The sequence below is a fragment of the Euleptes europaea genome, chromosome 19, assembly GCF_029931775.1.
Source record: "Euleptes europaea isolate rEulEur1 chromosome 19, rEulEur1.hap1, whole genome shotgun sequence".
Classification (NCBI taxonomy): domain Eukaryota; kingdom Metazoa; phylum Chordata; class Lepidosauria; order Squamata; family Sphaerodactylidae; genus Euleptes; species Euleptes europaea.
Window position 1 is genome coordinate 3,156,233 of NC_079330.1, and position 242,121 is coordinate 3,398,353.

At 48.2% G+C, this 242,121-nt stretch overlaps 1 protein-coding gene across 1 annotated transcript; it reads left to right on the plus strand.

Annotated features, from left to right (window-relative positions):
• The first annotated feature begins 12,194 nt into the window (after positions 1-12,194).
• On the plus strand, positions 12,195-218,194 carry CASZ1 (castor zinc finger 1). Its single transcript, XM_056865103.1, has 20 exons — positions 12,195-12,319; positions 84,525-84,621; positions 164,540-165,121; positions 175,481-176,315; positions 178,661-178,729; positions 188,175-188,265; positions 190,895-191,059; positions 194,592-194,764; positions 195,584-196,449; positions 198,973-199,114; positions 199,807-199,870; positions 201,179-201,342; positions 203,312-203,434; positions 205,544-205,870; positions 206,500-206,698; positions 207,514-207,685; positions 212,128-212,276; positions 213,144-213,378; positions 214,502-214,795; positions 216,999-218,194. The coding sequence occupies exons 2-20, from the start codon at positions 84,618-84,620 to the stop codon at positions 218,192-218,194; spliced, it is 5,850 nt and encodes a 1,949-aa protein (XP_056721081.1). The 5' UTR covers positions 12,195-12,319; positions 84,525-84,617.
• Positions 218,195-242,121: the final 23,927 nt, after the last annotated feature.

The window sequence follows — 242,121 nt, forward strand, 5'->3', positions numbered from 1 at the left end:
TCATCAGTGCGACTAGTTGAGTGCTCTGATTCTTAATTCTATTCAATCAGAGGTTCAAGAATGGCTGAGTAGAAGGGGGACCTCCATATCACTCAGGCTTCCCCTTTTGCTGGTTTCTTGGAATGCCTGAAGGCAAATAAAAACACAACTTATTGCAATTGTGGCCACTAGCTTAGGTAACTGTAAAGGGGAAATTAGACAAATTCATGGAGGCTAGCTGGGTTATTAGCCATGAAGCCCCCATATTCAGAAGCATATAAGTGGCTAGGGGTTCTTAGAGGGAATCTGACCTCTGTGCCCCAGCTTGGAGACGTTTCCAGGGGCATCTGTTTGACCACTGCGGCAAGCAGGGTGCCAGACGAGATTGACGTTTGGCCTGATGGCCATTGCCCTTTTTCGGTCTTTGCAGTTCTCAGCAATGAGGTGTGTCCCTCTTAAGGGATCATGAGCAGTTTCAAGACTAAAACCTGTGCTCCTTTCTTAGGGCATCCATGAAGCAGCTCCCAGTCCAAAGCATCAGGGCAACAAAATGTCAAACTTCAGCGTAAATCTCCAGGCCACAGATGTATAAATTTGAGGCTGTGAGAGTCCATTTACCATTGCAGGCCCAGAAGGGTTCCCCCTCACTTTCTGTGTCCTCATCTTCCCACATAGTGATGTGTTTAGACTCATGGATGCCAGTCTCAATAGCTGCACCTGTAGCAGGTAGCCATATTTACACAAAGCAATTTTGCATATTCAGAAAGGGGTGGCAGTGAGAAAGAATCATCTTTGCATTTGGACTCCTCTGCTTTCGCTCCTTGGCAGATCTCACTGGCTTTTTTGTGTGTTAGTTCTTCCATAAAGCTTGGATTTCGCTTGGGCAAACTCAGAAGGCTGTTTCCATGGCTGCCAGGTCTCCAGGTAGCAACACACCCTTTCTTGTGTAAGCCAGTTTCCCAGAGTAGATTGGCTTTCTGGCAAATAAAAGTTATCCAAACCATTAAAGATCAGAGGAGTTTTGGGAGAAAGCAAGAGAGTCAGAGGCTGATAGCATGGAGGCCACAGAAGTACAGAGATCAGAGTGGTGGGAGGCCCAGGATGGGTGTGTCAATAGTAGGGTTGCCAGGTCCCTCTTTGCAACCGGTGGGAGATTTTGGGGAGCCTGAAGAGGACGGGGTTTGGGGAGGGGAGGGACTTCAATGCCATAGAGTTCAATTGCCAAAGCGGCCATTTTTCTCCAGGTGAACTGATCTCTGTCGGCTGGAGATCAGTTGAATTAGCAGGAGATCTCCTGCTACCACCTGGCAGTTGGCAACCCTAGTCAATACTGATGGCTGTTGCTGGTATTGAACTAGCAACCTGAGGGATGTTAAGCAGGGATTTGGGATACACACCGTCACTCGGCTCTTTGCAAAGGAAGCAACAGTACCAGACAAGGAACCGAGAGAGAGTCGGACCATACATGAGCAGTGTGAGCAGACTAGTCCCTTCCCCCCAATGCAAAAGGTGCCTGTGGGTCCCTGACCAATAAGATGGTCCCCCCAATGGCACAGGAGCTAAGCAAGGCAGGTGGAAGTGAATGGTTTCAGTAGCGTTCTCCATGACAGCACCCGCAGGCGCCTTGGCACTCATCAGCACATTTCTCCGGCACCCACCAAGTGTCCTCAGAAAGTGGGTGGGGCCAAGCAGGGCCATTGCCCAGCAGGGGTTTCTGGCTGGCCGTTGGGTTCCTTTGGGCAGCAGGCACAGCCTGGAGAACTTTGTTGCTGCAGGCAAGTTGCCACCCACCGTGGCCATTGCCCCCCTCTCTGTTTCAGGCTGGGCACCTTGCCTTTGTCCTGATTCCCGCCACATGGGACAAAAGCAAGCCCCTGTTCTGGTGGGGGAGAAAAGCCCTCCCCTCCCTATCCAGGATGGGTGCCTTGCCTTTGTCTAGAGTTGCCAACCCTCGGCAGATCACCTGCTGCTACCTGATGCTTCTAACTAGAGATGTTGGGGATTGAACCTGGGACCGAACCTGGGACCTGCTGCAGCCCAAGCAGATGATCTGCCCTGATCCCTCCCCAAAGTACCCTGCTGTGATACTCAATTTTTTTCAAGTAGAATTGGAATAAGGTAGGCTGGAAAGTGAGGGGATTTCCTCCCTTTATTGGTAATATGTGGCTTGACTTGCTTGCATTGAGATGTTACTATAAACAGGTTCAGGCCCAGAGACGTCTGGATTTTGTTTTGTGGCACTATTTCTTGAATTTTCCAAGTCATTCTGGCATGGGAGGCAACTAGCTTGCTCTTGCTGTCCAGTTGCTGGAGCCCACGTACTGGACAATACTGGGTTGCCATCCTCCTAACTATCTCAGCTTTCATTCTTGTCAAAAACAAAATCTAGTCCCTTAGCCCTTATGGCTCCCACAGTGATCTGCTTAACACTGCAAGCATTCATCCCTTAACCTTCCCCATGTGTCACAGAATGAATTTTGCAAAACAGGTGCAAAATTTGCTGAATTCTGAGTAAACATGCTTAGAAGCATGCTAGACCCTCATTTGTATGGAGCATGGAAACACACACAGACAGGATCTGGTGTGATCAGTAGGTGAAGAATCTTGTCTGGGACAGAGAGCTGTCCTAGATGAACTTCAGATCCCTCCCAGATTCCAAAATTGTGTTGATAATTAAAAAATCCAGGCACTCGGTAGATACTTCAACCTGGATTGCTTCAGAGATCAGGAAGAATGGGAGTGGGCATGTCTAAATGGCAGGATATTTATATATTTAGTGTGGAAGACTTATTTGCATTCGTATCTGATCCTCAAGGTGGTCGGTCCCAGGTTCAGTCTTCAGCATCTCCCTTTAAGGCATCTCAAGGTGGCGGGGATGGGAAAGACCCTTCTGTGCACCAGACCCAGTCAGAGTACACATGAACACACATGAATCAGCCCATGGGTCCATCAAGGTCAGTATTGACTACTCAGACTGGCAGCAGCTCTCCAGGGTCTTGGGCAGAGGGATTTCACGTCATCTGCTACCTGGTCCTTTCAACTGGAGATGCTGGGGGATTGAACCTGGGACCTTCAGCATGCCAAGCAGATGCCACGGCCCCTCCCCAGTGCTGAATGAAACTGACCAATATTTCTGCCTTTATCAGGCAGCCTCATATCTTCATAAGTCAGTTTCTCCTCCTGTGTGGCTCTTAGAAAATTTTACCTGTCTCCTTACTTCTGCAGAAATATATATTATAATATTAATGTTGCAAACCTCTCCTAGGGAGTGGAGCTGGCACAGATGCGGCTTGATTTAAATATTTACCAATACTCCTTTCTTGCCGTCGTTCTCACTGTGGGTTTTCCCCCCCTTAATTGTGTATATATTTGCTCTGCTTGTATCCCATAAAATACCTGCTGTTTTGGGCGTACCCCGTTTTGCAGGGAACATGAGATCATGCTGTAAAAATGCAGTGAAAAACAGTTTCATGCCACAACACATCAAATGGGATTTTGTAGTAAGACAAAGATATATATTTTTTCTCACTCCATGTGTTGAGCACAACATTGGTATGTGTGGCTTAAATTTTTTTAATATTTAACATTGTAGGCAGGGGGAAATCACTTATCATAATAAGCTGCAGTTTATCATTATGGAGCAGAGGGGATTTTTAATTTTTTTTAAAGTTAGCCTAAACAGAAACTCTTAACTGGTTACCTGGATAGCAGCAGCTTCTAGCTATGGTGACTAAAGGGAACCTCCACCTTCACAAGCTCTCAGCCTCTGAATCCCAGTGCCAGGATTCATCAGGGGAAGGCCTCAGCCTCTATGCCCTGTTGTTGGCCCTCCAGAACTGGTTGGTTGCTTTGTGAGACCAGATGCTGGACTAGATGGACCACTGGTCTGATCCAGCAGGGCTCTTCTTATGTTCTTGCCTGGACTAGATGGACCAGTGGTTTGATCCTATGGTAGGCAGCTCCATATGTTCATGATGGAAGTAATCTCAGCACAACTGGAAGTATGCTGTTCATTAGGTTGAAATACTGAGCCTACTCTCCTATCTGGAAGCTATCCCTTCTCATTTACAGAGTACATTTTAAACATGTTCATGAAGAAATAAGCCCCTCTGAATTCCATGACTTCCCAAAAACCCGCGAGTATCTTACAACTGTCCTACTCCAGAAGGGTTGGCTAAGGATAGGGCACTTGGAAATATATTGGTCAGGGTGGGGTGGGGGTGAATTTCTATGCTCTCCTTCAGAACACTAGGACATTTCAAGCGTGGACCAGTTTAACAGCCACAGGTTCCTGCTAAGAACCAGAGGAATGAAATTTTTTACTACATGCTTGAGATGTTGGGCCCCTTCATAGAGCTCCAGTTTCCAGGCTTCCGTGGGTGGGAGTCATGACAAACAGCCTTCCAACTGGTCTATGCCTGTGGCATACTCTCATCCTTTTATCAATCCAGCATCTTTCAAGCAAAGGCCCTTGGTGCTACCTGAGAGCTTTAATCCAGCTGCTGATGCCCAGGGTCCTTTCTGCTTGCATGGGCTCCGTTGGTCAGCGCTGGCCAGCTGGCCTGTTTCTTTTCAGAAATGTAGGCCAGCATCCACCAATGATGGTTCGGGAGTGCTGTTGTTTCAGTGGCCCTAGAAAATCCCAATGTGTAGGAAGTGTTTCTACAGAATTGCTCAAGAGCTCCAGCTTCTCCACCCTCGTCTTTGATCACTTATTACCTTTCTATTTCTCCTCTTCGTTGCTGTAATCATTACAAAATCTCTCTACTTTTTTTTGGGAAAGCTCCAGGACTCCAGGGCCCAGATTGCATTGTACCCAGCTTTTGAAAATGGGTCATGAAGCTTGGTTGGAGCAGGAGAAAGATAGTCATCTTGGAGTAGCTTGGTATTTATTAGGGCATAGAGGAGCGATTGCAAAGTTGCCACTGCTCAGGGTATTTCTTTTGAGGTTCAGAGAAGGGGGTGATCCTAACAAGAAGTGTTAGGATCACAAACACTAAGCTTTTTAACTCTTCCAAGTAAAGTAAGCTCCTAACTGCCTTGTTTTTTTGTTTTGTTTTTAATTTGATGACATGCCAGCGGGCTATCTTTATGCATGTGGTCTTCTCCCAGATAAGGTTAGTGATGACAGAAGCAGATAGGCCTTCAGGACAGGAAATTGTTTTAACTGGTTCCCTGGAGCATTTGGCTCTCTCCAAGGGCAAAAGAAGAATTGCAAAGCAACCAGGTACGGTTTGTCTTGGGGCTCTGACCAGTGCTGAAGCAGATTGTCCAGGCATTACCTTTAGCTGAAAGGCCGAGCCCCAGAACCTGATTTACGTGGTGGTCTGCTTGAGCTCTTGGTGAGCTGTATTTCTTTCACCACTTGAGTGTCCACATTTGCTCCAATGCAAATGGGATTCAGAGAATGGGAGCAGTCTCAAAGGCATGCCTTCCATGTTCAGTTGAGTCCCAGTTCCTTTCATTTCAGAAGCTGTATTCATTTACAGAATTTGTAACCTGTCTTTCTGCCTCATCAGGGCCATGAAGGCATTATAAAAGTGCATCATAAAAACAATTAAAACCAAAATATATACATAAACACAAAAACAGTAATACATAAACACAAAAACAGTAATTAAAACACAGGGCAGGAAGCTGGGACCTCTGAGGGAACCCCAGATGAAACAAAAACTGTCTTCACCCGCTGGTGGATGTCAGTGACAGAAAGGAACAGACAAATACCTTGGGGGTGGGAGTTCCATAGTTTTGGTACCATGACGGAGAAGACCCTATTCTCCGATTGTCACCTGCCGAATCTCAGAAGGCAGTGGCACCTGAAGCAGGTCTTTAAAAGCTTTTTACTCATTCGAAAACATATTCTTTTTCATAGGAAGTTTTTCTCAATGCTTTCTAACATTTCCAGTTTTTCTATTAAAAACTGAAAAATAGTCCTTAGAAAGAAGAACAGGATTTCTCATCCCCCCTCTTTTTTCCAGGCTTCACATCCCTAGGTTGTGGAGAAGACCATCTTTGTCTGTTTCTGAGTCATCCCTTTGGGGCCCGTTGTCTCCTGTGATGGTCTGTGATATACCCTTGTATGGTACTTTTGAGCAACCCAGGACATTCTGTTGTTAAAATCCCCCCATTGAAATAGAAGAGCTCCTTATGCATCAGTTCTCCTACCATTCCACAGATCAGCCCATGCGAACCAAACAACACTGTCGTACAAGCAGAGAGCAGGTTGACACCACTGTTCCAGAAAACAGAGCAAAAAGCAATTCAAGCAGGCAGATGGTTCAGGCAGGCATGTAAAGGAATCGGTTAGAGGGGAAGACACAAGAGAGGCCGACTCAAGAGTTACTAGCCAAGCTGATCTGGGGAAGAATCTTCCTTTACTCTCAACTTGTTAGAGAAGGGGTCCGCAATCTTTTTGAACCCACGGGCACCTTTGAAATTCTGATACAGGGCAGTGGACACAATTACAAAATGGCTGTCACAGGAGGCGGAGCCAGCCACAAAATATCAGGGATTAAGGTTATTGATAGCAACTCTTCAACATTTCAGGCAGAAGCTCTGTTGAACAAGATGCCTTTTAATCTGCACAGCCAATCAGAAGCTCTGCTGGGCAAAAGCCCCACCTAGCCTCATACATTTTCTAAAAGCTATTGGTGGGTGCCAGGAAAGGTGTCGGTGGGCTCCATGGTGCCTATGGGCACCATGTTAGGAACCCTTGAGTTAGAGTCAATTTGCCTTTTTAAGGACACCCAAAACTTTTTTACCCCAGACTTGCAAGTAAGGCTGCAGTCATTACAAGCCCTCAACATGTGATCTGTGTCCATACAGCCTCAAACAAAAAACCTCCCTTCCTCTTCCAGTTCATGAAAAGCTCCTTAGCTGGTCTGCTAGAGGGGTTCCATTCATCAGAAGTGGCCAGATGAGGAGTGGCTGTTTGCAGCCCTGCTCTAAGAGTCATCTGATTTACCCCATGCTCTGAAGTGTACTTCTTCATATTCTTAAGACACTCTTAATAGTGTGGGCAGTAATGTGTGACAATGGGAGTCCACAAAAGCTTCTAGCCAACAAAATATTTTGCTAGACCACCTGCAATTATGTTTATTATCTGTGGCATACAGAGGATACAAAAAGAACGAAAGAGCAAACTATTCCAGGATTCAAAAGCTTCTCTACCTGGTCACCTGGGGGCTATTCCTACTTGTGCCAGACAATCAAGCACATGGCTATTTACAAGCTCAATCTCGCCCACTTTCTAAATTGAGAGGGCCACTTTTGTCTGTTTTCTGGCAGTGCATAATCCTGCTTTAAGACTGTGGCCTTTGAACAATCTAGAAGCAAAGGGTATCTAATGCTGAACAAAACTGCCAGGGAAACTTGTCTAAAGTACTGGATGCAACAGCGCTCTGTTTAGAAGTATTGTGGAATCTTTAGTTCCCAGGAATGTTTGGTTTTTATCGGCTCATCTGAAAGGCGTTTCCATCATTCAATATTGAAACAAAACCTAACTGCCTTGCCAGTATTTACACCTACTAAGCTCTCTTGGAAGGTTCTAGAGAGATGGTTAGTATTTTATGAGATTATTTACTTTTGTAAAGAAACATATTTTCACGATGGTGAACAGGTTTCGGGAATGCTCCTGAGCATAGAGCTCTTGCCACCTCTGGGGGGAAACCAGCTTTTTTTTTTCCTTTAAAGGAATGTTGTGAGCTGTCAATGTTGACGTGTCCTGGGGCATTCACCAGAACCATTTGTCATGCCAGAAACCCTGCAAAAGTCACTCTCTGTCATGGACTTCATGTAGTGCATAAGTCATCTTAGAGAATCCGTTACCACAGAATGTTGGTGGCTGGTAGGACAGATGGCTGCTAAAAATTAGGTGGGTTCCTGGGTGATAGGCCTACTGGTGGCTAGAAGAATGGGTTCTTCTGTGTTTCGGGGTAGTATACCTCTGATAGCAATGTGCCAGAGAGAAACAGGAGATAGCTTGGGAGCTTCTGAAAGGTGTCAGGCTGCCCACTTTTTGAAGGCAAGAGTCCCGGAGAAAATGAAAGTCTGAGAGTGGGGTGGGGAGGTTTGACCCCTGTCCATCCAATTGCCAGCACTCTGAGGAATGAAACCAGGTAAAATGGACTGCGGACAACCAGAAGGACATAACGAGAGCTTGGGTGTGGGTGGAATGCCACCACCAAGGTGTTGCTAAGCCAGCAAGGACAGAAGCAGCCCCACATTAATGGCATTTTATCACTTTGTCTGGGCCACCTTGAGGATCCCTCTGGATCAATAAAGGCAGAGCAGAATTCAAATACGTTGACATTTGGGTCTAATAAGAGTTCTGTTGGGTCATTCTGTTTAATCCAGCACTCTTGGGTAGCAGATATTTGGATGCCTCTGAGGAGCTGAGCTGCCTGTGAGGATCGTCCTCTGCTCCTGATATTGGGAGGTTTCTGCCCTTTTATAACAGCACGTTCCGTTTAGCTATCCTGCCTAACTGCCTTTGATGGTCTGCTCTTCCTCCGTGGAGTCCCTCCCCCCAACCTCTCCAAAACCCTTCAAGCTACTAGATGTCACCGTGTCTTACAATAGTGAATCCCATCCTGTTACCCCTGTTTCTCCCCCTTTCACAGTTTAGGATCCTGTCATCAAATCTGCAATGTTAAAGTGAAAAAAAATCCCATAAAGACGATTCAAAATGCATTTTTGCAACAATGAAGAACATTCCTCTGAAATGAATGACGTTGCCCTCTTTTGCTGTTTGTTTAGACTCTGGCAGTGTGAGTTTCTGTTTATATGCTAGTTGCAAGTAGTTTTGCATTCTCCCTTCTGAAGATTACCAAGGTGATTTCATGCTAACCTAACAAATAACCAAACCACAGCTCAGCTAAACAACCAGATTCAGCTCAGTCAACAGGATTGGCCTGGACTCCCCCCTCCTTTTTATTTCTCTAAATCTGCTTTGGGCTGGTTTATTTGTCTTCCTATAACAGAGCCTGTCTTGGGCGAGGCAGTCCCTCCGGGGAGAGCGCAGGGGGTACAGTAAATCCTCCTCTTTCACCAACTTTCTTCCTCCCCATTGTCTGCTGTAAAGATGGAGGCAGCCCAGAGTAAACTTGCTTGTAAAGTTCGGTTAGAGTATTTCCCCCTCTGCATTGTTGCTTGACATGTCTGGCCAAGGTGATAATGGTGGAGATCTGCTGTGTGGATCGTGTGTGTCTGAGAGGAGGAGAACCAGTTATCAGACATGGCTCCTTGCCTCCTTTTAATGTGGTGTCCAGCGTGGAAAACTTTCCTAGTCTTGGAGAGTTTGGACTTATCCAGTCCTAAAGTTTGGTTCACAGATGCAGTGAGTGGCAGAAATTCATGTGAGCAGCTCCCCAGTGTGTTTCTCGAGATCTTTAGCTCACAACTGGAAACCTCTCACACAAAGACAAAATAGTGTGGAGAATTACATGTGTGCTCTTCAGCAAGTGTGCAAATCTGATCCACATATTTTGGGGAAAGCGCTCTTTGAGTTCATGAGGGCCAGTGATTCTTAGACTTTGCTGTATCGGTTGAGCCTTATCTGCTGACGATTTCTCCTCAGGACAAATATATTGTTTGCAAAAAGCCATGGGGTAATGGTTTATTTCCAGATTAATTAACCTGGAGTAAAAGAGAGGCCTCGTGTATGCATATATCCCTTGAATTCTCCCCTTCATTTAGTTTTCATGTATCTTGCAACTCCTGAACGGCAGCTCTTGGACAGACCATCCTGTTGGATGATACAACATTTCCAGAGAACATTGAAACAAAATCCCAAAGGAAACTGACTTCCCCCAAAGTTACACTTTATACTAATGTTTGGAGCCTGGCGCCAGTCCGTTACAGCCAGGAAATTCAGAGTTTAACCACTGCTTTGCTGCTGGTGGAATCCTAGGCCAGAGTTTGTCAAAAGGTTGGCGCTGGAGTATTTGAGTATGTCTTACTGGAGTGCCATAAGGTAATTCATTCTAAGCAGTTTGCAGTAGTTAACATCCACCTGTGCTCAGTGTGGCTGTAGGTTTCCCAAACTTCTGGGTGTTTTTGTTGTTCAAATGGGCCTATAATCAAAAGCCTGTGTTAGCTACCTTGTAAGTTTAATTTGAAAAACAGCCTTCCAACTTTTTGTCTTGCTGTAAGAACACTCACCTGATCCCAAAGAGTGCTAGAGAGGTGCTTTCTGGTGTGTGAAAAGGATCAATGTCTACTGGGGAGACTTCAGCTAGCTTCATTACTCCCTCCCACCCCTGAAATTGTCATCTCCTAAGAGGGATGGGGAGAGAGCCATCCTTCTATATGTTTTTTTAAAAAAAGGGAATGTCTCAACTTCTACAGTTCAAGGCATAAATTGGTTTGTAGCTTAAGTAAAGTTCTCTCTCTTTTTTGCTTAGAGCTTGAGGCTCTAAACGTGCACCTTCTGATTTGCACAGAAACTAAATTGTAAGTGTGTTTCACCCAGCTGAATTTATACCCTGAGTTTGTGGCATCCATGTGACGCAGCTGTTCCCCAGGTTCTCTGGACCCAGATCTGCAATGGGAAGGGCCAGTGCCTCAGAATGTCATAGTCACAGTGACCATTTCCTGCCTGCATCCCTGGTGCATCCCTTGTTTACCATCTTCAGAAGGGGAAAATCTTCCACGCCACTGCAGACAGATGAAGCAAAATGTCCTTTCCTCCCCAACAGGCAGCTGCCACAGGCAAAGGAGAAACAGTGGCAAAAAAAACCTGGCTTTTAGCCTGACTTAAAACCAGTTTAGGTATATAGTACAGATGTGTCCAAAGGGAAATCCTAGACAGAAACTAAGTTACCTTATGACCTGGTGTCAATTGGCTTCGTTTTATTGGGCTGGGGGGGGGGGGAAAGTTCCATCTGTCCTGCGACGAGCCAACTAGGAGAGCTGGAGTTTCCCAAGCAAAGTGGGTTGAAAAACCAACACTTTATAATATTGTCTAAGGCTTTCACGGTCAGAGTTCATCGGTTCATCACTGAGAGACACTGTCCTTCAGTGTTACTCCTCTGAAGACGCCTGCCACAGCTGCTGGCGAAACGTCAGGAAAGAAAATACCAAGACCACGGTCACACAGCCCGGATAACCTACAAGAACCAACACTTTATAGTTTTGTTTTCTGCATTTTCACAACTCTGGGGTGTCCCAGATGGGGTATTTTTCTGTTCCACACTGGTGAAAGAGAGTTACTTTCTTTTTCTTCATTACATTTTTTTTTTTAAAGGATACGTGCGTTGAGGCAGAAAATATTTACAGGTTTTAGAGCTGACGTGCAAACAGGAAAAGCCCTTTTTTTAAAAAAGTCAGTGCAGTGGATATTCAAAACAGGAATTGCCATGGAAACACCACAATATTTTCTTAAATTGACACAAAGGAGGTTGATAGTTGCAGGGCTGCGACTTCTTCAGGCTGCATTTTCTTTGGCCTGGCACCTGTCATATACTAATCTCAACAGCCCAGTTTTTGTTTGTCGTTTTCTGAAAGAGAAATCTGGTGTTAGAAAATGCTTGTGTTTTTTTTCTGGGACACTTTCTTCCCTCTTTTAAGGTTGGAACTTGCTCTGGCATTTGGTTGCTGCCTTCCCCCCCCCCCCAAAAAGAATGAGAGAATAAGAGGATCATTACTTTAGGGAGCATCTCCAGTGGAAAGGATCAGTTGGTGATGTGAAAGGTCTTATTAACCTGGGATCCTGGCGAGCCGCTGCCAGTCTGAGTAGACAGTACTGACTTAGATGGACCAATGGCCTGACTCAGTATAAGGCAGCTTCAGGTGTGTTTAATACGGCAGCATGACTGAAAAGGGGTCTTGGGTAGCAAGCGTTGGGGAAAATCCCTTCTCTGGCTGATAATCCTGGAGAGACAGTGCTAGTCAGATGAGCTAAATGAACCAATAAGACAGGTTCATGTGTCCCACCTATATATTTTGTGGGTGGCTACATGTGTGGTGAGTCTATGGAAGGTTCACACTTCCGTGATGTATTACCTACTTTGAATGCAGAAGGTCGCAGTCTCTGGCATCTCCGCAGAGCCTAAACCAGAGACCTGGGAGAGCTGCTGCCTATTAGTAGAGGCAGCTCTGGGTCAATTGGACCAACAGTTTGACTCCATACTAGGCGTGTTCATATGATGCTGGACAAGGAGGGGAACAAATTTAAAATAATATTTTTGGGGTTTTTTTTCCTCTCAGGGCAAAGAGACATCACCAATTATAGGGAACCTATTGACTCTGGCTGTGTCCTGCGAGGAGTAATAAGTCCTGACGTTTCTCCTTAAAGTGTGGTTTGGAATGGACTTCAGATGCAGCAATCTCTAAATACAAGGTACCAGCCTGGTTTTCTTATGGTTATTGTTTATGGTCTGGACATCTTGCATGAGCTCTGTTTTGGGGTCCAAGCGTATCCCTTTCTCACCTTAATCCACAAGTCGAGTCATTGCTTGTGTGTAATCATATCGGCTCAATATTGTTACCCAATGCAAATAAGTAAATTGTCTTGAATGCAAAAAAAAAAGTGTATACTTTGTGCATGAGTATCACCTTGTATGCAGTCTGGTATCCTGCAAGCTTGAATTTTTTTTTTAAAGGAGGAAAATTTGCATTTCTCTGAAATTTTGAGCTGCAACCACACCTGCGCTTACCAAGGACCAAACTAAATATGGTGTTAAACACTGAAAACACTGAAAACAGTAACCACCCATCTAGGCTCTCGTGCCCTTCTATAAACAGAATAACACACATGTCCTATCCAGCTTTGTAAACCCCCCCCCCCATATCACATCTTTGCTGGCGCAGACAAATACAGAAAAACACACACACAGCATAGAGATGTGCAGGGGATGATTACAGCAGCAGCCGTGCACTTTCAGTTTGGCCCCAACTTAAACCAAGTTAACTATCATGACTCTGGAGACTGTAGTTTTGTGATGATACAGAGAATAGTCTCCTTTTGATCCTTAGGTTCCTTACCAAACTACAGTATCTAGAGTTCTTTGGGGAGAGGACACAGAAGCCGGCATAATTAATTTGTAATTAATTAATTAATGTTTAGTTGTGTAGGAGCCCTGTGGCGCAGAGTGGTGAGCTGCAGTACTGCAGTCAAAAGCTCTGCTCACGACCTGAGTTCAATCCCAATGGAAGTTGGTTTCAGGTAGCCGGTTCAAGGTTGACTCAGCCTTTCATCTTTCCGAGGTCGGCAAAATGAGTACCCTGCTTGCTGGGGGTAAAGGGAAGATGACTGGAGAAGGCACTGGCAAACCACCCTGTAAACAAAGTCTGCCTAGTAAACGTCGGGATGTGACGTCACCCCATGTGTCAGGAATGACCCGGTGCTTGCCCAGGGGACCTTTACCTTTTTTATAGTTGTGTACCTGTAGCTCTGTGGCTGAGGGTTTGTTCCATAGGCTTCACTTTTAAACCTTCTCAAGCTGGCATCAAAGTTCCATTTGGGTTGCACTTGAATTAAGGGTTTTAGCCTCAGATCCCCTGTCAATCAAGCAGCTCCATTCACTTTTCAGGTGAGAGTGGATGTGGTTTGTTGCTTCCTGCTAATCCATGTGTGAAAGAAACCCATCGTGACATCTTTGGTACCACGGCGGTTCTTTCTTGCTCAAGGTTGCCGTCGGTCATGTGGCCAACAAGAAGGAAGCGCTTCCTCTTTACATAATGTGTAATTAACTTGTGGAATTCACTTGCACAAGATGCGTGATGTCCTTTGTCTAAGATGACATTTAGGGCACATTCACAGAATATATGTGTAGGAGCAGTTACTAATAATGATGGTCAATGGATCCTCCATGTACAGAGGCACTGTATCTCTGACTGAAAACCAGATGCTGGGAACAAACCAGAACCTTGAACACTTACCGAGAAGGTTCCTTCTGCTCTGGGGTACATGGGCATCTTGAAAATCACCCGAGCTTTTCAAGATGCTTTTCAAGGGATTATCTTGTGGCTACCCACAAGCATTTGCTTGACTGCTGTTAGAAGCAATGCTGGATTACATAGGCCCTTACTCTGATCTAGCAAGAGAATTCTTATTGCTGTCTTAACATATATTGCTACCTTTTAATACATACACAGCTGACTTATGGTTTTCAAGGCAAGAGACATTCAGAGGTGGCTTGCGATTGCCTGGCTTTGCGTAGTAATCCTGGACTTCCTGGGTGGTCTCCCATCCAACTACTAACCAGGGCTGACCCTGCTTAACTTCTGAGATCTGATGAAATCAGGCTAGCCTGGGCCATCCAGGTCGGGCATCGTTATCACTGCTGGTTTGTCATGAGAGGGAAGTTTGCTGTCAATAAAGAAGCACCGTGTTGAATGTGCCCCTTCTTGTCTTCCAACCTCTTGCCTGAACAAAGTGGAGAATTCTTCACCCAAGCAGTTCAGGGAAATGTAGGGCGAAAACGCATGGGAGGTTTTGCCTTGGATTTGCCGCTCTCTAGATGCACATTTCCCCCATCTAAATTCTCAAAACTCTGCATGGGGGCTTATTGTTGAGTTTTGAGAATTTGGATGGGGAAAATGTCCATTTAGAAAGCGTCAAATCCAAGGCAAAACCTCCCATGCGTTTTCACCCGTAGTCTTCCATGGTGGCTGTGGAAAGCCAAAGTGGGGGCTCTTCTGAGTTTCTGCTGGGCCCTCTTGCCGGGTCTGTGCGATGTCCAGCTATGCTGTGGATCATCCTGGTGTGTAAATTGGCCCTTTCACCCAAGCTACATCCCATGCCAGAGGCTCCAGGCTGTTCTCTGAGGGCACAAGAATTTCCATCATTTGGGCACTGAGGGTGAAAGCTTCATGGAGTCTTGCAGCCCCAGTTGTCCAGCGGATTATTGGATAAGGATTTGTTTGGTAAATTGTAGCAAAGCACATCAGGGAAGCAGCCACTTCAAAGCATGTGTAAAAACTCTCTATAAATATCTTGCCTGAGTCATCTTTGAGCTGATTCTAACGCTCAGCTGGCATGTGGCGGAGTCCCCCTTGCAGGATCCTACCACCTTGGACAGCAGATGAGTGGAACTGCTTGGTGAAAGCACTGAGTGGCCGGTGAACGAAGGTGGGAGAGAACGCAAACATCCCCAGACGCTTTGTTCTTCGCAGATTGCATGCAAATTCTGGGATTTTGTTTGTAGCAACTGAACCTCCCAGTTGTAAGTGGGGAGCCTGAATGTGGCAATATGCATACCTCCCTGATCATTGTCTCTCTTGACAGTGCATGTTCTTCAACCTGGGGAGGGAGATTGGCTTTACCAACTCTTCCAGGGAACATTTGGGTCCCGGCAGATGAGAAGCGGAGAAAATCGAATAGGCAACTGGGGGGATAGCTTGCATATCAGCTGATTAATTTGCCTTTTATGCCAATAAAGGTATTGAATTTGAATTTGATTAATTTGCCACTGCTTATCCTGCAGCACTACTCAAGTGATTGAGAAGAATTTTGTATATGGTATGAGAGTTCAGAGAGGAAGTGACTATTCTGGGATCCATAACCATTCATTGTACTCTTGCCTAGTGGCTGTGAGTACCTGGGCTGTGAGCTGGGAATTCTTTTGGTCCAGGTCTCGCTTCAGCTGCACACTTACCCTCTGGACTTAGCCAAGCCACTGTTCCCCGAATGGCAGCCCTTCCGACTGCAGAATTGGGGTAATAATACTGATGAACCTTAACCTTTCCTTTTATCCCTTAGAAGCTCCTTGATCAATTGATCTTGAGCAGCATATATCTAGTGTTGGAGGGATATAAGGACTGAAACAAATCTTGCCACTGACAATGTAGCCTTGGGGTCCCTGTCGCTTAGTAAAAAAGGCATTATGTCAGTCACAGAGGCATTGGATTTGTATATTAAAAGGGGAGAAATATAGTGCAATCGAAGTTCCTCGTAAAAGCGGCATTCCAAAAGGGCATGGGCTAATGTGTCAATAGAGCCAGAAGAGCAAGAGCAGATCCTGTCTGAGTATGGTATATTCAGAATTCTGCCCTGCATTACCATAGAAGGGTTAGCATTCAATCTAGCCAAGCAAAAAGCTCTACAGAGACGAGGAGTTGTCAGATAATATGTATAGGCAGGCAGACCACGTGGAGGGGGTAATCCGAAGAACTGGGATGAACAGACGCGACGAGCACGAAAAGTAGTGCTGTTATAATCGAGCTCTTTAATGCGCTCTTTAATTTTGGCAAAAGCTTCAGTTTTCCCAAGATCTGATAACATATCCTGTGAGAAGCCCAGCAACGCCAGTTTCTCATCTAAGATTTTTTGCCATGAGGATTTGAAAGAGTCATGCTTCAGAGAAGCTAGGAACCCCTCAGTGCTAAAGCACAGTTTAAGGTGGAGTTTAAAGGCGGCCAACCACGCCCTAGCTTCAAGTGACATTTCGCCAAACTCGGAAAGAAGAGTAACGTCAGCAACACATCGAGGGGCATTTAGGAGTTTTCATAAGAACTGAAGCAGTGGACGATCTATAGATTCATTGATGACTGTAATCCAGATGGCAACACCAAAGAGGATAATTGGGGTAATTTTCAGGTTAAAAACCTGAATAGCCCTTGGAATATATTTGCCACCTTTGGTGTGAAAAAAATTGACAATAGCACCAACCCCAGGTTTAATTTTGTTGGACACTGCTTTTTGATGGGCATTCCAATTTAGGTTATGGGAAAACAGAATGCCAAGGTAAACAAACTCCTTGACTTGGTCAACCTCAAAGCCATCCATTACCCAGCGAGAAAGAGGCATTTTTCTCCTCTTAGTGAAGATCATGATCTTAGATTTATGATGGTTTATTTTAAGACCTTCCCTAGAGCAGTACTCAGAAAAAGTTTGCAAAGATCTTTTCAAACCAATTCTTGTGCGGGACAGGAGAACTGCATCGTCAGCATAGAGTAGAATCGGGGTGGAATGGCTTTTAAGCTTTGGGGGGTGGCAAGACTCTGAGAAATTGGTTGCCATATCATTCAGGTATAAATTAAACAAAAGAGGAGCAAGGAGGCAACCTTGTCTAACTCCCTTGGCCAGTTCAAAAGGCTCGGTTAGTTCTCCTTGGTTGCCACAGCGAACCTGAGCTGTGAGGTCAGTATGAAATTGCTGAATAAGCCATAGTAACCTCCTATCCATAGTAGAATGTGATAGTTTCAACCATAGCCTCTCCCTTGGGATGGTATCAAAAGCTCCCTTAAGATCCATAAAACCCGCCATAAAGGGTGCCATTTCGGGGGGAGGAATATTTCTCGGCTAGATGGGAGAGCACTGAACAGTGGTCCATGGCAGACCAACCCCTTCTGAAGCCAATCTGTTCCCAGCCAAGGATGTCATTACTTAACAGGGCTGTTGTAAGGATCTGCTCTAGTTAGACCTCACCTAGAGTACTGTGTTCAGTTTGGGGCACCACAATTTAAGAAAGATGTAGACAAGCTGGAACGTGTCCAGAGGAGGGCAACAAAGATGGTGAGGGGTCTAGAGACCAAGTCCTATGAGGAAAGGTTGAAGGAGCTGGGTATGTTTAGCCTGAAGAGGAGAAGACTGAGAGAGGATATGATAACCATCTTCAAGTACGAGTTGTTTTCTGTTGCCCCAGAAGGTCGGACCAGAACCAACGGGTTGAAATTAAATCAAAAGAGTTTCCATGTAGACATTAGGAAGAATTTTCTAACAGTTAGAGCGGTTCCTCAGTGGAACAGGCTTCCTCGGGAGGTGGTGAGCGCTCCTTCCATGGAGGTTTTTAAGAAGAGGTTAGATGGCCATCTGTGAGCAATGCTGATTCTGTGACCTTAGGCAGATGATGAGAGGGAGGGCATCTTGGCCATCTTCTGGTCACTGGGGGTGTGGGGCGGGGAGGTAGTTGTGAATTTCCTGCATTGTGCAGGGGGTTGGACTTGATGACCCTGGTAGTCCCTTCCAACTCTATGATTCTAAGAAGGACTTTGAATGCTTGAAATGCCCTCTCCAGGCACTAAGTGTTTTAATTTGCTGTTGAAGGTAGGTTGGGTTTGCCTGCTAGTTCTCTTGCACCTGCAGTGTGCTGACCATGACCGCTAGATAGCCCAGAAAAGGGCTGCCTTGTTGCCTATCAAGTGAGGGGCTGTGGCTCAGTGACAGAGCATCTGCTTGGGACGCAGAAGGTCCCAGGTTCAATCCCCGGCATCTCTAGTTAAAAGGATCCGGTGGTAGGCTAGGTGAGAGACCTGAGATCCTGGAGAGGCACTGCCTGTCTGAGTAGACCAGACTGACCTTGATGGACCAACGGTCTGATTCAGTAGAAGACAGCTTCATGTGTGAAGTGCTTTTGCTTCCACAGTCACTTGAGCTTCAAAGTTTTGGTTTTTTTAATGAGTCTGCAAAGGAGAAAGGAGGATGAAGATGCCACAGAGCACAGGGTTGTCGCATCCATCTGCTCAGGCCCCAGCCTTCCACCGATCCATATTGTTAACATATTGCCTGCCATATGGATCAACTCAGCTCTCCAGGAACGCTTGGGAGACCTGACCTCTAGTGTGACAAGATGTGAGCATGAAGGACGGGGCTGACAGCAGCCCTTGGGTCTTGGAGTGTGAAACTGCAGTCCAGCCATTTCTTTGTTCCTTGCTGTTAGCTCTCTCTCTCTCTCTCTCTCTCTCTCTCTCTCTCTCTCTCTCTCTCTCTCTCTCTCTCTCTCTCTCTCTCTCTCTCTCTCTCTCTCTCTCTCTCTCTCTCCCCCCCCTCACTCCCCATGCCCCAGCGTTTCTATTTTTTTAAAAATTTCCTCTCTCCTGTTTTTCCACATCCCTAGTCTGCGTTGGATCAGTGACCTTCACTCATAACCAGACTGGACAGTTCTAAACTCCCTCCCCCAGGCCTTCGATCAGATGTTTGGTTGACGGCTGCAGAGAGCTGAACAGAGGGAGGGGAAAGAGAGAAGGCAGTGTATTCATTAAGACCCTGCAATGTCTGGTCTCTGTGTCCCTGTCTCGAGATATCTTGAACCATGGATGAGGAGAGACTCTTTAATAGTACTTCACTGAGAACAGGACCCGTCTTAGGATCTTAGACTCACTGCTATGGTTAGGTTAAATTGAGGGGGGGGTGTGTGTTTCTTCTCAGAGTGTGTTTCTTCTCAATAATTAGCCAGCCCGCACAGACCTAGGATTAGTGTGCAAAATGACCAGAGGGTTTGACTAAGGTAGGCTCACCAAGGCCTGTGTTGGGCCCTAAAATCCCCTGATTCTGTCCATAAGGACTAGAAGCTTGGTTTAGAAAAGCAAATCAAGGCTATGCTGTTGTTGTTTTTCTCCAGATTCTGTTACTGTCGTAATTTTTTTTTTTGCCATGTAACTTGTGTGTCAGTTCTACCCAGCTGTGTTCCGGGAACCTTATCTATAAATTCTGCCCTTCCCACAGACATTAATACCTACTTGACTGTGTATTGAATGTTTGCTTGAGTTATTGCAAAATAAAAAGGCAAGGATGAGCCTTAAATTGCAGTGATGCAATAGGTCTGGTATCAACTTTAGTTGCTGAAAGCAGAGTTGCTGAAAGCAAACTCAACTTTGCCACTGCTGCTCTTCTGAGAAGGAATGGGTTCTGTGATCAGGGCCCAAGTCACTTCCAGAGGGCACTTGGACTGGGGAGATCAACTAACAGTCTGTAATTCTAGACACGAGTGTGCCATTTTTAAATCCATGTGGGTGCTGCAGAATATAGACATGAGGATACACATGTAGCTGCCTTCTACTGAATCAGACCCTTGGTCCATCAAAGTCAGTATTGTCTACTCTGACCGGCAGCGGCTCTCCAGGGCCTCAAGCAGAGAGGTCTTTCACATCACCTACTTGCCTAGTCCCTTTAACTGGTGATGCCAGGGATTGAACCTGGGACCTTCTACATGCCAAGCAGATTCTCTACCACTGAGCCACAGCCCCTCCCCATATGGCAGCCTGAACCTGTGAGTGATAGAAAATTGGCAGCTGTACCTAAGCAGAATGCCTTCTTGGAATGGACATACCCCCTTTGTTCAGACTATTGAACATTGACTGTTGGTCCATTGAGACTAGGACAGTCCTACCCCGCAAAAGACCAGGACAGCTTTTTGAGATCTATGCACAGGTAATTTTTAGACCAGCGTTCAAAGTGAGAATTGGCTATAAAGACACAAATGCGTTCAGTGTTTCTGCCAATTAGGTTTAACTATTCAAAGGATCCATCTTTCGGACCTCTGAAAGCAAAATGTGCAAGACATATTACCAGACATAACACCCTATAAATGTGCAGTTCCGAGAACTCAGTTGATGATGAAATCATAAAAAGACTAACTTTGATGTGTCTGCTTATGTTTTTTTATGTATTTCTTTCTCTGCAGAATTCCAGCATGAGTTAATTTGGGGGTTGTGCTCAAGATGGCTGTATCCCAAAACTTCAGTTTTAGTAGATGTGGCCATAGAGAAAACCGGAATAAGTCAGTCCAGCTGTTCTGAGCTAGTAGGCTTGCTGGGTTAGCTGGAGGGCTTCTTATACCTTCTGGCTTAACATGACCTTAGTCTCCTGTTCTGTTCTCCAGAAATACAGAATGGCTACAAGGAGAGGCTGGATTTCCATTTTCTGGGGTGTAGCATATCAGTCTCTCTGATTATGTCAATGCTGGGATCTCTCACACGCTTGCATATGCAGCACATCATTTTTCTGGACCAAGTACAAGTTTGTAATGTGCCCCTCAAACAAGTAGAGACCCATCCCATGATACAATCTCATGAATCATAAAAGAAATGTCTGTTTTATTCCTGAAATAAAACAGTGTTATGGTAATGAACTTACATACTGGGCTGGACCCCAGACCTCTGTAAAGTATATTCGTTCTCCCATCTGCTCCTGCATGGGCCCTGTGTATGCACACATGCACGCGCGCACGCGTGCACCCACACACACACATACATTTAAGGCAGTGGTTTTCAAACTATGTTCCATGAAGTACTGGGTTTCTCCAGTGGGAAGACCAGAAATAGAGGACAGGTCCTTGGAAGTCAGCTTGCCTGGAGGCAATGTTGGGTGAATTTGAGGGAACTTCTTCTTCTCACATAGTCCAATGGTAAGGTCCTACAGCTCAGGATAGGACCCTGCAGGACATGAGTGTGCACCACAAAATGTTTCCCAGAATCCCCCACCATGCAAGTGTTCCATGGTTGATGTGCAGGGTTGGTAACGAATTCTTTCTTTATGAGCTTTCTGGAAACAAAACTAGGTTGTCTTCCCTATCCTTGCTTCACTCTGTTACTTCTATCCGTTCCCCCACAAAAACTTGCCCCCCTCCTTCTCTGGAAATGTTGGGGGATTCTTGCTTTCCAGCTCCAGAAAAGGACCCTGGGGTGTTCTCTCGTTGAGGATGATGGTGTCTGAGAAGGGGTCTCACCGGCTTGCCCCGTGCTTTGGGGAAGGGGTTATGAGGGTCTTGGTGGCGAAATGCCTCTTCAAATTAATCAGTGTCTTCTCCTCCAGAAATGCTAATGGGGAAAAGCAATTAAAGTGTCCCCCCTTTTCACTCCCCCTTTTCTAAGTAATCTGTGTTAAGAGCTGGTAATGAAGGTTTAGTGCCATTGTAACGCAATATTTCAGCTTCGCCAGTTTGAATCAGAAGCAATCCAAAACTGGGAGCGTGTGTGGGAGGGGGAGATCTGATCCCCAGAAGCAGCCTCCACCAGCCTGGAGCTGATCTTCCTGCAGACAAGTTGCAGTGGTATCTCTGTGTAACGGCAGAACTTCCTGCCTCCACTTCTGTAGAGACTTGCAGATGACCTGTGTGTTAAGCCAGTTGTACCCTCTGACATTGCTGTATGTGTGAACATGGTGCTTGGGGCTCATTTGCCACCTTCTGTCTGACTGATGTCTTCCACACACATTAGCTACCCCATTCTAAACACTCAAGGTTCACAAAAATCATTTATAAATATTGCCAATAGAGCTGAAAAGGAGGTAGCGAAAACCTGGTGGGTTCATTGACGTGCCAACACTGAAGTCTTTTGACCCTGACAGGAAAGTGTTGGGACCTGTTCTTGCAATAACTGGGTGGAAGATGAAGAGGAAGAGGAAGAGTTTGTTTTTATATGCCGACTTTCTCTACCACTTAAGGGAGAATCAAACCGGCTTACAATCACCTTCCCTCCCCCTCCCCACAACAGACACCCTGTGAGGTAGGTGGGGCTGAGAGAGCTCCAAGAGAGCTGTAACTTGCCCAAGGTCACCCAGCTGGCTTCGTGTGTAGGAGTGGGGAAATAAATCCAGTTCACCAGATTAGCCTCCACCGCTCATGTGGAGGAGTGGGGAATCAAACCCGGTTCTCCAGATCAGAGTCCACCACTCCAAACCACCGCTCTTAACCACTACACCACTCTGGCTGGTGGTGGAAAGTGCCATCAAGTTCCAGCCAACTTACGGTGACCCTGTTGGGTTTTCAGGGTAACAGATGTTCAGAGGTGGTTTGCCATTGCCTGCCTCCGTGTAGCAACCCTGGATTTCCTTGGTGGTCTCCCATCCAAGTACTAACCGAAGCTGACTTAGCTTAGCTTCCAAGATCTGATGAGATCGGGCTAGCCAGGAGCTGTCCAGGTCAGGGCAAATGCATGGTAGCTATAGGAAACGCTTGCCACTGTGGGCCCCCCTCATCCATGGCAAGCTGGCTTTGAGCCCCTGTGCTTTTCATTAGGGCTAACAGCCTTTCCTTAGAAGATTTCACGTTTCAGTAGACCAGATCCAGCGCTGCAGTCCTAGCAGCCTTGCTGGGACAGTTGTGAAGATTAATAAAATTAATCAGAGAAGGCAAACACAAAATAAGAAACTTGTTCTGTTTTGCTAATATATGGTTATGTGTATCCATTGTGTAAATGGGTAATAAAATTAAATTAAAAATTAAGGAAGGAATTGCATGGGGAGTTAACTTAAAGGGGTGCTAGAAATCAGCCCTTCTTGAAACCTTAACAAGAACCCAGCCTCCCTGATGTGTTAAAGGGAGGAGGGGGCTTATTTGGTGGTGAAGAAAACACACTCTGCACATGCTCAGGGAGATGTGAAGCAAGTCCCAGGACTGAATCTTGCAGGTTCAGGAGGTTAACGCCTGGAAAAACACAATACATGTCATTTTGTTGAAAGGACAAAGAGAGAACAAGCATCTAGGATTCGGAAGCTAGCCTGGAGATGGGGAAACAAACAAACGTTTCACCTGTGCATCTTCAAACATGGATCTGGTCTTGTTTGCACTTGAGTTTATACTGTCACACAAACCCACGTGCTACATTTCTAGAGTAAATGACAGGAGAGGGGAGAGGCTAGCCCCCTGACCCCTGACTGAAGGCAAGTGTGAGAAATGCTTTCCTGCCTCTTTAAACAGCCACACGCCTGGCCTCATGCCGTCCTGTTTTATCTGAGGTCCCACCGCATGTTATTCCAGGGCCGATCCGCTTTAGCTAATTAATAATCTGACAGGAGACACCCGAGGGATTAGCTGCTGAGATGAGTCAGGCCAAACCCCCAGCAAATGAGTCCCGTGCTCCCTGGAGGCTTTGGGGGTGACATTGGGGAAGGGGGGGGAGAGGGTCGCGGCAGGGGTGGGGAAAGTCTGAAAGGGATTTACAGCTCATGGGAGGGAGAGGAACGGTATAAAAGAAGAAAACTAATAGGCCAGGGGGATTTGGGGGAGTCCAGGACAAGTGTGGGTGTGTATAGGCTGCACCAGATCTAAAGACGCCTTGTTTTGTATTTATTACTTACACATCACATTTGTTGCCTGTCATTCCACCAAGCAGCTCGGAATGTTGTTGTCATCCCATTTTATCCTCACAACATCCCTGTGAGGTAGATGACTGGCCCTCAGGCCCCCCCTGGGGAGCTGCATAGGAAAGCGGGTGTGAGCCGCAGTCTCCCACACCAAGCCCCTTGACTCCACATAGAACCTGGCTGTCCTTGAAGCAGCGTCTGTCGTGGGCTGGTCGGAGCCCCCCTTCTCCCCCGTCCCTTGCGCGGGAGTTTCCTCGAGGCATCTGGCTGGCCCCAGACATTCACTGGGTGGACTCCTGCTCTGACCAAGCAAGCTGGTGCTAAGGAGTGAGTGCATCAGAAGTCCTTTCTAACAACAGGATATGGCCTCCAGTCAAGGGCAGAACCCTGTTTCCATTTGGCCAGCCATGGAGGCAGTTGTGACTCCTATATACCCTGTAAAGCCAAGCCCTTTCCATGCCTTACTGGGGAGAGGCCATGGCTCAGTGATAGAGCATCTGCTTGGCATGCAGAAGGTCCCAGGTTCAATCCCTGGCATCTCCAGTTAAAGGGACTAGGCAAGGAGGTGATGTGAAAGACCCCTGCCTGAGACCCTGGGGGGCCGCTGCCGGTCTGAGTAGACAACACTGACTTTGATGGACCAAGGGTCTGATTCAGTATAAGGCAGCTTCACGTGTTCATGTGTATGTGTCCTTCGGGGCTTTGCTGCTGCCCTGGTCCCCATTGACTCATCTAGACCCCCACACGCAGTCTCTGGCAGCAGATGTTTCTGGAGGGTATCTGTTTCTTCCTAGGCCTCTAGCTGCATCCTTGTGTCTTCTTACACATACACACACACACAGGCGCGCGCACATGCACGGAGAAGCGGTTTGGCGTCCTTCCTGCAATCTTGCCAATTGCCCGTCCTGCCTCCTGACCAACATCATTAGCGCTGGGTATTTATATTTCATTAACGACATTAAGCCAAAACAGTATTAAAAGCCAACACTGGTGATAAATAGCATATTAATAAAGAAGGAAGCCTGCTGCAGCGTGAGCACGTGAGGGCTCGGGAACAGCCAGGGCAGCCGGATGCAGCCCCTCTAGGCTTGTCCCAGGAGAGATTGAAGGACGGGGCGGGCGCCCAATGTGAGAAGGCACCTGTGGGAATGGCTGCAAGAGGCATGCAGAGCCCAGACATTCATTTGAACAAGACTGCCTGGTCCCTGGGAATGGGGAGGAAGACGTGAAGGAAGACGAGAAGGGGAGAGGGGCTGTAGCTCAGGGGCAGTTTCATCAAAAGGTCTCATGCAGAGGGGAAGGGGGGCAGAACCTCAGAGGCAACAGTATAGCGAGGAGCGTGCAAGTGTGTTGAGGGCCCAGAGTCCATTGGGAATCTGGGTACGTGTGATAAGAAGATCCCATCAGTGGAAGGCAATCGGGTGCAAATAAGCAGGCAAGCGGTATTGCTCTGGTTTGAAAGTGGCAAGCTCCCGGGTAGATCCATCCTTAAGACCAGCAATCTTCCGTTGAGGCTGACCTGCCGCCTGTTTCGGGCACCTGCCGATCACCAGCGGCTGCTGGCTTTTCACCTCAGATGCTGCCTTAACTAGGGTTGCCAACCTCCAGGTACTAGCTTGAGATCTCCTGCTATTACAACTGATCTCCAGCCGATAGAGATCAGTTCACCTGGGGGAAATGGCCGCTTTGGCAACATTGGACTCTACGTCATTGAAGTCCCTCCCCAAACCCCGCCCTCCTCAGACTCCGCCACAAAAACCTCCCGCCGGTGGCGAAGAGGGGCCTGGCAACCCTAGTTATAACAAATTTAGGAATAAGAAATGTGCTTTTTTTTTTTTTTTTGCATTGGCATTCATTTGCCTGATTGGATGGGGGGGGGGCAGCAAGTGAGATGAAGGTGTGGGGGGGGGGTAGCCAGAGTTCTGCTCCCTTAAGCTGAACTTCAGACTCCTAAAGGGGAATAAAGTTATTGGCTTAAAAAAAAGAAAGAAAGAGGAAAGCCTGCAGAGTCCTTCCCCTGCCCCCCCCCCCCCAATACTGAAACACGTTCATTTATTGTGATTTGGCATTTTATATTAAGGAGCAAAGCAGCAGGAAAAAGGGCCCAGTGACCACCGACGGCCCGCTCTGGTTTTACATCCTGCTTTTCTGGCTGCTGGAGCACGGGGTGCTGCTCAGGCTGGGTCCAGTCCCGTTCTGTCTTTGGAGTGGCGTGTGAGGCTCCCATTTCTGCCTCTTTCACCCGCCTTCTCCAGCACCAAGGCTTTCGTGGCTCTTGCTCCTTGACTTGACACCACGCACGACAACTCCTTTTCGGAAAGGAATTTTAATCAGACTTGACTGAGGAGTGCTGAAAAACACCAGGAAGTAATTAGAAATCCAAATTTATGGCCTACTGAAATATTTTCCTGTCCGTTTCTCTTTGCGTAAAACGGCTCTGTTTACCTCTGCCCCACTCTTTCCACCCTTCTTTCCTCTTCTGCCTTGTTCTTTCACTGACAGCATTTCTCACTAAGCTGGCGATCAGGTCTCAACCCTTTGTGTTCTACCTGGGAGAGGAAGAACAGGCAGGCTTGGTTCTGACGGGAACCGGACCAGTTGCCAACCCCCCTCTTTTGAGAAACGCCTTATCCTTCAGGAGCTAATGTGTAAGCAGCAGATTTGAGCTGAAAATCTGCAAATCAGCTCTCCCTTAGAGATCACAGTGGGTCCTGTCAGATATTTTCCTTCTGGGTGCAATGAGTTTATTTATTTATTTTATTGCATTTTGACCCCACCCTCCCCAACCCCAAGGTCGGGCTCAGAGCGGCTAAAGATGTTTAAAGATGAACCCTAAACTGATAACATTTCTTAGGTGGCTTCAATCTTTCCCTGTGTTGGATGCTTCAGGAAAGAGCGTTTTAAGACCAGTTCACAGACATATGTTCATTGCTCGTTGTCTCTAACATCAAGCAGTGACTTGTATGTGAGATGATCTGCTGGAAGGAAATAGCCAGAAATTGCCATCTCCCCATATCCGCTCAAACGGTTTTCTCAATGGAGACGGTTCGCACACTTGGCTGTGAGCCATCAAGGGATTAAAGTGTGTCTCTGTTCTCCTGCCCTCCCGTATGGCCCCTTTGTTACCTTCTTTGTACCCCCAATGGCTACACTGAAAAGGAAGGAGCACAGTTCTGGGCCCCATCAGTGCCTGTGGATCTAGGAGGAGTCCCTGCAATTCCGCAGGGTCTGATTGTGAGGGGGGCCTGGAGGAGGCAGCAGAGCCCAGTTCTCCCGAGCTCTGCTTCCTCAGCTGCCTCATGTCGCTTCTCCTATCAGCAAATGGGAAATTAACCCAGCATCTTCTGGTGGGGTTGGGCCCCGTGCCAGCCTGTGGGCCTCAGCAGGTGCCCAACCATACCGACACGAAACTGGTTCTGTCGCTAGGAATCCTGAGCATGTTCCATGCATGCATGTACACATACACATGTATGCCCCTTTTCTATCTTCACCAGATATTCTCTGTACTTTTTTCCCCAGACCTATCTTGGCAGTCCTTAAGGACTGGAAACTTTATTTAAGAAGAACAAACGGAATGCTGTGGTTCTTAGGAGACTAAAATCTGCACCCATTTCTGAATTTCACAGTAGCATAGGATTGCAGATTCCCGAGCTTTGTAAAGCATGAGGAACAGAGCCTGTGCAGGAATTAGTGGCTGATTGTTGAGGACTTTAGAGGAGCTTCATGAGGGTCTGCTTAAACATTGGTTTGCACTTGGGCATCTCAGAGTAGCAGGGCTGAACTTGAGGATCAAGGCAAGCGGTAATTCCTCTGCCCTACAATGTGTGGAATTTGTTGGTCGGATAAGAATTTTTGAATCTGCAAGTTGCAGGTTTGTTTTTCTTGGCACTAAACTGCTGTTTTTAAACAAGAAAGATACCTCAAGGAAGTCCACTCTTGTTCCTTTTTCTTCTCTCTGTAACCACATTGTGTATGTGCCTATACATTTTTTCTAGGTATAATTAAAGACTTTGAACAGTTTACACCCTATAGGGTTTTCCACTTTTATTGGATTCCTCTGCAATTAACTTTTGCATGGAGTTTCGGTGGAACTGGGAAGGTTCCAGAGATGAGTTCTCAGCTCTCCCCATAACTGTATGATCAGCTTTGGTCCGGCTGTGTTCCTGCCTGCTTCTTTCCCTGTCTTTCTTACACTCCATCAAAGCCCTTCCTACCTTGGTCTTTCTGTCTGCTTTGTGGAGGTGTAATGAACGTTTGAATCTGCCTTAACTCCTTCTAGCTCAGGGTAGTCAGTGCAGTGGCTCTCTGAGATCTTGAGCAAAGGAGGTACTTTCCCCAACACTTGTTACCTCTGATCCTTTAACTGGAGATGCAGAGGACCACACCTGGGACTTTATGCATTCAAAGCCACTCAGCTACCACCTCTCTGGTGGTTTGGGAGTTTGCTGTTAGTAGAAGGTGACTAAAGAAATGAAAAAAGGGGAGGTGTCTTGATGGCTACTAATCATGCTTGATAAATGAAATCTCCATGCTCAACGGCAGTGTGCCTCTGACCACCAGAAGCTAGGGGGCAGCAACCTGAGAAGACCTTTGTGCTACATTTGTGGGCTTCCCAGAAGTATAAGAAGAGCCCTGCTGGACCACATGTAGTCCAGCATCCTGACTCACACAGTAGCCAACCAGTTCATCTGGCGGGTCAAAAACAGGGCATAGAGGCCAAGGCCCTCCTCTGATGTTGTGTCCTGGCACTGGTATTCAGAGGTAGACTGCTTCTAAATGTGGAGGCTCCCTTTAGTCACCATGGCTAAAAGCCACTGATAGGCCTGTCCTCCATGAATCTGTCCAATCCCCTTTTAAAGTTGTCTATGCCTGTGGCCACCACTACATCCTTTGGCGGTGAATTCCACATTTTAAGCACTTTCTATATAAAGAAGTATTTCCTTTTGTCCGCCCTGAATTTACTGCCCATCAGTTTAATTGGATGCCCTCGAGTTCTGGTATTTTGGGAGAGGGATAAAAAGTTCTCTTGGTCAACACTCTCCACCCCGTGCATAATTTTATAAACCTCTATCATGTCTCCCCTCGGTCATCTCTTTTCTAAACTCTTTAGCATTTCCTCATAGGGAAGGTGTTCCAGCCCCCCCCCCCGCCCCCAATCATCTTGGTTGCCCTCTTCTATATTTTTTTCAGCTCGGTGATGCCCTTTTTGAGATCAGAACTGTACACAGTATTCCAAATGAGGCTGCACTATAGATCTATAAAGAGGCATTATAATATCGGCTATTTTATTTTCTAAGGTGGTTTGCCACTGCCTCCCTCCGAGTCATGCCCCGATATTCATTGAAGGTCTCTCATCCAGGTACTAACCAGGGTCAGGGCTGAATGTGTGTGACTGGCCCAAGGTCTCCCAGCAAGCTTCCATGGTGCAAGTGGGGATTTGAACCTGGGTTTCCCAGGTCCTGGTCCAGTACCTTAATTGCTATACCACACTGGCTCAGTCCCGAATATAAAATTTGCCTTTTTCACCGTTGCATCCCTCTGGGTTGAAACTTTCATTATCAACTGTGACCTCAAGATGTTTTTCCCCCTCAGTCTCAGCAAGTTCAGGCCCCATTAGGGATTTTTTGTTGGGAAATTGGGATTTTGAGGCAACTCTTTGGCCACTGTAGGAAATATGATTAATTTGCATAATTTATGCATCTTCATGGGGAAGAAAAGGCTCTGATGCTCCATCTCCTGGCTGCTGGAAATCCTACTTTTTCCCGCCCTGCCCCCCCTTCTGAGCTTCACCCAGCATTGCTCATACACTTTCTTCATAAGGGTTAGAAACTTGACAACTTCTAAAGTAGGTTGAGATTCCATAGCCAGTACAGAATGGTCTGCTTGTGTATACTGTGCCATCTCAATCTCCATGGTGTTTTACAGAATGAGATAAGCAAAAAGAAACAGTCCTGCCTAAGGAACTCACAGTCTGAATGATGTTGTTGGGCAGATGGGTAGAATGCTTACAGCCTTGTGTGTGTGTGGGTATGAATATGGCCTAAGATCACGAGATTCTCTGGCTGCAGTGCGAGTATACATGTCCATGCCATTTCAGCATTCAGTACTGCACCTAGCGTACGGGGTGGGGGGAACTACACAATGGTTAATAGTTGGAGTTGAAGCCACGATTTGGGAAACGCTCAACCCTGTTCTCCAAGCTGAGCTCTCACGACACACACAAAAGAGGCAACACATGTTGTGTGGGGGGGTCTCCGGAGACCTGTTTCCTTTCATGCTGTGCCGTAGCTCAGGCAGCTGTCCGATTCAATAAGGATTGTCAGAGAAGAAGCACTTTCTCATTCCCCACCTCCGATTAGTTTTTCTTCTGTCTCATCCCCAGCCTTCTCCCCTCCAGTGCATGCACAATATTGCAGATGCACCATGCACATGTACAAGCGTGGTTGTGAGCCAAGGCCCACCTGATAGCCACCAGTTGAATGCAAAGCAGTGCATTCCAGGTCTGGAAATGTGCATCTGCAGCAGCCCCAGCTGAACTTTCATGGCGTTGCAAATGAGCAACCTGGTGCAGAATCTGGCCTCTTCTGTTCTCAGGGTTCTGCTCCCGTAGTGCATCCTTCTTTTGCCAACTTATTCCAGATTGCTTGATCACCTATAGCATAGAAACAGAATGAAGCAATGATGAAATTCTTGATGTGGGTCCCCTGGTGGCAGAACGTGGTCCCTCCTTGTTTGTTGAACGTTTGTCCTATCCGTCTTCCAGCAAATGCAAAGTGACTTTTTATAGCCTTGCAACAAACCTGCCAGGTAGGCCAGTGGTTTTGCCTGAGGCCCCCTGGCAAGCTGAGGATTTGACCCTCCCACTTCTAAGCCAAATGCTCTAGCCGCTGTGCCACACTCTCACCGTGTGCAGACACGGATATGCACGTAATGACTACAGAAGTAATTCTGTAGAACTTAAGAAATCTTTCCATCAGAATTGCTTGGGGGAAGAAACTAGAAAGTATTTCTTCACACACAGTGTAATCGATGTGTGGAAGCCATTCCCACTGTATGACCAACCCAAGAACAGGGTTCTCCATGGCTATTATATGTGATAGGAATTGCCTCTCTGTCTTCATGGGTAGTTATCCCGATTGCCAAGTGCTGGGGGCAAACAGGATGGGGGCCACGTTTCCCACCCAGCTTCTGAGCACCCAGAGTTAATTACTTGGCCACTGTCAGAGAGGGATGATCTAGGTGGACTTTTGATCCATCACAGCAGCTCCTATGTTGTTAACTCCCACACTTCCCCTGTATATGCTGAATTCACGTGCAAATGCACTTCCCCACATCTGCCAGGCAGACGTGCACGCTTCCATACCATCTTGTAGGCCTCCATTTGATCAGACAGCAGCTCAGCGGAGTGAAGTAGTCTTTGCAAACTTTTTTCCCTTTTTCAAAGCGCAAGGAACAGCTGTCTCCCACCAACCCAACCCCCTTTCAAATTTAAATAACCCACATGAACAAAGTTTGTAATCTGGTGGGGTAGGGGAGAAAAATTAACCCAGCCCCAAAGCAGGAGGTCTGAAACAGTCAGAGAACTGGAGGGGGGGAGAAGGGAAAAAAACCCTCTGGTTTCCAAGGACTGATTAGATGGCATGCCAAGAGTATTAAATTTTGCAGACATTTTAACAGCAATATGCTAGATAGTTGGGTGTCCCCTGAGGCTGGTGGATTTTTTATATCCTTTACAGAAGGTCAAAGCCCTCTTCTGCTTCCCCCCCCTCCATCTTTCCCTCTCTCTCTTTTTCCATTCCCTCTCTCACAATTCTGAATGTAGGAAATAAGCAACCAGCTACATCTGTGCTCACCAGGGAAATTGTATGGATCTTGACAGTTTCTTCTCAGGGTCCAAACTGGGAGGAACCTTTGGGTTTCTTTCTTTCTTTCTTTCTTTCTTTCTTTCTTTCTTTCTTTCTTTCTTTCTTTCTTTCTTTCTTTCTTTCTTTCTTTCTTTCTTTCTTTCTTTCTTTCTTTCTTTCAGAAAAATGTGTGTGTGTGTCACAGACACATTATTTTAAAAGCAAAAAAGGCAGGAAAAGAATCCATCTGGCGTATGAATAATTGAAATGGCTCAACTCTGTTCCTGTTGCTGTTCTTCCCTCTCTGTTCTTCCTCCAATCCACCTCATTCTTGCTAGCGTTCCCCCAAGGGGGGACCGGGAGAAAGGTAAAGGAACAAAGATTCCTTTGGAGCAGATTCAGCAGAGAACGCTTAAGTGGCTTTTGTGGCTTAGCAGGATCTTCCTCGGAGACGGGCTTCAGACGTAGCAAGATACACGCTCAGCAAGATGCACAAGTGACTTGGGTTCATGGAGCCTGAAATGCTTACTACAACGTCTGAAATTAGAGACAGCCAGAAGGTGGGTGAGCAGGTTCAAGAATGGAAGGGTGATCCCGCTTGATGAAGGGTCTTGTGAAATCAGAAACCTGGCATACTGTTACTTGAAGTGGCATTCTTCAGCAGTAGATGTCATTCATCCTCCTTTATATTCCTGCTCATTTAAATCAACATGGTAATTGCTGTTCAGAGATACAATATTTTTCTTCCTACATAGAGCTAGGAAGAATTTTGAATTCTCTTGTTGTGTGTGGGGAAAATCACCTATTTCGTCAAAATGACATTTGTCCCAAAGCCATGGCCAAGAATGTACCATGTGCTGTACAGAACATAAGTGTGACCTAGTCCATGTCTGGAAGGTTTACAGTCTACATTAGATAGACAAGACTGAGTAGGGGCTTCGGGGCCACAAGAAACATAGGGGTCACAATACACTCAACTGAATACTTGTGGAGCAGGTCAAGCAAGGCCCTGCTCATTAAGAAAGAGTTTGCAGAAGCAGAGATGCATGGAATGGTTGCCATGTAAGACTACGATGAGGGAAACCTGGGGTCAAATTCTTACCTGGCCATAAGGCTATCTATCTATTACTTTTTATCCCATGTAGGGAGCTTTGAGTCTCAAAAGCGTATACCCTGAAAATCTTATTGGTCTTAGATGCTACTGGACTCGAATCTACCTCTACTACTGCAGACCAATACGGCTACCCTTGGAAACAATTTTTATCCCAAACTCCAATGAGTTCAGGGTGGCATGCATAGTTCTCTCTTCCCCATTTTATCCTCATGACAGCCCTGTAAGGTAGGCTAAGCTGAGGGAATGTGACTGTCTCAAGGTCGCTCAGCAAGCATTGTGGCGAGGTGGGGAGTTGAGCCTAAGTCTCTGTGATTCCAATCCAGCACTCTAACCACCATACCACACTTGGCTCCCTCTGGGTGACTCTCTAACTTGCTTCGCAGGGTTATTGTGAGCATTAAATGGAGGAGGGGAGAACCATCTATGCCAAACGGAGCTGGATGGAAGAAGAACAGGATAAAAATGTGATCAAGAGGAAGAGGAGGAGGCAGCCTGGTGAACAGAGAAGGGCAAGTTGCCCAAGACAGAAGGAAGAGTAACATTCATGATGAGTTCTAGAAGCCAAAGTTGCCCGCTGGCGACTGGTATTCAGAGGTATACTGACTCTGAACTTGGAAGTTCATTTGTGCCATTATGGCTAACAGCCATTGATGAATTTATCTGACATCAATTTGTCGAATTTCTTTTTGAAGCCATCCAAGCTGGTGGCTATCCCATGGTCAGGGGCGCCTCACATTTATGTGCTACCTTGGAAGGAGGATTAAACTGGAGGGGCCAGGCGACAATCTTAGACACACCAGCACTGAACTCCTTGAGCTTTGGAGACTTTCTTTCTTTCTTTCTTTCTTTCTTTCTTTCTTTCTTTCTTTCTTTCTTTCTTTCTTTCTTTCTTTCTTTCTTTCTTTCTTTCTTTCTTTCTTTCTTTCTTTCTTTCTTCTCTCTCTCTCTCTCTCTCTCTCTTTTTTTTTACCCAGTTCCAGCCCCTATAGATAACCAGAACCCTTTTTTTGTATCCTATCTGAGGCTTAAAAGGGCAGCTGCCTCTGTAGCTGTGGCATCTTGCTACTGGACAGGTTGCCAAGGGCTTCTTCCTCTCTTCCCCCCAGGTTCTGCAGCGTGTGCAATCCCGCAGCCCGGCTTCCCTGCTTGGCCGATAGGAGGAAATTGCAGATCCGAGAGTCGGCTCAGCTTGTTGCAAAGTAGCACTAAATAATCCGCGCACCTCTCCCGCCCGGCACATCCTGCTGAGCCCTCTCGGCGCTCTTGCCTTCTCCCCCCCCCCCCGCTTTTTCCCTGTCTCGACCCCCCCTCCCCGGTTTGTTGCGATCTCAGCGCTCGCCGCCTCCGAGGTGCTGCTTTTTCATTTCCAAAGTGCTTGAGCCAGCTGAACCATCGTTGCGCGGTGCGTCCGGAGCGGAGCCCCGACCGTCTCTTTAAAACCATTTAGAGGGAAAACAAAGAACTTTAGTGCATTAATTCTGGATGAAGATGGGTCTCCAGATGACAGCCTGATCCATATTCTTCCCCACCAGACACCTTCCATTCTCTTCCTCCCATTCCCTTCCCTCCGTCCGTCTGTCGTCTTCCCGGCTTTCCTTCCGAATTGAGAAGTTGCTGCTGTAAAGGTTTCCAACCTTTAAGTGTCCATCGCGGGGAAATCTCTCCCATTCTTTTCCCCCTCCCCTTAAATAGTTAGCTGAAGGTAAAAGGAAATTTTGTAGTATGTACACCCTGGTGTCTTGCTACCTTTGTTAGGTACAACCAAACATTTTAAAGCAGTAGACTAGACTTCAGGCTTTACAGGAAGCCTTTTTATTGAAGGGGTGGGGAGAGGCTATGGCTCTGTGGTAGCGCATCTGCTTGGCATGCAGAAGGTCCCAGGGTCAATCCCCGGCATCTCCAGTTAAAGGGACTAGGCAAGTAGGTGTGTGAAAGACCTCCGCCTGAGACCCTGGAGAGCCTCTGCCTGTCTGAGTAGAGAACACTGACTTTGAAGGACCGAGGGTCTGATTCAGTATAAGTCAGCTTCATGTGTGTTCATGTGTTCATATTGCTTGTCGAGTGTCTGGTGGGAGTTCCATGTGCAGATACGAGGCTGCCTTGAGCCATGCCAGGCCGTTAGTCCATGGAGATCAAAATTGCCTATGCCGACCGGCCATGGCTCTCCAAGGCGTCATCGACTTGAAATCCTTTAACTGGAGGTCCTTTACTTGGAGATGTCTTGGACCAGGAGACCCCCCAACATGGTGCCTCCGGGTGCCAGGGCACCCTCCAGCTCCTCTCCTGATTGGCCACGGGAGTTGTGATTGGCTGTGCAGATTGCAATAATGTTGTTTCAGTGGCAGATACCACTGCAGGGTGGTTTCATTCTCTCTCACTCCTCTTTACCAGGGTTATTTTGTTAAAAAATTACTCCTCTTGGCCCTTGTACTTGGGCTTCTTCTGTGTGTGTATGTGTGGTGGTGGGTCCACCCCCATGGTAGCCATTTTGTAGTTGCACCCACTACCTTATACCAGAATTCCAGAGTTGGAGGGTGGAACCTGGAGAGGGGAGGATCCCACAGGCTCAAAAGGTTGGGGTCCCCTGTCGTAGACTGAACTTGGGAACTTCTGCTTGACAGTTTTAAGGTGCCATGACAGCTATAGCGCATTGCTTCTACCGTGGTACTCTTAACAGTGACAACGTTTTCTAACATCATTGAGACTGAGGAAGAGTTGCGTGAAGTTTAAGATCTGGCTTGCTGCTTTGTGGTCCTAATAAAGATATTCTTACATTGTTCCAATATTAAGGATGGTGCCTAGGAGACCAGGTGGTGGCTTTGGGGGTGGGTAGGTCATGGGGGCAGAGCCTGGCTGCGTCTCCTGCCTCAAGAGTGCAACCTGATAGGTAGGGTGGGAGGGGAAATAAATAAACAGCAAGAGGGGTGCATCTGTTTTGCAGTGCAATCCGAAGTTGAGTTACACCTTTCTAAGCCCATTGATTGTAGTGGTCTTAGAAGGGGATAACCCTACTTCAGATTGCACTTTAAGCGTCTTATATTTTGCAGATGTTGTGCACACAGACTTTCAGAGCACTTTGCCTACTGGTGGCCAGTAATAGCTACATGGGACAGCATTTTAGGGAACTTTATGCAGATTTGCTAGCATCTTTTTTGTAAGAGTAGTTTTTTTGTGTGTGTGTGTGTATAGTCTTTGAAGCTTAATTATAACAATGCTTGCATAGGGCAGCCTTGTTTGTGTGTTCACACACGTTATCTCGGTGACCCTATCAACCACCCTGTCAAGTAAGTCGGCTTCATCCTCACGTGACAGAGGGCCTGCTGAGGCTGAGAGATGGTGGCTTGCCTTCTTTGTACATTTGTGGCAGAGGCAACATCAGAACTGGGCACTTCTGACTTGCCAGTCAGGCCTGTAGCCATGACACCTTAATGCTTGAGCATGCCAAGATGCTAACAGTGGTGTCTTTTGCCACACATCTACATCTCTGAATGCTCTTGTGTGTCCTTGGTATATTAACCTAAAGCTGCTACAAGAAAATACAGCTGGTTCAAGCCACAAAGGGGAGTGGGGGAGGGTTCAGAGCGCTCCTCTTACTTTGCCCCCACCCCAGGATGTTCCTGTCCTGCCTTTTGCACATTTGCAGAAATATTCGCTGGTAGATATTCCAAGATTAAAAGTGGAGGGTTTATTTTATTTAAAGGCTCATCTACATGGTAGTGGTGATGGGGAACTGGACGCAGGTTGCCACTGACTCATGTCCTCCCTCCCCCCCATCTCCTTGGTAACGTTTAGTAAAAGAAATGTATAACACAATCCCATTGTCTCTGCCCCAATCCGGTTCATTGTGTCCTGAACACGGTGGCATCGTGTCACTTGTCAGGCAGATGCAGGAGTGGGACGGGGGTTCGCGGGGGGCCACGTTTCCTCCATTACTAGTTTCTAGCATCAGGAAGAAAATAGATTCCTTTTAAATGTGGTGTTGGAGGAGAGGGTTACGGATACCGTGGACTGCCAAAAAAACAAATCAGTGGGTTATAGATCAAATCAAGTATGAACTGACCCTAGAAACTAAAATGACTAAACTGAGGCTATCGTATTTTGGTCACATCATGAGACGACAAGCGTCACTGGAAAAGACAGTCATGCTAGGAAAAGTTGAGGGCAGCAGGAAAAGAGGAAGACCCGACAAGGGATGGATGGACAATAAAGGAAGCCACAGCCCTCAGTTTGCAAGACCTGAGCAAGGCTGTCAAAGATAGGACATTTTGGAGGACTTTTTTTCATAGGGTCGCCATGAGTTGGAAGCGACTTGACGGCACTTAACACACACACACAGTATCAGAATAACATCCGATCGGAGTGCTGGCTTGCCATTGAAACCGGCTGGCTGTGATGCTTACGAGCAAGTAGCTTCTCATGGCTCCATCCTGCATCTGGAGCAAAGCAACCAGCAATGCTGCCAGCAGTCTCAAGGGCAAAACTTGCAGGGGACAGTAGTCTAGATATTGTGTGTGGAAGTGAAATGCATGAAGGAGCTGATCTCCTAGTAACAGAAGCAGGGCCTCTGCCGGGAATGGATTGCGCCAGCAATTCCAATTTTGTTCTGGGATGCACCTTTGGGAAAGCACAGGTTATATCCATCTATTTAAAAAGCCATCTTAGAGTATGGGAACATGGTTATGTGTTCAGAGTACAAATCTGAGCCTACACAGGCCTGGAGGATTCCTCTCATCATTCAGTTTCCTGAAACTTTGAACAGTCTGAACAGGGAGGAAAGGCAAGAGAAAGATGAGAATCTTTCAAAAGGCATTCAAATCAGGTTCGGGAATGTATGAGAACAAAGATCTTATGTAAAAACTCCCACACGTGTTACAAAAGCAGCATGTGAAACTTCTGGCAACCTACAAATAATGAGGTATTTATATCCAATAAAACAAGTTTGATGGGGAAATCGTTCTCCTGGATTTCCATTGGAGGCTGAGTTTCGGTGGCTGGGTGTGTGTGCATGCATGTGTATTCCCCTTTTCCAACAATAAAATGCAGTGCCAAAATATATCCATTGTAATGATATCTAAATATCAGTTGTGTGCCATTTTATGTTCAATGATCTGCCCAGTCGTGTTGATGCAGCTCACATTGGACACAGGGTGCCTTTTAGAAAGTTGGCTATAATGTTCGTAACTGGCAAAAGGAATATACACTCTGGTTAGAACAAGAGTTCTCAAGGAAAACCCGTGATTTTTCTAAATCAATTAGGAATCCTTTGGCTTTCAAAGACTTAAGGAAATGTATCGCACCACAAGAGAGAGACGGTATGGTTAGAATGTCAGCACAGGATCTGGGAGACCCGGGTTCACATCTCCACTCTGCCTTGGAAGCTTGCTGGGTGACCTTGGCCCAATCACTCTTTCTCAGTCTAACCTACCTCACAGGGTTGTTGTAAGGATAACAGGGAGGAGAAGAGAAAGGTATAAGCTGCTTTGGGAGGAAAGGCGGATTATAAAAGAAGTAAATAAATACAGTTTTGTGAATCAGAGCTAACTTTAACAGATGCAGTTTGAAGTAGCATGTGAAAAGTGATTTTGCAAGTGAAGATAAACACAATTGAATGCTCATTCATGGGGGGAAATTGACCCCCATGAATGAGCATTCAATTATAGAAAGCTAAATATCAGGGAGAAGCCAAGGCTAGGACTCTTTCCCCTGGTGTTCAGGTTTTCTATGTGTTGAGGATTTTTAAAAATAATGTAGGATCACCAGTTCCGGGTAGGGAAATTCCTTGAGATTTGGGGCGGAGTCTGGGGAGAAGAGGGACTTCAGCAGGGTATAACACCATAAAGTCTACCCTCTAAAGCTACCATTTTCTCCAGGAGAACTGAGGTCTGTAGTCTGGGGAGCTGTTGTAATTGTGGAAGATCACCAAGCCGCACCTGGAGGTTGGCAACCCTAGGTGTGCAGTCAAATAAGAGCACTGCCACCTCTTACAGTCTAAAGTCCTACAGTCCTTCCTACTTCAGGGGAACTAAGTCATAGATTCCAGAGTACCGTGAGGGGCTCCCACCACGTATTTTAATTTGACTTCCCATACAGTCTCAGTTTCCTGTCAGGAAAATGGGAGTATTAGTAATTTCTCTCTCAACTTTGTTATGAAGATGAATTACTCTCAAATTAAAGGTTCTGTGGAATACGCAACTACACCCTGGCTGCAGGGTATTTGCATAGAAATTAGACATTTAAAAGTATTTATTGTCAAGGTTTTCTGACGCAAGTGAACTCGAACCCTAGCCTTTCAGGATTATGACTGCATCTCCTTTTACCCAATGCTGTGTAGTAATCAGAGAGTTAGACTACTGGGTCTTCCACACGGGTTACCTGCCCTGAGTTCAATGGTTTTTGGGAAGTGGGATTTTTTCCTGCTTCCTTACAGCATCCTGGTGCTTTCATGCACCTCTGGGGGTTCCCCTGGCTTTTCTCTGATCTTTCTCAAATGTACTTTGCTCAGAAGTTCTGGAAAAGATCGCAGTAAAGCCTGGGGGGCGGCTATGTGGTAGATAAATTTGGATTTCCTGCCCTACATGGCAGCTGTTTTCCCTAACCCTGTCCCTGCCCCAACCATTTCCTCCCCCTGCCACTGGGGGGCTTTTTAAAAAGTCAGCACTAGAATATTGTTATATCAATATACTATTTGAGCAATAGGTGTAGCAGGTTCTCTGAATGCTCATTTTTCATTAAAAAAATTAACTAAGTCTTCAGCTGATTTCCTTATGGAGATATAAAGAAAAAAGCATATCTTTGGAAGGGAAGGGGTTAGGTACTTTAAAAAAAATGAAACTAGGAGAACCTGCTACATCTATTGGTGCAACAGTATATTGCTATTTTGATCTTCTCTGTCTGGCCCTGCAAGTCTTCCCCAGCTTCCTGGACTTCATCAGACCCCATGACCTGATCTCCCTACTCTTGTCTGAAATAAGGGTCAGCTTGACTCTGCAGCCTTCTCTTCCTCTGAGGTTGCAGCAGTGTGTTTATTAGTCTTACTAGCAATCTTGTGAGTTAGGTTAAGCTGAGATCCAGTGATGCGCCAAGGCTGCCTTAGTTTCATAACTGGGGAAGGACTTCTGGGGAACCTGAAGGAGTCCTCTTTTCTTTGATTCCAGAAACAACTCCCAAGTTCTTAGAAATGCCCACACTAGTCAGGGTGAAGTTTTTCTTACTACTGAAATGGCTTGGTGATAGTTCTGCTGCTAAGTATCAAGGAGAATTGTGCATTACAAGTACAGATGTGGGGTAAATGTGGTAGTGTGTTTTCACCCAGGCAGTTCTGCTGGTTCTCTTTGGCACAGAATTTTTTTCATTTTGGAGGAACAGTTTGCTCCAGGTTGCTGGCAGGGAAATTGAACAGGCAGCTTGAAAAGAGCTCAGTCAGCCAAGCATGCTGGATGTGTAGTTGAACATGGAAATACCAAGGCAAGTTCCTTACTTCTTTCTCATAAATGAGCTCAGCTCATGATAACATTTTCTGGCTTCTTCATCTGATCATCAGGAGGCTGTTTGTATTCACCATAGGTGAACAGATGAATTAATATATATACAACCCTACTTTTCAGCAAATGTCAAAGATCAAGACAGGTGTTGGAGACCTAGGTGGTGGGAGGAGCTATAGCCCTTAGATTTATTTTTAAGTTCCTAGTTTTTTAATTATAAGAGTATAAGAGATCAGAGACCTCTGTATTATTTTCTTCTGTGTGGGGTTCTTGAAGGGTGAGAGAATGTTAGAACAGAGCACCAGTCATTTATAAGTTCATTCTGGGTTTTGTCTTTTTTAATTTAACAAAACAAAAAAAAAGGATACATAGCAGTTTCTCTGGGGAGACTGAACAGAAAAAGCGACACCTGGGGAAAAAAGCTAGTCGGGTTTCCCTTCCAATGTTGCAAACTGTGTTGTGCTGCCGGAATTCAACAACAACAACAACAACGAAAAAAGGGACCGTGGGGGTGGGGAGCACTTCCTTCATGCATATGGAGTTTTTTTGTGAAAAAAAATGGTATTTTAATGCTTTCTATTAAATTGGGACTAAAAGTGGTGTCTTAATTTGCATGCATTAGCATATTTGCATATAGATCACTGAAATGGTGGATGAGCAAAGAACCTATAAATCAAAAATCTTTTAAAGGCGCAGGCACCCCATTAAAAATATTGCCATATTTTTCTGCCAGCATTCTGTCTGTTTGGGTGAAAACTCAGCTCAGCTGTTCGGTTTGCTAGTTCTATGCTGGATTTAAAAAAAGAAAAAGAAAAAAAATGGATGTGTTTAGAAGTCCTTTATGGTCAGCATAGAATCTTAGTCTTTTTCAATCATGTGTCCAGTGCAAAGAGACTGGACACCTTATATAAGGGTGGAAGTAGGAACAAAGTCAAACCAACCCCAGGTTTGCACAGTTCAGTCCAGACTAACAGTGACTCTCACGTGTTTCTCAAGGCAAAAGTCTTTCCTAGGTTAAATGCCTGAAAGCTTAAAAAACAAATTAGATACCCTGGGGTTGAACCTTGTCATGCCCTGCTCACAACTGTAAAGGCTAGACACTTGGTTTTAAAAAATGGCACAGTGAATTCGGTGCTCGGTAACAGTATTGTGGGATATATGCACCTCTGCATTTTAACTTCAAGGGGACACAGGGGCACGGAAAGACAGAGGCTGGCATTTGGTCAAATTGTTGATCAGCATTCCCAATGTGACCAATCAGTGAAAAAAGAAAGACGCTGCGGCTTGAGCTCCCTCTCCCTTTGAAACAATTCCCCCCTAATCCTCGCTGTCTTAAGGGGCTAGATCTGTTGAGGGCAAAAGGACTCTGCACAGTATATATGCACCTGTATCTTGGAGCATCGCATGTTTCAGGGTGGAGGCCCTCTCTTTGGAAAAGAGGCTCTGGAGTGACGTCTCATCTTGAACCCAGCCCTCAGAAACTAGTCCTGTCCCATGCCCATAAAGGCTGTTTCTGATGCGTCCCACAATATCTAGCCCGTTACTGACCCAGAAGACTGGTGGGGAGAAACCCCTGGTACAGATGCGTCCTTTGTGGCCCGGTGGGTGCAGTTTGTGGCCTTTTATATTGGGCCGAATGAAAACACCGGGGGACGGGGGAAAGAGGGAGCCCATGCTTCACCGCTAATGAGGATCGGAAACCGATTGAACGGCACAAGGTGCTCTGCCATCAGGTTGTGGAAACGAAGGGCTGGGGGAGCTCTAATGGAAGCTGTTTCAGTCGAAACGGATGTCGTATTGATTGCTGTATGTCTATATTTATATATATGATCGAGTGTATAAACTTCAGCAGATGTACGGCGCATAGATAAATAAAATGCATACTGAAAAATTAATGAAATGGGCACGCAAATCCACCGCCATCGATCATGACGGCTGCCTGGACCAGGGGTATTTTTTCTCTTTTTCCACATTTTAAATAGTTATTTTAAAAGGCTCGTTTCCTTTAGACATCCGGAAAAAGTTGCAGTGGGGCATGGGACACACTAAACCCACCTCATCGCACAAACGTTCTCTGGGATTGCATGAAATTTAGCATGATGGCACCAAAGCTCCTGATGCTGATGTCAAAAATGAGGTGTGGGGTGTGTACTTTGTCAGGAGGGGCATTTATAGGGTTACCAACCTCCTGGAATTGCAGCTGATCTCCAGATGACAGAGATCAGTTCCCCTGGTTGAGATTTCCTTTCAGGGAAGTTTGTGAAGTTGGAAGATTATCCCAAACCACACCTTGTTTCTCAGCTTTCCATTCGGTAGACCTGTGCGGCTGGGAAAATTGGATACTGCTTCTGTGTGATCTTCCCCTTGAAATAGTAGTTTGGGGGGAGTTTGAGGGGGCTTTAACAAAGAATGTTTCTGTATCCTGGCACAGCTTGGTCTCCCAGGGTTCTTTGTGGAGTGGCCGTGAGTTATTACTCTTCTGTGTGGGAAATTATTTTTAAAAAATTTTTTAGTTTTTCAGAAGTGCTTAATAAAAATTCTGACAAGAACCTAAAACAAGAGCACATACTGTATTTATTTATTTAAAACATTTGTTAGCCACCTTTCTTCCTTACAGTGCTCAAGGCAGTTTACAAACATAGATAAAAAACACAGAATAAAACACATTAAAAACTAAAATTTAAAATCATTACTCAGATTGCTACTAATCTGAACCAAATGCTGTCCTAAATAAAACCATCTTCAACTGCCTCCTGAAGATGGAAGGTGAGAGGGGCAGATGCAACAACATAGACTCTCACAAAATTGTCAAAGGTGGCATTCTTATTTTAGAATGTGTCCCTTTTGAGAAGGGAATAGTGTATGGCCAGCCTTATAACAATGGTTGCTGTCGAATCTACCCACCCATTGAAAATCCCCAATTGGGAATGAGTCCCATTCATGGCACACTGTGATAATCCATGTTGCATCCAGCTTGTGGGGTTCCTAAATTTAGAGACTCTGCTGTATCTTTGGCTTAATAAAGCCACTTGGGGGACCAATCCTGGGTTTTAAAAAGACTGCCCTTTGTGCATCCCAGTTCATATGGTCGAAGGAGAGGTTGTGTGGTATGCTCGGCAGTGTTATTTTTAGTCTCTTTTTTCTGCTTGTGGTTAATTGTGCCTCCATTGTTGAAGTAGCAACGCTCCTGCGTTCCAGAAGGGTCATAGAGAGTTTAATGGAGCAGCCCGTAGTTCCTTGTTGGGGGAACAACCTCCTCCTCTGCTTTTCTGGAATCTTGGAAATGCAGAGGACCTTTCATGACATACCGTTGTCGGATGCTGTGCTAAAATCCTTTACCTGTGCAGGTCTTCCCAGAAAGATCTGAGCCTTGCGATTCAGGGTGTTTGTTTTTATAGTATCTTTTGGCAAAATCCAGTGGGCAGGGGCAGTCTTAGCCAATAGACAACAGGGGCATCTTTCGGAGCCCCGTGCTTGGGGGCCTCTGACCACCCACAGCCTGACCCCCAAGGGGGTGGGGAGTAAGAAGGAAAGCAGGCTCCTCCCGCCACTTGCACCTGCCCCATCTGGGATTCAGGCAACAGACTTCTGCTGGCAAATTTAGGGTTGCCAGCTCTGGGTTGGGAAATTTCAGGAAATGCTGAGGGTGGAGGCTGGGGAGGGGAGGGACTTCAGCAGGGTATCGTACCATTTTCTCCAGAGGAACTGATCTCTGTTGTCTGGAGATCAGCTATAATTCTGGGAGATGTCCAGGCCCCACCTGGAGGTTGGCAACCTTAGGCACCATAGGTGGCTGGTGCATGCTTTTCCCCTCCCCTTGAATGGAGTGACCACCACCCCTTGCTTGGCCCTAGCGTGGCGGTGGGGGGATGACTGATTCTGGGGCTTCATCCTAGACTGGTGCCCTGAGACCCAGAATGACTAAGACCACACCTGCTGGGGGTGGGTAGCCAGTTTTTCTGCCCAGGTGTGTTCCATGTGTCACTTTCCATGAAGACAAATGCTACGTAGGAACCTGTAACTTTTGAGCCTATAAACTTTGGCCTCTTTTTATTTAATCCTGTTTTCGTTGCACCACTCCATGTAGTCATCTGGATTATCCAGTATAATTTTCTGATCCTCATCTGTATTGATGATTCCTTCCACTTTTGTGTCATCAGCAAATTTCACCAGCTTCCTGTTTATGCTATTCCACCTACCTACTCCAAGGTCACTAGTGACAATATTGTAGGAAATTGTTCACTGGGCACAATCCTTAAAAGAACTCCACCACTTTACCCTCTCTGAGCCATGTGCCTTTCAGCATTACTCTTTGCTACCTTGAACTAGTTTTCTTCCCTTGTCTTGCCATGTCCATATTAATGAATTCTTCCCAGTTCCTTACATCAGGTTGTCAATGTGGAATGTGCTCTGAACAGATGTGGGGTAAGGGATGTGCCGGACCCTCGGGAGCACATAGCTCCTATTCCTGTTATGCGAAGTGAGCTGGGCTTTCACTACCACCTTGTCTGGCTTTAGTGCCACCTACTTCCCTGCTTTATTGTCATATCCTCACTATAATATGGCCTGTATCCTGACTCTGAACAGTGAAGGGAATAAATAAAAAGCAACAGAAGCCTGTACCCTTCGATATTTCACAGGTGAAAATGGCATCACGCTTATAATGGCCCTGTTCCTTTATTAAGTATTCCTGCTCTACTGTCTCTTCCTGGTTTCACACTGTTGAAAGTGTTACTTCAGCCATTTTTTTTTACTCTGGCTTAATTTACTCTGCAACAAACAGTTCTGTACTGATTTTAAAATCAGGGAGGTATCTGCTCTTTAGTAATGATGTGCTAGCAAGAAGAAAACTAATTGTCTTACAAGTTGTTGTTCAAAACATTACATGGTACTGTCAAGTCCATGCATGTGCATTAGAGACAGTCGTCTTCCCCCATTTTAACCTCACAACAACCCTGTGAGGCAGGTAAGCCTGAGAGAAAGATTGACTAGCCCAAGGCCACCAGTGACCTTCATGGCAGAAGAAGGGACAGGGTGCCCCTTCAAGTGAGCAGAGTCCAGATTGTGTTGTGTTAATGCCAGTCGGAACTGCATCCCACAGGTAATTCAGTGCACCTCTTTAAGGACTGGGGTAATATGGGCTAGTTAGTGGCCTTAGGCAGCAGTGTGGTTAGTGCAGAGTCAAGTGATGTATATGTAGTTTGCACATATGGTTGCCAACTCCAGGTGGGGAAATTCCTGGAGGATTGAGGTAGAGAGTGGGGATTGGGGAAGGGAGGAAGGGACCTTAGTGGGGTATGATACCACAGAGTCTACCCCCCAAAGCAGCCATTTTCTCTGGGGAAACGGATCTCTGTAGTCCAGAGACCAGTTGTAATTCTGGGAGATCTCGAGGCCTCATCTGGAGGTTGGCAGCTCTATTTACACGTTCAAATGGCAGAGTCCCACAACTTCCAACTGCAGGTGGAGCACTTTGTAGCGCTCCCTTATGTTAAAAAAACCCCTCCCTGCCAATAGAAAGCAACACAGCAAGCAAAGAGAAAGAGAACCTTTGTCTCCCATTGTGCTGGTTTTCTACTTGCAGGGCGTTTTTAATGCACACTCAGCGTGGCAGTCCACCCTCCAAAGTGGTGCCGTCTGTTCCGCCGCCTCCGGTGTGTGGTGTTGGCATAACGTGGCTGCTCACAAGAAAAACGTTAACCTGCTTTCTCCAGGTTTTCCCAGAGACGAAAAGGCCCCAGACAAATAAAGGTGAAATTCTGGAAGAGATCCTGCCTCTGAAGAAGTTTCCAGAATGGAGAGGCCCCGGATCTCTTGAGGTATACCAATTGGTCCTCATTGCTGTCTCTAAATTCAGCACAAGTAGAAACTTGGGGACCGCCGAGGTAGCAAGTTCAAGAAAAGATGTGAAACGAGGAGGCCGCGTGTGCCTCCCTTTCTTTGATACTTTCTTTTCTTCCCCCTTCCCCATCTTCCTCCCAGCGTTTCTAAGAGACTCTCTCTTCGGCTCAGAAAGCTACGTAGGCCCGTGGCGGCTCAACCTTTTCCTCTCCCCGAGCCCCGGTCTAATCAACCCCTATAATTTATGCAGAAAATATGATTTATATTTAATTTCACCACACTTGCATTGTTAATTTGAGATGTAATTAACCCGTCGCTATGACAACTAATTTCGTGATGCCGTAAATTACCGCCGTCTTTTCATCAAAATTCAGTTAGTTTGGCTCCTGTGTGCAATGTACTGATGCAATTAGGTTGCTAAGGGCAACCCAAAAGTGTTCCATTTCTTTTGTGTATCTGCAGTGGGGCAGAAGCTTTCTGGTGCCGTTGTCCCAAAGTCCTGTTTTCTTTGGGAAAGGGAGCAGGGCGGCGCGGTCCGTGGAGAAAAGTGTGTGACAGAGAGCAGAACGAAAACCGAGAGGGCCCTCTCCCCGGATAGCTCTTCCGCTCCCGCTCTCCCGCTCTCTTCGCTTGCCGGCTTCTGTAATTGTTTTTAAACGCTTTCTTCCCTGTTGGGCGTGTGACCCTCCGTTCGCCCCAGCCTGGCATGCCCTCTCTCTTCCATACTCCATCAAGAGAGAGGCAGAAGGCTCCACTAAGAGGGGTTTTTTTTAACCCGCCAACCTTAAGAACGAACCTCTGCTCTGTCCAGAGACTTTTCCCATCCTTCTGAATTTTTTTTTCTGATTCCCTCCCCCCCTCCTCCCGCTTGCAGATCTAGAACTTGTTTATATAGATTTTTTCCTTTGCTGCCCCCCTTCTTTATTTAAAACAAAAACCCTGTGTGTTGCTTTTGTCACGTTAATTCCCATTTTGCCAACACCAGGGGCCCAGGCAGACGAGTTACTAAGGAACACAAAATTTTAATTAGTGTATTTTAATCATTCAGGCTTTCCGAGCTAATCCACAGACCCTGGAGAATTCCCGAGATGCAGCCCTGTTCTGCTTTACCATTTATTGTTGAGTCTACTATAATTACTGTTAGCAGGTGGGGACTGGGAGATGTTTATTATGAGTTTTTCATCTTTAGTATAATTACCGGGAAAAAACAAAATAAAAAGATGTCGGAGCGTTTTTGTTTTCCTAGAGATATTTTTCTTCTTTTTTTAAAAAAAATATTGTTTTAAAGTGTGTTGCTATATACATATGTAATTTGGTATTTTTCCCGCGCTTTCCAGGCAAGCGTTTGCCAATTAGTTGCTGCTGCTTAAATTATTTATTTGTCTTGTCAAACGATGGAAAACTGGCATCAGTCCGTCCCCCTTATTTATTTATTGGATAATTCCAGAACTTTTGTGCCTAGAAACTAAAAACCAAGTAGTTTCCACGCTCAGGTGCGAGGGGGTTTCTATTATTTATTTATTTGGGTGAGGCTAAGAAGCTGGTCTGCAACAAAGCAAAGCCCAAGAGGAGTTTCGAGTCCCTTAAAGTGGCAGGAAGGAGGGTGGAGTTGGGAGGAGCCTCCCCAGCTCCAGCCTGTGTCGTCCCCGGATCGGGCTTTGGCGTCGTTTTCAATGCAGCTCAGTTGCTGGCTCCAAAAAGAGCAAGATTAGAGCAAACTCGTTTCCCCCCTTGTCTGAGCATCCTTTTTTAAAATAAACCTGTACTTGTCCAGTTTTAAGGGGTACCAAAGTTAGGGTTGCCAACCTCCAGGTAATGTCTGGAGACTACAGAGATCCAGTGTGGTGTAGTGGTTAAGAGCGGTGGTTTGGAATGGTGGACTCTGACCTGGAGAACCGGGTTTGATTTCCTGCTCCTCCACATGAGCAGCGGAGATTAATCTGGTGGACTGGATTTGTTTCACCACTCCTACACATGAAGCCAGCTGGGTGACCTTGGGCTAGTCACACTCTCTCAGCCCCACCTACCTCACAGAGTGTCTGTTGTGGGGAGGGGAGGGGAAGGTGACTGTAAGCCGGTTTGATTCTTCCTTAAGTGGTAGAGAAAGTCAGCATATAAAAACCAACTCTTCCATACTTCAAATATAGTCCATTTTATAAACTTTAATTTAGGTATAATGTTGTACTAGGTCTGCCTTTCATCCCTACTGTATTGACTAAGTATACAATATCGTAGAGCAATTATAAGTGCACCAAAGTTGGATTGAGGAAGTTGATGTTGTTATGTAAACTTATGTTTTGTCATTGTTATGTACGAAAATTAATAAACTTTAAATTAAAAAAAACCCCAACTCTTCTTCTTCCCCTGGAGAAAATGGATGCTTTGCAGGGTGAAAGAAGAAGAGTTAATTTTAATACCCCACTTTTCTCTACCTTTAAGGAGTCTCAAAGCGGCCTTCCCTTCCCCTCCCCACAACAGACACCTTGTGAGGTAGGTGGGGCTGAGAGGGTTCAGAGAGAACTGTGACTAGCCCGATGTCTCCAGCAGGCTTCATGTGGAGGAATGGGGAAACCAACCCAGTTCACCAGATTAGAGTCTGTTGCTCTTAACCACTATACCACTCTGGCTCCCATCCTTAAACCACTCCCTTCCCAGGCTCCACCCCCAAATCTCCAGGAATGTCCCAACCCAGAGTTGGTAACAATAACTACCAGTGTTACCTGTCTTTTATTGTCCTGTAAGGTACACAGCAAACATATGACAGGGAGCTAGTGGGAATGCAGCAAAGAAGAGCAATGCTGGGTCTAGATTATGCATACACATGCACATCCGGCTCTCCTGCAACTTTCCGATTTATTTAAACTTTTTAACTCTACCGAGCAATGTGGCTTGGGTAGCATAAGCACGTGTGCATCTATTAGCTGTCTTGCATAATTTATTCTGCATCTTTTCATGGGGAGGGGCAAAAAGTGGCTGCCCACTGGCATTCTCCCCGCCCCAGATCCTAAACTGACCCCTGCAAGCCTCCGACCTTTTCCAGCAACTGAGTTCCTCAGAAGGGTCAGCTGTACTGACTGCAGCGCTTGGTCTCTGTCCCTTGGTCCTGGCTCCTGGAGGTGCTTTCTCCCAGAAGCACAGCAAGCGGCTCTGTCCTGGGGCTGCCTCTGTACAGGCAGACTGGTCTCCACCTGGAGCCTTTTCTCACACAGGCCCAAGACGTGTAGGGCCGGGTACCACAGAGGCTCTTGGTAGCTTTCATGGCTAAGATGTGTGACAGTGGAAGACCCATGGATTGAAATGCAAGTCTGTCACCACCGCTGCTCAGGCAGGGGAAGCAATTTAAAGTATTCCAAGGGCTGTGGGGAGACCTGTAATTTCTTCTCTTCCCCCACTCCATCTCCCAATGCAATTTTTCCTCCAACCAGGCTCCAGTGCTAGGGGGATCCTGCAAGGAAGAAGCTGCAGCCACCAGGGGTTCAGCATCCTGTGTCTGCTTAACCCTTTAAACTGTACCTCCATCCTCCTGCTTTACACTTGAACATGGCTTTCTCTGGGGGCCTTATGCAAATACCCTTCCTCCCCATAGCTATTGCTCCAAGCCCTTCCTAGACATGTTTAGAAGCAATAATTTCAGATGTAGTGCCCTTCTTTGGTTTTTGGTTTGTTTTCTGCCTGCATGTTGTACCCTGTTGCCTTGATCTAGTGACTCTTGAGCATGTGCAAAATTTGGATGACCCCCCCCTCCCCTGAGGAATCTGTATGAAATTACTAAAGAACCATAAGAATTTTTGGAGTTTCCTTGGCAGAGGGATTTGTGCTGATCTAAGGCGACAGAGCACCACTTCCAGTCTTCCAAACTCTATCAGCCATCTTCCCTTATCCCCCATTTTCCCCTTCCCTAACACCAAGTACTAGGAAAACAGGGAGGAAATAGGGTCCTTACTCAGTCCCTAGAGTTGTCACCTCTGGGTTGGAAAATTCCTGGAGATTTTGCGGGGTGGAGCCAAGGGAGGGTAGAGTTTTGGGAGGACAGTATCTCAATAGGGAATAATGCCATAGAGTCCTCCCTCCCAAGCAGCCATTTTTTCCAGGGAGATCTTTGGAGATCAACTGTAGTTCTGGGAGATCTCCAAGCCCTACCTGGAGGCTGGCAACCCTGCCAGTCCCTCCAGTCTCCTCTGTGTAGATTCCCTCACCTTGAGAGTGAATAGAAGTATTTTTCCCTCCCTGGTGCTGATTTTCAAGTTTTCCTGGAAAATTCCACATCTGTGCACAAGTTCCTTGGCTCTGTTGGGGTGGGGAAGAGGGGATCCTGGTGCAGATGGGTAAGCCTGAGACTCTTGTGTGGAATTTCTTCATTGAAATTATTTGTGGTTGTCCCCCCCCCCCCCGCACTTAAAAGTGACAAAGGAATGTAGGAGGCCTTGGAAAAATCTTTCCCTCCCTCACTAGAAAGGATATCCTTATAGCTCAACTTGCTTTCTTAGTTTTTAAACTGGAAAAAGTGGCCTGTATATGAGCAGCCGCCGAGGGGCACGCTAGCTTCTTGCCCCTTGCCTTCCACCCAGAATTTGTGATACTGCAGAACACCAAGGGGCAGGCCTTGAACTCTGGCCGCTGTTCTTCCGTCCCATTCCACGCACTTCATAAAGTTTTCTCTGCCACGCTGGGGGGAAAGGTTGCCTCTGAGCATCTGCAGAATTCTCGATGCAGTTGTTTTTTAACTCAGAAGGCAGGATCCCAGCAACTCCGCGCTTTCGGAAGGAGATGTGATGCTAGGAGATGCTAGGTTGCTGTCTCTTGGCGAACGCCACTGCCTGTAAGAACAGCAAAGGAGTTACAGCACTAGGCGCTGGCGAGCGAACGTTGCCAGGGATGGCGTCCGTCCAGGATGTCAGCGTGCGGCATCTTTCCTCTCCTGAGTCACCACGTTCTTTTCTGGCCCTGCTCCTGGCCTTTAACAAAAGCCCGAAATGAAGTCGGTGACGCTCTTCCCATCACCTTATCTTTATGCCAGTCAAGGCTTTGCCTGCTATGGGAGGCCCAGGGGCAGAGTCAGCCCCCACCCCTGAAAAAACGGTTCACTTCTGTCCAACCCCCTCCATCGATGGCACTGGCGAATGCCCGCCTGCGGCCTTGTCAAAAGGAGGCCTTAAGGGTGGGACGCGTGCAGGTCTGGAGCTTGCAAACTTTCCCATCCCGCCTGCCGCAGTGGCACGGCACTACAAAGAGATCCCTCCTGGCCCCGCACATGAAGCCCCCCACCCCACCGCTCGCTGGCTCGCAAGGGTGGGGTGGGGCAGACGGGGCTGGCCTCTCGGGCCGCTCATTATTGAGTCTTCAAGCGCTGGCAGGGGCACTCCATTAAAAAGCCATTTGCCTTTTGTGCTGGCTCTCCCCCCCACCGCCCTCCAGCCGCCTCCCGCTCATGTGACGCTGGCCACCGTTGTCAAACAACAACACACATAGTTGGCAACCTGGCAAAAACTGCCAGGTCGTCATAGCAACTTGCCCAGTCAATCACTTGTTGGGAGCAACAAAAAGGGAGGGTGGGGGGAGCCGTGCGCTTCCAAGTCAGGGCCCTGAAGACTCACTTCGATCTCCTCGGAGTCTCCTTTCGGGAGCGCTTCCACCCCCTTTTAATTTGTTGTTCAAGCACATCCGGAGGGGACATGGCAGACAAACACCTGCCCCCCCCCCGTCAATAACCTGTGGGCCACCTGTTCCCACAACCCTCCTGGCTTGGCATACGTCCTGCTATTACAGCCGGGGGGATTCTTAATCCTCACCCCTCCAAGCACCTGGCAGGTTGCCCCCGGATTCCTCTGTGTGCCTCCTTGGCCCTTTGCCCGCAGTGCGCACCGCATTCTCTCAGACACACTTGGCACTTTATTGGGGGGGGGACAATTGGATTCGTCCAGCACCTGGCATAGTGCCCAAGGGGAGGTGCAGGAGAAAGAGAGCATGTCTCAGTTCCATGTGGGTGCCTGGCATGGAGACCCAAAGGCCCACCCCTCCCTGTCACTGGGCAGAATGCCCAGGGGGGCGTTTGATTTCGTTCAGTCTGCCTGGAGTGGTGCCAGAGGTTATCTGAAACTGTAAGGTGCAATGTACAGTATATCTTGCTGCAGCGGTAGCACCTAGTTGTCTCCCTGGCAACCCTGGTGACCCCCCCCCCATAGTATTTGGCCGGCACCTGAGCCGTCTCACATGAAGCCCTAACTTGTGATAGAGATTCCACTTCCTTGTGGCCACAGTCGCTTGTCCATGACCATCCTTGCCACAGTCTCACGTTCCCTTTTGCACCAAGCGGGTTTCTTGCATTGGCCTCCGATCATTTGCTTTCCATGGGAGTTGCTCCCAGAGGGAGGGGAGAGGTGTCTTTCCTCCTCCTGTCCCACGGATTGGGATGCTGGCAAGGCAGTTCGATTTCTGTCCTTCAAGGGGATGACCTGCGCAGTCACGTTCACGTGGTGGTGGCTTCTGTAAAGCTGCTGTGAGCGCCTGTTCATTGTTGCTGTTGCCATTGTTATTTGTACTCTGGTGTTTGGGTGCCCTGTCTGGTGAACGTGATTTCTGATTGTGGCTCACCACAACGGGGGGGAAGAAACAACAACCCAAAAACGAGTTGTGCCAGGATGTGGTTTACAGCCGTCTTCTCAGGAGAGGTCACTGTGCGGAAAATGGCTTCAGAACACCACTGTAGCATCACGCTGGCAGCGTCAAACATCACTGTTTTGCCTGCATTTTTTTCCAGTGTATTAAAATACTTTTTTGTTGTTGTTACATGCTCACTTCTTAAGGTTGTAAAGGGCAGGCGCTTGCCAAAGGCCACCTTTGCATGAAGATTTGAACCGGTTCTTCCATGTGTCTAACAAATCCCCAGGCAGCTGTACCCTGCTGGTCTTCTGCTTCTAAGGGGAAAACCTAAGGGGCTGGTTATTATCCTGAACGTTTTAGAAGAAGAAGAGTTGGTTTTTATATGCTGACTTTCTCTATCACTTAAGGGAGAATTAAATCGGCTTACAGTCACCTTCCCCTCCCCACAACAGACACCCGGTGAGGCAGGTGGGGCTGAGAGAGTGTGACTAGCCCAAGGTCACCCAGCTGGCCTCGTGCGTAGGAGTGGGGAAACAAATCCAGTTCACCAGATTAACCTCCTCTGCTCATGTGGAGGAGTGGGGAATCAAACCCCGCTCTCCAGATCAGAGTCCACCGCTCACACCACTGCTCTTAACCACTTCACCACGCTGGCTTTTACAAGACATTAAAGTTTGGGTGCACAGTTCTTTTGTACAACAGCTCTGGAAGGTATGTAAATGGCAAGGAAACTGAAGCTGACATGTGGTGGCTTACTCACAGTCGGCCCCTAAGCTGCCAGGTTCCGATTTCTACTCAAGAGCCCTTTTACATGACCTTTGGCCTTCCGTGACAGAGACCAAGAATCCTTTGCACATTGCCATGTGTGAAGGTTATAAATCTCTCTCTGTATGTTTTGGGAATCCATGTGCAAGTGGCAGTAACACAAACATGTGTGTGATCTTCACATATGATGCACATTAATTCCTCTCCCTTAACTCATATATAATCTCACAGTAAACTAGCATTAATCAAGCAAGGATTTTATTTATGTAAGAGGAGAGTGTAACCTCAAAATTTACCGGGATTTGCATCATCTAATTTCTGCAGCAGAGACCAGCAGTTACTAAAGGTGAACCAGAATCCAGCGAAGTGTACCATATTTTCTTGCTGTCCCTTATTCTTAGGTGCTAAACATGGGGGCGGGGGTATACTTTACCGGAAGGCAGAGCGGGGCCTTGCCCAGGCTGTGAGCCCCACAGCCCCTCGCCTGTGATCTCGTCTGTCGTGTCAGGAAGCGAATAGAAAATTGTCTTTCATGAGATCTGTGGGATAGGATAGTGGGTGAAGGGGAACGTTATGCGTTTGTACCCGGCCCAGATCAATGATGGGGCCCTGCTTGGCCTTACCTGAAAATCAGCGCCTTGTGCCGTTTTTTGCAAGACCCTGTTGGTGATTTGCCGTTTTCAATGTGGCCCAGGCTTTCATAGAATCATGTAATCATAGAGTTGGATGACCACCAGGGTCATCTAGTCCAACCCCCTGCACGATGCAGGAAATTCACAACTACCTCCCCCCACACCCCCAGTGACCCCTACTCCATGCCCAGAAGATGGCCAAGATGCCCTCCCTCTCATGAACTGCCTAAGTTCATAGAATCAGCATTGCTGCGGCTTTGTTAAGATCTTCTTTGCCTCTCTGCCCTTCCTTCAGCCTCCCCATCAGCCAGAGGAACAACTCCTGAAGGACAAGAATCTTAAAAATCCACTCGTGTCAAGAGTTGGCGCTGTCCTCATCCTCCTTCCGCTCCATGCCAAAGCTTAACAAAGCTGTTAGCGAGGCTGCAATCCCAGTGCTGCCGTCACCCCCTCCTACTTTTGGGGGGAGGGGTTGTTTGTTTGTGAGCTGCCAGCTTGCATGTCAGGGTTGGCACAGAGGGAATGCTGCCCGGATAGATGGATGAGGAATTTCTGGGCGTGTCGAGAGCTTAGAGGAGTGCCATGCCAAGTGCTGGAGGGAGAGAAGTATGTTGCACGAAGAGGTGGCAAATTGCGGATCGTCTCCTTGGAAGAGCAATACGCAGCACCACCAGCTCTTGTGTAGTGAAGTGGCTAAAGATTGAGCAATGAATTGGGAAGTCCCGGTTCCAGGCTTGCCTCCGCTGCCACAGATTCCACTTAGTGGGCCTTAATCTCCCGCCTGGGCTCAGCCCCTTTCCCTCATCTGCTGTAGGGAGTCTGTGATGCTGACGTCCTTCATGGCCCTGTCATAAGAATTACAAGATTCTAAATGTGAGCTCTGCAAATGATAGGTAAGAATATTGATTCAAGGTCACACTTTGTGTGCACATGTGCACCCATAACTATCGCTTTTCCTTTTGTGCTTACCACTAGTCTTGTAGAATCACAGATTTGCAAGTGGCGCATCTGACCCAAAGCCCTGGCAGCAGGTGTACTAAGCCCTCAGATCAACCTGTGTCCTTCCAACCATGGCATATCTCAAGTAGATGGCAGCAGTAAAAGAGGTTCTTTTGAAGCAATGGCTGCAGATAGCTCAAGCAAGCTAGCCAGGTTAAATGCTGTGGAGGAATCGAAGGGAGAGAAGATCCACCCCAATTGGTTCCCCATAGGATATTAGTGAGATTCATGGTGGTGATGGGAAGTGCCGTCAAGTCACAGCCAACTTATGGCGACCCCGTAGAGGTTTCAAGACAAAGAGACATTCAGAGGTGGTTTGCCATTGCCTGCCTCTGCATCATGACCCTGGACTTCCCTGGGGGACTCCCATCCAAGTAGTATCCGGAGCTGATCCTGCTTTACTTCTGGTAGCTGACGAGATCAGGCTAGCCAGGGCCATCCAGGTCAGGGCTATAGTATGAGAGAACCCCTTAAAAATGTATTGTGTGTTTTTTGGATTGAAAGTAATAATGCAGGGGGGGAGGCTGCCAAATGCATAACAACCTGGGAGATAATTCAATTGTAATCCCGGATAGGTTGATCATTGAGACATATGAATATTCCCACCGCCATCCCACACAACAGTCTTTTAGCTGTCACTGTCAGTCCCTGAAGCCCTGGAAGAAGATGGGAAATCCCCAGGAACATCTGGGCCCTAAAAGACAGTGAATCATCAACTTATTCTCTGTGCTCTCCTTTTGAATTGACACCGAGCAGTTCTTAATGCCCAGAACAAGAGCTTATGTTGCCCAGATGTTCCTTCCCTCGCCCTACAGGCTTTTCTCCCTCGTTCCAGATAGGTGATGGCAACAGGAACTCAGTGGAGGGAGGAATGAAGTGTACGTGGCACATGCTCAGGGGCACTTTGTTCTTCATTGTTATTTTGCATGCTTCATGGAGACCTAAACCCCGACACTACAGTCAGTCCCCTGGGCAAAGCGTTAGTTTAAACTTTCATTTGCAGGGGATGAGCACCTTTCTGAATGTGCACTTAGTGCTTCTGCAGCTCGTGGTTTTGCTGTTTCTGCACACAGTGCATAAAGAGTGTACCAGAACTACACTTTAAAAAGTGGATCCAGGTTTGAATCCGCAGTCATGCCATGGAAGCTCGTGGGTACCCTTGGGCCTGTCACATACTCTCAACCTAACCTACCTCACAGGGTTGTTGTGGGGATAAATGGAAGAGAATGATGTGAACTGCTTTGGGTCCTTGGGGAGAAGGGCAAAGTATAAATGTATTAAATAAATAGGCGGACCTTTGGTGTGATTTAGTAAATGGTCTTCTGCCATTCTTTCCTCACCTCCCCCTTAAAATCCTTCTGCAGTAACATAGTAGCTGGATGAACTTGGTTTCAAAGGTTAATATCAAAATCTGGATTGGATTACCTAAAAATTACTTACAACACCATTAAAATCCTGAACTCTCTTTTTGTTTTGTTTTGTTGTGGCTGTAAATTAATTTAAAATGTCAGGGACTTTCCCTCTCCCTTTTCTTTCTTTCTTTTTCTTGTTTGAGAAATCCAATAAGAAGTTGAGCCAGTGGAGCAATCTGCAAACTGTCTGGCACGGAGGAAAGTGTGTCTTTTCAATTGGTGAGAGAGAGAAAAAATATGGGCCTTAACTGGAACCATATGGCAGCGCACTTGAGAGAAATCTGCTGAAAAGGAAAGGAGGGAGGGAGAGGAGGGGGGAGATGGCATGCCAGGCGGAGGCAACAGGCACGGCTTGCGGCACGTGGTTTGGGGAGGGGGGGTCAGGAGGAAAGGGACCAGCTTGGAAGGAGGCAGGTGCTTGTCTGAGTGTGTGGGGAGGAAGGAAGGAAGGAAGGAAGGGATCAGGCATGTGTGTCCGAAGAGGCAGAGAGCTCAAGGTGGGGTAATGGAGCCATCCTTTATCCATTCGAGCACTCCTTGGTCCTATAACCCTCACCAGACAGGGTTTGCAGGGGTTTTCAGAGCTCTACAGAAACTCTGGACAGGGGTGAGATGTAGGGTTGCTAGCCTCCAGGCAGGGCAATTGATCTCTAGAGACTACAGGAATCAATTCCCCTGAAGGAATTGGCTTCTTTGGAGGGTGGCCTGTATGGCATTGTACCCCACGAGGTCTCTCCCTCCTCAAGCGCCACCCCCAAAATCTCCAGGCATTTCCCAACCTGAAGATGGCAACCCTGGCAGACTAGGGATGTGCTTGCTTCTCCCAATAGTAGGCAGGGCACTACTATTGGTCTCTTAATTTATTCTGTGCCTTTAAGGAAAGGCTCCCTCTTTGCTTTCCTTTGCACTTGTTGCATCTCAGGATGGGAGACAATGTAGAGACCTCCTGACTAGGGCCGGGGAGCCGTCTTCCTTGCAGGATTTCATTTGACTCCCGCTGGCCCTATGAAACTTGAGTCAAAGGGTACAGCGAAAGGGATTGCCTGCAGCATCGCCTGTGAGGGAAAGGCAGAGATGCCCCCACTTGGACCAATCTCTCCTTGGTGCCCTGGCTCTTCCTGAGCTCCCTCCTTGGCCTCCATCAGAGTTAAGACCTCGCTAGGTCTGGCCTCTGCTTGTCCAACAAGGGTTGCCAACCTCCAGGTGAGGGCTGGAGTTCTGGAATTACATCTCCAGACTACATAGATCCATTCCCCTGGTGAAAGTGGCAGCTTGGGAGGGTAAACTTTATAGCCCTTCATCCCAGCTGCCCTCTCCTCCCCAAACTCTGTCCCCAAATCACGAGGAATCTCCCAAGTTGGCAACCCGAGGCCTGACCCATCTGCAAAGAGGCTGGTTTGAGTGGCCTCTGGCCCTGTTTTTGGCACTGAGTGTCGAGCTTGGCTGGGGCCGTCCCTGAGAGTGGGCCAATCTGCCACCCTGGGGCTGTCAGCCTCAAATCTATGATTTGGGTTCTTTGTTTTTTTCGCCCCGGTGGCAAAGACCAAAGAGGGGAAAGGAGCCAAAGTTGGTTCGTTCACACTCTCCACCTTTGGCTCACATCTCTCTGGCATGCCTCCCTCGCTGTGAGAAAAAACTCCGCTTCCCTTCTCTGACTTCTGCTTGCTGACATGTGTTCCCCATTAGACCTTAATTTCAGAAGATTTACAACACATTAAGTAATATGTAGGTTATTTCAACTTTAATCTGCTGAAGTTGAGAAAAATCTAGATTAAATTCAAAACACACCGTTCTTCAAAGCTGGGAAAGGGGGGTTCTTTGCTGGGGGGGGCCCACTCCCCCCCCTACTTTCACATCTGCCGAGGGACTTGCCACGTGGTGTGGGGGAGTGGGGATTTCAGACCTTCAGGTACAACAGCAGCAGGCTTGCCAACCTCCAGATGGGGCCTGGAGATCTCCCAGAATTACAACTGATTTCCAGAATACAGACATCAGTTCCCCTGGAGAAAATGGCTCCTTTTGGAGGGTAGACTCTATGGCATTATACGCTGCCCCCCTCCAGAGCTCCCCCTCCTAAGGCACCACCCCTAAATCACCAGGAATTTCCCAACTCAGAGTTGGCAGTCCTAAACAGGGGATCCAGTATCTTCACTAAAATGTAACGAACTGTTCCCCCCACCCTCCAGGTCTTACCAAAAAGAGGGACGTTTGGGTGATTCCCATGATCATTGAAGTCCCAGTTATTTAAAGTCACCTGGTTTGTATTCCAAAATTTGACTCCATTTTGCAACATCCAAATTGTGTAGCAGGCACAGACTGCTGCGTTGCAAGAAATGCATTCATTCTAAGCTTCCATGAGACCAAAATGCCCACCTGGAAGAGGCTACCAGCCACTGCAGCTCTCCATGATTTGTTGTTCTACCATTGCCTCCTTTCTCATGGTTGCCAATTGGGGTGGGGGTGGGGGGAAGGATATTATTCCACCTTGTCTCTGCACTGGTTATGACTGAGGCATCCTGCCATCCGCAATGTACCGGTGCAACAGAATGACCTGTCCTCAGAGGAAGTTTCCCACTGTATCTCTGCATGAGCCACTTCTCTGGCTTCGCATCCCTCCAAACAGCCATGCTTGGAAGTGGGCAGTTCTGCCCCACCTCTGCGCCCATTGTGCTTGAATTGTTCAGTCCCTCCCAGCGCCGAGATGGAGCAGAAATTACTGTCCTCGGGAGAGGCTGTCTGTTGTGTGTCGACTTGAGTCACTGCTCCAACCTGGCCTCCTTCCAGTAAGGAGACCAGCTCAGAAGAGTGACTTATGCAGAAAAACAGATGGGGGAGGGGCTTCTGTGTAGTGGGGTGGTTCTTACCCATTATGTCCTTAAAGTAAGCAATTTTGCATGTAAGCATCCATCCTGTTTTAATTGGGGGGAAACAGAGTGTGTCGGTTATCTGAAATTTGGGGGAATCTGTTCAGTCTTTCTATATATGTGTGTATTATACGCTGGAAATTGTATGTAGGTCATAGTTGGTTGTAAAGCTGGCTCCTAGGGCAGATAATAATAAACCCGACCAATAAAAACAAAAGGCTCCGCTAAATTTAAGTTGCCCCTCATCTGCCTCCTCTTGGTCATTTGACACCGACCCGAAGAGGGAAGTGTCACCATCCCTCCAGAGAAAGCATACTGGCTCAGGTATTGTGGGATGGCAGCTGGAGCCCTCCAACCTGTCCCCCACCCCACATGCATCCACTGGTAAACCGAAGAAATCAGGGCTTGGTGACCACATGGTTTGAAAAATAGGTGGTGGTGGAGACTGTCTCTGGATGAGCCTTAAGTGTGGGTGTATTTGGAATTTGTTTGTAGGCTGCAGAGGCTTCTGAGTTTCCTCAGGACTTTGGGCCTAGATAGGTTGGTGGGTTCTACATGCCCCCATCCCCCCCTGGCCAATATGGCCCAGGGTATACCTCCAGCGCATTGTGCAAAGGGCGTTGAAAAGAGGTAATAATATTATTTTTGCCGGCCCTTGGCTCAGTCGTTGCAAGGTAGAGGTCGGCAGGCAGGGCTGGAAGATGAAGTACTCCACCCGGCGGGTTTGGCAGATGCCGCAGCCGGGCATGTGGGTTCACCCGAGCGTGCCAGGCAGGTAGCGCATTGCCCTGTTTCTCCTTGGTTGTCTGCTAATCTCCATGTCCTGGATCACGGCTTCCTGCGAGCCAGGGATGGAGGAGACCCTCTGAAAATGATGATATGTGACAATCAGTCACAGCAATTAGTGTTTTGGTTAACAGGCCTTTTTTGTTTTCTCTCACCCAGACAGAATGTCACAAATAAATCCTCGCCTGCATTTGCATATTAATTGGATCGGAGACGTCAAGCATCTTTCATTAAAGAAAATGATCTGCATATTTGGAGACATAAAATAGTTATTTTGATGGGGTTTTTTTTCCATAAGATCAGGGGGTGGGGGAGGAAGGTGATGGGAGCAGTGGAAATTGAGGTAAAGTGGAGGCAGAGAAAGCGGCTTGGCAGCTTTAACCCCATGTGGTCCAGTGCAAACTCACCACTGGGCCAGGGAACCACTAAATAAATAAATAAAACGAGACCACTGACTGTGGAATTGGGACAGGGGAGTTGGGCGTCACGGTTTCCTTGCAAAGCATGTACTTGGAAATAGCAAGAGTTGCCTTCCATTCCAGCGAGCGGCTGACTCATAACGGCACGCAACTAGAATGAGCCTGGCCAGGGCGGCTCTGAGGGACTGATCCATCCAAAGGCAACGCTGGGGTAATCCGCAGGGACGTCGACGTTCGAAAGAGGGCCTGTCTTTCCTTTGGTCTGTGCAGAACACAGCAGTTCGTAGCAGCACAAGAAAGATATTTCCCTTTAGGCCATGGATAGTTGCAAGAGGATGGGAGCGGCAGAGCCTCTGGACCTGCTACTGCAGAGAGCCGGGCCTGCAAGCCCCACTGCTCTGTTTGTTAGTGTATTAAAAAACATCTCTCCTTCCATCAGTGGGGAGAGGGGGCTCAAGGCAGCATTTCTTCCTTAGGTCTTGTGGAACGTTTGCAGCCCCTTTCCTCCCCAAGGGCGGCTTCTGCTGCCGCGTTAACTTTTGTACGAAAGGCAAGATTTGCAAAGTTCCCGGGCATTCATAAGCATACCAGCAGCGTTTGGTATCAGCAGCAGTGTTGGAGTGTGGGAGGGAAGCAGAGACAAAAGTCTGATGTGCTGATGAGAGTCTTCACAAACCTCACAAGGACCAAGCCGGGGCTGTGAGGAACAAGGCTCTCCACCCCTTTGAGCCCCACATATAGGCTTGCCGACTTCCAGGTGGGGCATGGAGACCTCCTAGATTACAACTGATCTTCAGGTGACAGGGATCAGTTTGCCTGGAGGAAATGGCAGGTTCAGAGGGTGAACTCTCTGTCATTAGGCAATTCTGAGCTCCTTCCCCTCTCCAAACCCTGCCCTCCCCCGGCTGCACCCCCAAAATCTTCAGCAGTTTCCCAACCAAGAGCTGGGAGGTATTTGAGCTGCTGTGCTGTAAAATTTTGATTTTCTTCCTTGAAACTCATCGATTACTATGCTGTGTATACCCTTCACTGCAGTAACTGAATGGAATTTGATTTCTACCTGGCGTCTACCAAAATACAAATAACAGCAGAGTTGTCTGTGACCAAAGGCAGCTGGTGACAGCTCTACATTCCGTCCTGCAATCGCCAGGAGAGATTCGCCTCATCAGAAGGGCCCTTTTATGCCCAGAGTGTCTCATGCCAACTCCGGCTGGCAAACTGGCAAAAATCAGCCGCCACCACTCCCCCTACACAGCACACACAATATTATGGAGGTGTTTCTTACTATATGTTTTCTGTTGGCAGCCTCTCCTGGGCAGCCCACTGGTATCCAGGGAACATTATCACACGCACTCGAAATAACCCAGAAAGCTGCCAACCCCATATTAGGGAATGAATCCCCCTCGCCAGGCAAAGGGAAGGCAACATTTATTGACAGGCTGGTGTGACTGCCAGCAGCTTGGGGTCTCTCCCCCCCCCCTCGGCCTTTTAATACCAGCAGTCCAGGAACCATCTCTGGAATGGGAGAGTCTTCGCATTCTGCTGTTTTCAAGGTGCCCTGGCCTCAACCTCTGGTGTTTACACGGGAATTCATGTCCTCCTTTGGCAAGTGAGACCCCTCTTGGGAGGACTGTCTCAAGGGCTGCTCCTTCTTGGCTGGGACCCAGTTGCTCTCCTCCACCCCTTATTCATCTTCATGGCCTGTGTGCCTGAACAGATGACCTCTCAATGAACAACTAGGGTTGCCAGGTCCCTCTTCACCACCGGCAGGAGGTTTTTGGGGCAGAGCCTGGGGAGGGCGGGGTTTGGGGAGGGGAGGGACTTCAATGCCATAGATTCCAAATGCCAAAGGGGCCATTTTCTCCAGGTGAACTGGTCTTTATCGGCTGGAGATCAGTTGTGGTAGATTCAAGATGGACAAAAGGAGGCACTTTTTCACATGATGCATAATGAAAAGGAATTTGCTGCCACAAGGTGTATAGATGGCCACTAGCTAAGATGGCTTGAAAAAGGAATAAGATAAGTTCATGGGGGATCCACCTGGATAGTGAGAGGGAACCCCCACAAGAGGTATGTCGCTGGTCACCAGCTACTGGAGGACAGTGGTAGGGGAAGGCTGTAGCCTTAATGCTGTGCTTTGTGGGCATCCTGGAGGCATCTTGCTGGAAACAGGATGGGCTAGATTGGCTTTTGGTGTGATCCAAAAGTGTGTTGTTATGAATGTGGAGAGACAGAGAGAAATGCAAAACTGAACGACATCAAAAAAAAAACAAAACCTCTCTCTCCCTTTCCCTTTGGAAGCTGGGACTCTTGGTTTTTAGGCACGCCCTAACTTTAGGACCTGCCGTGACCTGGATGGCCCAAGCTAGCCTGATCTCATCAGATCTCAGAAGCTAAGCAGGGTCAGCCCTGGTTAGTATTTGGATGGGAGACCACCCAGGAAGATCAGGGTTGCTGTGCACAGGAAGGCACTGGCAGACCACCTCTGTTAGTCTATTGCCATGAAAAACCCCAAAAGGGCTGCGACTTGACGGCACTTTACACACACACACAACCTTAGGACCTGGGATACTTCGAATACCTGTAAGAATCTGAGCCAGTTGGTCTCTCTTTCCCCTGTCTGTATGGCTGACAGAGATTGGTACAGGTCCAATGCAGCCTATTCAGCCCCTGTTCCAGTTTTCCCAGTTAAGAATGTGGGAGTAATTGGTGAGGGGGTCAGAAGCCCACAGCAGACTTGATATTTTCACATACAAACTTCACTTGTGCCCCTCCGGCTGGCTTGGACAACAGGAAAGACCAGCAGGGGTTTGCCTTGCCCCAATACTGGGGCGTTGTTTCCGTTTCTCTCACTCACCAGTCTGGGCCTTTGCCTTGCTCTGCCCTTCTTTGCGGAGCAGCTAGGTCTGATGGAGGGATTCTTCTACACCAAGCAGGGTCAGAGGTTTCTGGACATGGCCAAAGAGCCAGTGTTGCCCTCTTGTATGAGGTCTTTTTGGCAGCAGTGACGGAATAGGCTTCAAAGCAAAATGGCAAGCTAGAAGGCGCACCAAGGCACCTGTCAAGTCTTAGCAGGAAAACCTTGGAGAAGTTAGCACTCCTGGCAGTCTGAGCTTGGAAGAGGGTCTCCCTCCTTCCTTCCTTCCTTCCTTCCTTCCTTCCTTCCTTCCTTCCTTCCTTCCTTCCTTCCTTCCTTCCTTCCTTCCTTCCTTCCTTCCTTCCTTCCTTCCTTCCTTTGTTGGAACTGCACATGGACACACCCAGCCTGCCATTTGCCACAGTGCCGAGCGAGAGAGAAGATCTGGTCATTTGTGGCATGCTTGGGTTTAGATGGACAGGAACTAAAAATGGGCTCTCTTGAGTGAACACTGTTCACTTAGCAGCCAGCTGGCACTATCAATCATGCACCGGCACCATCAGGAAATGATTCCCAATCAATTATAATTGCTCTTTACCTATTTCCTGTGTAAATCACTTAAGTTTTTTTTTAAAGGCAAATGCAAGAGGAAATGAGAGATTGGAGACGTCTTACCCTCAACTTCCTCTGCCATAGATTCATGGGACCAGAAGGGGCTACAGAAGCTCATGGGATCCAGCCCCTCCTGCCAAGGCAGGACCCTCCAGACATCCGCTCTCGCTTCCTAATTAACCGAGACCACAGTGCCCCCCTGAGCAGAGGACAGGCATGAAGGAGCTGTATCTTACCCTGTGAGATCCATGGTAAAGGTCAAGGCAAAACCCCATCTAAGGTCACCCACCAGCCTGACCTCTTTGGGGGTGGGGAGGTAGTGGTAGAGGGAGTTCTCAGATGTCCTTCCCTCTGTGTCTAACTTGTGACTTGGATGTGAGCTAATAGGGTGTGTTGAAATTGGAGGAGCATGAGGTGGTGATGTGTCACTGGTTGCAAATATTTGTTAGTTACAGACTGTTGGTCTGCCGGACTCGGGTCCAGCAGCACCAACAAGATTTTAGGGGCATCAGCTTTTGAGAATCAAAGCTGCCTTCGTAGGATTCTAAGAAATGTTGTTGGAATCCTCAAGCTCTCAAATTTCCTTCAAAAAAGCATTTCAGACTTCCAGTCCTCATTGTTGTGTATCTTACAGCATATGCCCAAAATCTGGTGAATGTCGACATCCCCGTATGAATTCCAGGAGAACCAAATTGAATTTCTGCACATTTCCAGAAACAAAGATGTGCTTCCCCAGTTTGCAGGCAGTGCGCCTGCAATGAACACTGATGATCATACTTAGGTTAAAATCCACTGAGACAAAAAAGGGGAAGCTGTTCATTAGAAAGATTTTGGGATATCGTGAATCCTCGATGGCCCGCAAGCTGTGCCTGCCTGCCTTGTTGCTTTAATGAGTGGGTTGTCACCCACCAGGGAAGGATGGTGGCGGAAGGGCAAGACGAACGGGCACATGTTCTGCCAAGCCCGTGGGTTACAAGCAGGCAGGCTGCTCCAATGCCAGCCATCCATCTTGGCAGTTATTTTATGGAGTCCTCGGACGTCCGGAGTTCTGTGGTGTTTTGTTAAGCGCCGTAACGCAGTGTTTATTTAATGTGGGTTTAACTGCCTCGCGCTTTTATAAATCAAAATAATTAAAAATAATAAATTTGAAGGTTGCGCAGTGGCAGGGAGGGAAGGGCCTGATGGAGAGAGGGAGGCAGGCGCGTAAGGATCCCTCTTCGTGCACTGGAGAGATTTTTATTTTGAGATGGGGGGGGGGTTGACCAAGGCAAGAGGTGGTGTGTGTGTGTGGGGGTGTCTGTGTGGTAGTTTCTGTTCACCTCTGCATTCACATTGGCCTTTAGCAATCCATCAAGCTCTTTGAGAGGGCACGGAGGACCGCACCAAGTGCAGGGGGGTGGGGGATGGATAAAGAGCCAAGAAAATTCAGTTGAACCTAGAGAAGGAAGAGGTACTCACTTAGAGTTTGGGAAGTGCAGTTGCAAATAATTTGCTAGAATCCTCAAGCTCTTTTCTCCCAAAAGAATCCCCACATTTTAGCCTGCTGTGCATATATATGTCGTACATTTGCCATTTGTGAATGATGACATTTACAACGGGACCTCTGGCCATCCCAGATTAATTTGTTTGCACTTCCAAAACTGAATATATATTTCTCCAGTTTTCAGCCAGTGCAATTCCTAGGGTTGGTTGTGCTTCATACTCTGGCTTGAGCACAGCGCTATCCTGTCCAAATAGTCCACAAGGGTGCCTTTGGCCTGCAGGGCTGGGCAGTCGTGACAACTCAGTGTGGGACAGGCACGTGGGAATCATAGAATCGTAGAATCATAGAGTTGGAAGGGACTAGTCCAACCCCCTGCACAGTGCAGGAAATTCACAACTACCTCCCCCCACACCTCCAGTGACCCCTACTCCATGCCCAGAAGATGGCCAAGATGCCCTGCCTCTTATGATCAGCTTATGGTCATAGAATCAGATTTGCTGACAGATGGCCATCTAGCCTCTGCTTAAAAACCTCCCGGGAAGGAGCACTTACCACTTACACAGCCGTAGCCAGCCCCACCACGCTCCTACGCCTGGGCAAGAGTACCACGAGCCCAGTGGCCTCTGTGCCACTTGGAGCGCCCATTCCAGAGGTGGCCCAGCCTGGCTTAACTCGCGCAGTGGTTTCGAGTAGCCTTCGGGTGGGCAGTATCTCTTAGGTCTGAATCCGTGCCTCTCCATCTTGGCTTGTCTAGACAATCACTCTGGCCAAAGACCCTAGTTTGGGGGCTTGGTGTTATTTATGCCCAGAACATCCCCTGTCCCAGGCAGAACGGTGGCTGCGGTGGTGGTGGGCTGCATTGGAAGTCAGTCAACAAGACCCTTAATCTGGAGAATCGATCTAGCTCAGTTGCCATTATTTAATGAATGGGTTGTTTAAATAAAATTAAGTTAAAACATTTATAAGTGCCCAAATGCTTGAGCAGTTGCCCCCGGGACCTTTATCCTCATTGGCCGAAAGTTGGAAGCCCCTTCTTGCAAGGCAGTTAGGTAGAATGTGCCCTGCAAACTGGGATCCAAGGGGAAACCTCCCATGCATAAATGACCAAAGTCAGCATATAAAAAACAACTCTTCTTCTTCCTGTTGCTTCTTATATCAGCAACTTCCCTGTGGACTGACCGGGAGTGCTGGGTGGCCCTGAGCACAGGGTGGCACTAGGACCCAGGCAGGGTGTGTGTGTGCCCCCCCCCCCGCGCTTGAAATGTTCTTTTTGTGTCAGCTTGATAAGGAATTTGATGGCTTTATCAGAAATACCAGTGCCTTATTTAGCAGGGTGAGGCGAGTGCCACTCGGCTCCACACAATCTGTTGATAAATGGCAAAAGCGCACAAGGGAGGGGGGGAGAGCTGGCGCAGGCCGGCCGGAAAGCCTCAACTTTTCCCAGATTGCGCTTGCACTTTGGGACAGCTGATAACGAGGGTTTGCTCTCTCTCTCTCTCTCTCTCCAGCTTTCCCTATTTTTATTCGCACGAGGGAAAATGCCTTAAAAGGTGGGTGCAGGAAAAGGAGAATTTTCCCCCTCCCAGTTTTTCAAACCCGTCACCTCCTCTTTAAATGTGACCCAGCGTTTAATTCGTATAATGCGTAGCAGGGCGTTGTAGGTCTGCACCAAAACCACCTGCGCCTCTGGAGGGGGGGAATGGAGGTTTCTTCCCTGTGCCAGAGAGGAGCTGGCCCATTGCTTCCTTATCAAGTGAAACAGTCTGGATCTTTCCCTACCATGTGCTGGGATCTGGAACACTGGCACAGTGTCTTTGAGGTTCTGTGCCATGCCACACAAGTGAGGGAGAGGCTGGAGGTTTTTTTTTGGGGGGGGGGCTAGCTTGGGGAAGCCAGTTATGCAACTATGAACTGTCATCTTTTTTTTCTGTTAGAATTTGGGATTGCTGAATGAGTGGGAACAGGATAGCCAAAAAGAAGTATTTAATTCACACAGTGCACAATTAATTTATAACATTCACTGGCACAGGATGTGGGGGGTGACCTAGGGTTGCCAGCCTCCAGGTGGGGCCTGGAGATCTCCAGAATTACAACTGATCTCCAGGTGACAGGGATAAGTTCCCCTGAAGAAAACAGCAGCTTTGGAGCATGTACTCTGTGGCCTTATACCCCCTCTGAGCTCCCTTCCCTCCTCAAACCCTTCCTTCCACATGCCTTACCCCCAAATCTCCAGGAATTTCACAACCCAGAGCTGGCAATCCTAGGGTGGCCGCTGGCTAAGATGGCCAGAGGGGAGACCTAGACAAAGATAGTAGTCGTGACACATAAATGGATCCTCCCTATTTAGAGGCAGTATACCTTTGAATAGCAGGTGTTGGGAGGGGAAGACCAAATGCCCTGGCTGTAGGCCTTCTAGGGCTATCTACCTGGTTGCTGTTGGAAGCAGAATGCTAGGTCAGGTGAACTTTGGGCTAATCCTGCAGGCCAGGTGCTGCCCCGCTTTGCTCCTTCGCTTTGTACTATTTAAAGGAAGTGATGTCAAGTCACCTGGCTGGCACAGCCCCGGGAGAGCAGGGTGTCACCCAGAGCCACCTCAGGGTGGGCCCAAATTCAAGAGGTGCAATGTGAGCAGTTGCAGGGAACCTGAGAAAAACCAAGAGGGTTGTTATGATGGGGGAGAGGGGGGAGACACTGAAATTTCCCACAGCCACCGTTCTCTCACAATCTCAAAGGTAGAAACTGCCGGTATAATATTAAACAGAAGCTGAGAGCCCAGATCTTGACACAGCATTTGGGGTTTGTGTTTGGTTTTTGTTTTTCAATCGATGCAAAGCCAGGAAGTCTTGTCTTGCCTACAGAATTGGGACCCAGGGAGCGGGAGAGATCCTTGGGACTGCTAAGCATCTTGTGATGAAGCCCGCTGGTAGGAATCGGTCCTGGACAGAATTAGTCTGTGCAGTCTAGAGCTTTGAAGCCTCTGATAATATAATAAACATTCCCAGGATAGGTTTTCTCTGGCGAAGGTTTTGATCTGGATGTCGGAAGAGCGTGGCCAGCCCTGACGCGAGAGGGGTGTGGGAGCCAGACGGGCAGCCAGAGTAATGGAGATGACAGGGTCAGCCGGGGCCTTTGTCCCTGCGGCCTGATTAGAGCTTGCCCGCCCAGTTCCTTATACTTTGGGGGCGTTGTTGGACAAAATAGGGACTTCCTTAATTCTGCCGAAGCACAGGAGAGATTGGAGTTGACATCCCGGGAACCTCTTCCTTCTCGAACAAAAATCCCCATCCCTGCTGGGGAAGAAGAAAATCTTTTGAATAAGGGCTTGTCAAAATCCTCTTCAAGATCCAGGGTGGCCGGTCCTTGTCAAAGCGGCCTAGCCTTGAAGGGCTTTTGGAAATACACAGGAGACCCTTCAAGGCTAGTTTGGCGAGAGACGGCTCAGGAACAGCAGGCCAGAACTAGCGGGGAGTGAAGCCAACAGGAGAAAATGTGGGGCTAGCAGCAAGTTGAGAGCCAGCGTTGTGTAGTGGTTAAAGTGTTGGACTCGGATCTGGGAGACCCAGGTTCGAATCCAAACTCTGCCATGGAAGCTTGCTGGGTGAACGTGGGCTAGTCTCTCTCAGCCTAACCTACCTCACAGGGTTGTTGTGAGGATTAAACAGAGCAGAGGAGAACCGGTTTGCATCCCTGACACAGCGCTATGTATACACACCCTGTTGACCGAAGGATTGCTATTTTATTTATTCAGTAGATTTTTATCTTGCTTTGCCTCCAAGGCACCATATGTGGTCTCATCCTCATTTTATCCTCCCAACAACCATGTAAGGTAGGTTAAGGTGTGAGAGAGTAATTGGGTCCAAGGTCATCCAGGGAGCTTCATGGCTGAGTGGGGACTTGAAGGTGGTCCTCCCGGGGCCTAGTTTGATACTCTAACCCCTTTAGTATGTTGGCTGTTGCCTGCAGCCCAAAACTCCCTGGAGGAGGGAGAGGGTACAAATGATCAAAATTATTTTGACAGCCTCTGAAAATCTTACATCCCAAACCAAGAATTCCTTCCTTCACTGTACTTGGGTTTTGGTAAAACCCATAAGGATCTTCTGAATGCTATGTAAAAGTAAAAGCAGGTTGATTGGTTTTAAGGAAACAAACTATTTATTATTTATTTTATTTATGAAAACATTTATATTCTGCCTTTCCTCTTGATTCAAGGTGGCTTACAATAATAGTTAAAACACCCCCAGCTAAAACCAAAGTTAAAATAGCAAACCCCACATTAGCAATCATGTCAGCAAGATGTTGGCAAATTCTGTTTCGGAGATTTCCTTTTCACATATTTTATTGGTGTGAACAGTCTGGAACCTGCCATCTCAGCTATTAGGAATATTCTGGTTATAGCAAGTAAATAAATGAAGAGCAGAAGCAGCTTCCTGGCCACTGTCTTTTGTGCTGCAGCCGGAATTGGTCCACTGGCCATTCTAGTTACTGACCGGTGGTCTTATTTCAGCTGGCTGTAGCATATGCAGCAACCAAGGCCATGCTCTATGGGCCTTTGTCTGAAAAGAGACACTCTTTCGGGTCTCTCGTGGTGTTAAATATCTGGGACTTAACAGAAGTTACAACTATCTTGCTGAGCTGAACTCACAATCGCGTGCAGCCAAGCTACAGGTTGTATGTCACATATCCAGCATGTAGTAGAAAAGAGCAAGAGTCCAGTAGCACCTTAAAGACTAACAAAAATATTTTCTGGCAGGGTATGAGCTTTTGTGAGCCACAGATCACTTCTTCAGATCTGAAGAAGTGAGCTGTGGCTCACGAAAGCTCATATCCTGCCAGAAAATATTTTTGTTAGTCTTTAAGGTGCTACTGGACTCTTGCTCTTTTCTACTACCGCAGACAGACTAACACAGCTACCACTGTGAATTATCCAGCAAAGAGCATGGGAAGGGAAGGGCCGTGAAATTTCTGGGAAAATAGAAAAAGTAACGAAGCCACTGGTCTCTTCCAAGGCGGGGGGGGGGGGGGGGAGACAGACAGCATGCATGATTGTCGGCTTGATGAATTCCCCCTGGATGTAATGAGCTGGTTTTCTGCTGTTAATATTGCATCTGCTGATGAAGGCTTCGTTAGGATAATGGAACGAAGCTAAAATATAAATGACTCGCTGTCAAGAAACAGCTTTTGCTCGTGTTCTCCTGACAGTTCCTGGGCCGTGGCGGTAGCAGCCAGGGGTGTGCGTGTTCTGTGTGTATGTTTAGTGCGGGCATGCGTTTTATTTGCCCCTGTGAGAAGGGGTGACACCTGGCTGGGCTTATGGCCAGAATCAGTTACAAGCCCCAGAGGGCCAGACACTGGGCTGGGGGACTTGGGGGTAGGGGATGGACTCAGCTGCCAACCAAAAGAAAGAATCCAGTTTCTTGTTGGCCGGTTGATAGATTGATCTGAGTGATATGCTGGTTTTCTTTGAGTCAGGAGCCCTCAGGCCAAAGTTATCAGGTTGGTAGCCCTTGGAGGGGCTGTGCATAATACAAAACAAATACATAAATCCTAAAAGTATCCGGAGATGTGAATTTGAGGGCCTAACTGAGGTTTTGCTTTCAAGACAAGTTTTTGGTCCCTTGCACATTTGGGAAAGAAGCTTCTCTTTGGCTTGTATGAAAATTTCAAAGTCCCCCGACACACACACACAAACAAGATTTTTCCCCTTGGGAAATGGGGGAGCCTCTCAGCCTTTTCACCCTGGGTGGGCCCACTGCTAAGCTGTGGGTCTTGACTGGTAACTAACCATGCTGACCCTCCTGGCCGATGGTGTCGGGTGATGCTAGAGACCCAATCGGGTGTGTCTGTCCTATATCAGGCTTTCAAATCTGCTGCTTCCCCCTGTGTATGGGCAGTTTGCCACTGGGTGTGGCTACCAGGTTCTCCCTCTGTTCTGAAAGTCCTTTGCCTACCTGACACCTGCATGGCTTCAGCCTACCTTTTGACCTTGGCTTGCCTGTCTGCCACCTGCCTGTTTACACAAGGAACCTGCCCTGGCCCTGGGCCCGAGTGCCTGACTAACAGCCCCGATAAGAAGTCGTAAAATAAATGCAATAAACTCAGAAGCACCAAAACTTTTTAATAGAATTATGACGACAAGTGAGTGATACAAACCAAAGGCTTACAGCCGAGGAACTAGAAATGAGCAAGAGTCCAGCAGCACCTTAAAGACTAACAAAATAAGCCGAGGAACTACAATAATTGCCCTGCCCTTCTAAATTTCATGGAGGAATTCGTTAAATATTCCTGGGGAGGCTGTTTTGTTGGTGTGGCACCAGCACCAAGAAGGCCCTGCTCCAGGCAACTGATCATCACCCGTGAAACTGCTTTAAACCGAATCAGTCCACTGGTTCATCATGCTCAGTATTGTCTACTCTGACTGGCAGTGGCTGTCCAGGGTCTCCGCCAAAGGTCTTTTCACACCAACTCATGCCTGATCCTTTTAGTTGGAGATGCCTGGGACCGAACCTGGGACCTCCTGCATGCAAAGCAGAGGCTTTTCCACTGAGCCACAGCATACACATACCGCCCCTCTCCGATAGAGATCCAAGAGCAAGGTTGCTTTTGTTGATGAGAATTCTTGGAGAGGTCTTTATGAGAGGAACTTGGCCAGGGACAGATGTTGCTCAAAGGGTTTTAAGTTGCTAGTCGCCCCTTGGCTTAAGAAATGCTTTCTATCTACACTTCACCAAGCTCCTCTCCTCCACCTAACAAATAAAATGAAATAAAACAATAAACCACATTTTAATGTGCGTGCGCGTGCACACACGCACATTAAATCTAATGGCTGGCTTATGTCACAGTGTTGTGGTAGGGGAAAAAGCTGATTCACGGCTTAGCAATGCTGCGAACAAGCTCTTTCCCTCAAAGTGCAAAGCATCGAGACATCATCTCGAACCAACACATCTGAAGAACATTCAAAACCAGGGTTTGGGGTGGGGTTGGAAATTATTTTTTTATGAGACTATAAATGTTTTGTTTTGGGAGTTGGTTTTTTGTTGGGTTTTTTTTTTTTTTGCTTGATGGGCAACAATAACAGGTAAATAACTGGGGTGGAGAATCTTGGAGGAGAGTGTTACGGATACCGTAGACTGCCAAAAAAAACCCAAACCAGTGGGTTATAGATCAAATCAAGCCTGAACTGACCCTAGAAGCTAAAATGACTAAACTGAGGTTATCGTATTTTGATCACATTATGAGAAGACAAGAGATCTGAGCAAGGCTGTCAAAGATAGGACATTTTGGAGGACTTTGATTCATGGGGTCACCATGAGTCAGAAGCGACTTGACGGCACTTAACACAACACACAGCCGGCGGTGGGAACTAGTGGTTCGCCTAAAATCAGTGAGTGAATTGATGGCAGAGTTAAGACTTGAACCAGGGACCTTCCCAGTGGTAGCTCATTCTCTTTGTCGTACCAGGCTCAGTCAGGAATTTGTCAGGAAGGAAGAAAAGAAAAGAAAAGAAAAGAAAAGAAAAGGAAGGAAGGAAGGAAGGAAGGAAGGAAGGAAGGAAGGAAGGAAGGAAGGAAGGAAGGAAGGAAGGAAGGAAGAAAGAAAGGAAGGAAGGAAGGAAGGAAGGAAGGAAGGAAGGAAGGAAGGAAGGAAGGAAGGAAGGAAGGAAGAAAGAAAGAAAGAAAGAAAGAAAGAAAGAAAGAAAGAAAGAAAGAAAGAAAGAAAGAGGAAGGAAGGAAGGAAGGAAGGAAGGAAGGAAGGAAGGAAGGAAGGAAGGAAGATTGCATAAGGCATTTTGTAAAGCTTCCAGGGCCAGAATGGCCCCTCCCAGCTCGTACGAAACTTCCCACCTGACCTTAGAATTGCATTCTGTCATGGTGTTGTGTGGGTGAGACAGCAAGAAAGAAAAGGCTGCGTTGTGGCCAGGCCACAATCTATCTGTGTCAGGATGTGGCTGTGTGGTGGTTGCTATTGGTGGATACAGATGGGTGGATTTGAACTTGAGAGCAGGGTCACATCGCCCAGCTCCGGCCTCCTTCCTGCAACGTATGCAGGGGGTGGGAGCTGAGCAGATTGTTAGCTGCCGGCCCGACCAATCACCAGAAACCTGCAGGCTGTAATTGAACTTACATCTTTTCCCAGTAGGGCAGCGAGAGCCACCTTTTGATTCCCACAGGTCACTCTGAAGCGTATTTTATTGCACCAGTTGAACACCTTCGTGAGTGGTCAGGATCCAGAATAAAGTTGATTATGGAATCCTGTTTAGAAATAACACACATACAGGCTTTGTTCAAAAGCAAAAGAAGTGGAATGTGTTCCCATGTGTATACGTTTTTCTTTTCCTTATACAAAATTCTGTGGATAATTTTTTTTGCCATCGCATGGTTTAAAAAAGAAAAATTGGTTGGGCCACTAGAGGCCAGGTAGAATGGCCTTGCGATCCAGATTTTGTCCAAAGTCACCAGTTGGCCATCCTTGCACTGGACGGGGCATTGTTCTTTTTAATATTAAATTTACACCACCTTTTGGCCTCCTGTAGCCCACCTCTGCCCCCCAGCACTTAAAACCTCCCAAAAGGCACAATGAAGAGGACGTGGTGCTATCTTGTCCACATCAATTGCAGAACTCTAAAGGTACGCATGCAAATGTGACAGACGAAGCCCCGGGTACACTCAGGTATGACTGTAGCTAACGTGGAGCCCAAGTATGATTGGAAGCAAGTGATTTTGTGCACAGAGTATTTTGAAAACTTTATTTATTTTATTTATTAATTAAAACATGCATACCTTGCCTTTCTTCATAGTTCAAGGCAGCTTGTCCCGATGAACTGTAGAGGAGCCCACTAATTCCATCTCTGGCCTCAGACCCCAAAGGCTTCTTACTGCCCTTAGCAGAATTGTTGAGTGGGAATGAGTAGATGCAGTGGCGGTAGAAAAGTGCTGATTCTTCACTGAGTGAGGGCTGCGGCCAGTATCCGGTCATCTCAGCACAAGTCTTCCTCCGCTAACAAATCACTCTTGCCTTCGTTCCTTACCTCTTCCGTATATCATAGACTGTACACGGAAGAGGGTATTTAGGAGCAATCATATCTGTAGTTGAAAGAGGCCTCTGCAGTCCAGAGGCCAGCTAACTCTTCAACATAACTGCCTGCCACATCAGCAAGAAATTCCCCCATAGCCTTCAGGGAACCATTTGGATCCATCCTCCTCCAGGGGCAGACTATCTTAATAGGTTCCCTCCCCACACGCACACACGCAGGGGTTTTGAGCCTCCAAAAACTTAAACCTTCCAAGTAATGATCTGACTATGACAACAGTTACATTAATCTCCTCCACCTCCAGATCAGATGATAGCCACCCTTCACAGAAACCAAATTGAGGGTATGACCAGCTGTATAAGTAGGACGGAGATATCCTGAGACAGCCTCTCTCGCTCCCCGCCCTTCTTGTGTTCGGGACTCATCACCAGCCTGATGCAAGAAGGTACGGTGAAACAGAGAGCGGAGAAAGCCTGTCTCTGGTGTTTTATTTTAATACCCTGCCCTTCCGATAAGCTCAGGGCGGCCAACACTTTGCAGGGGCAGTTTTGTTTCCTCCTCTGCTAAACCGTTTGCACCATTCCCACAAAGCTCTCTTGCGTCTTCTTCGGCCGTCCCACAGTTCACAAGGCTTTTCTCCTGGAGCCTGTCACCTGGAGCATGCAGAGAATGTTTTATCCCCCCTCCCCTCCTTCCGTGGGTTCCCTGCTACTTCATTATCTTAATCACTGTTGTGGTAAAGTTTCTGACCTTTCTTTTCAGCCCGGTTATGCTGTTTAACCGCCACTGACACTCGTCCCCTGGCGCTATTACCAAGGAAACCCTTTGCTTAGGCTTCTGCCCATCCCTCACACCCCCCTTGCTTCCCGTGTCCCTTTCTGTTTTATGGGGTTTTCCCCCTTTCCTCCTTTTTTTTTTTTTGTTCTTTAACATGGTTTTCCTAAAAAGTTTTTTAATCAATCAAATTTCAGGCAGAAAATAGGCTCGGTCACGCCTGGTCTTTGGGTCGTGTGACACTCCCTCGGGGTCCTGACAGCTCTTTAAAAGGGGGGACTCGGGACGCAGGGGCCAAACAGAATGTTTCTCCAGGAAAGGGACGGTTTCCATGACGCTTCCCCCCCCCCCCACTGTCCGTCGGGCTGACACAGACCTGAAACTTTTGAAGGGAAAAAATAATGGCGGGGGGAGCATGCGTGTGTGCAGGAAGGATAACAAAAAAAAGAAAGAAAAAAAAAAGAAAAAGATATGAAGTGGAGGTTTGGGGGGGGGATTTGAGGAAGTATTGGATGCATTGACATCTGTCCAAGCTCTTGTGAGGGGTGCGGGAGCTGTCAGCACATTAGGAAGCCGGTGGGATAGACAGTAATTTAGTCAGCCTTTGGATTCTGCATAATCAAGGGTCTTTTTAAAAAATATAGTCCATTTTTCATCCCCTCTCAAGGCATTCACGCAGGAGAGCCGGTCATCTTGTCACGGAGAGAGAGCGCTTCTGGGTCCTGGTATGCATTCCATTCTCTGACCCCTTTAATCTCTCAGCCCTGCTCCGTTTCCTTCCAAACTGCATTTTGGGTCAGAAGGACCCATCTGTCTTGCCTCTGGCTCCGTTTCGAACCTAAGCCAGCCCTGGCAGAATGTCTTTGAGAGCCTTCCTGTTGGTTTGGGTGGGCTTCTGTCTCGGTTCTTCTCATGTAGGGGGTCTTCAGGTGTCAAAGTGCCACCTGGAGCAAATGGGTCTTCTGTCTTGGGTGCTATGGATATTGGGTTTCCCCCGTGTCACAGTCCAACCTTCTTCGCCTTCTCAGGCTTTACTCTTTTCTCACCTGTCCAGGTCTCCTCTATATTACACTGCCCTTCCTATTTTTATTATTAATGATTATATTCTGTAAGTCTGCTTGGGCAGCCCAAGCGCATGTTAGTAAGAGCTAATACAAGGTTTCCAGATTGTATGGGGAGGGGTTATGATCTATGGTTGACTGGGACATAAAGGGGCTTGAAGACAATAACCATCTAGTCCTCTGCAATGTCCATTAACCTGCTTGATTGTTGTGTTCAGTTGACTTCCCACTTTGATGCACGTTGTGGCAAAGTTGTCTTTATTTCTCCCTGTCCCATCGGAACCTCCAGCAGTGTGGGGAAGTGAACGGCAGACTGCTTAGCAAAAGGAACCAGGTCCTGACAAACAGCTGTGGGGAGGGGGGATTGACCCCGTGTGCATTTGCATGCAGTCTGTTGGCCGCCCATTACTAAGTGTGTCTTGAACCCCGTAAAAAATTTATATTACCCTTAATCAGCAAACGGATGGCCCCTTATAGAACATCCACTTGCCAATTCTTGCTTGACATCCACTTGACATCCACTTGCTTGAACATCCACTTGACATTACAACTGATGTTACGGTGAAGGTGGTGGAGTTTTTGGCAAAAGTTGTTAATGTTAAGATTCAAACTTAATTTTAATCTAAATATTATCTGTTTGTCTCTGACCTTGTGACCATCAATATTATGCCTATAAAGGTTATCTGATTCTGTGTGTCTTGAAGACCCTGAACGATTGGAAAGGCGGCATAAAAATGTTTTTTAAAAAGAAAATAATGAATTGATGAAGGAAAGTGTACCCTCTCACTTTTACCAGATGATGTGGTGGTCAAGAGTGGTGGACTCTAATCTGGAGAACCGGGTTTGATTCCCCACTCCTCCACATGAGCGGCGGAGGCTAATCTGGTGAACCAGTCTGGTTTCCCTGCTCCACATGAAGCCTGCTGGATGACCTTGGGCTAGTCACAGCTCTCTTAGCCTCATCTACCTCACAGGGTGTCTGTTGTGGGGAGGGGAAGGCGATTGTAAGCCTCTGACACTCCTTAAAGGTAGAGAAAAGGAGGGTATAAAAACCAACACTTCTTCTTCTACATACGTTTGTTTTATGTGTGTCAGCAGAATTGTTCATAGTGGAACATGAGCAGTAAGGGGAAACCACTTCTGTTGGGTTTGGGCTTCTTCGAAAGAAGATTTGGGGAACTATTTACTTTAAAACATGCACTCCCCTAACCTCTGGGAAATTAGTCTTTATTCTTTTAGGTAGCAGGAATCTTTATATTTTTTCACTGGCCTTCAAGCCTGGCCCCCAAATTATGTGAAACAGTTTCTGTAGTCTGTGTAGCCTGGCTACTTTGTTCATGATGTTTCCTGGAAATTTCCCCCATGCTTCCACTTCCCACGTACAATAAATTCTGTTCTGGATTGTGCGTTGGGGGCGTCTGGAGTTGTTTTTATTGTTCTCCCAACCCTACGGTTGTTAGGGTGGAAGGCAACAGTTTGCCATTGTGAATTGGTTGTCCATTCAACTTGTCGCGGAGCACCTGCTCCACACCAAAGGGACGGGATTGTGCAGTTTCCCATCCAGTCTGCAAACATTACTTTTCTGTGCCCGGAGCAGCTAACATTTGGAGGCCGAAATGTCTCCGTTTGCACGGTTCTCCTCTCCCTAACAAAAACTGGCATCAATCGAAGTGGGTCACTGTAGAGAATTGTAGAGTTGAGACCAGTAGCACCTTAGAGACCAACAAGATCTGGGGAGTGGGGTGAGCTTTCAAGAGCCAAAGCTTCTTTCGTCAGAGAGAATTATCTGGCTGGCCTGTGGCAGGTAGTGGGACAGACAGCATCTCCTGTTCTCTTAGTGGCAGTAGGCTTCAGATGTCTCTTCCTAGGGTTCCCAATTTCCTCTGTGTCTTTTGGGCTCCATGAGAGAAGGGGATCCCTTCTTTTGTTGTTGTAGACTCTGTGTTTGTGAAGATTGTTGATTCTAAGCGAGAAAGATACACTCTCCTTCCAATTCGGGGCTTGGACATTGTTTCTGAACATGCTGAGGGGCCAGGGCTCCTCTCCTCAGTTTCTGAGGCTCAGGGTCCCTTTTGCACAAGGCTGAACCATGACACCGTCTCCTATAGAACTGGCATTTCCGGTGAGGGTGAAAACTGCCAAATTTCTGCAAAGCGGGGTGCCCATTCTGTCCCATTTTATGTGAAGGGAGAATGATGCTCTGCTTGAAGACAGTGAGGAGCTTGGGTGATAATAAGGGTGCCCCTTAACTTCTCTTGCACAAAATAGGTGTTCCTTTGTCCTTCACTGCTGAAAAAGCTGTACCCACTGTGCTTCTGACTACCAGGAAGCTACCAAAGAGCTGGGGGTGGGATTGTGGCTTGCCCAGGCAAATTTGGCAGTAGTATCACTGCTTCTGTTCCTCTTTGACCTTCACTGCTGTATTTTGCAGTAATTTGGCTGGAGGGGAGGGGAACCTAGCGAGAGGATTCAGGAAAGGGCAGCAGCAGAAGATAAAACATTAAAAAACTCCCTGTGTTAAGGGGAATGCCTTTAATTTTCATTATTATATTCTGATCCCCCCACACTTTGTCTCTGGTGAACTTGTATATGTCCCTTGAGGGGACATCGTCACTACACTTTTAGACCTGTCTTTAAGACTCAAGTCGCCCCAGAAGAGGCTAGAGTTTTCCAACAAAGCTGTTTCACAAAACAACAGTTTGCAGTTTGTGCAACCTGGGGCCTGCCTGATCCACGAGGCAGAGGAGCCGTCTGCCTCCAGCGCCAGATTTTGGGTCACTGTTCAAGGGCCACCATTAAGGAGCAGCTAATGATCAAGTATTTAATGTATTTACTTTTAAATCACCGGTGGGTGTTGGGGGTGGATTTTTCACCTTAAGCCTCCAAAGGTCTTGGGTTTGTTGTGAACCCTCAACATTTGAATTGTTTTTAGACTCTCCAGGTAAGTCTGGTGTGGAGTCCACGTCCCATAGTGATCTCTTAGGGCTTGTCCACACACGCTAGTGTATCACTTGATGAGTTTTCAGTCACAGATTCTCAAACGCATAGTATATGCTCAGAATCCATGCCTCAGATAGCATGTAGGGTTGCCAACAATGAGTTGGGAAATTCCTGGGGGTGGGTTTTGGGGAGGGGAAGGACCTCAGTGGAGTATAATGCTATAGAGTCCCCTCTCCAAAGCTGCCACTTTCTCCACAGGAAACGGTCTCTACCATCTGGAGATTGGTTGTAATTCTGGGAGATCTCGAGGCCCTACCCAAAGATGGGCAACCCTGTTAATGTTTCTGTGGCCTAATTCCATTCCACATCAAAACACATGAAACTGCCTTATGCTGAATCAGACCTCTGGTCCATCAGTATTGTCTACTCAGACCAGCAGTAGCTCTCCAGGGTCTCAGGCAGAGGTCTATCACATCACCTCCTTGCCTAGTCCCTTTAGCTGGAGATGCCGGGGATTGAACCTGGGACCTTCTGCATGCCAAGCAGAGGCTCTACAAACTGAGCCACAGCCCCTCCCCAATCAATTCTGCCTCACTGAAATGCACAGTATTTCAATACATTGTGACTCAAAATCTGCATGAGCTCTGGTGACACTAGTTCTGGTGTTACATTCGAACATGCAAGCACCTGGCGACAGCACTCATGTGTTTCCCAGAAGCAACGTGTGAAGCGGCTGTGTTTCCAAATGGCAAGCGCCAAACCAAGCAAGCAAAATCATGTGTAAAAAAAGTTTTGTTGCCCGTAATTCAAGGAAGTTCTTTCCTCTTGCCTCTGCATGCGTCTGCTGTTGCTTTAAGATGAGAATGGTGGGGGAATTGCCCGCCGGTGCCAGCTTTCATTCGGAGCGCCTCCCCCCCCCCGCCCCCCTTCGGAAAGTTTCCTGCCCAATTGTTATGTGCGATCCGATCTGAAAGTTACTCTCTAAGCTTCTTGTCACATTTTGACTTAATGAAGTGCAACTGAAGTGGGAATTGGGGTTCATCATGCCCGTCTCTCTGTACTCCCTTGTTGTCAGGAAACAGGGGCGGTTGGGGACCGTAATGCGACGCTGCAAGTCGTTATCATTCCGGTCAGTCTGTTTAACACAAAATTAAACAAAGAACTAATTAGTGCCTCATGAATTAATAAATGCGCAGTTGCTGGGGAGGAAGAAGGGAAAAAAAGGTTGTTGGAGAAAAGATATTGGAAAAAGTCAAATTAGGAGGTAGCGGGACGGGAAGGGGAGAAAGGAAGGCCCAAAGTCCACTTTGGTGGGAAAGTTTTCTCCTTCTCCGCTCAAGTTTGTCCCGAGTGCAACAGCCGGGGTGGGGATGCGGGATGGCTTTGATGTTGTGCCCGGCGAGCCTGCGCTGGGGTCCCGAGATGGGCAGCCAGGTATAAATATTTATACAGATCTTGTAAATATTTTGCTGCCAGTTATGGCGGCTTCTGGAGCCAAGAGGGGATGGCAGTGTGTCCTTTGGTGGCTGTGGAATTGCGCACGCCTCCTCAGAAGGGGCCGTAACCTGGGTTGTGCGTATTCTGTGATTTAGTACCGAGCACAGAAATTCAGCATCCTGAAAAAAACACACACACCAAGTTTCTAGTCCTTAGTGCTTTAATTTTTTGCACATACTCTTGTTGTAAGCCACCTTGAGAGCAGGATCAGGTAGGTTATACATTTTTAAAAAGTTAATTAAGACTGCAGTGAGACATTTGAATGTATAATGTCTGGTAAGCCTTTCTGGGCATCTGTGTGTGGCCAAAATGTCCTGTGTCAGAGGGTGGGGCTTCAGTTGCACATTGGCCCTCCCGCAACCAATAAAAGCAGAATTAATTATGCAAAACTATGAACGCTGCTTCAGTTTGGATAATTGACACACATTTCAGAATTCGGTTTTTCTCCGCGCAGGATTTTGATTTATCATTAGAAAGCAGTACACTGATCCAAGGTTACATTGCCTACGTTTCCTTATGTAAATAGTTTTCCTTCTCCCTTTGGTCTCTCCCGTCAGCTTCATAAAATCAGACACAAGCCCCCTTGGTGCTTGGGGGATTTGGGGAACCCAGGAGGAAAGAGGACTTAAAGGTGCTGATGCTTGAGCATAGATCCGGAAGACATTTCATCCCGTTCATGTGGGAAATTGGCCTTAGTTGCTCTGTAGTAAAAAGGGAGGCACTTTGCATACGCTCTCAAATACTACAGTATTGTGACTCTGGACATTCTGTAATGAAAGTTTCGTACTCAGAACAAACCCTGGAGCTGAACCGCGGCTTGAGGGTTAATCCTCCCCACAATATAGTTGGAAGGAGACAACAAAGGAGCAGTGGGTGAATTCAGAATCTGTGAAATGAGCAGCACGGGGCCTACCTTGTGGAGTTGCTGTGGAGGAATACCCTGCGAAGCGCACTGCGCATTAAGTGCTTTGTAAATGAAGGAGTGGAAAGAAGTGAAGGGGTCTAGTGGTTTGGGGGCCAGGCTGAAGACAAGGTGAGAGCCCTGGGCTGACCAGTGTTTCCGGGCCCCAGTATGTAAGTGGGCAAATTTCCTGCCCTTCTCTAAGAACTCTCCTGAGAAGCTTAGGCTGACGACAAGCAACTTACCCAAGGGCACCCATCTTGTGAGCACTGCGGCCCCGCTTCAATCATATGCAACAAAATAACCCAAGCGTTGTGTTTCCTTCAGTCTCTTAACCTTGCAGAGGACTGTGGGGTGCATTTTCTTAGAGAACCTGAGTCTGCCATAATAGCACGTTTTTAAATCCCTGATTAACAGTGTCCTAGAAAGGAACACACGTGCATTGTGCATGCGTGCACCCCTCCCACTGAGGAGTTCTTTTTGGGTGGTTTCTGCCCCCTTTTTGAAGGCATTAACTAAAGGTCCAGGGTGCTTTGGTGGAGGTTGTGAGCAGGAGATGTGGCCTGGGGGGGCGGGGGGCGGGAATCCTTATTAGGGGGACATCCCCCCCCCCATCCAAGCCTGGCTGTGCCCTGCCCTGCAGAACCGAAGCAGATCTCAGCTTTCGACGTTGGCTCATTGTCAGGCAGAGCTGGGGGAGGAGGAGAGAGTCCATCCTTAAGAGGACATGTCAAGTACAATTAGCGTTATCTGTCTAAATATGTGCTGGGAACACGGAATACAAGCGGAGGCCTGGGTGGCTTTAATGGAGACACATGCAAGGTCAGCCCGCCTCATGCAATCCCCCAATCTGATTTGGGGGATTACACATTCTAAGTAAATTGGCGTTATTCCTCTTGCATCATTGATAAGCTGCGGTCAAAATAATAAAGGGCCGGGGGGGGGGGGGTTGGAGGGGGCTGCGGAAGCAGATTTTGTTGTTGTTTTTTAAAGTCTAGCGCTGGGTAAGGCCTGGGTTGGGCGACGTGGGAATAAAGCACTTGCCTGCCAGGAGAGGGCAGGGAGAGGAAGACACAACAAAAAGAGAGAGAGAGGAAAAGATAGGTGAGCAAAAACATGGGACGTGGCAGCTTCATCCACACCGGAATCTGTGGACTTGGCTTCTTTTCAGTTCAGGCTCAGTTGTGGGAGATGTGAAGTAACAATAAAGAAGGTGGAAGCACCTTTGATCATGTGCAGAGTGCATTTCCCCCATCTCCCCACACTGTCTGTCTACTTTTCGTTCTTCAGGGAAACTGCCAGCAGTGGAGATGGTTTGCGTTTTGGCCGAGGATGTGCTGTCTGGGGACCAGGGAAGCAGCGGGGTCTAGCCGCCATCTCGCTCTTGCCCCTCCCAATTGCAAAAGTTGTGAGGGGCTTCCTCTCCAAAGATTGTTTTTCTCCCTTAGCTACAGGTGCAGACTTTGAACCTGGAAGCAAAAGAGCTCTCCAGTCGAGCCTGCAGCCCAATCCAGAAAAAAAAAATGTGCTGCACACAGAGGTGTGGTGGAAGCCATGCCAAGCCACACGTTACACACCAGGTCGGACGTATCTTTTTCTTTACATGGTTGGGGATAGTATGCCCCCCCCCCACCTTCCCGCTGTCAGTGGGAGAAGACAGCCCTTTAGCAGCTGCTTTCGTAGCAGCTGTTTCTACCTTCTCCCTCCCCTCAGTTATAGGGAGGGCCCTGTCCGGAAGTCTCACGGTGCATTTTTTCTTATGCTCCATCACAGTTTCGGAACATATGGCTCTAAATAATTCAATTTACTTTGCATGATTTTTTAGCTGCAACTGTTGTTGTTTTTCTGCACATTTCTTTTCGCTCTTGTTTTGCTTTGAGTTTGCCCAAGCTAGCCTGTGTGTGTGTGTGTGGGGGGGGTCAAAGGAGCAGGTGGGGGTGGAAGAGGCGTGCAGGCCTTGCACTGTCTGCCCCCTTGCAGTTTGCTCTGCTGAGGTCTGCTACCCTTTGTGGAGGGTGCACGGGGGTCCCTTGCGAGAAAACATCTGAAGGGGTGATAAAGAGGGGTTTGGAATTAAGCATTCATACCTGTCTTTTCACACAACAGTATCTTATCCCTGCATTAACTTCAGCCGCAAAGGGTTCTGCGTATGCACTTCCTGCACCCATTTGGGTGGCAAGCAATGCCAGCCTCTAAAGATATTGGTGTAGAGTAGCTGGGCAGAATGCATTATGGACCACCAGCCACCCAAATGGCATCTGTCAAATGGGAACAGCAAGTGTGTGTAGTCTTGTTTTATTAGCTCTTTGAAAACGGGGTCCCGGTTCAGCTACTTTTTTTCCAAAAGGGCTCAGATTTATTTAAAACATACTCCAGAACCATTGGTTGTGTCTCCTTCAGATTTCATATAATGCATTAACTGCCTTATACGGAGTCATAGAATCATAGAGTTGGAAGGAACCACCAGGGTCATCTAGTCCAACCCCCTGCACAATGCAGGAAATTCACAACTACCTCCCCCGCACACCCCCAGTGACCCCTACTCCATTCCCAGAAGATGGCCAAGATGCCCTCCTTCTCATCATCTGTTTAAGGTCATAGAATCCACATTGCTGATAGACCATTGAGTCAGACAATCAAAGTACCTTTTACCTGGAGATTCCAGGGATCGAACCTGGGACCTTCTGTATGCATAGCAGATGCTCTGCTTCTAAGCCATGGCCCCAGTGGATCAACAGTAAAATACTACTAGTGTGCCCATCTGTAATTTAACACCAGTCTGCTTATGGATCTGATCAAACCCTGCCAACGCCACCATGTGCTTTGGTCCCTCTCTGCATGTCCTGCCTCCATTATTCATCACCCTCCCCTCTTTTCTTTGCTCCTCAGGATGAAGTGACTTCACAGCTTAAAAAAAAAAAAACCTATCGAGGAATCAAATTCCTGATCACCGAAAGGTAGGAGAGACTCCCAAGATCACAAATGGGTATGTCCCCCATGCGGGTTCTTTTTCTACTTTTCCATGTCTTTTTGGCTGTCTAGTTTGCAAGGCTGTTGTTGTTCATGTTTACACTCCCTGAGGACGCTTAAAGTTGCCACAAAGAACTATAGCTGGCAATTGGGGAGGGGTCAAGTACAGGTGTCTGGCTGGTGCATGTCTCTGCTTTGCTAAATGTGTAATTGCTGGGTTTTCTGGAACCCTCTGCTCTGTCAGGTCTTGTACTGTGTTAACAGAAAGAGAGGTACAGACATTTATTTATGTATTTTACTTAAAACATTTGTATCCTGCCTTTCTGCCCAATTAGGGCTCTCCAACAAGTGAACAATTAAAATGACATTAAAAATCTATCTTAAAAGACAGTGTGCATATATAAAGCCAGCAATTAACAACGAACAAGAAAGAGGGTGAGTAGGGGAATGCCAGACGAAACCGAAGAGTCTTCACCAGCCGGCAGATTAACAGTTATTGAGGGGTTTCGATAGTCTTTAATACAGTGCCGCCATTTTGTCTGGCTGAGCTGGAATCGGGGAGAATTGTGTTAAAATGCACAACTCTCATCACAGGTTTCCTGTGTGGCCAGGCTATGCTCTTTTATGGGAAGGAAAGTAAGCAAGTAAATTGAAGAAATATTGTTCGTTTTGCCCGTCTGCTGTTCAAGAATCTGATTTGGATCTGCAAGTCTTCTCTTGGAGATCCTGGATCATCAACATGTTAGTCTTAATGGATTGCCAGCACATGAGAGTGGAAACCCAAACATTTTTGGAATTGTCATCTGATGAAACACCGGGCTGCCCCTTTTCCAAGACATTGGGGGCTTTTCCGAGTGGCCAGTGAAGAAGGTCAGGCCCGGTTTTCACGGATAACCTATGTTTGCTGCGGGCAACTTCAGAGTCTGGGCCAGAGCACTGCAAAGAGCCCTCACCCTGCAGCCTGAAGTTACCCAGCCACAAGTTTATGGCTGTGCGTGAGAACGAGACCGCAGGCTTTTGGTGCCTATGAAGACTGGCCAGATGGCATCGAATTTGCCCTTCCCATATCTGCTGCATTTTTAGCCAGGTGTTAGCAGAGCGAGGAAGGCCCCTGCTTCTTGACAGAGCCGCGCAGGGGGCCGGGCCCAGTGGTGTCAGAGGTGACCGGTGGAAGGCCAATGTTATGTAAATATTTTCTGCTGAAACATGGCAGGAATGAGCAGGCCTTACACACCCATCCATCATTGCCTGGGGCAGGGGGCCTCTGTGAGAGTAGGAATTGGGATGGGGGGTTGCAGACAGAGGCAGCATGTGCCCCGCTCATAAACTGTTTGTTTTCTTTTTGTCTCTTTGGCTTTTGGGGCGCCCTGCTGGGCACCCGACTCTCTGCTTTGTCCTCTCAACCTCTCCACCCACCCGCTTGGCCCTTTGCGTGATACCCCCCTTCCAGAGTCTCTCTCCAGTGTGCGTTTCGGCTTCTTTTTCTAACTTCAAAGGCTCCCCTTTATTGTCTTGGGATCGGCAGGCAGTGGCCCTGAAACATGATCACAGCCAGGCGCGGTGTAGGTCACCCCCTGAGCACCCTGCCTCGAGCGCTCAAAGGAACAGGCGGATGCTTCCCTTTGCATGCTTCACAACCCTGGTTACAGCTCTTTCCTCCTCCAATGCAAGGCTTCGCTTTCCCTCCCTCCTTCTCTGGCTTTCACACTCCCGCTCTGCTATTTCCCTGCTTCAGTTTGTCCTGCCTTTCCTCCCACTTAAGGTTTACCCAGGTACTTGCTTGTTTGCCCTGTCAGTAGCATGACATTGTGCCCAATCAGAAATGAAGGAGCTAGCGCTCCAAAATAAACATGTGGGATTCTTCATTCCTGACACACGCACCTTTGAGCCTGCTGGGGGGCTGTGAACAGCTAGAACGATTGTGCTAGATCTCAGGGGCCGGCCTCCAATTTGAAGGTCACATGCTGTGCTCAGGGCTTGAAAAGGCACTTCAGGTTCCTAGGTGCTGAGCACCCAGGTGGAAACTCAGGAGGAGAATCAGAGACTTTTCAGGAAGAGGAATCTTCCTCCTTCCATGGCAGGAAAGCTAGTCACTAAAGTAATCTCTTCCCCCATTTCATAACCCTCCCTCTGTTTTTCTTGTTTGCAGTGGGTTTACATGCTTTTTTCTAAAAGTAAGTTTGGGAGTTCTCCCTTTCTTAGAAATCATTTGTTGCTGAGGAAATCCCCATTCCCCTCTAGGAAGCACAACCATTGAAGCTGTGAGCCCAGGGTAGCATTTGCATGCATGAATTGCGGGTTGTATCTGTGACACCAGTGGGTATGACAGAGCCCCCCCCACCCCCAATGCCGGCGTCATTTTATGAATGTCTTTTAATATAGCATTGTTTTGATGGATATTTGATGCTGCAGGTTTTTTCCATTTCAAAATGTGCCTGGTTTTTAATGAATTGTTATGCTGATGTTTTTAATTTGTAAGACACCTTGCTCTGAACCACAGGTTGGCTTTATAAGATACAAACGTGACCCCCCCTTCTCCCTCACATCATTAAACTTTTAACTTATTTCGTAGTTCTTTGAAGGCTGTGCCTTCTCTCCTGATTTGTTGTGGGGTTTCCCCACCCCCTTTGGCACACCTTGGAGAATGGCTCCTTCCCATAGAGCAAAGCCACACCCCTCCTTCAGAAACGTGGGGACAGTTTATTGTGCTACTGGCACTGAAACAGTGTGCAAGTCTAGTAGAGAGAGAAATGCAGGGTTTTTAGCCTCTGGCAAGGCCCCTTTGGTCTCTGTTCTCTCTCTCTTTCTTCCTTTTTCATCTACTCGGAAGCTTTACTTTACTTCCCTGTCACCCTAATTGATTGCATTAACCTTTCAGCGTATTGGATTTCCCCGGCATCGTGTGGAGAGTGCTGTGCAATATGCTTATAATCTGGGCCGTTATGGACAGGGAGCAGTCAACAAGCCCCCTTCACCAACAGGCTCCCCCTGACAGATCGGCTTTCAGAGAAGGAGAGGAGGGAGGGTCCGGGCAGGGGAGGGCGCCTGAAATCGCCCTATAAAGCTCCAAGAAAGTGATAGATAAGTGCTGTTTGGGCATCTGAAAATTGTTAGTATGAGGGCTGAGTTCCCATTATTTACACAACACAATTTGAATTTTCTGAAATCGCTACTATGAAATTTGAATTTTCAGTGGAGATTTTGGCGTATTTTCAGTGGAGATTTTGGCATATATTTTTTTAAAAAAATATGAACACACACGAAGCTGCCTTATACAGAATCAAACCCTTAGTCCATCAAGGTCAGTATTGTCTACTCAGACCGGCAGCAGCTCTCCAGGGTCTATGGCAGAGGTTCTTTAACATCGCCTCCTATCTGGTCCTTTTAGATGAGATGTGTAGGATTGAACCTGGGACCTTCTGCATGCAAAGCAGATGCTCTACCACTGAGCCACAGCCCCACCCCACTGGTAAATGCATACTAATCACAAATGGTGTGGAGAGAGGGACATTTTTTTCTCCTCTTGTAATTTTAGAGTTTACAATCACCTTATAAAATAGGCTGGTGGAAGGTTTGGGACCAACCAGAAAACATGCTTTTTTTGCATGAGAGGCAGGGATGACGGCCGCTAGCTTAGAAAGGCTTTTTCAGAAGGTTGGACGCAGTCATGGAAGAGGCCATGAGCCATAAGTAAAACCTCTCTGTCCAGTGGCAGTGTACCTCCAATTACCAGCTGCAGGGGACAAAAAGAAGAGGAAGACCTTGATGCCCTGCTTAAAGGCCACCTCATGGCATGAGTCCTCTTCTCAATGAAATGGCTTTAAGGGTGTTTTACACCAAAGCAACCGTTTGCAGGGAACAAACTCAGAATCGTTGTCTGCCACTCTCTGAGCCAGCGAAGCCGGGAAAATGAAACGGAGTGCAAAGAGGCAGCCAAGTTTTGATTCCTCCTCTTGTTTTTCATTGGGAGAGGAAACCCGCAGGCGGAGAGCACACCGGCTTCATTCACCCCTGTTACAACTGGGGCTCTGGACTGAAGCACGTGGCATTTCCATCTGGAGAGTGCCTGAACGGCTCATGGTCCTGATGACCAGAATATTTACTGGCACCGATAGAGAGAGATTTTATTGACAGCATTTTGTAACATAACAGAGCAAATAAAAGTGACTGGAAGCCAATATGACGGTAAGTTGGCCAAGATGTCCCGTAAATGTTACAGGGTTTTTGTTTTTCTTTATCACTGTTATTTGTTTGGGAATGTAAGTTTCTTGTTCGATTTGCTGTCGGACCTTTGGCCCCTGCGCCCCATTTATTCCTTTTAGGAGTGCTGTCAGATGTAGAAACCCAAACTGGAGACACTCAATTTGTGCAATTTCTGACTGATTTTCTTGGTACCAGTCGCGGCTTTCTTTTGTCTGTCTCAAGAGGGTTGGGAGACCCATGCTGGCTCAGACCAGTGGCTCATGTAGTCCAACATCTGATCTCACACAACTGCCACAGAAGTCATACCCTTTGTGCATGGAAGTGCAAACCCCTACAGATTATTGCCCCCTAATGGTGTTCTGCAACTGGTGTTTAGAGGTATACTGGCTCTAAACATGGAGGTTCCATTTCACCATCATGGCTAATCGCTGTGGGTGGCCTCTGCTCCTTCTTGAATTTGTCTGATCCCCACTTCAAAACCTTCCAAGCTATTGTCCACCACATCTTGTGGTAGTGATGTTCTGTAACTTACAGACGCATTTAATCTCACCCAAACTTTTCCACAGCGTCCCTCAAAACTGTAAGCAGGCACCTAGAAGACATTCTGCAGCAGAAATGTTTTAAGGCATGGTAAAGCAAAACTTTTTCTCAGCAGACCACATTTGTTAGGTTCCCCCCCCCCTGCAAAAAAAGGTGGGCTGCCAGTTAGAAAGGGTGACAAGGAAATAAAATGGGGTGGTTTGGAAGTAGAGTTGCCAGTTGGGTTGGGAAATACCTGGAGATTTGGGGGGGTGGAGCCTGGGGAAGGCGGGGTTTGGTCGGGAGGGACCTCAGTGGGGTATAGTGCCATAGCATTCACCTCCTAAAGCAGCTATTTTCTCCAGGGGGCCTGATCTCTGTAACCTGGAGACCAGTTGTAATTCCGGGAGATCTCCAGCCACCACCTGGAGGTTGGCAACTCTATTTGGAAGGGAGGATTGGGGGAGATGAGATGATGACTGGAAAGAGGGGGGGAGGAGAGGGCAGCACCTCCGAAGGGAAGAGTAAACAGGCGCTGGGCGGAATTAAGTTAATTGATTGCTCCCGCAACAGGCTGAACATTGTGTTATTCTGTCGCTGTGGCAACAACCCCCCAAAAATTGTCAGCCTGTTCGGAGGAAGCGAAGCGAAACATTGTCTCATTTGCGTGATCCTGGTGTTTGTTTTCCTTCTGAGGGGGGGCGGGGTGGGGATCCATTGATCTATTGTTTGTTCAGAAAACTCGTTCTGTTTTTTATAATAATAAGATTTAAAAAAATCAAAGGTGGTTGGAGGCAGGGGGGAAATAATGTCAGCTGTTTCCTCGAGTCACCTTGGTTTCGTCACGGGGCGGGGGGGGGGGCACAGAGGTGAGAAAATAACCGTGTTTTGCTTGCTTCACCTCTCTGGTCGGGGTGTGTGTGTGTGTTGTGCTTTATAGAACTGCTCTGAAATTCAGTTAAACGTCAGAAACATCTTGTTCACTTGGCAGGGATGGGGGGGGGGATAAAATCTCTGGATATAAAGGGGGAGATCACCAAAGAAAAACAAGGCCCTTTTCTCTACGCTCCATGTCTCATTTCCACTTCTCTTACTTTATAATTCAATATTTATTTAATTACTAACTCTCTGCTGTTTTCCAAACAGGGACAGGCTTGTGTGGTTTCCCTGTTGCTGCTGCAGCTGACGAAGCTGTGTGCGGAATATACTTATACCATCATAACAATCTGTAAATTAGGCTGTATGAGTTCACATCTTTCATTTTTTTTAAAGTAAGTCTCTAGCTCCTTTTGTTGCAGAGATACCGGTTTGAGGAGAAAGGCATATCTGTGCAGTGAAAGAGGCTAGAGAATTAGTTCCCCCCACCCCTGGAAAAAAGTCCAAGGAAATTCAGAAAGCCTAATACACATACTTGTTATAATGATATTCAGTTGCCAATGTACAAAGGCATCCCCCATGGCGGGGGGTGGAACGTCCACCATAGGGACAGGCATAGGGAAAATGGCTTCCCTGTGGGTGGGACTGGGAAAAGCTGAACTTTCCCACCCATTCAGCCACCATCTAGGTTTTTCCACAGATCTTTCCCAAAACTTTGCAGCAAAGCAGGTTTGGGAAAGATGGGAGGAAAACCAGGGAGGTGCATGAATGTGCCGCAGTGCTTTGGGGAAGCAAGGCAAAAACCACTGCCCAATGGCACCTAAGCTGGGACCATCAACAGGTGGGGAAACGGTCTCTGCCAGGTGCCATGAAAGAGTCTCATAGAATAGAGGCTTCAAGTATGCAGGGGAGGGGAAACAGAGCCGCCCTTCCCCCCCCCCCCCGTGGGGTCTTCTGTGCCTTTATAAGTTGCATAAGAAGCTGCCTCGTACCAAATAGTGGTCTATCTAGCTCAATATTGTGTTTTTGACCAACAGGGGCTCTCCCAGGTCAGGCCAGAGAAAGCTCTTTCCACTCTCTGTGATCCTTTAACCAGAGAGGGCAGGACCAAACCTCAGACATTCTGCTGGCAAAGCATGCGTTCCCCTGCTGAGCCCCCTTTCAAAACACAACGGGTGTGACTTCCCCCTCCCCTCCCCCAGCACAAAGATGTCCCAGTGGAGAAACCTTCTCTCTGTCCACCGTTAAAGGCACATTTTTAAAAGATGGCTGCTCCACAAGGAAAAGTCCGTGGCGATTCATTTATATATACATCAATAGCTTATATCCCCCTCCTGTGCCAAAAAGCACCTGAGCCAAACGTGGTGGTGGTGGAGAATGCCCTCAAATCTCAGCTAACCCCTCATGGGGCTTCAAGGCAAGAGGCGTGCAGCGGTGGTTGTGACCCAGGACTTCCTTGGTGGTCTCCCATCCCAAGTACTAACCAGGGCTGACCCTGCTTAGCTGATGAGATAGGGCTAGCCAAATGTAGCCCCACGCGTTCACGTAATTCACACAAAATTAAGAAGAAGAAGAGTTGGTTTTTATATGCCAACTTTCTCTATCACTGAAGGAAGAATCAAACTGGCTTACAATCACGTTCCCTTCCCCTCCCCACAACAGGCACCCTGTGAGGTAGGTGGGGCTGAGAGAGCTCTAAGAGAGCTGTGACTAGCCCAAGGTCACCCAGCTGGCTTCATGTGGAGGAGTGGGAAAACAAATCCAGTTCACCAGATTAGCCTCCGCTGCTCATGTGGAGGAGTGGGGACTCAAGCCCTGTTCTCCAGATCAGAGTTTACCGCTCCAAACCACCGCTCTTAACCACTATACCATGCTGGCTCGCCATAATAATAATAAATGCATAGCACATGGGGGGTGGCAAGGGAGTGCTCTGGAGGGACAAGGACAGGCTGACTCAGGAGTGGGAGCTGCTTCCATGAGCTCTTGCTTTTTTTATCAACCAGAGGAGCCAATACCCAGGCCTTATGGGGAACCAATCAGAAGCCACGCTGAAATACAAACAGGAGCTTCTACCTGGTTTGTGTAACCAGACCTTGAAGGACTGACATCCCCAGTCTGCTTTTCCTCTTCCCTTTTGTCTTGTAGCTATCAGGCTGCTCTTAAGTTGTCTTGCTTGTGTGGAAGCAAATGTGTTTAGAATTAGGGTTCTTTACACTCCCCACATTCTTTGGATTCACGTGAAGCTGCCTTATTCTGAATCAGACCACTGGTCCATTAACATCAGTATTGACCACTCTGACTGGCAGCGGCTCGCTGGGGTCTCAGGTCTCTTTCATGTCACTTCCTACCCGATCCTTTGAACCGGAGATGCCGGGGATTGAACCTGGGACCTTCTGCGTGCGAAGCAGAGGCTCGTCGACTGAGCCACGGCTCTCCTTCCTAATAACTCAATATGAAGGATGCCTTTGCTTATACCAGGTTTACAGGCGAAACAAGGATTAAGATACAGAGACTTGCACCAGGCCCCCACCTGTTGAAAGTCTAGCAGACAGCTCTGGGAGCTGATCTCAAATCTCCCATGTCAGAGGCCCACACTTTATCTGATGGGCCACAGCAGCGTGGGAAACGCCCACTTCTCCATAGATTCCAATTCAGACCCATATTGCTCATTCCCAAGATCTTGTCCTGGTCTTCAGTGCCTGTGCTGGCTATTTTGGAGTAGATTTCCAAGATGGGTCAACTTTTTTGTTTTCTGCCTGCAAAATGGATTGGTGTCTGTCGGTCGGAGAAGTGCATCATACAGGGAGAGGGGATGGCCCATTTATCTTCCGTATTAATTATTCTTTCTTTTCCCTTTCTTCTGATGAGGCTTCCTTTTCTCATCTCTTCCCTTTCTGTCTGTTCTGCCCCCTTCTCAATCATTATTTGTCCCTTTATATATCTTTTGTCTTTTCATCCTCTCTCACTTCATTGCAGTATTGCAGACACCTCACGATGGGGGGGGGTCCTTCAACAGCAGCCATTGTGAAATGTCCTTCCCCAATTCTGCCATCCATCCATACCCATGGTGTCCTGGAGGGTGTGGGTATTGTTGTGGGTGCATAGACAACCAGTCTGTATGTGTGCTTATTTCTCTCTGTGTGTGTGTGTGTTAGAGAGAGTGTGTGTGAGAGAGAACGATTTGACTGGCAGACTTGCCAGTAGAAACCTATTGGCGTCAGGAAAAGCTAAATAACCCAGTAACTGGTATGAAGGTGAATTCATGGTCTGATGAGCACTGAAAATACAAGAGTTCTCTAGACAGGCAGAGTGTGGAGTGGGAAATAACAGCGCTGAAGCTCCAGAGAAAGCCTGGGCAGCCAAGGGCAGAACATGGGGACACCCGCTGAGGACTAGGTGAGCTGGGCAGAGCATATGCCAGTGGTCTGGTATAGATCTGGGCATCCTGAAAAACCTCAGGAAGAAGCAGTAGCCAGTTGCTAGTTCTCATGGTGCCAGATAATAGCTTGGAAATATCTCCATCCTCTTCCTTTCCCCTTTGTTCCCCTTCCTTTTGCCAAATGTTTCCAAGAACGTCGGTTGTGGAAATCTAATAAACAAAGCAACTAGTTGCAGATATGACACCTACACAGATTTGATCTTGTAGGGGGGAAAGTAAAATACCTTTGGGTATGAAGTGGGGCACGAGAGTTTATTTGGCTTAAAGCACATGAATTGCACGGCCACTTGCGGTGAAGTCAGTTTCCCAGGTGGTGTCTCCTACCTGGCAGCAGACACTGTTTTTCCTGCAAGAAGACGGGATTGATGCAGAAAAGCATGCCACCCACAACAAGTCTTGAAGTGGCCGGCATGAGTCTGCTTTGCCGACTTTCCTGAAGTTCCTAGAGATGGAGCTAGTTTGTTGTTTGTTTTCCCCCTTGGGGGGTGAGCGGCTGCAGCGTGAACATGCACATCAGCAATGGGAGTACTTTCAAAGAGCAGGACGGGGAGGGCTCTGTGTTCCCTTCCCAAGCACTGTCTGTAGAGCACAGGACACCGAGAAAGGCTGATTGGTCCAAAATAAAGGCCCCACTTCCACCAAATCCACAGTGGCGTGGGTACAATTGCTTTGCAGTTAGCAGCAAGACTCCTCGGGCCTAAGCAGTGCCTTCAGGGGTTCCAACCCAACCGTTCCTGGTTTTAATTTAACTGAATGGATTTTGGTGAATTCTGAAATAGCCTTCCATCACTTGGAATTGACCCAGTGAGGAGACATTGCTAAGCCCACCTGGGAAAAACTCGAGAATACTTAAAGGAAGTAATACCAGCGTGGTGTAGTGGTTAAGAGCGGAGGTTTGGAGCCGTGGACTCTGATCTGGAGAACCGGGTTTGACTCCCCACTCCTCCACATGAGCGGCAGAGGCTAATCTGGTGAACTGGACTGGTTTCCCCACTCCTACACACGAAGCCAGCTGGGTGACCTTGGGCAAGATGCAGCTCTGTTAGAGCTCTCTCAGCCCCCCCTACTTCACAGGGTGTCTGTTGTGGGGAGGGGAAGGGAAGACGATTGTAAGCCAGTTTGAGTCTGCCTTAAATGGCAGAGAAAGTCGGCATATAAAAAACAACTCTTCTTCTTCTTCTTCTTCCTCTTCCTCCTCCTCCCCCCCCTTTGGGGTAGAGGAAAAGAGTTTATAATCTCCCCGCAACTAGGGAAATTAAAGAATCCACACTGGTGTTGAGGGGTAGATGTTTTTTTACTTTTCCCAAAGGGATGTGGATGAATGTGTGGCAAGGCTCTAAGAATTCCACTGTGCCAGCGTAGCATTCCAGGGCGAGACGGCAACCTCAGGTGCGTTGCTGGGCCTGGTGCCGACTTCCTATGCAATCCACAGCAGAGGCGGGAGCACCAGCCAGCCAGCCAACTAGAAACCTCTCTTGTTCTCTCATCTTCCAGCTCTGTGCATTTTCTGACTCTCTCATTTATTAATTTCTCCCCTTCCCTGGCATTACGGGGGAGAAGAGGAGGAAAAGTAGGAGCAAGAAAAGGATTTAGTAACAATCCTTCAAATTGCAAAACTTTCATCCTTTGAATAATGTGTCACAGAAACTGATGGGTGATAAAGGGGGAGCCGGAGCCCAGCCAAGAATCCGGCTCAGCCAGTTTCCCTTATTTATTAAAGAAAAAGCCTAGATAATTAACTTTTTTGTTTTGTTTGCGGGCGACTCCCCAGACTGGCAACTCCAGGGCGCCTGGCAAATGAAGCTTGGTATCAGCTCCGCCAGAGTGGCACAGCAAGCATGATTCTGTGCCCAATGATTGCCTCGAAACTGAAGCAAAAAAAAAAAAAAAGCCCAAGTTTGTCAGTTTCACGAGCTGGGGAATGATTTCCTCGTCACAGGGCTGCAGCAGCACAGAGGCCTTTGGGGGTTCTTTCCATCAGAGAAGGCACCTCCAGTTTCCTCCCACCCCACTTTTGGCATTCTGAGTCCAATCAACCAACCAGGATAACTTGGGTTGTATTCGCACCCTTAGAAGTAAGCAGGGTCTTTAGAAGTCTGTATCTTCTTTGCTTTGAGAGCCAGGGTGGTGTAGTGGTTAAGAGCGGTGGTTTGGAGCGGTGGACTCTGATCTGGAGAACCGGGTTTGAGTCCCCACTCCTCCACATGAGCGGCGGAGGCTCATCTGGTGAACCGGGTTGGTTTCCCCACTCCTACACATGGAGCCAGCTGGGCGACCTTGGCCTAGTCACAGTTCTCTTAGAGCTCTCTCAGCCCTACCTACCTCACAGGGTATCTGTTATGGAGAGGGGAAGGGAAGATGATTGTAAGCCGGTTTGAGTCTCCCTTAAGTGGTAGAGAAAGTTGACATATAAAAACCAACTTTTCTTCTACTTCTTTTGAGAGGGCTTCACAGTGTCCTTCTCTGGGCTGGAAGGAGCCCCTTGCTTTAGACAGGTATCCTGGGTAGGGTAGGGGGCGGACATTTCTTTGTTTTGCCCATGGTTGGTTCCAGATGAACAGGTGCACTAGAGGCGCTCATATTACACATGAATGCTGTGGCAATGGCTGCTGGTCCAGATGGGCTTGCTTGATCAGCATCAGTGGTGCTGCGACTGTCATTCCAAACCTGTGGTTCCAGGTGCCGTCCCAGTTGGCATCTCCTCCTTTTCTCTCTGGCTTCCTGTTTGGGGTTACTGTTACTCTTAGAAGAGATATCTAGAACTGTCCTCCTTGTCTTTCATTTCCAAAGTTGTTCTTTGCACATTTGCAGTACACGTATGCACAGATGTTCAGTGGAGCTAAAAAAATTTAAAGAGGAAACTTGCGTAGAACAGTTCAGGCTGCAAGCGGGGACACCTACTCACACCAATTATCCAAAATGAGTGTGGCCTTCTCGTGAGTAAATTTACTTGTGAGTAGGACTTCTATTAGAAGCAGCCAATTTAGCAGAGACAGGGTTTGTCACAAGATACTGTAGAATGGCCTGAAAAAACCATGATGCTGTTCTACTGAATTTAAGAAGGTCTGGCCCCCAGTGGTGGGAGACCACCAGGGAAGCTGTTTTGAGCTCTGAGGAGAAAAGTCACAGTAGAAGACACCTGTATTAATGTCCAGCCAGGTGTGGCAAGCAATATACCGTGTTTACTCAAAAGCGAGATGACCCTGAATGTAAGACAACCCCCTAAAAATGTTGTAGGCACATAAGTAAGTGCCATCAAGTCACAACCGACTTATGGTGACCCCAGCAAAGGGCTTTCAAGGCAAGTGGGAAGCAGAGGTGGCTGGCTATTGTCTTCCTCTGCAGTCTTCCTTGGTGGTCTCCCACCAAGAATCTATCCTGCTTAGCTTCCAAGATCTGACAAGATTGGGCTATGCCATTCCGCTTTACCCCCTTTCCCTAATGTCATTCACACAAAAATGTATTATTGGACATAACTGTAACTTGTATACAAATAAAACATGACCCCCTTCTTGTTTTGATGGGGGCGGTGGATCCTAGTCTTACATTTGAGTGCATACTGTAGTGAGAAAGATAGTGCTTCTCTGATGAGGCAGTAACTCTTCCTCAGGCAAAACCTATCCCTGATCTGGAACCCCTCTTCAGATTAAGAAGAGGCTGCTTGAGAATATGTCCCCAGACATGCCCCGCAATAAACAGCTGGTGCAGACCTGACTTGCCCAGACTGCAGGTGTGCAGCAGAAAACAAACCTGAGGAATGTTTGAGGCGCAACAGCGTTACTGGCAAGGCAGAGTTTGCCAGCCGTGGTGCAAGCTCCCCATTAGCATGGTGGCTTCCCGTTGACCTAGAAACTTTCTCGGAGGCTCAAGAAAGCAACGAGAGGTTTCTGCTTGTCTCTCTGAGCGTGGGATCGTGTCTGTCCAGCCCTGGAAGAGGTCCAGCCAGAAAATGGCAAGTGGCTGGAGCAGAGGCAGAGAGGCAGAGAGAGAGAGAGCTTCCCTCGATGGATCCTGGTCTGTGGCATGTGCAGCCGGGCTCAGCCTGTGCTTCCCTCCTCTGACCAGCAAGCAGCCTCTGTGCTGGTGCAGGAAGCAGGAGATTGGAGTCCCACCCACAGGGTGTTAATTGATTTTCCTTTCCTTTAAGCCAACCTCATCCTGAGGTGGGATGGCCCATTTCAGGAGCTGCTCTTCACTGTCATACCACCAAAGCAACAACCCCCGTGCCTTTTCATGCCCTGTGCTCCATCACCTGTTTTCCTCACCTGTGCCTTAGAGACTAGGAAGGATATTTTTCAAGGTTTTTGTGATAATCCCCCCTCTTTTTTTATTTGAAACATAAGGATGTGTCATTTTTTTTTGTTTCAATTTAGCATTGGAGAATTTTATAATTTAGTAATTAAAATCTCTGATAGGCTTTAGAAATTGCAGCTAATTGAATTTAATGGGAAGATGATTTTCAATTTTATTTGATTACCCGGACCCCTGGCATTGGTATTTATGGGAAAAAAATGGGAAATGTGCAGTGTGGGCTAAGATGGCATAATTGAATTAGGGCTAATCGGATTTCTTCGTCATGAATTTCACTATAATTTTCCTATAATTTTCCATTAGATATCTAGTTTACAAATATTCACAAAGAAATGAAGCTCTTTCGGAATGGAGATTGCTGGCTAACAGGATTACGAAGGCGATTGCGCGGCAGTGCCAGGCCAGGCTCCTTCAATAATGCAATCGCTACGTCTGTCTCACACTTTCCCCCCTCCCCATCTCCTCCTGCCGCCTCTCCCTCCCCAGACCATCGGTAGGAACTCTGGTGCTGCCCCCCTTTCTGGTTTTTCCATGTCCCACTGCCATTCACACATGCCGTTTGCCTGAATTCATTCATCTCATGTTGTTTGCAGCATGTCTTGAAGAGATATAGCCATAAGCACATCTGAGCAGTACAGAATGGCATCCTCCAAATTCTCCTGGGCATGTGCAGAATGCATTTTCCTCCCTCCACTAAGTAACCTGATATTTGACAGGAGGTTCTGTGAAGGCAGCTAGTTATAAGTTATTATTGGTAACTATTTTTGATCCCTTCTATGAATTAGTATATTAGGGAATACATGATATGAAGACTTCAAATTACTGTAGCAACCTTGGCCAGGCTTCACAGTTCTGAAGCCAGGGGGGCGGGGAGACAGAGCTTCCAAGGCAGAATTTCTTTGTTTTTAGAAATAAACCTCTGAGGAGTGCATGACGGGTAGTGTCTTGTGGGTGTGGCTTGCCACAGGCTAATAAGGACACATAACTCCACAAAAGCTGGTGTGCTCAGCTACACAGCTCCTTGGGCAGATGTTTATCTCTGACCCTAACTGGAGACAAACCACCACTCAGAGCGCCTTCGGTGAAGCACATGATGCAGATGTCATATCTTGGTTTGTTTGTTTAGTGTATTTCCAGACTGCCTTTTGATCATATCTTCACAATACAGTTTAAAACCAAATGACAGAAAATAAAAAATCATGAAAACCATAAATGATTGGTTTAAAAGCAATGCTAATCATAGAAACCCTGCAGTCTAAATCAAAGGTCCTTGGGAACGGGTAGGTTTTTCAACCAGTCCAGTAAGCACTCAAGGATGGATTCACTCTCAACTGGGGTGGGGGGGGGGGCTTGGCCTCTCTCTCAACATAACCACCTCTCAGAATTGTGTGAGGCATCAGGTACTCCACCTGAGCTTCCTTGGGCAAACATCACCCAGGAGTCTGAGATGCACCATCTTAAAAGCACTCTTTCCCAGACTGTTAGTACCATTTGCTCAAAAGTGCACACCCAGATCCCTTTCCTTGCGTAACCTGCTTTACATATGCACACGTTAACATTTTTTAGGCCATCATTTCCATTCTGCTTTGGATAGACCCAAGGGAGAGTCTTTCCAGAGGCTTGAAAATACTTTGCTCTAACGTTCCTTTGCCTGGAGACACGCATTGCTTGTGTTCCTTTGCCTTTTGTTGCAAGGTAGCTGGGCCATAAAGAATCTCTCCTTTGTCAGCCCGTCTCACTGGAGTCTTTTCCTTCATTCCGTTCTTGCTCCCTTTCCAAATTTTGAAGCATCCTAAGTCAGCCCTTTTGCTTTGGGGAGGGGCTTGGAGATCTGTGACAAAATCTACCCTCCTGTATTCCTGAGGTTCTGTTCCTGGCGTTGCCCGTTTAGAGATCTCAGAGGGTGAAAAACCCTTCACCAAAATACAAGGCGATGTACCGAGAAACATTGTAAAATGTAACAGTGGAAGAGCATGGCTCTGAGGACCCTTATTTCGGACAAAATGGGGATGGGGAGGTGACAAGGCATGCCTGTGTTGTGCTGCTAGGCCTTCACTAGCAGGAGCCCCAGGGCCGAGGAGTGCCCAGCAAGCAGGGAGGGAGGCAGCCAAGCAGCAGAGCCAGCATTCACGTGACCTGGGGTTGCCAACCTCCAGCTGGAGGGGGGCGCATCCTCCTGGAATTACAACAGATTTCCAGATTGGTTCACCTGGAGAAAAGGGCTGCTTTGGAAGGTGAACTCTATGGCCTCACATCCCTGCTAAGCTCCCTCGAGGAGGAGGAGAATGCCCTCATCCAGGGTCGTAAAGAATGGGGAAATGAGGGAAGGAAGTTACAAGATGTGGTTGTAGCAAAGGACGGGTAGGTGCTGTGAGTGGAGAGCCTGCAATCCTGCCAGCCACGTTGCTCCAGGGGGCCCTGCCCTGTAGACTGATACTCCTGCTCCAGGCTTTAGCAGTGCTCATCTGCCGTGTCATGCCAATGAAGCAATTGAAACCAAATCAAGAAGGGAAAGAGGAGGAATTGGAGGAAAAGGGAGCGCAGTATACCTGCTACTCCCAACGCCCAGGCCTCCAGGCGCCTCCCTTGACGAAATACAAATGAAAGAAAAAAATTGGCTAGAAGAGGCTGACTCTATTTGCCTAATGGATTTCCAGATCAAGGCAGAGAGAGAGAAAGGGAAGGAGAGACTCCTGGCAGCCAGATTTGTGGACCTTCCTCAGTAAAAAAAATGCCAGTGTGTATAGTGGTTAGAGTGTTGGATTTGGATCTAAGAGGCCCAGGTGCAAATCTCCACTTCGCCATGGAAGTTTGCTGGGTGACCACACACTCTCAGCCGAGCCTACTTCACAAGGTTGTTGTGAGGATAAAATAGAGGAGGGGAGAATGTTGTGAGCCACTTTGGGTCTCCACTGCGGAGAAAAGCCGAATGTAGATGAAGCAAATAAATAAATGTGATTTCAGATCTGAACAAAATCCAAGAGGAACAGCAAGCCAGTTCTGATAAATGGGGAGGAGACACGTGGAGGTGTGGTCAGGGTCAGGCCCTTAAACCTGCGTGTTCCCAAGGGGGCCTTCCACAAACAGCTCCTGCAGTCCCTTGACCCGGCGGCCGAGTCACTTCCCTTCCCACAGTGGGACTTGCGCTTTGTAGCCCATGGAAGAACCGCCTTGGCGGATCCAAGCAGTTCTTCAGAAAATGTTGAAGATCCTTTTAAGGGCTCAACTGGACTTTGAGAGGATTTAATGCTTTTCCTTTGTGTGTGTGATTGTGCATCCTTGGGGTTTTACTGGATCGTTTTATGATAACTTGTTTTGTTTGTTTTGCAACTTGCTTGGAATCCTAGGAATGAGGCGGCATATTTGATTTTTAAATAAATGTGATTTACAGAAGGTTTGGGGATGGAGATGGCCGTTTGGAGCGAGGAGTAGGGGGATGTTGCCTGAGATCCTTTACCTGGAGATGCCAGGGATTGGCTTTCTGCACGCAAAGCAGGTGCCTCTACTGCTAGGGTTGCCAGCTCCAGGTTGGAAAATACCTGGAGATTTTTGGGGTGGAGCCTGAGGAAGGTGGGGTTTGGGGAGAGGAGGGAAGAGGCTTCAGTGGGGTACAATCCCGTAGAATCTACCTTCTAAAGCAGCCATTTTCTGCAAGTGAACTTATCTCTGTCACCTGGAGATTAGTTATAATCCCAGGAGATCTCAGCCTCCACCTGGAGGTTGGCAAACCTATCTACTGCTGAGCCCCTGTCCCATCTTGGAAGAGCTCCTTTCCTGTGATTATCCATGTTCTTGAGTATTCCATTATCATCCGGGCGCATTGCTAAAGGTTACACTGGCCCTTGGCAATGCCCATTCTCTAGTTGGACCAGCTGGGCAAGACATGGGTGGGCAGAGAGGGGCACAGCCACTCTGATTGATGCTCATATCTGTGCCAGGCGCTGTACAGAACCGGGCAGAGTTGTGATCCCCAATTTTACAGTCTACAATTAAATTGACACAATAGAAATAAGATAGGAGTGTGTGTGTGTAAGTAATGGCATGGGGAATTTGAATTGAGGAAGGCTGTGTGGAGGAGAAGAAGCTGAACTTTATCCACGTTGGGGAATAAGTATCCTTTTGATTTTCCCCCCACACATGAGCCATGCAATGTGTCTTGTGCTAAGGCAGATCCAGGGCAGAGCGGCACATCTTGCACTGAATTTTTATGGAGTTTTACGTGGTCTTGTCACAATCCACAAATGTTAATTAAACATATAGCCACAGCTTTCCAGCCCCCAGAATAAATCTAGACTGTTTTTCCTTGGGGGGGGGGAGTGCTGTATGTGAACAAGTACATGTAGCCCTCATACGTGGTTTTCTTTTCCTCTGCTGATTTTCTCCTGGGTGTTCATGGTGTACAATTTTTTTTGTTATTCTTATTATTTTATAAATGAAGGAAAGAATGCAAGGGAGGGTTTTGAGGTGTGTTGGGTAAATAGACCTAAGCCCTTTTCTTTAAAACAAACGGACAAACTGTTTACCTGATTAAATAGGTATTTTGTGCAGTTTGGGAGTGTGTGTAACTGGGGGGGGGTACTTTAAACATCCTATACTTGACTGGGTGGACTCTGTAAAGGCAGGACTCTCCTCATGGGTGGAGGGGGGAGAGAGAAATGTGGCAGCCAATTTCCCAACTGCAAAAAAAGAATCATCTGCCAAAGAGCTTGAGGGAATTCCTCTGGGCTCAGAACACAGTAGGGGAGAACCAGAGAGGTCTGGTAGAAGCACAAACAAGAGGAATATGTGCAGGTTCAATTCCCAGACCATAAACTGGAGAGGAAAGTCACTTTGGGCAATTCTGCTATCTTCGGTTTTATTTTTCCTACCTGCAAAATGGAGATTGGTTTTATTTTATCATATTAAAAGACATGTTACTCCCTTTCTCTAAGTTAAACATTGGCTTAAAATGCCTTAACAGCATTAAAAACGTATCAGTAAAACCAGAAACAACGAGACGTTTCTGCCAGCTCCTCAGGCCCTTCTGTCTTAACCAACAAGGCTAAGATGCTAGCCCTCATGTACCTGCACCAACAAAACCTGGAGCCTGCTACTTGGTTGTGAATCATGCAGTTTAGCATATGCTTTCTTTGCAAAAAATTATTCTGCTTCTGCTGCCGAGGTGAAAGAAGAAAGAGTTCAGGCCCTGCCTCCAATTCAGTTTCAAGCAGGATTTTTTTAAAAAGAGAGCTGAGATTTGCAAGACACGGACTTCCCGGGCTGTTTGTCCAGTGCTGTGATTGTGGAACACCCAGAACCCTAAATATAAAAGACTTTGCATGCTTGCGTGTTATATATGTGATGAGTACTAATAAATGATCTGGGTAGTTATGGTGAACGCCATCAATGATGCAACAAGCTTAGCAGCAGCCTGTTTTCATCCTTATTAAAAGTTTCTGGGGCTACCACAACTAAAGCTGGGATGTCACCATTGTGAGGTCTGGAAGGAATCCTCCTTCCCTTGAAAATCAAGCTGGCCGGTGATTCTACAACGGATGCAGTGTTTGGCTTCCTCCACAATGCATAGCTTGGCTCATTCACTTGAGCCATCTCCTTTGCAGGTGTCCTGCACACCACCAAGTCTCTCATTTTAGCTGACTGGTCTGAAGTGTCCAGGGTGGTCTGTGGGTGCAGAGTCCTGCCATGTGCTGGGAGATTGGGCTCAGTGTCTCTTTTTGTGTCTGTCTGATTGGCACACTGGTCTCATTGCAGAGGAGAGGTTGTATTGCATTCTGCTCTTTATCCTGTGTTGAGTCTATAGGATTTGATAGCTCAGGCACACCCTCAAAGATAAGGCGGCATTGAGGAATGATGTGATAGGGATCCATGAATGTGTGGACTCAGTGCTATCTGGCAAAATGAACTGGCATTGTATTCAGGATGGTCTACGGAGTTCCTGGTGGAATGCATCGTTTATTGCCACAGGATGTTGAGATGCTCACTCGTGTAAGTGGCTTTTCAGAGAGGTTAGATCAGAGGTGTCAAACTCAATTGTTATGAGGGCTGGATATTACATAAATGCCACTTGGTTGGGCCAGGCCATGTCTCATCAGCCCAGATCAAGAGTGGGTATGTGTGGCTGCTTTGGCTCGCTCGCGGGCCGGATAAGAGGTCTCAAGGAGCTGGATCCGACCCACAGGCCTTATGCTTGACACCCCTGGGTTAGATGAAGCATGGCGGCCACTGTTTCAGAGACTAGTAACCTCCAGAGGCAACGGAGGCTGGCGGGTAAAGCAACATGCCCTGTTTGGGAGCTTCTCGGGAGCATCAGCCACTGGTGGAAGCAGAATGTGAGGCTAGAAGTTGCGTGTTCTGGCCCAGCAGAGCACCTCACCGTGTTCTGATGGCCGCAGCTATTGAACACAATCGCCCTGCAGGTCTGACCTGTTTCCATGTTGCCTCTACAACTTTCTGTGTGAGGCAACCACATGGGAGGAGATCGCTCAGGAGGCAGGGAAATTGCTGAACGCCCCCCCCCCCGAAGATTTCCAGTGAGGAAGCACTATCCTATGGTGGCCCACTTGCCATCTCTGTGTGAACTTCGGTGCAAGAGAAAAGGAAAGGTGAATTTTTGCATAATATTCCACCCCCATCACTCCCCCGCTAGTTGGTTTTGTCCTTCTTGTTGACAGTAAATTAGTAACAGAAGCCCTCTACCCCCCCCCAAGAATGCAGGTAGAAAGTCGTCACCCTCTTTTGTGTGTAAAATGCTTAGCAAAATGGGATTCTGCTTCTTATTTTTAAATTTATTTTAATAAATGTTAACGATCATGTTTGCTTGGTACATCTGTGAGCCAAGACTTAATTCTCTTGTGTACTTTGACGTGAATCTGAAGCCAAACCCTTGGGGAGATGCCACTTTTGTTTAAGCCAGATCTGGGCATATCCCAAGTCCACATGCTGTTAGGCACCAGGATCCCAACATCTCCATTAGCATTTTGTTTATTAATCATGGCCGACAAGTTTCCTTGCCTTTAAACGTGGATTTTCTACTTACTACCAATAATGGTTGTTTCTCAGGTCAGGGACTTTATTGTAGGTTGGGAAGGCATTTTCTCTCATTCAGAATGAGAGGTACCCCCCCCCCCCACAGTAGGTACCTTAAGTCATGGGTTTTCAGACTGTTCTATCTTTGGACCTTTTCATGTTTAACAAAGAACCTTATGTGCTGCAAAGGATTCTGTTGAAGGGCCAAAGGACATGTGACACTGAGGGTCCATTACTGGGTCTCCTGATGTACAAAAAACCCTGCAAACAATAGTTGCAGCCCCTCCCCCAATACAGATCGACATTAGAATGCTGAGAAAGGGGGAAGGAAGGCTTAAGAATGCACATTTTCATGATCAAATCTGCCCTGCCCTCAGTTGCTTTTAGGGAGGGAAAGACAGATTCTGCATATTATGCAGCCTGAGACAAGAGCCCCCCCCCCCCCACATCCCCATTCTGCAGCAAAATCCTGAGCATGAAAGAGCTGTGACCTCAACATTTCTCCACATGAACTGGGTGGGAGTGCAGCCTAGAAGGCGTACAACAGCCCATATTGCGGGGGAAGTTTGGCTGTAGGAGGCAAGCTGTCTTCAGAAGGTTATCCACCATCCCTGATCTTCCTCAAGGACAAACTACACAGTCAGGCCTTTGGTGCATCTAACTCAGTCTTGTCTACTCTGGCCGGCAGCAGCTCTCCAGGGTCTCAGGTAGAGGTCTTCTATGTTCCCTTCTACTTGATCCTTTTAATTAGAGATGCCAGGGATTGAATCTGGGCCTTCTGCATGCCAGACAGATGCTCTACCTGCTCCCAAGTCCCAGTATGGAAACCGTTGCCTTAAATAAATAAATTCCACCTTTCAGACTAAGGAGCTAAAGTGCCGGAGGATAATATGAGGTCTGTAGTGACAAATGAGAATACCTCCTGTCATGATGGAGACTGAAACAAACCCAGCAGCTACAAGAACTGAAGATGTCAGGAAAATAAGATAGCAGAAGGCAGAAGATTAGAACTTAATGCAGAATAGCTGTTGCAACACAGCTGGCTTAGAAACAACTGGTGGAAGGAGCAGAGCTTTGTATGGATGCAAGGTGTGGACGGCACAGTGGGAAAAGGAAGACGAGGAACTGGAGAACAGTTCTAGTGGGGTGAAAATTGCCTGAATGGTATTAAAGTTTTGGTTATGGTTGGAGAAGAAGAAAATCACCATACGGCAATTTGAGAAGTCTGGGCTGTCCAAGAAGTCAAAGTGTGCCCCACCTGTTTTTCAGATAGCCAAGTGGTTGGTTGCCTGGGGCAGTGAGAACCACCCTCCAGGCTGTTCACCAGGGAAGCCGTGCGGCAGTGGATATCATGGACAGGCCGCGGGCCCAGGAGCAATTGGGAGGAGGATAAAAATGAAGACATTCTTTCCCCCTCTACACAAACAGCCACTCAAACCTCCCCTTTGGGATTCTGCAAGCACTCAAAACCTTTAGCAGGCTAGTCCACCACCACCCCATTCCCTTTCACTTGACTCTCTCAGTGCCAATGCCCTCCAAAGCAGGCTCAGTCCTTATAGGGCTGTTTGCAGGTTCCTGTCTGAGTAATTTTCCCAGGGGTATTTCTTGGCATACCCTTGGGATACCTAAAGAGCCCTACTTTGGCTGCAGGTGGTCTGGCTAGCTGGGCTGCTTTTGTGATTGGCAGAAAGGCCAGCCACCTTACTGTTAGTTATAGCGATGGGGTGGGGGAAACCACCGCTATTTTATCAGGGAGGAAAAAGCACAGCCTGTGAAGAATTGAGGGGGGCTGAAAATTGGTGGGGGAGGGGTGAGTGAGCCTTGTTGCTTTTTGGGTCCTTCACTCTTGTCCGCCAGTGGGGGGGGGGGCTGCCAGCGCACCAACAGGGTGGGCAACTTTGCTGGTGCCAGAAGAACCAAACTAGGACTGGCCGACAAAGTTGCCCAGAATTTTGCTCCAGCGCTTGCCACCCTGCAGTGGCAGCAGTCATTGAGGGGGAGGGGGGAAATCTCCCCTCACCGCAACTGGAGAGCCAGTGTGGTGTAGTGGTTAAGAGCGGTGGTTTGGAGCGGTGGGGTCTGATCTGGAGAACCGGGTTGGATTCCCACACTCCTCCACACGAGCGGTGGACGCTAATCTGGATTTGTTTCTCCACTCCTACACACAAAGCCCGTTGGGGTGACCTTGGGCTAGTCACACTCTCTGCCCCACCTACCTCACAGGATGTCTGCTGTGGGGAGGGGAAGGGAAGGTGCTTGTAAGCCGGTTTGCATCTTCCTTAAGTGGTAGAGAAAGTCGACGTATAACAATCAAGTCTTCTTCTTCTTAACTTTTCCTTTATCCCTTAGAAGCTTCTTGATCCATTGAGCCGCGTAATTTTAAATCTCACGTTTGAAGGATGCTCTTAACTTTCGCACTTTGGAGAGTTGGGAGAACTGCGGTGTCCCCCCCCCGCCCCTCCTTAGGAGGAGCCAAGAACCACCGGCCGGTCTGTGGGCTGAGGAAGGGGCGTGCGTCTGCTGCCCACGGGCTGTCAAGTGGCAGGGCGGGTTTCGCGGAGGCCCGCCGCTTCCAGCTTCTCCCGGTCCACGTTTGCTTTGCAGCCTGCCCCCCCCCTTAATATCTTAGTGGGGGGGGGCGTGGAGATTCCCGCAAGACGCCACGCTTTGGGGCAGGAGCGCTGCGCAAGACCCGACTGTGCAAGACCCGACTGCGCCAGAGCCGGCGCTTTGGGGCAGGGTCCCTGCCGCCCTCTCGCCCGCCGGGCGTCGGTGCGGGGCTCACCTGCCCTCCAGCTGCGGGGCGGGGCGGGCGGCCCGGGGGGGCGTGGCCCGCCCGCCAATCGGCGTCCCTCCCGGCGGCAGGCCGCGCCCCCCGGCCGCTTCTCCGCCACTGAACTGGCGGCGCCCCCGCCGGTGGCCGGACGGGCCGGGCCAGCAGCGCGCCAGCCGTCGGGGGGCCGAGGAGCATGAAAGTGGAGTACCGGCGCGAATTCGGCGGCCGCCTCGCCGACTATGGTGAGTCCCGGCGCTGCCCGGTGCGGTGCGGTGGGGTGGGGTGGGGTAGGGGGGTCGCCGCTCGCTCGCCCGCCCCCCTGCTCCCACTTTGCAACAAGCCTGGCGCGCGGCTCTCCTGCCTCCCCGGTTGGTTTCTCTCTCTCTCCTTTGCGCGGATCCCCCTTTCCCGGGAGCGCCTCTCTTCTCCTCCTCCTCCTCCTCCTCTCGGGCCGGCCGACGGGGCTGCCCGCTCTAGAAATAGTTTCTCGGGGAGTTTCATCAAACCAGCTGATCCGTTCGGTGTTTGGCTCCGACTTCTGGGTTGGCTGGTTGGTTGGTTGGGTTTTCCCCTTTCCGTGAAAAAGAGAGAGAGAGAAGGGTCTCAAAAAAAACTAAAACCAACCCCCCCCCCCCTTAGCCACCCCAAGTTCGTTTCCAGACAAACTTCCCCGGTGTTTGTGGCTGTCCGTGTGTGCGCGCGCGAGAAAGAGAGAAGTTTGCAACTGTGTTGGGGTATGGGGTGGGGGGAGATGGTTTGACGTCTGCGATGGACAGCTTGTCACTTTGAGAAGTCGAAGAGGAGGGGGGAGTTGTGCTGGCCTCTGCTTCAGGTTGACTTCCCTGGGTGGGGGGGGCCCGGGGGGGGGAGATGCTCGGCAGTGTGGCAAAGGGAGGACCAGGCGGCCGGGAGGGGGCTCAGGTGCGGCGCCAGGTGACAGCCGGAATCCGCTTTCACTTTCCTTTTGGGGGTTCTGCGGAGGTGTGGGCCTGGCCTGGCCGCCTCCTTCACCCCCAGCTTTGTGTTTTTCGGGAGAAGGAGGGGAACCCCTTGAGCAGGCCGGCCCTGGGGGGGGGGATTTCAGAGCTGGGATCCCTTTGCGTTGTTGTTGATGGGTGCCGGGCATTGTGTGAGGCCCCACGAAGGGGGGGGGATGACAACGACAGCAGACCAGAAAGGAGGAAGTTTGCCGGGTTTCAATCGCTGGTGCATTTCTTTCTTTTTTTCTGGGAGGTGTTTTGTTTCTTTCTTCAAATATTATTTTTCCCCCCCCCCTTAATTTCTTCAAATGTTATTCCCCCCCTTCTTTCTGTAAGCTTCCACCATCCTGTCCGTAAAGGTTGCTTGTCAGGTTCTCGGCACGCTGTCTAAATGAAAAGGAATTTTAATTTATTTGGGACAAGCTGGTGACGGATGAGGAGGCTGCTCATTACATTTAATGAGTCTTTTCTCGCACCTTGGCTGTGTATCTGGGATGGGATTGTTTTCGTCCTTTCCTTGCGAGGTTCATGGGGGGGGGGTCCCGTTCTGGCTCCACCTCCCCTCTTTGCTTTTGTTTATGGGGGAGGGCAGGGGGCCATCAAAGGCCACAGGAGAGCTGGGAGGGAGGGAGGGTTGTTCCTAGCTATGGTTCCCACGGCCCAGGCCTAGATGCCTGATCTGGAGTTTTTTTGTTTTTTTTTGGGGGGGGGTGCACAGTGGCCTGTCATCAGACTACTTCAGGCAGAGAGATATAGGCCTGCACGTCCACATCCCAGGATCGTGGAGTGGTGATTTAGAGTCCACCTACAGCTTTTTTGTTTGGTTTTCTTTTGGGGGGGTTTCGGGGGCATCTGTAAGCTCAAGGGGCTCCAAGGCTTGAACTTCACTGCCCCTTTCCTGGAATTTTAGAATTGTCAGATAAAGAAGAACTCACCCCAACACAGACACCCCGAGACTGGATTTGTGCCTCCGTAACACAAGATTTCACCTTATCACACTGTTTTAATTAATCCAGAACAGCTGCCACTTTCTGGTTCTTGGCTCAGCATTGAAATTTGCTGGGGGGGTAGTTTGGCCCCTTTCTATACGTAGGTGCTAGGAAAAGGGGAGCCCAAGTGCCCCTCTCTGCACAGAGTGATCTTGATAAGTTTCTCATCCCAGTGAACATTTTCACTCACAAACTAGTAACCTTCGTTATCTGTGGGGCAACTTGGCCCCCACTGGGAATCTGGCACGTATGAAACCCTTTCCGTGGCTGTAATAAAATGGTAGATGATTGACTGGCCTCAACTTTGCACCTGTTATTTTGGTCTAAAAAAGAATGAAAGTTTTGTGTTGTGTTTTTTTTATTTAGGGTTTTAAAAAATTATTGGTTCATCCTGCCAGGAATTAAAAGCATCAGGAAGGGTTTAATGTGCTTTGTTCTGAAATGTTGGTTCTGGAATGATCCAGTCTTGGGTGTGTTTTTGTTCTTTATTAGGTCAAGGGCTTTAAATGCGTAGGCTTGATATGTATTTGTTAAGGATGTGGCTGTGTTTTGTTTTCCTCTAGGAGGCTGGAAATATTAATTTAAGGGGAGAAAAAGGCTTTCTTCTCTAAAGGACTATTGGAAAAGTTTGATTATTTAGGTTCAAAACAATGTTAAATGTGTTTTCCTGTGGCTCCATTTCCCATGTCTCCGTTTCGCTAAAACCCCACTTTGGGAAAGCAGCTCCCCCTCCTGGTGGGAGCTATACCTCTCTCTCCAGTAAACTCTCCCTTGGGCAAAGGGGTCAGCAAGATTCCTCTGCTGTCCCATGGCTGCCGCAGTCATCCTTTGGCATGTAGTATCAAGCTAAGCAGGGCCAGAAGTTTATTTATCCTTCCACCAGCTGAGCTCCAAACGCACATGAGGGCCTCCTCTGTGCATGTTCAGGCAACTTGGATCATCTCTGCTCGTGCAGGGAAGCCTGGGACGTTGGCTAAGCCATGGAAATGAGCACCTGAGAATTGTGTTTAAGTCAGCATTACCTTCTCCGTGTGGGTGAACCCGTCCGTTGTGTTCTGGGGCCAACGGCCTCGCTCCGTCGGAATGCTTATCTCTCGCCAGGGCCTGCCGATCTCCTTGAGTCATTGTGACACAAGTTCTCTCAATACCCTTTGAGCCATACCTGAAAAGGTGCCAGGTAAGAGAAGGCGAGTCAGAAGTGTTTACCTTGCAGTGTCCTGGTTGCATATAGGGCTCATAGATAGTCGAGATTGCTTAATGTCGGTTTGTCGGCATCCTTTTGCGCATCTCATCATGGCAGTCAGAGGCATCGGTACTTCTGTGGAGGTAATTCAGGCGTCTCTCCCCTGTAGTGTTTGCACACTTTCTATGAATGATCGTTGCCTTTTCTGCCCAAGAAGGGTCATGTTGATTAACAGGGAAGGTTTGTCCAGGATTCTCCATTTTCCTCCTCTGTGTCACTGATACAGGCGCTGTAGTACAGAGTGGAGTGGGCCCATCTCTTGTAAGTCACGTAAACAAACAGGGACCAGATAAAGTCCGTCCCATCCCTTCAAGGAGTTACATGCCAGGCAGACAACATCTCCACCATCTCCCCAGCGGAGACTGCTGAAGTTTGTTCTTTGTTCCGTGATTTATTTTGTATTGGGTACAGAATTCAGTCTGGGAATCTTAATTGCCATTAAAAAGACAGAGAAGTTTCTTGTCCTTATGGCTGCCATGACAGGCATGGAAGTCTGGGAAGCCCTCAAGAGCATGAAGTGTGTGGTGTTGGTTGGGCATTTCTGTTGGTTGGGGGCGATGCTTCAGGGCCCTGAATTCATCACCTCGTCCCAAGGCTAATGGAAGCAAGAATAAATTATGCAAATTAAATAAACACATGTGCTTAACATCTGTAGGACCCATCTTTTGCCAAGGCAGAATTTGGGTCGCCTTGACAGTGTCAAACTGACCTGCCTCCCCTTCCTCTCTCTTGGTGGCTTTTCCATGGGAAACCATCTTTTTCTTTCATAGTACAACGGAAGGCTTGGTAACATTTGGTCTCTTGGGGGATTATCACTTGAGGCAAAGATTACTGGTTCAGTCATAGCGCACTTGCATCGCATGTGGAAGGTTCTCTGTTCCATCCCCGGCATTTCCAGTTAAGGGATCTTGAGTAGCAGATGTTGGGAAGACCTTTGCACAATCCTTTGGAAAATTGCTGCCAGTCAGAGAGGACAGTCTAGATGTAACAATGGTCTTATTCTATAGAAGTCAGCTTCATATGTTCAAACACCAAACTGCAAACAGGCCTAGGTATGAAACATGCCATGGCTCAGCAACAGAGCGCAGGTGTTGCATGCAGGAGGTTCAAACTGGCTTGAAAAGGGTTACCTGTCCATGGGAAATCAGAATCTCCTCCAGGTGAGCAGGCGGGGACGCTTTACAAGAGTTAATACTTTGTTTCTTGGAGAACACAAATAAAGGTTGAGAGAACAGGTGAGTTATTAAAGTGTTTATGGGCTAGTAATTTCTTTTTTTAGAAATCCAAAGATATCAGTTTCATGCCATTTCACTCTTGTTGTTTTTTTAAAGTTCCTTAGCACAGGATTAAGAGAGGGAAATCTGAGGATGCCTATAGGCACTAAATATACAGGGCAGCGTTTGTTAAAAGCTATTATAACTTTTATTCAGATCCCTTCTCTTTAAGAAAAGAAAGATTTCCTGAAGTGACTCTGCTTTTCTTCCTCTGTCTTTTCACTTCTGTGGAAAAAACTCAGGGCAAAAGGAATCCGTTTTGGACATGTGGATTTCTTTTAAATTCAAGCACACTGCTAAAATATAACTTTCTTGCCTTATCCCATCCACTGAATGTTTTAGTCCAGCCAAAAAACTTTCCTTCAGAAAAAGCCCATGCCTAGCAAACCAAGAGGCATTCCTACCTCATTTTGAGTCCAAAAGCACCTTAGAGACTAACAAGATTTTTGGGGGATAAGCTTTTGAGAGTCAAAGCTCCTTCCTTATTGGTCTCTGCGGTGCTACCGGATTTGAATCTAGCCCTTCCACTGCCGACCAACATGGCCACTCGCCTGAAACTCTTGCTGTCTCAGAAGGCCATTACCCAGAATAGCTCTCCTCGTGGCCTGTCTCATTTGCACGTGGTGTCCAGTTGGTATCTGGAAGAGGGCAGTGGTCTGAATGATTTTTTTTCATTTCTGTCCTGCTTGTCCTCTACCATGGAACTCAAAGTGCCTTTATTTACCCTTTATTGCTTTTTAATTCACCCATCCTTCTAAGGAGGTCCTGGCAGCATACATGGTTCTCCCCCTCCTCCATTTTATCCTCACAACAATCCTGTGAGGTAGGTTAGGCTGAGAAAGAATGACTGCCCCACGGTTGCCCAGTGGCGAGCAGGGATTCGAACCAGAGTGTCCCCAGTTCTAGTCCAGCACTACACAGATGTCCTTTCCAGGCACTGACTAGGCCCAAGGCCTGCTTAGTTTCAGCAATGTGGCTGTGCCCTGTGCCTTCTGACCACACTGGAACCAGTAACCAGGAGAGATTATGTTGGAGGACATGACCCTTAGGCATGTGAGGCGTAGAAAGCCTGGATATTAGCTACGATCCTTTTCCGTGTGTTTCTTGGCTGGTTTCTTCATATTGATAATTTAGAGGGCATTTTAAAAATGGACAGAATCACTCTTTTGCCCGCCAGCATGCTTTTTACTAGCCGTCTACCGTTGCCACGTCTGTAATCTGTGGCACAAATGATGTGGCGCTCCCTTCTCGTCCAGTGGGAGCCTGGATCAACATTGCTTCTCTCTTAAAACATGGTTGGCAGGTTGTGAACATTCAGAAGATGTCTGAAGTCAGGTGAAGCTCCCCTTTCCCAGAGAAGTTCTGCTTTAGATCAGAAGATCAGGGCCTTGTGGATCTCTTCTCTCGTGATCCAGACTACTTGTATTTCCAGGGGCTTCCCACTGGGAAGAGAGGACAAACAGGCATTTTCTTTCCTTTTTATCCCTGGTCTCTGAAAGAGTCCATGCACTTGGCAACACTCCATTGCTCCTATCTCTCTCTTAACAGAGCGGAACCTTCTTACCAAGGTTCTGTTCTGGGAACCCAAACTTGCATCATGATGACCCCATCTTTCTTCAGAGGGAAATGTAAGTGAAAAGGAAGGGAAATGTTGTCATCTTGAGGCACCAGACAAGTTGGCAGCTCCCGAGGGTGACATCATTAAAGTGGACACCCACACCATCAGTATGTGGTCCCAGGGACCATCAGCACTCTGGCTGCCAATGTGAGAACCATAAAAGGAGCAAATGTGATTTTCATTGGGTTAGAACCCACAGGCCACAATCCCGTTCAGCCACACGTGCGTGCATCCACACACACAAGCGTGCACCCTCTGGTTCACTGTGGACCGGATCAATTTGGACGTCTTCAGCAATAAAAAATGCCGATGTCGTCCTAATTCACCAGGCCCCGAGATGACAGCAAATTTACATTTTTTAATTAAACTAGCAGCCAGTTTTTATGAGAGGGGGCTGGGTTATGCAAATCAAATGGTTGTGTACGAAAGATTAGGAGAGTTTGGGAATAAATTCCACAAATGCTAATAAAAAAGAGAGAGAGAAAGAGAGGGAGAATGAGAGAAAGAAAGAGGGGACCTTGTTCTGTTGCCCCCTTTCAGGCTGATTTCCCTGGAGAAAACTAATGGGGGGAAGGGAGCTTTCAAAGACAGGTAACATTAATTTTTTAGGATTGAAGGTTCTCTCAGACCGAGACCCCTCCCAGAGGAATGTGACACTTGGACAGCTAAGGAGGGGGGAACTTATTAGCTGTTGTGTTTGCATCCCACTGAGACCTTGCAAGATTAGGACTGCCAGAGGAGAGCGGGGCTGCTCCAATTGTCCTCCCCCAGGGCCCACATTTGCACAGGTTGCAAGAAAGGGGCTGAGGTTCAGTGCATGGAGAGGCTGGTGATTCCGCATCCTGATTCTGGGTTCACGTGGCACAATGGAACACTTGCCACCAGGCCCTCAGGCTCTGCAAAGCGTGGAACAATGGGGTACTTTGCCATTAGCCCTGTGGGGCTGTCTGCAGAATGGGGTTGTGAGGTTCCGGTACCATGCCAGCAATATTGTGTTTGTCTGAGGTGGCTCGGCGGAACTTCGCGAAGTTCTGCTTAAACACTGGATAAGATTCAGAATCCATTGTCCAGTGGTGGAATGGAACTTTCCTGCCTCCCCCTTCCCACAGCAGCCCACTGATCTCCATGAAATGCTGCCCCTGGGGGAGCGGGAACTTTGAGGAATACATGAGGAGGGTCTGCAGTGGGAAGAGGGAATCAGTGGAAATTGCCAGTTTAGTCTGGATCCAACCCATTCAGCTTAATCCAGGGGCTGAATGTATGAGGGCCAAATGGTGCATACCCTCTGCTTCTGCATTTTCCGCACTTGGATGGCCCGGTTGCGGAATTGTGGAATATGGATGGCCTAGTTAAGGAATTGTGAAATACACCTAGACCTGTTTCTTATTGTTGCTAATGTTTAATCATTTAAATAACATTTGCATTCTACAGAGGTCTTGGCAGTCCTCGTGCCAGTCATCCTTACGTGGTAGGCCACTTCTGATCCCACTTGATAGTTTGGAAGCTGAGATTAACTTTCCTAATGCCAGCCAGCGTTCATACCCAAGCAGGGAAAGTCTGTTGGGCCTGGGATGAGCAAGAAGCCAGGGCTGATTGGCAGCAGGTTGCCAACCTGAGGGAGAGCCGTGGCTCGGTGGCAGAATACTTGCTCTACACACAGAAACCTCCCTGGGATCTCCTGCAGATCAGAGTAGGCAATATTGAGCTGGATGGATCCAGAGCCAGTTCTAGATTGGGGGGGGGGGTGGACAGGCAGTGCCCAGGGCCCCCTTTGCCCCTACCAGGCCCCCCCACATGCCTTCCCTTCCACCCACCCACCTGCATGCCCTCCACCTGCCTGTGCATCCTTCTCCCACTTGCAAGCCTGCCGCTGCACATGCTCAGTTTCCTGCACCACCTGCACATGCTTTCCCTGACAGCACTGGCCAGTGTGTGCAGCTGGGAGCGCTGCTGCCGCTGCCACCAGGTTGTGCCACCACTGGGCACCACCCACATGCCCTTCCTCAATGACTCAGGGCAGTTGGGCACATGGGTACAGACAGGAGGCGGGGGAGTCCCATGGGCGGGGGGCAGTGGCAGTGGGCACCACCAGAAGTCCTGGGCCCTGCCAGCTGCCCCACCTTAGGGTGTGCTGACGCTGACCCTTGGTGGATCACTGGTCTCACTCGGTCAAGGAAGCTTCACATTTTCTTAACATTCGGGACATTCATGCCTCTGTCTCCTCTCTCGCATTCAGCTCCCAGCTAGTTGGAATGCTGGTATAGGAGCCAGTCAGGAAAAACAAAGAGAAGAGTGCGTGTTGGGAGGGGATTTCACCTTTTCAGGCCATCTCAGATAAGGGCAAAGCCCAGGCTGACTACAGGCAGCTGGGTTGCAGCAACGTGTTGCAATACTTTGCGCACCGAAGTAGAAATGATGCTCAGGACAAGTAATGCTAATGCATAACGTAGATAGTGAAGTTGACACAGAGGATTCACGCTTGTGCCCATAATGCCCAGTTTGGAAGTCATCGGGCTCCCAAGCCTGGTGGTTTCAGAGCGTCCTCTGGTTCCAGCAGAGTTCAGGCACCCCTCTGGCAGGGGTGCCCTGGCTCCCTGGCCTTGTTTGCCAAGCTGAACGTGTGTCAGCTGTTGAGAACTAGAGAGAAAGAGAAAGCATTCCCCAGGCTGGGAAGCGGTTTGGGTTTCCAAACCTGGGGCAGTTTCATGCTTGGGATAAAAGCTGAGCAACCCTTGCAGGCGAGAGTGAGGGTGGAGAGACGAAAGCTTTGGGAGCTCAAAACGCGGGGAACGAAATTGGATGGCAGGCCGTTCCGGGCTCAGCTCCCCCGTGGGGCTCCTTTCCATAGGGTGGGGCTAGGCCAACTGTTCTTGCTGCCACTGCTTTTTATTTATTTTTTTGTGGGCGTGAAGTGATGATTCACACGGATGAGTGTGCTTTTCTTCCGAGCGTCAAGAGCGATGTTAAGACTTCTGCGTGAAACATGCTAAAACAGTAAAATCCCACTCGCTAGACGGTGGAATGCACACTCTCTCAACCCTGCCTAGCTGGGCCTTTTGGGCACGCTTTTGCACACAAACGGTGTGTGTGTGCCTCAAAATAGGCGCAAGCACATATGCACTGGGCCATTTGTCCATGTGCACCCTGTACCACTAAATCACAACACTGTTCTCAGTGACTGTTACTTACAGTTTTCCAGCTGCTGTTTGTTCTCTTGAGGCCCCACCCCCATTGTGGGTGGGGCCTAGGTTGAATGTCTATGATCCCACCAAAGGAAATAATTCTGCCTGGCTCCATCCTAGATCCCGGTTGTCCATCAGGTTTTATCCTCATGGAAAGGAAGCAGGAGAGGATCTGAGAGGGTTCCCCTTCTGCTGAGAGGGATCTCAACGAACAGGGCTTGTTCTTTTTCTGTTGTGGAGGTAGGAGGAAAGCATACTGGAGCCATGGGAGTAGAGCTGTTTGTATGTAGCTTTGGTCCAGGTACAGCAAACATCCAGGTACTCTTATTAACTTTTGCAAAAAGTTTGTTTTCTCTGTGTTATTCTTCTGGGTGTGTCCCTAATGCCACGTTGACAGTATTGGTGATTTGAGGCATCAGTTCTGAGCAGTCATAAAAAACACTGAAGTTCTTATTTGTGTATGCATGGGGGCGGGGAAGCTTTGTCTTTAAATCAACGTTATACTTTTCTTACTTTTTTCCTGCCATTCCTGTAGAAGTACAAGGTAGCTTTTGTTGGGCATTTGTTGGAAATCATTTCTATGCTTGGGAATTTTAGTATGGAAATGGTCAGCAGTTAGTTAATTAAAGGATAAAGGTTTTAATGAAACAAATCATCAGAAAACTGTGCAAGAATGGGGGGATTACCTGTTACAGGTGACGTTACAGGCACTGTCCAATGGGAGTCTGTGACACTGGCTTGGCCGCATTCTACACACTTGTTGAAAGTCATGTGCTGTCTGGTGGTGGGAAGGGGAAATGACAAATGTTGTGATTTGAATGTTGAGGAAATGCAGCATCCTCACAAGCGAAACCACTGTCTTGAATTAATGCCTAATTCCTTACCCACCCACTTGCCCAGGGACACACAATGAGGGCTGATTCACACAAGCTTGTTGGTAAGAAGGTGACTCAGCACCAGTGCCATCCCCAGCGTCAGACATTTTGACATAAGAATAGTAGCCGTACTAATCATTTATGGCTCCAGCATCACCTGGGGACTTGCATGTATGGATGAGCCACTGAAGATTCCACGCCACGGGCTGATCTTTCACTCCTCTGTCTCTTCTCTCACTTTCAACTGCAAGACTTGAAGGGTTAAAAACCAAACAATATATGTGTGCATCAGCCCATGTGGGACGTGGCTAACCAGATCAAGTCTGCATTTCCAGTTGCTGGACCATGTTGGCATGCTGAGACTTCAGAGTTGCCGGTACCAGCTGCTTTACTCAACTGGCTCCCTCCTCACACCCTTTTGAGTCCCTCTCACACGCACACCCCCGAGCTTGGCAGTCTTCAGTCTTGAGACAGGTACGATCAGGATATGGATCTTGGCAAACTCTCAGAGCCTCTTTGGAGGACGACGGTTTGTGACGTCACCTGTTTGCTTTTTTTACTCGTTTATTTTGCTTTGTTTTGCAAGAACATTTTGTGCTGTAAGATGCACCAGCCAAGTCGCAGAAGAGGGCGACTGACAAAGGGTGCTCTAAACTGGTTTTGGCCTCCTTGCTTTCTGGATTTGGGATGGAGGGAGAATGACAATAGAAACAGGGCCCGTGTCTCAGTCACTTTTATGGGCTACCCAGCATATTACAAGGGTTTCTCCCATCCAGACCATGCTCAGGCGTTCACATGTGTTTATTTGTTTATATCCCACGTCTCCCCAGTTGAGACTCAAAGCAGCTTTTAGAATATCATTCTCCCCTCCTCCATTTCCTCACAACAACAACCTCGTGAGGTAGTCCAGGCTGAGAGTTTGTGACAGGCCTAAAGCCAGCCAGTGAGCTTCCATTGTAGAAATGGGGAATCGAACCCCGGTTGCTGAGGATCCTAGTCTGCCACTCTATCCACTATTCCACACTGGCTCGGGGGTCCCCAGCTGACACTCCTCTTTTCAGCCTAAATTCTACACTAATCCCACATTGCCTTTGCGGTGGCCTCCTCTTTCTGCAGTTGTCAGCCGAGGGACCCCTGGGCATCCCTGTGATGCCCACTGAATCCATAACCACTGCCCCTACTTGACTTTGAATAGCTTGTTGGTCATCTTAGAGGTGGGGCCAGTTGTTCAGTCTGAGGGGCACATCTGGGTCTCTGGCCACTTCTGAGAATTCGTAGGGTTGCCAGGTCCCTCATTGCCACCTGCGGGAGGTTTTTGGGGTGGAGCCTGAGGAGGGCGGTGTCTGTGGAGGGGACTTCAAAGCCATTTTCTCCAGGTGAACTGATCTCCATTGGCTGGAGATCAGTTGTAATAGTGGGAGATATCCAGCTAGTACCTGGAGGCTGGCAGCCCTAACGCCATCTCTTCCTGTTTGGGTGGCACAGAACAGGAAGAGCTGGTTGGTCAGCTGGCTCCACAGGTCAAGGGTGTGCTGGAATGTCCGAAAATGCCCAGCCTGCACTGTGGGTTGTCCCGTGCAAAATCCGAACACCCACATAGAAGGATTCAACATGGCTGCCATGCCATGGCCGAAACCCATTGATAGGCCCCGATGTGTGTAACCAGCCACAAATGCCAACTGGCTGAGCCATGGACGGAGGGGGTCATTGCTCCCCCCCTCCAGCCAGCTCTGCATGCCCCCCCCCCACGAGCCGCATCCGCCTTGAGAAGAGCAGTTTGTTTTGCCAGGGTGACCTGTTTAATCATCTCATTTTCTGGTGGCCGTTTATTCCTCGTTACCACGGTTACGGCCCCATTAAGGGGAGAAGCAATAAGGCAGCGAGTCAAACAGGTAATAAAAACATTAAAGCCATGTGCGTATCGGCAGGGAGGGGAGGGCATGCAGTGAGACGAGACGGGCCCACACCGGGGAGATAGTTGGGGTCAGAACTGGGGAGGGGGGAACGGAGAGCAAGGAGGGATGAGGAGGGCAACTTCGGCAAACTCGGGAAAAGTTTTACGGAAGCGGAGCACTGGGGTGTCCGTCCGGCCCGCAAGGTGATGCCACGGTCTAATGCGGCCAAGAAAGAAGGCAGGTTGTGTAGAGGAGTGGGTGGGGCTATGCAAATAGGCACAAGCTTGGTTTTCCACGATTCCCATTAAGCGGCTTCAGCCCTTTCCTTCCGCATGGAGGTTTTGCTGCGGTTTGGCATTCAGACTGGAGCGGGGAGTTTTAAGCATCTGCATGACAGTGCCTCTTGTCCACTGTCTAGGTTTTCCTCTGCTCCAATGTTCCTTTGATACTAAGTGTGATGCTGTCTTTTCAGAAAGATCGCAAAGTTTATTTGCATGCCCTTTGGTTGGGCAGGTGCACATTTTTGCAGGTCTCGCTCACATTGGCCACGTTTCCCTTGCCTCAGCTCCTGTGGCTGCTTTTCCCCAGACCCTGAGCCATTGGAGGGTTTTTTAAAAAAAAAAAATTGGTAATTTGATGTATCACTGTAGCTTAAAATCAGTAATTGACATATTGTGGTGGCTTAATGTTATAGCGATATGTCAATTACTGATTTTTGTTTAAAAGCCCCAAAAATCCCTTTGGTGGTGTGGTGGGGGGGAGGCAGCCACCGGGGGGGGGGGGGGCTGTGAGGCTAGCAAAGTGGAAATTGCACTTTGCCGTGGCGATGAGAGCTCTGCAGGGAAACATTGTGTGGAAGCAGCAGCTTATGTTTCATAGGATAAAATAACTAAGCTGCCATCTGGAAGACAGCGCAAGGTAGCTGCTGACCCCTGATACAGTAGCCCTTAGGGTGGGTGAAAAGTTTAACCCCTCTCCCAAAGGAATCCCCAAGCCGCAGATTTACTCCTAGGTAAGTAAATAGGTGCCATACACTCTCATGGAGAAAATTAAAACATTGGGGGTGGGGGGAAGAGGACATGGGGGGGGGGCGGGAATTAGCAGCCAGAGTAGTTCAGCGGTGGAATCAGCTACGTAGGGAGGTGGTAAACTCCCCCTCACTGGCAGTGGCTGGACCAGCACTTGTCAGGGATGCTTTAGGCTGACCCTGCATTGAGCAGGGGGTTGGACTAGATGGCCTCTATGTCCCCTTCCAACTCTTATGACTCTGTGATGCTACATGCCTCCGATGCGGGATTGGCCGTTTTTGCCTTATTGCTCTCCATCTTGTAGCATTTATTTTTCCAATATTTTTTGTGTGCATCAAAATGCGCAGGATTCAGAGTTACACAAGAACACCTCCCTCTGCCCTCTTCAGGCATTGAAAAACCATCTTGCACCTTGGTGGTGGTGGTGGGGATTCTTTCACACACGCAACAGCTGCAGATAGCCAGTGCAGATGTAGGTCAGAAACAAATGTAATAACTTTACCTGCATGAAAATAGGCTGGGAAAGGCGGGGCCTCACTTAACCCATTCCTAGTGAGTGCTTTTTTTTACTTCTGAACCCGGCAAGGGTGGGGCCAAATGTTTGACTTCGGAGTTTCGTATTTTTGTGCCAGCTGGACTTACCTCTTTTTTATCTGTAAAATGGGAAGAATTGCGCCTCCCATTTTCCTGGGTTGACTTGAGGATAAGTTAATTAAAAGATAGTACTTAGATGTTGCATTAATTGCTTTTGGGGTAAGGGGGAGAATGAGGGAGGGATTAAAATATCTTTGGCAAGGGCAGAAGAGGACTGGCCCAGGGACCAAAGTCTCTCCGTGCCAGGGGGGGCCTTGGCACACCATGTGGCATTGCAGGTACTTTGTCCTCTAAAAAGACAAGCAGAAGTAAAAAAGTGGGGAGGGGGCTGACTTCCAAAACTCCTGGCTGTGTCGCTCTGGGGAGAGAGGAAAACATCCCAGCAGGAACTGGGGAGTTGAGTTTGGGGGCAGTTCCTCCCCCCTCAGCTCCCTTTTCCAGCTGCTCCTGTTGAGTTAATTTTGCTGAGTGCCCCGACCCCCTCTTGGGCCTGTGATGCTGCAGGTGGTTTTTGGTAGTTTTTATTCATTATTTTCTTAATGCTGCTTTGGTTTTTATGGCTGCTTTTTTTCCCTCCTGACTTTATCAGAAAACATATTTGTGGTGAGTGCAGAAGAAAGGAGCCAGAGCCATGAGTAAATATTCAACGTGTAAATGACCTTGGGAGGGAGGGAGGGGCAGATATGAAGGAAGAGGAAAACTTGTTTTTATTAAAAAAACAGAAAAGGGGGGGGAGTATGTTTGCAGCGGGCACTGGGGGTGGGGAATATTCAGAGAATCGGCCAGGAAATGTTGGGGCAAAGTCTGGAAGCGACTCTCCACATGGTACATTGAGTGTTCTGATTTGCAGGATGTTTTCAAAAACTGCTTGCCGAAAGTAAGACCCATTGAAAGGTAATTCACAGGACCAGACCGGTACTTTTCAGCGGCTGTTTAGGTGTGATATTTGTAAGATATTCCCTTCCTAATTATTAGGATCCTTCTCTTGCTGCCTCTTGTTTGCCTCTCACTGCTGATCTGTGTGGCTAAGCCATGCACAGACCGATGTGACAGTCAGGAAAACAGAGGCCGAGAGGACCATTTGTCCAAGGTCTTCGCAGCAACTTTATCAGGCTGCAGACGCAGACGTTTCTGTGTCCCCCCCCCCAAATCAAACTCTCCCCTTTTATAGAAAAGGGGCGGGTCAGTTAGGTTTTGATCTAGTCTTCTTCCTGACTTCCTAGTGTTTGAGCAGCCGGTTGCTAACGGATTTTTTGTGCCAATTCAGACACAACCTTTTCGGCTCCCGGCTGCTGTCGGGTTTTTTTTTTTTTTTTTTTTTTGGTACTTGTTCAGACAAAGTCGCTTGTGTCCCGTTGGCATCCCTGGGCTCAGTCATTTTTGAATGAAAATGGCTTTCTCCCATTTTCGGTTCTTCAGTGTGCTGTTTGAACTGTCTGGAGCACTTCCGAAAACACCACTATTTGCCCCCTGCCTTTTCCCGCGCTGCGTTCTTTTTCAACAACTACAGGCATGTCAATGGTGCTGCTATAGTGCTATGGCACAAATCTTAGGACATTTTTTTAAAAGCTGAAAAAGAATGCGGCGTAGGAAAAGGCTGGAGAAAAATAGCGGCAATGTTTGCAACAGCCAGAGCGCTTCAGAGATGGCTCATAGACAGATTGCAACGAACTGTATGAAACGCCCGTCTCTATATCGCTTTACTCAGATCTGGACCAGCAACTGTAATTGAAAGAGCCCCCAGTCTTTGTGCCACATGATTTATCTACACAGTTTGGTAAGCAGATGCAGGATGTGAACTCAAGGCCTATTCTATATTTGCCAAACCTCAGATGTGTGGGAGAATATAGTAGTTTTGCACTTCTAAAACAAAAACAAAACATGCTCCGGATTCTGCAACCCCTCCCCCCCACCAATATAATTTGCTAAATAAATGTTCTCAGAGTTTTCAGTAGCTGGAAATTTTTTTTAAAAATCATCTGAGTAAAAGTTTGTTGGCACTCTGGAATATGAAACTTCAAAAAAAAAAGTACAGCAGTTGTTCAAATACATGCACGAGAAATGTTTCTGGAATATTTCAGCAAAGTGGAAACATTTCATCATGCTTGTTAGCTTCGTGTTGGATTAGGCTCCCAAGATCACGGGAAGGCCTGGCCAATTTGCCCCCTCCCAGCTGTGCAGCTTGCTTCAACCACTCGTACACTTGTAGGGTTGCCAGCAAAATACTACCCAAATGGCCATTTTTAGCAGCCTCAAATGGGAGGAGTTCTCTTTTCCTTCACTCACTTTGAACCTTGGCTTGTGAACCTCAGGGGGGCCAGAGCAAAGAGCGAAGAATGCCCCCCCTCGTAATGCTCAGGGTTACCCAACTGAAGCTGATTGTTGGTAGGTTCAGGTATGTTAAAAGGAAGTACTTCACACAATGCTTAATGAACTTGTGGAACTCACTGGCACAAGATGCAGTTATCGCCACTAGCTAAGATGGCTTTCTAAAAGGATTAGACAGATCCCTGGAGGATGTGTCTGTTGATCGCTAAATGGAACCTGTGGAGCTCCAGGCAATGGGGAAAGCAACGGGGGAGGGGGTGGGCATTGTTTCTTCCTCCGAGGGACCGCAGGGCCTGCAGCGGAGGAGGGATTGTTTCCTTCTCTTCTCCTTCCCCAAGGGTCCCCCTGCAAATGAATGGTTGCTTTCACTTCATTCACTGGTAGGGAATCAGGCATTAGGAGGGCAGTAAGAAAGCTAGTTTGGGGAAAACACAACACCCCCCCCCCCAGACTAGGCCTGCCAACCTCTGGGGGTGGGAGGGCTAGAGATCTCCTGCAGTTACAACTGGTCTTCAAATTGCACAGCTCAGTTCCGCCAGACAAAGTGGCCGCCTTGGAGGGTGGAATCTGTGGCATCATTTCCCTTCTGAACGCCCTCCCCAGGAACCGCCCCCAAATCTCCAGGAATATCCTAAGCTGGAGTTGGCAACCCTACCTGAGATCCATGTTGCCCTAAGGGGGAAAGTAAGGACTAAGCTCCCCACTGAAGGATTTCCCACTTAGCCATGGCCCTTCAACTGTCAAGGCTCTGTCCCTTGGTGTGGTCTGTCAAGTGCTCCCCATTTCCTGAGAGCTCTCTGCTGAGTGTCAGGATCGTATTGCTACTTGGCGGGGCTGTATACGCTTCAAGCTTTAAAAAAACGATCGTCAGAAATCTCTGCTGAGGAAAGGGAGATTCTGCGACCTGTGTAACCGTGCAAAAGAAGAAAATTTGAACAGACTTCCTTTTTCTGTATAATTTATTTTGGCGGGACAAGATCAGGGATCCACCGTGCGTACATCATTAATTTAAACGTGAGCGTCTGGCATCAAAGTCAAAGGCGAGAGGAGCTGAAGCAAAGTCACCAGCTCAGATGCCAGAGTGGGGAAGTGTAACTCTCGGGCTAATGCCTTTGGATGCGTGCATCTCCAGGACAGTTGTGGCTCAAGCGAACAGATTGGAGGGTTTCAGGCACATGTTGCACAGGGTGGGGGGAAAGACACTTCCTTTCTGTACCTTTTAGCTGCTCACATAAACAAAGTTGCCTTATACTGAATGAGACCCTTGCTCCTTCAAGGTCAGTATTGTCTACTCAGACCGGCAGCAGCTCTCCAGGGTCTCAGGCAGGGGTCTTTTCACTTCACATACTTGCCTAGTCCCTTTAACTGGAGATGCCGGGGATTGAACCTACGACCTTCTGCATGCAAAGCAGATGCTCTACCGGCGCTGAGCAACGAACCCTCAAAGAGGAAAGGACAACCATGTATGCAGCTGAACAAACATGGACACATGAAGCTGCTTTATACTGTATCAGACTATTGGTCCATCGTGGTCAGTATTGTCTACTCCAACTGGCAGCAGCTCTCCAGGGTCTCAGACTGAGGTCTTTCACATCACCTCCTACCTGATCCATTTAACTGGCGATGCTGGGGATTGAACCAGAGACTGTCTGCATTCCAAGCAGATGCTGTACCACTGAGCCACAGCCCCTCATGGGATGGGGAGTACACCCCTGGGTCTGAGCTTCCCCCTCCTTTACCTTTCTCATTCTGTAATAAATAGACCAGGTTTGTCTCACCAGACTTTGGAGACCTGATACATGGGGAGACGCTGCACTCGCCCCCCCACCCCCCCACCTACACACAATTTGGCACAGTAGACCACCCTGGCAGGCTTTTGTATATTACTCGCACACAGACGCACACCCCGTCAAAGCCGGTAACTTGTCCCAGAGTTTGTGGCAGGCAGGCAGGCAGCGCAAAGGTCTCGTGCTCCAGGGTCCCAGGTGTCCTGCTTTATTCACCTCCCCCACCATCATTGTCTGGGGTGGGGGAGGGAGGAGGGGGAATGGGTGTGGTTTGTGTTCCAAATGGGAGGCAGCGGAAATCTCGGAGGGGGGAGAGGGCAGACTCCTTGCAGCGAAGGTGTTAACTAATAGCAGGTGATTAAACATGACAAGCAGTGACATTTCTGTGTGGGGTTCTCTGTACCAGCAGTGCCAAGAATGAAGCTATAAAGGCTGACATTTTGTGTTATGCACTGAGGTTTTTAATAGACAGCCTTCCCTCCCCTCCTCCCTGTTTATTTCTTTCATTCTTTCACCCGCCACCTGCCCCCTTTTTCTCCCTTCTCATACCTCCGTCCCTTCGCTCGCTTCTCCCTCCGGTTTCTGACTCCTCGGCCACCTTCGCTTAAATGCCTCGACCCTTCTTCCTCGTTTCCCTTTTCATGTCTTTTCCCATTTGCTTTTCATCCCCCCTTCTGCACTTTGGAGAGTTTTTGCCATCCTGCTTTGTGCTGTAACCCTGCAAATGTTTTGCCTCCCTCGGCCCGTTTCAGCGGCACCCAAAGAATTGCCGTGCCACCGAACAAACAGCCTTTCAAGGCATTGGAACTCTTCATTGCTCTCCTAGAGAGATGAGTTAAATTTGTGGAAGGAAGCTGGAATGCAGACACTTCTGCAAAAAGGAGGCCTTTTATAAGTGTCAGTGATGCAGAAGTTAGGTCCAGAAATGCTGTTGCCTCACTAAGATAACTGTCCCGCTCACTGTTGAGGGAAAAAGCTCTCCCTCTCTCACAAGCACAACCCTCCTTTTCAAACGTAACTCTCTCACTTGGTGGTACGACCGCTGTCTCTTTTTCTCTGCCTTTTCTCTTTCTGGAAGATAATTTCAGAGGGTAGCTGTGTTGGTCTGCTGTAGAACAGCTTGATTCGAGTCCAGTAGCGCCTTAGAGACCACCAAGATTTTCGGGGCATGAGCTTTCAAGTGTCGTATCTGACGAAGGAAGCGTTGACTTTCAAAAGCCTGAAAATCTTGCTGGTTTCTAAGGTGCTTCTGGACTCAAGTCTAGCTTTTCCCTTACTGTTTCTCACTTACTCGCTAGCACACCCCTCTGCCAAAGTCCTCCCTCTTTCCCTTATCCTTTCTCAGTCCTCCCTTTCCTGTCACCCTTCTCTGTCCCTGCTCTTTTTGCTCTTTCCCCGAGCTGGCTCTTGCCTCTTTCGGGGGCGGGGGGCGCAATGGCAGTGCTGGAGCTATCAGTAGCTCAAACAGCTGTTTTCCAGGGAGCAGGTGCCTGCCACTGCGGGATGGTGGTTTGGGGTGTGTGTGGGGGGGCTCTACAGTTTTTTTGCCTGTCTCAGAAACCAGCGTTCTCAAAGCTCTCTTTCTTTTTTTCAAGTTCAGCCGAGTTTTGAGTTAACAGTTGTTGGCTTTACTCTGAAAAGAAGGCAACAGTTGTGCCAATGGAGAGGTGCCAGACAACTGCAGAGTGTCTTTCTCACTCTTTCCAGAGCTTCGGGAAGGGCATTTGGAGGTGATGGTCACCATTGCCGCAGCCCCTTCTTGCCGGCTGGTCTGGCTTTTGCGCTGCTTGGCTGCTGCCTTTCTAATCCTGCATGCAGTTTGTGCATAGGATTAGCGTCCCATAAGCGCAGCCCTTGCCCTGCAGTGGAGGGGTGTAGATTTTTGATGCAGCAGTCTACATTCAGGTGACTCTTGCAACAGACAGCTAGTGTGGTGTAGCGGTTGGGGTGGCACCTAGCATCTAGGAGCCCCAGGTTTGAATCCCCACTGTGCCATGGAAACTCACTGGGTGACCTTGGGCCAGTCACTCAGTCTCAGCCTAATCTCACAGAGGTTCTTGTGAGGACAGAATGGAGGAGAAGGGACTGGTGCGTAAGGCGCTCTCGGTCTCCATTGGGGAGAACAGCAGGGTATAAATAAATGACCCATGAGAAAAGGGTCTGTTGACAGCTGTTAGCAATGACAGCTCAACAAAGCCTCCATGTATAGAGCCAGTGTGCTGAATGCCAGATACTGGGAGGTTAGGCAGGAGGGGGTGGGTTGTTTTTTTCAGTCAGTGGGCATCTCAAAGTCATCTTGTTGTTAAAGCTAAATTGGGCTTAGAGGGCCTGTCGGTCTCTTCCAGCAAGACTCATTATGTTCTTAAAATTTTCAACATTAGTGAGGGTAGGGATTTATTTCCTTGACGTGTAGAATCATAGAGTTGGAAGGGACCACCAGGGTCATCTAGTCTAACCCTCTGCACAATGCAGGAAATTAACAACTACCTCCCCCCACATCCCCAGTGACCCCAACCCTCCCCCTCCATGCAGGATCCCACAATCAAAGCACTCCCTACAGATGGCCATCTAGCCTCTGCTTAAACACCTCCAAAGACGGGGGCTCCACCACCCTCCGAGGCAGCATATTCCACCGTCAAACAACCCTCACCGTCAGAAAGTTCTTCCTAATGTTTAGGTGGAATCGCTTTTCTATTAGTTTAAATCCATTACTCCGTGTCCTAGTCTCTGGAGCAACAGAGAACAAGCTAGTTCCCTCATCAACAGGACATCCTTTCAAATATTTAAACATGGCTATCATGTCTCCCCTCAACTTTCTCTTCTCCAAACTAAACAAACCCAACTCCCTAAGTCTCTCCTCATAGGGCATGGATTCCAGACCTTTGACCATTCTGGTCGCCCTCCTCGGGACACGCTCCAACTTGTCAACATCCTTCTTAAATCATGGAGCCCAAAACTGGACATGGTATTCCAAGTGAGGTCTGACCAATGCAGAATACAGTGGTAGTATTACTTCCCTTGATCTAGACACAATTCTCCTATTGATGCAGCCCAGAATTGCATTGGCCTTCTTAGCCGCCATATCACACTGTTGACTCATGTTCAGTTTGTGGTCCACTAAGACTCCCAGATCTCTTTCACATGTACTGTTGTCAAGCCAGCTATCTCCCATCCTGTACCTGTGCCTTATGTTGTTTCTGGCTAGGTGAAGCACTTTACACTTCTCCCTATTGAAATCCATTTTATTGCTTATGGCCCAGCTCTCTAGTCTATCGAGGTCATTCTGAACTCTTACCCTACCCTCCGGGTATTAACTACCCCTCCTAACTTGGTGTCATCTGCAAATTTGATTAGCATGCTCTCTATTCCATCATCCAAGTCATTTATAAAAATATTAAATAGTACTGGCTCCAGGACAGACCCCTGTGGTACCCCACTGGTCACTCCTCTCCAGGATGAAGTTGTGCCATTAATGAGCACCCTTTGGGTTCGGTTGGTCAACCAATTACCAATCCACCTAACAGTAGGGTTGCCAGCTTCGGGTTGGGAGACTTCAGAGGAGTATACTGCCATGGAATCCACCCTCCAAAACAGCCGTTTTCTCCAGGGCAACTCATCTCTGTAGTTCAAAGATCTTTTGTAATTCTTGGAGATCTCCAGGCCCCACATGACATTGGCAACCCCATTGGACAGTCTGAACTGAGCTTTAAAGCAAAACATCTATGTCAGGCTGGGGGATTTTCTATGTCAGTCTGGAATTTTCAGGAACTATTTGGTGGCTGAACCTATTAGAAACACACATTGGCAGAAGTACTTGTCCCTATATTCTGGGTTTTCTTTTAAAAATACTTAAATGTGGGATCAAAGTATTTTGAACAAGTAAATAAAATGACAGACTCTGCTTTGAAATCATCAAGCATTCCTGAGATAGCCGGTAGCTATTTTGCCTCATTGGCAGTTAAAAGAGGCAAGAGTTAGGCCGCTGGGCCTCCCGTTTCCTGGTCTGGACCATAAATAGCACACTGAGCTGGATACCTACAATTGTTTACCAACATATCCCCTTAGTAGACTCCTTTGTTGGAAGGCAAGTTGGATGCAGAAGACTGCAAGGCCCTAGAATAAGACAGAGTTGGGGCCGAAACTCCAGGTTCCATTATTCGAGCCCGCTCCATGGACCAACTTGTGTTTTGGTACCCTTTAGCTCTGGGTCCCTGGGGTGCCTTCGCCACCTCCATTTGTAGACTGGGTGTTATCCAAGAGAAGATCATCCCCAAAAGCAAGGTGAAGATTCTCACCTCCACAATTTCTACTCCTGGCCAGTTTCTGACCTCCCCCCCCCCACACACACACAAGAGGTCCCACATGCGTGTATGGATACTGAAGAAAGAATAAATTGGAAAGATGTTCCCTTTCCCCACATAAAGCCAGTTTTCTTGGGAAATGCTTGGTCAGAAACATAATCTTTAGTAGAGGATCTACCATGTCTGCTCACAGTTACATTGGACAGCCCCAATTAGAATGTTCCTGTATTCTGAAGAACATCAGAAGAACATGCTGGATCAGATCAGAGGTCTGTCTAATCCAGCATTCTGTTTTCTACAGTGGCTGAACACAAACACATGCCCAGAGAAGGCCTACAGGCCAGTAGCACAGCGGCCAAAGCCTCACCCAGCAATGTATGGTTAGAGATGCATTGCTTTTGAACTTGAACATTCCTTTTATCCATCATAGCTAAAAGCTATTGATAAAGAATATTATCCACAAATGTATATAATCCCCTTATGTAACCCAGTGGCCATCTCCACATCTTGGGGCAATAAGTTTCACAAGTGAATTATTCCATGTGTGGAAAGAGTCTTTGTTTTTTGTTTGTTTGTTTAATCTCATGTCCATCAGCTTCATTGGGTGAATCCACCCCCACCCCCCATGTTCTGGTAGAATGGGTGAAGGAGGGAAATTATTTCTATCCAGCTTCTGTCCAGAATTTGGTCATTTCCCCCCCCCTAAAACAAAGAACACCTAATCTTTTTAGCCTTTCCTCATAGGCCCCTCTAAGCCCCTCCAATCAAAGTCCCCCTCCCACCCTCTAGATCTCATTGATCCTGCGTTACAGAGAGCGACTTTATTGCAAGCTGCCAAGTAGGTCAGATCAATAGAAGTCTTGAGATGGGCGTTTTGGCAGCTGGGACGTCTCATTTGGTCCACACTCTTCTCCCCTCCCTCTTTCCCTGATACTGGCAGGGGAGCGTGAGGGACCCACAGCAAGCCTGGAACTCCTTTCTCAGGTTGTGACCAGAAAATTTGACTTGGTACTCCAGTTTTCTTAGATGTACACAAGGATGATGCGTGTATTTGCAAACATGTGACTCAGAGGTCAGCTTTCCAAGAACCTCATCTGTTTTCTGCCTTTAAAACAACGGGCTTCGTTTCCAAAATTAAACTGCAAACCTTCCCTCCACCCTCTGCCTGAGACCCTGGAGAGCCACTGCCGATCTGAGTAGACAATGCTGACCTTGATGGACCAATGGTCTGATTCAGTAGAAGGCAGCTTCATGTGTCCATGTTCCCATCTGACCCCCTGCACCAATTAGAATCCAGGGAAGCCCAATTGTTATAAAAATGAAATGAATTTCTAGCCCTGGTGTTGTCAGAAGAGACTCTTCTGTTAAGTCAAACTGGATAACAACCCGAGGGATTTGATGTCTCCCTTCAAAGCATGTGGTTTGGCTCACTTGCTCAAGTTATCTAGGGCAGAAGTGGGCTAACTGTAGTCTGCCTTTTTTTAAAAAAGTAGAACCTCTAGGTATTAAAATTTTGAAGTAATAGAATACTTAAGATTTCTAAACACTTTAAGACTTGGCTAGCTGTCATTAAGTAATCCTGCACTCCCCCTTTAGATTAGAGGTGTCTTATTCAGTCTTGATCTAGCATTCTTTGCAAGAATCCCTGGACTAGATAGTGGTGGTGGAATGGTGATCCTTTAGGGTTTTCAAGGCAAGAGGCATTCAGAGGCAGTTTGCATTGCCTGCGTCTGTGCAGCAACCCTGGACTTCCTTGGTGGCCTCCCATTGGAGTACTAACCAAAGAAGAAGACCCTGCTTAGCTGCCAAGATCTGACATGATTGGGCTAGCCTGGGCCATCCAGGGTCAGGCCTGTACTAAATAGCCTGCCAAAACACTGGCCTATGGATGAGGGACTCCTTTCTGCCCACCTGTGGCTCTGCGATAGCACCTACCTGACCACACAGTCGCTTAGGGCTTGGCTATTCTTTGGATATCCAGGAAAACCATGGGCAATCCAGGATTTGCACCTCAGCATCCTCAGAGGCATTGCAAAGGATCCTGGGATTGGAACACACTTGTGGGATTGCCTAGGGCTGCCGTGCGGCCCGGTCTCCATCCTGGCAGCGTGCCGTGTCCTGGATTGTAGCCATTTTGTCCGAAAGAAAGGTGCCTAGGCTGGGGTGTGGCTGATTCTGCAGTGCGTTTGGCGGGCGAGGAAGATTGGACTTGACACGGCCTTTTGTTCTCTACCGACTCAGCCCATTCTCCAGTCCCCCCATTAACCTGTTAGCCCCCTCTCCCTCTCTCTAAGCAGGTGCCGATCCCTCTCCTTGCAGTAAAAGTTAATGAAATGAGTATTTCGGGATGGGGGTGGGAGGAGGGATGGAAGTTGTGTATGGCACCCTCGGGCCCAGGGCTTATTAATGGTGACCTGCCATTAAAAGACGAAAGTGCTAACCTGGTCATATTTAGCAGCTTTCAACGGCATCCCTGTGGCCTCTGCCGGCAATATCCACTCCTGCCTCTTCCCCTTCAGCACTGGGCCAGCAGGAGCTGACGGCAGACTTTTCCCTGCCACGATGACTCTGCTGGGCAGCTCTAAAGTGTCTCTGGGCGGCCGCTGCTGCCAGACAAGTCGCACCAGCCCAGCCCACCCCCTTTGCTCCGGCTGCTCGGAGTGGCTTTGCGGTCTGATTAACGCCAGCGCTGGGAAGGGGACCAGACCCTGGCCCTGGAGTGGAGCCCCAGTGAGGGGACCAGAGGACCTCCTTGGTGGAGGGTGGGGAAGAAGAGAGGGCGACGCACTCCTCCGACACAGCGCCAGCCCAAACAGAGAAACCTTAGGTGCCAAATCCCAGCTGTGTGCCCACCAACGCCGTGGAGAGAGAGAGAGGGCCGCTGTTGACACCTCTGAGGGTCTACTCAGAGGCAGTTTGGCTGCTCAAGGCCTGGGTGGTGTCTGGTCCAGGGGACAAGGGAGGAGTTTTCCAGTCTCCATTGGCCTCCTGGGGCACCTTGGTAAAGACACAGAAAAAAATCCAAAGTGAGAAAACACCAAGAGGAACTCCGCCAACTCTTGATTGTTTAACACATCAAAAGACATGTGGGATTTTAATTCACACGGAGCTACAGAAAACTGTGGGCCACCCCTGTTTGAGCTGAACCCGAAGATGAATTCAGTATGCATGGAAAACATGTGACAGCTTTGCCCCCAACATGGCTTACAACTTGCATCTCGTTTACTGTGCGGCTCCAGAGCTGCCAGCGGCAAGGCCCCTCTCGCCCCATCCCCTGGATCACAGCCCAGCGTGTTTCTTCCTTCCTTGAGCTGCACCAGACGGGCAGTACCCAGGCTGCCTGAACTGCCAAGCCCTCGCCCATCCACACCATCAGCAGTGGCGAGCATGATGCCAGCAGAGACGGCTCAGTCTGCGCAGCCACAGCAGCACCACAGCAGCTCCCAAAATAACCGAGCCTGCGATTCTCGTTGGCTTTGGAGCCTTATGGGACGGCCTTCGGCTTCCCGTCTCCCGGCTTGGCTGTTCTCTGGCGCGGCTGGCTGGAAAAGGTCAATGTTCTGCCATGGCCGGGAACTCAGAAACCTCCTTGAGAGCGTGGCAGCTGCAACTGCTGGTTTGGCAGCAGAGGTACGGGGGCAATCCTCACACACACTCTCGTTTGGCTCTGTGCCCTAGCTGATCCGGAGCCAGGTCTTACTGCAAATCTCTGCATCCTGTTAGAAATCTTTAATCAGCTGGAGACGGCTTTTGGCTGGGGAGGGGGGAAGAAATAAAACCTCTACCCACCTAACTGCTTCAGCGTGGTGGTGCTCCAGGTCACATCTCTGGTAGCAGAAAAGGGACAAGTCAGTGCAAACTTTTGAGACACCTGAGCAGAGGATTCTTTCGAAGAAGACATGAAGGGGGTGGGTAGATATTCAGGGTTGTGGGGAAAGCCGTCTGCACATGCTCAGAGGTACCCTGCCCCCCTTCATGTAGTCTGCAGCTCAGCGCTGACTGCTGAAGCAGTCTCCAAATGAGACTACATTTCCCTAGTTGGGACTTTCAAGTGGAAAGCTATGGTCTAGTTCCCTCCTTTTGGGAACTTGAGGCTCTTTCCTCTGTCTTGTAAAAAGCAGAGATACCAAGCTCAGTGGAAGATTCTCAAGGAGCTATATTTTTCAAGGAGGGGTACATGAACACACAGGTCACTTTGAGGGATTCCAGATAATTTAGCCACAGTGGTTGTGGTCTTGTTCTGTAGAATACTTACTGTGGAAGGTGGTCCTGGAAGCACGTGGGCCCTGTTTACTGATATCTGTTGCTGGTAAATCGTATCCCTCTATAATTTTGGGGGGAGGTTTGGGAGGGCTGTAAAAAAACCAACCACGTATGCACACTGTGCCCTGGATTCCCTTCCACCGCCACCTAGAACCACCTGACCAGATGATAAACATTGCTTGTTGCATTGGAGCTGCAGCTGTTCTATAATTTATTTAAAGCATTTTAACTCATCTTTCTCATCGAAAGGACTCAAGACAGACAATCAGATGTGCTGTGAGATCAAACCTCTATTATAAGTTTAAAGGGGGGAGGGAACCCTTAAATCTTAGCGATCTCAGAAGCCGGTTGCAAATGTAAAAACAAACAAAAGGATACTGTTATCTGCTTCAGAAGCCTGTGCCACATACCGAAGCAAGAGAAGAGTGGGTGGGGGGAGCCCTCAGGCAGCGATCCTGGGTGCGAGAGCAAAGGTTTTACAGTAGCCCTGTTTTCATTTGTGAAACGATGTCTCGGAATTGCCCCAGTTCCTTTCAGTGGGGCTCGTGCAAAAGGACTCTCTGGTGGGTTGTGCCCCACGGAATCCGTGGGGCTCCCACGCTCTTGCTGTTAGATGCGCCCAATCTCTGCTGCTTGCGGCGGAGCTTCTTCCGGGCACTGCAAAGAGTGGGCCGAGGCGACTCAGTGGGCCTTCCAGTCGTCTCCCACAGGCGCGGTTTACCACCAGGAGAATAACGCTGATGGGTCTGAACAGCTCCAGCCAGGCGACGAGGGGAAAGAATAACAGGCTCCCCATGTCATGCGTGATTACGGGGCCGTGGCTATTTAGGGAGAGACTGGGGGATTTAAGGCCGCTTCTGTTCTATTGTCTCGGCCTCTCCGAGTGCCGGAGACAGGAATTTGGTGGATAAGTTTTTAGTGGTGGGGGAGCACGCACGGGGCGGGGCCGGCAGCATTTCTGACTTACACTTGAGCAGAAGCAAAATTGGGTTTGGAGATGCCAAATGATGCCAAACTGCTGGAACTGAAATCTAGAATGTGAATCGTAGACTGGGGGAATTGGGGAAAGGGGTCCAAGATCCAGCCATGCATAGTGCCTTGAAGGAAGGGGCTTTGGCTTCCATTTCATTGTGGTTTGGCTCACTGACCTGAATCATCTGCTATTTCTGAAGCCCAGGCAATTTCTGATTGGGGGCGCACTGTTGCCTAGGTAGATCTATGTAGGGTCCAGTGACTGGTTGGGCATTTCAGCATGAGGACAGATTAGATTATTTTTTTGGCTTCCCCCAACTCTGCCATCACCAGGCTCTGCCTCAGAAGCCATAATCCACAGCCTGGCCTCCTTGCAAGGCATCTGAGCAAGCAGCCTGCTGGAGACTTCATTCCGTTTGTGGTGTGCCTGCTTGTCCCTCTGCAATCTCTGGCCAAGGAGGATTTTGCAGGGTTTTGTACACAAGAACAAACATGAAACTGCCTTATTCTGAATCAGACCAATGGGCCATCAGGATCAGTATTGTCTACTCAGACTGGCAGCAGCTCTCCAGTCCCTTGTGTAGATGTCGTTCACATCACCTACCACCTGGAGATGCCGAGGATTGAACCTGGGACCATCTGCATGCAAAGCAGATGCTCTACCACTGAGCCACAGCCCCTCCCCTGCTTGTAGTGCTTCAAAAACCTGCCCGCTCTTGTTTGATCAGTGACTGTGGCTGGACAAATGAAACAAGTACGCACACCAAAGAGAGCCATGTGCTTCTGCCATCCATCTCCATCTCCATGTTAATTAGAGGCCAGGAAAAAGAGGTGAAGTAGAAAAAGCTGTAACAAGCTGTTAGAAGTTTTTCTACAGGACATTGCTGTGCTGATAGCAGGTGAAATTCAGGTTCCTTTTATTTTTTAAATAAACCCTTAAACTTGGGAATACAGGTCTGGATTACATTCAGTGCAAAGGCAGGTGTGTTCCCACGGCTGTTAGGTTTTCTCCAGGCCGGTGGTGGTGCTGAATCTTCTGCTGAAATAGTAGTTTGTTAAGCTGTTACCCACTTTTCAGCCAAATATTGGTTCGCAGGAGTCAGAATGCACCCGTGTGCCAAGTGTTCCAAAGGAAGGAGATTCTCATCTCTCTGCTTTCTGTCCTCCTCCTCAGGGCCCCAACAGAGGCAGTTGGAAGCCGGAGGACCGAGGCTCTCAGCTGGACCTGAAGCCAAGCCCAATAGGGCCTGTTGCTTCCCCCCCCACACACACATGTGCTTGACCCTCCTAGGGTTTCTTGAAAGAAACTCTGTGGCCAATTTTGGAGCAGCGTTTCCCTCCTAGGCAAAAATGATTGGCGAGAGTGGGCATTTACAGAGGCAATCTCTTCTGTATCCCTTTCCTCCACGCAAGGGAATAGCGGGTGAGCTCTGGTTTGGTCTTCTATGCCTGGCAGGCAAAGCCGATAGGAACAGCAGAAGTAGACTTCCCAGTCCAGTGGCCATTCAGCTTTTGCTAGGTATTAAGCTTCTAATGTGAATTTAGCGCTGTTTTCAAAAGCGATGCACAAAGACCTGAGTTGCAGAGGCAAATTAGACGAAGAGCTGCAATTGCAGAATATTTATTGCGATGCGAGTTTTGCCAAAGATGGCGGAAGACACGAAGAACGGCGCTTCTTCAAGCCGTCATCCGAAAGGCTCTCATCTCCTGAATTCCTGGCCACAAGTGATCTGTAATACCGTGGAGGTATAATGAGTCCCACCCCAGCAGTAGGCAGTCTGTCAGTCTGCTGACCAGCTCTGGCCCAGGGACGACCACCTTTTGGCCCCAGGACTCACCCAGCTGGGCCCCTAACAGGAGCCGTTGGGTTGCCCACAAGCTCCTCTCGGCTGATTTCAAGATGACGCGGGAATTTCCAGCCTGACACGACGTGTGCTGGCCACATTGCCGGCAGCCCTCCATGGCAGCAGAGGCAGTGTCCTTGACGGGGTGGGGGGGCTCTCAGGTCCAGGGCGGCAAAGGGAACACATCAGCTCCATGACCTACTCTGCGGTGTCCCTGGCGGTCGGCCCCTCGTCGTCTGCTGGCTGGGGAGAGGCCTGCTGTCTCCAGGGCTGTGCCGGCAACCCCGTTTCCCCGCTTCGCCAAGGGGCAGACATCCGTCCGTCTGCTGGCAGCGCGGGAAGGCGGGAGAGCCTGGCTGGCTCTGCCGAGGAGGGAGCCCCTTTCTATATGGAAATGAAGAATTTAGGCTAATGGAGCTCAACCATCTCTAATTTTGCGATGGCAGGAGGATTTTGATTGAAAGTAATTAAGCAAGCTAGCTGTAAAATTAATTAAAGCAAAAGGGGGGGATTTTTTTATTGGATTGGTTAGCGATATAGCGGCTGTCAAATGGGGGACGGATGGGGGTGACCTGAATTCTCTGCCCTCCCTCCCTCTCGCTCGGGACGTTTATGTCACTGTAATCTCCTTACAGCGGCTGGTGTGCATTTGTTTGAAATAATCAAGGAAATATGGTCAGAAATTGTCAGCTTTCAGATCTAATTTACCTGACAGCCCCGCGCGGGCCAGAATGCCTGTGAGAGAGCGAGACGGCAAGTGCGCGCGCGGGCGAGGTATACTCACGCACTCATGGATGCGTGCTGTTGCACAGGCAGGTGGTGGCAGAGGGCATCTCTCCGCCTCTCTTTTCTTTTCGTGTTTTTAGCTCGACAAATTAGGACCTCCATGGGGAGGGAGAAAAATGGAGGAAGTCTGTGAGTTTCCTGCTTGTCCCTCCTGTCTCCCTCCACCATCGTCCACCCTCTTCATTCCCTCCACCCTCACCTCCTGCCTCATCCCTGCGCCATAACCAGCTTTAGGGCTTAAGGAATATAGGATTAGGGGAGGTGACTGTAATTCTGTATTCCAGATGGCCAACAACAGCTAAATCTACTGTCACAAATATCTCTGTTTTAAAAAGACGTCCAAATTAGTTCCTTTTGTTACAAGCTCTGATTGGAGGAGTCTTCCTGGAACACCTGCAGAAGCAAAGAGCCTCCAGTTCTGGCCCTCTGAGGTCAGCAAGGGGCTCCATGTGCCCCCCCCCATATGATCTTTTCTCTGTCTCCTTGGGGAGATCACAAGCCTGAGCAGAATGGAGAGATGTAGCCCTATTTCAAAAAGGATGAGATGTTGTTGTTTGGAGCAAAAAGAAATCAGATCTTAAACAAAATATAACTACAAAAAAAAATTATCCAAATACAGGCACAAAATGCTAAATTGAGTCTTTAATGGGATGATCCATTCTGAAAAATTTAAGATATGATCCTGGGCTTGCCAACCTCCAGGTGGGGCCTGGAGATTAGGCACACGAAAGCATGGGCGAAAGCAAAAAGTGCCTCTTTCAGGACAGCAAATCTGCTACCCTGCCTCAAGTCCCCCAAAAGAAGACCACCCAAATCAGCCCACTCACATCAGTCTCTCTCTCTCCCTCCCACCCTCCCTCTCTCTCTCTCTCTCACTCACTCGCTCAAACTTAAACCTGTTGTTTCCTCACATCAAGGCATCTGCCCCCTTCCATCAGCCGGGAGGGGTCATGGATAATCTGTTGAGCCGTCTGGGGACTACTCCCTCACAATTAGCCCCAAATGAAGAAACCTCAGCGGACCATTCTGAACCATTAACCTAACAGAGGAGCGGTCAGCCCTGCAGCTCCAGATGTTCTTTTCCGGGTCTACTTCAGCCGCGGGAAGATGTGGTGGTGGCAGAGACACTTTTCCCGAGTCCCCTTTTGGAGCGCAAGTTGGGTCCACCCTGTGGTTCAGCCTGCAATGGCGGCTTGACCGGCTTCTCAGAAGCATTCATCGTTGGCCTCACTCTGTACCTAGTAGATAGAAAAGTTGGGCTACATTTTTTATTGGTACATTAGTCAACTTGAACTTTAGTTAATGGATCAGGGGGCGATTTTAATCAGCAAGGGGCAAATGTACTTTCTTCGTTTATACTCTGCCTTTCTTCCCCAATGGGGACCCAAATGGCTTCCATCGTTCTCCTGTCCTCCATTTTATCTTTGCCACAACCCCTGTGAGGTAGGTTAGGCTGAGAGTGTGTGACTGGCCCACGTTTCTGTGTTAGATTCAAACCTGGGTCTCCCAGATCCTCATCCAGCGGGATCCACAATTCCATTGGAGTTGGCAGGGCTGCAGATCAAAGGCTTGTGGGTGGTGGTTTGGGGGTGAGTTCTCCCAGATTTCATTTTCTCTCCTGGGCCTTCTCTGGATCTGATCTTCGTAGCAAGAGGAGGGGGACACGGCCATGATTTCATGCCTGTGGCTGAGTGGGGGACGGCATCTCATGTCACTGGCATCGCTCCTTGTTGTGGAAGCAGGATGCGTTATGCAAAATAATGGCTTATTTTATTTTAATTTTATTTATACCCCACCATTCTCCCCAGAGAGGAGAAATGAGCATCGTCATCCTCTCCTCCGTTTTATCCTCACAACGACAACCCTGTCAGGTAGGTTAGGGTGAGAGAGTTTCGTCTATCCGTGTCACCCAGTGAGTTTCCATGGCAGAGTGGGGGGATTGGACTCCCAGATCCTACTCCAACACTCTGGTGGTTACATCCTTCTTGTCTGTACAGAAGGGGAACTGAGGGATGGTGATACTTGTCCCTGAAAATGAAGAGAGCCATGGCTGATTTTGGACCCTCCAGGGTTGCAAAACCAATACTTCACCAAATGCTACTGGAAATGCATGCCATCCCCTCCTGCCACCTCCCCTCAGACCTTTGGACAGAGTGAAATACCAACCTATCCTTCTACTAGGTATCCCTTTCCCATTCCAATCTATCTCCTACAAGAGCATCAGATGAACCTGGCAGTCTGTGTAAGACCAGGATCTCGGCTTCATTAATTCTGAACACGCTTCCCCCCCCCCCACCCCCGTGCCATTTCCCCTTTCCAAGGTTTGTTTCCAGGCTGTCTTGCTAGTATGGGCTTGTCTTGTGGCTTATTAAATCAGCACCTTTCAGAACCTTTGAGGTGAATTCAGATTCATAACAGCAAATTCCACCCCCCACATTTGTGCCCCCCCTTGTGTCGAGCGACAGCTTATTAAAAAAAACCTCCACTGGTAATTGCCTAGGAAGTAGTATTTTAATACTGTTTTACAATTTCTTCAAGTTACTTCCCCACCTAAATAAAAAGAGTTTTATTTTCAAGCTTCTAGATAGCCACACATCTGGTCGCCTGTGGCGACTAAGAGTTGCCTCCAGGCAACCAGCAGGGAAGCATTTGCCAGTTGGGAGGGCAGTTGTTTTTTTGCATGTGCCGCATATGAGTAACATAAGGATGTGTTCTCTAGGAAAGGAAACTTTTGGGCTTGGTGGCTTTTAAAAAACTTGTTTGCGAGGCTGTGCGTGTTACTTCTGCATTCTCCCTTGCTGCATGTAACTACCAGTCCAAGCCTAAGTCCTCTGGACAGGATGAAGTCTCAGAAGGAGAAAGGTAGCCCTTGCCAGAAGGTGGGAGCCAGAGCTCAGTTTGAGCCAAAGCTCCCTTCTTGCCCACTAGACTAGTAGCATAGGGTCTTCTCCGTCTCCTTCCCAAGGTGCCTTTCTCCCTGCAAATGCGTAATATCAGCGGCTGCCCCGACCCGAGATCTCGGCCTGAGCAGGTCAGGCAGACGTCCAGCTTCTGGCCTTTCACAGAGTGTGTAAATCAGACTTGTTCAGGAGGTTGTTTTTGGAAAGGGGATGGGGCTGTAATAAGATGGAATGGGGTGAAAACTGGACAATCAGTCGGGTGTAGTGGACAGAGCGGTGGAGAAGGTTCCTGAGCAACCTGGGGTCAGGTCCCCGCTTCTGCAATGGAAGCTTGTTGGGTGACCTTGGGCCCGTCACAAACTGTCTGCCTGGCCAACTTCACAGGGTGGTGGTTGTGAGAGAGTGGAGGGGAGCACGATGTTCTAAGCGCCATTTTTAATCACAACAGGGGGAGGAAAGTGGGATATAAATAAATAAATGTGCTGCCTGTCCTTCAGGAGGATGCTTTGACAAAGGGACAAGGGCTGAAGTTTATGGCCCAGTTTATTGTTTGTGTGTCTTGCTTTAACAGCATTGTTTTCTAATTTCCAGAATCTGGTTTTTACATTTCTTATACTGTTTTTAATGCACTGCATTCTAACTTTGTGTTCCAATCTTATTTCAATGTTTATTACCTGTCTTATACTGTTCCTAAAGCACTGCTAAATTTTGTGATCTGCCTTGAGTCTCAGCAAGAAGGATGGACTATAAATAAAACAAACAAATAAATAAATAAATAGAAAGGAAGCAGACAGAAGCAGACAGATGGCTCAAGCACAATCAGGATGGTGTGGACTGACTTTCCACCACCCTGGTTTTGGCGTTTCTGGGTTTCAGGTTTCTAGCCCTGAGTTCCTGCAGTGGAAATACCCAAAGCTAACCCACTTTTTGTTCATGAGAATGCAGCCGCAGGACAGAAACTTGCAGGAAACTTTGTGAGTTCTTCTTTCTGTCAGAATTTGCAACCCCTTTTTGTCATGGTTGAACAGGGAGACGTTCCAAGGCTTAATTGTTGTGGTCCTCTCTTCACAGTAGCCAATGGCCGATTTCCAAAATAGAAGCTGCAAAAGTAAGCCCCTTTGCCCTTCCAGCCTAGATCATTCTCTTACTTCCTGTGTGGTGTTGTGGGGGGGGGATTCATCCTTCCCCCACATGCACCGTGAGGTGTGTAAGCACTCCTAGAAGAATGTGGGCTTCCTTGTGATGTAGTGATGTGTCTCCTTTTCACAGAGTCTGTTTAATGAGTTTCTGTTGGATGGCTCATATCCCAAGTTTACCAACCCTGTTTTTGTGCTTGACTAAGGGCTGTTTCCAGCTTTTGTTTCCAGGCAGGCTGAGGGCCGGATTGTACAAAACAGGGAAGCATACAACAGGGCATTTACCTCCATGCGTGTCAGTGTTTTGTCTCACGCGGCACTTCTTTGCATTCGGCATTCACATGCCAGTGATCTATAGCCTGCAGGAATGTTGCGCTATCAGATGAACAGGCTAGCCTATGAGTTAAGGTCTACTTAAACCAAGATTCCGGTCTGTGGAAACTCTGAATGGGTTATTCTTTTTCCTGCTCCCCACTTCTGAGAATCCAGGTCTTGAGATGCATCTAGATGTCACTGGGAATGGTTAGGCTTGCATCTGTCTCACTGCTGAAGGGCACATGTGGAAAATTCTGGAAGGCAGTTGACTAAGGGTCTGAAGGATCGACTAGTAGAGCCGTCTGCTTCTTTGCAGTCTCATTCCATGCGGCTCAGGTACCATCTGCAGAGAGGAACCCCACATGCTTCTTCCCCGGTCGCACATCTCTCCCCCCCCCCCCCGTAACGTCTGAACCAGCCCAATCCCTCTGAGCCCTGCCACTGTGCGGCGGAGACCCCTTTCAGGCAACCGGTTCCTGCAGGGGGTGAAGGAATAGTTCTGGGAGTGGCGTTTTGTTTTTTGCGGTTCATGTGAACTCTTCTGGGGAAATAAGTCAGGGTACTTAGAATTCCAGAGGACGTGAAGAGTTGTCATCGTCCAGAGGTACTAGCTGTGGATTTGCTTCCCTGCAGGAGTTAATAGCAGAATAACCCCAGCAGCGGTTGGCTGTCTGCGTGGTGCTAATTACCTTGGTCAGCAATCGTTTTTTGCTAGAAGGGCACTCAGAGGAAGGGATGAGGGGGGAGGAGGCCACAGGCTCCGCTGACCCCTCCCCAAAGTGGCCTGTTGGCAGAAGCCAATGGCTCAGATGACATTCCTTCCCCTTCCGTTTGCCCCTCCTGGACAGCCGGTATGCTGTCCCCTTGCCACCGGCAATAAGGTTGTCCTGGAACTGCTGCAAACAGCTGTTGAAGCACTTCATTGGGGGCATCACAAGCCCCTTCCTGTCCCAGGACCCCACCTTGTCAGGAAATTGCACTGCTTCTTGAACGTCAGCTCAGCCTCGGCCGCTGGCCATATCTGTAAGTGGTCTGTCGTGGCTGCTGGATCGGGGCACCCAGCTGTTTGACATTCCCATTTCAGTACCCCAGTGGTCTCTGCACAAGATGGTCCCCTTCCTCACCTTTCCTTTGCTCTTCGCCCGAGCAGCCAGCTGTGCTCCGGGGGGCTTCTCTCCTGCCAGGCCTCGATCTACCCCCTCTGGTTCTGTAGCCATTTTTTCCTGCCAGCTCAGGGCATTGGGAACAACAACAACAAAAATTTTTTTGCTGGGATTGCCAAAAAGCCCTGTGTGCTCTACGACTCCCCAAACATCCCTTTATTTTTATTGTTCTGTTAATTACTGTTTAAACTTTAATAAGTCACTTTGTCAGGAGGGGGGGGGGGCTTGCAGTGAGGTTTCTGTGCAAACACTGGGCCCAACGGTGACTCTAGTGTAACATAACCCTTTATACAATGTGGGAATGTTTAGACTGGAACAGAAACTTGTTATTTTAATGACAGTTAAAGCAAAGAGGGAAAAGGCAAACGAAAGAAGGAAGTGAATTTGATGGGAGAATAGGTTCATCTGGGTCTCTCGCTCTCACACTCTGGCTTTAGCAAGAGGCACGCAGGCAGGCAGGCAGCTCGCTGGCCAGGAAGGGGCTTGCTCCCTGTCTCCCGAGGGGGATATTGCTTGGAACGGGGGTTTTCTTTCCTTTTCCTCCCATGGCACAAACAGCTTCATGTCCACACCCTAGTTTGAAAGGGGGGTTGGGTGCAGCCAGGATCTGTGCAGTTCTAGGGTTGCCAACTCTAGGTTGGAAAATGCCAGGAGATTTGGGGGTGGAGCCTGGGGAGGGCAGGGTTTGGGGAGCGGAAGGATCTCAGCAGGGTACAGTGTCAGAATCCACACCCTCTGTGGCCTGGTGATCAGCTGCAATTCTGGGAGGCCTCCAGGCCCCATCTGGCAGTCGGCAACCCTAGCCCAGTCCACATCCTCTGTGATCGTCACTCGCTTGTCTCCATCTTGACCAAAGACAGTTGCGGACCCTGTGAAAACAGGACTACCTGCGCTTCACATTTTGCACTTTGGATGTGGGGAAAGGGATCAAGGAGTCTGGCTCTTCCATCTCTCTTTACCCTGCCCTTGCTTCACAGAGCTCAGGGTGTCGTGTCTGGTCCTCACCTCTTCCATTTTATCCTGTGAGATCGGTTAGGCTGAGAACAAATCATTGGCCCCAGGTCACCCTGTGAGCTTCACAGCAAAATGGGAATGCAAACCTAGGGCTCCCCGGCCCTGCGCTATGCTGGCTTCACACGTCTCTGGTTTTTCAGCTAGTGCACAAAAACCACCAGCTGATCCACACTGTGCAGTTTGCTGGTCATATCACATGAACACACATGAATACATAAAGCTGCCTTCTACTGAATCAGACCCTTGGTCCATCGAAGTCAGTATTGTCTACTCAGACCAGCAGCGGCTCTCCAGGGTCTCAGGCAGAGAAGGGTCTATTCACATCACCTACTTGCCTAGTCCCTTTAACTGGAGATGCCGGGGATTGAACCTGGGACCTTCTGCATGCCAAGCAGATGTTCTACCACTGAGCCATGGCCCCTCCCCATATCAGGGTTCCCGAGCCCCTCGCTTCCTTGCCTTGCCCCTTCTCCCACCCCCATATACTTCTCCATGCTGTTTTTTTGCGGTGGCTGCTGGTCCTCCTTATTTCTTGATAATCCTGTGGCTTTATGGGGTTGTCTAAAGCAGGGGTCCCCAGTGTGGTGCCCATGGCCGCTGTGGATCCTGCCAACACCTTTCTTTGCACCCACCAAGCGTTTTTTTAAAAAGTGGGTGGGGCCAGATGGGGCTGTTACCCTGCAGGGGTTCTGATTGGCCGCTGGATATCTGATTGACAATGCAGATTAGAATAACAGTGTTTCAGTAGCAGCTGCCACCACGGTGTTGGTTTTATTCTCTCTGCCCCTCTTTCCCAGTGCATTTTAAAACGACCCCCTCCTCTCTGCGCTTGGGCTTTCTCTCTGTGTGTGTGTGTGGCTCCACCTCCTGCAGCAGCCATGATGTGGTTGCGCCCTCCGCCCTGTGTCATAATCCCAAAGGTGTCCACAGGCTCAAAGAGGTTGGGAATCCCTGCTCTAGACGCTGGAGCAGCCACCGCCAACTTCTGGTGCCCCACGGTAGGGAGCGTGTCAGCTTGCCTTGCAGGTTAGCTGGCCAACAGCTGCTCTGCACCCTCCTCCTCCTCCTCTTTGGCTTGCTTTGGACTGTTTCCTTGCCCACTTATGGAGGCTGCAGCACTTAACCCTCCCCGCCCCCCAAGTAATCTGCAGCAAATTTAAAAGCCAAACAGAGTGGGTGATTGTACCCGTGGGGGAACCCCCCCCCAAAAAAAAAGGTTACCGGCTCTCCCAAAGTGGAAGCAGCCCTTATTTCCTGGGGGATTCTTGTGACGTTCGTGATCCTCCAGAGCAGCTCAAAGAGGCCATGAAGCTCTGGGCATCTCCATGCTGGGCTGGGCTATTTTTAGCCCCTGGCTATAGATAGGCAGTAAAGTCAATGGATATATACGGTTTGAAAACCTTCAACTTTGGCTGACCTTTCTGAGCAGCTGAAGCAAATTGGCCAGAATCAGAGAAATTTGGGGTTGAGGGCAGAGGGGAATGGAGACGGGGGGGATGGGCAGTCCAGAAGTGACCCCCTTCCCACTCCCCACATACTAGTTCACAAGTGAAGCCCTTCCTGGCGTGGTGGCTGCTGTTCAGTTGCTTGAGGCGGGTCATGGGGGGGCCGGCACCCTGAAGTGCTCCTTCTCTGCTTGACTTGCTGCCCAGAGGGGTAGACGGACAAGCAAAGTAGCCACCCTTAGGGTTGCCCGCTGAAGGTTGGGGCATTGCTGGAGATTTGGGGGTGGCAAGTTGTGAGGAAGGGCTTCAGCAGGGTATAATGCCCATAGCGTCCACTTTCCAAAGCAGCCATTTTCTCCAGAGGAGCTGATGTTTGTCATCTGGAGATCAGCTGTAATTCTGGGAGCTCTCCAGACCCTGCATGGAGGTTGGCAACCCTACCCATGGGACTGGATGGGGTGGAGGAGGCATGAAGAGGGTTGCTTATAGTACAGCAATAAAGTTTCGTATGGACTTGACCTACGGCATCCTTTCCAAAAAGGCTGGCTACCTCTACTTTATGGCCTGGCTCCCATATTCCCTTGGCATCCTGAGCAAGAAATGGAAATTAGCAGGTGCCAGAGTTGTATCTGTTCATCATATTTTCATCATGTCTTTCCTCTGAGGCCTGGCTCCTCTGAGGCCTGGCTCTGAGGCTTGGCTCAGGAAAGCAAACACGTTTCTTTCCTCCTCCATTTTGTCCTCACTACAACCCTGTGAAGTAGGTTACTCTGCGAGAGGGTAATAGACTAAAGATCACCCAGTGAGCTTCATGGCTGAGTGGGGTCTGGGCCCAGGTTAGCCTGATCGGTCCAACCGTCTAAAGCTGTGCTCTTACCGAAGTCTTACAAAGGGGACGGCTTCTTAAGCCTCTTGGCCGAGTGCCTTTCTTTCACCTCTTGAGAGAATTATAACTTCTGCTGGCAATTGTGGAGAGCAGTCTTTGGGTGTCCCCCGTGACATTGTTGGATGCAATATTAGGGAATATATCAGTGCATCTAATGGTGTGTGTGAACCTTTTGGGACGGAGAAGCCGAGTCAACAGAAGCCGCTGTCTTCAGCTGCATTGGTCTATGCATTCTTTTGAGTGGCACAAAACTAATTTCTTCATTAGCGGGAATGGGAAAAGTAACTCATTCTCCTCTTCAGAAAATGCTTTTACTGATTTTTCAGATTTTGAGTTGATAGTGGTCTGATCGCTAAGCTTGTGTGTGTGTAAAGTGCCTTCAAGTCGCAGCCGACTTATGGCAACCCCTTTTGGGGTTTTCATGGCAAGAGACTAACAGAGGTGCTTACCTGAAGTAAAAATGCATGAACAGAGGGGGCGCTAGCACCCCCAGGCTCCATGGACCCTTTGTGAGTGATTAGAAGGTGCCTCTTCTGGGGTATTTGGGAAAGCATGTTTGGAGAGAGAACTTCCTTTCTGCAAGACTACCGTGGGCGGGTTATACGTTTATACGATTATGACCACTTCGGGGTATCTCTTTAATTTTATTTTTATTTGTATTAACAATTCAGCTTAGAATAAGAACCTGATTCCCCAGGCACTGGTACCAGATTTTCTTTGCACAGCCAGTTCCCAGGTCTGATTATGTGCTTGGGTAGGACATTCGTATAGATCTGTGTGTGTGTGTGTGTGTGTGTGTGTGTCCCAACCCGCATCAAGGCAGGAAGCGAGGGGCAGATGGCACCCCTAGACATAGCGGCAAGCGGAGAGCACTTTGCTTTTCAACGAGAAGCTGTCCCTCTTCGGCACCGATGCCCGAGGGCCACCGAGCTCCCCGCGAAAACGAATATTGACTGTTTCTTTCCCAATCCGCCGGAGGGCCTCCAGATGGGTGAAGCTGAACAGGCACAGAACCGCCTGAGTCTGGTGTGTGTGTGGGGGAAGGACACCCCCCATCCCTGCCCACCATCATTTACCCTCTCCTGCCCTCTATTTTCCTCCCCTTCCCGTGGCCAACGGGAGTCACTTTGGCTGCCCAGCTTTGCTCAAGGATAGAGCCCCCGAGGAAGGCAAGGAGCCACAGTATGGGGGGGGGATTTTTTTGCTGAGGTTTTCCTTTTCTGTGCTGCGCGTTTCCCTAAATTGCCTTTGACTGTGTGCATCGCTAATGAAAGTTTATGCCCTTGTTAGAAGGACAGCCAGGTCCGTTCCAGTTAGGGTTGGGCCTGTCTTGCTGCCAGCTGCCCTCCCCTGCACACACACGCACACACACACACGCAAGTGCACAACACACACAGGCATGCATCCCCGCTCTCTCCCTAGCGAATAAGTAGAGGCTGTTATAAAAGCGGGGGGGGGGGGGAAGAGAAAATTCCATATTTGTGTAAGTTGCTTTAAAAGGGTTTTATCATGTCATAAAAAAAAGAGGGAAGTACTCTCGGAAATTGATCCTGCAGACAAGTCCACCGGGCAGAAGGACGTTAGGATGTTAATGGCCATTTTGTTCCTGGGTGGCTTATTAAAAAATTTATACGTAAATGCTTAAAATTGCATAAATTATTTAAAAAAAACATAGTAAGCAATTTGCAAATTGCACTTTACTTTTTTTCCTCTTCTTTCCCTAATTTCTCTTTGTATAATTTTTTTTAACAGAAAGGAAAGGGGGGAAATCTTTTTTCCTATAGGGAGAAATGTTCTCTTACTTTTCTCTGAAATGGCCTGTGTCAGAAATTATTTTTTTAAAAAAACAAAACAAAACACCTTTTCCAAGCCAGAAATTAGGATGGGGTATTTTGTAAAGAGGGGGGGAGGGGGGGAGGGAAAGGGGGGGCAAAGAAAGAAGTTTGGACGTGATGAGTGTCTCTCGCCAGTGCGGAATGTCACCCACACATCCTGGAGATCGTACTGGGGAGGTTTATGATGGTTTCCCATTGATTTGTTTCCTCGACGCAGCTGCCGACCTCTATTGAGGGACAAACATAATCAGCGCTGACGCAAATTAGATGGTTATTCGTTTTGAAAATTGACAGAAAAACAATAAAAAAGATGAAATGCTCCCAAATCAATAGATATAATGAAATTCAAATAATCCGAGAGATGAGGTCTCCATGGCAACTGATAATGTGGAAAAGAAAACAATTTAATAAAGGACAGACACACTTTGAAAACAGATTGGGCAAAGGGAAGGGGGGAGGGACAGGGGGGCGGTTTGGGGCTGGAGGGGGGAGCAGGCAGGGGGAGGAGGTGGTGGTGGTGGTGGTAGGCTTTTAAGTGGGGAGGGGGGCCTGCCACCTCTCCGGTTGGTTAGCGGAGCCGTGGTGAAGGATCGCTGTCCACCCCAAGGACGCCGGGCGTAATTAAGAGCGGCTTTCGGTCCAGAAAGTGCAGATTCAGGTTTTAATACACAAAATTATTTCAGGAGCACTGAATCGGAAAGTCGTTTGTTATGACCTTCCTGAGAGGCCTGGAGCAGGGCATGTTGGAGGCGCGGCGGCTGGGCCCGCTGAGTTATGGCATATTTGTGTTTTTATAGTGCGGAGGGGAGGGGGGAAGGGGGGGAGAAGGTTAAACAGTATTTACAGCTCACTTGTTTTCAGAAAGGAAAGAGAAATAGAGTTCATGAAAAGATGAGAGAGGGGAGAGAGAGAGAGAGATTCCCCTGTCCAGTACAGATACACCAAGAGATGCGGGGGGGGGGGGGGAGATGGAGAACAGACTTTCTAAACTGGGGGGATCTGCCTTTTGGTGCCCACCCCTTATCCCATGCACTTGCACCCATGTTTGTCTCCATTGCTGTGGCTGGGTTGTGATGTGCGTGAACACAGAGGCTGAATGGATCCCCGGTTCGAGTCTCATCTCCGCCACAAGCTCACTCGGGGGCCTTAGACGTGCCACGGTCTCTGTTCATCTGCAATAGTACCGTCCTACCTTGCGGGGATGTTGTATGGATTATTGGGACAATATACGTGAACATGTGCAACTGTCGTGTTTGATGATGGCGTGCAATGAAAGTGAACCATGGCATCACGCAAGATTTCTTGAGAAGGCCTCTTGAGAACGAAGTATATGAGGTGGATCCCAGTGCCCAAGGAACTCAGCAGCAGCAGGCTTGGCTAAACAGGAATTTGGGAAGGTCTTGATTAAGGGATCCCCCCCCTCCCCAGGCAAAATCACAACTTGGGCCCCTTTTGCAGAAGTATCCATGACTTCTGTGTTGGGGGCTTTGAATGAGCTCTCCTTGACAGGGTTCCCTTTCCACATCAAGCCCAGATGGAGCCCAGGGTTCTTTCCTCTTCTTTCCTGCCCAGTGCTGTGGATCACCTCAGAAGGCCAGCCCCACACGAGCTCTCCGCTCACATGGAGCTCAAGGCCTGCATTGTTTTCTTTGGATTTGGGACGGCGAAACCTGAACGTGTTCTTTCCTTGGCAACATGCCGGGCTTCCAGGGAAACTTTCCAAGACCCACCTTGAACCTGCCAATCCCCGGGAGACCAGTGGCTGCATTTCCTCTGGCCCTGTCCATCCACCCACCTGCCACTGTAGCCTGGGGTGGGACTGTGGCGCAGCGGTAGCCTGTCTGCTTTGCATGCTGGAGGTCTCTGGCCCAATCCCCGGCATTTCCGGTTAAAAGGGTCAGATAGCAGATGGTGGGAAGGGCCTCTGCCTGAGATCCCGGGAGAGCTGCTGCCAGCCAGAGTGGACAAGACTGACCTCCCTAGACCAGGGGTCTGACCCCTAGAAGGCAGCCTCTAGTGTTCTCTTCAACCCTTGTTTTCCCTAGTAAAATGAGATGCGATTGATGGCTTGGTTGTGGTGCAGACGTTAACACTTCCATCTGATTTATTGAGTTACTTAGCCTAGAAGTGAGACCACTTAGACTCGTTTTGGATAGTAAACCTTTTAACGTGGATAAGAAAAAAATTATGATAAAATATAATAAATACGGGAAGGAAGGAGATAACCTGGCAAATGGAGAGGGGGGCATGCTGGCTTGGGGGGGGGGCAGGTTGTTGATGCCGCAGTTTTATGTACATCACACACGCAAACACACACGCATAAGGAAAACTGTGAACAGCATTTGCTGACACCCTGCAAGACAGTCCTAGTTTGGGATGAAATTTCCCCCCTTAACAAAAGTGTCAAGGAAAGGGGGTGAGAGGAGCTATAAAAATGACGTTAAGCGTTTAATTCGGAATAAATGTGGCACTTCCGTTTCAGAGCAGGGCCTGGCTGGCAAGCCAGCTAGACATAAGTGGTTGCTAGGCAAACTCCTTCCCAATCTATTTACTGTAAAAAAAAATGTATCTCACCTTCACTAGAAGCTCTGGGCAACTTATAATAAAGATGATATTAAAAACCAGATAGAATGGGCAAATACAAAAAAAAACCTGTTCTAAAAGTTCACATTATGAAAAGAACAAACATTACAAAGGCCCGGATACTGTAAACTTTCTCAAGGAGATCCCTTGAAACAAGACAGCCCTGCAAGCTTCTCATGTTGTACGCTGCCCTGCTTTGGCAGAGGGAGGGCGAGATAGAAACGTAATAACAATATTTGGCAGTGGTCCCCTATGTGGGTTGGGGGGTGCCTTATAGAGAAGGCAGCTGAAGTTGTGCACAGTCTCTAGAGAAGGTGCATTGTACAGAAGCAGCTGCGTGGAGCAAGGCAGGCACACTGGTTCCTGTGTGGTCCAACCTAGATCTCGTGACCGTTTTGATCTGGCCCAGAAGCCGCCGCACAAGCGTGCACACGCGGCCACATCAGCGCTGGAGCAGCGGTGAGGCTGTTTGTTTTCCCTTTAGTTGAGCAAGGGTCCTAGGACGGAGAGGGAAGGCCGAGGAGTGACCTTGGCTGGCCTGTTTATTATGGGCTTGTTTGTACCTAGGGTTGTAGGGATGACTCAGGCTCTCAGTGACATTTTAGGATAAAAATGTCAGAAGAGCCCTGCTGGATCAGACCCAGAGGTCCATCTAGTCCAGCATCCAGAAGAAGGAGGAGTTGGTTTTTATATTCCAACTTTCTCTACCACTTAAGGGAGACTCAAGCCGACTTACGATCACCTTCCCTCGCCACAACAGACACCCTGTGAGGTAGGTGGGGCTGAGAGAGCTCTAAGAGAACTGTGACTAGCCCAAGGTCACCCAGCTGGCTTCACGTAGAGGAGTGGGGAAACAAATCCAGTTCACCAGATTAGCCTCCGCCGCTCATGTGGAGGAGTGGGGAATCAAACCCGGTTCTCCAGATCAGAGTTCATTGCTCCAAACCATCGCTCTTAACTATTTCACCACAGCAGAGGAGTGACCTTGGCTGGCCTGTTTATTATGGGCTTGTTTGTACCTAGGGTTGTAGGGCTGACTCAGGCTTTCAGTGACATTTTAGGGTAAAAAATGCCATAAGAGCCCTGCTGGATCAGACCCAGAGGTCCATCTAGTCCAGCATCCAGTCTTGCACAGTGGTCAAACAGTTCCTGTAGAGGTCCAACAACAGGGCAGAGAGGCCGAGGCCCTTCCCCTCATGGTGCCTCCTGTCAATAGTATTAAGAGGCTGACTGCCTCTGAATGTGGAGGTTCCCTTTAATTGCCATGGCTAGTAGCCGCTGCTAGACCTCTCCTCCCTGAATCTGTCTAATCCCCATCTGTGCCTGTGGCCATCATTACATCCTTCTTGAGAGAAAATTGACCTTGCCCCAAACATTGGCCCTTCTTGATATCTCCCCTTCAACCTTTGGCCCCTCCCATTTCTGTACTGTTGGCCTCTTTGCCTACCCCACCTTCTGGGATCCTTCTCTTTCCCAGCTTTGCTTGCTTATTTTGGTCCCAGGGAAGAGCTGGAAAGCACACGGCGCAGCTGCCGAGCTTAAAGGATAAGCAGAACTGGGTCTAAGTGCTAGATTGGGAGATCTTTTGGGAATCCTGTTAATGCCAGCTTGTATTTCATGACTGAAGGAAAGCAGGGTAGACATATAATCACAAAGTATGGAAACACATATCACTTCACACATGAGTGTTCTCAAAGCAGTTGATATGATTAAAATATTTTAGAAAGTTAAAATAGTGCAAGTTGTAGGGAGGAGGTCTTCAGCAGGAGCAGGGAGGGGCCATAGCTCACTGGCAGAGCATCTGCTTGGCCATGTTCAATCCCTGGCATCTCCAGTTAAAAGGATCAGGTAGGAGGTGATGGGAGAGACCTCTGCCCATCTGAGAAGACAATACTGACCTTGATGGACCAATGGTCTGATTTAGAACAAGACAGTTTTGTGTGTGTTCATGTGAGCGTCCAGCCATAATGGAGGGTGCCTGGCCGCAGAGCCCAGAGATTGTTGCCTTCCATCCCTCCCTGAAGCTCCAACGTGCTGCACTTTCTAACACCCCTAACCCAGACCCAGCAAAGTTCCCTCCTGAGGCGACGCTGCTCAGCACCCATTCCAAGAACCTGGCTCTGATCTCCACAGCAGCACTATCAAGAAACCCTGTCGACATAAGAAAACAATGAACAAGTGCAGAGTAAAGCCAAGCATCAAAACAGCACAAACTCTTTGAATAACAGAGGCCAGTGTAACGTTGAGTCAGAAGTGTTTTTTCCCTGGCCCTTCTAGCTAAGTAGATGCTTGATGAGCAGATGGAGGGAGTCCCACAGGTGGGAAAGCACACTGAGAAGGCCCAGTTTCCGGCAGCCACCCACCCTACTTCTAAAGGTGAAGGCGTCCAGAGCAGGTTCTCCACTTAATAATCTCAACATTTGCCCCCAGCCCTGCAGTTGCCACTCAAGAACTGCTTCTACTGTCTTCAGCGCCCTCATTTTATTTCCCCTGGCTTGTAACCAAGAAGTAGTTTCATCTGAGTTGGCCCTGAACAAAGCAGGAGAGCCTCAGAAGTCTACCTGGTCTTGGTCCTTGCAGACCCTAGAGATGTCTCTGAGTTATGGCATCTTGACCAGGCCTCTTTCCCGTGGTGGATCAGAGAGGCCTCACGTCTTAGCCTTTCAGGCTGTAATCCCCTTAAAACTTGACAGCCACTTCCCACCCAGGCCGACTCCCAGAATCTCACAGTTGTAAGCAGTTTGACAGTGCAGACAATGGGGGATGCAGAATCTCTCGAGAAGGGTCCTTAGTACACACGAGAGATTTGCCCAGCACCTATCCAGCTCTGTTTCTTACTAGCCTCTCATCGCTCCATGCTCAGGGGGTGGGGGGGCTTGCAGCCGGGGCAATGCACAGTTAAAGCAAACTGGTCTGCGTTTAGGCCGGCTGACTCCCAGTGCAGTCTGCCTGCCTCTTTCTCCCTTGGCCAGTTGATATATGACATAAATTAGGCCTCTGAAGGGGGATACTGCATCCTTAAGAAGAAATATGTCCTCATTTTTCTTAAACACCGTTTGCACTGAGTGAAATGTTTAGAAGGGACGCTGAGGGATAACTTTATTTCTTACTAGGGAGTTCAGAGCCGTTCAGTTAAGCTCATAAAACATTGGGAGTAAGGAAGCTGACAGTCTTCCCGTGCATTAGAAAAACCATTTTTCATCTGGGTGGAAGTTCGCCCCAGGCCAGGGCCTGGGGTTTACCAATGGGTATTTTGGGTCTGGCGACCAAGTTGGGAACAGGAACTCAATCAGAGGCAATCTCTGGGGTTCACAGGCCATCCTGTCAACAAGGAGATAGCTCGGAAATAACTGATCTCACTATGTGCAGAAGCATTTCGGAGAGGATGGAGGACAGAGTCTCCCCAGAGAGCTCTATTTTCACCCCCGTTGTGTCTAGGCAGTGAAGTGGGAGTGTCAAGGAATTAAAAAGGACAGAGGGCAAGGACGTGGTGTCTCAACCTCAGTGGTGGTTCTAATCCCGCTTGCCAGAATCCGGCCGCTCTCCCTCCTAGAGACAAGAGCAGAACTGGGCTCCCAGAATCCCCAGCTCCAACTCATAGGTCATAAAGATAATTCTCAAGGAGGCTGACTCCCAGAATCTTTTGCTCTGACCCGTTAAGTTGATCCTTGAGTGGTCCATCGGCCTATTTTGCTATCTTAAAACGTGTGAGTTCCCAGAAGTAATATGGGGGATGGTCACCTCTACCACCATTTCCCATGTACTCGTTTTTGAGGCATTCCCAAACTCTTGCCAGGATAAGTCCTAAGGAAATAAACAGTTTGGGTCATCAGGTATCGTGAAGTAGAACCACAGTGGTGGTGGGGGGGGGAGTTATAAGATACTCGGACCAGAACATCAAAAGAGCACCGTAGTGCCAGGATTTCGCTGATGCTGTGAACAAAGGATATGCGCACCAAAAGGACCTTGTGGCCATGCGCTCATGTATCATGTCTTTCCTCACCTGTTCTCAAAGACTATCCCTCAGTTGGCCATAGGCAAGGAAGTAAGAGGGGGGAGGTGAGTCAGAGGAACTTGTGCCTGCACTAATGACCTCCTTTTTTAGAACCTCAAAGGTTGGCTTGCAAGGGAAATGGAACTTCCCACTGAAGGATGAAGGTATCTGTGAGGAAGACAGTCATGGGGATGCCTGCTCCCCCACTCCACCCCGAGTTAACCTTGCCAGGATTTCCCCCCTAAAACAAGGTGTGTGTTACAAATGGAGATCTCTCTAGCTTAGATTCCTTCTCAGGAAGCCAGAAAGCATAAGCCCCCTGGTATGGGGTCCCCCGGGGCTTCAAGGTTACCAGGCTGCAGGTAAAGCTCTTGGCAGATGATGCAAAATGCCAACCACGGAGGAGACTCCATCCCTCCTTCCCCCTTCTCAACACCCCCTTTTTTTCCTGACGCCAAAAGATTTAATATTTGTTTGAAATGAGAAACAGTTCTCAAATGAATTTGGAGAGTCGGGGAATTAATGTCAACTCACCCCCCCCCATGCGTATACACACAGACAAACTTACCAGTTTTCTCTCTCCTCTCCCCCCCTTTCAATTTCTGAAGCCTCCTGATTTGAATATTTATAAATATCAGTAAATTATTTATTGTAGCAATCTGCTGTGCCATTTCACCCATCGCCGTTAACACTTTAGGGTTCTCTCTCTCTCTCTCTCTCTCTCTCTCTCTCTCTCTCTCTCTCTCTCTCTCTCTCTCTCTCTCTCTCTCTTTCTCTTGGGATTAGGGGTGGGGGAGCTGAGCGGGGGCAGGGGAAGATGTGGAGAGGGTGCGTGTTTGTGTGTATGCACTCTAGGTGTTGCCCAGAAGGAATTGCCACTGTGTGCCGCACAGCCAGAAAGGAGTTTCAAAGGACCCTTTGCTTTAATGTATATTACCTGTAGCGAGAGGGTCTCCATCTGTGAGCGTGTGTGCGTGTTTTCTGTGAGTTTGGGGTTCTTGCAGAAGTGACTGGGGAAAGTGGGAGAATTGTCAGGGAAGGAGACAAAAGAGAGTTAGAAGGCTGTTTGTCTTACTGCATTACTGTCAGGTGTAAAGGACATATGACCAAGGTTAAATTCTGCACTTGAGAAATGCTGGATTCTGCAACTGCGTGCAGATTGTACACCATTTGTACATCTTTGCTTATTTTTTACAAAGTTTTCTACTTCTTTGAGTCAAGAGAAGGGGGGCAGAAATCCTGCCCCTTCTGACCACTGGAAAACTTCCTCAGTCTCTCCTTTGCCTTAGCTTTACCTGACCCTCTTATCAAGGGTGTCTTTGTAGGTAGGTAGGTATTTATTATTACGGCATTAGCCAGAAAAGATACAAACCTTGTCAATAAAACCGATTACATATATCTTTGTAGCTTTAAAGCAGGGGTCCCAAACGGGGTACCCATGGGCGCCATGGTGCCTGCTGACTCCTTCCTTGGTGCTGACCAGATGTTTTTAGAAAGTGGGTGGGGCCAGGTGGGGCTTTTGCCCAGCAGTGTTCCGATCAGCCATTGGAGATTTCATGGGCTGTGCCAATTTTTAAAAAATGTTTTGGTGGCAGCTGCCACTGCAGCACAGGATCTTTGCTGAATGACTGAAGGTGTCTGCAAGGAAATGTTGTAAACAATAGGTTCATTTCAAAAGGCCCCTGTTCAACAGAGCATCTAACTGAAATGTTGAAGAGTTACTATTAGAGTTATGCGTGACCTCACTCCCTGAGATTTTGTGCTTGGCTCCGCCTCTTGTGGCATCCATTTAATGGTTTTGCCTACCACCCTGTGTCAGGATTTCAGAAGGGGCAGTCTTAAAAAGGTTGGCGTCCCATGCCGTAAAGGTTAGCAGCTTGCTTTTTGAAAAAGAAGAGAGAATCTGACATTCTCCTGGGACTGGATTCTGCACCCTGTTTGGTACTTGGGCGGGGTGGAATTGCGGAGTGGGCCGATTCCCGCCAAGAGGCCCTTTTGTGCTTTTTGATCGGTGGACTCTCCTGTCTGCCATCCACAATGCTCTTTTCTAAAAGCCTTGAAAATGAGAACAGTTCGAAAAGAGGGAAGCAGAAGGGATGGTTAGCGACACTGCTCCAAGGTCAGTCGAAAGAGACTGTGTTCCACTAAGCCGAGGTCATCTCTTGAGCTAAAAGCAATAAAATGTTTTATTGATAAACTGGGGCGGGGGGAGATGATAAAACATACAGAGTCCGCTCTCGTGCTGTGCTCTGGATGCTGTTGGGTGGTCATAGCTGACATTCCTGAGAACCACCTTCCCTCCCACCCACTCACCCCAAAGTATAAAATCCAGCTGGACTGGTTAAAGGAAATTCTGGTCTCCTCGGGAAAGGAATGGGCTTGCTCTGGGGAGTGTGAGTTACATTCAAGGCTTCACGGGGTTCAACAAGTTTCACGGAGAGCGTTTGGAAGGCCGGGCCTCTCTCATGGCATCCAATTCTCATCTGCTCTCTCCTAGCCTCCTTGTCCAGCTCTTCCTTTCAGCAACAGCAGGTCTTGAACTCAGGGCTTTGAATTAAAAAAAACCACACGAATTCATAGCACAACTCTCCTATGGCAGTACCATCACGTTCATTTTCAGTTTGAAACAGCTGTTACTTCCATAAGTGATCTGAATCAGCTGGACACGCACTTGGTTTTTCTGCACCATTTTCCTTTCTGTTCATCAGGGGAAAAGAAGTAACCCCCACCCCCCCGTACTCAACTGGCTTCCAAGTCTGACCACGTCATTTCAAGCTGCCTTAAGGAGTAGAAGCATTGTTTATGTTGAAACAAAATTTGAAAGCAGCAGTTCTCAGGGTGCTGAATTCTGCACCCAGCTTCAAATTCTGTGCATTATCTGAAGAAGTGAGCTGTAGCTCACAAAAGCCAGAAATTTTGTTAGTCTTAAGGTGCCACTGGACTCTTGCTCTCTTCTACTGCTAGTGACAGACTAACACGGCTACCATCGTGATCTACACATTGCACAGTGTGGCCAGAGAATCTCGGAGGTCAGGAGTCAAAATGCGGCTTGGCCCAGATGGATCCTCCTTGAAGAGGCCCAATCGTCAGCCTCTGGTCCCGGTGCCTAATAGCAACATCTCCATTCTTCATTCGCATTTCTTTACTGAAGACATTTTTAGCCTGCCTTCCTCCTAAAAGGGGTCATGCGGAAGCCCTCTCTCAGCATGTCTAAAAAGCAGCAGAAATGGGCACAGCTTCCAAATCCAAATGCGTGCACAGGTACTCCCCCCCCATTTCCTCCTTCATCCGCCCCAAACAATGTTGTAAATAATTGATTGGATGAAACCCTCGCAGCTCCTGGAAAGCTGGCACGGAGGCCCCCCTCCAGAGCTGAGCTACTCAGCTGGGTATAAAATTCTTCAATAAGAATATGAAAGTTCCATCTGTTCAGGGTTTTTTGTTTTGTTTTGCTGTAGTGGGGTTTTTTCCCCTTTTTTTGCTCAGCCCTCTGAAGTGACAGTTCTTGCAAGCTCTCCCCCCCCCTCCATCCCCTCCATACTTGGGGTGTCCTTAGCCTTCCCCAGGGGCCACTCATCTAGTCTAGAATTACAGTGCCTTCTCCAGAATCCCTCAAAGAGTTTTTCCCTTGTACCTAGAGATGCCGGTGTCCAGGTGGGACCTGGGGATCCCCTGGAATTACAGCTCGTCTCCAGACTACAGAGATCAGTTCCCCTGGAGAAAATGGATACTTTGGAAAGTGGACTCTGTGGCATTGTAGCCCACAGGTGTCCCTGTCCTCCCCAGGCTCCATCCCCAAACCTCCAGGAGTTTCCCAACTTAGATCTGGCAACCCTACACCCCCCAATCTCCCGCCAGTGGCCGGAGGGGTCCTGGCAACACTTCTTGTGCCTCTCAATGAGCTTTTCCTCTCAGGGCCTTCCTTCCCCTGACTTCACGATCCACACCTCAGGGAGATCCCCACTCCTCCAGTTTGTCTCTTTGGTCTCCTCCATCCCTTCAGAAATAGACTTTTAAACCTTTCAGTGTGCACTGGCAAAGCATTTTGTGACCTGCATAGATTATGCAAATTAAACACATTTGCACATATTTGTATAATTGCCAGTAATGGTGTCACCTGTTTGTTAAAAACTCTGCTCAGAATTCCCACCCAACACCTAAATACACACACACAGCATTTGACATTCCATTATCTGTGACCTCCGTGCTTGCAAGCCTTGCGGACTAGAAACTTACTTTGAAAAACAAAAACTTCAGAGATTCTCAATACGTTGTATTCTGTGCTTAGACTTCTTCCTTGCAAGGAGCAATCCCAGAACATAAACTGACCTGCTATGGGGAGGGGCTGTGGCTCAGTGGTGGATCATCTGCTTGGCATGCAGAAGGTCCCAGGTTCAGTCCCCGGCATCTTCAATCAAAGGGACCAAGCAAGTAGGTGATGTGAAAGACCTCAGGCCGACACCCTGGAGAGCCGCTGCTGGTCTGAGTAGACTATACTGACTTTTATGGACCAAGGGTCTGATTCAGTAGAAGACAGCTTCATGTCTTCATGTGTGTTTTCAGGAGATGATCCAGTCATGTTCTCCAGTATTCTGGCACTAAAGGAATGTGAGGGGCTATCTCTGGGAAAACCTCCACATCTAATTTCAGCATCTATGACCCAGGCAGCAATTTCTACCATGCCATTTCCTGCCCTTTCTCAAGGAGAGCTAGGAACTTTTAAAGACATGAACCTGAGGGTTCTTTAAGTTTTCAGGGGCTTTTGCACAAACTCGGGGCTATGGGCTCCTTGGGACTCCCCTTCTTCCCCGTGGCCGCCGCACAGGGCGGGCATCTGACATCTTCCTTACCGTGCAGCTATAAACGTTCAGCGGTATTGTTTTCACAGGAAGCGTTCAGTGTAAATACAGCATGTGGGAGAGTTTGTCCTGGGCAGAGATGAAAAAGCCTCCGTGACAAGCTTGGGTTATAAACGGCTTCCTTAGATTGATGGAAAATCAAAACATTTCTTTTTGGGAGAAGAAAATCAGGGGGGATGTTTACTTAGCCTGGAATCTTTACATAGCGCTCAATGGAGACCAAGGCCAGGGGGGATGGGGGAGGGAGAGTTGACGTGGGGGGTGGGGTCGGTGTGCCACTTTTAGGTCCCAGGGGTGAGGGCTCCTTACCCAAAATCCAGGCATCAGCTGTACTTCAAGGCAGTCTTTAGACAAACAGCAAAGTGTGTGATAATACCTTAGGCTGCAGGCGGGGTGGCCACTTTTGAATGTTCATGAACGTAGGAAGCTGTGTTCTGCCGACAAATATTGGCCATCAAAGCTAGGTAGAGCCCCCATGTTCAAAGCCAGTATACCTTTGAGTACACACACACATGAAGCTGCCTTATACTGACTCAGACCCTTGGTCCATCAAGGTCAGCACTGTCTACTCAGACAGGCAGCAGCTCTCCAGGGTCTCAAGTAGAAGTTCATTCATGTCACCTACTGGCAGATCCTTTACTTGGAGATGCTGGGAATTGAACCAGGGGCCATCTGCATGCTAAGCAGATGCTCTACCACTGAGCCATGGACCCTCTAAATGCTCCCCAATGTAAAAGGCCTTTCAGCTTCCCATACTCCAGTGGCATCACCATCAAGTCTTGTGCCCGGTGGAGAATTGTATGGAGGGCGCACAAACTTACACACACACACACTGTAGCTTTCCCAGAGATCTTGTTCTTCATCTGCACTGGCTTTCCCCCTCTGGGCCGTTGCAGACAATGGGGAAATTTGGTGCTGGCAAACAGGAGCAAGTTGAGTCAGCTGTATTTTACCTCGGTCGTGGTGTGTGTTGCCTCACTACCCTTGCGCATGATCTTCCCACACTGCCCGGGCCTCCGTCGGCTACCCTGCTGTTTGGATTGTAAGCTCTTCATGGCAGGGACCTGCTGTTGTTTTCTGCACAATATCAGATTATTATCATTATTGGCAGGGGGAAAAAGGGATAGGCTGTCAGGGGGTTGGGACCTCGGAGCAGCGCCTTTGGAAATCCCATTTTGGAGCAGCAGATCATGAAGGAGGTTATGCGTGGGTGAGAGAATCTGGCACAAGGGCCACAAGGCCAGGACTTTGAACAGGGGCAGAACCCCAAGTCTGAAAGCTGGGTTCAGAGGGGGGACGAGACACAGGCTGTGCGGGATCGTTCATTTCTTCAGCAGCACGTGGAGCTTTGCTGTTGTCCGGTCCCCTCTTCCTTCGGGTAAATATTTATAAAATCACTTGGCTGTCTGGATTGTGTGTGTGTGTGTGTGTGTGTGTGTGTACACACACGTGCTCGGCTGCTCCCCTCTGGAGTGGAGGGCCTGGCTTTCTCCCTGGGGAAAGTGCAGAGGGATTGGAATGAATGAGGCCCTGGCGGACGGAGAAGCGGCAGAGCCGAGAGACGCCTGGTCGCGCTGAGGCCGGAGGGCGCCTTCTTCAGGGGCTGCTGATAGGATACGACGCCTCCTTCTTGCCCGCAGCTGCCGCTGGCCAGCAGGGCACGGGCGGGCCTGCAGAAGAGGTCCGTGGGCAGGCCTGCGCGTGGTGCTCTCCTCTCCCTGTGCTGAATCATCAAGGGCCGCCGGCTGCCTCGGAGGGCGCTGTCCGAACCGTTCTCCTTCACCTAGCCTCCCTGAGCCAGCCCTCCTCCAAAGCACATGGCCGGGTAACCCCCCTCCGCCTGCCTGGTGGGACCGGCGTTGGCTCTCGCTCCCACCCACCTTAACCTCACTTGACCCCCTCCTCGGCTGTAGCCCAGGGGAAGACTCACTCCTAAGTTTACAAGGCCTTGGCTGAGCTCCTGGATCAGCTTGGGCCCGGGAAAAGCGGTGACGAAAGGGTGACCTGGATTACCCCAAGCCGGCAAGGATGCCAGCAGGTGTGAGAGCCAGGCAGCGAGCGTGTGTGTGTCCCCATCTCTGCCGAACCTGGGTGTGTACAGGGTGTGTGCTCTTGTGTGAGTACATGGGTGGGTGTGCAAATAACACAGGTGTACGTGTTTTTGTTTTGCCTTTATCTGAGGATCTGATGTTTGTGGGTGAGAAGAACAAAGGGAAGTGGGCACTTTGGTTTGACAGAGATTGCAGACCACCCACTTCGAGTGGGACTTGTTATTGGTTTGGTTCTGTCTCCCTGTCACTTTGCAAAGCTGTTCAGTTGCCTCTGCCTCGGCTCTGGTCAGCTTGGATTTGAAGGCGTAGGACGTGTTGCAATAAATCAGCTCCGCATTGAGTGTAGATGAGCGAGTCATGGTATCCTTGCCTGAATCCTGGGGTCTCCAATAACAGCAAGCAAAGACATAATGAGTAATCTTCAAGAAATGCCCAGAGCAACCGAACGGCATTTCAAACATGATTCCAGACTTGTTCTCAGCAATGCCTACCTGGGCCTGCCATGATTTGCAACCTTGTGCCAGTTGCTCAGGCGTTGCGGCTGACGGCTAGAGAACGTTTGAGCGTCTCCGTCTTCCTGCCATGCTGGAAGGGGTGAGAGAGGCGTTTGTTCCCCGCTGGCCCGCGTTCAGTGGGCAGCGTGCAGCCAATTGGTTTCCTTTGCTGCTCTGGACGGGAGAGCATGCCTGAAGCTGTCAGCCACTAACGCTAAGCAGCCCGCACTGGCTGCTGGACAGCGAGTCTAAAGTTTCAGGCTGTTTGCATTGGGCTGTCATCGTAGAGGATTAGGGGTTGTTACAATTGCTTCTGGGAGCACCGCTGAGGGTCTGACAGAGAGCCACCCGCTCCTGTGTCTTGGGGCCCAGGCCACAGAGACCAGCAGGGCCTGGGGTGGGGGGAGGGCATAGGAGGCAGGCAGCCTTTTAACCAGAGCAACATTAAGAGCCTCTTTGGGGCAAGGCAGAGGTGCCTTTCTTACCTGCCCCCCTTTCCCTCGCATCTGTTTTTCCTCTGCAGCCGCTGTGGATAAACAGTTGGGGGCTGCAAGGGTGGGGGGCATTCAGAGCAAGTGCCAGGGGTATGACAAAGTATGAAGGGGGAGGGGGTTGCTCACCTAGGCAGTTTGTTGGCCCGGAGCATCCCGAGGGTTGACTCACACGACTCGTCAGCATCTCCTCTTGGGCAGCGGTACCGATTGCCCTCACTGCGCGGGAGCTTTATTGCATCTGATGTTAGGAGCAGAAAAAGAGGCGCCATGTGATAGAAACCAGGAGCTTCTTGTGGGAGACAGCTGCATTTGGCACACCGCAATAACAGGGCACTCTGGATCCAGGCTCATACAGCAGCGGAGAGGGGCTGACCTCTTCATTCTTCCCCTGCTGTTTGCGCCCAGCGTCTGGTCATTGGAGGTATCCTGCCTCTGGAGATGGAGGTTCTGCTTTTATCCATTGCACCTGGTAGACCCCGGCCTCCACTGTGAACTTGATTAATCATTTTCTAAAGCCCTCCTGGTGCTGGGATTGGGGGAAGCTGGAACTGTTAGGCTTTTTAAAGTCCAGGTTAGTGAACAGCTTAACCTATCTGGCTCCTGATATCCTTGTCTTCTTTAGGAAATGTCACATTGTAAAAAGCCAGCCCCAAACCAGTGAGATCTTTGAAGAGGGAAGGAGGGACATGGTGGAGTGTTATATTGGTGGTTCTTCATGTTCCGCTTGCCTTCATCTAGTGGTTTATTTATCAAAAGAGAGGGACATGGTCATAGTCTCTTTCTGCAGGAAATACTATAAAATGGGGTTGCTGGTTCAGACCTAAAGCCCATCTCGCCCACCATCCTGAAAAGGTTCTGTTCCTTGGGCTTTCTTCTCAGCATTTGGAACTTGGGGGGTATACTGCCTCAGGGCATGGAGGTTCCATTTAAGTGTTATAACTCATAGCTGTTGGGAGAACCTGCCCCTCTAATTTATCCAGTCTTGTGAGTGTCGTGGAACTCAGAGGCGAAGGGCTAAGGCAGAGATACGACTCCCATATCCGGACCTATCAATCCAGCTCAGGGGTCGCCAACGTGGTGTCCATGAGCACCATAGTACCCGCTGACACCTTTCGCCTGGCATCCACCAAATGTTTTTAGAAAGCAGGTGAGGCCAGATGGCGCTCCTGCCAAGCAGGACTTCTGATTGGCCACTGAAAATCTGATGGGATGTGCAGATTAAAATAACATTGTTTTTGGTGGCAGCTGCCACTGTAATGTTGATTTTATTCTCACACAAACCTTTTTTCTCTTGTCCTCGGCACTTGGGCTTCCTCTGCATGTGTGTGTGTGGCTCTGCCTCCCGTGACAGCCGTTTTAGTTGTTGCGCTCACCATCCTGTTTCAAAACTCCAAAGATACCCACAGGCTCGAAAACATTTGGGGACCCCTTGCTCTGGCCACTCCAGCAAAAGCTCCCTGAATCTTCTCAGCCCACATTCTCAGTACCCCACCTTGATCACGTTAATTGGCCTCGGAGAAAGCAAGTTGTTTGTGAAAATGTTTGGGCTGGACTGGAGGTGTGTAAACTTTATTGCATATTCAGGATTATCTTCCTAACGTCAGTTCTTCCTCTCTCTCTCTCTCTCTCTCCCCCTCTCTTGTCCGTCACCTTCAGCTGAAAGAACTATATGCACTGACGCAACCTCAGGAAACACCAAGATGGCTGCCAAGCGCAAAGGTGGCCTGAAGCTAAATGCAATCTGTGCCAAGCTCAGCCGCCAGGTCGTCGTTGACCACAAAGGACCCGAGCCGGCGCAAACCGACAAGGCTCCCCAGGGACGGGGCGGCACCGGCGGCAGCAAAAAGGAGCTCCCCCAGCCTGGGGGGAAAGAGCCGGGGGCCGAGTTTTTGGAGGGCACCGGGTGCGTGCAGAAGATTGAGGAGGACAAGCGGAGGGAGGTGATTGAGAAGTGGGTGAATGGGGAGTACAGCGAAGAGGCCTTGCAGGGGCAACTCAAGAGCAAGGAAGGGAAAGGCTCCGAGGGTGCGGAGGTGCCCCCCGAGGGCGTGTACATGGTGCAGCCCAAAGGTTGCAGCGACGAAGAGGACAACGGGGAGGAGGCTGAAGTGCCACGGGGCACTCAAGACGGCAGCTTCCTGGACGAGCGGGACTCCGATGGGTCTCCTTTGAAGGACGAAGGCTTCCGCCCCTCCCGCAGTGAGGTTGGCTCCAAGCTCAGCGGAGGAGCTCCCCTGGGTAAGGCTGCGTGTAGTGGGATCTCTTTGACTGTTGACGGATGTTGACTCTCTGGACTGATGCTGCCTCCTGGCAGTGGTATTTAGAGGTGTAGACCCTCCACATTCCGAGGCAGTCAATCTCTGAATACCAGCGCCAGGAGGCACCATCAGGGGAAGGCCTCGGCCTCTGTGCCCTGTTGTTGTCCCTCCAGAGGAACTGGTTGGCCGCTGTGCGAGACGGGAGGCTGGACTAGATGGACCCTCAATGGTCTGATCCAGCAGGGCTCTTCTTTTGAGCCACCAAGAGGCGCCATAATTGGGCGAGGCTGTTGGGCGGTGTCATTTTCCTAAGGGATGACTTGATGGGTGGGTTTGGGTCTGATTGATCACCAGGGTTGGGATCAGGAAGGAGCTCCACCTATCCCCCACCCCTGATAATACTGGCCTGTCACCCGGCTGGGGGAGGTATGTCTCTCTCCCCTTCTCTGCCTTGGCTATGGATCAATATGATTAACATAATTTTGATCTGGATATTTGGAGTATGTGGCTGGACTGGATAGATGGCTTCTTTATCCTTTCAGGTATCATGACACCATCATTTGAACCCATAGACCGCTCCCCATCCCATACTGTGTACCGTGTGTAAAGCACACATGAGTGTAAAGTGGAAATATTTAAAATGGGTAGAATTTTAACATTAAATTTTACTTCATGGATATCCTACTTTTTGCCCTAGTGGTGGACCCAAAGTGGCTTACAACCTTCCCCGCTTCTCCATTTTATCCTCACAACAACCCTGTGAGGTAGGCGAGGCTGAGAGTGTATGTCTGGCTCAAGGTCACCCAGTGAACCTCCTTGGCAGAGAGGCGATTCAAATCGGGTTCCCCAGATCCTAGTCTGATGCTCCAACCACCATTAAAACAACAAACAATCCCTCCTACGTTTATAATACACGACTGCAGGCTCTATATATCGATGGTAGAGGAAAGAATAATACAATAATACATATTAAAATGATTTAAAACATTTACTGTAACCACGACATCCAGGACAGCAGGACAAGTTCATTAAAAATCCCATAGAAACTTTGCTATTGAAGCAGAAAGGTGGCATGTAAATCTTTAGAACTGATAAACAGACGTATCAAGTTAAAATAAATTAGAGATAACAAAACACGTGCAACAGCAACGTAATCACTATCATCAAAGTGCCCAAATTATCTTTTTTCTTTCTTCCATTCGATTTTCCACAAGTGTGTCGCAAATCCAGGCGTCTAGAAAGTTGCTACGGTCACATGTGTGCAACGTGTACAGCCTTAGTGTGCAAAAGTAGATGTGTACAAACTCCCGATGCCCCCAAGAAGCGGCAGCCAGCAGTCTCTCTCTCTCCCTCCCCCTCTCTGGCTTGCACTGCAGTCCCTGTGGCGGCTGGTGCTCCCTGTTGAAGGTGAACGGAGAAGGAAGAGTGACGTGGTAGGGTGGGGAGAGATTAGCTGGCACGGGGGGGTGAGGGAACGGTCTCTTTGCCTACCTGCCCCTGGAGAGGCATTCTGCCACCTGCCACGGCCTCCCTGACAAACAGCCACGGCGCCTATAGCAACACCTCAGTCTGCTGCTGCTCTGGCTGGACTCTGTGGACAAACTGGATTGGCCTGGCCAAAGCAAGCTTATTGTAACAAGTTCCTTCCTTCCTTCCTTCCTTCCTTCCTTCCTTCCTTCCTTCCTTCCTTCCTTCCTTCCTTCCTTCCTTCCTTCCTTCCTTCCTTCCTTCCTTCCTTCCTTCCTTCCTGACAAATTCCTGACAAATTCCTGACTGAGCCTGGTACGACAAAGAGAATGAGCTGCCACTGGGAAGGTCCCTGGTTCAAGTCTTACCTCTGCCACCAATTCACTCAACGGCTTTAGTGAACCACTAGTCCCCACCCCCCCAACCGCAGTTGTTTAGCTGTTATTGCTGACTAGCTAGCAAAAAACCAAAATGGATCTTTCTTGTCCTTCTCTCTGTTTTGGCATGGTGGGCGGAGACCCCTCCCATTTTGAGGGCAATCCTATTCTCTTTGCTGCCAAGTCCAAATCCTGGCTGTCCAAAGGCCCCCTTTGTCTGAACTCACTGGCACAGCCTTTGCAGCCTAGATAAGACAGAAGAGACCAAGGTTCCCCGGTTTGCAAGGATGGGGAGTGGGATGTCAACATTAACTTGCCTGGTAATATGGTTGGTTTATGATGACTCATCAAGAGAGGCAACAGTGTGTGTGTGTGTGGGGGGGAGTTATGGGGAAAGTGAAGAGGCAGGACAGGGAAGAGGGAGAAACTGGCCCAGTCCATGCCCTCTGTTTTCAGCATGACTCTGAAAGCCACTGGGGTGTGTGAAAAGTGGCCACTCCAATGCTGCTGAGCCCCATGTTGGTGCTGGTTCTTCTCAGACAACCCAGAGCACCCCTTGAGAACTGTGTTCTTCCAGCAGTCATGCTGAAAACAGAACATTTGAACCCGGCTCCAGTGAAGACCATGGAGGGAGGGGGTCTGTCCAGCAGTTCAGACTCCTCTGGGAAGCATCCAGGAGGTGAGGTATGGAGGCCCACCTCCCGACTGCAAGAAAGACCATGAGGGAGGGGCGTGGGGAGAGCCAGGATGCTGTTTCCAAAGGAGTGGCTTTGGATTGCAGGCAGCTCCCATTCAGAACTGACTCCCCAGGAACCCCAGAGGAGAGGGCATCCTTCCAATGAAGTCTTAACTCCATTCAGGTTTAATAACTTTGCTCGACACTTGGCCCTCCTTCCTACGTCTCTGACAAGTCGCTCCCCCACCCCCATCTCGAGGCTCCATCAACATTTCAGCCTTTTGTGTGTTGGGGGGAGGCTAGCCTCCCTCCCTCCCCCCTTGCCGTTAATAACGCAGCCGAAACTCATCTCTGTTCATCTGTCCCTTCCCTCTTTTCCAGCCTCCGTGAGTTCAGTGGCAACGCACATAATTATGCATATAAGATATAAACAGAGCTGTTTAATTATCCTTCGCCACATCAGTGACAGAGTAATTAACAAACATTGCAAGATCAATGAGGAAAAGTGTGACCTTCAGCTTCCTTTGATAGGAAAGCCCTTGTCTTTCACTGGCACAAGGTGATTGAGCTCGGACTCCCCGCTTAAGTTTGTTTTAATTCCCCCCTCCCCTCCCAGATCCGGCTTCCTCAGTTGGAATCTGCAGTTGCGCCCCCAAAAAATATACGGTTAAAAAGTGCGGGGAAGTCTGGAAGGAACTAAAAGCAGAGAGCCAGTCTGCAGGGAATGAGGAAGCACCAGATGGCAGTGCTTTTTTGCAACATGCTTTCTTCGTATGTCTAAATTGACAAAGGATCCCACCCAAACGGTGTGGCAGGTTTCAGGCAGTAGGGAAATTCACAAAGGACCAGTCAATGGGCACTCTGCCGAGAGATCTCAGAGTGGAGCTTCCATATCCCACACCTTTGTCACACATGAAGCTGCCTTATGCAGAATCAGACCTTTGGTCCATCACTGTCAGGATTGTCTACTCAGACTGGCAGTGGCTCTCCAGAGTTATCAGGCAGAGGTCTTTCACACCACCTACTGCTTGGTCCTTTTAACTGGAGATGCCGAGGATTGACTCTGGGACCTTCTGCATGCCAAGCAGATGCTCTGCCACTGAGCCAAACTGGGAGCGAAGAGCAGGAGACTGTAATTTGTCCTGTAGGACTGGGCTGCCCACGGAAGTCCTGGGCTCCCTGGACTCTTGGCCTTATCCTGCATGGCCAGACCAAGGCCCGGCCTCTTGAAAGGAGGGTTCCACAGGCCATATTGTGTAAAGCAGACAGCTGTAATGGCACTCCCAGGGGTCATGTCTTTGTGTATTCCGTTGGAGCGGCTGTGTTAGTCTGTTGAAGCCAAAATAGCAAAGGGTCCTTTGGCATCTTGAAGACGAACACCGCTATTGTGGCACTAGCGTTCATGAGCGCACTTCATCAGATGCAGGAAAAACTTGCCTTTGCATCTTTTTGCTTGCTCGTTCCTTCTGCTCCTCCCGGCTTCCTCAGAGGAGCATCTGGTTCCCAGGCAGTCTCCCTTCCAGTCCTGCATAGCTTCAGCATCACTGGCTTTCCGTTCATTCTCTGGAGAGGCACACAGTTCATAAATCCTCATTCCTCCACAGGTTGCCCGTAGGCCTCGGTGAGCCTGCCAAGTCCCCCTAGGGCCTCTTTCTCTCCCTGTTCTCTCTCTGTGGCCCCAGCACTCTTCTCTGCTGCTGGTGGCAACGGCCAGACACCTGGTCCCGTCTGCCAGTGCAGCTAACAGTTCTAAAGATGTGTGCATTATGGCAGCCGCGTAAACCCTCCGGCTCGCCAGTGTTTTTACTGGTCTGCCTGCTTCTACATAACTATCTCAGTAGCTTTACAACAGCCTGTCAAGGAAAAAGAAGGGACTTCCATATAACTTCTGACCTCCTTGCCTGGAAGCGATTTTCACTCTCCGCAGACAGCCAGGCAAGTTGGCATTGGGGGGCGGGTGTCGTTTCAAAGCGGCCTAGCTGTTCTCCAGCCCCCAGCCCTTTCCTACCTGCTTGTCTTCAGGACATGCCCAAGGGGCTGCAAGATGGTGGCAGCCTCCCAAGACTTTTCCAAGCTGTGGCTTTCCTCAGGGGTCAGTTGAGTTTCTTCCCCCTGCCTGATACCTTTAAGCCAAGAACTGCCGCAGTCTTCTGACTTGTAGCCCAACAGACAGATGAGGGGCTCTCAGCTCTGAACCATGTCTTGGGAGGGAGACAGGCCTGAATCCGAAGGGCAGATGCAAGCCTTACCCTGATCCTGGTGGGTAAAGGGGCATATTGGACCCTTACTCATGGGTCTGCAGCATGAGCCCCTGGCCTTGCACATAAGGAAGCAGGACCAAAGTGAAGAGCCAGCGCTAAAGGACTCCTGCCTCCAGTGCCTGCTTCCCAATAGCAGCGTTGTGCGGAATGTCTCCCTTCTCCCCCATCTGCACCTCTTCTGTCCCAGGGCCTTTAGCCTCACCAAGAGAGTGGCCCCACAGAGAGCCAGCGTGGTGTAGTGGTTAAGAGTGGTGGTTTGGAGTGGTGGTCTCTGATCTGGAGAACCAGTTTGATTCCCCACTCCTCCACATGAGCAGCTGGGGCTAATCTCGTAACTGGATTTGTTTCCCCACTTCTATACACGAAGCCAGCTGGGTGACCTTGGACTAGTCACAGCTCTCTTAGAGCTCTCTCAGCCCCACCTACCTCTCAGGGTGTCTGTTGTGGGGAGGGGAAGGTGATTGTAAGCCGGTTTGAGTCTCCCTTAAGTGGTAGAGAAAGTCGGCATATAAAAACCAACTCTTCTTCTTCATCATCTTCATCTTAATCTCCGTCCCTTTATGTATGTATGTCTCTTTACCAACTGAGGATCTGTGCACCTACCTACATGTAGTTCCTTTCCCCAAATACCTGCTCTGGTGGGCTATTTTAAAAAATCCAGGAGTAGATGTTCCTACTGCTACTTTTAAAAAATGGCAGAGTCTACGGGAGTACATGGGGTGAAAATCCTGTATGGAAGGTATGTGGTCACTCCATTTGCAAAATGGGGTCTTCCCCCATTTGGGAGCAGCTGGTGCAGCTCAGACATGTGCACACCATTCTCTGAAAGGGAGAGTCTTCTCCCCCCTTCTCTTTGATGGCAGGAAACACATTCACAGAGCACCCTGTGGGTGCTGACTAGTGTTGCCACAGCTTAGCTCTTATTACTAAGAGCTGTTCCCCAGGAAATGAGGAGCAGCCCGCACAGAATCCCGGTTAGCCCCGCATGTGCCTTGGAGACCCACAAGGCTTTGGAGTCCAACCAGGCCCCCAAACGGTGCGGCTGCTTTATCCAACCTGCCTCTTCCAGCCCCTCCCTACTCCCCCACCTCCCTTTCCTGGTCAGAGCAGAAAACGAGACTCTTGCTGGGACCCTCTCCCCGTCCCCCAGAGCCCAGACCTTCTGCTCCATTTGGGCTGTTTTGCTTTCCTTTCCATATATAGTTGTGGTGCTGTCGGCTATTTTTAGCCCCCTTCGGGTTTCTCTCTCTCTCTCTCCTCTCTTTGCTAACTCCGAATCCTTTGTGATACGATAGCTGCTCCTAGCCGTACACAGATCTCTGCTCTTTGGCAATGCCCACAAATGGATAGCGGCAAAATCCAAAGGGCGGGGGGAGCCCTTTTGGCACCTTGTAGCAGAGGCTGAGGATTAAGAAGCAAGGAGGACAGCCCCACAGGAGATTCCTACAAGAGTCCCGAAAGCCCCAAGAGGCTGAGAGCTGTTTTGCCCTCGATCCCAGACTTGCCACGCCGTACTTCACGGCTTGCCTACTTCCCAAGTTCCGTCTCTGTTATTCTTTCCGCTGCTTAACCTTTGTGTGGCCTGACTTGACAATTGCTGTAGGATTCCTCCGCAAAAGAGATTGACAGAATGCAGAGAGGGAAGTCTCCCCCCTTTCAGGGCTTGAGAATAGGAGACTTTAGTTTAATTCCCCTTTCAGATTCCCCCTCTTCTCTCTGTGTGGTTTGACTCCGGCCTGGATGGGGTTTCACCATACTGGGAGTGGGGAGGGGGGAGACTCGCGAGGGGATCGTTTTACAGGTCCGAGGAGAGATGAAAAGCAGAAGCGGGGAAGACGGATTTAGCAGGAACAGGGAAATCTTAGACCTGGGAGAGGCAGGATTGCAGGGGATTAATCGCTTTCGTTGGGGGCTCTAGGGTTACACCAGGGAAAGGCAGCAAAAGGGCAAAAGCTTTGAGGTGGGAGGAAACACTTTAGTGCTGCGGCACATGAACATGAAACGTAATGCTTGCGGCACACCAGGGTGACCAGGGAGGAAGTGGCCCAGGTGAATCCATATTTCTCCTGTTCCCCCCCCCCCCATCTCAGTGGCACTATGAGAGCCGAGCAGTCACAAGCCGAGTCAGACTTCCTAAATCCTGAAGCAGGTTGGTCTTGAGAAATTTGTGGCCAAAATGGCTGGGGGTGGGGAGGTGGGAACATGAATCAGCCTTCCTGCATGAGCGTTAATGGATCCCGAAACCCGAGACAAGTGCCTTTAAAACTGGCTTTCTTTTTCTCACACGTGCACACGGACAAGGACTGAAAAGCACTTCTAGTGGCACACGACCGTTTGGCTGACAGCCCAGCTTTGAGGCAGAAGCCTGACAGACTCTTTCTCTCTCCTTTCTCCTCCTTGGAGCAGCCTGTCCCCCTCTTCTCAGTCCTTCTCCTGCTCTCCTTCTTCAGCAAAGGCGCCTCAACTTCCCCTGGGCCTTCTCTCTGCCCTCTCCTGTCCCCGTTACTTTCTGTCAGCCTTAGCCATACCAGTGTTGTCTGTACAATTTCGGTTTTGTCTGTACCAAGCCCCCAGAATAGAATCTGTCCCATTTTTACTTTGTACAACGGCTCGTGTGCTTTTGACACCGTAGAAACATGGAACAGCATTTGTCGTTTCAGAACCTCCCTATCTCGTCCCCACAGATCTGGGTTCAGATCCCAGCTCTGTGCCTGTTCCCTTTTCCCTCTAACTTAGAAAGGGGGGTTACCAAAAGTCAAAAGTGAATGACTGGATGTGACAGCGAGGGAGTCTTGAAGGACTCACAGACACAGTGCGAGGCAGCAAAAGGTGGCCCCGGAGGAGGAACAGGGTGTCAGTCGGAAGCCCAGCAAGACCATGCAGGCGTGCTGGTCTGATCTCTCATTCCTCCTTTAGGCGGATATAAAGCACCCTCCACCTTGTCCTTTCCATCACCCAGCAAAACTGCCTCATAAGGCTCCTTAGCAGCTCATTTCTGGGCTGAAAGGTGGGATACAAATCCAAATGAAACAAGCTGGGAGCCTGCAAGGAATTGCAGTGAAGTGTGGAAATTCCCACCCCTCAAAATCTTCCCTTCCAGGATCCCCTAGTTCTCAGGGGCTTCCATGGGTTGGTTTCTCCTCCTTCTCCTTCTAACTGATTTGCAGTTGCTCTCGACCTTCTGTGCCCATGGGAACATTTTTGGTTCTTATCCAATTGCTTTGGAGGGTCTCTTCCTTCCCGTCCCCTGTTTTGGTTAATTTGGTTGTCCCAACTGCAAACCATCGCCCAGACCCCCTTGTGGAAGAAGGACTCCCCAATTCTCAGCATCAGCTCTTTCCCGTGCACAAAATACGTTCATATTTTCCCTTTTCTCCAATGATCCCAATTAAGAATATAAGAATGTAAGACTTGCTTTGCTGGATCAGACCTAAAGCATTGTCTGGCCCGTTGTTCTGGTTCCAAGGCATAGGGGAGCTAACATATGGCTGTTTTGTTTGTCTAGCCATCAGAGCTTTTGACAGTGTAGAGGTCCGTTGCCTCTGAATGTAGAGGGTCCATCTTAAATCTCTGGGCAAATGGCAGTTGGTCGCTCTGGTCTGGAAGTCAGATCATTCAGAGGGGTTTTAAGAGAGCCCTTGTTGTCCCGTGGATAGATAGTAGGGCTCAGAGTTGGTTGATCCAGGTTCAGATCTCACCTCTGCCCTTTGGGTAACCTTGAGCAAGCTGCTCTCAGTTCTGTGAAATAAGAGTAATGTAAATTTGTGCGAATCAGCTCTCATTCTGCTTTTGAGACCTGATTCACACAACTCGCTTTGTGGGGGTTGGACCAGAGATCGGAGGGGAATTTAGCATAGAGAGCTAACCTTATAAAAGCTCCATTCATGTGTTGGGTTCACAGTTCCCTGCGTGACCACTCTCTCTTGCTTAGGATACAGTGGCCATTTTTGCATGGTCAATTTTGATGCTCTCTAAAAGCTCTTTTTTAAAATGCGACTTTAAAAATACCTTTTCACGGTCCTGAAGCAAAAGGAGTTCTACTCCCCCCACTCACCTGCTCTTTTGTTCCTGTTTGCATAAGCCATTAGCATATGCATAGCTAACGGGCCTCTGTTGTTTTGCATTGTTCCTTGATGGCGATTATTCCCGGCAACCTCCAAAAGTCCCGTTAAGTGGGCTCTTTAGTAATGCGAAGCAGGTAAGCCCCGGCTTTGCGATCACTTTTGGAATGATGGTTCAGCGTGCAAAATTCAAACAAATATGCGGGGCAATTCAGCCTGGAAAGCGCGCTGCTAATTACCATGCAAAAATCCCCAGAGATACCCATTTATTATTATTTTTAAGGATGCTAGTAAAAACATCCTGAATGGGTTGGTTGGGAGAAGAGTTTGTGTGGTGTCAAGCTGTGTGTCCAGATTGCAACTCACTGCATCTGGATGCAGGGCTCTTTCCAAAGGCTTTTTGTGACCTTGCGATATACCAGCGGGATGTGTGGCAGAACATTTGCCAAAGTGACTAGGGAAAAAGCCCACCAGTCGTCACCAAATAAGTGATGGATTCTATGAGGAGACTCTAAGACCAGACCTATACAAAACTGTACTCCACAATTCTGAGAACTCAACTTGAAGCTTTAAAAAAGTTGCCCGTAACACAGCATTCAGGTGAACCCATGCCGAGTACTCTGTTGTAGCTTCAGTGCATCGCTTTGTCACCGCATGACCCCTTGGTTGTGCGTCTGAACCCATCTCAAACCATCCAGTGGGGGCGATGGGATGGGAGGAACACTCAACTCCATGAGGTCATGGGGAAAGAGAGGGTGGAGGTGGGAAAGGGGAACAGCTGATTCATTTCCTGCTGCTCTTCCCTCCCCCCCCCTTCCTCCAGCGGGTCATCCCCTTTTTCCTTTCACTGTCCTCTCCAGCTTTTGCTTTTGCTTTATCTCTACTTACTGCGTCTCTACTTACCTCTCCCTTCTGCTCCCTCCTCACCATCCCTCACACTACCAGTGTCCTTAAACACATCCGTCTCCTCTGTCAATCCTCCCTCAACCTTTTCCTTCCTTCATATCTTGCCTGTTGCTCCCCCTCCCCTGGCATTTTCTGCCATCTTTCTTCCTCCATCATTCCTCACCACACTCCTTTTCCCCTCAGCCTCCTCCCGGCTGCCACCCTCACACACAGAAGGGAAGCCGTGACGCCTTTGGCATCTTGGCAGTGGCCTCACTTCCAGTAAAATTACTTCTTCTTCATATTAGGCCAAGGCGAGAGTGCAGAGACATTTATGAAACTTTGTTTAATGTACTGAAAAGCCATCGGCTAGAACATTTAGGAAATTGATTTTCCTGGCATTGATGAACTCTTTTTATTTTACCCCAGTATTAATTACTTTTTTTTTAAACAAATTAATTTAAGAGTCGTAAAACCGAACAAGTGAGCCAAACGTCGGTAGATCATGTTCCCTTCTCTCCCCACTCCCCACTCCGGAAGCTGGCACAGGAAGGAAGGGAAAGCCCACCCGCTCAAGTGACAGGCTGTCTTGCTTTCTCTTGATTCCTCCAGGGGAGGCTTCGTCGCTGCGGGACTACGCTGCCACCACCATGAATGAGTTCTTGGGCATGTTTGGCTATGATGACCAGAACATACGGGATGAGCTGGCTCGCAAAATTAGCTTCGACAAGCTGAACGCTTCTACCTCCGAGGCTGCCACAGCCGCCGTCGCCACTTCCCTTGCTGGCGAGGATGCCATGAGTAAGAGAGCCCGCTTCTCCAAGTACGAGGAGTATATCCGCAAGTTGAAGGCTGGGGAGCAAGTCCCGTGGCCGGTCCACCAAGTGAAGGCCGAGGAACTGACCAGCAAACTGGGCAAAGAAGCTCCCCCAAGTCTGGGACAACCAATTCGGTTACCAGCTCCCGACACCTTGATCCTGCCGGAGAAGAAAGCGACCATTTTGCCCTTGCCCTCACCTAGCAGTTCCCAGATGCAAGGGCTGATGTCCCGGGCCTCCAAGTATGACTTCTTCATCCAACAGCTGAAGACGGGCGAGAGCATCAGGCCTCAGAATGGCAACACCTACAAGAAGACCTCCAAGTATGACCTGGAGAATGTTAAATACTTGCATCTCTTCAAACCAGGGGAAGGAAGCCCAGACATGGGAGGGGCCATTGCCTTCAAGACGGGCAAGGTGGGCCGTCCTTCCAAGTATGACGTAAGGAACATCCAGAAGCTCCCCCCGGTCAAAGCCCCGACACCCGCCCCCCTTGCCGCCACCCCCAGCAGCACATCTGTGGCCGGACCTGAGCAGCCAGCCACGTTGCCCTTCAACACTCCAGAGTACCTGAAGTCCACCTTCTCCAAGACGGACTCCATTACGACTGGGACGGTTTCCACTGTTAAGTAAGTCTGCCTCTCTTCCTCTCGTCTCTTCCATAGGGGAAGGGCAGGAAAAAAGAGCCGAGACACTTGATGGTTATTTCGTTGTTGCTTCTTGAATTAAGATGCAAGCTGATGGCTGGAGCCAGCTGTCGAGCATTGGGCACATGCTTAGAATGTTATTGGTGTGTCCTCAGCCATGTGTATATTTATATTTATTGGGCAATCTCAGATCCAGAGGTCCTGGGGACACGTTTTGCATGGCCTGGATAGGTGGGCCACTGTTCAAATTATTTCAGCCTCCTCCCTCCCCCGCCCCCCGCTGTTCCCATCTGAGTATGCTGGCAGAGGCAGCGATAAATAAGAAAGAAAGCTTTGCCCTATGGATTGGCCCCACTGGCCAACCTTGTTGGCTGACTGCTAGTTGGCAATTGCAGTTTTACAACTTTGGTGCAGTCTGCGAGTCCCCTTTGCAAGCTGAGTTCATCAGCGGTCTTCTGTGCAGTCCCAATGCAGGCCTGCACAGAAGATACTTGAACAACCGTTACAGGTAAGTCCCACCCTGTTATCTCTGCCTGGGAAGCCTTCCCCACTCATCCAAGTTGTCTGCATAGAGGTGAAGACATCAGTGAGGCATGCCAGTATCTCAAGATCCCTCCTGTGTTACTATACCTTTTAGCTCTCATCTGTGAGGGGAGAGAAGAAATAGGTGATGGGGCACAGGCAACCATTGCCGTTCCAGTCACGGTCCTGCTTCTCTGGCACAATCTGTTCTTTTTCTTGAATATTCTGCATTTCACAGAATGGGTGCTGGGAGTCTGGAGAGGCTGGGCTCTGCAAAAGATGCTTGAAAGGGAGGAAGAGAACTGAAGTTTAGAGACAATGGCCAGTAGAAGCAAAGCCAAGCAAAGGACTGACTGACATGAAGAAAAAGATTGGCCCTGGCTGCATTGAAGATACCAGGCACAAGTAGCCCGGTGGTTTCCTCCTGTCGCCATGGCTAGATGTTTTCCCCACTCATTTGTTACAGGCTAAAAATCCAACTGTTCCCATACCAGGCCATTACAGTGAGCGCTTCCCCTCCACAGCCTGCTGAAATGCACCTGGCAGTCACCATGTGGCCGGGATGTTTTTCAGTTGTGCGACTCTGCCCCAAGAGTGTCAAGGGCAGCCCGTGTGTGACTCCTAACTCTCAACACGTTTGGTTTTTTGCTGTTAATCACAATCCGAGCTCTGTTTCCTTCCTCCCTTTCATTCTCTCGCTCTCTTTTTCCACTGCGGTTGGGGATGAACCTCAAGTGCGCGCTCTTCTCTGCCCGCAAAACTTCCTTGGGATGGGGGAAGCGAGACTGCTTCTGTGCCGAGCCTCACTTCGGCGCAGTTTCCTCCGTGTGCCGTGCATTTATGTGAGAATCCTCTAAGGGATTTGGGAAGTCAATAGCTCTTTGCTCAGGACTTAGGCTAGTGTTTGGAGTAGGAATGAAGCAGCAGGGGTTTTTGCAGTTGAGAAGATGGCGCAAAGAAAACGGGTGCAGTCCCCATTGTCTCTTCCCCTCAGGCAGCCTCACTGGGCAAGGTGTGTGTTGTACAGGCTACGGCGTTGCCTAGTCAAAATCCCATAGGTGAGAGGAGGCTACCTTCTTTTTGTAAATTGTTCCCCTTACCTGCTTCCCCAGGTCCTTTCACTGTCACAAATACCTGTTCACGGTAGCTCCTTGGCAACATCCCAGTCCTAGCCAATGCATTCCCTTACCAGACCATGGTTGTACAGAGAGTAGAATCATAGAGTTGGAAGGGACCACCAGGGTCATCTAGTCCAACCCCTGCACAATGCAGGAAATTCACAACTACCTCCCCCTCACACCCCCAGTAACCCCTACGTGCCCAGAAGATGGCCCAGATGCCCTCCCTCTCATGATCTGCCTAATTTCATAGAATCAGCATTGCTGACAGATGGCCATCTAGCCTCTGCTTACAAACCTCCAGGTAAGGAGCACTTACCACCTCCTGAGGAAGCCTGTTCCACTGAGGAACTGCTCTAACTGTTAGAGCACATGCACAGAATCATAAGGGACTGTGGCATCTCGGACTGAGCTTCCAGCAGCCATTCCAAGAAGTGCGGGGGGGGGGGGAGCAGTGGTGAAAAACGGAAGAGGCGGCCCGAGTGACAGCAGAGGCTTGCGGGGCTGGTTTTGACCATGTGGCTTAGGGGTCACACCGTTCCCGGGCACCCAGCTGCTGCCCTGGGATGTGGAGCAGTGCTTGAGAGGATAGTGTGAGAGAGAACGAGAGAGAGAGAGAGAGGGGCTTGGACCGTGTCACGACACCGCCTCGCTAACCATCTCTGCCCTGTGTGTGTTTCTCATTAGGAACGGATTAACCACTGACAAACCAGCTGTCACCGAAGATGTAAATATTTACCAGAAATATATTGCCAGGTAGGCCGATCCCTCCTCCCGTGGGTTTCTCGGGGAAGGGGGTGGACGGGGTCTCGGGACAGAAATGCCTAGGAGGAGAAGGTGGGGTTTCTGTCTGTCTGTCTGGGTGAAATGTCAAAAACCAGTCGCGGGCACTGAGTCTTTCCATTTCTCTCTGACATCCACACCGACTTCCCACTGCCGCCGCCACGTTGCCTGCTCCGAATAGGAAGCCCTCCACAGCCCGCCCTTTGTGAAGCCTCTCCCCTTTCTCAGGGCAGGAGGATGAGGAAGAAGAGCCTCCAGAGGCCCGGGCCTTCATCCCACTCTTGATCCCACTCTCCTGACACACTTGAAAACCCCTCGCGAAAAGGGGCTTTCCCCATGGCGAACGTGGGATGAGGGTCACCCTCCGTGCAGTCCTCCCCCATCTCCCTGGAAAACGATCATCTCTCTCTGGCCATAGATGATTTTGCCCCATAACAGATGGATGCCGCTATGGCAGTTAGCAGGGACAGCTGAACTGAGCCCTCCAGGTATAATGCCAGCATCTCTCTGAAAGCCAATACAGGGGGTGGGAGGACAGCCTAGGGAGTGGCACGGCCTTTATGCCCCATAGGAAGGACTCTCCAAAAACACCTGGTGGCCTCCATTGGAGACAGGATGCTAGGTTAGATGGGCCTCTGGTCTGGTTGAGAAGGGTGTTTTGCATCCAGGTGGTTGTACTGACGTAAAGTGAAGGTAACAGGGTGGTTAGTTCACTCTTTTGCACTTCCTCTTTTTTTAAAGACCAGAAATTGTTGCAATCCACATTAGTAAGTAACACAATCAGGGGGAGACTGTTGCTTTAAGCTGGTTGCTCTGGAGCCAAAGGATGTATGCGTCATGGGTACAGGGGAGGGTCTCCCCTCCCCTTCATGCTCATTTTTCCTTCTCCCAAGTCTCTTCCTCGGGGACCTTAAATCACACAGTGGACTTGCTTGGTTATAAGTTATAAGCTCATTAGATTTAAGCTTGTCTTTTGTCAAGATCTGAGGGAGGGAAAACAGCCCTAGCAGGCGGTTGGGCTGTGCTGGTGGAGAAAAGCCCTGCTTGGCCAAATTCAGACCACCCAAATTCAGACCACTCGGTGAGGAGTGGCTCCTTGGCAGTCGGCCTCATGGCAGTAGGCGCTCAGGACCATAAATTGGCTTGGGCTGCCATGAATCCTACAGCCCCTACCGAGAAACCATGGGGCAGGTGTCCTGGGAGAGTTTGCACCACCACAAACGTGTCACGGCCAGGGGCTTTGATAGATCTGCCATTTCTGATGTTTCACTTCAGTACTGATGAAAGAGCCCATACCCCGGCAATCTGGTTGCTCTCTAAGGTGCAACCTGACTTGAATCTAGCACGTCACTCCTTCTGTCCTTATCACCGCCACAAGAAGTGGTAATAGCCAGTGGCTCAGAAGGCTCTCAAACGAGGTTTCAGCAAGCTAGTTAGGAATAGGTCTGACCAGAACTGAAAAGCAGCCTGAGGGACATGGGAAAGTCTGCATTTGAGGAGGAAAAGCAGCTGTCAGGGAAAGGGTTAAGCACCCTCTTCCTTCCTCCCTCCCTCCCCTCTTCACTTAAAATCACAGCCTCCCAAATTGGCTTTTCATTCTATTAAAAAAAAAAAGCCCATAGAAGTTTGGTAGACATTTTCCATGTAATCTGCCCCATGCTCCTTGGACCAGTCAGTGACAGGAGACACCTGCGGAATGGTGCTTTCCAAAACCCCAAAACTCACTCAGGCATCTTTTGGCAGCCACAGCAAATTTACATGCGCTTTAATTTACATGCACTTAAAAAAAGAGAGAGAGAGAACCTGTTTTAAAGCCCTAAATTAAAGGGGGGCAGAGGGGGATTCTGTGTGTGCAGCACAATTAGCTTAATGAGTTCGTTAAGAGGCCTTGCCCACAACCGCCCAGGGATGATCCTTTTTTTCATACAACAAAACCAAGCCTCTTTAGCTAGTTGAGGATGGACGAGGCCTCACTTTCCCTTCCATGTATGTATATTTTTAGCTATACTCTCCTTTTGAATAATAATAATTATTATTAGTGAATCAGCAGATGGTTCGTCTTCAGACCTTGTTTAAATATTTATTTATATGGGTTGTTTTCCTCCCCCCTCCCCCTCAGTTGTAATTGGGATGGTTGGTGTGTGTGTGTGTTTTTCCCCCGTCACACGCTTCATCGTTGCAGAGTAATGAGTGTGTAAACACTTGCTAAGCATGCTGACTTCTGTATTTATTATTTTTATTAGTATTTATTTATCTGAGTGTTTCTCAGTGGTCCTTGCCAGATCTGGCAACTCAAAGGAATGAAGCAAACCATGCATCTTGCATGCTACGGTGCGCATGTGTCAGATGCCATAAGCATCCGCTGCATACACTTTGTTCACTGGGAGTGAATGTATCCCCTTCAGATCCCAGACATGAGTTAAAGCAAATTTTGAAATAGTAAAAGGCCACGAAACATACACTACGAAATCTCAAAGAACAGCATCAGCAGCCTCAATCATTAAAACCCCAAAAGCTTCAAAACTCCTAAACACGCCCCATCTTCAGCACCTTAAAACCCAATAAAGCACATTGAGAACCATCATCAGCATCAAACTGTTAACCCAAGATCAGCTTTTTCCTAATTCAGCCGAGAATGAACTTAAAAACGCTAGATGGCGAATAATTTGTGAGCAGAATTGCACGAGAATCTCCCCTGCTGGCCTGTGTGCCCTGAGATGCTGCCCGCAGCTGAACATAAGGGCAGGGGGTGTTAAAACTACAATTTATCTAGGGAAAAGGTGGAGAGCCGCATGTTTCTTGGACATTTCCACAATACACTGAAGAGGAGGGCCCCTTCTGTATACACTTTAAAGTTTGATTTGGAAAGTACCTTGCCTCTTTGGCAGCACAAGCGACTGTCGCAAAAACTAGAATAACCCCCTAGCTGTGTTCACAGGTACCTCTACCATCCTCAAGGAGGCATCCCTTATAGGTGTGCTAGATCACGGCCATTGAGTTTTAATTTTAAAGTCCTGCCAGCATCTTCACATCCTGTGGCTGTAAGATATGAAATAAAAATAAAATAAAATGTGTTTATTTAGGACAGGATGTAAAAATGTGCTTCCTTTGAGGAGCTCAGGAGAGCACATGTGGTTTTTCTCCTCCATTTTGTCCTTCCCAATCCTGTGAGGCAGGTTAGCCTGACATGGAATGACTACATGGAATGACTGGCATGAGTCTGTCACGGCGAGTGGGAATTTGGACCTGGGCTTCCCCTGATCGAGCCTGAGGCTAACTTTTGTAGCACACTGCGATGGTTCATATAGGACAAAACCTCGATGCAGTATGTAAAACTCCTGGAGGCACACATTACGGAGGGATATAGCTAAGGGCTTTCTGGGTCATATAGCATTTGTGTCACGTAAGTGTGAGTCTATAAATGCCCATCTCCATCCTGTGTGGGGTATATCTTGAGAACAACCCTGTGAAGTAGGCCAGCCTCGAGACAGTGACTTGGCCAAGGGAACTCAGGAAGTTTCGTGTTTGAGGAGGGATTTGAACCCAGATCTTCCAGTTCAAGACTGACAGCCTCCACCACACTCTTGCAGAGGAGAGAGCAGAGCTTGCATGGCCTCCATTCAGCCTGCCCGGTCTTTCCCTCGGCTTCCTTCTCATGACGGTGACTTTCCTGTGGGCTAGATGTGCGGGGCGGGGGGTGGGGGGGAGCCCTTGAGCCAAAGATTGCCTAGGTCTGCAGATGAACTTTCTTTAAAGTTTCCAGTGGCTTTATTATCAATATAATATAATATTTATATAATCTATTGATATTCTTGGTTTTAAAACAGCCGTTATCCGTTCTGAGTAGGTTGGGTTATAAATAAATCAATCCCCCGCCTTTTTTTTTTTTGCACAGACGTGTGCATTTTTCTGCATTTATTTTTGTTTATTTAATAATTTACATCTCAGTTCTCTAAATCTCATGGAAGGTAGCTTTACAACAAGGTCCCTAAATACAGAATACATAAGAGATCAAACATTTAAAAATCAATAGGACATATTCCATCCTGATAAAAGCTACATGCTGTCACTAAAGTGCCCTCGGTTCAGTCCTTGAATGGCCCGGGGGCGGGGGGGGGGGGATCCCAGCTGCCCCAGAGGCCTACTAATGTTTGGGCCAGGTCTGGCCTGGTTTTGGGGCCTGAGATTGTGGGCGGGCCCAGACTTTCCTGGAGGTGGTGTGAGTTGGGACCCACTTCTGCGGGTCCTTTGTTCTTAGGAACGGGATTTAAAAGTCTGTGATGTCTGCTGATGGGTTGAGCAAGCCCAGGTTATGGTCACTTGAGGAGGAGACCTTGACCGGGGAGGCAGAGCCTTGGTGTTCAGGAGCGACACCTGTCAGTTTGGGGGTGGTCAGAGCAGATACTAGCAGAGATAGGGGGTCACCTAGTAGGGCAAGAGGCAGAGACTAAAACAGGGTTGCCAGCTTTGGGCTGGGAAATTTCTGGAGGTATGGGCATGGAGCCAGGAGAGGGTGGAATTTGGGGAATGAAGTAGGGTTGCCAGCTCTGGGTTTGTAATTACCTGGAGATTTTTGAGGAGGGAAGGGTTTGGAGAGGGAAGGGACTTCAATGCCATAGAGTCCTTCTTCAGGTGAACTCATCTCTGTCACCTGGAGAACAGTTGTAATAGCGGGAGATCTGCAGCCGCTACCTAGAGACTGGCAACCCTAGAGTGGAAGGACCTCAGTGGAATGTAATGCCATACAGTCCACCCTCCAAAGCAGCCATTTTCCCCCAGGGGAACTGATCTCTGTTGTCTGGAGATCAGAGGCAATTCCAGGGGGGGGGGTCTCCAGGCCCACCTAGACTAGGTGCTGGGGGATAGCGGAGGCAGCAGAGGCAACAGGGAGAGATCTCAGACCAAGCTTTATTATTCACACATGAAATAATCTATCAAATTTCTATCCTGCCCTTCCTCCACCGACGTCCTGGGCCTCTCCCTGCATTTTACCCTGTGAGGTCGGTGAGGTGCAAACGCTGTAAGCTCCTGGTCCTCCAGGAAGCCAGAGACAGAGCGGGAATCTGAACCCAGGACTCACTGGTCTTTGCCTAACCACTCCAGCAAACAGGTTCTGCAAAAGGCCTCATATCGTTTCAGGGCACGAGGGCTTCATGCAGCCCTTATTTCTAAGGCTAGGGAAGAAGATGGGGGTCCCAGTCTCCACCCATCCCTGTCCTTTTGCTTCTGAAATGCCACAAGGAAGAGTTGAAAGCCCTGAGACCTGGCAACCCCAATCCGCCCCCTGCCCAGTTCCCTGGCTGGGTAAAACAGGCCTTTGCAAGCCCAAGATGGCGGGAGAGGCCTGGCTTGCTTGAGACAGCTGCATCTACTGCCCGTCTGATTTCATAGAATCATAGCGTTGGAAGGGACCACCAGGGTCATCTAGTCCAACCCCCTACACAATGCAGGAATTTCACAACTACCTCCCCCACACACACCCAGCGACCCCTACTCCATGCCCAGTAGATTTGTTGTTGGCTCCTGCCCCTCCAACACTGACATTGCTGTATGTTTTTACCTGCGTGCAGTGAAGGTGTGTGTGGCGAACCAGAGAGGGGGCTCAGCTGTCCCCAAGCACCAAGCCACACATTGTCTATCTTTGAGCTCACCGACAATCGATGAGGCCCATTCGGGAATTTGCAGCAAAGCAAACCAAAGTCTGAAATGTAAGACCCGGAAGTGGTTGACAGAATCATCCTGAAGCGTGCGCTTAGTCGGTCTCTGCACCACGGACTGCCTCGCACTGTGTTTTGACTCTATGTAAATGAGCAGGGAGGGGGCAGGCATTTGTGCGAAATTAGCAGGTGTGCCCGAGTGCACATGTCAGCGAGTGTGTGGGGTGTGTAAGCTTTTCTGTTTTGAGAAGCTAAACAGATGCTCGCCTTTAAAAATTAATAAGTTTGAACTGTTTCAAGTGTCAGGAAAAGCTAGAGAGAAATATAACCCTTTAGGAACCTATTAGCATCAGGCGCATGGCCTGAAGATCCCAGGGCCCAAACTCTGTTCCCGTCCCAGGACACATGACCCTGACCCTCTTGGTGTGCCACGGCAGGCAGTCCTTAGCTGCCGGTATTCACCTAAGAGGGAAAATGAATCTGCTTGCCAGCCCTACACGCAAACTGAATGGAACTGTTCCTCCTCACCAATAGCAACGTCTGCTGTAAGGCCGGGCAAAGCTGTACCTGCCACATACAGACGGTGGGCTTCTCTCTGGAGCAGGGCTGGGATCCTTTTTGCCAATGGAGGTTATGCAGTCAGGCTTTCTTGGACGTTCGCTAGGTGTGCCTGTGCATTTTGAAGTTTGCATCCTGTCTTTTTGGCCCCTGGAGGGCAACCAATATAATAAATAACAGATAATAAATAAATCAGTAAAGTTGAAGAGGAGTTCCTTCTCTGTGGAATTGCCGTGTTTCTGCTCCAATGAGAAAGCTGCTAGCTCTTTGCTCTGTGCGTAACAAACATCACGTGACCAATGCTGTATAAGAGCCCCTGGGAAGTGGCCCATTCTGGCCAACTTCAGGCATTCCTTTAGGGCTCCCCACACTCATGGTCAGGGCGTAGAATGACCCCCTGCTTTCTCCCTGGGGCAGGAAGACATTCTAGCAGTCTGAGCAATCCAGGAAGGCCCTGCAGTCTCCCTTGAAATCAGTCCTGCGAGAGAAGGATAAAAAGGGGTGCAAGATTGGGTTTCCTCCTGGGTAAAGCAAGGATCTCTCTGCTGGAGAGCCAGGAGAAGGGGACCAAAGGACTCAACCAGGCAGGACAAGAAGAGCAGGAACCAAGAGGCCCAAGTGCAGAGTTCCTCTGTTGCCAAGGCAAACTTTGGAAGTATTTATAGATCAGTCTGGTGCCAGGAGAACAGGGCATCCAGCAGGCTGTCCTCTGGGTCGAGGAAGTGGTGCAACAGGAAAGGAAAAGGCCACCCAGGGTTGGCACTTCAAGCCTGGCAAATCCTAATGCTCCGTCAGCCAGAGAGACTGGTGGGGAACCAGCCAAAGCCTGCCGGGCATATGGCGCATGGGGATCTGACATGCCAAACTTGTTGCAGTCTTCTGTAACATTGGACCTGGAAGGAAAGGGCATGGTTGGTTCCAGGTTAAACACTGTTTTTTAACTGTCTCCCTGAAATCAAGGGGGCTGGAAGAAGTGCTTGGCTCTGTCTGGAGAGCACCCCGGCCCTCTGATCTGCCGTGGCTCCTTTGGAACCTGGAGAAATAAAACAGTTGTTGGAGCATCTGAGTGTTGACACCAAGTGCAATCGAGGTATTGGCAGTGGTCAGGTGCAGGTTGAAGCTGGGCCTCCTCCCCAGCCCCCTATGGAATTGTAGTTTTCCAAGGGCACTGCATATCCTGTGCGAAACAGCCCCCCCACGGCAGAACTACAATCTCCAGCGTTTGTGCCACTTCTCTGTTGAAGTGGAACAGTCGCCTGAGCAGCGATGATCTCCTGCCCGTCCTCCAGCGCTTGCATTCTTTTGGAGGGGCTTGCTCCTTTTGGAATGCGGACAGGCCCATCCCCTCGGTTGCTGGAGGCCGGGCTTGCTGTTGTCTCTTTTTTCTTTCCTGCTTTGTTTCTCTGCTGCTGCTCAGGTTTCTCGGTCACCTGTTCTGGTGTGATCTTGATTTCTTGCAGTATTTCTTTTTCTTCTTCCCCTTCCTCTTTCCTCCCCTGGGAAAGGCATGTCTGCTTCTGGCATCTGTCCCCTTCTCTCTCTGTGAATGCCAAAGCAAAGCAGTGATTTAATTTTTTAGCAACGTCTCTCTCTTCTGTCAATTAAGCCCCCTTTCACTCTCCTGAAGGCCCGGCTGTCTCCACAATTGACCTCTCTCTTCCTTGTGTTACATATTGCAAATGCCTTATTTAGTGCCGTCGTTCTCCTCTTTCATCCTCCTCTGTTCTGTGGCGCTCTGCCCTTTCCTGCCATCTGATTGGGCCTGAACCTGGGTTTCCTCCTCAATTCTTAGCTCCTCTTTGATGCCCCGTCTCTTGGGGCCCTTTCACGGCCTGTAGTGCCGGCTGGCATCAGGAACCCTGCAGCAGATGGCAATGGCGCTCTCAGCGTTTCCCCTCAGAGCCCCCTTTCCGTCTCTCCACATCGTTGTGAACCTGCTCATGTTGTGCATTACAAGGCAGTCTGGCAACAAGGCTGAAGTCATCACTGAGGGCCCAGCCAGAACCACCGTTTCATGAGAACGAAAAGGGCCCATTGCCATTCCCTTTAGCCACTGGGTGGTTTGGGGTGTCGTTTTGTAACTGGAAGCAGGATCTGCACTCTGTGCCAGCTCAACTTCCAAGAAGCCCTTGAGAACAATCCCAGATAGGACACCTTCTGTGATCTAGTAATGACTCTAGAGTGATGCCTCAGGTGCACATCTCACTCAGACCTTAGCTATCCCAGGTGCATTTTTTGGCTGGATTTGCCATGCTAGCACAGAATCTCTTTACTAAAAAGCAAGTTTCTAGAATCACTTTACTAAAAAGCAAGTTTCTATAGATCGAATCTGGAAATACCTCCACATTCATGCCTCGCCTCCGTCGCACTCTTCCTTGCCACAGAGTTTTCAGAAACACCTTCCTTGTTTGAAATCTAAATCAAGATAGATGGCCAAATTGTATGTAGACATGTTTAATTTGTGTATTGTATGAGTGCAGAATTTGGGATTCCTAGTCTCAGGATTCCAGTTTAGTTGTGTATGTCACAGAACGGGTGAGCGGGTGGTGATTGTGCCAAGAACCCTGAACCTTCTTGATCCAGAGGGGCCACTGTGCCATGCTTCCTTCAACTTCCCCGCTGATGAGAGGAGAAGGCAGAGTAAGTCCCTGAGGCAAGATGCCCTGGGGAGGTCATCTCCCTCAGCCTAAATTCTCAGGGGATCCAGATTGATTCTTTCTCATTGTGACACAATCTAATTGCCGGTATGCTGCGTTTTCAACAAGCGCAAAGGGGGTTGCCTCCTGGCTCACCTGGTGTGCTGCAGCCCCTGCCCCATCCATCACAAGCCAGGCCAGTTCTTCGCTAGTGGTTAGGTCAGATGCCTGTCAACTCTGCCTCCACTTCTCATTGAGGCATCCTTGCCCATGCACCTTTCTTTAGGGCCCGTACATCAAGAGTCCTTCGTCAGGTATTTCATATCTGACGAAGGGAGTTTTGACTTTGGAAAGCTCATACCCTGAAAATCTTGTTGGTCTCTGAGAAGCGGCAGGACCCGATTGTAGCTCTTCTACTGCAGCTGCTCTCTGAAACTACATCGAGAGTGAGACTGACTTGAAGTTAATACTTCGAACAGGGGGAAAGAAGATGGCTGTAATTGCTATCCTTAAACATATGCCCCTTTCATTCACACTTTCTTTCTCCTTGTCTTTTTTTTCTTTCAGGTTTTCAGGAAGCCAGCACTGCGGACATATTCACTGTGCGTACCAATACCGGGAACATTATCACTGCCTTGACCCCGAGTGCAACTATCAGGTACAAAAAAAAAATGGCCCAAGAGAACACAGGGCAGGCCTTGAACTACACTTGACATGATTTCCCCACAGACGACAGGATCTTTTCACAGCCAGGGAAGATACAGAACGTGTTTTAAGACAGCCGTTCTGCAATGAAGACACCTCTGGTTGTCTGTCTTGGAGGCTTCTGGCATAGAGGATGTAATCTTGTGAATATTGCAATGTGTTCTAGGATCTCTGTTTTCCAAGTCCTGGGAAAATCTGTAAAATGTGGGGTTGGCAAGAAGTACCAAGCTGAGGAACTAATTCACGTAAGCATTGGTCACTGCCAGAACAGTGTTTGGACAACTCTGTGCATTTTCTGCCTGTGGACAGCTGGTTGTGTGCAACAGCATCCGTGTGCAGCATTGAATATTTTGTCGTGCCATTGCTGGGGTATTTTTCCAGGCATTTGCAGTGGCATCTTGCACATGGCAGCAGTTGTACCTGGCCCCCTGAACCAAGCAGAAGATGACATACGTGGGGGCTCTGAATGCTTTCCCAACATCCATCATGTGCCTCATGGGCATTCACAAGTCCAGCCATCAATACCCCCACCGTGCCAGCTTGTGGGAACATCACCATATAATCCTGCCCATTAAAATGTGGCTGTGTACTGATCCCTTTTGTCACAAAAGGTTTCTTCCAGTTCTGCCATCTTTTATACAAGTGGAATCAGCTTCCCATAACATAGCCAGTTGGAAACTTTAGCCAGCTGACATCTGCCTGAATTTCGGCTTCTGCTGCAAGGAACTTGCAAATGGGGTGGGTTGTTAATCCACCTCAGCCTTAGCCTGGCCTGTAACAAGTGATGTTACAGCTGCTGCTACAGCAAAACACCCAGTGATATGAGACGTCTTGGAGCTGCAGTTTCGTTCACAGGAGGGATAGCTGGGTGGTACCACTCCTCGGTGGTAGCCGAGGAGGAGGAGGAAGAAAGGCATAACCCAGGCTGGGAGAGCTGCCAGGGCAGAATTGCCAAGTCAGATCCTGGACCCACGCTGGGTTTGTTTACCCAGCACTCCACGTTTGAGAGTGTGAATCCACTCTTTCTGTGGTTAGCCCTCTGTGCATTGGGGGAGAGGAATTCCCAGGAATTGCTGCAGCTGAGTTTGGTTTCTGCCCCAGCATGCGCCTCAGAGGAAGCACTGTGACCACGACACCAGAAACAGGCTCTGTCCTTCCAAGGATGGCAGGCTGCTGGTTCCCATTGATCACATCAGGGATGTGAGCAGTGACTTGTCTGTATTAGAAAGGAGATGCATTGTCTGATGAGTCAACTCCTAATAGCACAGAGGGCCTTGAAGTACAAGGAAAGCAGAGAGAGAGAGAGGAGGCTTTGGCAATGAAGTCAGGAGCTGTCCTGGCTTGGGAAGAGGGGGAAAAATATACTTGATCCCACGAGGGAAGAAAGCTTTAGGCTGATTTTTTGCAAATGCAAATTATCCTGCAGTTGAGATATATTTTTGTAATGAATGGCGTTCAGTAATAAGTGGCCGCAAATTAAGGGTGATTGGCAACGGAATTCCTGTAATATAATGCCTCAGGGAAATCAGTGCTCAGGTCTTCTTTGGAGTTCCCGTGTAAATCCCAAAGTTTAGTAAAAGCAATAGAAATAGAGCAGGATATATTTTTTGAGTGGGGAAGCAAAATGTGGAGGGTGGGCGGGGGGGGGGGCGGTTATCAACATGTCATCTGTCTTTTATCATGGAAAGAATTTAAATATTTCAGTACAGGGAGTTTCACATACTATCGCCATTTTTTAATGATTTCATACTGTGTTTATCACCCCTTTGGGAAAGTCAACATTTTGACACTTTGTTTTTTTCCCTTGTTTGGGAAACTGAAAGAGAGCATGAAGTGAGACTTGGAGAGATTTTGGTGTGCTGTAGGTGGGTTGGTGAGGGTCAGTTATGAGATGGGCCTGCCTTAGAGGGAGGACAGAGCCCTTCTGCCCCGTCCTGGTGTGGCCGAGCCCATTCTTGTTTCTTTATTAAAACACTTCTGCCCTGCCTTTCTCACTGACTACAGTAACTGACGACACCTTGCCATAGCACGCTCCCTTCCATGTTCCCTTCTCATCTTAGAAAGACTCTTCCATCCATTTCCCCCAAGGTGTCCAGAGGACAGTCTTCACATCCACTCCCATCCCAGGCTGGACTCAGACAGCGGTCCCTGTGACCAAGCTTGGGAAGCCAAGCATTGACTGTCCAGATGTGGAGACTGTCATGGGAGAGCTCCAAGATAGGGAATTTGCAGTAAAAAAAAAAAGCCAGTTTTCCCAACTTAGGCCATTTTCACACAGGACAATCGCAACCTTTTTTGAATTTCCCACGGCTGGAATTTGCAACAGAAGACTTTTTCGACTAGAATGAGCCTGAAACTGGCTCTTATCTGATTTACAGTGTTCACAAATGCACACAAAGAGCATATGAGTTACCAAGGGGCGCTTCTCTGGCACTTGTGAAAATATTCTTACTGGTTACTTTAACAGGGTGAAATCATGTCATTGCTGAGTATGTACAAAAAAGTATTTGCCCTGAGACAACCCACTCCCCCTCCCCTAGTGCTGGCACCTCTCACGCTGTGCATCTCCATCTCACCACCAGAGATTCACAAGTAAGCAAGACGTGATCCGGCATTACAACATGCACAAGAAGCGCGACAATTCCCTTCAGCATGGCTTCATGCGTTTCAGCCCCCTGGACGACTGCAGCGTTTACTATCACGGCTGCCACCTGAACGGGAAAAGCACACACTACCACTGCATGCAGGTAACAACCCCCCTGCCAGGGAGTCCCCTTTTGCCATGTGGGGAAGGGCCTAGGAGCTGCGTCCTTTGCTTGCGTATTCTGATAGAACGGTGTTCCCGTGCGGTGCATGCGTCCAGAGTGCTACCAGAGAGCCACTGTCCTCTGCACAACCCTGTGGAGCTAATATGTTGCAGTGGGGATTTATAATTGGATTCTAGCAGATCAGCTGTGTTAAGCGGATGACTTCTTCTAGCAAAGAATAGCACCGCAGCTATGTTTGAGCAAAGAATTCAGTGTGGGATCAGAGGATGATCTGGAAACACAGCTGAACATACATCATTGGTATGGCTGTGTGAGACCCATGTTCTGATCCCTGCTGAACTAGGAAGCCCACAGGTAGACTTTTGGCATATTTTTTCTTTCTCTGACCAACCCAACATGGTTGAACAAGATAAGAAGAATATTGTACTTCGATGAATGCTATAGTCAGTAATCACTAATCTTCTGTTCTCTGCAAAGTGTCCCTGGAGGGTTTGGAGGGTCTTTCCTGTGACAAGACCCTCTCTTATATTTGGGCAAACTTTTCTGGATGTAGAAACAACCAAGAACTGCAGAATTGGGATGTGGAATAGAAAGCTGATATTTCCTGCTTAGGGTTCCCCCCTCAGTGACTCATCCGGGCAGATCCTTTGTAGAGATGCAGCAGGTTCAAACTCTGGAGGTCTCTCTCCAGGATGCTCCTTCCTCAAGCCAAACAGTCCATCAGAACTGCTGTTTTTCCCCTTGATATACAGCCTCTCTGCGCAATGCCTGCCCTTTAGCAGTGGGTCTGTCCCTTTGTAGCCAGCTGCTGAGTCAATCAAATATTAATCATGGCCCAGTGTTGAGAGAGAGAGAGAGAGAGAGAGAGGTAAATTCTCTTAGGATAGTTATAGGAGAAGGAGGGTTCTGAGAATTATGGTGTGGCTCTTTGCAGTTTCAGAAATTTCAGGAGTCAGCTAGCTTTGCAGCCCACCATTTCTTGAAGCCCCGAGATGATCTTTAAAAATCTACCAGATGGGACAGAAAGTCTCTGGGCATTGTGTGTTTGGAAATAGCCAGACTGGTGCTCTTTGAAGAAAGTTAAGAGGGGGACGTACAATCTTAGCCAGTTGCTTCTGCACCTGAATTGTGAAAACAGCACCCCCTACCTATTGGCTCACACACGCAAGACAGCAGTTTGGCCCTGTGTATACTCATTTTCACCAAGTTTGTGATTTTTCAGACCCTGGTTTTCCTTGGAAACTGATTAGGAATTTTGCAATGAGAAAATGCTCAACAGGCTTAAAGATAGTTATAGAGGGCAGCTGTAGAAGAAGAAAAAGAGTTGGTTTTTATATGCCGACTTTCTCTACCACTTAAGGAAGACTCAAACCGGCTTACAATCACCTTCCCTCCCCCTCCCCACAACAGACACCCTGTGAGGTAGGTGGGGATGAGAGAGCTCTAAGAGAACTGTAACTTGCCCAAGGTCACCCCAGCTGGCTTTTTGTGTAGGAGTGGGGAAACAAAACCAGTTCACCAGATTAACCTCCGCTGCTCATGTGGAGGAGTGGGGAATCAAACCCGGTTCTCCAGATCAGACTCCACCGCTCCAACCACCGCTCTTAACCACTACACCAAGTTGTGTTGGTCTGCAGTAGAACAGCTAGATCTGAGTTTACCTGCCACTGCTGATCTTCCTCTACAGGAAATTGTGCATGTTCTGGGCTGGCCTGTCAGCCTGCACAGGGTGCTGGGGAGGCTCTATAAGTCAAGCCCGTCTCCTCCATGAGCTGAGTGTGCATTCCTAGGGCAAATCTTCTGCCCACCAGAACAGCATAAGAAGAGCACTGCTGATTAAACTGAATGCCCGTGTAGACCAGCACTGCGTTTCATCCAGTGGCCAACCAGAAGTTCTTGGGAAGCCCACAGCCCAGTCATGAGGCACCCTTCCCCACTGATGCCCTGGTAGGCTGCCCCAGGATGTGGGGGCTCTATTCAGCTTTCATAGATGAAACAGAAAGGGTTCCTTGTGCGTAGAAAGCTCGAAAATCGCTGCGACAAACCCAGTGACCATGTTAAGAAGAAAGGTGTCGGAACATTATGAATTCCCAATTAAAGAAAATATATCTCAAACAGTGGTATTTGTGCCACAGGCATTGTGAGGGCGTTTCCCCCCTTTTATGTCCATAATTGGTGTGGACAAAATTCAGTTAGTTGTTTATACAAATGGACATTTTTCATGCTTTAACACAAAGAGCCCCGTTGCAAATGATTCACTAGAAGGTTTTTGTTTAATTTTTTCTTTTAACACCACACCGGGTCTGTCTTCTTTCAAGGTGTCAGTGGGGAAAGAAGCCCTTTTCTTTTGGAAATAGCTGCAGTTCTCTCCTCGCTGCTCTTCCCCCACCTCTTCTTTTTTCCCTTTTCTGGGTGTTTGTCAGATGTTTTGTTACTACCTCTGAATCAGCCCAAGTTGAACCGGGCAAGGGGGGCAGGAGGTGTTTTGGTTTGCTTCATTTCTGAGACGGTGCAGGCGTTGGCACACGAGGCACAGAAGCCGGCGGGAGGGAACAAAGCGCTCTCGGCCAGCACGATGGCATTGTCGGATTCCACTGGAATTTTACTCAATATGGCAAATTCACCCTCTTTACTCGGGGTGGGGGTGGGAAGTGAGGTTTCAGCATTCCACCTTTGTCACACAGCACACACATGGTTTTAAAGTAAAGCAAACAACAGACCTGAAGCAAGGCGAAAGGACATTGTATCCCGGTGACCAGATATCAAAGTGTGTGTGTGTTAAGTGCCGTCAAGTCGCTTCCGACTCATGGCGACCCTATGAATCAATGTCCTCCAAAATGTCCTATCTTTGACAGCCTTGCTCAGATCTTGCAAATTGAAGGCTGTGGCTTCCTTTATTGAGTCAATCCATCTCTTGTTGGGTCTTCCTCTTTTCCTGCTGCTCTCAACTTTTCCTAGTATGACTGTCTTTTCTAGTGACTCTTGTCTTCTCAGAATGTGACCAAAATACAATAGCCTCAGTTTAGTCAAAGGGTAACCATACACAAAGGACAGCTTCCTTGTTGTGCAAGGGAAGGAACCGTAGCAGCTGGCTACTGTGGATTTTCAGGCATTGGTGAGAAAAGTTGTACTTGCAGAAATCACCTTTCTGCACAGCCTTAAATGCCCCCTGCCTCCATGGCACCTGGCAGTGCTTCCCTTGGCTGTGAGCTGACCTTGCTTGGATTTCCATGTTGGTCTGGCCAAGTTAGCAGCCTGACCTGTCAGCAGGTCCACTTTGAGCAGGCAACTCCATAATTTTAGGGCTCTTCCTGACCCTAACACTTCAGATGTTTTTCTCTCAACAATGCTTTTCTTTGGATCTCTTGCATTTCTGTGTCGAATAATAAATACACACTCCACACCCTGACAGTGAAGTTTCAAAACCAATGCCATTTTTTCTAGATAGGCTCACAACATGCCTTCTCTTCTTTTTACCCCCTTCTCTTCCCCTCCCCCCATCTTGTGCCAGGTGGGTTGTAACAAAGTCTATACCAGCACCTCCGATGTGATGACCCATGAAAACTTCCACAAGAAGAACACACAGCTCATTAATGACGGATTCCAGCGGTTCCGGGCCACGGAAGACTGTGGCACTGTGGACTGCCAGTTCTACGGGCAGAAGACCACTCACTTCCATTGCAGGTTGGCCCCGTGCATCTCCCCCAGCCCCCCAGGAGAAGAGTCCAAATCACTCTGTATATATTTTCCTTTGTATTTTGTGGGTATCGTTTAGGTTGTTCTCCAGGAGTCTGCTTTGGCAGGGACTTGGGGAAGAGGAGGAAAGAATGCGGAGAGGGGAGACCGGGAGGGCTTTAAGAGGGGAGTGGACATGTTCATGGAGGAAAGGGGTATTCATGGCTATTAGTTGGAATGGATGCTGGTCATGCTGCATACCTGTTCTCTCTAGTATCAGAGGAGTAGGCCTATTATTTTGGGTCTGGTGGAACACAGGCAGGATGGTGCTGCTGCAGTCATCTTCCTAGAGGCACCTGGTTGGCCACTGTGTGAACAGACTGCTGGACTTGATGGGCCTTGGTCTGATCCAACAGGGCCTTTCTTATGTTCTTATGAGGCTGCCAAGACGGGGTGGGTGGGGAGGAGGAGCCATAGGAGAGGGCAAGTGTGGCTCCACCCCTGATTTCAGGAAACCCTGCCTGGTCCTGCTGTAGCTTCTGAGATTTTAGTAGCCCAAGTCCCATTGAAATACACAGAATTAAATGCACAGCTGAATATTTCAGTTCATGGGATTTTGGCATGCCTTTATTATTGGCTTGTTTTGACTGAATGACCCCATTTGGAATCCAAATAAAGCAGTCAGTGTGGCCAACGAGAGCCTTACTGCCGGGGGGGGGGGGGAGATAAACTTTTGTACGCTGGTCTGCAGCTCCCTGCCATCTTCCAGGGAAAGCAAGTGGCCTGTCACCCCCCCTCTCCCTAAATCGCCGCGTTTCCCCCTTACAGGCGGCCTGGCTGCACTTTCACCTTCAAGAACAAGTGCGACATCGAGAAGCACAAGAGCTACCACATCAAGGATGACGCCTATGCCAAGGACGGCTTCAAGAAGTTCTACAAGTACGAGGAGTGCAAGTACGAGGGCTGCGTCTACAGCAAAGCCACCAACCACTTCCACTGCATCCGGCCGGGCTGCGGCTTCACCTTCACCTCCACCAGCCAGATGACCTCGCACAAGCGCAAGCACGAGCGCCGGCACATCCGCAGCTCGGGGGTGCTCGGCCTGCCAGCCTCCCTCCTGGGAGCCAAGGAGAATGAGCAGGAGGAATCCAGCAACGACGACCTCATTGACTTCTCGGCCATGAGCTCTAAGAACTCCAGCCTGAGTGCCTCCCCCACCAGTCAGCAGTCTTCCGTCTCTTTGATTGTCCCGGGGGCGGCCTCCACGGCGGCAGAGCTGGCCCCCTCGCAGACCTCCAGCAAACCCGCCAACAGCATGCCGTCAGCCTCTAAAATCTCTGGCCTGCTCTCCCAAACCCTTCCTAGCAATATACCCTTGGCCTTGGCACTCTCCAACGCGGCGCTTCCTGGATCGGCGGGCTCCTATTTCCCCATCCTCCCTAGCCGTGTTTCCACGCCTCTGCCTTCCGGCTCCACCAGCTTGATAGCCGCCGGTCCGTCTAACCCCAACCCAGCATCCTCTGCCAACTCCCCCTCCCAGGCCATCTCAGGTTCCAGCGAGGCAGTGGCCACCTCTCTGCCGACTCCAGGGGCATCCATAACAGAGAGGATCTCCGCCAGCAAAGGCCTGATCTCACCTATGATGGCCAGGTTGGCTGCAGCAGCACTTAAGCCCTCCGTGGCTGTGGAAGCAGGTGAGTCCCTTGCCTCTCCTCCAAGTCGAACAAGGGCATGATCTACCGTTGGGGGAGCTTTGGTTGGCAGGGAATTCATCCAGCCTGTGGAATGCAAGATTTGGGAGCGGGGAAGAAGAATGGGCAGTGTTCCTCGGGGAGACAGCTACTGGATACTGGGATCGGAAACACCACATTGTTTGAGGCTCCTGTACGGAACAGTTGGGAGGGAGACATGTTGGTTCGAGGAAAGGGGGAGGAAAAGAACCTCCTGTTCTGCTGACTGCCTTCCAGATCAGCTGCCAAGATAGGAAGCAGGTTTGGTTTGGAAACACGCAAAGTCTTTCCCAATCCTCTTCCATCCTTTCTCCCAGCCCCAAAACCCAGCTGCAGCGTTCCACCTTCTTAATGATACATTAAGGAATGAAGGACCTGTGAGAACAAAGACCAGAGACCTAGGGCAACACCAGATATTTGGCAAAGGAGATCGACGGGGAACAGATTCACACAGCTGTTTTTAGTTCACCTTCGATGCGGCAAAGCCAGTGAGGGCTGAATCGACTGGCAGGGTGAAACATCCCCCCTCCCCGATTTCCTTCAGTCAACCGATGCCCTCAATCTACCCTATTTTTTGGAGGCTTTTGCCAGTTCATGGTCAGCTGTAGTTGGAGTTATTGGAAGAATATGCAACCAGTTAGCCATAGGTTGACATGAAAAGGCCAAAAGATGAGCCATAAAATATTGAGCAAATAATATCTTGAGGATAAAGCCATAGAGGGCCAGCAGGGAAGACTGTGAAGCAAAAAGTGAGGGTGATATCTAGCAGCTTCTCAGACCAGACGCATACCCATTTCCTCTGCTGAGTAGAGCTGCATCAAATGACTCCCTGGCTCACCCCTTCTGTTATGTCCACACATCAACACGAATGCTGGATCTTTGCCAGTTCCTTGTAAGCATCAATTTCAGTCCGTGGCTTCGTCTCTCATGCACTGCCATCTCATTGTGGGTTCTCCCAGATTAGCTCCCTACTGGGTCGGTTGGGAATGGCTGCGTCGGTTGCTCTGGCTTTCTAGATCTGAGAAGCAAGCGGCTCTCTCCCCTCTCCATCACCTGGCATCTTTGGGAAGCAGCACTGATGGCTTAGCAGCAAGATATTAAAGGCTGTCCTGCCGAGGCAGATGGCTCTTTTGCCAGCTTCTATTCTGAACCCAGAGTACGTAGCCAAGCTGCTGGGCCTCTCTCCCAGTGCTCAGTTGACACTGTGAGCATAAACGCGTCCAGCGGAAGTGGTGAATCTCCCCAGATTTACTTGGCTATCCTAGCAGTTGAGTCCCTGGTTTTTCTTGCCCAGTTGCCTGTTTCTAGAGGGGGCCCGATAAATGATTTTGCTCTCCCCACATGCAGCTGCTCGACAGTCATGGCGATCTGGGTGGGGCACCTCAGTTGGCTACTTCAGCGTCCTTCAAAACTCAGTGGAACGAAGGAAGCTGACATTAAAGCAAGGAAGAGAGAAGCCTGCTGCAGTTTTCAAAAAACCTTTTTATTCTTACCGTGATTATTTTTAGGGGGGTATTTTTCCTAAAACAGAGACAGGTCATTGAGGGAACTGTTTTTCCTTTATTTTTTAATAAAATGCCACTTGCTGTCTGTGAAACAGTTCAACATCAGCTGTAGTGCCTCCGGGTAAATTAATATTTTAGTCACTTGGGGATTGTGGATAAAAGCTCGGTGGACATGTTCCTGTCAGCAACTTTTCCTCCTGCCATCTCTTCATCCTTTTCTCTGTGTTACATTATTTTCTGTTTTCTCAACTTTGTGGGGCGTTTCTGCCCCCCCCCCGAGGCCATCTATGGGGGGGTTTTGGGTGGGAATTTTCCAATATCAGAGTCAGGGCAGGGGAGAGAAGCCCAAACTTCACCTCCCGGCACCAAGGAGAGGGAAACATGAGGCACCCTCTTGTCCAGACGACATGATGGGCGAGAGGTCATGCAGTTTGAACCAATCTGATTGGCTGTCAGTTTCGATAGACCTGACACAGCAGATGTTCCTTTTGGGCATGCTCAGTGAGAAGGCAGGAGCGGTCGCCAAGGCAACGTCGAGATTGGGGAATGGAAAGGGGGCTTGACTAGCAGTCTAAAGCTGCCACATTGCCTCAGCATTAACAGAGTCTTTAATAAACGCTTAAGAGGCAGCCCCGCAAATTAGTTATGACAGTTTGTGCAGAGCATCAGATCTCCCCCTCGCTCCTTCCGCCCTTCTCCTTTAAAGGGCCCATAGCCTGGACAACTTTGACATAATTTTGCAATAATTATCACTTGAAGAATTTCCAAGCTGGGGTGGACGTCAGAACCCATCACGTCAAGCCAGTGATAAATGCTGACCAGCAATCCCAGACCTTTCCCTTCCATCCCCCCTGACTGCTTTTTTTGTTCTCAAAAACTTTTCCTATTCATTATTTGTTATTCTTGATGTTGGTTGACTTCTTTTACTCGATTCACTTATTCAGTGTGTGTCCCCCTCCCCATGCAACTCTCTCTAATACAGGGAACGGGCAGCTGTCCACCCCTGGACGATTTAACCCAACTCAGATAAAACCAGAAACAACTGAAAGTCCAACCTCTGCACCCACAGTGACCAAGGATTCCTTGCAAGAGCACAGCCTGGACCTGAGTGTGAAGGATCATGGGTAAGAGAGAGGGAGAGAGATAGACTTTGTGTTGGTGCATTCAGAGGGCAGCTGCACAGTCATTATTGGAAAGCTCATTGTGTGGGCGTGGGGATGTGCTTGCATTAAGCCCATTGTCACAACCACCTGGATCCACTCAGGAATGGTAATGGGGGCCATAATTGTGGCATCAGAAGCTAGGGCCTCCCTCCAGGAAGCAGGCACTGTTTGCTAAGATTTTAATTGATCTCGGCATCACACTCCTTCACCTGAGTTCACCTCCTGCCTTGCTTTCCCACGTGCATGAACCTGGCATCTTGGTTCAGCCAAAGTCTTCTGGTCTGCTTGTCTGGAAGTTGGGTGGCATCCTGCTGAGTAGTGAGAAGCCTTGAAAGGTCTTCCAGTAAGCTTCCTCAGCTGTTGGAAGGTCCCCGGTATTTCTCATTAATTTCTTTGGCGTAGGGCTGAAATGAAGGTGTTGAGACAGGAGGAGCTGTCTTGGCTGTTGGGCGAACCAAACTGGCCCACCAAGAGTCTTCCACTTGGATCTCGGCTGAGTCTTCACTGTACCGGCTAGACCTCTTGGAGCAGGAGTAGATTTCATGTTGTCCTTCTGATGCAGCAGGTGGAATGGGGGGGCAGTTTGAAAGGAGAATTAATTGCAGTCCCCCTATGCACATCTTAACGAAACCCTGTTGGTTTGTGTGTTCCAGTAATGAATCAAATGGCCACACAGTCTCGGCAAATTCATCTCTTTTATCCTCGCTTATGAATAAGGTAAGAGCCATCCATCAAAGGCCTTTCATTCCCCCCACCAAGAGAAATTAAAGCCGTGGTGGCGAGGTGGGGAGGGAGGGGGAGATGCGTTTGTTTTTTAATGTTTTGCCTCTAATAAGATGAGTTTGTACCATTTAAATTTTGAGACCATTTTTCATCGGGTATAATTTCAGAGCCACTGCTTACGAATTAATTTAATGAACTGGCTGAAGAAATATATTGCAGCCTCTGACATCCCCCTGTTTTTTTCTCCTCTATCCCTTCAGAAGGAGGAGGGCATCAAGAAGGGTTTGTTCTTCATTTCCAAACGTGACAACTCTCTTCCCCCCCTTCTCTCTCTTTTGTTTCCCAGTATTAATTCTATTTACCTACATTTTTTTTAATGAGCAGGAAGATTGTGTCTGTGTTATCTGAGAATAGGAAGGAGGAAAAATGCTCAAAGTTTTAAGCCAGAGTCTTCCGTGCCAAGTTTGTTTCTCTGATTCTCTCTGACGGCACCGCTCTAAATATTCATTTTTAAATGTGCAGTTTTTGGTGTCCATTGTTTTTAAATAACGTACCCAATGGAAACAAACATTTTTTTCCTTTTAAACAATAAATGTGGCTTTGGCTGCACCCGTTATGTCAGCCCAAGCGTCCACAGAGGCATGCTTGAGTATCCTGCGTGTTGGGCTTGTGAGGCATTGCTGCCTCCTTGGAGGGGGGTGGTTGGGCTCAGAGCACTAAGTCCAGCCAGGCCACGTCCCCCTCCAGAAAGGACAATTTGACTGTGTCTGATGCTCTCCCACTTCCTCCGTCTCTCTCATCCCTTGTCGGTCCCACCGTGGTTTTTTGCATTCCTCTGCATTTGAGTTTTCACTTTTTTTGTTTAGCACTTAATGGGGCTGGATTGCACCATCATGTTCGGCATTTTTCTGCTGTCCATTTAAATCCATCATTGATTTGGGCCATTTGGGGATAGATTTTTCAAAAGCAGGAAAATTGAACTTAGTGGGTTATATTTACCTGCTGTGTCAACCCGACTGACATCTCTGAGTATCGGGAAGATGTTCCGTGGAGAGCCCGAAGATCCATACGTCTGACCTTGAGCCCTGTTCAGGCTTCCTTAGCTACCCTGCTGGATCAGCCCCAAAGGCCCATCTCATCCAGCGTCCTGTTTCCAGCCTTGGCTAGCCAGATGCTTCCAGGAGCCCACAAACGGGGCATGAGCGATAAATGTTCAAGTTCAATGCCCCTCTCTAGCACCACCACCAATGGGTTGACAGCCTCCTTCCCTCAGACGCAGCATCTGTTTTCTTCTTCCCTCAGATGTCTCAGACGAATCCCAACCTCGGCAGCCTTCTCGGCTTGAAGGTGGAAGCTGACGGCAGCCAACCAGGGGCGGCAGGGGAGGCCTCGCAGTTCCTGGGCAAGGCAGTCAAGGCCCTTGTCCAAGAGAAACTCTCTGAGCCCTGGAAGATGTACTTGCGCAGGTGAGGGCAGGGCCAGACCTGCTTGAAAGGAGAGAGCATGTCTCTGGCACAGAGTCATCAAACTTTGGGCAAGCGTGCCCCATGTCCCTGCAACTTGCTGCTTGCGCCTCAGGGTGCCAGCCCGCCGGCACCTCACTCCTAACTGCTGCTGTTCTGCACATGTTCAGATTATAGAAAACTGTAAAAGCACATCTTTCACAATGTTACAACCATGTAAAAAGAAATTATCACGTGTACGAAAGCCCTGGACTTTGATACTCCTACCGAGGAGGCCTGTTTCACATTCTGTCTCCCCTAGATGGGTGGGCTACAGCGTGTCCAAGCCGTTTATCATCTTAGTTCCTGCATGCTCTTTCTGTGTGGTCATTTCTCTCATCAGGTATTCTCAGCCCCTCTCAGACTATGATAGTCTGTGGATTTCATGATCTGTTCATTAGTTCTCTTGAATTAGGAAATAATCCAAGCTGGGCTCTTCCCGGCAGGATTTGTTGGCTCCCACCCCCATCTCAGCACCGTCATTTATATTGCTCATGCTTCCTCAGCTCTCTGTAGGCCCATATGGTGTCCCTCGCACCCAAGCCCGTTTGGACTCCCCTGGAGGAAATATTTACTGAAATATTCGCCCCTGTCTTCCGCTCATTTTGAAATTCTGTATTTCAGAGTAACTCAGGGAACAATATAGAATTCTCTCTCTTTCATTCACTCACTCACTCACTCACTTTCATTCACTCACTCACACACATGCCAAATCAACGCTGTTTCTTTCAGTGCAATCCTAAACAGTCACACCCTTTTAAGCCCATGGACTTCAATGGACATAAAAGGCTGTACCTCTGTTTAGGATTGCACTGTCAGCCAGTGTCATTTTGCTCTTGTGAATGTCGAATTATATTTTCCTTACTGACAATTAATACTTATTATTGGTTGTTTCCATGCCTTAAGGACCCTAAATTGGGTGCAAAGGTGGCATACAAATGTTTTAAATAAATAAAAAATAAAATGCTCTGCCACCTCCAGAATTGTTCTTGGGGAAACCACAAGGACTTCTAGGTTCCTGAAATCCCACCACGGTCGAGGCTAGAGATGGGTCTGCTCCTATCATACAATGCCACATTTGACTGTCTTTTCCTTTCAGTTTGTTTCCAAAGAATTTATTCTTTGAAACTAGCTTGGCTTTTCTTCTAGTAAAAAGAATTGCAGCATGAGACGCTGGCAGTGCTCTGTGGAAAGCAATGTCAATATATTGAGATACATTTTAAATCTTCACCTTGTCCAATAGTGAACCAGCCTTGAACTATTTTAAGCCATTTTGGTATGTTGCAGCAATACTGATTTGAAACAGTTTGACCTTGCTTTTCTTAAAAATCAATTCAAAGCAGTAACAGGGAACGTTCCACCTTTCCAAATATGATGAGACTGAATATATTAAGGAGGTCCTTTCTTCCTGCATAGCAACTTTCTCTTACAAGATTATAAGTTATCTCACAAGTGAGAGAAACAGTTGTCCTCCTCCAGGATCCTCCAAAAAAGAAAAAAAAGACACCTTCACCAGTGTTTTTCAATATGTAAATGTATTTAAATTCAGTTGCTTCATTAATCCTTTCAAAGTCAAGCAGTTAATTAAAACCCTCTAACCCGTTGACATTCCTGGGGAATCGTATTCTGGTTTCCTCCCATTCTCGTGTATCTCCTCCCTTTCTTGCATCATGCCGGTTTGATCAGTTATCTCAGCCATTGTTTTTTGGCACAAGCGAGCTCCCGCCCTCGCCCTTCGGGTCCAAAGGGGACCAAGGACTATCTTAACTCAGTGGACATGACGGCACCTGGAAAGCCCAGATATGTCAGAAGCCTACCCCCCCTTTGTCTTCGCATCAGAAAAGGATCTGAGAGATCCCAGTGGTCTTGCACAGCCCCACCTGCCCTGTGCTGCTCTCCATAAGGCTTCTCCTTGCTTCTCTCCTTTGGGCAGGTTTGGTACGAAGGATTTCTGTGACGCACAGTGCGACTTTCTCCACAAAGTGCATTTCCATTGCGTGGTGGAAGAATGTGGGGCCCTCTTCAGCACCTTGGATGGCGCCATAAAGCATGCCAAGTAAGTGTATGGCAGGACCATGAATGCCAGCAGGGTCCTTTGCCTCTGGCGCTCCTGTTCAACTGCAGCAATAAAGCAATTGTATTACAGGGTAGGGCTGGTGTGAGCATATCCTGAGGCGGGGCAGCTGCCGTGGCTCAGGGTTTCTGGCAGGGCCCAATGATACAGACCTCCCACACACACACACACACACACCTGTTCACCTCCCCTGCCACATGTCCATGTGCATTTCCCACAGACACAGCTCACCTGGAGGGTCACAGCAGCTGCACACAACGGGAAAGGGCATTATCATGGTGGCTGTGATCACTGGTGGGGGGAGAGCTCGTGAGAAGGGGAAGAGGGGTACGAGGGGACCTGGGGTGGGCAGAAGGGGGCTTCTGCACACTATCTGCCCAGGGCCTCCCCCAATCTGGAGCTGGCACTGTTACAGGGACTGCATCTAAAGCCCAAGGATACTTTCTCCAGCCAGAATTACACAGACCAATGCACCCATTCCTCCAAGCAGATCATCCGAGGTGTCCTTTCCTGTTACTGTGTATTTAAGGAATTGCTACCCTGCCTTTCCACACAAAACCCTGAGGGAAACTTAAGAGGGAGAGCTCAAGCTTCTTTAGACGAGTGACCCACCTAGTTGAGTACCGTCTCCCCTGACTGGCAGTGAGCTCAGGCAGGAGCTCAGGCAGAGAAGGGACTTTCCCAACACCGGCTGCTTGAGATCCTTTCAGCTGAAGGCCACTAGGAGATACAAAGCAGGCCCTCTCTCACTGGGGCCTGACCTTCCCCCTGCTTTAATTTTTTTTTTAACAGGATAAAAACAAAACAATGAAAAAGATGTAAAACTGTGGGTCCGCAGAGGCATTCACAGACACATGCAAGAGCCCATGTGTGTATTCAAGGGAACGGCAGATGCATCTTCTGGCCCATCTAAGAGCAGCGGAGGTTTATTACATAGTGGGCCCGTCAGACTACCGTGACCACCTGAGCAGCTTTCTCCAGGCCCATTTCGAATCTCCTTGTGCACAAAAACAACGAGCATGCTGGCTGGTCCTTGCTTTTGTTTTTTGTACACTTTACCATATTAGGAAACGATATGTTATTTGGCTGGCAGACCATTGGTCTGAAACAATACAAGACAGCTTCAAATTATTGCCAGCTGACAAAGCAGCATGGCCATGGGTTGGATCTCACCTCAGCCTAGGTAGCTTCTCCCAGCCTGAAATCTCCTCCCCCTAATTTGTAAAATGGGAATAAAACAGGGTAGCACTTATCCGTATCTGTTGTTCATTGAGTGGTCTTCTATGCAGGCAAACATAGGACTGTGCATGTGCTGTCCAGCCTGCTCATGCACATTCCCATGTGCACCTGCACAGAAGCCACGAAGATGAACAACACTTTCCCTGTTTTGCAGAGTCACTGTAAGCTAATGTATGCTAAGAGCTTTGGATTCTTGAAATGGATTTATTTATACACTGCCTCTTAACTTAAAAGAAAATTCCGAGTCAATGTCCTCTACGGGTTCTAAATGCTGCTGTTATTATATCCCATCTTTGGTTTGGGTCTTGCTGTCCATGCCCGGCCTTTGGCTGGGCAGCCACATATCCTTCTCCTAGAATTTTAGGTTTGTTTTGGTATATTTAGAAAGAAAATAAAATGAATATGTGCACAGGCAAGCCCTATGCATGCTAGTTACTCCATTTAAAGGGGGAGGCAGGGCTGGCTATAGATGTCTCAGGGTAGCAGTACTTGAAATTGTGAAAGGTGAGGAACTGCTGACCTAAAACAAAGAATCCAGGTCTCTCGGTCACAAGTGCAGAAGAGGTGGTGTCTTGCACAGAACCTGCCTGTAATTTTTTTATGTTAAAAAAGATCCAATAGTAAGGCAGGAGGGGGTGGACAGTGCAAAGAATATGTTGGTGTAAGACATTCGTCCAAATAAAAACCCAGAATGTCACAGTAAAGTTAGCACCTGATTAATGAGGCGCTAATTTGCACACTTAAAAAGCAGGAATTGGGGCACCAATCATCAGGATGGGGTCTGTGGTTAGGTGTGAGCCATAAAAGACATCCATGGTCTAATTATTTACTACTGTTTCCTCTTAACTTCAGCTTCCACTTCCGAACAGAGGGCGGAGCTGTGAAAATAAACTCTGAATTGTCCTTCCCATCTGCTGCGGAGACCAAGACTTCCTTAGCCCCCTTATCACCATCCACCTCTTCCGCCACGATGGCAAACGCCTCTGCCCTGGACGTCGCCACTCCAAACGCGACGTCTGTGCCCTCCACTTCCACACTCCTTGCGTGGAAACAGCTGGCTTCCACCATGTCCCAGATCCCAGCATCAGTGCCTAACCTGGCAACATCACCCTTGGCAACAACTTCCCTTGAGAATGCCAAGCCTCAGGTCAAGCCCGGATTCCTCCAGTTCCAGGAGAAGTGAGTGGCTCTGGTTTGTTGTCTGGAAGGGACAGTCTGTTTGATCCAAGGTCCATCTTCTCCAAAGAAAGCCCCACACAGTTCTCCTTCCTTCCCACCACGGCAGCACTATTACAGCTGTTTATCCCGCCTGCTGAGCGGCAGGTTTTCATTTTACATTTATTTTAAATATAACTTACAAAATAACACAGGGGTCAGGCCCCATCTTGGAAAAGGCATTCTTCCTGCTCTGTCCCACAAAGGGAGCGTATTTGAGTCTAGAACTGTTGTTTGTATCGTACACAGATTTTATCAACCTACCCAAAACTCATGAATAATGAATCAACTGATCATTATCTAATCAGATGATACCTCTTAAAGGTAACATTAAAGCTCTATTTTAGTGGACGTCTGTGCCACCTTGCTACCCAAAGATCTTTGGCAAATGCATGAACTTTCTCTCTTTCCTGATTTTAAAGGGCCCCAGGACAAATTCAGGATGTGGGAGACACGCTGTAAGCAGTGGCAGGCACTTCCTTCAGCAACTGCACATGCCTCCCAAGGGACTCTTGTTTCCTGAAGGATAACTGCTGTCTTTGAAATAAAAAGGATGACAAGAGAGATTCACTCTGTCTACTTTTCTTTCCCAGCGATCCTTGTCTGGCAACAGATTGCAAGTATGCCAACAAATTCCACTTCCATTGTCTCTTTGGGAACTGCAAATATGTCTGCAAAACCTCTGGGAAAGCAGAGTCCCACTGCCTGGACCACATCAACCCCAATAATAACCTGGTGAATGTGCGAGACCAGTTTGCTTACTACTCCCTGCAATGTCTCTGCCCAAACCAGGTAAGAGCAGAATGGAGCAATGATGCGCTGGAGGCTGGGGGAACTGGAGAAAGGGAAGGCTCCTTCCACATAGGATATTTTAACCCACTGGGACGCAACATAACCCTGCATTTGCAGGGAGCCTCCATATGACATGATGCTCTTTCTGAGCATGTCACTTGGGGGCCTCAGGGCTTTCCTCTTTAAGGCAAAGCAAAGGGGAAAACCTCCTTTGCTCCAGCGTAAAGGGGGAAAGGCGGGAGGGCTGCAGGCAGAGTCTCCATGTGGCAGCTCCACTTGCAGCCAATCTGGGGATGGGGCAGAGCTGAGATCCGCCTTCAAAATGGCAGAGCTAAGCTTGGCTTTTCTGCTCCCTCCCCACACACACTTCAGGCCTTTAAGAGTTTCTCTCCCCCCACCCCCGCCCAGTTAACAGGAGCCACAGCTCAGTTGGGAAGGGAAAAGGAGGAATGCTGGGCAATGGAGGGGGGGAGCAGCAATATTATGGCTGTGGTGGCATTTCTGTACCAGCGTGACAGAGGGGTGGGGGCAGAGACAGCAGCACTGGACCAGGGTTTGCAGAGCCCATCCTCACCCACCCCTACCACACAAGGTCTTTCCCAACACTGCCCCTTGAGATCAGCCAGAGATGTCAGGGACTGAGCCTGTACACCTGCCAGAAAAGCTTCCAAAAGGCTTTAGTGAGGCATGCGCATCATTAGACTTCATTGGTAGGTGATGTGGGTATTGGGTTTGCGACAGTAAATACTTTCTAAGGAAGGAGGTGGGTTGCTCTGCATTGACCCGCCTTGTTGGTCACTGTCTTCCCCTTCCAGCACTGTGAATTCCGAATGCGGGGGCATTACCATTGCCTTCGTCCCGGCTGCTTTTTTGTGACCAACATCACCACCAAACTGCCCTGGCACGTGAAGAAACACGAGAAGGCAGAGCGGCGAGCAGCCAACGGCTTCAAGTACTTCACAAAGCGGGAAGAATGTGGCAGGCTAGGTAAGCCTCCCCACCCCTTCTTCTTGGGTATGCCAGGCGGAGGGCAGGACCAGGTACTACCTGACCTCGCCAACCAAAAAGACAAAGTCACTTCTCAGTAATGGCATAAGGACTTGCCAGTTTCTTCAGACGGGTTTGGCCGTTTCTCTGATGAGGCAGGCTCTCTTCTCACATCCTTTTGTTAGTGCCTGTCTGTTTCTGCCTTGAACCATGGGAAGTTCCCAAAACCCTTTGGAGGATCTGTTTCTGTGGAGGGGGGAGGGAACATCAGAGACCCTTCCTGTCTCAAAATCTGCAGGTGGAGTAGTTATTTGGAGAGACGCAGTAGCAAGCACACAGGTAGTGCTAGTACTAGGGCAGACTCCCCAGAGCACAACGTGCGAAGAACACACCAGAAAGCTTTCGATCCAGCTTCTCTTTCTAGTCTCCTGCTCAGTCAAAAATCCAGCTCACTTCTCTGTCAAAACCTTCTGTAGTCAGGCAAACAACTCGCCTTGGAAAAGCTCCATTAACCAGCTTGAATGGTTCCCTCTACTTGGCGGGTCCTGCCCACAAGTCACCAGAGCTCAAATGGCAAAGACATGAAGAATCATGGATACAAGTTTGCTCATTACCATGACAGGGCAGGGCTGAAGGCATGACCTCAATCTGGAGTCAAGCAGAATCAAGGAACCAAACCCTTGCTGCCCTGATCATTAGATATTTGAGCGTGAGAACAAACTCAGGAATCTTCCAGTAGTTTTTCCCCCTCTTCATTCCAGCACCTTGAGGGGCAGGTCTATGAAATGCAGTGCCATGCCTGACTGTCAGAAGCCAATATTTCCCATTTGGAGGGAGAGGATCCTCTCGTTCTCTAGGTTGCCCCACCTTTCTTCTGGCACCCATTGCCGCTTCTGCGCTGGAGGCAATTGCTACGTTGCCTCTTCTGATGCCAACAACCCAGCCGAACGTCAGCACATCAAAGCACCTGATAGATGGCAGAGAGCAGAGGTGTGTGGTTGGCAGCCCCGTTCATCAGACGTATTCGGCAGTGCCAAAGCAATTACGAAATCATAGCCCCCACCCCCACCCCAAATGCCTCCAGCAGTTAATGGCAAACAAAGCAAGTCTGCTCTGGCCAAACCCACACACAGCGCCTCAAACGGAGGAGAGCAGCGAGCGCTATTGGCTTAGCTGAGGAACAGAAGGGAATATATGAACACATGAAGCTGCCTTATACTGAATCAAAACCTTATACTGAATCAGACCCTTGGTCCATCAAAGTCAGTATTGTCTACTCAGACCGGCAGCGGCTATCCAGGGCCTCAGGCAGAGGTCTTTCACATCACCTACTTGCCTAGTCCCTTTAACTGGAGGTGCCGGGGATTGAACCTTGGACCTTCTGCATGCCAAGCAGATATTCAGCCACTGAGCCAAAGCCCCTCCCCCTGAGCCAAAGCCCCTGCACAGGTCCCCAGACTACGCGAAAGCAACCGTGGTTTTTGCAAAATTTAGGAGCCAGCCAGATCTGGAACACAGAGAAGGAAGGGAAACCAGCTTCCTATGCTGTGAGTGCCAGCATGATGTTATGGTTAGAGTTGGACTAGGATCTGGGAGTACTGGGTTCGAATCCTCACTGCTGCTGTGGAAGCTTGCTGGGTGACTTCGAGCCAGTCACACACTCTTAGCCTAACCCACCTCACAGGGTTGTTGGGAGAATAAAATTGAGAAGGTTGTCCCTGTTGCTTTGGGTCCCCGTTGCAGAGAAAAGTGGGGTATAAATAAAATAATAAAAACAGACCTGTGAATGGACCTACCAAGCAATTTTTATTGGTAAATAGCAGCATATGGGGCATTGATTTGTGCTGGGTTCATTGCGTGGAGGCCGGGTTAAAAACAAAAAAAAACTCCCACCCACCCATACCTCCCCCACCATTTTGCTTACCTCCAGCTCCCCTCCGACCTGCTCTTTTCTCTGTCAGGGAAACAGAGGGGCAACCTGTTAATTCCATGTAACAGGACAAATAGTGGCTTCAAGGGACTGTTTGAGGTTGTGGGGAAAGCCCTGGGGGAGAGGGTTTTAAAAATCTGGGTTTGATCTGGATTGGGGCCCATGTGACAGCAGATTACTTATGAAACAGGGAGAAGTAGACAGTGACTTTGTGCTTCTGCAGAATCAAGCTAGCAAGAAGGCTGGGGTGGGGATGTTGGCAACATTTAACCATGAGGACTAGAAGCTCGACTGTGATGTGCAGTGTGATGAGCAGACAAGGTTTTAAGAAAAAGGAATGCGATAGAAGACAGCTGCGCCGATGTTCACAATTAACTGGATGAAGATGTAACATGAGCGAAGGTCAGGTAGGAGGAGAGTACAGTAGAAGGGACAAGACCAGAAAACAAAAGGGTGGAAGTGGAAGATGCTGAAAATGTGAGGGCCAGCTGAGAAGCCAGCCATTGCCTGCTGTTCTTGTTTCTGTAATAAGGACTCCACTCTGGTAGGCCGAGAACCAGAAGCGCTCATGAAAGCCCAACTGCATCTAGGATGTAAGGCCCAGTTACAAACAGGTGCCAAAGGTGGATGGATGCCTTTTAAAAAATTATTTGTTTTGGACAAATAGTTTAAATACACAGCAAGCGCTGAAGTCGTTTCTTCAAACACCAAAGATTTCTGAGAAAACTTAGATTTACTAGAAGTTTGGATCCCCTCTGATGTTGGAGGTGGAGGCAAAATGGCCCCCGCTTTCATCCACTAATCAGATCATCTCCTCTTGCCCCTTTGAAACTTTTACTCTGTGTTGTCATGGTGTCAGGTCTTTGCTGGAGACCTATGAACAAACAAGGCTAAGTACTGTTTAGGTTCCTAGTTTCTCCCTCCCCCCGTACAGCCTATTCTATTGAGAAAGGACAAAAACAGTGAACACGTACAAAAACACAAGACGTGCTCACACACAAAACCACCCAAGATTTAAAGGGGTGTGGGGAGATGAGAGAAGAATTCTTCCGTTTTTACTTCATAAAGAATTTATGTCGGAGTGGCAGCCAGCCGCCCGAGGTAACCTGGGCAACGGGAAACACCATAAGACCGCCCCTTACCTGGTTCTTGGCTTATGACGGACCGTCAAGAGGCTGGGAGGTCGCTGTTGTTTGCTCAACCGGTGGTGTTTCAGGGATAGCTGAGGCCAGACAAAGGCAGCCTCCGAGACGTGACTCTCAGCTGCCCCGGCAACGGGCAAGCCTTCACCTGCCTTCTGCCGATAGAGTTTCAATCCCGCCAGCACCGTTTGTTCTTCTTCCTGAAAGATGAACAGAATGGCCGTGGGATGGGGAGGGCAGGTGAGGTGGGGCTGTGGGGGAGGAAGGCTTTCTTCTGGTGGGGGCAGAATAATATCTAAACAAATACAAACTTGGCAGAGGAAACAAAACTGAATTTTATCCTTAAGAGGAAAAAATGTGTTCTATTCACTAACTGGTTTTGGCAAGGACAGGTATTTTTTTTTAAAAAAAAATAAGCTCACAACGCTCCTGAATTTATGTGCATTATTTTGTTCAGCAGTGTTGACCGTTAATATCACCCTCCCAATTCACAAATTGAATCATGATTTTTATGTTGTCCATCCCCACATCATGCTTCTGTTGCATGGGGAACCAGGGTAAAAAATATGCAACTCCGCACCTCCAACCAAAGAGTTTGGGCCAACTATGTTTTGAGAGCAAGTTGAACTTCTGGTCCAAGAGAGTACGGAGAGCCATTAGCCCCAGGCCAAACAGGGCACTGAACCCAGGTCCAAAAAGCGACATTATTTTATCACACCCAACGGCTGTGCATTGTTTGCTTACGTTGACACACCTCCTTTGACGGAGGCTTCTGTGTTCACCACTGTTCTGCCTCATAGTAAGATGTGGTTATCGCTGAACTTCCTTCCAGCCAGATCTTCCCTGTGGTTTGCATGAGGCAAGGCTATTGAAAGCCAGGTGAGATCTCCCTGTCTGTTTCGAGGCTATACAAGCCTCCTCCAAAGCCCTTCTCCGTTCTTCTTGGTATGGGACTGGTTCTGCAACTTTGCCAAAGTAGGAAGAGTTCACAAAATTCTCTTAAGTTCTCTGTCAGTAAAAACTCATCTCACTCCTCGCTGACTGCTCTTCTGTCAAGCTTCTGTAGTATCCAGTCACTGGATGAGGGGAGGAGAGCCAACAGGGGTTGTCTTCAACCTGAGTAAACCAGTGAAACCATACAGTCTGTAATGGCTGTTTTAGCCGTTTTCTGCCCTTTGCAAACAAGAATCCTTCTTTCCCCTCTCACATTAGGAAGCATTTAATAAAAGTGGTTTTGGTGTATGGAAGAACCAGCAATCATTCCAGAATTGCCCCGGCCTCAACAGAAATCAGTGCCTGGAGTTCATTTGTTACAAGCGACTCAGACGGCTCCAGACGGTGGTAAACTGCTTTGCATTCTCCCTTTCCAGGTTGCAAGTACAACCAAGTGAACAGCCATTTTCACTGCATCCGTGAAGGCTGCCAGTTCTCTTTCCTGCTGAAGCATCAGATGACATCCCATGCTAGGAAACACATGAGGAGGATGCTGGGGAAGAACTTTGACCGTGTTCCCACTCAGGTAACTGACCCCGGCCCGACCATATAAATGTCTTGGCGGAGGGATGGGCGGGGGGGCAGCAGGCCTGTCACCTGACATGTCAGCTTGAGTGTACCTGGTATAGTGGTCTATGTCACAACAGCTGATGCTCTTTAAAAGGATGTGGATGGATGGGCAGGCTGAGCCATCCACATTCCCATATGCAGCGCTGCATGGAAAATGTTACATCAGAACTTAAGATCGATGTGAATGTTCCAGGAAGAGATTTGCAAGTGTGATGCAAAATTCCTGTAAGCTCTTCATTCGCAGATCACTCTCATAAAGCCCACACCAGTTCTCAATCCTCATGCTATACGGAAACGCACTCCTATTAGCTCTAAAAATCAGCAATTTTGGTGGCTGTAAAATGGAATCCAAATCATCAGGGCCCTTCATCTCTTCCCATACCCTAGACAACAGGACATATGCAGGCCTCTGCTGGGCCAGCAAAGTCAGTAGAACAGATGAACACACACACGTGTGTGCATCTTAATCCACACACCAAAGGGCCAGCGCCAGAATTCAAACTGTCTGCTGCTAAATACAGCAAGTTCAACATAGCCTAATGTTGGTGCCAAGATTAGCACTCCCAGGCTCTGACGGCATCAGTATTGACATAGCAGGATTCCCATTGCCAAGATTAACACTCACAGAGTCCAAACGCCAGGTGGTTCTCATGATGCCAGCCCCGGTGCCTTGGCCAAAGGAGCCCAGCCATCCCTTAGGAGCAGATTGAGGCAAAGCGCAACATGTGCAAACAGATGTCCACTTGGACCCTGGCATCCACGCTACGTTGCAGAAGTCCTTCCCGCTGCGCCCCAATCCCCTATATTGGTTTTCTTGCTTCAGGTTATTGGACACACTCCAAGGAATGAAAACCTCCCTCAAGTCAGTAGCATGGCACCTAGCCCAGCATCGTCAGGGACTCCTGCTTCCTTTCAGGGACCCCAAAGCGTGATGGATACAGAGACGGACGAGTACATCGACTACACGGGATGCAGCCCTGGCGGCATTTCCTCGGAGTCCTCCAACATGGACCGCAGCTGCTCCAGTACTCCAGTGGGCAACGAAAGCACTTCAGCAGGTAAGGGGGTCCAGTGGTGCACTGGTTGGTTAAAAATTCTTAGCTCCCGAGAGACTAAAATCACCAGTGCTTTCCAACGCAAACTGGACCAAGCTCCTCTTCAGCCATTCTGGATCTCCTCTGCCATTCACACAGAGATAAAGCGCTCTTTCTGTTGTCTAACAAGGGAGCACTACCGAAATCATCACGGCCCTTTCTTTCACGGTATAAGAAAAGGTATCCTGACTCAGAATGAAATTTACTTGTTTGTAAGGCATAGTGTTGAGACTAAGAGGTATTCAAAGAGGTATTTGCTCCTCAGGGTTGAATTACCTTTTATGTTTTCTTTTTGGAAGACTGTTTAATGCCATGAACAAGATGTTATGGATTCTCTGGCACTGCTTGCCATGGCCAGAAGAATCTTGGGGGAAGTAGTCAGGCCAGGGTAGCCACAGCAGTGTAAAGGGACTGGTCAACGGCCCCACAAGGAATACGATTAACCTGTAATGTGGCCTCATCATGTTCCTTTGAGGAAGAGGACAGTTTTGAAAAAGAATAATTCCTCCAAGTCCTGTTATAGTTGATGACACTTGTTTGCAGCCAGCTTGATAAGCATGAGGGACACACACACAGCCAAAGTGTTGATGTTCTAGTTAACATATGTTGCCTTATGCTAGACAAGGAGAGTTGATGGGAGAAAGATAGCAATCGAGACAGACCACCAGTAGGCTCAGATAAACAGCCCCTCCCACAGCCCTCTCTTCAGCAGCGTCACTGCCCACAGCATCTTCCAAGGATGACCTAGCTTGACCACTGCTGCCCTGCTGCCAACAACATGAGGATGACAGCCATCCCTCCTACCAGTCATGCCTCCCCCTCAATACAGGAGGCCCTGAGCCTCCCCTCCTCCTTCCTTATATTCTCTGGTAACGCTCACTTCACTGGCACTGTTGTTCATCATGCACCCTCCATCTTCTTCTCTGCTATGGTTCTGTTGCCTACGTGTGAATGTGCTCTCCATTTTCATTGTATCGCTTCCACTCTTGGGTTCTCATTTTGGTTCTGTTTTTGTTTTTCTGTTCCCCTTTTATTTTATTTTTGGTTCTTTTTTTTCCTGCTGTTTTTTCTTTCCACATTTCTCCAGGCTGCCTGGCTGCTCCTCCTCCTGCTGCCGCTGCTGCTGGTGATGACGTTAGCCACAATGCACCACAACCACCACCTCTGCCTCCATCTTTCTCACAAGCCCTGCTCAGGTCTCCCCTCCCTTCCCTCCCCTACCTCTTCTCTCCATCTTGCGTCTCATACTCTCTGCTAAGTGCCACCCTGGGATCCAGCAGGGGCATTGTCATGCCCGCCACAAGCTCGGCAGGGTTCTCACCCATCATGGCCACGCCAGCTCCGGTCAAAAGTGACGTGCCTCTAGTTCAGGATGCGGCAGGTAAACTGTTCTACACTTTCTCTCACAGTTAACTCCCCCCCCCCCCCGGTCACCCTGTTTCCATCTTCCCACTGTAGTATTTCTAACATGTACCAAAAATACTAGATTGCTTTAAAAAAAAAAGAGAGAGATTTTAACAGAAAACAGATGTCAGTTTAGATTGTGCTAGAAAATGAGTTTCCAGAAAAGTAATGTAATGAGATTATTTGCATATAACTGGATGGTGATTGAGTTGTCTGAATGCACCCTAGCATGTCAATGCACACTGCAGTTAAAGTGGTTTACTGTACTCATGGTGCATATAGGCAGAAGTGTTGCCAAAATGATCAGTTTCTTTAAAATGTAAGCTGCAAACACTAGCTCAGCCAGTATAAAATCTGCCTAGGAATATCAAAGGTGATTTCAGCCCTGCATAAAGCAGTTTCTATGTGGCTTGTTAAAATCTAGATAGTGCATCTGTAGGGAGGGGCTGTGGCTCAGCAGAGGAGCCTCTGCTTTGCATACAGACGGTCCCAGGTTCAATTCCCAGGATCTCTGGTTAAAAGGACCAGGCAATAGGTGAGGTGAAAACCTCAACCTGAGACTCAGGAGAGCTGCTGCCAGTCTGAGTAGGCAGTGCTGACCTTGGTGGACCAATGGTGTGATTCAGTGTAAGGCAACTTCATGTGTGTTCATCTGACTAAGATTCAAAGGAAAGCTTTTCAAGGAGTACTTGTTTGTTTGGGCATAAGCAATCAGCTCTACTGACACAGAATGTGCCTAGATGAATGTGTTGTCTGCTTGGATAGGTTGAGTTCATTGAGGGGGGAGGGGCCTCAAAGTGCTTCTTCTGTCTGGCAGATGGTCTCCCCATAATGGTCCTGCCATCACCATGGACTGTAGTGGAGATGGGACTAATGCAGGATGACGTTCTGGGTGTGTATAAATTGGAGGCACTGTGGATATGTATCAATCTGCCTTCAAAAGTACTAATGTGGACCCAAGCCCTTCTTGCAAAAAGGCCCACAGAATAAAGAAATATCTGTCTGGATCTTTTTCTGCAGATTGAATGAGCACCTTGCATATATGTGTCTACCAGTTGCTAATCCGTGCTGTTCCCCCTCCTGCTTGTGAGGCAGAAGGGAACCACTGAGGCTCCAGCTTGGATTCAGCTGTAATTCTAACATGCCAAGTCTTTTAAAAATGTATAAGGGTCCTTCTCCCAAATGTGGTTGTAAAACACTGACCAGGAAATGAGGAGGAGAGCTGAGAGAACATGTAAAACATTACTTTTTATCAGATGGACAGGGTGGCTGTGGAAGCTCCACAAAGTGCAGGTGTTCTGAGCAAACATTTAGAAAACGAGATCTTGTTCTGTGCTCAGGCTGTCAGCTTCCCTGGTGGAGCCTGCTGCTCACTGACGTGGTCTGTTTTAGCCTCCTGCTTCTTTGTTCTAACTGTGTGTGTAAAGTGTCTTCAAGTCACAGCCGACTTATGGCGACCCCTTTTGGGGTTTTCATGGCAAGAGACTAACAGAGGTGGTTTGCCAGTGCCTTCCTCTGCACAGCAACCCTGGACTTCCTTGGTGGTCTCCCATCCAAATACTAACCAGGGCTGACCCTGCTTAGCTTCCGAGATCTGACGAGATCAGGCTAGCCTGGGCCATCCAGGTCAGGGCTTGTTCTAACTAGAGTACAAATATTTAGGTATGGTAGCACCAGATCACAAAGTCCCTCTAGAAATAAAGGATTAAGGGGGGGATGTACAACTAGCAAAAAGCAGCAAAAGCCCCTTTCTTCATCTCTAGTGCCATTCATAGCTTGCAGAATCGGGAAAAGGACAGAGTTCACAGAGCAGCCCTACTGGGCCTGATCTGATGAACGGCTGAAAGTCTCGACTGGTACAGCAGTGTGGTTTCAAATGTCCATTTCTCTTCAGGGATGCCTTGACTTTGCGATGGCAACATTTTAGAAATTAAATGAGAACAGTTTGTCCAAAGGGGTCCACTGCAATACTCCTTGGATAAAACTTGATTTCTACAGCTTGGCTGTGGTCCATTGTACTTCAGGCCCCCTCAGAGATCTCATTCCAACAACATCCACCAAGGGCAGAGATTAACGTGTGTCAGGAGAAAACCGCTTCTCTGAATCCAGCCAAACTGGAAAGAGAAATGGTCCTGATCCAGCTTAGTCCTGAATTCCTCTCTCTACCTTCATTTCTGCAGGGAACACCATCACCATGCCAACTGCAGCAGGGGCCAAGAAGCGCTTCTGGATCATCGAGGATATGTCGCCATTTGGCAAGCGACGCAAAACCGCATCTTCCCGCAAGATGCTGGACGAAGGGATGATGCTGGAGGGCTTCCGGCGTTATGACCTCTATGAGGACTGCAAAGACTCCAGCTGCCAGTTCTCTCTTAAGGTCACCCACTACCACTGCACCCGGGAGAACTGCGGCTACAAGTTCTGTGGCCGCACCCACATGTACAAGCATGCGCAACACCACGACCGCGTCGACAACCTGGTGCTGGATGACTTCAAGCGCTTCAAGTCCTCTCTCAGCTGCAACTTCCCTGACTGTCAGTTCTCGGGCAACAGCACGCACTTCCACTGCCTGCGCTGCGGTTTCCGCTGCACCGACAGCACCAAGGTGACCGCCCACCGCAAGCACCATGGCAAGCAGGACGTGATCAGCGCCGCAGGCTTCTGCCAGTTCAGTTCCAGCGTGGACTGCGAGGTGTCCGACTGCAAATACAAACTCAAGTGTTCCCACTTCCACTGTACCTACCCAGGTTGCAAGCACACGGTGGTGGGCATGTCACAGATGGACTCGCACAAGCGCAAACACGAGAAGCAGGAGCGAGGAGAGCTGCCGGCCATCTCTCCAGGGCCCGAGGGCCTCCCCCACTCCGCCATGGAGTACGACACGCAGAACTCTTCCGTCAACCTGGACAGCTCCCTCAACCTCAGCACCGACGCAAACACCTCCCTATTCTTCCTGCAGAACGCTGCTGGCGTGGGCCTCAACGACTCCCTGGACCTCAGTCAGAAACCACCAGAGGTAGCGAGCAGCACTCCTTCTCCCGCTGGAGAGGGCACGGCCCCCGGAGAGCACGATCAGGTACCAGCTAGCAGTGGCCAAGTGGAGGAGGAAGACGAATCTTCCCATGATGAGGAAGATGAAGAGGAAATGAATGAGGAGGAAGAGGAAGATGACGATGATGACGACGATGAAGATGACGATGAGGAGGAGGATCTGAACACAGATTCCGAAGAGTCGCTTCCTGAGGCAGAGGGCTTGCCTGCTAAAGACGTTGGGGAACTTGGAGAGGCCATTTCTCCTTCTGCAGACCACAGCGATGCTTCCAGGCCACCGAGAGAGCAAGCCCCAACACTCGCCCCCCCTGAGGCCTCCACTTAACCTACAAACAGCAGGATTTGGGTCTTTTTTAAAAAAAACTGACTTGATAGTGGACCCTACTATGTGAGGCAAGAACAAATGCTAGGATGGCAAAAGAGACATCCCAACGCCACCCCAGAACACGCACAAGAGTGGAAGGAGAAAAAATCCTTGGACCAGATGAAGAAAGCCTTGTGCCCATGAGAGGGGTGGAGGGGGGCAGAGGGAGCCGTCTGTTGGGACGCACGTGTTTACAGGGTGGCAGACGGCAAATCACTTTACTATTATGCAGATAGGGTGGGCCATGGAGAAGATGGATGTGCTAACCATTAGGGCAACCGTTCCCCCCCCTCCTTCCCCAATCTACTGCTTGTATGTGGGGGGGGGGGGAACAGAGTTGTTTATTTCCCTCCAATTCCTATTTTATTTTCTTGTTCTCATTTGTCCTTTTAACACTCCTCCCATTCTCAGGGAGAGGGGGCAGCTAGCATCCGATGGTGAATATTGGGGATAATGATAATATATATTTGCAAATAAGGATTTGGTTCCTTTAAAGCCACAAGCTAAGTTCTTTGCCATCTGAGGGGGGAATTGGGGTTGGGGTGGGTGTCAGTATCACTCATACTTCTAATTTTTTTCTCCAGCATCAAATGAATAGGAGAAATATGGGTCTCAGGCAGTTTGGGTTGGTTGGGGAAGGGGTATTTATTATCAGTTTTAAAAAAGAGAGAGAAAAAAAGAAGCATTAACTAACCGAACAGGGCTGGGAATGGGGACGCTTCTCTGTTCTTCCAGATCCTCTTTGTTATTAGAGAAAATAATAATTATTATTAATAATAACTTTTTTAAAAGAAAGAAAGAACTATTTATATTGCCAGACTCCCACCCATGAGGAACAGTCCTGGGGGGACGGGGCGGAGGAGGCTTCTACCCAGCGGTAATGGAAGTAAAGGGTATAGAGTAGCAGTGAAAAGATTCCTTGCAGAGGGGCTTGGATTTAACCCTCCCCAGCCCAGACACCATTGCCCTGAGCATGTTCTCTTTCTTCCTTTCCCTGCTTCAGAGCCCCCTCCCTCCAATTCTGAACTTGGGGTAGGATATGGATTGGTGGGGAGGCGCTCGGGATGCTGTGCTCTGCCTTGCTGCTAACAGAAGGAGAGGAAAGAGAGCATCAGTACCTCATAGCGGGCCTGGCTAGCCCTTGTTCCGGAGGATGGTTTTTATTTAGCTATGATAAGGAAGCAATCCTTCTGTCCCTGGCTGCGGTCTCAATTTTTGGACACCAATTATGTTTCATGAAAGTTGAAAAAGCGGGCAAAACCTTCCACTGTTTTAGCGGGAGTAGGTTTGGGGGGGGGGTCATACCTTCCAGGTCCCCTCTTTGGATATACTTGGGCATCTTTCCTTAGAATTGGGACGTGAACACTATACCATTCTGAATCCAAGGATGGAGATGCTTCTTTGCCCTTGTGGGGCGGCAGTTATCCCAAGTTGCAGTTCACAGAAAGTGAGAGGCCTGGTTGCCCTCTGTTAACACAGCTGCATGGCGCACAAAACAGCAGCCGTTGGACTGAAAGCTCAGTCCCACAGCCACAGGCAGAGTCCAGGCACATCCTAAATGGGGAACATGTTAGAGCCCCCAAAAAGTAGCTGTGGAGAAGTTGACTCCCTGGATCTGCAAAGGTCCTTTTGCTTTCCAGTACTTGGTGGTTTCAGTTTTGAGTTGTTAATGCCTAACCAAGCCAGCCACAGAAACAACCCTCTGTGTCCAATGGACATGTCATTTTAGTGCAAAAAGGCTCAGAGTTTTATTGAATTCCTCGATTGAACAGTCACACACACAAGCACCTCGGCAGTTGAAACAGAAAGGATCTGATAAGACTATTGGTGGGGGCTAAGGGTTTTTTACGACTAGGGATGAAAGACAAGAATAGCTAAGAAAAGGTCGTGGGGCTAATACTATGGCGGGAGAGCAAATAGAGAGGAGCCATACAAGAGTGTCTAATAAAAAACCTCTGCCTCACAGATCAGACCCACTCTGACATCCTGTTGGGTTACTCTTGTACAATTATCAGCTCCATTCACTCTCAGCTAAGGGCATTTTCCCCCAGCATTCAAAAAACTTGGTTAAGCAGTAAAAGCTATGGGGGGGTCTTCACCAGTCCATTTGGCACAGCTCTCCCTTTTGAGCAGCAAGCAATTCTGACTTCAGATTTCAATTAGGTAGCTATTTTAAAAAAGGAAAGAAAAAAATGGTCACTGATGGTCACTTAATCATACGACCTTCTCCCTCTCCAAATTCCAAATTGATTTGTTTGTGTGGCTTTTTCTGCACACAGGGTGCTATTTCTGCTTGCCCTAAATTTTGTTTTGGGGAGACGGGGCATCTACTTTTCTCCCACCAACTAGAAAACTCATGACTCCCAGTTCCATAGCTAAAATCAAAACAAACAAACCAACAACAATGAACTTGGGCTGCATTTCAAGACCGTTTTTGATATGGCAAATCAATAGCCACCACTTCGTGCACACAGAAAGGCAGGATTTTAAAAAATGTTTAAAATAATAAACTCACCAAGAGTTGACGTTTCCCTGCAGTTTTGGCATCAGGCAGTGGTTTTCTGATGTTTAGCAAAGGGTTACTGACTCTCCTTATCGTTGCTTGACCCTCTGTTTAACCGTTCTCTTCCAGTATGTGGCAAACTCTGATTTTATTTATTTGTTTATTTATATTTACATTTTTACCCCCACCCTTGCTGCCCAGCCGAGGCCAGGCTCAGGGCGGCTAACATCAACAAAAAACATACAGTACAATAAAACCACAACAATAATCTGAAAATTATTTAATTTCCAGTTACTGATCAATTAAATAAATTAAATAGTTAAAAAAACAAATGGCGCTCATCATAAATGCATAGGGCCGGTTCCTGCACTGAGGAGACAACAGCACCATGCCAGCTAAGTAGGGGGAGAACGTCAAGTCACCAACTTCACAATGTCAAAAACAGTGGAGAGAATTGGCAGTTGATGAGATTTTATTCCATGTCTTTGATCTCTCGGAGGGACTCAAATTTTTGCAGAAATTGAAGCCAAGTAAATAGTTTAATAAATACAAATAAAATAAACTGGGAGAGGACAGTGACGGACAGTGCAGGATGTCTGGGCAAGATTTGAAAGCACATTTTATCCCATGTTTCTTACTTCTTAGGTACCATGGGGTGGTAACAGGCTCTACAACGCTTGCAGTCATATTTTTGGAAAATATTGGGGCAGGGGGGCAATGCTTAAGCTTCGTGTGTATGTTAGTAAATGTCTCGGCATCACTTGAATAAGCATTTGACGACCTAGAAGGCTAAAGAGTTGACAACTCTCTGGCACCTTTAACAGAGGAGTAGGCCCACAAGCCTTGGCAATAGTAGCTCCCACCCAGCTCTAACCACTTGGCCAGTGCCTCCCAGCTAGCAACAAAAGCAAGAGGGGCAAAGCAGAGGCACACACAGATATGGGGGTTCTACGTTCTTCCCCCTTGTGGTTCTCTGCAATTTCTTTTGCTTCAGCCTCTTTTCATTCCACACTTACTCTCCTCAAGTAACTCCTTTCCCCTCCCCCCACTTCCAAAACACCTGATGGTCAAAATAAATACAACAGTCGATCCCTCCCCAGTTTTCAAACCTTCTGCTTATTTTTTCTCCACTTACAAAACAATGAAAGGGAGCGTTTTTTATATCTATAAATATGATCCACTGCCCTCCAAGGGCCCTGATTTGGGAAGAAGCACTTAACAGTCCTTGGCTCACAGGGTGAAATTAAGAACAGGCTTAAAAGCTACAGCAAATGTCAGTGCTGTGATGGATTTTTTGTTTTTTGAAGGAAGGAGGAGAGGCCGCCAATTAAAGCAAGGCATTTAAGGGTGGTTAACTTTGTCAAGCAATAAGCCACACGGTCCTGGGCCACAGTGTTGCATCCCAGTGGAGAATGTATGCCCTTTGGCCCTAGAGAAGCCATTCCACTCACAAATCAGAGGGTGTAATGCAGCGTGATTGAATTTGCAGGCCAGGAACCCATCCTATGACAGCAGGAGGGAGGGGCACCATGTGAACATGCTGCTCTGGCACCTGCGTGGATGGCATGGCGTCCAAAGGCACAGCAGCCGGGAGGACACCAGGAGATGCAACGGCCGTAAGAGGGTCTCGTGTGCTCCAGTTCAACCAGCGGACTTACAATGTCTTCTGCTGGATCAGGCAACAGAGTGAGAGGGGTATTCTTGAAGGTCATAAGTGGACTGCAGTGGAACTCGTCAGCTTTAAAAATGGGGCAGGAAAAGAACAGAACACAGTTTTCAACACACACACAACCAAAACCATAGGCCTGACCCTCTTAACTATTTGCTTGCTCTTGAAAAGGGGGGGGGGAGTTAGCCGCTCTCCCAAAAGGGTTATAAAGTTCATAGGAAATGATTTTTGTAAAGGAAAAAAACATTTTTTACATGTAGCAAAAGTTTTTTTTTTTAAGTCCCTAAATTTAGAAAGGAGAAACAAACCACACAAACAGAGAGACAACTTATGAGGGAGAATTCTAGCCTTTTGTAAAATCCATATTGCACACTAGGACTATAAGCCATTGCTAGCTCATTTTGAATTTTAAATGTGTACTTTTTTCTCGTTTTTAATTTTTCTTTCTGTGTGGGGGTGGGGGGTGGGGAGAAAAAAAAAAAGTGATGCTTGAATTACCAATGCTCTTTTTAATGTTTTATAAATATGTATGTGTATATATATATATAAATATAAAATAATATGTATGCACATATATATGTGTGTGTATATATCTATATGTATATACCCTATATGTATAGATATATAGCTATATATAGGTTTTTGAGACAAAAATAATGCAGAAAGTGAAAAAAAAATCCTAAAACAGGACAGTGTGCTCTGATTTTACTTGAATTTGGTCTCCTCAGCACCTACGTTATTAAGAACTGAATATTTTTCCACTTGAATTTAGTGCTATTAGAAATTTAATATATGTGTTTTATTTATTTGATTTTTTTTGCATGACTGATGCAAGGTTTGACATTTTCACTCAATAAAAACTGGAAAAAAACAAACAAGCAAAAAAAACCAAACTATTGCAGCTTTCTGCTAATTTGTAGTATGATCTTACAGGAATGCAAATCTTGTTTTATTACTGCTGCTACTGTTACTATTATTTTGCACTTTTAAAATTTCGTGGCAATTCTTAATCTCTGACTTCTTTGGTCTCAAAATTCTGGGATCAAAGTTGAATTGCTGTAGACAAAAAATGCCACCGTTCCAGCCTGCCGGGAAGTTCTGACATTTCAAGGTGGGAAACCCCTTTCCCTAATTCCAAATTGAGGCGGAAGGGAGTGTTACTCAGTAGTGGGGTGGGTGGGAGAGAAGTAGTAATACTACTAACTATAGCGTGGATTATGGGGGGGGGTGATTGAGTGGAATGTCTGCGTTTATTGGGGGGAGGAATGACTGCAGCATCAGTGCTGGAACAGGAAAATTTCGGTTTAAATCCCTGTTCACCCATGGAGCTTGCTGAGTAACCTCTTCCGAACTTACTTCATATGGTTGCTAGGAGGATAACAGGGGAGACCCCTTTTTCGGCCATAAGCTCTGGTCCCCATTTGCATGCAGGAGAACTGGGACTGTGATTCAATCAAAACGCCCACTGAATCCGGAGCTGAGCTGTTCCTCTATTTGCCAGCAGACTGGCAAGCTTGCCCCTTTAAATATGGAGAAATGCCTCTGCTGGTCTGGAATGAGGTTTTGCAGCCGGAGATCAGTGCTGCTCTCGCAAGCCCTGCACTTCAAACTACTGAACCAACATACCCTGGGGCTCAGTTTCCCAGGGAATGTCCCAGCTCCTCGCGAGTCTTCCTACAAAGTTTGTAGAGCACAATCCCTCTCTTTAAGTAACTGAAAGGCAGGTCAGCCTACCACCGCATCGCAGATCTGATTGGGGTTGTTTGGTCAAGACCAGTGGCTGTTCAGTGGCTACACTAGCTTCACAATCCCATCCCTTAGCTGGTCCTCCTCTTGGTTGACATCTGGCATGGGGGAGGGGACACTGGTGGTGACACAAGAAGCGATCTCTGAACAGATCTTATGAGCCTTAAAAATGGAAAACAGACAAGACAAACTATAGGGTATTCTGCCACTTCTATGCCAACAGGTAAATGTACTTCCATTTTAGCAGCCCAATAGACAAAAGTCTGTCAAAGTATGGGTGGGAGATACACCATCTGCATAGTTTCAGGAGGTTAGCTATGCCGGAAGTATGCATTAGAGGTATCTGATGAAGGGGGCGTTGACTCACCAAAGCTTATATCAAAAAAATCTTGTTGGTCTCTTAAGATGCTACTTGACTTAACTCTAGACTATCTGCACACAACACATACACCAGAGCTCCTCTTGACATTGCACAGTACCAAACTTCCATCCGTTGCTGTCACAATATATCTGATGGGTGGGGGACTACTTTGAAAAAGCAAAACAAGGTGCTGCTAGTAGTGCAGACCAAGTGTGCACATGCACATTCACACTCAGCGCACACAAATACATCACTACATGAACATGAACTTTGGTTCTAAAGTAGCAAAGTAGACCTTCCCTGCAGTTGCTCTTGTAAAAGATGAAACTCAAGGGCATGACACAGCCAAATGAAGCCCGTTCAAGTCCCAGCAATGTCAACAGGAGATTTAAGGGCAATGGTCCCATAAAAATTAGTGAGATTTACATGAACTTAACTTCTGGCTGGCATGCACTCCGCATTCAAAAAACAGCGACTGAGATATTATGGAATAATGGTCTAGCTCTCGCTGTCAAATCTTGGCTTTGTTTTAACCAGCAAAAGTAGGACAGTACTCTACAGAAAAATCCTTCCTTCCACTTGCCAGTTTTTTTTCCTGACCAGAATGTGGAGGTTACTAACTTTGCAAAGTTTACAATGCTTTTCTATGGTGGGGGGCGACCCATTTGGGGGCCCATAAAATTGGACTCCCTATCCCAAACTTGGTTCATGCAAGGAGAATCCCTTGCAGGTACTCTGAAAATTTGATGACTCTACCTTGAAAAAAATTCCCATAGGGAAAAGCCAAAAAAAAATCTGAATGCTTATTTGGCTTTTTTGGTGATTGGCTATCCGATTTAGGATTGATTCCCAGTTTTAATATTCGGCTGAAATTAAACCCAAAAGAAGCCGGAAAAGCCGTTTGTTTGTTTGTTTATTTTTAGTTCAGTAAACCCAATACGCACACTCCTAGTGCAAAGAGACCAGAGCGAGGCCTCTGTGTGTTTCCAGCTGCCTGTGTCATCCCTTCAAAGGGCTCCTGGAACCAGAGGCACAGGCCAAGCCAAGCAGAAAGGGGGGGGGGAGATTATGGCTCGTCTCCCTTTCAAAGCCACCCCCTCATCCCCAGTAGTTCCGCTGCTGCTCCCAGCCAGCCTATTCTTCAGCTGTCATTATCCAAACACGCTCCTAATCCGACCTCGGAGCGCAGAGTTTTGTTCTTGCTGGAGCCGTGCCTGTAGCAGACGCGTTATTTTTACATTAATGCTTTTTGAGCAGAAAGAAACAAGACACGTACAAACACACAACAAGCACCACCGGCAGCTCGCAGGGCTCCCGTCGGGACTTGCTCAGCTCTCTTTGTTGGGCTCCCACTTCTCTTCCAGAAGAGAGTGACTAATTTATGGGAGAGAAAAGGCAAGTTCGACAAATTAACACGCAGCCTGCAGGCTGGAACAGGGCTGGCCAGAAGCCTGATGGGCTCTCTGCCTGGTGGAGGCTGCGAGGCATGTTCTCTCCCCTACACACACATACACACACAAACCCGAGAGATGAACCAGGGAGATGGGGCGATCGCCACAAGTTTGTGTGATTTCTCGGCTGACAGGCGCTGTGTGCAGAGCAGCCTTCAAAGGCGGCTGTTGAGCCGCAGCAGAGTTGAGCACACACAGGAAGAAGGACGCGTGAGACCCCAGAACGCACCTCCATGGAGGCTGCGGTTTGAGAGCAGACGCCTTGCCCCCAGGCCATGCACATGTACTTTGGGTCCCACCTTCGCCTCTGTCTCAAAACCCGAGGTGGCTGATGGAAAAACAGGATGAGCAGATGTTCTCCTTCAGTTCTGCTGCCTGACTCCATCCTTAAAGGTTGCTTCCTTCCATCTACCCAATTATGATCAGGAACACAAGATATATCCGAGGGGTCAAAATCATCTAAGCTCCACAAGCCCCCAAATATGCATACGTTATCCCTGGGTCCTGCAGCAGAGAGGACAGGCCCTGCAGGAAGAGCAAATCTGCCCAAGACGTGAGCAAATCATCTTCCACCAACCACCACCAGGGCCTCTAGCCATTTTTCTGAATCCATTTTTAAACACAAGAATCACATCAGCAAAACCCATCCCGGGCAGATCGCAACAGGAACTTTTGTCCCAAGGGATTCAAGTGGCCATCACTAATACCTCAGCTGCACTGACCCGGATGGGCCAGGCTAGCCCCATCTCATCAGATCTCAGAAGCTAAGCAGGGATGGCCCAGGTTGTACTTGGATGGCAGACCACCAAGGAAGTCCAAGGTTGCTATGCAGAGGCAGGCAATGGCAGAGCACCTTTGTTGGACTCTTGCCTTGAAAATCCCATGGGCTTGCCATAAGCCAGCTGTGACTTGAAGCTACTTTCCACCAAATCACAGCAAGCAGCTCAAATATCTCAGCAGCCACAGCAGAAGCTAAGCAGGGTAGGCCACAATTAGTACTTGGATGGGAGACCACTGAGGAAGACTGAGGAACCTATGCAGAGGAAGGCAACAGCAAACCACTTCTGCTCATCTCTTGCCCTGAACACCTGTGGACAGGGTGGACAGCACATCTTTTATTCAGGTGTAGTAGACCCCAGTGGTCACCAAGATCATGTGGAGGGAATCAGGGCTGTTCTTACCATATGGCATCTACCATTAAAGCAGCAGTACAAGTCTGCCAAAGTCAGCAACTCACAGAATTATCTTCTAACTTGCCCACTCTCATAAGCATAAGTCAGTGTTTTGTGGCCTGGAAGAAAGAGGGAGGGAATTCAACTCTGTCCTGGTTTACAAAACTTCCCCTGCCTGGTCGCTTGGAGGCACATCTACTTGTCACAGCTATTTGCATTAAAGAAACACAAATTGTTAAATTATTTAGACTGCTATTATATTTTTAACACTATATGTGTGTGTGTGGGGGTGCAATTTGGATATACAGCCTCAGGCATCAAAACATCTTGGATTGTTTCTGTGGAAAAAATACCTTTCTTAACCCCAGAGAACTACAACAGAGGACTCAGCCTAGCAATCATATGGTATTCTTCCTAAATATCTGAGCCTTGAAGGGCACCAACAGAGCCCTTAACACCATATATTCACCCTGTTGTGGCCACAATTTGGCCACATTTCTTCTCCAGGATCTGCCCATCTAAGGCAACAAAGATCTTGACAGAGGTCTTTTATGCATGGCTATTTCACTCACCGTCACCCCTGTCCCTGCGTTTCCCCACTATTTGCCCACATTTTCAGGGACCTGTTTTATCTCAAATTTGCAAACGTGGGGAAAATGTGGGGAAAGGCAGGGGAAAAGCGAGGCAACCTCTGACGGTCGGAAACGGCATGCATAATCAACGCAAAGACCCAAAGTCATCAGAGGGGTGACGGCGAGTGAAACAGACATGCATAAAAGACCAGAGAGTGCATTCTCATGGGCATTTTCTGGTTTCTTACTGGAAGAGTGTGCATATGGGAGCAACTTACAGCAGCCCAATACGTCGTGTTGGAAATTATTGTTGTTGTTGTTTCTGTTGTTATCATTATTATTACTAATCCCCCCACCCCCCACACAGAGTTTCTTACCAATTAGCTGTCCAAGCCAAAAGACAGCACCAGGCAAGCAGAGGGCTGTAAAGGCACAAAGAAGAACGGTGGAGCAAGCAGCTCCCAGCCACACCTTGAAGGTGCACAATGCTCCAGCTAGCGCCCTGAGACACACTCCTCACGCTTTGTTTGGCACTGGCAGGGCCTCCTACACCCAATCTGAGACAAACTCAGGAGTTTTGCAACTTCTGGAGGGAAGTGAGAAGCAAACCTGAAGGCTCCAAAACAAGCTCTTAGCTGGTACATCAAGTACATGCCACTCTTGGGGATTGCAGAGAAGGGAGAGTACAGAAAACCCTGCCAGCACCTCCCCCTTTGAGCAGGGCCCTTTTTAGAGAACATGTGCTCAAGGCCCTACTTGAAGGTTTTCCTCCTAACCAGCATGCTCAATACAGATGCCAAACTAGTTCCTCTTTAGCCCTATGCACTGGGTGCTGGATAGTGATCTCCAACTATCATTAATAGAAAATAATCAAAGAACTGCTCTAAAATAATCAAAGAAATGCTCTAATCAAGCTGATTATAATACGCATTGCTTTAGAAAACAAAAAGTTAATACAGAACAGGGCCACACCTCAACTGTAAAACAGTTCTCTCTTCCAGCATCTCAGTTGCAATACAAAATGCTTTGCTTTGCAACACAGCTGAAGTAGACCTTTAATGTATTTTTCAAGAGCAAGAACGCCGCTTTGCCAACCATCACCCTCCCCCATGTAGTTGCCTGCACACTGTGGTTAAGGTACCACTTGGCAAATGTTCACTTCACATCTGGTGTTGCATTGCCAACTTAATTTCAAGAACATTGGATGGAAGAGCCAAGACAAATCTCACAGTTACAAGGCTGAGCCTGGAAGAATCTAGTGCACAAAGCCCAATACAGGCATACCTTGTTATATTGTGCTTCGCTTTATTGAGCTTTGCAGATACTGCATTTTTGAGCAAGTATATCAAGGCCGTTTTTCCAACAGCATGTGCTCACTTCGTGTCTCTGTGTCACATATTGGCAATTCTCGCAATAGTTCAAACATTTTCATCAATATTATAGTACATTAGTATACATATAGTATATTGGGAAGGCTCGTGGCTCAGTGGTAGAGCATCTGCTTGGCATGCAGAAGGTCCCAGGTTCAATCCCCGGCATCTCCAGTTAAAGGGACTAGGCAAGTATGTGAAGTGAAAAGACCCCTGCCTGAGACCCTGGAGAGCCGCTGCCGGTCTGAGTAGACAATACTGACTTTGATGGACTAAGGGTCTGATTCAGTATAAGGCAGCTTCAGGAGTTCATGTGTACATGTTTTTAGACATAATGCTATTGCACACTTAATGGACTACAGTATAGGGTAAACATAATTTTTATATGAACTGGGAAACCAAAAAATTCGTGTGACTTCATTTATTGAGATATTCATTTCATTACAGTGGTCTAGAACCAAACCCGCAATATCTCCGAGGTATGCTTGTACTGGCAATCCCCGCACTGCCCGATACAGCAATCTTGGGGTCCAAGCATTATTTTATTATTTATAGGAAATCTATCCTTCCCTGCCTCCAAAGTGCTCAGGTCGGCAGACATGGTTCTCCCCTGCTCCATTTTATCCTTACGACAGCCCTCAACCGAAAGCACATTCCACTGTGATTTGTGAGAGGCCGGCTTGTTATTCCAGGCCCCCCAATGTTTAATACGCCAAAGTTTAATATCAGTGAATACTAGGCCTGAAGCCTGAACCAGTGTTTCATAGAAGGAAAGCAGGGTGCTTTCCCTTCACAGTTAGGCTGAGACAGAGTGACTGGCCCAAGATCACCCAGTCAGCTCCATGACAGAATGAAGATTTGTATCTGAGACTCCCCAGTTCTCACTGGCCCCTCTCTGCCACCCTGGCTGACAATAACATAATGATACAACCAGGAGCTGTGTAAGGTGCAGTGCACCTGTTTGGCCCACTGAACTGTAGGTACAACTGATGAGGCGGGAGTGAGGACTGTACGTTTTTCGGCAACATTGGCTCCTTGCCTGACCTAACTGTGCCAAAGCTGACATTAATGAAACTGTGGAATAGGGATAATATCTCGTTTAGCACAGACCTACTTGTGTTGGAGGGAGGGGGAAATATGACCTTAGTTCCACAGGAGAATGTGAGAGGGACTCACAGGTAATTCTAAAGTGGCTGCACATTTGTGTCATGCAAACCCTTTTGTGGGGATCAAATTGCAGTCTTTCTGACACTGGACTGACAAAAATAGGTCCACTTTTGGGTTTTAACTTACATGAACAAGGAGAACCATCAGTTCTGTTAATATATAATGCTTGAAAAGGGGAGGGGGGAAAGGGCCTACTGCCACATCAACTGAATTCCAACCCTAGAAAAACTTAATCCTGTACCCCATACCAGAGCAGAGTAAAGCAATACCATCACTTCGCGTGATCTGGACACTATACTTCTGTCGATACAGGTCAAGATCACATTTGTCTTTTTAGCTACAGCATCACACTGCTGACTCATGTTCAGTGTTTGGTCTACTAAGACCCCAAGATCCTTTTTGCACACACTACTCCTAAGACAAGTCTCCCCCATCCTATAATTATGCATTTGATTTTTCCTACCTAAATGCAAAACTTTACATTTATCTCTGTTCAAATGCATTTTTATTAGTTTTAGCCCAATTATCCAGCCTGTCAAGATCATCCTGTCTTTTACCATATTTGCAACCCCTCCCAATTGAGTATTGTCTGCAAATTTAATAAGCATCCCCTTTCTTCCTTCATCCAAATTATATATCATCAATCCTACATGGAGTGGACTGGCTATGATTACTTAGGGGAGTGGAGAAAAGTACCCTGCACATGCTCAGAATGCACTCTATAGTAACCCTTTTTATGTTGGAAGTTAGTGTAGCGTAATAGCAGGCCGTTCTCTCCGTCACCCTCAGCTGTCTATAATATGGAGATAACAAGTGGTCTACCTCACAAAATTATTGCTAATTAATAATGTATATGAGGCGCTTTGAACACTGAAAGCACTGCAGAAATGCTATGTGTTATCATCATTGTTCCTGGTCCGTAGAACTGAAAACAAATTCTAAAACCAGTTTGAAGTCTGAGCCCCGGCTCCAATTACGCAAAGCTAAGTTACACTATTTTCTAATGTTTCTCTTTGGAGAAGTAGAAGCTGCTTTCTTTCCCCTCAGAGTCTAATTTTTTAATGCACACCTGAAGGAGCCAGGGTGAGGAACAGAGGTCTTCAAGGCCAGGCACGTCTTTGAATCCAAGGCTGGGAGGCTAAAATGAGGACATCTTTTCCTCCTTTTTGGCAGGGAATTTTTTTAAACAAACAAAGTGAAGAAACACTGAGGATTTAAGTAAACAGTGGAAGATTTCTCTGACAGGCGAGCTAAGGAGCCTTTGCCCTTACCCCTCTTCTCACAGCCGCTACTCAGAGTTCACATCACCCTCCTCCAAAAGCAGCACCCTACTAATGTGGCCCCCTGAAAAATTAGGGGCACCCTTTCCTTTGGGACCTGATTGGAAATAGACAAACATTACCATCTGTAGCTGCAGCCATTTTCTTGCACTTTTTTGCCAGTCTGTTAACCTGCTTGTCTACCTTGAACAAGTAGAGGTCAGCTTGCTAATTCACATTAATAACTCTTCCCCCTATTAAAGAAACAAAACCACTGGTTAAACATGTGAGTTTTCATTCAATTAACTGATTAAATTAACACATATATCTACATGACAACACTACTGAAGACAGTAGTGTGTGTCACAGCCAGTGCCATCTTAGAAGGGAAATTCCCTCTGCGGAATGCCTCTTCTAAGATGGTTTTTGCAATCTTTAATTTCATCAAAACAATTTTTTGATCTGCCCAATTAATTGGGGAACCAGTGGTAAAACGTTGTAACGTTAATCTAATTGATAATTGTCCAGTCCAACCAATTAATAACCTCAGCTTTGCCCACATGTAGGTTGGATGAATGGGAAGCTGGGCCCTCAGCAATACATTCGTTTTCTAAAATCAGGTGTGCCAGGATTTACACCTGCCTGGAAAACACAACCGCTGATCTGTCCGCCTTCTTCCCACTTTGGCTCCAGTAAGCTCTCCTTCTCTGGGGCTTTTAAGCAGAGGCTAGATGGCCATCTGTCAGCAATGCTGATTCTATGACCTTAGGCAGCTCATGGGAGGGGGGCAGGGTTGCCAATCTCCAGGTAATAGCAGGAGATCTCCTGCTGTTACAACTGATTATTACCTGGAACTAGTACCTGGAGGTTGGCAACCCTAGAAAGTGAGTCCCCTGAATTTTACAGGGGTATCACACGCGCTGATGTTTGAAACGTGTCACTTCAGAACAGACTACGTAAATCAACCTCACAGGATTAAGTCGTAGCCCTCAATTTATATCCAATAATCTTCTGGGGAATCATACCAACATGGCTTCTGTGGTCCCAATCAGGACAGAGAGCTGAAGGCTAAAGTGGGTACTTTGGGGCATAAACAAACACAAAACCATTTTAACTCACAATAATTGAAGTGTGTGTGGGGGGGGAGATAAATCTGTGTATCACCACATACATATCCCCTGTTAGGGCCCAAGTTACCTCAAAAAATTTACCTCAGAAATTACAAATGTCCTTCCTGGCCAAATTTCTTTCCCAGTCAATTTAAAAAAAATACTAATTTCCTTATGGGTTATTTAGATCCTTTTTTTCCCCTTTTTATTTTGGTCTCAGTGTGACATTGTCCAGGGCCGAATTGGCCATATGAGCAGTATCATTAAAGTAAAAATAAATATCCTTCCTGGAGGAAAAAGGGTATTACCGATTTGCTGCTTCAAACATTTGTACCGAGACTTTTATGCTTTTTTCTTACCAAAAGGGTCAATATGGGGCAATTAATTCCAGCTGTCTGGAAACTGAGCCCCTCAAATCTCTTTAGGTCTGCCAGGTCCCCCTTCGCCACCGGCGGGAGGTTTTTGGGGCGAAGCCTGAGGAGGGTGGGGTTTGGGGAGGGGAGGGACTTCAACGCTATAGAGTCCAATGGCCAAAGCGGCCATTTTTCTCCAGGGGAACTGGTCTCTATCAGCCAGAGATCAGTTGTAAAAGCAGGAGATCTCCAGCTAGTACCTGGAGGTTGCTGCCAAAAAAAACACAGACTCAGTCCTTTTTAGTACAAGATTTCAATATCAACAGATATTCAGCAATAATTCTATTCACTGTATTCTTACAAAAGACTGTATAGCTATGTGAACTATTACAATAATAAACCAACTAGTGAAGTCATATTACATATCCCAACATGGTACATATGTAATATGTAATATGACTTCACTAGTTGGTTTATTATTGTAATAGTTCACATAGTTATACAGCCTTTTGTAAGAATACAGTGAATAGAATTATTGCTGAATATCTGTTGATATTGAAATCTTGTACTAAAAAGGATTGAGTCTGTGTTTTTTTGGCAGCAACTAATTTGTACACAGAAATGTCTATTTTTTGCTAAGTACCTGGAGGTTGGCAACCCAACCTCCTTACAAAATATATCAGTTTCCTTCAGGATCCCGTGCCCTTTCCTGTGGGCCTTCTAACCACTACATAATGAGTAGGGTTGCCAACCTCCAGGCCCTAGCTGGAGATCTCCTGCTATTACAGCTGATCTCCAGCCGATAGAGATCAGTTCCCCTGGAGAAAATGGCCGCTTTGGCCATTGGACTCTATGGCGTTGAAGTCCCTCCCCAAACCCTGCCCTCCTCAGGCTCCGCACCAAAGACCTCCCGCAGGTGGTGAAGAGGGACCTGGCAACCCTAATAACGAGGCGAAACAGAAGCCTCCATTTTTAGTGTCTGTGAGCAGCACAGACCAGAGTAACGCCATTTTGAATAGTCCTCTGAAGCAACTAATGCTGTTTTGTTGTTGTTCACAGAAATAAACCTCTTGCTGTCCCCTGAACAGAATATCCACCTCACGACATCAACATGGGGGGGGGGGGCATTTTAATCACTCTTTTAACAAGTGAGATGAATGCTCTGAGAACGATATCTGAAAACCCCAAGTCTCCTGAGGAATTAAACTCTCCCAAGACATAGGGAGGTTGTGTATGTTTGTGGGGGACAGGAAAGCATTGCTTCAAAAGGGCCAGGCACTGCCACAACCCTCAAAAGTATTTGTGGAAATTTCTCGTCCTGAAAGACAAGCTACAAAACTACAAAAATAAAGTGTTGCTGAGAGCTGGATAATCGTCTCCTTTTCCAGAAAGGAACTTATTGAGTCTGCTTGGTGCTCACTTCTGCCCCATTTCAAATATTTTTACCTTATTTGGATGAAATATATTATTTTTCTAATGAAAGGATTTTCCCCCCTTCTCCAAAAGGCTGGTTTTCCCCTTCGGTCCAGCTGGTGCCTTTATTAGGCTAACGTTTGCTTCCTTAGGGGGAGGATGAGATTCCCCCCCCCTCAGCTGCGGAGAAGCAATGCCAGCCGCATACTGTTCAGGATTCCTGGTGCATTGCCTGTGTTTACCCTATTTTATCTACAAATGCTGCCCCCCACTATTTTCTATCTGTTGCCCTACCTAGATTTAACATACTTGCAATAGCTACCATGACTGCCAGACAAGAGCACAGATTGCCGGTGCTTTCTCCCTTTGGACAGATTTTATACACTGTGCAACAGGCAGAAATTCAACAGGCGCTGCATTCCCCCCCAGTAAGGATGACTGAAATGAGCTTCATCTGGTGAATTTTTGTACCTCATGCATGTGCAAACAGATTCCAAGCATCTATCTAGAAACTGATGCCTGAGGAGAACGAAGTGGTAGAAGAAATAACACCGTTTTAGGCTCACAGGTGGCGGATTCCAGATTTGAATGTCCCTTCATAAACTTGCTCCTGCAAATGGAACAATAGCAATGCAGGTTACAAAAGATTCTAACCTGCCTGCTCCCCTGCCCCCCCCGGGCCCCCACCTGCAGAGGCAGCTTCTTACTTGCAAGGAGCATTCAAAAACTTGCTCTTCCATAGGGTTGCCAACCTCCAGGCACTAGCTAGAGATCTCCTGCTATTGCAACTGATCTCCAGCCGATAGAGATCAGTTCCCCTGGAGAAAATAGCTGCTTTGGTAATTGGACTCTATGGCATTGAAGTCCCACCATTCCCCAAACCCCACCCTCCTCCGGCTCCGCCCCAAAATCCTCCCGCCAGTGGCGAAGAGGGACCTGGCAATCCTACTCTTCCACATGCATGGAAGTGATGCCATTAGTTCTACCACCTCACGTGTGAACCAGGCACGTGTGAACCAGGCACGTGTGAACCAGGATTAAAATGGCAACCTCTTCATTAGTACAAACTTAACTCCGGCACACCAGTGCAAAACTCCCTTTAAGGACATATGTGGCAGCAAATAGTCCAGGCCAACCATTTCACCTCAAGATTCTCACAAAAACTGCTGACATCCTTGCGAGCAAAATCATAAAGGTTTCCCATTTTACCAATGGAAGATTGAAGGGAGAGCATGATTTGGAGGCCAGACCTAGCAAAAGACAAGCCTTCAGTCCAGATCCTTCAAATCCACTTTTTCCCTGCCAACAAACATGCTGCCTTAACTGACTCCCTCAAGGGCCATTCTTTGCTCGGACAGAACAGATTAAAAGAAAAAGCCTTAAACCCAAACCGAAAATACAGTAAGACTCTGTGGATTCCATATGGCCCCTCAAAGAAACTGTTTGCTCAAAATCTACTGGATGGATCTTGAGAGTCTTGGCTGTATTTAATAAGGATAAAGTTTCTAGCTCGGGTTGTGGAAACAAGCATGGAAGCTTGTTTCTGTGGCCAGTGTAGTGAAAAGGTTTAAAAAGCACCAGGCACAGACAAGACCCTCAACATTAGTCATTATCCAGCAGGAATCTCTTGCTTTAGGAAGCACACATCACGATTTGCAGAAGCTGGTCATGGGCACTGAGAATGAAATTTATTTCAGAAGTATTTTCTCTGAGAACGCCTGTCAAAGGAACTTCTAGAGGTGTTTGCAGACACCAGATATGATCACAGTTCTTCAGTGACATCGTAAGATGTTCAATAGCCTCCCCTACACATTGACACCTGAGTGCCAATTGTCCTGCAGAAAGCAAACATGCAACAGCCTGGAAAACCCACCTCGGAGATGTTTGAATGTCTGTTACATAAGCTGCCTCCCAGTTCTCTGAGGACCTCTGCTACATTCTCTGCAGTTAAGGATGCTACATACGCACCTGTGGCTTGTGTATCAATCTTTCAGCATGGAGGGGGGAGGCTCTACAAAAACACCCAAAGCCTGATGTGATGATTCCTCAAACAGTAAAGGAAGGACAAAGAGGCACATTGTGTGGTTTCCAAAATGACCATCCAAGTCTTGCATCACATATATATGGCAGATAATATGGGACAATGCTTCTAAGAGCAGAGTATGGGGTTCAGAGAGCTCACTCGGTAGCATTAGAGAGAGCATCGGTATGGAACCAAGACAACTTGGTATGTGTAGTCAGAAAACCCAGGCCCTTCTGACATATACAGCTGCAGGCCCAAAAAGATCTGCTCTTTCAACAAGGAAGGACTCTGTGGTGTACATACCGCAATTAAGAACATTTGGAATAATTAATGGGCCCACCCACACATACCACTAGTATATTTACAATCACTAATGCATATTCCACAAATTTTTACCAATGAAACCAAGGACATGCTCACGATCAGCGCCGGTGGATCTGGCCCATCTAATCCAAACATCCCGTTTCCCACAGTGGCCAACCAGATATCCCCAGGACAAACGGGACATGGAAGTCAATGCTTCTCCCTGTCGTTTCCCCTTCCACACACATTTAGCATCTCTGTAGAGCGAGGCCAAAATCACATGAATAGGACTTCGGAATATGCCATAGGATTAAATCAGCATTTGCAGGTGAAACAAAGGGGATCAGGAACTGCTTCTTTTCCACCACCTGCCAATCCCAAGACAGAAAGGGATTCAAAAGCTGGTTACTTTGTTGGTGAGGCAATGGCCTCAATCTTCTCAAGGCTGATCCGAAGAACATTTGCAACAGGTCAAGACCTTCTCCTGAAAAACTTGGCCCCATTAAAGTCGTCACCCCTACTGGTTCCCAAATAAGGTGGCCAGTTTGCCTGCAGAGCGCCACTTTACCAGTACCCAGATCTGTGCAAACTAATTAAATAAGTCACGAAACAGAAAGCATCATGAATCACTGGCTGTTTTGTCTAAAATGTAAATGCCATCTTTGAGGCAATTAGTGAGGAATTCATAATTTGAGCAAAGACTGGAAAATAACCCCTTTTCTGTTACCTATTTATTCACCTGGGAAGTTCAGCAGGAAGAAACCCATTTGGAAAGCTATTCTTGTAAAAGGGAACGCCTATTGATAAAGCGGCCTTCTTTCCACAGAATGTGTTTCCTTGGAGCTTTTAGGCTAAATTATCCTTCAAATACTCATTGATTCGGTATTTCTTTTCCCCCAGCAAGATTTGCTTCAATCCTATCCAAGGTGAAACTTGGTTGGTAGGAGAAGAGGCGGCTATGTTCTCTAGTAGTGTCAAGGATTTTAGAGGTCCTGAGTGTAATTGTCTGACTTTGTACTTTGGCTTCACCTCAGAATGCAAATTTTAAATGTTTGAAGCCACATTCACAACAAGGAACTTGTGTATGGGTCACTTAGAGGGGCTGTTACCCAATTAAAGAAAAAATATTTGATTAATCATATTTATTTTAATTGACTCATCAATTAAATCTGCACACCACAAATAGTTTTGAAGGGAGGGAAAGCTTATTTTCTTTCTGCGACTGTGCTGCAATTCTAGAATAGGAAAGAAATGTCTGTTCTAAGATGGAGTCCGCCATTTGCTGTGCGTTTAAAACCTATTTTGGCTAACAAACAGACTGAAGAAGGGAAGAACGTGATGTTGAATCACAACCAATTAATGGAGACCCCATTCATGGGTTGCTCCAGGTAAGAGATGAGCAGAGGTGAACCTGAATACAAATCACTGTAAAAATTTAAAATCTGCTGCTTGATTAATTTGAGGCACATCTTAAGTCAGTCAAAATGTTAATTAATTTAATGGATCGATCAAGTCTACTGCTCCCACTTCATTTTTGCATGGGTCTACATCTCCTCATGAATGGCTGGGTAGTTTGGTTTACAGGGGCTCTTATCACACACACAAGATCATACCTTAATATTGTGTTGATTAATCTGAGAATACTGAAACTCCCCTCCCTCCCCCCCCCCGGTTATACTCCCGCATCTCTAAAGTGAATTAGAATCCCCACATCACCCATGATGTGGATCTTGAGTGTGTCTCCATTTCGACAGGGAGTTAGTGGAGCTTTTAATACTGATGTGGATTCATTTCAGCTGGAGTTGTATCAGAAGCCATGGTGGCTGCTGTGCCTTCTTCCATGCCATTACTAAAAGCTGCATGACTCATTGGTAGAACATCTACGTTAGATGCGGAAGGTCACAGGATCAATCCCATGCACCTCCAGTTAAAGAATATCAGGTAGCTCATCTCTGGAAGCAAATCACAGTAGACCACACTGAGCTAGATAGACCAGTGGTCTGGTCGTGTAAGGCAGCCACAAGAAGAAATAATTTATTTAGTTTGCATAATTTATGCAGGTTACAAAATTTGGGCACAAAATTATCCTAATATCAGTCTTTTAAGCTGAATAAATGGGAACAGAGGGAAAGCTTGGACCACAGAGAGTGTTCCAACACAGCCCAAGGGGAGGGGGAAAAACAACTCGATTTATACAGGGGATCTCATGAATGAGTCACGATATTAGCTATTGGAAATCCGAGGTGTATCAGGTAGAAACGTCTCTCTGCAGTGTGCTGTAAATCCCGTGCCCTTTCCATAGGACACACAACCTACTTTTTCACATTTTCCCCAAGGACTGATGTCGTCCGGGTAGCTCTCTGTTTTCAGATCTTTCTATGTATATAAAACGCACACTGACCGGCCATGCATTTTCCTCTTTATACCCTCTCTTCACTTGTGCCTGCTTTTTCCCTTTTACAAGGATTCTTGGCTTGTTGGAGACAAAAAATAAAATAAAAAGAAGGGGAGGGGGGAAGAAAGTGAAATCTTCTAAGAAAAGCTGCAGCTTTCAAACACTCCTCAAATTTGTCCTGTTTTAGCTAAATGTAATGTTCTTTGTGAACGTTAAAGGCGAGAGTGAGAGAGAGACTCACTCCTGAGGAAGATATACATCCATTTAAGGAAAGAGAAATCACTACAGTCAATAACAGGTCTAAATACAGTCATGGAAAGGTCCCTTCTCGCGCCCCATCAGCATGAAAATGTCACTGTGTACCAAACACACAGAGGAAGGGGGGGGGGAGAACCCATCTAGGAATCACTCATTTTTAAGACGGGGTCAAATCATGCTGCCAATTGATGAGACAAACAAAGTTATGTTTCTGAATTTCTGTAGTGTTTCCCTACTGGAAAGCAAACTTACGGTAGGAAGCACCACAAATTATTCTTTGCTCTGCCATCTCTTTGAAGACATGGGGCAGTGGATACAAAAAGATTGTACAATCAAGTAGTCCAAATTCTGTGCCAACGCAAGTACGATTCTGCAACATTAATACATTATACAAGTTGAGCAGCTTTCCTTAATTTATTTTAGTGTTTACTGTTCTGCATGTTTCCTACAGCAGCTGGACAGAACTCCACAAACACAACATGAAGGTAATCAACTGACCCCACGTTGCTGTTCCTCGACATCTGGTATTCAAAGGTAGACTGCCACTGAGCATAGAGGATCCACAGCTTTTAAAAACCTAATTTAACCAATTTTTGTTATTCTACATAATATTTGTATGTGCAGATTGAAGTGAGGGTCAAAGAGGGATACAAGAGGACAAACACCTTATACACACAACCACTGAAAATCTTTAATCTTTGATGTCTGAGATTTTATCAGGCATTCCCTGTTTGTCAAGGGCATCTCCAATTTGAATCTGACTTTTCTCAAGCAGTCCCTTCACAACATTTCCAATTTATGCCATGCCTTTTCAGATTCACCAGCAACCAGATCCAACAGCAACTAAACTGTAAAGCAGTGTCGACCAGACAATAAAAAACAGGTGCCCTCAAAACATGTCTCTCCTTTCTAGGAAGTGCATAAGAGTTACAAAGCATCTTTCCAGAATATTCCGAAAGCCTTAAGAGCAGCCCAGTTGGATGAGACCAAGGGTCCAGCCAATCCAGCATCCTGCCTCCAAATGAGTCCACTAGCAGGGCATTTAGGGAACATCTCTCCTTTTGATTGTCCCCAATGAATAAGAAGCTCTGACCTGGACGGCCTGGGCTAGCCACATCTCATCAGATCTCAGCAGCTAAGCAGGGTTGGCCCTGGTTAGCACTTGGATGGGAGACCTTCAAGGAAATCCAGGGTCGCTGTGCAGAAGCAGGCAATAGCAAACCACCTCTGAGCGTTTCTTGCCTTTAAAATCCTATGGGATCGCCCAAAGTCAGCTGTGGTTTGACAGTACTTTCCACCACCACCAATGAACAAGGAGGATCCATTTAGCTTGTGTGACAAATATCTCTTATAGGACCCATCATCTCTCAAAAGAACATAACAAAGCCATGCTGGATCAGACCAAAGTCCATCAAGTCCAGCAGTCTGTTCACACAGTGGCCAACCAGGTGCCTCTAGGAAGCCCACAAGCAAGACGACTGCAGCATTATCATGCCTGTGTTCCACAGCACCTAATATAATAGGCTCCTCTGATCCTGGAGAGAGGAGGTATGCATCATGACTAGTATCCATTTTTTTTAATCTCTCACATTTGTGCAATACTTTTTAAAGGCATGGAAGATCCAATGAGTAACCATGTCATCCTTAAATTTGTACAAACCTTTGTTAAACCATCTAAGCTAGTAGCAATCACCAGTGAAGTCCGAAACGTATACTATGGGTTGTGTGACATGTTGTGTCCATTTCTGCAAACTGAATATCATGGACTTCATCCAATCCCACAGAACTCACAACTTACTTGCAAGACCTCGCCTATTCTTCAGAAAGGGATTCTGTACCATGCAGCCAGCTCTCCCAAATGAGCTGTTCCCTTTTATTTGGAAGATTTCTTTGGCAATTCTATAATGCTCACTGCTTCTCTGGATTAAAGGCAACTGTTTATATGAACATAGCCAGAAGTGCCTTTTGGGAGGAGAGAGGAAAGGGTTTATTCAACCTCTCCTATGTAGGCTGCCCCATAAATGAAGAATATGGAACGAGAATGGTTGGAACACAAAATCTGTTTACTTTCATGGCAATTAACTTATATATATGTTTAAAGAGGCTTCAGTTCTGGAATCCATCCTACCGCTTCCCTTTATTCATCCTCTTTCCAACAGAGAAAAGAGACACCCAAATTCCAAAGAAAAATCACAGCCGCAACAGCCACAGCCTGGCGTTAAATAGTGGTAACTCATATTTATTACAATTATATACAATCATATTTTATATTTGAATTCTATACATGATCACATGGATGAGCACGTTTCTGCTTTCCCCTTAGTGAGGTCAAGGAGGAGTGAGACTTGACACATTGCAGGAACCTAGGCTCTTTCCTCACGAAGTGAACAGGAATCAGACACCGCTAGTTGGATCGGCCGAGAATACAATGCCGCAAAACAAAGAGCTTCCCAAAGCCAATGATCTGTTGCCATTTTCTCTACCCAATAAGGCAAAAGTGAAGGGAAGTGAGCGGGAATTGCAGGGGAAAGGGGACTGGGGTTTGAGAAATAGGTCTCCACCCTGAAATTTTGTTTTGGGGACGAGCACTTGGTCCTTGGAAAAACAAGCCTCGGGTAGCGGGTGTTTCTCCTTTTCATTTGACGGGCCCCAAATCCCGTCATCAACACCAAGAACCGCTACCCAGTGGCCACAATGCAGGTCCAAACTGGGGAATGAGGGGGAAGGCTAAGCAAACAAGCGTTCAATTTGGTTTCCTTTCCCT

Excerpts from the sequence above, each read along its gene's own strand:
- CASZ1 (XM_056865103.1), top strand. Across the intron at positions 176,316-178,660 it reads GGGACGGTTTCCACTGTTAA|GAACGGATTAACCACTGACA; the intron begins GTAAGTCTGCCT and ends GTTTCTCATTAG. Across the intron at positions 178,730-188,174 it reads TACCAGAAATATATTGCCAG|GTTTTCAGGAAGCCAGCACT; the intron begins GTAGGCCGATCC and ends TTTTTCTTTCAG.